Raw genomic sequence first — 260,353 nt, 5'->3', positions numbered from 1 at the left:
CTCCGACTCAGCCCCTCCATGCTCCCTCTGCCAACCCGACGTCTCCAGTGCCAGAGGCTGGAGAAGGTGGGGGGGGGGCAATCGAGCTAGCCTTGGGCACTTCAGTTGAGCATGCCCAGCCCAGCCTAGGGTGCTCTCCCCCAGGGCTCTGGCCTGGGGACTAACCTGGGATGCTCCTTCCCTGAGTGGACTAACCTGGCATCCAGCCAGATGACCCTCCCTGGGCATGGAGCAGGGATCAGATCGCCAAACAGCACTCTTAACTGAGAGACTGAGAGCAGTCAGCTTCAGGGGACCCCGCCCTGTCTGCCCTCCTTACTAGTGACCCCTGTCCCCTGAGTGCTCAGCCCAGGACCGGCGGGGGTGGGGGCCGGCCTGGAGAAGGTGCCTGTCAGGCTGGATAAGAGACAGACCCATGGGCAGAGCAGACGCTGCCCCGGCCACCTCCAACCTGGGCCAGCCTCTCCCCCTCTGGGGACTATGTAGGTCCCCTCAACCAGGATGGGGAGGGATTACTGCTCCCCAGGGTGCGTCTGTCCACTCCAGGCAGAAGAGATTGTGCACTTAGTTCAGCTGGGGAAACCAAGGCATGCGATGCTCGGGGACCTGCCCGCGTGACGCGGCCCTGGCGGACCAGGCTTCCTCTCGCCCAGCCCAGGGGCTGAGGCTCCGCCGGCACCTGCCGCAGCCGCTGCCGCCTTGCCTTTCCTGCCGATTCCACGCCTGCCGGCAGCCCTGGCTCAGGGCTCTGAGCCCTCGTGAGAGGGTACTGACTCCGCCATTCAGCCCTCAATGCTGCTGCGCTACGGCGGGCTCCCCAACTTCCCCAAGGCCCCACGCCCCTCCCCCCAGCCCCTCCTGTCAGCCAGGCCTCTGCCCCTTTGGGCCACCCAGCCTGTCCTCGACATGAGCCTCCACCCTGCGCTTGGGCCCATTGATCAGGAATGGCTGGGGGGCTCCTGGCTGGGAGGGAGGGAGGCAGGAGGGGACTGGGAGGGGGAGAGGAGGCTTTGCCACGTCACAGCCGGCCCACCTGCCCTCCTCCCGCACAGCACCGCGCCTGGAGCTGGCCAAGCCCAGCCAGTGGCCTCAGACAGCACGGTGCGTGGGTGGCTTGGGGAGGGGACCCTGCACAGCCCAGAGCCTGGGTGCCCACTGCAGACACCAGGTGCCCGGCTCCGGCGGAGAAGCGAGACCTGAGCGGTCCAGGAGAGGAGGACGGTCCTGCCAAGAGCCCGGGAGCGGAGTGAACACCCGAGGGCCGAGCCGCGCCGCCGAATGGACCAGGAGACCCTGTGTGGCTGACTACCCCTCCTGCAGGCAGGGGCCCCCTCGGGTGGCGGCCCCAGCAGGGCTTCTCCAGGGGCTGAGCATCCAGGCTGTCTCCATGGCAGGTAGAGTGCGGGCAGCTGAGGCAGCCCCGTGGGTGGGTTCAGGCTTCAGGGTGAGTGGGGCAGAGCAGGGACGGGGCATGGGAACAAAGGAAACCCCACTGGTCCCAGGCCCTGGGCAAGAGGGTATGGCAGGGACACCCCAGGCTGAGGCCTCAGATCCAGTCCAGGTGGCGATGGTGGACTCACAGCCACCCAGGTGCGATTACAGAGTGCCGACAGGCGGAGCCGTTCCTGGGAGGGCAAAGCCTTTACGATGTGGGGGGCCTTGGGCCTGTCCCCTCCTCTCTTCGGGCCCCAGCCTTTGCATATCAGCGAAAGGGCTGAACGAGACCTAACTTGATGCCTATGGGAAATTGTCATCTCCTGATCCTGAGGGATGTTGGCTTTCAAAGGGGTTTGGGAGAGGACAGCCCCGCTCCCAAGAGTTCCTCTGGGCTCTGGGGGGCAGGGCATGGACCGGGATGGGCAGGGGGCTAGTAGAAGACTTGGGAGCCAGTGGCCAGCCTGCGAAGCCCCCCAGGGCCAGAGGAGCCATGAACTTCTTTGCTTGGGACCCAGCACCTGGGGGCTGGCATCAGTTCCCCGGGCGTCATGCGGCAGTTACCCATCTTATGGCCCGGTCCCAGGGGGTGGGGGTCATCACCTATCCGCCCTTCATGCCCCTCTGGGGGATGTAGACCTGACGTGGCCCATTACTCTCAGAGCGTTCCCGTCTCAGACCTCAGGAAGGCCACTTCTCCCACGCAGCCCTGGGCCCCACACTCTCACCAGGCGCCTACTCTGTGCCGACGCTGACCGGGTGCTGCCCATCCGTTAGCTCATTAGACGCTCCCTCCCCTCTGTCTGTCTGTCCGTCCGTCCTTCCAACACCAAAACTCCCCCTCTGCCCAGGAGGTCCTGTGGTTTTACCAGGCCCTTGGCCTCCCCCGGGACTGCTGGAAACTAATCGTCTGTTTTTCAGAATTTGTTTTTTTTCCATTTAAAAATGTGTGATAGTGTAAAATCTACATGAAAATGACCGTTTTGACCATTTTTAAGTGTACGGTTCAGCGGCATCGAGTACATTCATGTAGCTGCGCAGCCATCAATTACCACCATCTCCAGGACTTTTTCCTTTTGCAGAACTGAAACGTAGTGTCTGTTAAACACTAACTGCCTCTCCCCACTCCCCAGCCCCTGGCACCCACCATTCTCCTGTCTGTCTAGGACTCTGACAGCTCTAGGGACCTCCTCTAAGTGGAGCCATACAGCAATTGTCCTTTTGTGTCTGGCTCAGTTCACTTACCAAAATGGCCTTAAGGCACAAACACGTGTCAGGATTTCTTTTTAAGGCTGAATTATAACAATGAATGGTGTGTCTGGGGAGACCACCTTTTGCTTGTCCGCTCTTCCACCGAGGGACAGGTGGATTGCTTCCACCTTTTGCCTATTATGAATAATGCTGCTATGAACACAGATGTACAGGTGTCTGTTCGGGTCCCTGCCCTCGATTCTTTTGGGTCTGTATGTAGAAGATGCTGGATCCTATGGTAGCTCTAAGTTTACATTTTTGAGAAACCATCGTTCTGTTTTCCACAGTGGCGGCCACGGTTCACATTCCCACCGACAACACACAGGGATCCCGGCTTCTCCACCTCCTTGCTAACTTTTATAATTTTGTTTTTGTTACTGTTTTTTTTGTTTGTTTGTTTTGGTGCCAGCCACCCTTGTGGGTGCAAAGTGGTATCTCACTGTAGTTAGGATTTTTCTTTTTAACCAGAAGGGTAGAGGGCGGCAAAGCTTTTGGCCGAGTCTTGTGCTGGGATCAAAAGACAGGATTTTTAGAAAATTTGAGGAGGCCAGAGCTGAAAGATGGCTTCTGGCAGCAGAATTTGGGCAGGTTTTCAAGGTCGGAGGTGGGTAAGAGCTGTTCGTCACAATTCGGGGCGTCCCCTCCCAGCTCAGTGATCTCGAAGCAGAACCAGACAATGGAGTCTCCACAGTGCCGAGAAAGAATTTCCACCCAACCCCCATGACTCCGCATGCCTTATCATCCATAACATGTGTCACTTATGAAGAGTCTACTGTGTGCCAGGCACTGAATGTGTCCTCGCAAATCCTCACATCTGCTCTATGAGGCAGATATTAAAAACCTCCTGTTATGGATGTGGAAACCGAGGTTCAAGCAGGTGAAATAATTTTCTCGAGGCCCCACAGCCATTTGATGGCTCAGAGATTCCCTGGGGAGCCAGAGAGGGCTGATCTCCAGCTAGGAGATTTAAGTCAGCCTTCACCTCACGAGGTGATGCTGAGTCAAGTTAACTGTGGGAATACACAGGCCTGGCAGTTAGGGAGGGCTTCCTGGAGGAAAGGGCACCTGAATGCAGCCTGAAGGATGAAAGCTGGCTGGGTGGAGTCGGGGTGGGTAAAGTGAGCAGGGGCCCACACTTCTGCCCTGTCTCCCCAGCCTTCCTCTCTGCCAGCCTCGGGGTACTTGAACCCTCGGAGACTTACACCCTGCCCATGACCAGGTCCAGAGGGGAGCCCAAGCTGGTTTCTCCATTTCCAGCATGTCCTTCCACCTGCTCCACAACGGCCCAAGCCATGACTGAACCCACTGGGCAGGGCCCCAAGAACCCACGTGTGTCCAGTGTGACGGTCCAGCTGGAGATGAAGGCTCTGTGGGAGGAATTCAACCAGCTGGGCACAGAGATGATTGTCACCAAGGCAGGCAGGTGTGAGCAGCAGGTGGGGGTGCGCGTGTGTGGCAGGGACAGGGCCCAGGCTGGAGCCGTGCTCAGACTGTGGGCCCTGCCCTCCTGCAGGAGGATGTTCCCCACCTTCCAGGTGAAGATCCTGGGCATGGACTCGCTGGCTGACTACGCCCTGCTCATGGACTTTGTGCCCCTGGGTGACAAGAGATACAGGTCTGGGGGCCAGCCGGCAGGGGGAGGCAGCTCAGACCTGAGATGCTGAGATGGGGAAGTCATCGCCTAGCTACACGCTGGAGAGGCAGGGGCCAGCTGGAACAGTGTCAGAGAGGCCTATCCTGGGACAACGGTGGGGAGCCTGGTGACAGCAGGGAGCCCAGCCCAGGGCAGCTGACAGTCTCACGTGGGAAGTGGGCTAGCCTGGGCAGGAAGGGTGGGCTAGCCCCAGGCAGCAGGTGTAGTCACAGGGAACTCAGGGCCCGATGGCAGCCTCGGAGCCTCGGGCTCCTCATGGGCACGATGGGGACAGTGCATGGGGACAGCGATGGCCTCTGTCCTGCCAGTCGTGGCTCCAGGTGAGGGCAGCCGATGAGGTGCAGAGGGGGTGCCCTCACCACCTCACGCCGCTCCCCAGGTACGCCTTCCACAGCTCGGCCTGGCTGGTGGCGGGCAAGGCGGACCCGGCCACGCCTGGCCGCGTGCATTTCCACCCTGACTCACCGGCCAAGGGAGCGCAGTGGATGCGCCAGATCGTGTCCTTCGACAAGCTCAAGCTGACCAACAATCTGCTGGATGACAACGGCCACGTGAGGCCCGGGGTCCAGGGCAGGGGGCTGGTCCTGCTCAGGGGATGCTGGGGTCTGATTGTGACAAAACTTGGAGCTGGGGCTGGCTGGACCTTGGTGCCCGGCACCCCCGCCCGCTCCCGATGGTCAAAGCTGGGGCACTGAGCTCACCCGGCCAGTGGCCGGACAGCAGAAGCGACTGTCTGGGCAGGCGGGGAAGTGGCCTGGGGTGTGGGAATGTTCCGGCAAACACTGTCCTTCTCGTGGACAATGTTCACTGACGCCCGCCACGAACCAGGCCTATTGCAGGTGCCCCAACACGGCACTGCTCACACTCTGCCCCTGGCCTCGCCGCGCTCTCACCCTGGGGCGGGGGCGCGTGGTAAGCAAAGGACCCAGAAGACACAGAATGCAGTTTCTCAGATGGCGCTAAATGCTCCGAAAAAAAGACCCAGGGTTGGGGGGTGGGGCGCTGAGACAGAGATGGCTGTTCCTTTCCAGGGGCCCAGGGAGCTGCCCAGTGGTATTTGAACAGGGACCTGAGGAAGCGGAGGAGGGAGCCTGTGCACAGAGGAGGGGGGAAGCTGTCGCGGGCCAGGAAAGCAAGCGCAGAGGCCCGGAGGCCAGAGAACGCTGGGCGAGTTAGGGGAGCTACAAGGAGGCTCCCTGTGTGGCTGGAGGGAAGCGAGGAGGGGAGGGGGCTCGGGGAGACTGGCCGAAGGTGGCCAGAGCTGATCTGCAGGGCCAGCTGGCTGCAGAGAGGAGCCTGACTTTTCCTCTGTACGGGGCGGGAGTCACAGGAAGGTTTTGAGGAAGGGGGGACATGCCGTGTCTCGGTGGAGCTGGTGTGTGGAGAATGGACAGAGGGGCCGGGTGGAGGCGGGGAGACCAGCCAGGAGGCAGCTGAGCAGACACAGGTGAAAGATAATGGAGGCCACACAGCGCAGAGGCCATGGGGTGGGAAAGCTGGTCAGATTCTGGATGGTTCTGAAGGCAAAGTGGACAGCCAGATGTGGGTGTGAGAGAAGGTAAAGCAGCAAGGATGCTCAGACACAAAGGGCCTTTGACACGGAACTGCCGGCTCTCGAGTTCAGAGCCTTCGCCGTGGGCACAACACGGGTGGGCAGCAGGCCAGGGCGGTCCCTGCCCAGGCGGGGGGGCTTCGGCCTCGGTGAGAGCGCGCTGCTGTCCCCCACCCCTGCGCCCCCCGCAGATCATCCTCAACTCCATGCACCGCTACCAGCCCCGGTTCCACGTGGTCTTCGTGGACCCGCGCAAGGACAGCGAGCACTACGCCCAGGAGAACTTCAAGTCCTTCGTCTTCACAGAGACCCAGTTCACAGCCGTGACCGCCTATCAGAACCACCGGGTGGGTTGCGCCGCAGCTCATGGGGCGCCGGCCAGCGCACTTCACAGGGGCAGAGACGGAGGCCCAAGGCTTTCGGCCCCCCGCACGCGCGCAACCCCGCCCTGCTCTCCCTCCCTGGGACGCGGCGAGCACCTGCCCTGCCGTTTCCCTGCCTTTGCACCCACTGGCGCTGTGGTTCTGGGTCCCAGGGCCTCCTGATCAGAGGGTCCCAGCAGGACAGGGTGACTGAGTCTGGGACACCACGGCCTTTCCCTGGCTCAGGGCTGGTCCCTAACTTCACTTTCTCCTCTGCAGATCACCCAGCTGAAGATTGCGAGCAACCCTTTTGCCAAAGGCTTTAGGGAGAGCGACTCGGACTCCTGGTACCGTCTGACCCCTGCCGGTTCTATCCCACCGCCTTACCCCGGCCCCTCCCCCCATTCCCAGGTATCTCCTAAGGCCTCTGCTTCTGACCCCTGTTTCAGGGTCATGCCCATTATTTGTCCTGGGGTCCCACCGTCTTACTCTGAACCAGACCCTTGGCCTGGGTTCTTCACCTTGACCCCCTGCTCCCGTTCCTTCCCTCCGCATCTCCAGGACAGTATCTCCGCGGCCTCTGCTCGACATCCCAGCCCGGAGTCATGGCGGCCTCAGCCTCTGTTTGCCGAAGGGCTCCACGGAGCAGAAGAAAGGTTAGCCCTTAGACCCACAGACGCAGTGGGACCAGAGCCTACACTATGGGTGGGAACCAAGGGGGCAGGGCCACAGGGCCTCTGAGAAGGGGTTCCGGCATGCTCAGCAAGCCCACTGGGCACCTGTGTGGACAGAGAGGGGGAGGCAGAGGTTTCTGAGACAGAGACTAGGGCAGGGTCAAGGTGCTGAGAGCAGGAGTGCGGGTGTCAGGTGGGCTTCCTCGAGGAGGTGTTTCCCAAGCTGGGCCTTGGAGGACCAGGAAGGGTTTGGATAGAGGGAGAGGAATTTAAGACAGAAGGAAAAGTAAGAGCAAAGACAGAGGTCGACAACTTGTGATGGGAGGAGCAGAGAAGGGGACAAGGCAGGCTGTGGATGTGAGGAGAGGTCTGGGGTCCACTCAGAAACCTTCCTCCCTCAGACCCCAACAAAGCTCCAGCTTCTGCCTCCAGGACCCCTGCCCGGCTCCACCATCAGCTGCTGGCCCCCCCTGAAGCTCTGCTGGCCCCAGTCACCTACCGGCCTCTCACCTACCCGGACCTGTACCCTGGAGCCTCAGGCGCTCTTAGAATCCGAAAGGCTCGACCGACGCCATACTCCCTCCCCAATATCCAGGCTGACAGGGATCAGGGGGGCCTGCCCCTTCAAGCTGGGCTGGGGCTCCTGTCCCCCACTGCCATGTGTATGGGTTCCCACCAGGCCCCTCTGTGATAGTGGGTGCCCCGAGGACAGTCCTCTTACCCTGGAGCCCATGCTGTCCAGCCTCACCTCTGCAGAGACCCCCCCTCCCTTCCCAAGGAGAGCAGTACAGGTGGAAGCCCAGAGAGAGAGAGAGAGAGAGAGAGAGAGAGAGACCCCCTGCTGAGTGACTGTAAGGCTGAGATGGTGCCAGGCTTGGATCCAGGCCCTCTTCCTCTCAACCTACCTCCTTCAGCCTTGGGTATGATTCCTCCAAACCCTGCTTTACCTCTCGCTTATCCCCAACATTAAACCACGTGGCATGGGTGGTCAGAGCACTTCTGTCCCTGGGGTCGGGGCGGAGGGCCTCAGGAACACCCAGACCGCAGTCTGGGCTGCAGACATCCCAAGGCTCTGCCAAGTGCAGCTGGCATCCCTAGACACACCAAGCGACGGTCAAAGAGGCGAACCAGCCCGGTGGGGGGCGCTGTGGGGGAGGCTGTCGGGTACCGCTCCCTGCCTGTGTGCCCAGATGAGGACAGAAACTGCAGCTCAAAGAGGCACTTGCTCAAAGTCATAGCGAAGTATGGTGACACCTACTGCTCCACGTTCAGGTGTTGTGTGTAAGGGTGGGGTCGTCTGGTTCCCGAGGGGCCAGTTCTGGGGGACGAGCGCAGAACTACACTAGGCAACGACTACAAGGGCCAAGAGTGGGTGGGAGGAAGGCTTGAGAATCTGATCAAGATCGGAGACAGAAGAGCTTGTAAAGAAAGTGACATTTAAACTAACAGCTGAAGGGGTAGAAACTGTTGGGGGGGGGGGGGAGAGGGATCAGGACGGCGACAGCCAAAGGCAAAGGCCTGGGGCTGGAGTGGCTCCCTCAGGGCGGTAGGGCGCAGTGTGCGCCACCCAGCGGAACCTAGCAAGAGAGACCGGAGAGCACGCCTTCCTGGGTCCCTCGCGTCCTCGGCCTCCTAGTGGCAGTCCCGTGAACTCCCTAAACGCCGACTCTGCCCATCCTGGAGCATTTCCGGTTAGGTCCTTGGAGAGGTACGGACGCATGCGAGCGCGGAGGGACGCGGAGCCCTGCGGGGCCTCAACGGCAAGACACCCTGACTCCCGAGCTCCGCGGTCAGGAGGCGTGGATCTGGCTGCTGGGCAGTCCTCCAGGGTAGCTCCAGGACGCCGATCCGCGGACTGTCCAGTACGGCCCCGCCCCCGGCCCATGCCGGCCTCTCGCCCGCCCCTCGGCCCGCACAGCCCGAGGTATTGGCCTCGTCCCCTCCGGCCACGCCCCAGCGGCACCGTGATGCCCAATCCACTGCTTTTCCACCTGGGGCCCCGCCCCGTCCCGCTGAGGCCACGCCCCTTGTTCCGGCCCCGCCCCAAAAGCCAAGGGCGCCGCTTCCTGGCTCTCCTGGCCCGGCCGGACGTTAGGACGGACTCCGGGCCTCGGCCCCCGCCAGGTTCTGGAGAGGGTGAGCGCGCCCTCTGCCCCTGCTGTCGGCGCCCTCTGTGTGTCCGCAGAGGACATGCTGCCCAACTGCCTGTCTGCGGAGGGCGAGCAGCGCTGCCGGCGGCTGCTGGCGCCGGCCACGGCCCGGCTCCGCGCGCGGCCCGCGGCTGCCGCGGTGCTCGTGCCGCTGTGCTCCGTGCGCGGGGTCCCAGCGCTGCTCTACACGCTGCGGTCTAGCCGCATGACCGGGAGGCACAGAGGTGATGTCAGGTACGGGCCCGGGAACTCGTCTCCCTTTTAGGAGAGGGCCGCTGAACCCCGGAGACTGCTGGTACCGCGCGCCAAGCACGTAACCTCTCCGAGCCTCGGTTTCCTCCTCTGTGGAATGGGTCTGCAAAGAGCCCTTTGGCACGCGGGCTATGGCAGGGTCTGCGACCTGCGTCTCTCCTCCCGGAGCGTGGGAGTGCTCCTGCACGGGCGCCGCGCTGGGTCCCTCCAAGCACGTCTGCATCACCTCCAGTCCGCCACACCTCTCTCTGAGTTACGTCCCATTCTCTGAAAAGGCAGGACCCTGCCCGCTCCCAACGACTAGGGCGAGATTCAGGTCCCACCGCAAAGGTAGCGCGGGGGGCCTGGCTTCCTGGCTTCCAGTCCTGGCCCCTACCTCGGCAGGAATTGGAAACACCCTAGTGTCCCTGTCAGCGCCATTGGAGCCACCGTAGATAGAACATACAGGTCTGAGCTCCAGGGCCTCTCTCCCTTATCCTCATTGCTCAGGGAGGTAAACAGCCTGGAGAGGTCTTGCCGGCCTCCCCACAAACTAGGGGAAGAGGCGGCTTAGGTGGGCCACCGGCCCTCTGCCACAGCTGCCATCCTTGCCCCTCCATGGTCCCAACAGCCCAAGAACCAGGCTGTCGATACCTGTTTAGTTTTCCAGGCGGCAAGTGTGACCCTGCTGACCAGGACGTGGTGCACACCGCCCTGAGGGAGACCCACGAGGAGCTGGGCCTGGTGGTGCCTGAGGACCACGTGTGGGGTATCCTGCAGCCAATATATTACATGGTGAGCCCACCAGGCTCTGAGGCCATCGCCAGCCCTTACCTTATTCCCTGGGCCGGGAGCTGGGCCCTCAGGCACTAGGGGCATGGTCCTGGACTTGCAGGCATGGAATGCAGTGGAGCACCAGTCGCCTGCCTGGCAGTCACCTTCCATGACCAATTGGGGAGGGGCCAGGGGTATTTTTATCCCCTTCCCATGGGGGATACTGACGCTCAGATCTGGGAGAGAAATAGCCCCAGGGTGAACGAGCTCTGCTCAGCTTGGTGGCTGAAGGTTGAGGAAAGCTTCACAGGGAAGGAAGGGACTGGACTGGGTCACGAGTGGCAGATTGTAGGGTAGTAAAAGAGAAGGTTGTCCTAACTGCAGGGAACAGTCTGCAAAAGGCCCAGAGGCCTGAATGCGGTTGAGCCGGTCAGCCTGGCTGCAGTGAGCCCCCAGGCAGGTGCCAGGTGCACCAGACCTTGACTGCTGAAGGCCTCTGGATGACAAGGCAGGGTCCTCCTCCCACCTGCCCCTCCCCAGCCCCAAAGCCCTGCCAAGACCATGCCTCCCCTGACTATCTGCCTTCTTGTGCCAGACAAATGACATCATAGTGCCGGTGCTTGCCGGCGTGGGCCCACTGGATCCCCAGAGCCTCAAACCCAACCCCAAGGAGGTGAGTGGGGGGTGGTGCTGAGGGCCTGGGCTGTCCCAATGGGGGAGGCTGCAATGGTCGGTCCTCTGCCCACCCTCTCCCTGCCTCCTGCCCACAGGTGGACAAGGTGTTTGCGCTGTCCCTAGCCCACCTGCTGCAGGTGGAGAACCAGGGCTATACCCGCTTCCGCAAGGGCAGCCACTTCCACTACACAATGCCTGTCTTCTTTAACGGGCAACATCGTATCTGGGGGCTCACAGCTGCTATCACAGAGTTTGCCCTGCAGCTGTTAGCACCTGGTGCCTACCAGCCCCGCATGGTCATCCCTCGGCTGCCCAAGGGCTGAAGACTTGGCTCTAAGCAGCCTCAGCCTGGACAGCTCCACTCCAGGACTGAATAAAGTCTTTGCCAATTCTGCAGCAACTGCGTCTTCTGCACTGGGGCCCGGACCTTGGGCAGACCCCACAGGACAGCTGGTGTTCTGGTTGGGGTACCTCTGTCTAATCACACTGTCACTCACAGCAGTGGGCACTGACCCTGTGCCAGGTACTCGGCATCATTTCTCCCATTTCACCCTCATGACAGCCCCGTGTGGTGCAGCCAACAGTGTCCCTGGCTGGTGAGACTGGGGCTCAGTGGGGACACATACCTTGCCGGAGTTCACCCCAAGCAGGGATTTGAACCAGGCCCCCTTTGACTCGAGCGCAAACCCCTCGCCGCTGTACCGTTTCCTCCTCCGTGCCTGGCTGACCGTGTGCCAGGCTGCGGGAAGTCGGAGGGGAACCCTGCGCATTACTGCCAAGCGCCCACCGCGGCCAGCTGCTGTGCTGGGGCCACATCTGCGCATCAGCCAGATGCTGTCCTGCTTCTGGCAGGGGCAGGGGCTCAGTCTGAAGGAGACTGTAGACCAGGTCGCACAGATAATCATGCGATGGCACATTAATCAATCTGAGATAATAATGGAATCGTACAGCATATAGACCAGGGCTTCATGAGAGAATTGAGAGGTGGGAGGTCGGAACTTGACATGGTGGACTGGGCGATGTTAGCCAGAACGAGTGATAGAAAACCCCGCCAGCTGGCTGCCAAAAGAGGAACGGCGATGACAAACTCCAGAGACGGTCAGCTCCAGGCATGGCTGCATCCAGAGGCTCTTCCTCTGGCCGCTTCCACCGCGTTGGCTTCGTTCTTCAGGAGCATGCTCTACACCCCGCGGGGGAGAGGCGAGGGGGCCGGCAGCTCTGGGACAGCACGGCACCAGCACCCCGTCAGCAGAATGCTGCCTCTCTCTCTCAGCTGGTCTAACCCAAAACTGTGCTGTACTGGCCCGCCTGCCTTGGGTCACACGCCCTCCCCTGAGTTTGTCAGGTGGCCAACTGGATTTGGAATTCTTTGGTTGGCAGGGTCTGAGGCACAAGCCTGGGGAAGAGGGTGAACCTCTTGGACTAAGCAGGGGAGGGATGGCCCCCAGAAGGCCATGGGAAGAGGGGAGGTTGAGCAGGTAAAAGCTCCTTTGCAAAGAGTGACCCTGAATCCAGAGGTGAGCAGCCATGGGCTAGATCAAAGGGCGGGGGTGGGGGGGAGTCTGGGCAGGAGCAGCAATGCACAAAACTTGGGGCGTTCAAGGAAACCAAGAAGAATAATGTGGACATGAGGGGGAGTGGGGACCCCCTGAGGCACCAAGGGGACAGCCTCAGCCACAGGTTAGGACTTTATACCAAGCCTGGAGAGGGGGAGAGAGGCGCCGAGGTGATCTGACCCATGTTTTCAAAAGCTGGAGCCGCGAGGGGACCAGACGGCAGATGCCCCCTGGCCCGGGGTCCCCCCCCTCCCCTGAGCCCCGCCACCTCACTTTCTCATGCACCCACTCCACACCTCCCAAGAGGGCCCCGCACCCCTCCTCCTTCCCTGAGGCCCCCTCCTCCCTCTCCCCCACACACCCCTCTCATTGCCCCTCACACCCCTTGTGTCGCCTCTGGCCCTCCAGCCTTCTCACCAGGGAGCAGAGCCTCATGATGGTGGTAAAAATAACTCCGACGCCACGGGAGGTGCAGGTGGTGAGGGAGGAGGAGGGAGGCTGAGGCCTCCCCCCCTCCGCCCCACTAAGGAAGGGACCCTTGAGGTGGAGGCCAGGGAGGTGCCACCTCCTGAGCCCTGGAGGTGGGTTCTGAGCCCCGTCTCTTCCCCCTCCCCTTGGAGACCAGGAGGGCATTGGTCACACTCTTGCTCTCACAGGTTACCTCAGCCAGGCACACAGCCAGCAGCAAACCAAACCAGGCAGAGCTCTCAGAGCAGTAAGTAGCCCGGCTGGCCGCCCCACCTGCCTGCTCGCCAGGTCCTCCTCCAGGCCAGAGTCCTCCACGTCTCTCTCCCACCCCCCACCCCTTCATCATGCTCTGTCCTCAGGTCCCGGCTGCCACCCAGGACCCCCTCAGAGCCCTCTGTGATGCCTCCTCGCCCTAACTCGTTGGGTGCAGCCCCCTCATCTCCAGTCTGCGGGGCCTTCTCTGAACCCCCTCCGCATGTCTGAGCCCCCATGGCGGGTGCAGCGGCAGCCAGCAGGCGGCGGCGGCCGCGGGTGAGCATGCAGGAGCACATGGCCATCGACGTGAGCCCCGGCCCCATCCGGCCCATCCACCGCATCTCCGACTACTTCCCGCACTTCAGCCCGTTCGCTGGGCCTGCCCTGCGTGCCCCAGACCCGCGCCCTGCAGGGGCCCCTGCCATCTACCCTGCGCCCCAGCGGCAGCCAGACCTAGAGCCAGAGGGAGATTCGGACGACAGCAGTGAGTAGGGACAGTGGACAAGGGGAACGCTCCGCGCCCAGCCCAGCCAGGGTGGGGTCTGGGGCATCCGAGGCATCTGACGCCCGCTCGCCCGGCACGCCCTCCCCTCTCCGTGCCGGGAGAGCTGGAGAGCGGAGGTTTCGGGTAGGAACCAACCCCATCTACCACCTGCCCTTAGCTGCCCTGGGCACCCTCGAGTTCACGCTTCTTTTCGACGCGGACAACAGCACTCTGCACTGCACGGCTCACCGTGCCAAGGTAATGGTGGGGGTGGGGGTCCCTGGGCCACGGGTCTAAGCCACAGGCCTGCCCCACGTCCACTGTCTCTCCCCAGGGCCTCAAGCCACCGGCCTCAGGCTCTGTGGACACCTACGTCAAAGCCAACCTACTGCCAGGGGCCAGCAAGGTGAGGGGGAGACCCAGGCCACTACTGCTGCTCCTTGGCCACACCCCGCCTGGTCACCCACCTGTCCTGCCCTGCTCCTCCCTCCAAGGGCCTGGACATCAGGCCCGCAGCTCCCCATTGCTGGGATGTGCACCTGGGGATCCTATCAGGGAGGTGGACCAGGGTGGGGCCCTAGGGACTGAGGCCCTGACCCACCCTGCCGGGCCCCTAGGCCAGTCAGCTGCGGACACACACAGTTCGGGGCACAAGGGGACCCGTCTGGGAAGAAACACTCACCTATCATGGCTTCACCCGCCAGGACGCTGGGCGTAAGACCCTGCGGTGAGGACCGGGCTTGGGCCGAGAGGGAGCAGGGCGGGGTGGGGGCTCGCTCAGCCAGGTCTGACTTGGGCGGCTACCAGGCTGTGTGTGTGTGAGGACCCGCGGCTGCGGAGACGGCGGCGGGCACCCCCTCTGGGGGAGCTGCGGGTGCCCCTGAGGAAGCTGGTGCCCAACCGTGCCAGGAGCTTCAACGTGTGTCTGGAGAAGCGGAGGCTGGTGAGTGGGAGTGCGGCTGTGCACAGGGCAGGGCTGCGGGGGCGAGGGACCTCATGCCGGCAGAGCTGGGGGTGCGAGGGCCGGAGGGGATCCTGGGCAGTGAGTGTTCGGCCACGGTGACTGGGCTCTCTGCTCTTTCAGACCAAGAGGCCCAAGAGCCTGGACACAGCCCGCGGCATGTCCCTGTATGAGGAGGTGGGTAGGACAGCAGGATCGTGCAGGGATGGGGGGCGGAAAGGCCTGGGGTGGCCCAGGCAGAAGTGCATCAGGCAGGGGACGAGGTGGGCTTTGAGAAGCTGAGGCCATCTCTCTCAAAGGCTTTGACACTGTTGTCACCGCTCAGAACCCTGGGGAACAGCCAGACCAGCGGCTGGGCAGGGAGACTCACACCTGCGTCACGGGAGCCCAGAGGAGCTGGAGGGCATGGGGACAGGCAAGGGGGCAGAGGCCCAGGCCACCTTGAGGGAGAGGTGGGATTTGCCTGGGGCCTGAAGGCAACAGAGAATGGACAGGGTAGGGTTCCAACTGAGGGCGGGCCGCTGGGGTAGTGTGGGTGCTTCTCCTGGGGCTAGTGCCACCCCTGGAGGGCCCTTGTCGAGAGGCAGCGATGGTGACTGCAGGGGGCTCCACAGGAGACCAACAATCAGGCCAGAACCCCTCCTGCACAGGAGGGGTGGGCCACCTGCAAGGCTGAGGCACAGCTGGCCCAGGCCCGGCTCAGATCAAAGGCCTAGGCGCTGCTGTCCTGCCCCCTAGTGGAGCCACAAGTTACTGCAGCTGCCAGCTGACCAAAGGCGGCAAGTGCCGCCAACTTGGGGCAGGCACCCTGCGCCCTCCACTTCCGGTCCCAGACCCCACACATGGCGGTGCCATGGCGCACAGCAGGTCCTCACCGAGCACTCCCTTACTGAGAACTGAATGCGAGCATGGGGGTTGAGCTTTCTGCGAATTGAATCCTACATTAAGTGTGGGAGAAAAACCTTCTTCCCAGGCATCCTCTTCAAGTCCTTTTGGAAGCACCAGGGGCCAAATGTGGCAAAGGACATTCTGCATCTGGTCCCCAACGAGGTGGGAGGTGAATAAGGTGGGTTCTGTAGCCGGAAAGACCCATAGGTTCTTGGGTAGAGAACAGCCTCTCAGAGCGGCCTCAGGGACACTGGGCTCGCCCTGCGGGGGGGCAGTGATGGGCACTTAGTGGGCACCCACTTAGGAGCTCCTGGCGTGTTTGTGGCACTCGGTGACGTCAGTTCTCTTCCTCTCCACAACCAAGACGCGCAGAACTGACCAGTCACATTGCCCTCGAGGGCACAGCTGACCAACCAGCTTCCCTTCCAGGGCACCGGGTCAATGCCTGTCTCTGGAAATCGAATCGTGACGTTAAATCACTGGCTCGATTCCTTTGCAGCCAGCTTGAGTTCTCACCTCCCGGCCATCACTGAGGGGGTGGGTAGGCTTCGGGCCGCACAGGGGCTGACCTCAGCCTACCCTACAGGAGGTGGAGGCGGAGGTGGCTGCGGAGGAACGTGGCCGCATCCTGCTGTCACTGTGCTACAGCTCGCAGCGGGGTGGCCTGCTGGTGGGCGTGCTGCGCTGCGCCCACCTCGCCCCCATGGATGCCAACGGCTACTCGGACCCCTTCGTCCGCCTGTGAGTGTAAACAGGGTAAACAGGTGGGAATGGAGGTTCCTCAGAGCCCTCTGGGGGTTCACCGCTCCAAGGCCATACGTAACCTGACCCCATCCTCCCCAGTTTCCTGCATCCAAATGTGGGAAAGAAATCCAAATACAAGACCAGCGTTCGGAAGAAGACCCTGAACCCCGAGTTCAATGAGGTAGGCCAAGGCCAGGCCGACGCTACCCTGGCTGCTCTGGGGTGGGGGTGGTCAGCGTCCTGCCTCGGTCAGAAAGCACAGGTCCCAGCTAGCGTAAGCCGCTCACCTGAGCCTGTTTCTGAAACTGCGAAGGACCCCAGGCCACCTCCTCCTGCCTTCCTGTCCCCTGCCCTGCAGGAATTCTTCTATGCAGGCCCGAGGGAGGAGCTGGCCCAGAAAACTCTGCTGGTGTCTGTATGGGACTATGACCTGGGCACAGCCAACGACTTCATTGGTGAGTGGGAATGCAGGGGAGCTGGGCAGGGGGCCCAATGGACTCCCATACAGCTCCTGACCTCTATCCCCAACCCAGGCGGGGTGCAGCTGAGTGCCCGGGCCAGTGGGGAGCGCCAGCGGCACTGGCGCGAATGCCTGGGCCGCAGCGACCGCCGGCTGGAGCTGTGGCACCCGCTGGACGGTGCACCCATCCAGCTCAGTGACTAGCAGGGGCGCTGGCCGGGCCCTGCTCACCGCTTCTCCCCAAAACTGACCCCCAGACTTCCTCACAGAGCCGGGAGGACTGAGGGCTGCCACACCCCCTCATGCCCTGGCCAAACTGTTTCCTTCCTCCCTTTCACGTGTGCCCACTGCCAAATCAAGAAGTGAGAATAAACCTCTCCGCCACAGCAGACCAGGGCAAGCCTGTTCTTTCTCTGCCCGTCACCTCACAGGGCAGACGGGGCCCCACGCGCCTTGTCTCCACCTTCCAGAGGGGCAGGTGTGGACCCCAAGCCGCAGCTTTGCCTTCATGACACCAGGGAAAGCCCCCCTCCCACCCCTGCCTCCTGCACTGAGGGCTGGGGGCTCAGGATGGTCCAGGACAGACTCACTGACCCACAGGAGGCCAAGGTGGGGGTTGATGACATGACTCTGAGCTGACCTATCCCTCCCAAGCCTCCGCCTGTCTAAAAAATAGGCTTCCATGAGTAACGGGGCACTGGTGGCAAGGTGACGAGCAAGGCCACAAAGAAGCTGCACCGGGAGAGTGGGCAGCACTTGCTTTATTGTACAGCCCTCCGGACAGATGGACGCCAGCCTGGGGCAGTGGGCTCAGGAGGCGGCTTGCCTGGCCTGGTGCTGCAGGGCGAACCGCTGCATCCGCTCCTCAAGCTCCGGCCGGAAGTGGCGGATCAGGCCCTGGGGGGTGGGGAGCACTGTATCAATTGAGGTCTAAAAATCTGGGCCCCCAACCTAGTGCACCAGCAGGACAGTACCTGTACGGGCCAGGCGGCCCCGTCACCCAAGGCGCAAATGGTGTGGCCCTCTATCTGCTTGCTGATCTCCCACAGAGAGTCGATCTCAGCCGGCCGGGCGTCCCCCCTCACAAAGCGGGCCATCACCTTGTTCATCCAGTCCACACCTGCAGCCACAGCAGCAAGAGAGGGCGTGATGGTCTCCTCTACCTGGGGCGTGAGGGATGGCACTTGATGGGTGCAGGCCACAGTGGGTGGGGGCTCAGAGAAGCCACAGCAGACCAGGAGGCAGCAGCTGTTTACTCAGGGTGCAGAGTCCACCCATCATGCGCCCAGCCCAGGGTGAGCCATAGAGAAAGCCCCCACCCCACCTGGGGTGCTCACCCTCACGGCATGGGGTGCACTGGCCACAGCTCTCGTGCTTGTAAAACTCGATAAGGCGGGCGATGGCTTTCACAATGTCTGTCTAGAGGGATGAGGGACAGTGAGCAGGCACCCGAGGCCTGGGCCCCAGCCCCCAGCAGCAGCCCCTCCTGATCCAACGCCGTCTGGCCACCTCGCGACCCCCCGGAGCACCCGGTGCTGCCGAGACTCCACGGGCGTTCTCGCGCGAGCGGCCTCGCTCCCCTCCCTTCTGCCTCACTGCGCGTCAGGCCGCAGGAACCAGGACCCAGGGCTGGCAAGAGCTCGCAGACGCCCGGGGAGGGGTGCCAAGCAGGCTGGCGTGAGGCAGGGGCCGGGTGGGGCGTGCGCGCCGGCCCTTACCGAGCGATCCATGACGATCACGGCGGCCGTGCCCAGGCCCGTCTGCGCCTGCACCAGCGCGTCGAAGTCCATCAGCACCGTCTCACACACGGACTTGGGGATCAGCGGGGTGGACGAGCCGCCGGGGATCACAGCGAGGAGGTTGTCCCAGCCACCCGTGACACCCCCTGGGGCCCCAGTCAGTCCCCAAAAGGATGGCTGGTCAGGACTGGGGCCAGAACACCTGCCTTGTCCTGAGCCCAGGACCTGGGAGCCCCGACCCCAACCCCGGCTCCTGAGGCCCTTCCAGCCCTGGCTCCCCTCACAGCACCCTGCCCCGGCCCTTGCCGATGGCCCCAGGCCTCACCGGCATGCTTTTCAATCAGTTCCTTCAGCGGCACAGACATCTCCTCCTCCACGGTGCAAGGGTGGTTGACGTGGCCGGAGATGTTGAACAGTTTGGTGCCTGAGTTGCGCTCACGGCCGAAGCTGGCAAACCAGGCGCCTCCGCGGCGGCAGATGGTGGGGGACACCGCCACCGTCTCCACGTTGGCCACAGTCGTGGGGCAGCCGAACACTCCTGCGGAAAAATGGGACAAGAGACTGGTGGCTGCCAGGGGTGGGGGCAGGGTTTCTTGGCAGTGGGGCCTGCCCCAGAGACCTGCTTTCGTGGCAAGGCGCTCCCCGCTCTCACCCCTCTGACACTCATCCCCACTGGACCCCAGACTCCAGCAGGCGCTGCGTCGCCTCGTTCAGCACCCTGCCCTTCGCTCCCGGAGGGGACTCGGGCGCCTCACATGGGGGCTGAGGCGGGTGGCGCTGAGGGAGCCTCTATGCTGCTTCTCCCCTACTCTGTCCAGCTCCCAGTGCAGCAGGAACTCGGAAACGCCCTGGGAACAACCAGCGGGGACCTGCAGCCAGATCCCGGACTCCGCCGGACGGGGCTGGGGCTCACCCACGTCGGCGGGGAAGGGCGGCTTCAGGCGGGGCTTGCCCTGCTTGCCCTCGATGGACTCGATGAGCGCCGTCTCCTCCCCGCAGATGTAGGCCCCAGCCCCCCGCAACACGAACACGTCGAAATCGTAGCCGGAGCCACAGGCGTTTTTGCCAATCAGACCAGCCTCGTAGGCCTCTCGGATGGCCACCTGTGGGACAGGGGTGTAAGGGCACTGTCCCCAAGAGCCTGAGAACACTGTGTAGGGGTTGGAGGTACGGGCCCCATGAGTCCGTCACCAAATCCAGGGCAAAAGCTCCCTTTGGACACAAGTGGAGGACACTCTGGCGGGGTGGGGACTTCGACAGTGTGCATGCTATTGCAATAACACTTAAAAATTCTCCAACTACTGCACTTAGAAAAAAATTTTAGGAAATAAAAATTTAGCAAGTAGTTTCTCTAGGTAGTGAGTCCGGGAGGCTCTTCTCTTGTACGTGTGTGGTTTCCTATTTTTATAATGAGTAAGTACTGCTCCTGCAATAGAGGGAAAGACCCTACGGGTTTGTTTAAAAATATGTAACTGTAACTGTTGTACACAACGCTTCTATGTGCCAGGCACTGTTCCAGGCGCTAGTCCTGTACACCTTGTGCTGTGTAGGCGCCTATTAGAAAGGTGTGACTCTGGCCTTGGACCAATCACTATGGGCGTCACCAAGCTGAGAATTAGTGAAAAGACCCCCTGACTCTTCCACAGGAAATAAACCCTCATGCAACTTCCCTAGCCCCCTGGCACCCTAGGAGACCAGGAGCCCTGGAAGGCCTCTCAAGTTGAGGCTCTAGAGAAGCCCAGAGAAGGAGGCTTTGGGGTCACGATGCATGCAGGAGTGATCACCACTCTCCTGGTTTGACCTCAGACAGATCAAGCACTAAAATCTCAGAACTATGCCAGGTAAGTAGACGTGTGGGTGCACACCTAGCAGCTCCTCCTCTGTGGATGCCCCTCCCCCAGCCTACCTGCAGATTGGAGGCCTCATTGTAGAATTCCCCACGGATATAGATGTAGGCTGCACGGGCACCCATGGCCCGGCCCCCGACTAGGCAGCCTTCCACCAGCTTGTGGGGGTCATGGCGCATGATCTCTCGGTCCTTGCAGGTGCCAGGCTCCCCCTCATCCGCGTTCACCACCAGGTACTTGGGCCTGTTGGGGCCAGCAGGTCAGTTACGCTACTGGGCCACCAGGGCTGGGCTTTTGACCCTGATTCCACCCCCCAGGAAAGCTTCAAAGATGTCTCCTCTGACAGCCAATCCCTCTACCATCCCAACGTGTTCCCAGGAGCTCTGGTTGTTCACCACCAATGACAGGGAGCTCACTGCCTAGTCTACCTTTGGGTGGCTATGAGCACAGGAAAGGTCTTTGTTCTGCTCAGTCCCGATGTCCCTCCCCATGCTTTCCCGAGAGCCCACATTCTTCTCTGGTCACAGAGCGCCTTCCTGAACCTCCACTGTATCTCTGGGGCCAAGGGAGGTAAAGAGGCTGTTTATCCTTTGCTTTCTATCTGCTGACCAACCACAGGCCAAAAGCTGTTACGCATTACATCTTCAATCTCTACACAAAACCCACTTACAAAAAAAAGGAAAACAAAAAATGAGGTTCAAAAAGGCCAGGAGCAGGGTGGCTCCATAGTGTAGTGGTCAGCATGTCTGCTTTACACACAGGTCCTGGGTTCACACCCCAGGTGGAGCCACGGTCCATACCCTGGGTGCCCCAGGCTCCCCAGGTGTGCTGGGCCCCCAGTGTGCCGGGGTGCCAGGCCCCGGGTGCGCGCCGCGAGCGCATAGGAGGAGACGCCCCGCCTTCAGAGATCCAGTTCTTAAGGGGAGATGGCAACATCCATGGGTCAGGGGTGGAACTGGTGGTGGAGGGGAGAATTAAGGGGGTGGGTGGCAGGGAAAGGCCAGGAGACTGCCCAAAGCTATATGATTAGAAGGCGGAGCTAAGAACTTATCAATTAAGTCGGCCTGAGTCAAAATCTTGTGTTAATTCTGCTACCCCTCGAGTCTCTCCTGAGGAAGACCAGAGAGAACTGAGCTCCACCTACTTAATTTCTGGTGACATTTTCCCACTTTATTCACTCCAAGGAAACAACCCAAAGGCCTGGGGAAGCTGCAGCCACTCCCGAGGTTCCTCCTGCAACCCCATCTCTGCTTCCCCACACACACCTGCCATCTGAGGGCTTATTCATGAAGCTCCACTTGAGGCCAGTGGGGAAGCCAGCACCTCCACGGCCCCGCAAGCCCGACGCCTTGACCTCGCCCAGGATCCAGTCAGGCCCCTTCAGCAGGATCTCCTTCGTCTTGTACCAGTCTCCGCGACTCTGGGCACCTTTCAGCCTGAACAGAGTAGGGAAGGCAGTGAAGGGGAAGCTTTGTCCTGGGACCCACCAGGCTAAGGGCGCCATCTCACCTCCAGTCATGGCGGCCATACAGGTTAGTGAAAATCCGGTCTTCATCCTTCAGTGAGCCAAATGAGGTTTTCTTGGGCGCTGTCTATGGACACAGAAGGTCAGAAGGCCCAGAGAGCTCTGGGGTCATGAAAGGCCAGGCCAGAAGCTATAGATCCTTGGGTCCCACTGATCAGAGGGGGCTGGGCTGGGGAGAAGGTAGAGGCCTAAGCCTCAGGTGTCATAACTACCACCCCCACTTAGTAAGCACTTCCTGTTTAGCAGGCACTAGGCTAAGCATTTTACATTAAAAACCACACTTCATCATAACCCTGAGACAGGCATGATTTTACAGAGGAGGAAACTGAGGCTCAGAACAAAATGTACATATGGAAGGGCTTAGAGCCAAAAGCAGCCAATGGAATTTGAGCTCAGGTGTGTCTGTGACCAAAGCCCACATCTGAACCACAGCATCAACTACCTTCCTGAGCCCAGTGCGATGTCCACTTACTTGTCTGGCTGTCCTGGTGGATTGAAACTTAGTTAGGCCAGAACCTTATAGTACTAACTCTGAAAGCAAAATGCTTTAACTGACGGAAAAGAAATGCCTTACTGGGGCTGGGACACAAAGATGATGGCGAGAGACCCATCTGGGGTAAAACTGATGAGAAGAGGTGGAGTCTGCAATGCCACATAACCCAGGGGCGAGCACCCCGACTGAGGACTAAAGCAGATTGGCTTCCAGACTTCCATTGCCTTAAAAGCCACTACAGATAACAGAGATCTGGACAGGGAATCGGGAGGCACACATCCCTCTCCAAAACTTTTCTGCATCTGTAAAATGGGGCAATGACACATTCACGCCCGACAAAGCATGGCAGTGAGACACAGGCGCTTCATCACCTGCAAAACTTCCCGCTAGGCCACGGGACCGTTAAATAAGGGAAGCCAAGGAGCCGGGGGGTGGGCGCGGGGAGAGGAGTCAGCTTCGTGCTGGAACTCGTTCCCCTCTACCTTCTACACCCTGGCTGGAGAAGCAACCTTCCTGCCAGGCTGGGGACATGAGGAGGGTTCTCTAGGAGGCATTATAGACCCAAGAGACAGCACGCGCAGAGACGCAGCAGCGAGGCCCGCCCGCGAACACCCCTGGCTCCAGCCAGGCCGGGACTCACCGTGTCGCCGCTGAACCGTACAGGCACCCGTGCGGGGAGAGACCCACCGAGCAGCCGCCGTGCCGCCAGCATCGCGGGAACCAGCCCGGTCACCTCCCGCTGTCACCTTCACGTCTCTAAGGCAAGAGAAACTGGCGCGACCAAGACGCTAGGCGGCGCACAGGAAATACATCACGCGCCCCGGCGGCGACGGCGACGGCGCATCCATGCCTCCCTGCGCCTCTCCCACCCCGCCCTCGGCCCCGCCCCCTGGCGGAGGTGACGTCTGCCGCTGACGCTGCTGGGAGATGTAGTCCCGCCGGCCTCCGGCCTTCCTGCCTCACGCCGTCCGGCTGGCGCGGGCTTCCTCACTGGCACAACCGCTCGCCCACTCCCTTACTCGCCTGCTCGGCTTCATCGCGTTCGCTTCCCGGCCCTCAGCTTTTCAGACTTCAAGTAAACCTCGCATGTCGCCTTCTGCCGGGTTCTGGTGTTTTCCACTTTCTACAGGTTCAGCATTTAATGTGTACCTGCTGTATGCACACGTGGATGGGGGGGACGAGGAAAAATCAGGCCGCTTCGGGCCCGACCCGCGTGACTGTTCTGCCCCAGCCCAAGCCCTTCTAGACTGCGATTCTCCGTTGCCCTCCCTACCCTCAACCCCTGCCCCTGGGCAGTGGGTGGCACGTCCTCCCTCGGTCGCTGCTAAGCTCTCCCAACCGTTCCCTCCTCAGCCCGCGTGGGGAGAGGCCTCCACTTTGCGCTCCTGCTCAACATCCTGGCGTGGCTCCTACTACCTGCGCAATGGGGCCCCGGCCTGGCATTTAAGGACTCGCTCCTCCCCTTCAGGGTCACGACATCACGTCCCCTCCCCCCAGGACCCCTTCCTCTTGGGGCTTTAGGGCATTCGTGAGTCGGCCCTCCCCAACACCGGACGCTCCTCCGACCTCAGGAGGCGCTCTGTCCTTCGCCTTCTCTGAAGCCTTGGAAGCGCGATTAACTCCTGTGTTCTTTAGTCCTCTGGAGCACTCCTGCTCAGACCTCGCCCTGGTCCAGAGATAAGTGTCCTTTTCCGTCTTCTCAGCTCCTACGTTCTCTCATCCTGTAATCACACTTTCGTATCTCTCAAGAAATGTGCTGTTTACAAAACTCATTTGCCTTTGTTTTCTCATGTCCTCCCACAGCAGCCCTGGATGGTGTTCATTCCATTCGATACGTGAAAAGAATTGAAGCCCATGGGTTTCATCCCTTGTCCATGCGCATCCACTTGGAGCCGCCCAGTGGTAGAGCTGGACTCAAACCCAGGCCTTTCTTTCTTCCCAGAGTTCCCCCGCGCAGCAAACCCACCAGAACAATTGACACACTTTGTGACAGTCATCGTGGGATGTCAGGGGTATTTCCAAAAGAGGAGCCAAAAGCATCGCCCCTTGTCTGAGGTCTCACAGGTGGGTGGAGCAGTGCCAGGCGGAGGGCCCGGTAGTCCTCGCTTCCAGCCCTGGCCCCATCTCCCGGGTAGGGAAAGAGATTGCCCAGACACAGCTGGGGATTACACAGCTAATCCTGGGCTCAGACCTGAGTCCATGGATCCCTCCTTCTGGGGTGGGAGAAGGGGGGTGGGATGGAGCCAGAGGATGGAGTCCTTCGTCCCTCTCTAACTGGGTCAGGGAATGCAAGGCTGTGGGGAGAAGGCAGCCCGGGGACGCCGTGGACGGGAGACAGCTGTGAGTGGGGTGATGGGAAATGGAGAGTGAGGGGCAGGATCTGTTCATCCAGAGCCAGGCTCTGTGCCAAGTACTCTCCACGTATCATCTCCTTAATCCTCCTGTAACCCGAGGCTCGGGAATGATGAGCCTTTGTTTTCAGAAGAGGACAGTGTATCAGTGACACTGAGTGGCCTGCCCAGGATGGCACAGCTGCCAGAACTCCGCCTGAGGTCTCCTGACCCTACATCCCCCACTCTGTCCCCACCTACCTAGAGCACATGCTTTCCAGGCTCCACTCCATGGCGCCTCCCAGGAAGCCACCCTCTGAGGCACCCCGGGCTCTCACCTCTCTCTCGCTCTCTCTGTACCTGCTCCATCCTATGTCACTGTCCATATCCGCCTCCCCCGCCAGCTTCTGGGCCAGAGCGGGGAGGCATCAAGATCCGCTGTCCCCAAATCCACTGCATCATCTGTCTTCTGAACACTCCCTGTTCCTCTGCCTCAGGCCCCGCCCCATGACCATGGCCCCTCAGCTTTCACCTGGAATTTTGCAAAGCCTTCTCAAGGTCTCCCAGTCCCACACCCTGGAACTATTGTCAACCTCAAATCCATTTTGTCCCTCCCCTGCCTGAGATGCTTCGTGATTCCACATTGTCCTCAGGACAAAGCCCTAGCCCTTTGGGCTGGCATTCAAGGTCCTGTGCCTCTACCTCCCCAGCTCCAGCTTGGATAGCTCTGTCCATGCAAGCTAGGTTTGCACCAGAGGAGCCACCTTCCTCCTCCTCCTCCTGAGAAGCCCTCTGGATGTCACTTCCCCAGGAAGCTTTCTGCCACTGCTCCATTCAACTATCTCAAGCCACAGGTCCAGTGTGACTCCGGCATAATGGGATCTTGTCTCTTCTTTGACACCCAGCACAGAGCTGCTCAAGGGAGGCACTCAGTTTTTAACGGTCATACCTACTTTTCCTTCCCCACTAAAAACTAATTAATGTGTCTATCCTCCTGCTAAATATGAAACAAAAACAAGATCTGCTCCCTCTGGACTTCCTTCCCTCCCAAATCCTACACTCGGGTGTTTTGGATTTGCTCTGTTTGTCACCTGACGGGTAGGACAGTTCTGGCCCCCTGCTTCATTCTGCTGGCGGAGAACCTGGCTTCAGTCACAGGTGGCTCTCGTCGTCGTCCTCCAGAGCTGGACACAGAATGAGGACCTGGCCCCAAGCCCTGTGCATTCAGCCCGACTGTGTTCCTATTCCTTGGCTAGAATGCAAGGCTTCGGCTCACACCCCAGGCTGTTGGGTTTCTTCCTATTTCTTTCTTTCAGAGGAGGTTTATTTCAAATCTGCGCAGAATTCCCTTTTCTATTTCCATGCGGCTGAGACTTTGTTATTAACAGTTTCTTCTTCTCTGATTTTAATATGTTTGAGAAGGACAGGGTGGATTTCAGATTGTACTCTGCTATCTTGACCTGGAAATCTCTCTCTCTCTTTTTTTTTTTTCCTATTAATTGAAGCTGGAGGAAATTAAATTGCATCCAACATGGTTGGTGGAGAATACACAGGACAAGGTGAGCGCTTCCGGGGAAGCAGTGCGACCATGACTCTGGCTGGGCCTCCCTCCTGCTCCCCAGCACCGGGCGCCCTCGCGTCCTCTGCAGACTCTCTGGTCCTGGCACGAGACGCACTCCGTGTTAGCCTGCCAGTGTCTCAGCGTCCCTCCTTGCCTTACACTGGTCCTGAAGCCCTGGACACCGTCTGGAGTCTCCATCAGGGAGGACTTGTGAGGTCTCGGTTGGGCACAGGTCCCAAACGCCAGGCCATCTCCCTTGCCCCACACATCCTGGCACCTCCCTGCAGCAGCAGACCCATGTCTACCCAGCGGATCATGTCTGGGAGCCTGGAGTGTCTCCACGTTGGCCCTTTGCCCGCTCCCAAGTTGCCCTGTGGAACCCTTCCTACATCCCTTTTGTCCCTTAACACAAAAGCTCTAGTCTACTCTTTTTCATCCAGTGTAGCCCTTGATGGCTATTTGGGATGACAGTCACAGAAAGAGCGTACACACCCCTTGACTAATCCCAAACTATTAGAAATGTGGGAATCATCTTCTCTATTCTTTAAGACTTCAGCTTTTAGAAATCCCAGCCCTTGTTTGGAAATCAGTTAAAAACAAAACAAAACCCTGTTGAATGTTTATTATTAGGAACAGGTTGAGCTATTTGTTTTCTGTCACATGTCCTTCCTCCCGTGACCGCTCTGCACCTTACAAAGACGACTTCCTTCCAGTATACAAAACTTGGAGCCACAAAGGACATGCGGAGGGGCCCCCATCCCTGCAAAAGGTCATGACACCACAGCCAATATTTATGGCTTCCTCCCGCCTCCACAGATTCCACACTCCCTTGGCCTCCAGCCAGCACCTCAGCTGCTCAGGGAGCTTTTCCAGATGGGGTGACTCAACATCATGAAGCTGTCACATCTCTTCAAATTAAACTGTAAACTCATGGCATATTCCCATCAAAATCCCATCTAGGAAGCTGAGCAGGGTTGAGCCCGGTTAGTACTTGGATGGGAGACCGACCACCTAGGAAGACCAGGTGCTGCAGGCGTAAAAAATTAAAAAGTAAGGGCTTGTAAGCGGACAAGGTCCTTGCAATCTGTGAGGTTAACCAAACGTTGCCTCGCCTAAAAAAAAAAAAAAAAAATCCCATCAAAGCTTTTCACAGAACTGGGAAAACGGATACTAAAATATAGAGAGAAAACCAAAGGGCCGAGAAGGGCCAAGCCAATTTTGAAGAACAAGGTGGGGGTGGGAGGGACCTGCCCTGTCGGAGTAATTACAAAGCCAGAGCAATCAAAGCAAGCAGACCGTTCTCTTCCAATACATGATGTTTCTTTATCACAATAGCCTAGAAGTTCTGCAATTTTGGTTTTGACTTCTTTGACGTGAGTCATTTTAACAGATCTGTAAAGGTACTTACAAATTTATAAATATAACTATAGACATTAGAGCCTTTCGTTTCCTGGTTTTATTATTTTCGTTTGTTTGTTTTAAGGTCTTATGATGAGAGACTGTTGTCTGGACTATTTCTCTTCTTCTGGAATGTTCGAAAACTTTTTCTGAGGCTTAATAGGTGGTTATTGTAGTAAAGTCCCAAGAGCAAGGATGGTGCCTTCTCTCTCTCTCTTTTTTTTTTCTATTGTAGAATTTGAAACCTGTTATTTTCAGCTGCTAAAATTCTTGTCTTCTCATTAGCTTTCGCTTTATAAATGCAGGGGGTTGGGTGCATGGAGGCTCATGACCCGAACCACTCTGGATGTCTCCTACTTTATGAGAGATGGAGTGTGTGTTTTGGTTTTTCATGGCCTTTGTGGATTTGGGAGGATTCTGAAAGATTAGCGGGGAGGACGATTCCAACATTATAAATCACAGGTCTTTCCCAAAACCACGCCAATGTTGAAAATATTTCCTTTGAGTTTACCATCTATCTGATCATCTGATAAGCAATAACCATCATTATACAAGAGAGGTCCTTAGTTTGGGTGTGTAGTCAAGTTAATTCATTTGGGGACTTGTTAAGAAATTCATCCCCAGCCCGAGGTCAAACAAAAGTCCCTTTTTTTTTTTTTTTTTTGTCGGCAGCTGTCCTGTGCATTGCTGGAGGTCCTACAGCACCCCACAAACTGCGACAACAAAAATGTGTCCAGACATGGCCAAATGTAATCTGGGGGACAAAATCACCCCCAGCTGAGAAAACACATTATTGCCTATGCGGTGAGGTAAGGATCCAGTAATTTTTCTCAGTATGGTGACTCACATCTACTAATACCAAATAACTCCTTTTCATACTTATTTATGATGCCACAGATATGACATAGCAAGTTCCTGCATATGGTTGGATCCATCATATGTAGTAGACACTGACAGATGTCACAAACTCTCTTCTTCCCACTTTGCATCAAAATGGGGCAGAAGAGGAGACTTTCACTTCCAGGGCTGGGCAGCTGGGAGTAGGTTCGTCTTTACTGCATTCTCTCTCTCTCTCTCTCTCTTCCCCCCACCACCGCCTTCTGAGGGCACCTTGCCAAGACATGGCTCTGGGGGTCGAATGAGCTTCCCGAGGCTGTTCTCACTCAGTGGCTCACGCGGCTGGGAGAGCAGCTGGAGCCAGGAATTGAGGCAGGACCGGGCAAAGTTCCCCGAGTCGGGGGGACACCAAGCCCCGCACCAAGAGAGAAGAGGGTTCTTGGCGGAGAGCGGAGAGCGTAGAAAGAATTCAAACACTTTCCAAAGCTAGAGTCAAAAGGAAAGTTTATAAAAGGGGAAAGCAAAGGCAGAAAGACAAGGAACAAAATCCCCCATGTGGGGGGGGGGGGTCCAGTTTGTATACCATTCCCGAGTTCCTGTGAGTGACAGTTCAGGGTCTTTGTTCACCCGTTTCCTTGGATGTGGCCTGACAGTGAGGATGGAAAGAGGATGTAGTGCGAAGGGCCCACCTGGCGGTTCCGGGACTTTGATCCATAGGTTCCCTATGGTTTTAGGCATAGGGAATGATCGATTTCGTTTTGCGTAGGGCGGTCACTTAAAGACTTTGTTTTTCCTGTTTGCCCTTCTCCAGGCGGGGAAATGGGCTGTTCGCAATCCTCGCAGGAATCTTTCTTTGCTCTGCAGGTGTCCTTGGGTCTGGCCGCTGGGCCGATTGGCATTTTGCAGTCTCAGAATGTCGTTTGATTTAACATTTTCGTTCTCTTGCCTCCTCCCTACGTTAAAACTAAGGTTCTCTCCTCCTTCCCCTCCCCTCCCCGCCCCTCCCCTTCCCTCCCTTCCCCTCCTCTCCTTTCCTCTCTCTCCCACCCCCACCCTTACCCCGCGGCGACCTCAAGAGAAACTGCAAAGCTGCGTGACCTTCTCTAACTTAGCCTGGGGAGACCGCAGTGTGGCTTCTACAGCCACAGGTCCCGCCCAGCTTCCACGGGAGGACAGAGCCGCCCGAGCGTCGGCGTATCTGGGGGCATGTTTCAGAATCCCCGCAAACGCTCGGGTGCGAGTCCAAATTCCGTAGCCTTTGTGCGTGATGTTTGTTTCCCTCTCTGGAATTCCCTGAGCATGGTTTGTTTTTCTCTCTGGAAGGTTGCATGCGAGTTCTTCATTTTCTTCCGGGGGACTCTTTAGTTTCACCATGTGCTTTGGTATCGGTGTTTGGTCTTTTTTTTTTTTTTTTTTCTATTCAATATGCTCTGTACCCATTGTGTCTTTCAATCGGAAAGCTCATCTTCTTCCGTCCTGGGAATTCCGTTGTATTCATTTGGTCATCTGCTCCCTATTTTTTCCCTGCCTCCCCCCGACTCTTTCTCTCTGAACCTCCTCGAACAATACTCTTATTTTTCTTATCTTTCCATGCTTTTATCTTTTTGTTCTATTTTTTGTATGTATTTTAAAGTTTTATCTCCTGAGACTTTTCTGCTGTCATATTTTGAAGTTCCAACAGCTCCTTTCCTTTTCGGGAGCCTCCCTTTCTTACCGTCTGGTCGTGATTTCTTTTGTCGTCTTGGAGATGATGATCGAAGTTTACATTTTCTTATGCACATCGCATGGTCTCTGTCTTCCCTGAGTTCCTTTTGTTTTCCTGTCTAGTGTTATTTCTTTTATGGTAAGAGAGTTCTCTCAAATATCTGGCAGTCGCTTTGTGGCAGCCTGACCCTGCCTGGCCATTTCCTGCTGGAGCGTTCGGTCCTGACCGCCCTTCCCCCACCTCAAGGACTCTCCATAACATCCCTTGTTTCATAGCTTGCCGACCAATTCATATTCTTCCTTCTATCTGTGGCTGTGTAGGGATGACGAGACTGTATAAAACTGACTGTCGTGTGACAATGGGGGCTCGGGCTCTGGGCAAGAATCCGCCGAGCGCGGTGGGCATCAGTCAACGCTGCTTCCTGTCTCTAGCCTCAGCGGCGCGTCTCTTCCTTCAAGAATCGCAACAGCTTGTCCATTGATAGCTGTTGTGTTACGAGTAAGCAGGGAAGTTGAGAGAAGTTCTGGGCAAGAAAGGGGCTTGTAAACTTCAGGGCACTTTTGCTGGACACAAACCTGGTCTTTGGGGACCCCTCCCCCAGCATCAATTTCCACTTCCGCCTGGGCACGGCCTCTCTGCGCATGCTCCAGATGCAGGCGGTTGGGATGGCTCTGAGCAGGGGGCCCCACCCTTTGGCCTGCAGGCGGCCCAGCCCCGCCTGCTGACTGCTGTGGGGGGGAAGGATGTCCGCTCCCTGGCCCCGCCCACTGTGCCCTGCCGGAATTCCTGATGGGAGGGAAGCCCGTTCAGTTTGTTTTGCGTTAACGGGTGCCTGAAAACCCACTGAGTAGGCACTGGGTGGGCTGGAGAAGGACAACTCAGTGACGCCCTCTGGAGGGTTGGCCCTGACTGTTCGCAGCCTCTTTCTGAAGCATGCATACCTGCGGGGACATGGACGATTGCCTGCTTGGGCCGCCCCCAAGGCCCCCCCTAAGCGTTTTTACCAACACCCCAGCGCCAGTCCCCACAGTCTTTCCTCTCCCAAGTTCCTGGCTGCTGACCTTGGCCTTCTCTCTTTCCCGGCAGAGTGCACAGTGAGAGGTGCCTCTTGAAGTTCAGTGGAACAGCTTCCTTCTCCAAGGTCATGCTCTTGGGGCTGGCCCTGGAGGCTGCCATGCAGCAGCGGCAGGTAAACTGGCAACACAAGTTTCAGGCTCCTGCAGTTTTCCGGTGTCTCAGAGTCAGTTCAGCAGGTCCCACGGGGGACTGCCAGGAGGCCAGCCTGCTCCTGATCTCCCTCGGAATAACACGGGAAGCCGAATAATAGCTCTTGCAACAATCTCTTGAAATATCCAGGACTCAATTCCTAAGTGACAGCTTCCTTAATTTTTATCCCCCTTTCCAAGACCAACCAGAGAAAGCTGCCAAAAGCCGTGACTTAGGGCACCTGCTGCCAGTCTGCCCGCCCACGGCTTCCCGGGCCTACAGCCTCCCATGCGGGCACACCTGAACTCTGCCTTGCCCCCCACGAAGCGCTCCCCTGCCTGCCTGCCTGCGAGTCTGCCACTTCAAGCGGTGGCAGACGCCCTGGCTGCAGTGAGCTCCGAGTCAGCAGCGCTTTTTCCTCATTTATCGGTCTTTGTTTACTTTCACAGAAGCAGCTAGAACCAGCTATGAGGGCAGTAAGAGTTTCTGAAAGACAGATGACGGGGGTGCCGATGCGGAGGGCAGAGCGAGGTCTTCAGCGGTCCATGGAGCCAGGCCTTTGGGATGCAGTGGACAAGGTGTCACTCCTCCTCAGGCCAGCAGCACGCCCGGCCCTCCCCAGTGCTCAGTCACCTGGCCGCGGTCTCCAGGCCCAGGTGCCATCTCCTGGAGCAACGCCACTTGTGTCTACCATCTTTCGATAGGGCACCCCAGCACCTGGCCAGGACCCCATTTTCTCCAGGCCTGCAGCCAAATGTCCCTGCCAAGGAGAGGGCTGGGCCCTTTGGTGCCTTCCTGATCACCTCCTTCAGCCTGGTGTCTTCCTCCACACCAGAGGAATTTTTCTTGGCTCCCTGTCACTGATAGCGATCAGGGCCTGGTCCGGGAAAGGTAGAGATGCCTAGTTTTGGGGTGGGGAGAACACCCCAAAGCCATAGGCCTCTCATCTCATTCCCTGATCACCTTTGGAGACAGGACAAAATCGGGAGGTGACCAGCTTCCTTACCCTGAGCTTAGAACAAGGGATGATCAGACAGGATGGGTCAGCTGATGCGGCAGTGACAAACAGCTGGAGACTTCCAGCAGTGCAGAACCACGAGGGTCGCTGCTCAGCTGCCCGCGCCACCCCCACTGGAGGACGAGGCTGCCGGAGCCTCCACCGCCTGGGACCTCACCGGTCGTGGCAGTAGGGGCAGGACGGTGCCGGGCTTCCTCGCACTGGCCATCACATGCCGTGTCCTGGAAGTCCTTCGTCCTGTCCACCCATAGCCCAGCCCCATGCAGCCCCTCCCAACCGCGCAGGGGACAAGGGAGTCCCATCTTCTCATGTCACCAGTGAACGGCTGGAAAAATCCTCGCGCAGAGGGCTGTGCTCAGTTGCCCCAGCGGCCTGTGCTCACTAAGAGCCCAGCCCCAGCCCCCTTGTCCTCCTCTGCAGCAAAGTCACGTGTGAGCATGTAACGTACTTAGCCAGTCTCCTACTGATAGGCATTTGTGTTGTTTCGATCTGTTGCGATGACAAAATGATGAGTGACCTTGTTTGTGCCTCAATTCACACATCGAAAGTTAAACTTTCTGTGACTCACTTTCCTCACCTGTAAATAGGGATGAATGTCAACTCAAGGGTGGCGAGGATTAAGAAAGAACTTACTAAAGCCTGTGGCACCCAATAAGCATTAGCAACGACTGTCATCCACCGGGACACGTGCCATTTTGGCCTGGAAGCCTGCTTCCTGACTCGAGTCCTCCCACTGGCCATGCGCCTCTCACCCACTTCCTCAGCCCCTTGTGAAAGCCAGGGGGTGTCTGGTGCTGCTCTCGGGGGGCCCCGTGCGCCCGGGCTCTGGCAGTGCTCAGACGTTCCACTCTGATGTTCGAGCCGAGACTGCTCTGACACAAACGGCCCCGCAGCGGGACCGCTGAGATGTGGGACAGGTGCAGTTCCCGTGCTGACCCACTCCTGCACCATGGGGGCTGAATCCCTCCTCCCCAGCCCTCAAATGACAATTCCTGGAAGGTCTCAAACCTACTGAGGTCTCAGAAATGAGAGATGACTTCTTGACAGGCTCCACTACCATGAGGGTCCCCTTTGGGTTGTGGCAGGAGGCACTAACACTGGGTAAGGCTCCCCCGAGGGCCTCCATGGCTCCTTCCTACCCCCATCCCTGGAAGGCCTGAGAGCCTGACCCGCTCACGCCCTCACGTCTCTGCTCTGCCTGGGCCTCTGGCCCCTGTGTGCACGTCCCCGCCAGCTCACCCAGCCAGGCTGAGTGCCTCCTGGATGATCCAATGTTTCATGTATGCACAAGATGCCCAAGGAAGCCACGAGAGGTGGGCTGGCCTGCGCCGCTGAGCCTCTTGGCTCCCTCCCACAGCCCTCTCCACCAAGGCGGCGCTTGGTGCCCGCCGTACTGAACTAAAGCCATCTGGCAGGCAGCCTGCCGGGACTACAAAGCATACTCATTACATAAATGAGCCTTTTCCCTTGAGATTGTGGGAACCTCGAAGGCAGGGACCATGGTTAATTTTTTCCTCGTTTCTTTTTTTTTTCTCTCTTCCTGTTTCTTGAGTTCAGTAAACAGACTGGGTGGAGGGATCTAGGAAGACATTCGGATCATGTTTTCGGGTTTCAGGTATCCTAGCCGGCCGCCACCTCCCGAGTTTGACCAGTGAAGGTCCCACAGCACCCCTACCCAGGAAATGCAATTTCACAGCAAGACCATTTTATTGGTCTTGGGGAAGGGCTGGTTGGCAGGTGGCCCCGGCCTCCTGCTGAGGGTGCCACAAGCTCTCACTGTTTGCCGTTGCCATTGATGGGTAGGTTCACGTGCTCGGGGGAGGCCAGGAAGGCCTTGAGCTTGGGCCGGGCGCTGAGGCGGGCCACATAGGCCAACAGCAAGGGGAAGGAGTCCAGGCAGCCGGGGGCCAGGACCTGGTGGTTCAGCAGCAAGTCCAGCAGGTTGTAGTCGGCGAAGGAGATCTGCAGGGTAGGGGCCGGGAGCAGCAGGTGGGAGGAGGCAGGGGTCGGGGGAGAGGGCGGACCAAGAGCCCGAGCCGTCCCCTAGGTCCGCCCAGCAATAAATGGCTCACGTGCTCTCTCTGCACCTGCCTCCCGTCTGTAAGAAGAGGGTGGCACTGCAGGCGTAGGACAGGGACGGCCACTCACCTGGTTGCCCACGATGAAGGCCTGGCCCCCCTGGTTCTGGGCCAGCAGCGTCTCAAAGGGCTTCAGGTGCCCTGGCAGCTCCTTCACATACTTCTCCTTGCCCGTCTCCTGTCAGAAAGACGCCCTGTGTGTCACCCGACCGTCACACTGCTGCACACCCCAGCCTCTGCGCTGGCCTGGACACGCCCCCTCCTGGTGGCCCCAGCTGAACACCCCCCCCCCAGCTCCTATGCCCCTCCGCTCACTCCCCACTCCCAAGCCATGGTCACATGCTGTCCATTTCGGCAGCAGCTCTTTGGTTTTCCACCCCACTCCATCCTTCACAGGCCTGCTGTGACCGCTCCCCAGATCAAAGCACTGGAGGACCCTCCTAGACCTCACGCTTCAACTCCCCCTTGCTCAGACGCCAAGGGGGGATGCGGAGGGGGTGGGGTTCAGACCTTCGGGGTCTGCTGCCCCTCCCTCCCCACCACCTGCTCCTGCTAAATTGGTCTCAGGTTCCCGAATTTGCTCCATGTCTGCATACTTTGCGCACCCCGAGAGTGCCAGCAACCCCCTCCAGAAGCTGGCTATAGATCCTTGTCCTCCACCGCCAGCACGAGGAAGCCCTCCTAAACCACCCCCAGGTAGTGAGGCTGGGGGTCATGGCTTGTCCATAATGGCGTCTGGCCCCCAGCACAGAGCCCGACCCAGCCCAGGCCCTTGAGGAAAGGAGGGCTTCGCCAGCAGCGTATGAAGGGTGTGGTGCGGGGTGGGAACACAGGAAGTCCCTTACTTTGTAGGTCCCACGTGCCAGCCCCTGGTGCCCATGCTCACGTAGTTGGTGTAGATGAGGGTGATGTATTTGCTGCGCAGGTCCTCCACGCCGTCATTCACCATGTCCACCAGGGCCGCCTCCCGCTGGTCCTTCCCATACAGCCCTAGGGGCACGGGACAGCAGACAGCGTGACTGCACTCCTGACACACGACCACCCGCTGATCTAATGACAGGCCACATGGCTGCCCGTGGGCCAAGGCCAGAGAGAAGGGAGAAGAATGTGGACAGGAGGGACAATCCTGATCCACGGTAGGTGCTCAGAACTCAGTGGGAGGCAGCCTGGCACAGGGCAGACCTGGACTTGACCATGGGCAAGTAGCCTCCTGTGCTTGGCGGCTTGATTTAAATGGAGGGCGGGGCTTGCATTGAGCAGGTGCTCAGGAACATGGCTGATGCTCACCCACCCCTGCCCGGGGCTGTGCTACTTGCACTCACCAAAGGAGCGGCCCAGGTGGCGCAGGATGGCGTTGGACTGGTACAGGGTTAAGTCTCCATCCTGGAACTTGGGGAGCTGCCCATACAGCTGGGGTGTGACACAGCTGTTAGAGGTGCTGAGCTCAGCTGCCCTCACCTCAGTTTTGCCCCCTCAAGGCCCAGCCCCTGCCCCCATGGGGTATGGGTACTCACGCAGGAGGCCTTGAGAGGGCCCTGCAGCCAGGTCTCCATGGTTACCACTTCCTCTTTCCAGCTCTGGCCCTGGTCAGCCAGCAGCATGCGCATGGCCTGGCAGCGCCCTGGTGTGGGCAGACGGGAGTGTGGGACCGGCAGAGACCCCGGCCCCACGGACCCTGAGGAAGGGCCATGGGGGTGGGGGCTGCCATCTTCTCACAGCAAACAGGAGGTGGGATGCTCCAGCCAAGGAGCTCAGGGACACGGAAAAGGAGATGGGCTAGCAGCCACATAAAGAGTAAGGGTGCTGGGCGTCATCCCAGGTGGTGAGGGCCCATGGGCTGCAGCCCCCACTCCCTCCCTCCTCCCTTGTCCCCGCCCCTAACTCCTACCTCGGACGGGGAAGTAGACGATGGCGTAGGGCGGCACTGGAGGGGTCAGGAAATTTTGTCAGAGGCCAGGAGGGGGCACCGTGGGGGGCAGCGCACCCGCCCGTCCTCCCTGGGGTCCCACCCCTTGCTCCGGGCGCTCAGGACCCACTAGGAGCTAGTCCCTGCGCTGGGGGCGCCGGGCCCCGCTAAGTGCCCTGCATCCCCATCCTGGCTTTGGTGGGTGGGAGGCAAAGGTCTCGAAAGCCCGGGCATGGACTCACTGGTTGCAGCGCAGACAAAGTTACAGCGATGGCAGAACTGCCCCGTGACGCCGAGCAGCCCCGAGCCTTATCCGGGCTGTCCGTCCCGCCCCGCCGCGCCCCGCCCCGTCCCGCCGCGCTCCGCCCACAGAGCTGAGTCACCGCCCTGATACCCCGCGGCCTGGCCGGCGCCCGGGTCCGAGCGAAGCCGGCGCCAGCCCGCACAGCCCCCGCCCTGCGCTCAGGGTGGGCTTGCCTGGAGCTGGTGGACTCACAGTGAGGGCTGGAGTACCGGTTCCAGAATCTTCCAGAGGCCTTATCTTTTCCCGGTCTGGCCCGTTTCCTTGCTAGGCTAGGGTGGCAGACCTCAGCAGCCCAAACCCTTGCACGTGGACGCTTGTTCCCGCAGACCACAGACAAGACGGGTGCCGCACGTGCGTACACGAACACGCGTGTTTTCGCATAAGCCCCACTCCGAGCTGGGCTTTTCATACCCCTCAGCCATCTGGATGTCACCGTCCTGGTTCTCGTTGTATCATATATCTGGGTGCTCTCTGCTCACCATTGTTCTCTAAAGTGCATCATCTCAACTCAAATACTCCTATTTTAAAAAAGAACACGTTTCATTCCTAAGTGAAAACAGGCAGCCCTGGGCGTAAATAGAAGGTCACTGTAAAAAAAAAAAAATCACGAGAACAATATGGTTTCTCAAACCTAAATTGATAAAGGGACGCTGGACTCTCCCTTTTCAAAAGTAACATTAGCGAGTTTAGTCATTTCTGGCACAGTTAACACCAAACCGAGCTGTGCCCTTGGGTGTCAGTGGGATCCAGGACAGAGAGTTCCAGGCTGAGAGCTGCAACCGTGTCGAACCCTGTCTGCCTGCCTCAGAAGCCGCCTGGCGAGGTTCAGGCCCTCCTCTAGGACTGCCCCCACCCCCCCCCCCAGATGGGCTGAGGCTGCAGCTGGGCCCAGGTGGGGCCTGCCCTGGGCTAGGCTCTGGGCAAGTTCTCCAAACATATCAAGGTGGAAGCTTCTGGACTCGGTGGTTATTGGGGAGGAGGGAGGCCGTAAGGGAGACTGATAGGTCCCTCTTTCCCTGAGATGGGGACTCTGGGAGGAGAGGCAGCCGCTGGGGAGGGGCACCATGGTTCCTGTTGGGCCTAGTGAGTCCAGGCTGGGGAGGGGCACCATGGTTCCCGTTGGGCTTTGCGGTTGGTGGAGGCGGGGCCGGGGAGTTCCCCAGGAGGCAGAAAAAAACCCAAACAGGAGCTCGGCAGAGTGGTGGGGTCCAGTCAGGAGAGCCAGTCTCCCGCCCAGGGCCGGTCCCCTCTCTTTCTCCATCTCTCATGCCCCTTCCTGCCCAGAGCAGTGATTCTTCAGAGGCAATACGCTTGAAAACACCTTTGATATGTAAGTAACTTCATGTGGACCATAAAGGGATGGTTTCCTCACAGCCCCTCAGCAGGCGGGATGCAGGGGTGGCACCCTCCGGGACTGGCCCAGCCATAGGTGGTCCAGGCAAGGACAGGCACTGTCCTATGGCAGTTCCGGCCCATGGGGGCTGGGCCAAGTCACCATCAGCTCTGTGCCTCTGGGTCGTTCAACATTCTCCAGGGGCCGGACCCTTTTCCTGAGGCCCCACCAACAGCTTCTTTATCCCTTAACACACGAAACTCTCGTCTTCTTTTTCTCCCAGAAGAGCTTGATTTGTTTCTTGCCGGAGCCAGCCGGCTTGATGGCTGACGAGGTTCTCAAGAGAACTTCTGGGAATTCACTCGCCCCCCAGCAGTACTGTCTCCCGCGTTCTGGAGCTCCTGGAGTTGCCTCATTCTGTCCTTCCTGTTCCCTGTCTTCATTGTCCAACTCTGTCCCTGGACTGCAGAGGACAGTGTAGCCAGCCGCCTGTGCTCCAAGATCTCTGGGGTAGACAAAGCAGGCCCTTTCTCCGGACTTGCCACCTACCTTCACTGACCCGTTTAGCTTCTTTCCCGGTGACCTACATCAATCCTACTTTTGACAAGCCGACTAAACTGCCTTGATTACCAAGCATTCTTCTCTTGGGATAGGGCAGCTGTTTTTAATCTTGGGACCCTCTTCACCCCTGTGCATACTGCAACCCCCACCACAGTCCACTGCTGGGTGATTGTATATCTGTACGAAAACATTTGTACACACAACTTTCATCAGACCACAGTGTCTGCAATCCGGAAAATGGGACGAACCGTTGGAATCTTGCTCTTCCCATGTCCTTCTCACCGAGCAATTTTCCAAACACATGCACCCTGCAGGGCCCTGCGCTTCCGCAGCTCGTGGTCCAGCAGGCTCCTCTTCCTTGTCCTGCCTCCGTAGAATCTAGCCATCCTGCGTTTCACCCATGCCGCATCCCTTTATTGGACTTCTGAATTAGCCACCGTATCACCTGACTTGTAATATTTTACCATTAGAGCTTGCTTTGTTCTTTCATTTCTTAATCTTAAATCACTGCAATTCTTCCTCTTAATTTTCAAAGGACAGCCTTAACACAAACAAAAGACAATCTTTAACATGAAGTAAATTCAGATTCAGAGGATTAGGGATGCTGTAAAGGTGTTGTGAAATCAAATAATAGGATGTTGCAGTGTTATGCAATTAGAAGTCATTCTCCCCTTTACTCTGATCTCTCAGCTTTCAACCTTGACCTTAGCCCCTCTATAGACTCCAGTTACTGAAAAGTGTGTGTGGGGGGGTCCCCTTTTGGCTCCCAGAATCAGTCATTTCTCTTCGTGGCCATTTTTTTTCAGCAGTTCACAGTGAAAAGTTCATCTGTTTAGGATAAAACAGATCTGTATTTAAGTTCAGCCATTTATAGGCTAACTAGAGTAAACTTAGGCAAAACTTAACCTTTCTGTCTCAACTGTTTCTTCATTTGAAAATGGGAGAATAAATTTGATCACAAGTGTAAAAGCATCATCATAGTTCCTAGAGTATAGTAAGTGTTCAGTGAATATCCCTTCTCTTGTCTTTCTCGCTCAGACATACAGGTTTTAAAGTATTATGACCTATACTTCGTCTCTTTTCAATTGCCTTTCTTTGATTTATTTTCCTTCTTCCGTGTTTACTTTTTGCAGTTACTGCATTATTAATGACTAATTAATTATAGGACAATTAATTATGTGATTCTTTAGTCACCCTAAAGGGTCAGATCATTAATTTAAAATAAAGCCTAAGGTTAGAAATAATCTTGTAATAGAAGAGTTCTACTTAAATATACGGATTTTTCTAAAAATTTTCTTAAATGATTGGCCAAAATCTGGTGTGTTGGTTGTTAGTATTGGAAAGAAAGCCAAATCTCTCCTCAGATCTTCCTGAAAATAAATTCATTTGGACCTGTAACTCTGTTTAGTGACTACCCTTTCTGTTCCTTAAGCCAGGGGTCCCCAACCCCCAGGCTGCGGACCAATACTGGTTTGTGGCCTGTTAGGAACCGAGCTGTACAGCAGGAAGTGAGTGGTGGGCGAGAGAGCAAGGCGAAGCCTCATCTGTATCTGCAGCCGCTCCCCAGCACCAGCATCACCGCCTCAGCTCCACCTCAGGTCATCGGGCATTAGATTCTCGTAGGAGCACCGGTCCCTGGTACCAAAAAGGTTGGAGACCGCTGCCTTCTGCTGTGACCCTGCAGTTAACCTTGAACTTTCCTTCCATGTCGTCCTCCCTGATTTCCCTGATGTTGGGAGGAGGAAGGGGGAAGACGTGCTAATCCTAATGCTCATCCACTCATCCCTTCCCCTCTGAACTGCAGCTCCCGTCAGCTCTGATATGTGAGGAACATGCTCTTGACTTTGTAGTCCTTGGATAAAAGGAAGAAAAAAGAAGAAGAGAAAAATACAGAACTAACTAAACTTCAGAATTTTATAGTGTAATCAGAATAACTAACACCAAATGATGTTTGTAATGGCGTTTCATTTTTATCTGCTAAAGATAAATTAGTGACGACATTTTATAAGTGAGAGAGGGAAAAACCCCCAAGAAAGAGAGGTGTCTTTGCCTTAACGGGCAGTATTAGGCGTTGCATTATCCTGAGCTTATCATAGCTGCCTTCTCCCTCTTCCCCTCCCACTCTCACTGTTGACCTTGGAAAGAGAGATTATGGGGTGGGCCCCGCACAGTCACATGAGCCCTTAAAAAACAGAGATGATTCTTCACTGGTCATAAAGGAGGAAGTCAGAGATTCAAAGCAAGTGGTATTCGATGTACCACTGCTGGCTTTAAGATGAGAGAGGGGCTACATGTCAGGGAACCGTGAGTGGCCCCCATCTGATAACCAGCAAGGAAATGGGGACAAACCACCGGGGACTGAATTCTACTAACAACCAAAGCGAGCTTGCAGAGCCTTCAGACAGACACTCAGTCAGCCAATACCTTGTGACACCCTGTGCTGGAATGCCGCTCACGGAATCTGAGACAATAAACCGTGATGTATTAAGCCACTAATAAATTTGTAGTAATTTTTTATGCAACAGTAGAAAATACAAGGGTCAATCCCTTTTTTTCATATAGGGTAGGAATTCTTTCTTGAAAAGAGTTGACTTCTTTGTGTTGAAAGCCACATTTAGACGATTAGTCATAAGAAATAGGTATCGAATGTCTCCACTTTGCCCAGACCTGTGCTAGGTGCTGGGGAGAAGTCACCAAGGCATGGCCTCCGCCTAGTGCTAGAAAACAGATGCACAAACAGTCACAGTTCAGTGTAGTCAAGTACGAAGCAGAAGATGCCTGAGCGGACTTGAGGCTAAAGTCGATCAGTACCTGAAAGAGGCGGGCGAAGCCTAAGGGAAAAAAGAGAAGACAGAAAAGATCTTTCCTGGAGGGCATGCGGTCAGAGCCGCAGCCCCAAGTTTAGTTAGCATAGCCTTTTTATGTGATTTTTGAATACCATAATCAATCACCACGTTACCATAGCAAAGCACACCATACATATCTAAAACAATGTTTGTCAATTACATAAGATCCCACACTTTCCTGTTTCCGTGGTAGTATAACATTCCATTACCTTTAAAGGTGACTTCATGAGGCTTACCAAGGTGACCATTGTTTTAAACTCATCAGCCATACCGTGACTTTTAGCTACGTGACTTCTTCAGTGCCTCGTAATGGCTTCTCAAAATGGCTCCAGACAGTTTCTCTGACTTGTGCTAGAAGCAACCCGAAACCTGCCTTCCCCAGTCCTGCATACCTGGTATTCAACCAGCTACAAAAAAAAAAAAAGCAAAGAAAAAACAAAGCAAGGAAACAGTTGCAATTTTATATCAGAAACAGTACGGACCATTCCCTTTCTGCTACATTGTCTCCTCGCCTCAAACTCCACAGCCCTGACAAAGACACTCCTGCATCTCCAGAAAATTACTTAACACGCACACTCACACAATCCTTTCACATACTGTCACACACACATGCAGACACATTTACACGCACGCGCACACCCACACACCTTCTTGGCACTGGCATCTCCACGGGCGGCAGAGGCCTCTTTTTCTGGGCTCTCCAGGGCCTGACAGGGACAGCCAGACCTCAAGGTCTACCTGCGTAGGTCCGGGCCTGGGTCTGGGCTATTAAAGTGGAAGTAGAGGTAGAGATGGGATGGCCCTGGCTGATGCTTATCCCTACCCGCCCTGCCCCAGCCCCGAGGCTTGTCCCCTTCCCGCCTCTGTAAGCCTAACCCAGCCTCCCCGTTTGCCCCGGGTTGTGCCAACACGTTTGCCTGTCCCCACCTTCATCCTCGTGCGCCACAGAGATTTCTGGGGTTCATTTGAACTTGTCTGGCTCCTCTTCCCTGCTACAGCAGAGTCACAGGGCAGTCCTGGGCTGTTCCTACCATGCTGGACCGTGTGAGTGTGTGTGTGTGTGTGTGTGTGCGGCTCGCTGCAGCCTCAGCGGCCCTCCAACGCCCAGCACACGTGCAGTGATGTGCTGTTTTAAGTTGCATGTCTCTCATTACTCAGGATCTCGGTCATCTTTTGATGTGCTCGTTTGCTTTCTTTTTCTGCACATTGCCTTTTCGTCTCCCGGCCATTTTCTCCTTGATTGGCTGCCTCCTCTCTGCTGATTTGCAGGAATCCTTCATTTATTCTACGTATTAGTGCTTGGCTTAGGCATTACAAATACCTTCTCCTGTTCTGTGAATTCTGCCAAGTGAATAGAACTCCTTAATTTTAGCGTGATCAAGTTCATCTGGTGGTGTTTTGAGCCGGGGCCGCTTCTGCTTTGTGCTTTGAAACTTTGCTTAAAAGTCTTTCATTACGACCCTGGATCACAACAAGATTCTCCTCTGTTGTCTCCTGTTAACTTTGTAGAATTACTTCCGCATTTACACCATTAATTCATCTAGATGCCATCTTGCCTGTGATGTCAAGTAGGAACCACCCCCTGCAACGCCATCACCTGGACCGTCTGACTTATAAATTAAGCTCCTGTAGATGCTGGGTCTGCCGGTCAGTGCTCTGTCTCGGCCATTGTCTATTCGTTCCTGTGCCGGTGTCACCATTTTTATTATTATGGTCTTATAAAACTGGGAGCGAAAAGGACACTCTCCAGTTTCCTTTTTAAAAATGTTTTCTCAGCTTTATATGGATCTCTATTTGTCTAGAAAAATGTTATTGTAAATGTATCTAATTTCTCCGAAACAATCTAACTTTGATTAAGGTAGCACGAAATTTAAAAATGAATCTGGAGAAAACTCACATCTTTATAACTTCATCATCCTCCTCTTTGTGATAATCTGTTTCTCTATTCGGATTTTCTTCTATATCCTCTATTCAAGTTTTCCTCCAAGAAGTCTTACATATTCTTATATATTCTAGGTGCATTGTACCTTGCTGCTGTGGATAATATCTTATTTTTTTAGTTGGCTGTTGGTATTGGAGATGTAGAGAAATACTAGAAATACTATTGGTCTTATAGGTTTATACCTCGCAGTGTTGCCGAAATCTCTTAGCGATCCTGTTAGTTGGTGTGTGTCAATTCCAGTGATCCTTCTAGATAAATGATCACATCATCCGCAAATGATGAGAATTTTATCTCCTCCCTTCTAGCCCTTACACACCATTTATTATATTAAGCCGCAGCAGCTTGTTTCTGATCTTAAAGGGACAAGCAGGCATACGTGAAGAAAGGGGTTGGCCGTATCCATATCTCCATCTCTCATGGCTCAGGCGGACCTGTCCCTTGGTCAATGTGTCTAGGCCGGGGGGCCGCAGGCCATTATGATTAGTATTTCCTGTAGACCTTTGACATGAAACCTGCATCAAGACCGACAAGTTCCCTTTCATTCCTAGTTGAGTAAGCATTTGTATCGTAGATAACAAATCTTATCAAAGGTTTTTTCTGCGTTGCTTGACGTTATCTCATGCTATTTCTCCTTTATTTTTATTAGTGTGGAGAAGTACGCGAATCCTTGTTCTAACGAATTCCTAAAATAAGCCCTACTCAATCGTGAGGTACTATTTTTGATACGATGTTGTGGGTTTTGTTTAAGACTTTAATATCTATGTTCACAGGTGAAATGGGCACGTGGTTTTCTTTTCTCGTTTCGTCCTTATCTGGTTTTCAGAATGAAAATTTCGCTGTCTCATAACATTTTCCGGGAAACGTTTCCCCCTTTATTCTGCTATGACTTCCGGCATTATCGATTCTACCTTCACCAAGATGCCGTGGACCCGGCTTAGAAACGCCCTGTCATCTCCTCCCGGCGCCCAGCCCCTCCTCGACATCCTGGCACCGATGGATGATCCCAGTCCGGGGGAGGAGCTGCTGAGAGCCCCTGGAGTCTGCCTCAAGGGTGAGCCTGGCAGACGGGTCCCGGTATAGAGCTGGCTGCACCCCGCTGGGTGCCACGGACGGCTTCCTCCTTCCCCCTTCTCATTAAAAGTGTTCTTCTGTCAAAGGAGACCTTCTCTCCCCTGGAGGGGATCAAAGGCGTATCCCGTGCTTAGTCAACCACGCTGTCCCCAAAGCCCTCTTGGGATCACTGAAAGGTATGGGCCTATCGAAAGCTCTTATCCAATTGGCAGCTTCTCTCTCCCCTGACTTGGGTCAGATCTTGTCTAAGCAGCCCAGATTGAGGGGGTGACCTCCTCTGCTTGGTTCTAGCTTCTCTTCAGTCACCACTCCGAGGGTCAGGTTTAGGGGTCAGAGGACAGTCTCCAAAGAATTTGTCCCTCTGTCTCCTTCACCTCAACAATTTTGTATCCTTGAGATGGGTGAGGAGCTGATGGTGGCCAGATAGGTTAGTTGGTCTCTGAGCACGTCGCACGTGGGCGATCTGGTACCTCACTCAGAAGTGGGCATACTCGGCAAGCATCGTATCACTCTCAGAAGTCCAAGACCAGCCACGGTTCTTCTTGAATGTTCCGAACGCTGGGTGGGCCGCACCGATGTTCTCCTCAGTGTCTAGGCATCCGATCTCTCCTTTAGCATTGAATTTAGGTCACCTGACTCGTTCGCGGCTGCGAACTGGACAAGGGGTTGTGACCTTTGTCGGGCTGACTGCCGCTCAGCAATTCTTTATTTCTTCGGGTGGTGCAGGCTGAGCTCTCGTCTCGATGGCCGGCCATCTGTTTCGCCCCTGGGAGCACGGAGTTCTGTCGACCATCTCCATATCTCTCTCCGCTCAGGACCTGGGCTGCCACTCTGATTCTGCCGTTTTTGAGGATAATGGCTCCACTTCCTTTAAGATCCGGAGGATGTCAACCCAGCTATTGCCATCCAGGATGGCAGGGTCCCCTGACCTGGGCATGGCAGATCTGTCTCGATGAGAGGCGTCACTTTCTTTGGAGCTCAGCCGCTCTCAGTGGTAAGTTGTGGGCCTGGGCCTCCTGCTCTGCCCTCCTGCAATGGGGGGCGGACGCCTGCCTGTCTTCCATCACGCGCTTAGCTTTTCATGCTGACTCATCATTCTCAGGCGTTCGTTATATTTTTTGCAAAGTGTTAGCAACAGACTCCTAATTCCACTGTCCTCATAGGTACGATTTCTCACATGTCTGATCTGTCTCACCGGCTAGTACATGCCTTTCCTTCCCTCTGGTATCCCAATTAGTCCCTTCTTGCCTCCGCCCCGCCCAGTTAAAGTGTAGCAATCATTCTGCTACCTCGTGCCAGGGGCTCTCCGTGCCTCTTGCCACCAGTGGCATGTCCTCATGGTAGCTAGGTGACGGGCGAGCCTCCTCCAAACTCCTGTTGAGTATCTATCTGCTTTTGGGGTTTAATTTTAGTACCGGCGGTTGGTGCTTGGCTGTCTCCAGGAAGCAGGCTCTGCGACGGAGCTTGGCGGTACGTGGGATGTTTACTAGGGATAGTTCTCGGAGTCAACGGCTGTGGGAGAGAAAGGAAGGAAACGTGATTGAGTGGAGGGAGAAACTGGCCTGTAGCGGCCTATCAGTGAAGGCCGTAGCCAAGCCCACGGGAGGAGCAGGGGCTGGGTGCTTCTGGAGGCTCCTTTGTCAGCTGGTCCCTGGACGTGAGCCTGGGGAAGCGGCGTGACCTTGGGCAGGTGACAGTTTCTTCCATGGTGGTTCTAAAGAGAGCTGGCAGCCCAGGGCCGTTGGCCACCAGTGTGGCAGGGGAGGAAAGTCACTGTTTAGAAACCATGTAGGACAGTGTCTCCCCAGCTGGGAATACTGAAAATCAGACCGAGAAAGGATTCTTGGGAATTCAAAAAATGATTGCCAAACTAAAAATCTAGCTGCCGGGTCGGACCATAAAGAGACGTTTAATAATATTTTTAAAAGAAGTAAAAATAAGGGAAAGAAGACCAGAGACATGGAAAATAAAACCAGGAAGTACGACATTCAACTAATAGAAGAGAAAAAGTGAAATTATCAAAGAGATCATGCGAGAGGATTCTGTGAGCTAAAGGACAGACATCTTCAGAATAAAAGACCTCAAGGATTGAGGAAAATGAAAAGAAAAAAGACCCACGCCCACGGCTGAGAAGTCTTAGAACCCCAAGAACACAAAGAAGACCCTAAAAGTGCCGTAGGGCTAACAGCCCCATTGGCAGGGCCTCGGGCAGAGTCTGGAGGTAGTCACCCCCAAATCAACACCACCCGCTCGGGGGCACCTTCGGGCCCTTGAGAGCCCCCAAACTGTTCAGTGCCCGGCCCCATGGCGGTTTGGTTCACCCCGGGCAGATGGGCTTTCTTTTCTTTTTCTTTTTTTTGGGTGAGGCAACCCTTGGTGGACCTCACAAATGGCAAGGACCTTGCCAGCTCACAATCTCTTATTTATTCTTATTTTTCACACCTACAGCACCTGGTCTTCCTAGGTGGTCTCCCCTCCAAGTACTAATCAGGCCCGACCCTGCTTAGCTTCCGAGATCAGACAGGATCGGACACGTTCCGGGGGCGTGGGCTGTAGACCCAGATGGGCTTTCATCAGGCCTTGCTGGAGGCTCTTCCAGGTCTGCGACCCCCTCAGAGCCAGGATGCCAGCACTGACGGCCTCTGGGGGCGGTGGGGACCGCAGGCCCCGCTGGCCCTCACATTGATTGCTTCAGGCTGCAGCTGAATGTAACTGTGTGGTCAGAGAGACCGAGCCCCACCTGCGCAGGGCCCGCCAGGGTCACCTTGCTCCCAGTTCGGGTCTTTTGATAAATAGCCTGCCTGCGCGCGCCGTCGTCAGGAAGAACCCAAGTCCCCAGCCCTTGTGGCCCGCACATCAGTTTCCCACCTGCAGTGTCGGGGGCGAGAGCCGGGCCTCGGGGCCAGCTGAGTTGAAGTCCCGGCTCCTCGGCACTCTCGGGGACCTTGGCCTTGCTGCTTAGAACCTCCTTGTCCTCGCTTTGCAGGCTGTGAGGTTAAACGAGAGGACGCTCGGCACCCAGCTAGCGCTCAGTAAATGCCAGCTGTGGTTCATGCTCTTCCCGCCTGGGCCCGGGGTGCAGAGGACACCGACCCGCCCCCACCCCGCAGGCCAAGCTGCCGCATCTCCTCCACCCTGACCAGCTTCGCGGTGGGAGGTGGTCAGAGCCCGCCAACCTGGCTTAGCCCAAACCTCTGGCCATCGCCACCTCCCCTGGGGTATTACCAAATGCCTTTTCTGCTCCGGGGGTGCGGGGAGACAACCCCCCACCGCCCGCGGCAGTACCCACACCCACCGGGGGGCCAATGAGGAAGGCAAGCGGGGTCAGGACTCAGGCCCAAAGGACATTTCTCCTTTCCGCTTCCCGACACATCCCGCCAGACCCCCGGCCAGGGACGCGTCAGGTCCTGGGACGGTGAGGAGCATGTCTCCGGGGTGGGGGCAGTGGCAAGGGGGGGTATGGGCAGACTCAGTGGTTCTGGCTGCCCTCACCAAGGCAAAACCAGGGAGTGCAGCAGGCGGGTCGGCAGACCCCAGGCAGGAACTCGGCCGGGAGAGCCGGCCGGGGACCCTGCCGAGAGCAGTGGGACGTCCCCTCCTCCCACAGGTGCTTCTTGAGCACCTACCTGTACCAGGTGCTGTTCCAGGCTCTGAGGATTCCACTGGGAATGAGACACAGTCCGGTGCTTGCGGAGGTGGCTTTGTATCTACCTCCCTGTGCGTTGAAAGATTGCATCAGCGAAAGTCCGCAGGAGTAAACCTACGGGTCATTCCCTTCTCCATGTCGGAAAGACACGAAATTATGACTGTATCTAGCCCCCGCTGTCTCAGGCTGGGTCTCCCCAGAAAGCAGAGCTTGAAACCAGGGCTTGCACGTTGCAGGGTATTTTGAGGAGTAGTCCAAGGAGCAGGAATGGGCGACCGGGCCTGGGAGAACGGCATGGGGCCCCAGGACGAGCCAGGCTGCCTCAGGTCAAAAGCAGTCATCATCTGCCAGCTAACAGCGTCAGTGAATTCAGTTTCGTTTGACTGGACTTTCTGTGGCCGGCGGTCAAAATCGTCTTTATAAATACAAACGGGAGGGTATGTAGAGCGAGCCCCCCACTCTCGTGGCGTGGGGGACATTCGCTGGTTTTGTGAGATGCGTCAGAGTGTGGGCCAATCTGTGCTGTGAAACCAGGAATGTGTCAACACGGAGGGGGGGGGCAGGGCTCAGGTAGAGGCCACCAGGAGCGCCCCGGGGCCATGTATAAAGCTGACTTGGAATGCAGTAATGACAGAGCAGCCAGCTCACCCTGCTGCTCCCCTTAACTAACTGGTGAATCAGCCCCGCCTCACCAAAGCGCTCAGAGGGGCAGAAAAGCACTCCATGACGATGACGATGACGTTGGCCTCTCTTTGCTTTTTCGAGGCCTATTCACTCAAAGTCACTGTCGAGCGAAGGTCAGAAATTCCAAACCAAGTACTGCATGGGGTCACATGTGTGTCGGCAACAAGTGACTTATTTTATCGTGAGCATTGTAACCCTAGCGCATGCTTCCCCAGGAGGTGTGGGTCAGAGGGTCCCTTTCCCCTGGCTGAACTGGAAGGAGACAGAGACGCCACCCTCGGCCTGACAGAGACGGCCGGAAGGAGCCTGGGTCCCCGACACCGAAGAGAGTGGACACCAGCCTGGCCCAGATGGCTGTGGACTTTTACTCGAGTGAGAAGAAACTTCTAGCTTGTTTCAGCTGCTATGACTCAGAGGCTCCATAACCTCAGTTGAACTTACATCTAATTAATACACAACCTGAAGCGAGAACAAGAAGGACAGAGAAGTAGGAAAAGGTTGGGAGGGTTTTTTTTTTTTTCAGCCTCTGAGAGTGAACGATTCTGTAAACAATCTTTAAAACAACAACAACCAGCTTCTATGCAGCCAAACTAAATACACGTCGAGCAAATATTTAAAGACTTGCGTTTGAAGGGGTACCAGCTTACCCATGGCTGTATTTCACAGTCCAACTCTCAACGGTAAAAAAAAGTATTTACCCTCGTTAAGATATATCGCGTGCCAATATTATACAGCCCTCCGGCATGTGAAGGGTGCCTAGTGTCATTAGTCGCTGGGAAATATAAATAAAACAACACCCCCATTAGACATATTAAATGCTAACAAGGATATAGATCAACTGAAACTGTAACCACACAGACACTTCATTTCTTTAATACAGTTTTTTTTTTTTCCTCTGATTCAAGCCAGTTTTGCCCAGATCATGGCATTGTAACTCGCTTGCTGCTTTCCACCTGACCCCCGGCTTCCCTGCTCTTTTCATCGTGAAGCCTTAGGACATAAGATCAACCGAGCCTCAGGTCCGTAATCATGAGAATGGTTGCACTTTAAGCTAAAGATCTTGGCAGAATAACAACTCCCCTGGCCACGGGGCCAGAGAGGATGGCCCCACGTCTGATTCCAGAACCGGACACAGGGATCAGTTACCTCACCTCCCTCCAGTCCTTCAATCAGTAGCACCCACGACCCGACTCCCTTACTCTCCCTAAGTAATCTGTGCTCCCGAGACACCCTGGGAGCCAGGCCTTGGAGTGATGGCTTTGCCTGTGTCTCTGGGACTTGCAGCTCTCTAATAAACCTTACTTTCTTTGCTGCAAAACCTTCGCAAGTCTCTTCTTGGGCTGAGATGCACGCAGGCAGACGGACCCCTTTTTTTGTCCTGATGACAAAACTTTCATGCATTGCTGGTGGGTCAACCACTCCGAAAATGGGCATTAGCTTTTAAAGCTCCACTCCCAGGTGTACGCTCATGATGATTACACTTGGGTAGGCCGTGGTACCCAGATGTTCAATCAAACATGATTCTAGATGTTTTGGTAAAGGTGTTTTCCAGGTAACATTAACATTTAAATCCGTAGACTATGAATAAAGCATATTGTGCTCCATGATATAGGCGGGCCTCATCTAATCACTTGAAAGCCCTTAAAAAAAGACTGACCTCTTCCAGGGAAGAGGGAATTCTGCCAGCAAACCCCCTTCAGACTCACACTGCCGCGTCGGCTCTTCCTTGAGAGTCCAGCCTGCCGCCCTCCCCTCCAGATTTTGGATTTACCACGCTGCCATAGTCACACGAGCCAATTCTTCATTCGTAATGGCCCCAAACCGCAAACGACCAACTGGAAAATGGAAACATTGGTTGTGTAATACAGTCCCACTGCCGGCCCAACAAGGAGGACCCCCACGGGCGTGGTGTAGGTGAAAAAAAGCCACCCTGAAGAATCCACAGTATATCCCTCCGTTTGTACAAAATCCAAAACATGCAGGCTTAAATCTACGGTGTTAGAAGCCAGAATGAGGTATCCTTTGGGTACATTACTGCAAGGAAGGCGCGAGGAAAACTTCTGGGGCGCGCGAAAGGTTCTGCATCGTGCTCTGATGGCAGCTGCACAGGTGCGCACCTGTGCGAACATTCACTGAGACGTCCACTGAAGAGCAGCGCACTTTACAGCATGGATACACGATACCTCGTTTTAAAACAAATTAAAAAAAAAAATCAAATCCTTAAAAAAAAAAAAAAATGTAGTCGAGGCACATTTTTTCTTGGACATCTCATGTGCTGGTTCGCTTTCTACGAAGCAACGATTCTCCACATCACTCGGAGTTCGATGATCCCGGGACATGACGTGAGGGCCGGGCAGACGTTCCTGAAACAGCTCCTTAACCACGAAGGCTCGAGTGTTCTTTCTAGAATCAGTCGCTAGCTCCCTTGCACAGTGTACAAAAAATATATACATGTATTCTCCACGATCTCAATCCGTCGAAATGTGTTGACATTTCCGGCCCTTTCTAGGATCGATTTTGTGTGCGTTTTCCTTGTGCTCAAAACGCGAGTGTGTCCTGCAGTTGTTCGACTCTTCCGTACGCTCCTGATCGCTTCCTCTACCTGGTCTCGCGGTTACTAAGAGAAGAGTGTTAAAATATCCCACCGTAGACCGGGAGAAAATGTAAATGAAACAGGACACACACACACACACACACACACACACACACACACACACACACACACAGGACTGCAGTTCTACTTACTTCTCATTGTAATTCCATCGCGTTTTGCTTTATGTAGTTTGAGGCCATGCCTTAGATGCATACAGATTTGGCATTTTTGTTAAGCTTTTATACATTAACAAAATCCCCTCTATATTCTTTAAGTTTTTATTTATTCATGCTTTGTTTCAAAGTGCTGTCGCCCTGATATGAACGTAGATGTCCCGGACGTTTTTTCAGTCCCTGCCCGCTTGGCTTATCTTTTCTACCTTTTCACTTCCGACCTTTCTGTATCCACGTGCTTTAAATGTGCTTCTGGTAAGAAGACTGTGATGTTCTTCTGTTTGTCATCCTGACACCTTTCTGTCTTTTAACTGCAGCGTTTCAGTCTGTTTCCTTTTTTTAGCCCACACTTTTTCTTTTGAGGTAAGAGAACATCTCGCAAAACTGTACGACACGATCGCATGGATGTTGACCCTAATGTGACCGGCCCGCCTCGTTCAGACTTCTCTGGATGTCGTTGATCTCGTGTGTGTGTGTGTGTGTGTGTGTGTGCGCGCGCGCGCGCACGCAAGTGTGTCCGGTTCTGTGCAATTTTAGCACACGTGTGGGTTCATGTATCCACCACCACAGCGAAGACACTGAACAGTCAACTGTCACCACAAGGTGACACCCTTATGTCACCTTGTTATAACCATACCCACTTCCCTCCCCTACATCCTTAATCTCTGACAACCAATAATCTGTTTTCTAGTTCCATAATTTGGTCATGTCAAGAATGTCACATAAATGGAATCAGTGTACAGCCTTTTGGGCTCAGCTTTCTCCCCACTAGTTCTCTACATGCGCCCAGGTTGTTCTGCATATCAATACTTCCTTCTTTTTCATTGCCGAGTTGTATTCCACAGTATGGATATACCACAGTTTGCTTAACCACTCGCCCACTGAAGGATATCCGGTTCATTACTTTGGGGCTATTATAAATTAAAGTGCTATGAACGTTCACGCTCAGGGATTTTATGTACGTGACCATACATTTCCAACTCTTTTGGATAAATACCCAAGTGTGCAATAGCTGAGTTGTATGGTAATTCACATGTTTAGTTTTATAAGAAACTGCCAAACTCTTTTCCGGGGACCGTACCCATTTACAGTCCCACGAGCAAGAAATGAGTGATCCAGTTTCTTCGAATCCTTGCCAACATTTGCCATCATCGCTTTTTTTTTTTTATTTTTTAGCCATTCTGATGAATGAGTAGTGATATCTCATTGTGGTTTTAATTCGCATTCCTTCGATGACTAATGAAGTCAAACATCTTTTCCTGTGCTTATTTTATTTTATTTTTTTTGTGCCTACAGCATCTGGTCTTCTAGGTGGTTTCCCATCCAAGTACTAACCAGGCCCGACCCTGCTTGGCTTCTGAGATCAGACAAAATCAGGCACATTCAGGGTGGCGTGGCTGTGGTCTATTGCTTTCTTTTAGCTTGATTGAGTATATTATTCAACTTTTCTTTACTATCAGTTTACATGACATACTGTGTTACTATTCGTTTAGGGGTACCCTAAAAATTACTCACACATTCGCCTCTTTGCCTGCAGGCTTTCCCACATCTCTGCGATCATTCGCCCGAAGAACCTTGGTGGCTGTTGGCAAACTGACCATAAGTTCTCATTCTCCTGCACAAGCCCGTCCTGCAGCGTGAATTTCCCGCGCCTCCCATCAAGAGGTAAAGAATGTCTCTACCTCCTGGACATTCCCTCCAGGCGTGGCCGCGTGGCTTGCCTTGGTCAGTGGGTCATTAGCAAAAGTGACAGAAGCAGGGACCTGTGCATCAAGGCTTCCTCAGTACACGTACATACGTACGTACCTACACACGTATCCTATTGGCTCTGTTTCTCTAGCGAGCTCTGACCAATACGCGATTTAAGCACAAGAATCACCTGTCAGATCTGTCTCTGAGAAGGTAACTTTTCGACCGATCGTGATGAGAACGATCAGCCTGGTTTTCATTCTTAAATAATGTATCGCTTTTTAAAATCGAGTGATAAAGAACTTAGTCAACAAAACGCGACAGGAAGAGGAAATCGCAGAGCCAGTGCCCGAGGGGCCGCACTGCTGAGCCGATCAGATCCAAGCTCTGCTCGAGGTCGGCACCCCTCTCGCTCCACTGCTCATTCGTACAAAATGTGGCGAAAGCAGAGGCGGCGTTTTCTCAAGATTCTGAGACGGCCCCAAGGCGGGTGGGGATGAGATGTGCAACGTTGGGTTCTTGCAAAAATCGGTTTCAGCCGTCTGTTGAGCACTTATCACGGGGCCTGTGCGTTGGGCCGCTCCGCCTCAATGGGTCCACGACAAGAAACTGAGGTCGTCAAAGGAAACACTCTCGTTCGCAGGACCTGCCTTTGTCCCAAGCACTGGCCCTCTCCTCCACCGAGCGACCTTGAGGACCTCAGACCTGAACCAGGGGAAACAGGAAACCAGCTCCTCAAACCACGGCAAGCCTCCCTCCCTTGCCCTGTGAGCCTTAAAAGCTGCAACCCATCCGCCCCGGAAGGTGTTGGCTTGGTTCTGACTCCGCACGGTTCTCTATCGCTGCCTAACAGATTACCTCAAAGTTCAGTAGCTTAAAACAACAAGCATGGATCTCTGTTTCTGAGTCAGCGATTTGGGAGCGGTGTGGCTGGGTGTTGCTGTGCAGAGGTCTCTCTTTTAAATACAGATTTTGTTATTATTTGGGTGTGGCGAGGCCAACAGATCAGGAAACAACTGCCATCAAAAAGATGGTTTATTGCTCACAAATCCCAAGAGAATAGGGGACACAGAGCCACAGGGGCCATACCAGGACGCATTGGGGTCACCCGGAGGCAGGGGAAGATGGGGACCTGTGGGCAAGCACCTTCATTGTGGTTTCCATGAAAGGCAGGGTGAGCAGGCGGGGGAGTGGCTAGTTTAGACAATTTCAGCAGGCTCTGGGGCACAGGGGCTGCCCCTGGCCTTGGGTGGTCAGGGCAGGGATAGTGGCCCAGTGTGCGAGAGCCCAATAAAGGAGGCAGTTGGGGGTGCGGGCTCTGAATCTGCGGGATCATGTCCGAAAGTCGTGCTCTCAGGCAAGTGTTTACCATCTCTAGGGATTAGCGACCCCTGGGAGGGACATTCCCGCACGGCCCCAAATGTCAAAGCATCAGAATACAGAAAACACAAGCTGTGGTTAATACGATGTCTCATGAGGCTGCAGGCGGGGCGCTGGGGCGGGGCGGGGGGGGGGCTGCAGCATCCGAAGGCCTGACTGCGGCTGGGGGCCGTTCCCAAGGCAGCGCGCGTGCTGGCGTTGGCAGGAAGCCTCAGCTCCTCCTCACCTGAGTGTCTCCACAGAGCTGCTTGAGTGTGGGAGCCACTACTAGGCACTGAAGGTGCCACGTAGTTTGGGAGCCATAAAGACAGTTGCTGAGACTGCTTGGAGCCATAAGGCAACTTCTGAGACTGTGTTATCAATGGTTAAAGGAAGCAAATGGTTAAGTTAAACATCGCTGATCCTGGAGGGGACGTTTGCCTTCTAAAGAAATCCTTTTAAGATAAGGGGATGTTTTACAACCCAGATAACAAGGTTGTTATATGATCTTGTGTGAATGTCAGCAGCATTCGAAGGATATACCTTGTGCTTTGCTATTGTATCCAAAAACTTATATAAAGGCTGAGCTAAATAAAGACGGGGCCGCGGCAGTGACTGCATGCCCTCCCGAAGCGCTTTCCTGTCTTCTTTTTTCTTAGGCTTCACCCCCCTCTTTCAGGTACTGATCGACTTGAGCCGGCTGGCTTCCGGCACTTGAATGTCCTCACAGTGTGGCCCCCGGCTTTCCCCAGAGCACGTGACTCGTGAGGGGGCGCAGGCGCGAGCTGCAGGGCCTCTTACGCCCGAGGCCCGGACTTCGCATTCGGGTCACCTCCGCTGCACCTGCACGTTAGCAGCCGGTCTCCGCGTCCAGTCACACTCGGTGGGTAGGAAATCGGGTTCCAAATTTTGAGGCTAAAATCGTCAAAGGGTTTGCGACCGTATTTTGAGACTATCACAGTCTTTTTCAGCTGAAGTCGCAGAAACTCATCTCCAGGAGAGGACAGCACGTGTGGGCTCCCGGGAACAAAGCCAGGGAAGGGCAGAGTGGAACTGGCCTCTCAGCAACTGGAAGTTTGGGCCTGAAAAAGGTCTCTGTCTGTCTGTCTGTCTCTCCCTGTCAGTCTCTCTGTCTCTCCCTCTCACACACACACACGCACACGCACACACACACACACCCCTTTTCTCCGTGCGTGGGCTCAACTCTCTTAGCTATAATCAACCCCAGGCTGTCTGAACTCACAAGCTCACAGCTTCTTGAACAGAAGAGAAAGCTCCAGACTCAGAGGGTGCTCTTGGCACCTGGCCCGCTGCTGTGTGCGACGGGGTCAGTGGAGGACTCCGGCGGACCTGGCTCTGTTCTGTGCTCACTGCCAGGACCAAGTGCTGTGCCTGGGGCTGCGGCTTGGTGAGTGGCTGGGCTCGGGCCAGACGTCCGGAGGACAGGGCTTGGTAACAGCGGGGGATGCTGGGGTCCGGTGGGGGTTGTCAGGGTGGAGCTCAGTGGCCATTCCAGTTGTGTACACAGCTCTGCCTTGGCCGGATTAATGAGCCAAAGTCACAGTGGCGCTATTTCTGGAACAACAGGAACAAACAACTGCTTCGAACTCTCAGAGTGGTAACTTCCCTCAGGTGTGGCCTAATCGCTGGATCTATTTGAGGATGTATGTGTACTGAGCCCGGGTTTCTGAGAGGCCACCCCCTTCTCACTGCTGCCACACTCTCGAGCCAGAATCCAGTTGCCGACCCAGCCGACGGGCGGAGCGAGCGTCTTCGTTTTGTTTCCTGCCCTGAGCGCCACTCTTCACGAGGCTCATAAAAATAAGGCGAAAGGGCTGGGCACAAGGCTCATGCCGGCAGGACCCGCAGCTGTTTTCCCGACCTTGTCCGTCGGGAGACACGAGGCTCCCCCCTCGTCCCATCCACAGTCTTCCAACAGAAAGGGATGGCGCTCGAGTGTGGTTTTGTTGCCAAGAGCAGCTTCCAGACAGACACTCGGCAGCTCTTAGGGGACCTGTCTCCCAGATTCAGTGAGAGGAGCCTGGGGGGTACATGTTCACCCAGACTTCATCCGACGCCTCACGCCACATGTTTGCAGAGCCTGGTGACCGCGAACAGCAAAGCAGGCCAGGGGTTGCGACCTGTTTAATCTCTTGCTTCTAGAACTCCCCTTGGCTTTGCCTTGATTTTAGTCAGGATAGTTACCATTTACCTAACGCTGACATTTTAAGTGACCACTTCATTGATCATGTTATTCGTCCACTGCGCATTTGAAAGCATTTTCTGGGGCCGATTGGGAAAAAAAAAAAAAAAAATGTAGGTTTGGTGGTCAGACTGCCTGGTGCAAATTCCAGCTCTGACCTCAGTTTTCTCATCTGGAAAATGAGGTCTTCAGACCTGCCGAGCGCCTGGCACACGGGAGGTTCTCTGTGAGCTGCGCGGCACTACCTCGTGACCACGCGGGCTGTCGGAGCGGAAATGGGCTCGGAGAGGATCAGCCACTGGGCCAGGTCGCCCAGGTGGTGGAGGGCGGTCAGGGGTTCCAGGGTCCCAGAGCAGGGCAGGGGAGAGAGTCCTCAGGCAGCTCGCAAGGGGGGCACAGGGGCTCAGGGAGAGGGTAAGGGGTGAGTCATGAAACCCCCTGGAGCGGCGGACCCCCACCAGTCTTTGCCTTTGGGGCAGTGGGTACTTCAAGGTTCCGCCTCTTTCCCCCTGGGGACCGACGGGCCCTTCCCGGGGTAGTCCCACCCAAACAAAGTGCCCAGTTCTCCCTCTCTAGAACCTAAACTGCTAATCGGCGACCCACACAGGGCCTCTGTTTGAAGTCAGTCGGGCAGAGGCCCCTTTAAGGGCCAGCCAGGCCTCCGGGCCTCCGGTACCACCTACCCGCCTGCTCAGTGAACCTGGGAAGTCCACGCCCCCTCAGGGGCCTCCATTTCCCTGTCAGTAAGGTAAAGGTGTTGGCTTGGGCAGTGCCCGAGGCCTCCTTCACACTCACAGGTCATCTTTTCTGCTCCAAAGCCTCCGGTGGCCCCCAGTTCCCTGCAAGTCAGCTCCAGGTCCTCAGGCTTGGCAGGCAAGGCTACTACAGTGATACCAGTGCCCCTGCCCACTCCACCCCCAAGGAGCCTCGGCCACCTGCCATGCCTGGGCCAGTCCTGCCCCTGGGACTGGCCTCCTGCTCTTGTCTGGCCCCCGAGTCCCCTCCATTCCTCCTGTCCGAGGACCACCCATGAAAAACCCTGGACTCACTCAGACCTGGGTTTGAATTCCAGCTCTATGAGCCACATGACCTTGGACAAGTTGCCTCACCCCTCTGAGTTTCGGGTTCCTCCCTCAAGGGGGTTAGATGAGATGACTGTCTAAGTCCCCAGCGTGGGGGCAGCATGGAGTGGCAGGCACCAGGCCCGCGCATAGGAGACTCTCGTAAAACAGAGTTGGCCAATGACATGGAGAGAGAGGGAGAGAGGGCAGTACCGAGGCCTGATGGCCTCCCAGCAGGCAGAGTCCACGCCTGCGGGGTGCTGCAGTAAAGGTCAATCAGCCGCCCTGCCTGCGGGCATGAGGCACGAATGAATCAGATCCAGCCTCCGACCTCACAGGAGGAGGGTTCCAGGGGGGACACGGGGAAAGCCAGAACCCCACAGGGCGGAGTTGAGGGAGAGGCAGGCAGAAGCAACAGGGCCCCTGGGCCCCTGGGGAGGGGCCGCGCGGTGGGCACTGCAGGGGTGTGGCCGTGGGTGGTGGGGTAGGAGCGGGGGTCACAGGGACAAAGGTGGCCGGGCAGAGCAGTGGTCTGGAGAGCGGACACGGTGTGGCTCAAGGGGTGAACGAGGCATGGAGGGTGGAGAATGTTCTGGAGAGCTGGGGCCTGGCAGGCTTGTCAGGCTGTGGGTTTTGCCCACAGGGCAGCAGGGCGCCCAGCATTCTGGAAGTGTCTGACTCTGCATTGCCAGATGGCCGATGAGAAGCGCCAGGTGGGCTAAGGGAGCCAGGCAGGAGGTGGCCACAGCCTTTCAGGAGGGAGAGCTGGGCTGGGCCTGGTCGGGTGGCGGGGCACTCCGCCGTGAAGCCGAAGGAGACCCTCCACCCTCCGCTCGGATCCCCAAGCAGCAGGAAGCCACCCAGAGCTCCAGGCCTGCCTTCGGCCACACACCTGGCCCTGCCGGCTGCCTGCAGCCCCTCCCGGGGTGACCGCGAGCAACCCACGAGAACGGGCAACACTTATGCACGTGTGAAACACCGAAGGGTGGGTGTCATTGTGCACAGCACCCGAGTGTGCGCCCAGATGTTGAGACACATCACGAAGATGGCAGGCACTGCCCTTTACATTCATGGCCACCCTTCTCTCAAATCAGGATGGTTCTCCGGCTTGCTATAGTCAAGAGTGTCTCCGCTGGGGTCAACTCCCTCCTACAGGAAGTCCTCCAGGTGCATCCTTGAGGCGTGGAGTCTCAGTCTTCCTCTCTGGCCTTGGAACTCCTCTGTGTCCTGGTGGTATCTGCTGTTCAGGGCCCAGAAGCCCGGCCCAGCCCTCGCCCTCCCCGAGGCAGCCTGGGAAGTGGTGAGGGTCCCCTGTGCCCACCCGGCCCCTAAGAGACCACAGCACAGCTTTCCTCTCACTATGTTTATTGGTTCCCAACGGCAGCCACTCTCCCAGGAGAGGTCGAAGAGGGCTTATGTCTTGCGGCCTCCAAAGACAGGACGGTTCACGTGCTCGGGGGAGGCCAGGAAGGCCTTGAGCTTGGGCCGGGCGCTGAGGCGGGCCACATAGGCCGACAGCAAGGGGAAGGAGTCCAGGCAGCCGGGGGCCAGGACCTGGTGGTTCAGCAGCAAGTCCAGCAGGTTGTAGTCGGCGAAGGAGATCTGCAGGGTAGGGGCCGGGAGCAGCAGGTGGGAGGAGGCAGGGGTCGGGGGAGAGGGCGGACCAAGAGCCCGAGCCGTCCCCTAGGTCCGCCCAGCAATAAATGGCTCACGTGCTCTCTCTGCACCTGCCTCCCTCTGTAAGAAGAGGGTGGCATTGCAGGCGTAGGACAGGGACGGCCACTCACCTGGTTGCCCACGATGAAGGACTGGCCCCCCTGGTTCTGGGCCAGCAGCGTCTCAAAGGGCTTCAGGTGCCCTGGCAGCTCCTGCATGTACCGGGCCTTGCCCTCCTCCTGAGAAGGGCAGTGATCTCAGTGGTGACATGCAGCAGGTTGGGCCTGGTGGCCGCCCTGCCCCCCACCCCAGGCCTGAGCACCAGCCGGGGCCCCCGCTCACAAAGTCGTGGTGGATGAGGTGGACGCAGAGCCTGCGGAGGTCCTCCACGCCGTCGTTCACCATGTCCACCAGCGCCGCCTCCCGCTGGTCTTTGCCGTAGAGCCCTGGGTCAGCGGCCAGGCAGCGGGTCAGGTTCCATCCGGGCTGGTGACCTGCCGCTCTCCTCTCCCCCGACAGCCCGCAGGCCTCGGGCCCAGGCCCCCAGCTCCCTGGCTTTGGGCGCCCTGCCCTGCCGACTGCTGCTCCCGCCTCCTCGAGTACGAGGGGGAATACCCAGGTGAAGCCCGCGCCCCCCTTCTGGGCCACACCCCGCCCTGGCCCCATGCACCCTCCCTCAAGTCTGCTCCCGGAAGGGGTGGACCAAGCCTCCTGTGTGTGCCTCCCCAGGCCTGAGGGGGGTCATTTATGAAGCTCGACAGAACCTGGCTGTGCGGGCCCACGTGTCCACATGCAGGGCAGCATAGAACAGGGCAGGTGACAGGCTGCAGAGCAGGCCTCTGTCCTCACCCTGGGCCCTACAGAAGTTAGGGTGAGCCTGGGCCTGGCTGCCCCCTTCCCAAGTTGCCACATCCTCCTGGGACCTGGAGCTTTTCTGTCCCCCACCATCCACCCCAGGCAGGCCAAAGAGGCAGCCATCTCCCCAAGCCATGTTCCTGCCACTCTGGAAACAAGGCCACAGAACTATCCTCTATAATCTTAGGTTTTCCAGACTCTGCAGAGACCAGAGCATGAAGAAATGGGCAGGAGATCTACTTGGGCCTCTGGCCACACCCGCAGTGACCTCTAGCCTGCCCCGGCACACACATGGGGGCTGGCGGCCTCCTCTGAGCTGTCATCCAGGAAGTGGGCACCATGAACCCATCTGGAGCCGCCTGAGGGTTCACCTGAGCTGCACTGTTCCCGCCCAGGTGGACTGGCTGCCCAGCCCCATAATCCAGAGCCCTCCCAGCCCTGGCCCTGCCCCCGCCTCCAGGCCTGCCCTTCAGCCTGGCAAGACTGTGATGGCTGCAGGTGCAGCAGCTCTGGGCCCCAGGACATCCTGCTGGGACCCCTCAGGTACTTTCCTGAACTGGCCATCTTGTGATCTCAGGACTCACCAAGGGAGCGGCCCAGGTGGCGGAGGATGGTATTGGATTGGTACAGGGTGAGGTCTCCATCCTGGAACTTGGGGAGCTGCCCGAACAGCTGGAGGGGGACACAGCTCTGTCAGAGGTGCTGCGCTGGGCTGCCCCCACCTCAGTTCCCCCCGACCTTCCGCACAAGGCTGACACCCCGCCCCCACGGGGCACCTGAACTCACACAGGAGGCCTTGAGAGGGCCCTGCAGCCAGGTCTCCCTGGTCACCACCTCTTCCTTCCAGCTCTGGCCCTGGTCAGCCAGCAGCATGCGCATGGCCTCACAGCGCCCTGGTGTGGGCAGACGGGAGTGTGGGAACCCGCAGAGACTCCGGCCCCACAGCGCTCTGGGGAAGGGTCAGGCATATGGAGAAGGGACAGAGAGAGGACGCAAACCCTAGCTTTCAGAGCCTTCTGAGAGGGGATGGACCTCGGAGGAAGCATGGAGACATGGTCCCAACTGTCTTAAAGGGAGGCGGCGCCCATACCCAGCCCCACAGTGCCCCAGGAAAGAGATGACATATCAACGCGCGGAAAAGCCGTCCTGGCCCCGCCTCGCCACCCCGGCCCCGCCCCTCCGTCCCAGCCCCGCCCCCACGACCCGGCCCCGCCTCCTCCATCCATCTCGGGGCCCTGGCCCAAGTCCAGGGAGCAGCCTGAGCGTCCGGCCTGGGCCGTGTCTGTGCCCTTCTCCCTCCAGAAGGAGCAGAAGTCCAACCTCGGGCGTGGAAGTAGACGATGGTGTAGGGCGCCACTAGGAGAGACAGACAGACAGACAGGACGATGAAAGACCACCCGCAGGGCTGTGGGCCCCAGGGGCAGGCAGCCTACCTGTCAGACCCCCGGGAGAGAGGGTGGTTCAGTCTGGGCCCACCCGCCGCCCGGTCCAGACCCTACTCACTGGCAGGAGGCAAGGTACAAGTGCAGCAGGAAGTAGGAGGGAGCCCGGAGCGCTCTTCGCAGGGTTCTGCTCCACCCCCTCATCCCTCCCTGCCCCACCCCAGGAATGTACCAAGTCTCTGAGCTTGGTCCAGGGCACGGCTGGGTGTGGTGGGGACAAGGCCACCTAGGCTCACCTGCTCACCTGCATGAGTGTACCCTGCCTGCAGGGCAGTGTCTGCACCAGAGGCACCCACAGCCACCACCCCTCCCCACAACCATGACTCCTCAGGGCCCACAGAAGCCAGGACTGAGTCCCGTGCCCACTGCTGGGCCCCCAGCACCAGCATGCAGTAGGTGCTCCATAAATGCTTGTTTCATTAATGAATACAATTTCAGTAGACATTTCCAATGACACATCCTCCCTCTGTGCTAATAATAATAGCAAACCCTCAGGGCCTGAGGACTGTATTGTGAACTTTACAAATTTTACAACCCTAAGACTTGTTTACAACCCTAAGACTTGGTATACCATTCTGATCCTCATCTTACAGAGGATGAAACCAAAGCACAGAGAGGTTCGTTGACTTTCTCCAGGTAACACAGGATTTAAACCCAGATCTGGCTGGCTTCAGAGGCCTCGTGTTTAACCCTCATTCTCTCTTCATCAGGGCGTATTGTCTCCAAACCTTTTTTTGACTGAGTCTAAGTGCTCTGCACTCTTCCAATATAGGCTGGACCTAGGGATATGGTTGGATGGAAAGACAGACAGACTGGAATGAGCAGGACCTCCTGGCCCCCACAGGGCTGTGTCCTGCCAGGCAGAGCCCAGTGCCTGCCTCTGGCTAATGCTTCCCAAGGCAGGGGTGTCAAGGAGGCTCTCTGTGGCCGTGGCGGTCTTCCCTTGGGAACTGGGGCCTGACAGAGCCAGGTGTCTCAGCCTGGTTTTCCTGTCAGAGCCACAAGGAGAGGAAGGTATCGGGTGCAAAAGGGCACCCCCAAAAGCATGGGAAAAAACCCAGCACATCTTGTCACCAGCATTCGTTAGCCTCGTTGGAGCCCACAGATGCCTGGGGCTAGAGGGGGTGGGGGAGGTGGAGCAGAGCTGAGTTCCCGCCTGGATTCACAGCTGGAGGAACATCTGCCCAGCACTTAGCAGCTTACAAAGAGCGTTCATAGAAATGGTCTCATTTCATCTCCGCAGCACCCTGGGAGGGAAGGAGTCTTGTTCCCATTATGCAGACAAGGACACCAAGGCTCAGAGAGGTTCGTTCACATGCTGGGGCCCAGAGCGCGCGTGCCCCGCCTTTGTGCACAAGCATCACAGGCTTGGGAGAATGCGAGACCCCCTGCCATCCTGTGGAAGAGCCTCCTCCCAGCTCATGCCCTCCAGCTATCACGCACGGTCAGATCACCAGGGCGGGCTGTTGCCAGGATGGCTTGGCTCTTGCCGCGGTGTTCCAGGTGGCTGCTTTTATCCACAGTCCTCTGGCTCCATAGGCCCAGCCTGTGGTCCGGCTCTGTGGCCACCCTAGGGTCTATTGATCTGGAGCTCAGAAGCACGGCTTTCCCAGTCCGATTGGCCAGGCACCTTCCTGTGTCCAACTGCCACCTCCAGTCCTCGTAGACATCAGCACCTGTCTCGAGTGGGTTTTCAAATACATATAAACAGCCTTATTGTTCCATAAAATTCACCCTTATAAAGTGCACATTCTGTGGTTTTTAGTATATTCAGTGCTGTGCAGTCATCACCACTGCCCCATTCCAGAACATTCTCATCACCCCGAAAATAAACCCTGTACCTATTAGTAGTCATTCCCCTTCCCCCCGTCCCCTGGGAACCACTCATCTATTTTGTCTCCATGGATTTGCCTATTCTGGACATTTTATATAAAGGAAATCATATGCTGTATGGTCTTTTGTGTCTGGCTGATTTCACTCAGCATAACGTTTTCATGGTTTATCAGCACATCATTCCTTTCCATGGCTGAATAATATTCCCTTGTGCTGATATGTCACATTTTGTTTACTCATTCACACATCGATGGACGTTTGGGTTGTTTCACTTTTTGGCTCTTCTGAATAATGCTGCTGTATACATTTGCATATGAATTTTTTTTTTTTGTTCTAACTTACATTTCAATTCCTGTCCGTATGTACCTAGGAGTGGAATCTCTGAGTCATATGGTACCTTGTTTTGAGGAACTGCCAAACTCTTCCAAAGGGGCTGCACCAGGTTATAAATCCAACAGCATCATACGAGGGTTCCAACTTCATGTCTTCGTCAACGATTGTTATTACCTTTCTTTTTTACTTTAGCTATCTTAGTAAGTGTGAAGTCATGTCTCAACATGGCTCTGTGTATGGTGCTTACCGGATGCGAAGCCTGAGTTTGGCCTGTGGGGAACAGAGAGTGGAGAGGAGCCATCATCCTTGCCATCAGAGAATTCACAGCTCAGAGTGGAGGGAGACTGATAGACACATTCTTCATTCCCACATTGATTACTGTGTGTCAGACAATCAGTGGGTTAAACATCAAGAGAGACACTGAAGTAGACAAGGTCCATATCTTAACTATCTCCACCATAAAGGACTCTTTTAATGAAGAATATAAAACCTTCGCTGGCAGTCTGTCTGTATGCCCATCTATACATCCACCTATCCAATCATCCATCCATCCAACAACCAAACATTCAACCAGCAGTCCACCAAAACATCCACCTATCCATTTATCCACCCATTCATTCAACTACCCACCATTTTTTTAAACCATGCATCTTTCCATCCATTCAAACATTCACCCAACCATCTACCTATGCAATCATGTATTCATCCAACTGCCAACCATTTAACCATTAGCCCATCAAATCATCGACCTATCTTCCTATCCATTCAGCCACCCATCTGTCTATCCATCCAACCATCCATCCAATCATGTATTCATCTCTTCACCCATCTGTCCATTCATCCATCCAACTTCCTATCTACCCACCCAACTATTCGTCCACCTGTTCATCCATCTAACCGCTTGTCCGCCCTTCCCTTCCCTACTCAATCATCTGTCCTTCCAGCTACCAACCATTTAAACATTAATCCATCAAATCATCCACCCATCCAACCAACCGCTCACCTAGCCACCCAGCTGTCCACCCATCCACCTAAATGTTAATCACTGATCCATCTGGACATCCTGGACCCTAGAGCTGGGACCTCAGCTTGGCTAAATCGAAACGGCCAAGTCAAAAACAACATGATGAATGCCCTAAATGCTGTTCATTGAATGAGAGCCAGGAAGGATTTCTAAGCCAAGCTTTCTTCACCCAGACATGAAGGCTTTGCTCCTTGATTAAAAACACTTCACTCCCTGTACCCTGACCCGCTGTAGCCCCACTACTTTGGCTTGCACTTTGGGATACACGTTTGGGACACACGTTTTCACCACTTCCTATCTTCTTAGGGGGTTATTTGGACACGAAGTCATTCATCCACCATTTTTTTGAGCCCTTCTGGGTGTCCTCGCCAACCTGCTAGGTCCTTTGTCATTTAATTCTCACAAAGGCACCATGAGGCAGGTACTAAGTCAAACCCCATTTTTTAGATAAGAATACAGAGGCTCAGAGAGCTGAAACACCTTGCCTGGGTCACATGGCGAGGGCTTGGGGAAACCCGGGCCTGCGGGTGCTTTTTAAGACCTTGCAGAAAAGGGGAGAGCTCCTGTCTCTGAGGGATTTTCGCAGTGCTGCCTGGAACGCAGTGCACTCCTGGCCTCTGGGGAGAGATGGAACCCAGGGTGCAGAGGGGCTGAAGGGTGCCGGAGGCCGAGCCTTCGGATAGTCAGAGTGAGGGGTCACAACACGCCCCTCTGGCCCTTGACCACCCGGCCAGTGTCCCCTCGCCTCTGAAGCCTGGGCTTTGCCCAGATCCTCAGGCCATCAGGGCTGGGTAGTGGCTGCTCCCTCTGCCTGCACAGCCACCCCTCTCTTCGCCCCTCGGGTCTTGTCTCGCACCTCACTTCCACAGCCCCTCGGTCACAGCAGCCTGCCGGGCCTTCCTGCAGTGGCTGCTCCACAGTCATTCTGGGCTTGTCGAAGGCTCATCTCCTGCCAGGCGGAAGGTCCCAGGAGGCAGGAACTGGGTCCCAGCACCCAGAGGGGCACACAGCAGGTGCTCTGCAAACATTTGCTGAAAATCCGGCACCTCTAAAATTTTCTTCAACTAATTGCCAGCCATACCCTCTCCAGGGGCTACTGACCCTGCCTTCCTCCCGAGAGCCTCCATCCACATGCTCTGTCAATCCCGACACCTGGAGCCCTCCAGGTTCACGGCTGGTGCCCACCAGGGACCCAGCACTGACCTGGTTTAAGCATGAGTGGGCGATGCCAAGAATGCTGTCCCACCCCCTCGCCTGGTCCATGAAGCCCCCCCTGGGTGGGTGCCCCAAGCACTTGGAAGTTGTCCGCTGACCCTTTTCTGTGTTAGATAAGGCTGAGAGCAGGGCCTTTGGGCAGAGAGGTATCTGTCCTGTGGCCCCAGAAGCTGGCCTGGATCTGGGTCCCAGCCAGCCTCAGATATTTGCAAAAAGGATACACGAATGGATGGCCACGCATGGCGAGAGAGGCCAGAGCCAGCAGCTCAGGTGGCAGGTGTCTGGCAGGATCTGGTTCCCTCGGACAAAAGCTGGTGCAGGGGGGCAGGTGAATAAATCATGAGAGGCCTGGAGTGGGGCCGGGGCAGGACAAGCGACCTCATTCTGGGAGGTGAGGAGCAGGCGGCTGGGTGGTAAGTGGGTTGGGGACATAACGAGGGGGGACTGCCTGGCCCGCCCCACCCTTTTCCCTGAGAGGCAGGAGGTCGGAGGTCAGCAGAAGCTAGGGGGAGGTGCCGGCAGGAGCGGGGAGGTGAGGAAGCCAGGCACCCTGTGGCGGGTGGAAGTGGGCAGGTCTGGGGTGGGGCTGGGGAGACCTGTCTTTCCAGAACCCGGGAGTCATCCTGGGAGTGGGGTGGTGGGGAGAACAGAAGGATGAGGATGAACAGACAGCGAGACAGACAGACAGACCGATGTAAGACAGAGCCCCAAGCGACAGAGAGATGGGCTGAGTGGCCAGAGAGCCCCACAGACACCTCTGAACGAATGTCAGCAGAGGATGGAGGTGGAAAGAGGAACTGTAGGAAATGTCGGACGGACGCAGAGGGACAGCCACAGAGCGGTGGGCCAGAGGGGCAGAGAGCAGGGCAGAAACCGAGGAGAAAGGACTGCGGGGAGATTAAAACCAGGAGCCAGAGAGGCCAGTGGCTGCGCGGGTGGTCCGGTGGAGCTCTAGGTGCAGTCCGCGGCCAGCACGAAGGCTGGAGGGCGGGGGACGAGGGGAAGGCTGGGGGGAGGGGCTGTGCGAGAGGCATGGTAAGCTAGGAGGGAACTGAGACTTGGGGGGTCTGGGGCCCTACCAACCCACGGAGCGAGGAACAAGGAAGAGCAGGGACCTCTGAGGACCACACCCACAGCTGCCCACTAAGCAACCCACCCACAGGACCAGGGAGACCGGAGCGGGGCCGTGTCCCCCAGCCAGCAGGAGGTGCCAAACCCTCGTCTCCATGGCCCTTCCCCAGGGCCCGGCAGGTGACAGCCTCCCCACAGGAGACCCCAAGCCCTCTGAGGGCACTGCAGGGCCCAGTGGGGCCACTGGCAGCCCAGCAGCCACCAGGCGGCGGGTACTCCTGCAGGAGCTTGAGGCCCAGGTGCAGGCGGCCTACGGGCAGGTAAAGTGAGCAGGGGTATGGGGCTGTCCTCAACTGAAGGGTCCATGAGGGAGCAACGGGGTCCCCACACCCCAACTGGGGCCCTATAGGACAGACCCAGGGCCAAGCCGAGGGAGGAAAGCCCGGACATGCATGTGGATGGAGAGGTGAGTGGATAGGTCCGCTGGCCCTGTGAGCCCTGCGGCCAGCCCATGCTACCAAGGTTGGCTCCCTACGATCTTTGTCCAAGTACAAGGGTCAGGGGCTGGTCCAAGAGGTGCAAGGGCAGGCAGGCTGGGCAGGTGCTCCGAACTATGAGCCAGGGCCCTGGCAGGCAGGAACAGGGGCTTCCTGGGCTGGGACGAGGTTGCCTCCTCTCTCAGGACAGGAAGTTGGGGGGCGGTATCTGCAGAGTTCATACCATCGTCTGCCATTCTGACGGGAGAGACGCCTCAGCCTGCCCTAGCACGCCGGGCACCTGGCTTCCTCCTCCCAGGTCTGGCCTCCCTTCTGAAGATGTTAAATCTCTCCAGATTGGGAGCGATTAGGAGTAGGGGTTTGTGGGAGAGAGATGTTGGAGAGGGGGTGTCTAGAAGACCCTCAAGAGTGAGCACAGGAGGCTGGGCATTCCAGGGGGCCTCGGGCCCGAGTGGCCTCCCTCACCAGCAGAGATGCTCAGAGATAATCCCGGATTAGGACCCAAGCCCCCGTGCCCAGGGCTCCCCGCCTGCCCACCCGCCCCCGATCTTCCCCACAAAACCCTAGGAAAATCCCCTGCACTGCTCCCAGACTCTCACGGGGAGTGGCCGGGGGCTGGCAGGAGCCCATAGTGCCCGCTGGGGCCCAGCCCCAGGCCGTCCCCAGAACTGCAGGCCTGGCATGGTTCCGGGGCCCATGGGAAACTGTGCCAAGCGGCCCCGACACCGGGGGCCTAAGGTAGGAGGGCTAACGGGGAGAGGGGAGGACAGGCGCCTGGGCTGGACCCTGGAAGGGTCGAGTGGGTGGGCAGAATCTCGCCTGAGGGTTAAATGCGGGCACGGAAGGGGGATGGACGGGTTGATTCTCACCACCCTAGACCGAGGTTTTCCCCAGAAGCCCTTAGACTCCGGGCCCCCCTGGTCTTGGCTCCTGTGGATCCCTGGGCCTCCCCTGCCAAGCTCGTCAGGCCCCCCAGCTGCCCATTTCTGCTCTCTGCTAATCATTCTCAACCTGGGGGATGCAGAGCCCAAGCTCAAGGTCTCACTCTGCCACTGGCTTTCTGAGTGACCTTGTCTGAGTCCCTTGCCTTTTCCGGGCCTCAATTTGCCCAGCTGAACAGTAGGGGCTGGAATCTTCCAGCCCGGAGTGGTAGTAGGTGAAGGCCCCCATTCTCCTGCGCTGGGTGCCAAAGACAGGAGAGGCTGCTAGCCGGAGGCGGAGCGCGGCCACTGCCCCGGCTCACGGCCGGCTCTGCTGCAGGACAGCTGGCAGTGGCCCGGCTCCCCCGCAGGGGGCCCCCCCCGCAGTCGGGGCCCCAGCCTCAGCCCCCAGGAGCATGGGGACCCCAGGCCAGGCGTCCAGGGCTACTCGGTGCTCCGCAGCCTGGTGGGGCCCGCCTGCATCTTCCTGCGGCCCAGCATCGCCGCCACCCAGCTCGTATGTACAGCCGCCAGCCCGCCCGCCGCGCCCTCGCTCTGCCTCTCCTTACGCAGAGGGGCAGGATTGAGTGGGGAGGCCGGAGCAAAGGCACACAGGTCCCGGGGGGTGAGGGGCAGAGAGACCCAGAGGAATATCAGGTGGCAGGGTCCCCAAGAGCGGGACAGAAAGAAAAAGAGACAGCGACTTCGAGGACCCCAGGGCCAAGCCCGAGGTTCTGTCCAACCTCTGGTCCACCTCTGGCCAGTGAGGCTCCATGCCCTAGAAGAGGGTGGCAGGGGGCGGGGGAGGCCCTGGGAGAGGCCTGGGCAGGTGGCAGGAAAGGGGGTGACCTGAGACCCCATGCCAGTCAGCATGGATGGATGCGAGGAGCCGGGTCTGAGCAGTGTCAGAGACAAGCCCTGTGCGTGTGTGTTATGGGGTCCTGAGTGGGGAGCCCCAAAGAACAAGAAGGGAGGGGTTCAGGGAATTTCTAACCCCTCTGTACCCCCTCAGGACCGGGAGCTGCGGCCAGAGGAGATCGAAGGTAAAGGGTTTCCAGAAAGAACTAGAGTTTCTGGAGGGGTGGGGTTAGGGGTCCACACAGGGGAGGGGCGCTGGGCGGAGAGGGGGAGGGGCTGAGCAGTCTCCCAGAGGAACTAGAAGCAAGGAAAAGGCTGCAGGGGACTCACGAGACTGGGGACAAGGTTGAGCATGGGGGGGGCGGTTGACGAAACCCCCAGCTGTCAGCAGCCTGGCCTCATCTGCCAGGTGCGTCCTCAGGCCCTCCGATATTTGATATTTGTTCATTCAGCAAACATTTCCTGGGCGCTCACCGTGTGCCTGGCCCCGTGCCGAGCACCGAGAAATGGGACAAACGGGACAGACATGGCCTGTGTTCTCTGGAGACAGACATCGATAAGTCAGATACGGATATAGATGTTGCTAAGCACTGTCAAGGAAATAAACAGTAGACTGGGGGGGGGGGGACGGCATTTAGAGGTGACGTAAAGACCAAAGAGGAGGAAGGCATGTACCAGACTGCGAGCCCCATGAGGTCAGGGACTTCATTCCCCCCTCCCTCCTTTCCTCCCTCCCCCCTTTCCTCTCTTCCTCCTTTCCTTCCATCCTCCCTTCCTTCCTTCCTTCCATATCATATCCCCACTACCCAGAGCAGAGGTTGGCACATAGTAGATGTCCCTGAAATATTTGCTGACAGAATGAATCACAGGGATGGCACGTGCAAATGCCCTGAGGCAGCAAAGAGACATTAACGTTTAGGCGGAAGGAGCGACTGGACCATGGGGAGAGGGGTGAGCCGATCCAAGCTGGGCCCCGGAGGACACTGGGGAAGCACTGACCTTGCCCCGCCTGGCAGAGCTGCAGGCCGCCTTCCAGGAGTTTGACCGAGACCGTGACGGCTACATCGGCTGCCGGGACCTGGGCGCCTGCATGCGGACGCTGGGCTACATGCCCACCGAGATGGAGCTGATCGAGATTTCACAGCAAATCAGTATGTGCCTCAGACTCGTCCCACCCCCCAGCTCTCCAGAGGCCAGGGCCGGGGTGGCTGGGCAGCCCGGGCACAGAGACACCTGCACAGGTCGGCTCCCGGAGCCCCAGGTCATTCCCCAGGCGAGGACTCTGCCTCCAAAGCACCTCATCATCCCCTACGAGGTGGGCAGGGCGAGGATCATTATCCCCACTTTTTAAACGAGGAAGCCGGGTATCTGAAAGGTTAAGTGACTTGCCTAAGATCACACAGCCAGATCGTTGGAATTAGGACTTGAACCCAACTGAACTTGTCAGGAAAATACAGGAAAGCCATCAGAGGACACAGATGGCCCAGCCTGTGGGGCCCAGAGGGAGGGGAGGGCAGGTTCAGCAGGGCAGGGGAGGGGCACGTGGGTCAGAATGGGAGGGCAGAGGGCAGAGGAGGGCCAGGGCTGGACGGGGGTCTCCGACAGCCCAGGGTCTCTGACGAGCGTGGCCCCCAGGTGGCGGGAAGGTGGACTTCGAAGACTTTGTGGAACTAATGGGCCCCAAGCTGCTGGCGGAGACGGCGGACATGATTGGCGTCAGGGAGCTGCGGGACGCCTTCCGAGAGGTGCGGCCTCTGGGGCTGGAGGGCGGGCAGGGGCCTGCGTGTCTGCTCTGAGTGGCGGCCCGAGCGAATGCATGATTCAGTCGGTGACCCAACGCCACGACCAAACGCCACCACAGTTCGACACCAATGGGGACGGCTGCATCAGCTTGGGCGAGCTCCGGGCAGCCCTCAAGGCCCTGCTGGGAGAGCGTCTCAGCCAGCGGGAGGTGGATGAGATCCTCCAGGACATTGACCTCAACGGGGACGGCCTGGTCGACTTCGAAGGTACCACCCACCCCGGAAGATTTTACAGATAAAAAAATGATAAAGACGGCGTTATCACTGTGTGCCAGGCCCTGTGCTAAGCCCATCTGAGTCCTCTCCCATTAAGAACGCACAGGAACCCAAGAGGAAGGGACTGTTGTCCCCTTAAGCAGGAGAAGAGAGTCCGGGTGCTCAGCAAAAGGAAGTAGGTGGAACCAAGACCGGATCCAGAACCCAGGTCTTCCTCTACGCCGCATTTCCACAGAGGGAAAACAAAGGTTAAGTAATCACAGGAAGCCAAGAAAAACCAATATGTAGAAATTCTCCAAAGTAGGCCCCAAAATTGTTTCTGAGCTTCCTAGTGGCCAAAGCGAAGAGGAAAACAGGTTCAGTTACAGGATGTTTTTTGTCCATAAGACCAAGCCCCTCTCCCTGGCCCAGAGACCAACTCCTTATCAGATCCAGGGGACCCCCTCGCAGGCACTGCCTTGACTGCACTCCCTCTCACCTCAAGGCCAATATGTTGACCTCACCCCTAGTGGGGTCCAGAGAGCAGACCCGAAACCCTGGTTTTGTCCTGGCAGAGTTTGTGCGAATGATGTCTCGCTGAGCCTGCACAGAAGCCGGAGGCAGCAGAAGGGATTTGGGACCACAGCCGCCACCCACCAGTGTGTTCCTGGAACCCCAAAGCCTCCAGCTGGCACCCTCTGCCTCTCCTCTCCGCCCTCCGCCTGTGTGCAATGCCTTCGCCTACCCTCGCCCCGACCCCCAGCCCCTCCACCAAGCCCCTTGCTCATCTCCGTTTCTCTGACAATAAAGCACCTTCAGGCCCGGGGAGATGGCTTTCATCTATCACTTCCTCACCTCGGAGGACTCAGTATTCGGCCTCCAGAAGGCCAATCCTGGGCCACGAGCCCCCTCGACTGTGTGCTCCGGGCGGGCAGGGGCCCTCTCTGGATCCTGGCCCAGCACACAACAAGCGTCAGAAACATGCCCAGGTGAGTAAACCCGACCTGCTTCTCCCAGAGCTGGCTGTGCCCCTGGCCGCTCACCCTGTGAATGGCCGTGTCAGGTCCGGGATTACGCCAGGGGGTGAGGGGAGTGTGTGAGGGCTTTTCTCAAGCTCCAGCTCATTCTCTCTTGGGAGGGTGCTGCTCAGAGCCCTTCGAGAAAGAACTTTAATTCTTCCCAGCTTCTCAGCTGGAAGGAGTGACTTAGCTGTCAGGCTCTGGCTATGGGCCCCTTTGGGAGACACCTCAGCGTCTGGGCTGCCCTCTAGCTCTTCCCAAAGCCCCCAGGCACTGACCAAACACAGTGGGGGTTGGGACATGCGCATTTCTTCCTGACTCAAGGCTCCTCTCCTGGGGGGTCCCTGCCTCAACCTCCCCGTCCGTTAGCCATTAGCCGAGGGCCCAGCAGGCTGGTCGCACATCACAGGCCCTTCGGCCAGCCCTGCTTTCTCGTGTTTTCTCTGTCTTGAATTCCTAATTCCACCTCAGTGTCTGCCTCCTGTGAGACCTGAATGACACGTCTCCTCACTCCAACCCTGCCCCGGTCTTCACAGCTCCATTTTCCAGCTTGAGGAAATCAAGAAGCCCAGCCCAAGTGACTTGCTAGAGGTCGCACAGCCCCAGGGCCGTCTGTCCCCTCCAGTGCATGTAGCACGTGTTGCTGGAGGGCTCTCCCTAAAACATCACTTGCATTTGGTGACACTCCTGCTCGGGAACTGGCCGTTCGGGTCAACTCAGCTCCTTTGCCTGGTACCTGAGGGGTCCAGGAGGGCAAGGCACTAGCATAAAGTCACACACAATTAGGATGACCGGAGGTGGGATCTGCATTCAGGCCTGGGGACTCTGAAATCACAGCGCCAATGAAAGAGGTGCCTTAGGGTCAGTGTGGCCCCAGGACAGGCCTCGGCCTCTTCCAGCTGCAGCAAAGGCCTGGTCTGCAGAGCTCGGCCGGAAGAACTGCTCCCGCCCGCTGGGAGAGCTGACAAGCCCTGACCTCCTGATCGAAAAAGGGTGGGAGGTGTCGGCCCTGTCCCTGGTCCTCACCATCACTGCTCCCAACAAGATGGCCTTGGAACAGCCACCGGTGCCCTGCCCAGCGCAGAGCCTGGGCCCCGAGGTGCCATGGCTGGCTGCAGCGGCTTCAACACCACTCACCCGGAAGATCCCAATTAATCCTTAATCCTCAATTAAGTGATCTCTCCCGCCAGCCAGTCTGGCAGGCCTGGGATGAGGAGGAGCTGGCCCAGGCCTGCAGCTTTGCTGGGAGCCATGGCCCACCCTCCCTCCCACAACCCTTTGCTGGCTGGCACAGATGGCGTCGCCGCCTGTGTCCTCTTCGCAGGGGCTGGGGGTAGTGATGAACACGTGCCAGGGGAAGACCAGGGCCTGCTCGGGGTCAGCTTCCCACCACCCTCTGGCCCCAGCCTGGCAGGCTCTGAGGTCTAAGGATTGAGGGGTTTTCTGGGATAGTCTTAATTGTCTGCACTCTGTCTGCTATTACCCTCAGATCTCATGCATACCCTCCCACCCCAAAAAGGCTGCTGGCTCAGAAGGTCCCAAACAGACGACAGCTGGAGGAAGGACTGGGGCGGGGAAGGAAGAGTAGGCAGGCGGGGCCTATGCTGAGCTGAGAGTCCCTTCCCCGCCCGAGAGAGGCACCTGCCGCCCACTCCACCAGCCGTTGCCAGTCAGAGCAGGCCAGAGCCACGAGACCTAATTTTCCAAGAGAAGCTAGACATTCTGATTTTTACGTTAAATCTACTTTAAATAGTTTGAGTATAACATACATTCAGTAAGGCATATACATCTTGTATAAAATTCGTTGAATTTTTACCTGTGTGTGCACCAAGGTAGCCATCAAGATATTATATCCACTTATTTTAGAACAGTTCTAGGTTTAAACAATTATTTTGAGGCTAGTACGAGAAGTTCCTGTGTATTCCACACTCAACTTCTCTTATGTGTTAGGCAACTTCTCTTATCTGTATGCACTAAGCTGTGTATATACACATTTACAAATGTTTCTGTATGTAACCGATTGTATCTATATTGAGCTAAACATGAGTTAATATTGATATCTCCAGTTCCAACCCACTACCAGTCTAGACTCTTTTCCTGGCTTAGCTGCAACTTCTCATTCCAGCAGTGAAAAATAATCCATCCTACTAGTTAATTTTCAACTCTAGTGTACACACATGTGTAGTGCTTTCAGCATTGTTGACCCATACCCCCGTTGGAACCACGTCGCTAAAGTACTGTGCTATGTTCTTACACATTCCAGATTAGCACCTTACTCCCCCACCCCTTTGGAGAGCCTGTTTCACGCATTTTCGATACAGCTAGATTCTTTCGTCATATTCTGCATCCCATCCTGGGATCCCAGATCACCTTAACGATTTTTTTTTTTTTAAACTTGAACACGTCAGAGTTTGCTCTTTGACAAATGCTTAACGTCTTGTATTCACCATTACGGTTTCACATGGAATAGTTTCACTGCCCTCAAAAGAAGTCCCCTGTGCTTCACCTACTCGATCCCGCTCCTCGGCACGCATGGCAAGCCATCATCCGTTTCCCTTCTGCACAGGTTTGCCTTTTCCAGGATGTCATACAATTGGAATCATACGGTACGTGGCTTCGTCAGACTGGCTTCTTTCACTTAACAATACGCCTATCTGTGTTATTTTCTGGCTAAGTAGATAATTTCCTTTTGTTGCCAAACAGTCCATTGTATGGATATATCACGGTTTATTGGTCCATTCACTTATTGAACGGCACCTCCATCGGGAAGACTTCCGTGATGCCACCAGGTAGGGCCCTTCCTCTAAGTTCCAATGAACCTTGTCCTGGTCTCCACATTGTCTTACTGTGTGCCTTTGCCTCCCTGTGTCTCCCGGACACTAGGAGTTCCTTAAAGATTGCCGGAGCCAGCCGGCTGAGATCGAACAGCACCTGAAAGAGGGGGGTGAAGCCTAAGGGAAAAAAGAGAAGACAGAAAAGATCTTTCCGGGAGGGCGTATGGTCAGAGCTGCAGCCCCGAGTTTATTTAGCATAGCCTTTTTATGTGATTATTGAATACCATAATCAATCACTACGTTACCATAGCAAAGCGCACCATACATATCTATAACAATGCTCGTCAATTACACATGATCATACATAGCCCTGTTTCCAAGGTTGTAAAACATTCTGTTACCTTCAAAGGTGAGTTTAAGAGGCTCACCAAGGTAACTTGACTTCTTGTTTCCTAGAACCATTGGTTAAGCAAACTCAGTAGCCATGTTATGGCTTCTGCTACTGACTTCTTCAGTGCCTCGTAATGGCTTCCGTCATGTCTCAAAATGGCTCCCGACAGAAGATAGAGGCCGTGGGCATTCATTTTCGTATCAGAACCAGTGTCCAGCACAAGGCCTGAGATAAGAGGATGAAGTCAGAAAATATTTGTTGGGTGAATGGATGAACGTCCTGGGGATGAGAAAAATCTACGGGCTTGGGGGCATGAAGGGCGCACAAGGCCAGAGAAGTTTGGAGGAGAAGTTGCCTGGGAGAAAGGGTTACTGTTTGGAGTTTTCAAAACCTAGGATAGTGAGGAATAAGATTTGACGGGAGGGGTCTGGGTGGAGAAATGGAAAGGTTCTGAGGCACTGGAGTGAAATATAAAAAGCGGAGACTGAAGCCATAAGCACTTTATGAATCTTCATTTAATGCATATAACAACCCTACGAGATAGTTATTAGCGTCCCTATTTTACAAATGGAGAAACTGAGGTGAGCCTGCTCCAAAGGAGACCGCTAGCGGGCGTGGTGAGAGAGTCCAACGTCAGTCTGACTCCAGGAGGTGCTCTTGTCCAAGATCCATCGGATACAGGGCCCGGCGTGCAGTATTTAACGAAGGTTTGCGGTTCCTGCTACTGTCATGATGAGGCACAGGCGTGAGTCCTTAGGGGAGCAGGTTGAGGAGGCTTCGAGGTCGCCTTTAAACCTAACACCAGCCTAGACCCTAGAAGCAGGTAATTCCGTGGAAGAGGCGTGGTGGTAGCGTTGGTGAGGAACCCGTTGCCATGGGAACAAGCCGAGGCTTTACGAAGCGCATGCGCAGATCGGGCACAGGTTGCTGAACCGGCGAAAGGTGACGTAAAAGCGCACGGGGTGGGGCGCAGGGCTCGGAACGTCAAAGCCCCGCGTCCTCCGGCATCCAGGGTGGAGGAAAGGTGGGTTCCACGGCGGCGACGGCGGCAGCGACGACAGCGACGACAGCGACGACAGCAGCCCCAGCGGAACCAAGACCGGGCGGCGCGGAGCTGACGTGCAAAGCAGCACGAATGGAGGCGTAAGGGCGGTGCCCGTGCCCGTGCCCGTGAAGACACCCTCCGCGCAAACGGCAGCGGACCAGACCCAGGTCCAGGCTTCCGAGGCCCCGCCTCTCGGGTCTTGGAACTAATCCGATAGAGAGCGCGCGGGCCCCGGCCGCGAACTCGCCAATTGCGGCGGGTGTCGGCCACCGCCCAATCCGGAGCAGACAGGTGCGAGGTCCGGAAGGCGGAGACCAATCAGTAGCGGTTGCGACCTGTTGGGGTCGGTTTCGACCAATGAGGAGGCCCGAGTGACATCTTTGCACACCAATCGAGAGTGAGAGAGCATTTGTGCCCGCCCGCCCTTCCGGCCTGTGCGCTCTTTACCAGGGGCGTGCAGCCCGCCTGCCAATCAGAACGCGGCTGAGTGGCCAGGCAGCCAACCCCGGAGGAGCGGCCGGCCGGCGTCCGCCGCACCCAGGAGTTGGGGATGTCCTACAAACCCATCGCCCCCGCCCCCAGCAGCACCCCGGGATCCAGCACTCCTGGGCCCGGCACCCCAGTCCCCACAGGTGAGGATGCAGTTCCACCCCTGTTCGCCTGCCTGGGTGGTCAAGGTCTCGAAGGGAAGACGGCCTGAGTTCTGCAGTACTGGGCCTGCCGCCTACCCTCCCTGAGCCTCAGTTTGCTGGCCTGTGAAGTGGGCGTGGTCACGTAAGGGCCTGGAGGGGTCTAGGGGGTGGGACTTGTCCCTGAAGTTGAGCATCCAGGAATGAATCCCTTCAGAAGGAATGGGGCGAGCGGGGTCGGGGGCCTGGAGCGCTGGGAGGAGGCGTCCCTGTCCCGCGCTGACCTGTTAACTCGCGCATGTTGCAGCCGGAAGTGTCCCATCGCCGTCGGGCTCAGTGCCGGGAGCCGCTGCCCCTTTCAGACCACTGTTTAACGACTTTGGACCGCCCTCCATGGGCTATGTGCAGGTGAGTGGGACCGAGGGATTGCCTGTGATTGGGAACTGGAGGCCCTCTGGGGCCTGATCTCACTGCCCTGTTTTCTTTTGACATAGGCAATGAAGCCGCCCGGCGCTCAGGGCTCCCAGAGCACCTACACAGACCTGCTGTCTGTCATAGAGGAGATGGGCAAAGAGATCCGGCCCACCTATGCTGGCAGCAAGAGCGCCATGGAGCGCCTGAAGAGAGGTGAGTGAGACCAGGCCCGTCCGCCCGCCCACCCACCCACCCCTCCAGGAAGGAAGCCATCTGGAGGTCATGTGAGCCAGGCCTAGACTAGGGCCAGTATCATTATCCGGAGATGTATTGAATTGAATTGAAATGAATTGAAATTAAGTCAGTTTCTAGGGGAGGGCCAGGGAATCTGTATTTTAAGAGGGCAAACTTGAGGATTATCCAAACCTCTATTGTCATCCAGCTCTTCCTTAGATTATAGTCCCTCTTGCTGAAGGGAAAGGGGGTAGGGAGGGAGGGTTCTTCCTCTGCGGGAGGGCGGGGCAGGGCGGGACTGTGGAGGGTCACTGAGACCCTGTGTGTTACTTTCCCACCCCCATCCCAGGCATCATCCATGCCCGGGCCCTAGTCAGAGAGTGCCTGGCAGAGACAGAGCGGAATGCCCGCACGTAACAGGACGCGCCTCTGCCTGGGAGAGGACCTTTCCCAGCCATTGCAGGGCACCTGCTTCTCCCTGGCCTTCGCCCCGAGTTGCACTTCCTGTCCTGTGTCCCTTGGTGGGTGCCCTCCAGGAACCAGGGGTGGCTCTCACTCCAGTTGACAGCACTACGTGGGACCCCCGCAGTAGTTAGCAGCGAGGTCACTGTGAGTCCCACCCATGACCTGCCAGCAGTGTTGATCCAGCTGGAGCTCTCCCCTTTCTGTGGCCCCCACCACTCAGCACTTACCCAGGACTTCTCACTACTTTGTTCCAGACCCCTTCTCCCCCAGGAGGGCCTCAGAAAGCCTGTCACCTCCCTGCCTTGTCTCCAGGCCGTAGCCACTCTTTTCTCAGTGTGTCTTTTGCTAAACATGCCCTTTTTGTATAAATAAAAGATAATTTGGAGTTGTTCTCTCAGCTCTTAGTCTTTCTGAGTCTGGTACTTCTGCTAAGCCCAGGTGGGCCAGGAAGAAAGAGGGAAAGAGGAGATTTGGAGTGGTGCAGAGGGTGGAAGAGAGGCCGACTGGGTCTGGCCTGGCCCCCACTGGCCATTGACTTTGGAAGGGACCCTGCCCCTGTCAGCCCTCAGCCTTTCCAGCTGTAAGTAGTGGAAAGAGTTGAGCTCCACTAGCTTAGAGCCCTGTCCTCCACATGGTGCCACCAGGGGGCAGCGCAGGGCCTTGGCCTTCTCCACAGCTGGAGGGCAATGTCACCCGTCTGGGCCTAGAGGGCTTTACTTCTGGATTAGCAGTGATGCTTGGCAGGATGGAAATGCCAGTTGGCTTAAGCTATGCCCTCACGTGGCTTAGTCCTGACGGCCTCAACCGATTCAGCCCTGGAGGCTCTGAATACACGGGGTTTCTGACTCTTCAGAGAGAAGGGGGTGCACCTCTGCTTCCCCCTCACCGCCCCCCCCAGCCGTGAAGCAGAGCCAAGGGGAGAGGACTGGCTTCCAACATGGTGAGACTCAGCTGAGTGCTGCCATCCACCATCCCAGCAGCTTTATGGGACTGAGTGTGGTCCCACAATCCCAGCCCTCAGGTGTCTCAGCCTTTTCCCAGGGTCTGGTGGCTGGTTGGCCAGACTTGTGGACCCGGAAGGTATGGGTGGGACCCCACTGAGGGGCGAGTCCTAGGATTCTGAATGACTGCCTGCCTCTGCGTGGGTGTGTAGCTGAGTAACCCTAGAGGCCTGGGCGCTGGAACCCCAGCCCCATAGGTAGAGGCAAGTGAGAGACCAGCTTCTGGCCAGACTTTGCACGTCAGGCATTTCCCCTGCTCTGGCCCTCAGGTTCGAGGGGCTGGGGAGGACAGGGGTGGGACCCTGCCATATTTCCCTAGCACGCAGGAGGATTGGGCTAGGGTGGAGATTGAAACCAAGAGTGCTTTGGGGATCCCGAAGAGCACAGAGGGAGTAAAAAGCACCAGCGTTTGAAGAACTGCCTCTTCCCCGGCTGCCTTGGGGAAGGAAGGCAGGGGCCGCCCTGCCCCGCTGCGGGCGGGGCTGCCCGGACCCCGCAGGGTTAGGGAGGGCCTGCCAAGCCCAGGAAGGGGGCGGGGCGGCTGCAGTGACGCGGCGGGCGGCGGGGAGGGACGGCAGGGCGCCGGCGGGCGGACAGGCAGAAAGGTCGGGGCCATGGGCCTGCGCTGCTCCTCCAGAGGGTCCGGCCACTGCTGGAATCCGAGGCCGGGGCTGGGGGCGCTCCGGGCTCAGACGCACAGCCCGTCTGCCCCCGCCCGTACCCGGTGAGGGGCGTCCGCCCTCAACTGGAGGTGAGCCGGGACGACGCCGGACGGGCCAAGAGCACGGCGGGGGACGGGGATGCGGGGGAGCAGAGGGAAGTGGGACAGCGGGGCCTCTTGCCAGCTCGCTGGGTGAGAGGTTGCAGGGTAGGCTAGGTGCCTGCGACCGAACCGGGGTGCGCGTGGGCGGAGCGGGTCTCGCAAGGCGAGAGTCCGGGATACCAAGTGGAGGCACTCGCCTCAGCCCGAAGAGGGGTCCGCCCTGGGAAGGACGATGGGGCGTCTGCATAGACAAGTGCGGGGGGTCCAGGAAGGATGCTGGGGAGGGGAAAGTCGAGGACTGGGCTCCGGGTCGGAGTGGGGAAGGCGGTTCTGGGGAGGCGGAGGGGTTAGTTATCAGGTCCTGGAAGGCAGGTTCGGCTGCAGGCATGTGGGGAACGCTGACAGATGCTAAGAGAAGGGGTGCACGGGGCTCCTCCGTGGAGAGACACCCCAGGGGACAAGATTTTAACTGGACGAAAGGAGTGTGGAACACTGGACCCCAGCGACTCTGGGAAAGGGATGCTGGGGAGGTCCCGAGAGGCCGGTCGTGGAAGGCAGGCCCGGAAGGAGGGGCCTGGGGGCTCCAGGGGGCGGGGCCCCGAGGGATGCTGTTCCGCAGGGGCTTAGGACGCGGCCCGAGAGGCTCGGCTCACCGGCCGGCGCCGCCGCTCCGGGGGGCCAGCGTCAGCGCGCGGTTGCCATAGTGACGGACGGGCGGGGGGCGGGGGCTGCGCGGAAAAGAGGTCAGCGTTCAGCTTTGCTGCAGCTGCCGGCCCTCGGCGGCGCTGGCGGCGGCGCAGGGGTCGCCTCTGCCTCCCCAGTGGCGGGCCCGGGCATGGAGTCCTGCGGCCCGAGCCCCTCGGCCTGCACGCAGGGCTCGGGGCCGCACGTCGCCGCCCCTCGCTGACGGCCGCGCTGTGCCCTGCGCCAGGCGGAGCGGAGGCCGCGCGCGGCGGGCCGAGCGCTTTCAGGATGCTCATCAAAGAGTACCACATTCTGCTGCCCATGAGCCTGGATGAGTACCAGGTGGCCCAGCTCTACATGATCCAGGTGAGGGCGATGGGAAGCGGGAGATCCATGGGGGCCATACTTCATGATGGGGTAATGGCAGGAGCACGCAGGCCGCACCTGGGACAAGGGGCTGGGCCCAGCTCAACCCCCGCCAGCCCCGCTCCGGGGCTTTGAAAGGGCTCAGAGGCCAGAGGAGAAGAAGAGAGCGACGGCCCTTCGGATGCCGGGGAGGGTGTGAGGGCTGCGGGAAGAGGGGCAGAAGGGCATAGCGATGTCTCCCCACCCCCCGAGTGCCCAGCCCGTGCTGGGCACTCAGCCCATGTCTGATCTCCGTTAATCCTCAGAGACTGTAATCCTTATCGGTGTAGGGAAAGAAGGGCATAAGGAGGCAAGAGTGAGAGGCAGGGCGTGAAGAGGGGTCCTAGATGGTGGAGAAGCCTGGGACGGGGTCCCCAGAGGGTGCAGAATCCTGGCAAGCCCAGGTCAGGGAGATGGGATGAGGATCAGGCACCAAAACTGAAACAGAGGGGTAGGCAGGGACCCCGGAGGATAAGGGACGGGGTCCGGGCTAAGAGGACGGGGATGAGGGTCTGGGCTTGGGCTGTGAGGAAAATGGGCCAGGGCAGGCTGTCAGGGAGGCCTGTTCCAAATGCGTTCCCCAGAAGTATATAGTCAGAGTCTGCAGAGGCAGGAGGGCCAGGACCCAGCCTCAGGCTGGGTGGGCCAAGTGTGGGCTCCAGCGCTGTAAAAGGGTAGGATGCGAGTCCTCGCCAACTGTGAGAGGGTGTGGCAGGAGCTGGTCTGGGGTCCCACAGACGGAGGTTGCCTAGGGTGAGGTCCTCAGAGAGATTTTGCCTCTTCTACTCTCCTCAGTTCTTCCAGCCCACCCACCCTGGGCTCCTGGCTGCCCTCGGAGCAGTGCCGCGCGCTCGCACCTCCGGAGCTTACATGGACCTCCCCTCCGCCTTAAATACTCCCCCCACCCCCCATCCACTCAGCAGCCTCGCTCCCCTCCTTCAGGTTATGTTCGAATCACAGTCGTGGTAACTTTCGTGAGGCCTTCTCTAGCTGCCTGTGGAAGTCCCAATCCCCAACTCAACCTGCCTGCTCTGCGCTACGCTTTCTTTTCCCATAGTGCTTCTCACCTTCTCACACAGCACGTAATTTGCTTTCTCCTGTGTGTCCCTCTCTCCGTTGGAACGTTAAGTTCCACAAGGACAGGTTCTTTGTTCTGTTCACCAGCACATCCTAATTAATGTAATCCCAAACAGTGCCTGGAATAAAGCAGATACTCGACCCTGTGGGGGGCCTGGACGGCGGCTATAATTCTGATCCCAGGAGCTGCAGGGGGCCAGGGTTAGGTTTCAAGGAGTTGGAAAGGCTAGGACGAGGGCCCCAGAGCTGTGCAGGGGGCCAGGCCAAGCTGGGGACCCCAGGAGCTGAGGCGGGCCTGAGCCGTGCACTCTACTCTGCCTGGACTACAGAAAAAGAGCCGGGAGGAGTCAAGTGGTGAGGGGAGCGGCGTGGAGATCCTGGCCAACCGGCCCTACACAGATGGGCCTGGCGGCAGCGGGCAGTACACACATAAGGTGTACCATGTGGGCTCCCACATCCCAGGCTGGTTCCGGGCACTGCTGCCCAAGGCTGCCCTGCAGGTGGAGGAGGAATCCTGGAACGCTTACCCTTACACCCGAACCCGGTGAGTGGGTGGGTTGGGCCTGGGGCCACAAGGGGAAGAGCCCCAGTGGGCACAGGAGTGACCCTTGCCCATGTTCTCTGCCCAGGTACACCTGCCCCTTTGTGGAGAAATTCTCCATTGAAATAGAGACCTATTACCTGCCTGATGGGGGGCAGCAGCCGAATGTCTTTAACCTGAGTGGGGCTGAGAGGAGACAGCGCATCCTGGGTGAGGCCTGGAACCAGTGGGGGGACCCTGGAGACCCTCTCAGGCTACCTGATGTCTCAGTGGGCAGCCTCTGACAAGTCCCAGGCTCTCTCCAGGCCTTGGCTTCCTGTCTTCAAAAGGCTGCCCTCCAGGTCCCGAGGCAGGGAAGGGGTGGCAGGGGCTGGAGGGGGCTGGTGGTGCTCAGTGCTGCTGGAACCCCCTCAGACACCATCGACATAGTGCGAGACGCAGTGGCCCCGGGCGAGTACAAAGCAGAAGAGGACCCCCGGCTGTACCGCTCAGTTAAGACGGGCCGAGGACCGCTGGCTGATGACTGGGCACGCACGGCGGCCCAGACGGGGCCCCTCATGTGCGCCTATAAGCTGTGCAAGGTCGAGTTCCGCTACTGGGGCATGCAAGCCAAGATCGAGCAGTTCATCCACGATGTCGGTGAGCACCCAGCCGCGGGAGGTTCCGCTTACCCAGCATGCACCGGGCCCCGCGTTTGAGCCGGGACGCTCCCAGGCTCCCGGGGACACACAAGCATAAAGCCATCATTGCCATTTGATGTGGTGAGTGCTGAGGCAGAGGGGAGCAGCACAGACTGGCTGGGGGTCCAGGGAGACTAGCCTTGAGATACAGGTAAGAGCCGGGAGGGCAAGAGGCTGACGACATGCTCTTGCAGTCCAAGATGCTAAATCAGTCTGTGAGGCAAGCAAGACTTGGAGACTCTCAGGAGGGTCGGAGCCCTAACCAGCCACATGCTAGGGAGCAAAGGCCAAGCTGAGCCTCTGTCGTCATTCTCTCAGGGTCTCTCCCACCCTCAGCTCCCAGAGTCCCATCCTCTGGCCTTGGTATCCAGGAGCCCGTTTCATGCCACCTTAAACCCAACCCTACAGCTCCTGCAGCTCAACCCTGCCCTGCTTCCCAGGTGTGAGCACGGGCCATCTGTAGGTAGAAGGATCCCTGAATGGGGGTGTCCAGGGGACTCTCATGGAACCTCCACTTCCCATCTCTGCACCTTAATTTTCCCTCCTGTAAATGAGGAGGAGGTTGGACCAGATATTAAAAGCTCATGTTGATCACAGATCCTTTGCTAATCACTTTTTATGCAAGATCTCTTCTAACACCCCCAAGGTAAGGACTGTTATTCCCATTTTACAGAGGAGAAAATTTAGCGTAGAGAGTAATACAGACTCCTTGTCTTGCTTTTGGAAAAATTCCCAAAAGCACAAATAATAAAATAAAATCACCCACACAGAACCACTATTAAGATTCTGATATATTTCCTTCCAGAAGTTTATAATTATATTTCAACTATTAGTATCTCATTTCCTAGAGATTGAGGTTTCTAACTTTATTCATCCGCTTAAGATGAAAATATCCTAGAATGGGTCTCATCTCTCTTCGACAATCTTCATTAAGTGCCAACACTTCCATTACCTATTAACACCTTCATTAACCATCAACAATTTCATTAACTGTTAATGCCTTAATTGTTAACTCCTCCTAAGAAATCAGCAGGAAGCCCGATGAGCGAGCTCCAGCTTCCTGGGGTGTGGGACTGGGGTCGGTGCTCAGAGTCTGGGGTGTGGGGCTGGGGTCGGTGCTCAGAGTCGGGGTGTCCAGAGGGTTAGAAGACACAGTGGGCAGGGAGGGAGGTGGGGCAGGAAGACAAATGCCCGGGTTTCCGCTCCCATCCCATGGATAGCGGGCACCCCGCCTGCGCCACTTTGTGGCTCTGGGTGTGTGGCGTGCCCAGGGGAGCCATTACCCAACCTCAGGGACTGGGCATGTGGCTGCTGTGGCAGGGAAACTTGGGCTGGCGGTGGGGGGGGGCGGGGAGGGCACTGTTGGTTTTTAAAAATTTATCGGGGTGACATTGGTCAATGAAATTATGTAGGTTTCAAGGGTACGATTATACAATACATCATCTGTATGTTGCATTTTGTGTTCACCTCCCAGAGCCAAATCTCCTTCCACCACCATATAGCTGACCCTCTTTACTTTTATCTCCCTCCCTCCATTTCCCCTTTCCCTCTGGTAACCACTAAACTGTTGTCCGTGCCTATGAGTTTTTCTTCGTCTTGTTCGTTGTTTGTGTTCAGTTTTATATCCCACATGTGAGTGAAATCCTACGGTGCTCGACTTTTTCCATATGACTCATTTCACGTAGCATGACAGTCTCAAGCTCCGTCCATGTCATCGCAAATGGCAGTATTCTCTCTTTTCTCATGGCTGAGGAGTATTCCGTTGTATCCGCGTACCGCATCTTCTTTACCCAGTCATCCATCAAAGGACACTTCGGTTGTTTACATGTCTTGGCCACAGTGAATAATGCTGCAGTGAGCATAGGGGTACATATGTCCTTACAGATAAATGTTTCAAATTTGGGGGGAGGGGTGGTAGACACCCAGAAGAAGGCTTGCTGGGTCATATGATAATTCTATTCTGAGGTTTTTGAGGCACCTCCTCGCTGTTTTCCACAGTGGCTGTTACCAACGTATCAGCAACGTGTGAGGGTTTTCCCCACAATCTCTCCGATATTTGTTATTACTTGTCTTACTGATAATAACAGTTCTGACAAATGTGAGGTGGTATCTCACTGTGGTTTTCCCTAATAGCTAGTGAAGTTGAACATCTTTTCAATATGTCTGTTGGCCGTTTGTATGTCTTGGGAGAAGTGTCTCTTTGGTCCTCTGACTTTATTAATGCGTTCGTTCGTTTCTTGTTGTTGAGTCGTATGCGTTCTTTATATAGTTTGGATATGAGCCCCTTGTCAGAGATACTGTTTGCAGTATCTTCTCCCATTTGGTGGGTTGCCTCTTTGCCTTGTCGATGGTTACTTCTGCTGTGCAGAAGCTTTTTAGTTTTATATAGTGGGGGGGGGGGGTGGAGCTTCGTTCTGATGACTGGGCACTTACAGGCCTGCGACGAGTGATGCTGCGAGCCCACCGCCAGGCCTGGTGCTGGCAAGACGAGTGGACGGATCTGAGCATGGCCGACATCCGGGCCCTGGAGGAGGAGACCGCCCGCATGCTGGCCCAGCGCATGGCCAAGTGCAACACGGGCAATGAGGGGCCCGAGGCCCAGCCCCCAGGGAAGCCATGCCCCGAGGCCCGGGCTGGGGCCAACCATGCTGCCACCTCCGATGGGCCCGAGCCCCCCCTCGGCCCCGATGCCTCACCTGATGCCAGCTTCGGCAAACAGTGGTCCTCATCCTCACGCTCCTCCTACTCATCCCAGCACGGAGGTGAGACTGAGGCAGCGGGGGGGTCTGGAGGGAGTGACCCTCAGGCTAGATTCCCACGCTGAGGCTGATGTGGCCCCGCAGGGGGCATGTCTCCCCAGAGCTTGTCTGAGTGGCGCATGCAGAACATTGCCCGTGACTCTGAGAACAGCTCCGAAGAGGAGTTCTTCGATGCCCATGGTCAGCACTGCGGGCCCTAGCAGAGGTGGGCGAACCCCTGGGAAGCCCCTCCTACCCCATGACACAGCCCCTTGTCCCTTCAGAAGGCTTCTCTGACAGTGACGAGGTCTTCCCCAAGGAAATGACCAAGTGGAACTCCAATGACTTTATCGACGCCTTCGCCTCCCCCACAGAGGCTGAGGGGGTGCCAGGTAAAGATCGTGAATCAGATTGCCAGCACCCCATACGCAGTGGGGACTCAGAGAACAACTCAGTCCTAGGTTAAATGGGGTCCTGAGACGACTGTCAATCCAGAGAGGGTGTCCAGTAAATACACAGGTGAATAATGAGTAGATAATGGCTGGCTGTGGGGTATTCGAGGTTCAGACACAACAGTCTAGGAAAGCTTCGCATGGGAGCTGGTGTCTAAGCTGGATTTTGAATGACTGGACCAGTTCCGTCCCAAGGAACTTTCTGTGCTAATGGGCATGTTCTAGCCACGAGGCGCATGTGGCCGGCAAGCGCTTGAAATATGGCTAGTGTGACTGAACCGAACTTTTGTGCTATATTTTAATCCATTTAGATAGGCACGTGCGGTTAGTGGCTACCATTTTGGACAGGGCAGGATGAGGAGGGATTTTCTGGGCAAACGAGCACTGTGGGGAGTGCCATCCCCAACAGGGCCGGCACAGAAATGTGGAAAAACTTGGGAGAACTGAGTGAGGGGAGAAGGGCAGAGGAAGGTAGGGGTTGGGTGCCACTCAGGCAGACGGCAGCACATGAGCATCTGGGGTTTCAGTTGAAGGAACCTCCACAACCCCCGCGGTCTCCTTCACTGGGTGCCCCCCGCCCCCCGTCCTACAGACTCCGGAGCTGAGGCTGCCAAAGATATCAGGGATGGGGAACAAGCACCCAGGGACTCAGAGGTGAGTATGACCGGGCCACCCCGTGTCAAGGTTCTGCCCACTTGCCTGCCCAGGCTGCTGCTCCGACACTCCTGGCACCCCGCTGTGCCCCGCAGGGCCCAGAAGGAGCCGGGGAGCTGGGGGCCGAGGCATGCGCGGTCCACGCCCTCTTCCTCATCCTGCACAGCGGCAACATCCTGGACTCTGGCCCTGGGGACGCCAACTCCAAGCAGGCGGACGTGCAGACGCTGAGCCTGGCCTTCGAGGCCGTCACCCGCGTCCACTTCCCCGAGGCCCTGGGCCACGTGGCGCTGCGCCTGGTGCCCTGCCCACCCATCTGCGCTGCCGCCTATGCCCTTGTCTCCAAGTACTGGTCAGGGGTGGGAGGGCTGGAAGTACATAGGGTCCCCAGGGTGCATACATCCACCTGGGGGCTCTTGGGACCAGGACAGCCCCATGGGGGGATGGGAGGAAGGCCGGGAAGCCAGACGCCTGGGCCAGTCCGCCACATGGCTAGGCCTCAGTGTCTAGGCACTGGGTCTGTCACAAAGGCCTCCAGAGTGCTGGCACTCCCCACAAGGGCCCCGCAGCGCTGGGGCTTGCCAGCGAGCCGAGGGGACTTGGATGGAAGGGGCAGTGGAGGGGCCGCGGGCCCCCACCCACCGGCCACGCCTCCTCCTCCAGCCTGAGCCCCTACAGCCATGACGGCGACAGCCTGTCCCGCTCCCAGGACCACATTCCACTGGCTGCCCTGCCCCTTTTGGCCACCTCATCCTCCCGATACCAGGGCGCCGTGGCCACCGTCATCGCCCGCACCAACCAGGCCTACGCGGCCTTCCTGCGCTCCCCTGAGGGCACTGGCTTCTGCGGACAGGTCAGGCACGGGGACTGTCCCCCGGGAGCCCGCGGCGAGGGGGCCCCCCACCCGCCTGCCTCCGCCGCAGCCCCTCCTGATGGCGCCGCCTCTCGCCTAGGTGGTGCTGATTGGAGACGGCGTCGGCGGAATCCTGGGCTTTGACGCACTGTGCCACAGCGCCAGCGTGGGCACGGGGAGCCGGGGCAGCAGCCGCCGCGGGAGCATGGTCAGTGTGGCCGGACCCCGCCCCCTCACCGTGGTGTCTCTCCATCTCTCGGGCTCTGGCCCCTGGGGTTGCCCTGTCTGCGAGCAGGTCCCCTGCTGCCTCGTTCTGACCCCTCTGGGGCTCCGCCCACCTTCTTTCTTTGAGTCCCCGCCCAATCCCCAAGCCTCTCTCCTCACTTCCAAATAAGTAGGAATCACATCATCACCAGTCCTAAGGATGTTTCTGTCCTCCTGTTCCTTCTAGAACAATGAGCTGCTCTCCCCAGAGGTTGGCCCGGTGCGGGATCCCCTGGCAGATGGAGCAGAGGGGCTGGGCCGGGCCAGCCCGGAACCCTCAACTCTGCCCACCCAGCGCACCCCCAGCGACATGGCCAGTCTTGAGCCCGAGGGCTCTCAGAACAGGTGACATTCCTGCCCTCTCACCCCTGCCTTGGGCTTGTCCTCGGCTGCGGAGTCAGCCGCACTGAGCACCCCTTCCCCGCAGCCTGCAGGTGGCCCCCACAACTGCCTCCTCCTCTGGGGAGCCCAGGCGGGCAAGCACAGCCTCCTGCCCACCCACGGCCACCTCTGAGGCACTTGATGGCCCCATCAGCGCTGGCCGCCTGGACTTCAAGGTCTCCGGCTTCTTCCTCTTCGGCTCCCCGCTGGGCCTGGTGCTGGCTCTGCGCAAAACCGTGATGCCTGCCTTGGAGGGTGAGTCCTCACGACGGGGTGGGGGCCATGCCTCGTCCTTCGTCTAACCCCCCTCCCCACCTCCGAATTCCTCCCACCGGAGACGCTGGCATTGTTGCCATCCCCCACTGTACAAATTAAACGGCCTGGCTAGAGGAACCCGGGGCCCAGAAAGAAGGGACTTGCTACGCTCAAGTTTCCCCACGTGCACTGGGAGGCGCTCATTCCCACAGACGCTCCCTGAGCAGGGGTCCAACGGGCACGGGAACCGTTTTCATCCTGAGCCACCTCATCAAGTCGAAGGCTCTGATCTCTTCTCGGCCGAGGGTTCTGTCTCAGGAGGACCCTGCTGACCTCCCAGGGAATGCAGTTTGGGAAGTGCTGCCTCGGGGTCACGCAGCATGTCAGGGTGCTGCCCCCACACCCTCTACCTCCCAGAATGCCTAGATAAACGCCCTCTTCTCTTTGTCTTCTGGGTACCAGTGGCCCAAATGCGCCCAGCCTGCGAGCAGATCTACAACCTCTTCCACGCGGCCGACCCCTGCGCCTGCCGTCTTGAGCCCCTGCTGGCCCCCAAGTTCCAGGCCATTGCCCCACTGGCCATACCCCGCTACCAGAAGTTCCCCCTGGGAGATGGCTCATCCCTGCTGCTGGGTACGCCCCCCCCCCAACCAATGTAAAGGGGAGAAGGAAGGCACCACCAGGGAGGGCTGGGGAGGGGCCCCCTCCCTACCCAAGAACACGTGAGGTAGTTCCCACATCACCGGCAACCTCTCACGTCACCATTCCCGGGACCACAGAGCCCTGCCCCAGCCCCTTGGGAGGTCTCCATCCTAAGACCCGCTGACGTTCTCTGCCCAGGGGCGGAGGCCAGTGGTGACGACTGGGCTGGACAGAGGAGGCAGAAGTGATGCTGGTGCAGCCACCAGCGGAGGGGACGGGGGACTGCCGTGTCTGCGTGTAGGGGTGCCGTTGCGTCTCCACGTGCATTCGTGTTCATGTGGCAGTGGGGCGTGTACATATGTGCACGCTAGTGGGTCCCCGCGTGGCCCCATGAGACAGGCGGGCCTGTGCTGGGGCGGTGGAGGCAGGCATCCTGGCAGGAATGCAGCAGGCTATCGGGTGAGCCGAGGAAGGAATGCCCTCCACTCTCCTCCCACCCAGATGTGGGGCAGTTCAGCCTTGGCCGAGACTTGAGTAGGGAGGGCGGCAGAGAAGATGGTGGAGGCATGGGGCCCGAGTTGTCCTGGGACCCCTGCGTGGGAAGACCGGAGAGCAGCCTGGCCCAGCCTGCTGCTGAGGTCACCCGTCCTCCCCCAGCTGACACTCTGCAGACCCACTCAGGCCTCTTTCTGGAGGAGCTGGAGATGCTGGTGCCCTCAACACCCACCTCTGCCAGCGGTGCCTTCTGGAAGGGCAGTGAGTTAGGCACCGAGCCACAGGCCCAGCAAGCTGCCCCCAGCACCACCAGTGAGGTGGTTAAGAGTAAGTCAGCCAGCCACGCAGCCTGGAAAGGGGACCCTTATTCCGCCTCCAAAGCCCAATGCAACACCCCGGCCCCCCCCCCCCACAACCTAACAAAGCAGACCTGGAAGGGAGGGAAGGAAGAACAGCCATGGGCCAGCCAGGTGGGCATGGGGCGGGGAGGCCACCCTGACTCTGCCCGCCATGGCTGTGCAGTCCTGGAGCGATGGTGGGGGACCAAACGGATGGACTACTCCCTCTACTGCCCCGAGGCGCTCACCGCCTTCCCCACCGTCACGCTGCCCCACCTCTTCCACGCCAGCTACTGGGAGTCAGCCGACGTGGTGGCCTTCATCCTGCGCCAGGTGGGCCCGGGAATCTGGGGCGAGAGGTGGGAACCAGACGAGAATGGGGAGCCTCAGGACCCTGTCCACCTGACCGTGCCCGGTCCTGCTCAGGTGATCGAGAAGGAGAGGCCACAGCTGGCCGAGTGCGAGGAGCCGTCCATCTACAGCCCGGCCTTCCCCAGGGAGAAGTGGCAGCGCAAACGCACTCAAGTCAAGATCCGAGTGGGTGCACTGCCCCTCGCACCCCCAAATGCAAGGCGCTGCCTGTCCAACAGCCTTCCCAGGCCCCGCCCCGCCCCCTACGGTCCTGGCTCCACCCCCTCACGCCTCAGCCCCACCCCCAGGAACCGCTGGTCTCTTCCACATCCCCGCGCCCCTACCCAAGCCAGGTCCAGGATGGGCACTCACCTACCCGCCTCATCCTCATCCTCGGTCCTTTCACGGCGCCGCCCCCTCAGAACCGCAGTCCACACACGGGCACTCTGAACTCAGGTTGGGGGGCGGGGCAAAGCGCCCACCCCTTGAGCCTCGACCCTCTCGCACAGAGGCCCCGCCTCCTCCAGCCCCCGCCCCTACCTGGGCACCCGCCTCCATCAGCTTCTTCCGCATCCCCAACATTTCCTGGCTGCGGGCTCATGCCATCTCCCCCCGCCAGAATGTCACTTCCAACCACCGGGCGAGCGACACGGTGGTGTGTGAGGGCCGTCCCCAGGTGCTGAATGGACGCTTCATGTACGGGCCCTTGGATGTGGTCACGCTCACGGGAGAGAAGGTCGGTACCCAGCGGCCTTGGCCCCGGGTAGCCCCGCCCCCATCTGGCCCGCCCTCCCCCAGCAGGACCTCCCGGTCCGGCCCCCAGTCCCCGCGCCCCGTCCCTTCTCCAAATAGCTCCAGCCCCATCCACTTCCAATGACAGGCCCGCCTCCACCCTCCTCCATTCAAAGTCTGGGAGTCCCTGGGTTCTCCGCCTCACGGACCCTCGCCCCCTCATCCCACCAGGTGGACGTCTACATCATGACGCAGCCGCTCTCCGGCAAGTGGATCCACTTTGGCACCGAGGTCACCAACAGCTCGGGCCGGCTCACCTTCCCGGTACCCCCTGAGCGTGCGCTGGGCATCGGTGTCTACCCTGTGCGCATGATGGTCAGGTGAGTTCGGGGCGGCTGGACCTCCGTGAGGTGGGACTCAGCCCGGCCTCGCCCTCACGCCGCTCACACCGCCCACGTGGGCTGCAGGGGCGACCACACGTACGCCGAGTGCTGCCTGACAGTGGTGGCCCGCGGCACCGAGGCTGTGGTCTTCAGCATCGATGGCTCCTTCACCGCCAGCGTCTCCATCATGGGCAGTGACCCCAAGGTGCGGGCCGGCGCCGTGGACGTGGTCAGGTAGGAGCAGCTGCCCCCCGGCTCACGGCGAAGACCGGCCCCCATCTCTGGCGCCTGTGGCTGACTGCCGCTCCACCCCGCAGGCACTGGCAGGACGCAGGCTACCTGATCGTGTATGTAACAGGCCGGCCCGACATGCAGAAGCACCGCGTGGTGGCCTGGCTGTCGCAGCACAACTTCCCACACGGCGTCGTCTCCTTCTGCGACGGCCTCACTCATGACCCGCTGCGCCAGAAGGCGATGTTTCTGCAGAGCCTGGTGCAGGAGGTGCGGCGCCTGGGCAGGGTCCCGCCTCCCTCCTGTTGGCTGGGACGCGCAAAACTGACCCGATCTGACGCGCGGGAGGCTCCCCAGGCCCCGCCCCCAAATGCACGGCCCCGCCCCTGGGGTTGACTGGTGTCTCCCGCCAGGTGGAACTGAACATCGTGGCTGGCTATGGGTCCCCCAAAGACGTGGCCGTGTACGCAGCGCTGGGCCTGCCTCCCAGCCAGACCTACATCGTGGGCCGCGCAGTGCGGAAGCTGCAAGCGCAGTGCCAGGTGCGGGACAGGTGAAGGGGGGACGGGGTCTGAGGCCGTAAGGGCTACCTTTGTTAAGAGGCATCTGAGCCGGGGATCTGAGAAGGCTGGCTGGCCTCAGGGTACCTGGGCTCCTCCCAGGTCAGGGGTCATGAGCAGCTCGGAGCTGCCAGGCGGACCAGGATCGATAACTCAGGCTGGAGTGTGCTCCAGACCTTGAGTGCTGGCTCTGCTCTGGCGTGGCCCTGGGCATCAATCAGCCTTGACCTTTCTAAGCCCCAATTTCCCGTCTGTAAATGGAAATGATAAAATGGCACCAACCTCCTCGGCTATCATGAGATCATGTGATTCGTTGCACATCAGTGTGCAGAGGGTTGGGCACAAAAAAGGGGTTTGCTAAATGTTACTTGCTGTTATTTTCCCCCTCAAGAATCCCATTTTACCAATGAGGAAACTGAGGCTCAGAGAGGGACAGACCTAGGAGTAAAGCCAAGCTGCCCACCTCCCAGCCTGAGGTTTTTACCTACTGAGAAAAGACTCAGGGTCACGTTGTGCCAGGACTAGGCCTATAATGCAGACGGCACTGCCCGGAAGCCTGGAGAGGACAAGGGAGGGCAGTATGTGGGCCTGAGACCACCGTGCCCTCATCCCTGCCCGCCTCTGCCCACAGTTCCTGTCAGATGGCTACGTGGCCCACCTGGGTCAACTGGAGGCCGGCTCCCACCCTCATGCCCCGACGGGACCCTCCAGGGCCAAGAGCAGCTATGGCGGGGCTGCCCCTGTGGACTTCCTCCGGAAACAGAGCCAGCTGCTTCGCTCAAGGGGAACCAGCCAGGCGGAGCGCGAGAGCCCAGGGACACCGCCCACCACCCTGGCCCGGGGCAAGGCCCGAAGCATCAGCCTCAAGTTGGACTGTGAAGAGTGAGGCCCATACTGTGGCTGGACCTGGGTTATTTATTTACACAATCAAGGGGCCCAAGTGGCCACGTGTGAGAGGCTGGGGCCCCAGACCTCAGGCCCCAGCCCTGGCCCCTCGGCCCCGCACCCCGCATCATTGCCTGCCCCTCAGTATTATTTCCCTTTCATGTGGCGGGTCTGAGCCCTAGGGGTGGGGGGTAGGGAGGAGGGAGCAGCAAGGACCCAAAGGCTTTTCCAGTATGTAAATCCATGAAAATAAACGTCACCTGTGTCCCACATGACTGTCTACCTGTGTGGCCTCAGAGCGGCCAAGCCCACAGCTTCCAGTTCAGTGGAGACGCTGATGGGCAGAGAGGGGCCAGGATGTGCACAGCGTCATACACCAGGTCAGAGGCAGGGCCAGGATGGGGGCCTGGGCCCCGAAGATCTCATGGAGGGTTCTGTCCTCCCCTCCACCCAAGGCCTGTTCCTGAAGTCTGCATACCCGGCCCTCCCCACCTGGGCCAGCCTTTTGGTTCGCAGGGGTCACGCTCGGCGCAGACTTGATTTCTCACTGAAACCTGTCTCCAGAAGCTGAGACCAGGCGACCACTGGACTGAGGCTGGGTGGAGGAAGGAGTCCCCCTTCCTCAGCCACAAGCTTCGTTTCCCCTTATGACCAAAGGCTGCCAGATGCCCCAGCCCTGGCCAGCAGGAAACACTTCCTACCTGGCACACATCATCCTCATTTCTCTGTCAGGGATACTGAGGCCCAGAGAGGTATCAGGGCTGGGGAATGGGGCACTGGGATTAGAACCCGGATCCTTTGACTCCCCCAGACCACCCAAGTACCAGGAAATGCAAGGCGATGACCCCGGCTCTCCCAAAAGATTAGCTCAGCGGGCCGGAGAGAGATAAATAAGGCCTTTATGTACAAAGAAGCATGGTAAAGTGGGGGCCGGTGGGCTGGCAGCGGCAGCAGGGGGCCGGGCGGGGTGGGCGGGGCCCTGTCAGTGGGTGAAGATTCCCCGGAAGCGGGCCTTGTCCTCCTCGTCCTTCTGCCGGATTCGGGCTTCCAGGATCCGCAGCTCCCGGCTCACAACGGGCGCCAGCGCGGGGTCCAGCTCCAGCACCTTGGCAAAGTCAGCCTGGGCCTCCTGGGCATTCCACACAGCTGCGTGTGCCTTGCCCCGCTTGAAGTAGGCCTTGACGTTGTCTGCAGGGGGTGCCGGCAGGCAAAAAGCACACAAAAGCATGAGGTGGGGGGACCGGCCAGCTACCGGCTCTGCCTTCTGGTAGGACAGAGCCTTCCAGACCAGACCCTCGTGGCACCATTCATACCTCACTGGCACAATGGGGCCCACGGCCATGCCTGGGTGAGGGGTATTGGGTTGAGCTCTGGGAGCTCCGAATGGGGGTGATGGCAAGGGCTCCGTCTTGTGCCCCGCTGCGGGCCGCTTGCCTGACCCCCCGCCCCCGTGGCGGCCCAGCGGCCAGTGCTCACCATCGTACTTGTTGAGGATGGAGGAGCAGTGGTCCAGCACTTCGTAATACTCTTGGGCCACCAGTTTGCACTGACAGTAGTTGAGCAGCAGCGGTGTGATCTGCTGATCCAGCTGCATCCAGTCAGGGGACCCAGGCTGCTCCTGGAGGCGGTGGGGCAGGGAGAGGGGGAACGATACTGAGCCCTGGGCCCTTGGCTCTGCCCCGCCCGCTCCACCGCCCGCTGCCGCCTGCGGGCAGCACCTTCATCTGCAGGTTCTTGAGGCAGGCGATGGCGTCGTAGTACTTGGAGGCCGCCTCCTTCACGTGGCCCTCGCGGTACAACCGGTTGCCCTCCTGGTGGATGACCGGCACTGCCTTGGCTTTCTCCTCATCCGTCATTGCCCACGGGTCCTGCTGGTACGTGCCAGGGTCCTCCACCTGCCGGGGTGTGGGCCAAGTCAGGGGGAGCCCCAGGGCCGCCACAGCTGCTCCCGCTGCAGACCTGACCAGCCTCCGGACAGCGGATGCTGGAAGCAGAATCACTTGTGCCTTCACTGACCATCCGACAACCATTTATGTAGCATCTCCTACGTGCCCAGCACTGTGCCGGGCTCTAGAAACAAGACCGTGAACAAGATGGTGACCTGGAGAGGGAGGAGCGGCCCCAGGAAGGAGCCCCACAGGGACAGCCAGGGGTCACACACAAGGAATTCTTGCACCTGCCCTGCCCTAACCCCCCAAACGGTCTATCCACGAAGCCCCATGGGCCCCGGGTGGGCAGGCGGGGCCAGCAACCGCCCTGAGGCCGGGCGGTGGCAGCTCCTCACCTTAAGCATCTCGATGTCGAAGATGAGAGGCTGGGGGTTCTGCTGCAGGGCGTCCAGGTCGGCATGGCCCAGGGAACTGTGCTCGTGCATCTGGGCGATGCCGCAGCAATGCCGCTGGCCCTCCAGGGGGTCCTTGCCAGCTGCGATGTTGCGTAGACTCTTGGCCACCAGCGGGTACAGGACCACATGCTACAGGAGGGCGAGCAGGCACCAGGGGCTCTGTCAGTGTGGCCCAAGAGGCCCAGCCCTCTGCCCATCACTACCTGAGAAAGGGCATTGAGGTCCACAGAGGGGCCACAACCGGCTCGGGCCCCACTCCAATGAAACACGGGCAGGCTCTCCTCACAGGACCGGACTCCCAGCCAAGTCTCGCCCAGCGAAGCCCTCAGCTCCTGCACACTCTCTGGCCACCAAACCCAGCCAAGCACTCACCATCCTCCACCACCTCCCCCCCACCCCCGACACACACACACACTCCCACTGTCGACCTGTCTCCCCTGTCCTTAAAGACCCAGTGGACTTCTTCCCTCCTCCTCCGCCCAGGAGCACAGCCCGCAGGCGGGACTCGCCGTTCCTGGGGTCCTCCACATTCTGTTCCTCTGCCTCCTCTCCTGCCCCATCCCCACCCCATTCAGGGCCTACCTCTGAGCTGAGCTCAGGGCAGTGACATCGCAACCTTTGTGGGAGACCCTCAGGCACAGGGGACCCAGCCTTTGACCTGTCACTAGGAACAGCGACTGGGATGGTGGAAATCAAACCACTCCCACCCCAGGATAAGCAATTCCTCTCACTGCCCCTGCGGTCTGCAGCCAGCCGGCAGACACTCCTGAGTCTTGGCATATTGAAGCTGGAGGTAAATAGGCCTGACCCCTGCCCTGCAGGAGCTGACATCCAGGCAGAGGACCAGATCCTGGCTATGCAGGGCAAGAGTTGGAAGACCCACAGGAGGGGTTCAAGCCAACTAACAGCAGTCAGGGAGGGCTCCCTGGGGGTGGTGACCCAGGAATTCACTATGAAGTATGAGGGAGTATATTGGCCAAGAAGAGAATGGACAGGAAAGGCAGGGAGATGAGTGGCAGGGGCCAGACCCTGTGGGGTCACGTGAGTGGCTACAGCTTGCGCTCTAACCTGATGGTAACCAGGAGGCTGCAGTCTAAAGCAGGAGTTAAACCAGCTGTTTGCATGTGAGAACCAATCCCCTGGCCGCAGCCTGGCTAATGGAGAAGGGAGGGTGGAACACAGGCTGAGACGCCCATGTCCTGATCGCATGGTGCCCTGGAGGAAGCTGGTGGTGGCCTAGCCGGGGCAGAGGCCCTGGGGTGAAGAACAGGGATGGCTGACAGACACCGTGGCCTGCTGAGGGCCGCCAGGTACCTTGACATCGCAGTGGAACTGGGCGATCTCCCCCACCCGCATGGTGCACAGGATGGTCTCCCACACGGGCAGCTTGAACTTCTTGCCCACGATGAGCTCCATGGGCTTGCCGCGCACCCGGCTGTCATCCAGCACGGCGCCCTCCTCATCACTGTGCAGGGTCCGGTAGTGGAATGTGGCCTGCGGGCCATATGCAGGATCAGGCAAGGGTACAAACCCTCACCCAGCCTCCGAGGACAAGGCCGGCTCCCAGCCTGCAGATGGCACAAGGAGCACGGCTCGCCCACGGTCACCGCCTGACCTTTACCTCACCACCCAGGTGAGAAAACTAAGTCACAGAGAGGGAAGTAAGGAGCCCAAGTCACACAGCTAGTGGGGGGACGGGCTGGGAGGAAGCCTGGCAGCCTGGCTCCAATCATTCTTCCAAGAGGCATTTACGGGGCACCTACTCTGTACCCGAGCTCTGGGCTAGACACAGCAGTGAACAAAACAGACAACAGACCCTGCCCCCAAGGAGCTCACATGCAATATCCAGGGGAAAGGGATGGGTCTCAATGAAAGGATGGGCTATCTGGGTGGAGTTAAGTGCTGCAGATCAGAAAACAAAGCAGCAGGTAAGGCAGGAGTTTATTGGCTGTGGGACATGAGAAAACAGGAAGAGCCATGGAAACCAGAAGGGCTTTGGTCTGAGTGACCAGAAGGCTGGAGGTGCCCTTAACCAAGAAGGGGAAGAAGGTGTGGGAGAAGCAGATTAATTCTGAGTTGCCAATCCAGGTGGAGATGGTGAGGAAGGAACTAGATATCAAGTTTAGGGGTGAGGTAAAGGCTAGAGATACACATTTGGAGGTAGTCCAGGCATAGAGAGTTTGTTTTAAGAGATGAGACTGGATGAGATCATCTGGGGGTGAGTGCAGAGAGGTCTGAAGACAGAACCCTCAACAGGATATGATTAGAGGATCCCACACTCTTCAGCACCACACCATGCTGCCTCTCTGAGCTCTGTTTCCACCTTCGTAAAATGGAGTCAACAAAACTACCTATCCCACATTGGGGAAATGAAACAAAAAACTTGTAAACCATTTAGCCCGGTGCTCATATAGTGAGCACTCAATCAATGCTGGTGATTGGTTATTTAATATCACCTGTCCCTGTTTTCAGTGTCATTTTTCACAGATTTTCGCTCCGATTACAATGCTCTCTCATTTTGATGTCTGTTCCCTCCAGGATATCCCTCATCAGGACCTTCTTCAAGGCCACCAACTCCCAGTCCATGGGGACATGTGGCCACACACCCCCTCTCGTCTGGGAAAGGATCCCTCTTAATATAAATGATCACTAGAGCTATGCAGCTTCCCTCTGCTTTCAAAGCACTTGCATTGGGCCAGGAGAGGATCTTTACCATCCTGACCTTGGCGTAATGCTAGGCAGAGAGCCTGAGCTCATTCACAGTCCCCAGTCTCTGCCAGGATCTTTAGTCATTCACTCGGTATGCCTGTCCCGCATGCTTGCCCTGCTGGGTACAGGGGCTGTCCCCAGGAAGTTCCTTAATGTACAGACGAGTGGTAACTGGGAAATGCACTCCAAAAGGAGGGAACTGCACCAGCAGAAACAGGAAAGCCTGGAGATGGAGGTTTTTGGGGAGAAGCGGCCAGAAAGGCTGAAGCTGGGGGCCTGCACGCAGGAAGGAAGAAAGTGGGAAGTGCTTTACTTTCCAGACTTTATCTGTCCCGAGCGATGCCAGGTAGAAAGTGGGAAAGCTGCCAAGGGTTCTGATCTTGCAGCCCTGAATTCTGGGCCTGTTCTCTGGGTTTGCGCATCCCGGGGCCTCATATGATCAAGATCACATACATATGATCTTGAACCTTGCAACCCAGAGGCCCCTGGTCCCCCTCCGCAGTGCTGGGGCCACTCCCAGATCCCAGATTTTCCAGCTCAGGTCTCCTCCAGGGCCGGCTCTGCGCAAGCACTGAGGTCAAACCTGTTTATGGTGACTGACGGCCTCCCCAGCCAATGCATCCACACAGCCAAGCCGGGGGCGGGACAGAAGTATCCAAATTCGCTTCTTAAATTCAGACCTAGAGCGTCGAGCTCCGCAGGTGAGCAGTAGTAAGGTCACCAGTAGCTGCTATCTAGGCATGCGCAACCTCTCGCCTGTGGCCTCCTCCCGCCTCGCATGCGCGCCGTGCCCCAGAGGGATTGAAGGGAGAGGGGAAGACACCAACCTTGGTTCCATCCTTAAAGTCAGGGAGCTCTCCTTGGCCCTCCTGTATCACACGCTTTTGGATCCCGTCCTGCCGGAGTCTGGTGATGACATCCGCCATCCTTCTCACCCGCTGCTCTCTTTCGGCAACTTCCGGACTCACTCGGCAGCTTCCGGACCCGCTTCGGCACCTTCTGGCGCTTCGGTAACTTCCGAGGCGGCGCCATGTTGGCTGAGGGCAGACGCCAAAAGGGGAGTGAACGTGGCAACGGACGGTGATTAGCTCTCCGCGCTGATCCGGGGCGGGGCCTGAGGCTGTCGCGGGGCGGGACCGGGGCCTCTCAGAGGGGTGGGGCCAGGGGCAGCAAGCCGGGCGGCGCGGCGGCGTCCCTAGCGGTCGCGGCTTTGAGTTGGCTAGGACTGCGGCCTTCCCACAGGGCCTCGTGCCACCCCATTTAAATAAAGTTGTAGGAATAGTGTAATAACATTACTGAGCTCGGAGAGGGGCTTGGGGGACGGGGACCCTATCTATTACGCCACCCCTAAAACTTTTTGTGTCTTCTCTTCTGGCCTTTTCCTTTTGCATATCTAGCACAATAGGCGTGACTTTTTTGCTTCCTGGATTTTTCTCTTTTAAAAATAAAAACAAAACCGGGAGTAAGAGGGGGCGTGGGGTTTCAGTATCCCTGTGTGAACCGGAAGCTCCCCAGGAGACTGAAAGGGCCTCGTGCGGGGTCGATGGTTGGTGTGTGATCACCGGTGAATCCACAGTGTCTGGCACAAAGTAGGTGCCCAAGCGAGGTACTTTGGGGCTAAAAACAACTTTTCTCTCCGCCCCTGGGCCCTAGCTGAGGACAATAGTAAGAGTCTTCCCTCACTTTCGAGGTCACCGGGTAAGGAGAGTGTCTTGGGACCTGTGCACTGTCTTCATCTGAACCTCATAACTGCCAAGGATTACTGTGAGTCTCCTGTGACCCAGGTGCCAACCTAAGTGCTTCTGCTATTTGCACTGGTTCACCTCCCACGAGAAGTCCCCTGAGATAGGTGAGACCTCTGCGGTGAAACGGAAACATGCTTTGTTTTTTGCGTTTTTTTTTTTTTTAATCAACAGGAAGTTTTTACATGCAAGTTCTTCCAAATTTTGAAGCAGCAAGTAGTCTGTATCTTACACATATTGTCCCAGAAAATATATAAAGAGGGAAAGCTGACCAATGTATCTTACAAAACTACTTTTAATCTTGATTCCTGAACCAGATAAGCATCGATATACTAAGAAAAATATGCACCATTTTAGTAATAAATATAGATATGAAAAATTCTAAATGAAATGTTAAGCTAATTGAATCCACTAGTGTATATAAAAATGCATCAATATGCTAAATAAATGTCATTCACAAAAAGATACTATCTGATTCCATTTATATGACGTACTCGAGTGGTCAAATTCATAGAGACAAAGTTGAATGGTGGTTGACTGGGAGGAGGGGGAAATGAAGAGTTGTTTAATGAGTACAGTTTAGAGTTTGTTTCTAAAGATGAAAAAGTTCTGGAGATTGGTTGTACAAAAATGTGAATAAATATACTTAACTACTGAACCACACACTTAAAAATGTTTAAGATAGTAAATATTATGTTATTTTACCACAATTAAAAATTAAACTTTTTTTTTTTCAAAAAAAGAACCTCAAGATCAAGTAGGGCTCATTCCAAGAATGTAAGAATGATTTAATATTAGAAACATCTGTTACCTCAGTCTTTATTTAAAATTTAGATATTTTATTCACTATGGATTTTTGCCTTAAACATTTTTTGAAATAATGCATTAAAATATTATTGATCTGGCTTACTGAGTTTTTTGGTGTCTCCTTAAATTTTTTACCCAAGGGGAATGCCTCACTCTCCTCACCCTAGTCCTGGACCACCAAGATCCCAAAGCTAGTAAGGAGACGACTGGAATTCCAGCCCTGGCAGTTTGGCTCCAGAGTCGGTGAACTATCTTGTTGCAACACTCTTCTACACAATAATCTTGCCAGTAGAAAATGACGTTGGAGAATATCTTTGTCACCTCGGGGTGAGAAAACACTTCAAACAAGACTCAAAGAGCACAAACCTGATGGATTCGACTATATGAAAATGAGGATTGTTTTTTAACTCAGGGCACCTTAGACAAAGTAAGGTGACAAAGACAAAATGAGAGAAGATGTGTAATATCAAAACCCAGCAAGGGATTAATATGTACAGACATGCAAATCAGCAGGAAAAAAAAGACTAGAAACCCAACAGAAAAAAATAGAGAAAGGATATGAACAGACAAGCCACAAAAGAGGGAACTACCATGACTAACAAGTGCACGAAGAGCTGTTCAAATTCGCCAGTCATCGGAGACCTCAGATAAAAATAAGGCACCACTTTAGGCTCATCAGGCTGGCAAGACATTAGAAAGCTGGAATACCAAGTGCCAGGAAAAACCAGAACCCTCATTGTGGGTGTATAAATGTGTACAGCCACTCCGGAGAGCCTCCCACGTACTTTGTGATGTCAAGAGTGCGTGTAGCCTATGGCCTGGAAGTCTTACTTCAAGAATATCTCCCATGGTCCATAAGGGGACAGTGTGAAGATGTCCACAACGGTGATGTACGTGATATGACGTGATGTGATGTGATGTGAGCATGAGGCCAAGCTGAATGTTCATCACTGGGGGGTGTTGGGGGTGGATAATAATAATTTCTGGATGCTCAACATGGTTTACCACCTGTGGCTAGTAGAAGCAACAAATGAGATGCATGCAGAGAACATTAGTGTTGAAGGCAAAAATGTACAAATGTAAACAATAAAATGAGTTTTATACACGACGCCATATTCGTAAGTTGCAAACACAGCCATCCACAAAGGAGCCAGTGCCATGTGTAGTAAGGAGCCAGGCAAGATTCAAGGAAGCTGACTGGACACACTGATGTGGGGCAGAATGGAAGGGACCGGGAGGAGGGAAGATGGGGAGAGGAAGGAAATTGTTCATAGCGATGATGTGCCACAAACTGAGAGGCAGGATTGACCCGACTCCCGGCATGAAGTCATAAAATAAAGTAGAATGTGTTGGTGGAGGAGAATTAAGCACTTCTGGAGCTAGGTGGACCTGGGTTCAAATCCCAGTTCTTCTCCCATGTAAGCTACTTGAGATTTTGACAAAGCACTCATTCGTTTCCTCCACAAACATTTATTGAGCATGTGCTTAGTACCAAACACTCTTCTGGGCACTTTAGACTTAGTGGTGAATAAAACTGTACTTTCAGGTAAGTACTGTGAAACTGACTTTAGATTGCATAGTCGGAGATAGCTTCTCTGAGAGGTGACAAGTGCTTTCCAGGCATAGGTAACAGCAGCACATGCGAAGACCCTGAGATGGGAATAAGCTTGGCCTGTGTGGCTAAGCAGGGGGCAGAGAGGCGGGGGGAACTTGAGATTGGGAGAGGCAGGCAGAGACCAGAGCTTTCAGACAGAGCTTTTAACCACAATGGAAAACCAAGGGATAGCTTTATGCAGTGGAGTGACTTAGCAGCTCCCTTTTTAAAAAGTCTTATTTAAGAATAACAGAAAATGATGAGATATTTTTAGATCACTTTGGCTGCTACGTGGAGAGTGGACTGGAGGGAGTGGAAGCCACATAAACACTCTGGGCCTCAGTTTACACATCTGCAAGGTGGTGAGAAAAACCCTCGCGCGCAGGGCCCTGGTAAGGGTAGGGAGACAGTTCCCAGGAGTTTCCTTGGCGCTGGAGCAGCTGGCAGGGACGCAGAAGGCCGCGTGTCGGGCCTGGTTGGATGGCCCGTGGCAGGCAGCCCCTCCAACCCCACGGGGCAGGCCTGGGGATTGCGTCCCACCGCGGAACCGGCCGTCGCTCGCAGAGACGGCCGCTGGGCGGCGCCGGGGCTCAGCGCGCTCTGAACAAGAAGAGCCCCCCCCCCCCACTAGTCAGCTCGGCGCTCGGCAGGTCTGGCCTGCTGAGGGCGGCGGGGGCGGGGCCGTTACGTGGGGGCGGGGCCTCGGCCGGGGCGCCAGACGGTCGGGCTCCCAAGACGACGGCACGGGGCGGGGCCTGCGCACGAGGGCAGGGCCGCGGCGACGCGGAGCAGGCGGGCGCGGATGGCGACGGCGCACGGCGCCTGACTTGGCTGGGGCCATGAGCTCTGCCCGGCCCCAGTTTAGCATCGATGACGCCTTCGAGCTGTCCCTGGAGGACGCGGGCCCTGGGCCCGAATCCAGCGGGGTCGCCCGCTTCGGGCCGCTGCACTTCGAGCGCCGGGCCCGGTTCGAGGTGGCTGACGAGGACAAGCAGTCCCGGCCGCGCTACCAGGTGACCGGACTGGTCCGGCCCTCCTCACCCCCGGCCCGATTTAGGGCGGGACCCCACGCCAGACCCTGGAGGACCTCAACCCAGGGGAGAATCTGTCTGTAGGCCCTAGCCTGAACGGGAGACCATCCCCGGACGTGGCCACTGGTCCAGAGCCCTTCCTAGACCCTCTCAGCTCTGATTTCGGTCCCCAGCCTCCACTTGAGAGCCCAGAGCCCGAGCCCGGGAGCTCATCTCCCACCCCCAGCTGGAGATCCCACCTGGAGTCCTCACCCAACCCGGGTACCGATTTCCCTCCCTCCGCTGGGCTGGGGAGTCCTTCTATACCTAAACCAGACCTTGCCCATACTCTGGAGCAGCCCCCTGAGCCCCAGACCAGGTGATCTAACGGGGACCTGCATCCCCTCTTCTGTGCTCGAAGTCCCCACCAGACCCACATGAGTCCTTGCCCACACCAAGACTCCCACTAAACTGGAAATCCTCATTTTCCCAGAGGACCTCCACCAACTCTAGGATATTTTTCTTGGAGACATGGACCAGATTTCTGTGCCCTACACCTGGAAACCATGGGCCTGCCCTTCCCTGGCACCCCAAATTCAGAGCTTCCATATTGAGTCCCTGAAGTGCCAACCTGACTCCTAAACCTGGGAGATCTTTCTCTAAGACCAATGCCAGGAGCCTTCGACCAGCCGATGCTAGTTCCAGCCCCCCAAAGCTCCCAGCTCCCACCTACTACCTGGGTTTCGGTTTCAGTGACTCATCAAACCCGTTCTGCGGGGAGGGTGGAGGGCCAGGTGAGCAGCTGTCAAGCGACCAGGCAAATAGCTGTATGGGCTTGCTTTCCTCCCCTTCCTGAGAGGGTGATGAGGAAGGGCCTGAGCCCTGTAACCCTTGAGCCCTGTGTTCTGGAATAGAACCTGGAGAACGATGAGGATGGAGCCCCGGCCTCCCCGGAGCCAGATGGTGGAGTCAGCACCAGGTCAGGGCCAGGTGGGGATCCACCCCATACCCCTATCCCCATGCCTCTGGCTCCTGTCCCCAGGTCCCTGTCCAGTCCTCCTTCGCCTCACTCAGCTCTCTCACATCCTGTCCAACCAGGATTCCTAGCCTGATTGATCCCCACTCCTCCCAGGTCCCGTCTTGCAGGCTCACCCTACCTAGTGCCAGCCTTACCCACTTTCCCCCATGCCCCCAGGCTCTTTATCTTGCAGAAACCTCCAGGCTCATCTGGCCCCTACCCTGCCACAGGTCACTTGTCCTGCAGGAAAGAGTCCCTAGCTCGAATCCTCAGGCTTCCTGCAGAAAGCTCCAGCCCTTGAATTCCTCTTCACCCCTGCCCCTTCTCAGTGCCCCCTGTCCTGCAGAAACACCCAGCCCTAGTCCCTGCCCCCACCCCCTCACTGGGCCCACCTGTCCTGCAGGGATTCTGGCCGAACCTCCATCCGCAGCTCCCAGTGGTCCTTTAGCACCATCAGCAACACCACCCAGCGCTCCTACAATGCCTGCTGCAGGTGAGACCCTGCCCTCCTGGAGCCACTCGTGGCCCATGCTCCCGTACAGGCAGCCCTGGCTATGCCCTCTGTCCTCTGGGTCGGGGAGGGTGACAGGAGGGAACGGGCCTCCCCTCACCCCTGTCACACCCATCCTGCTCTCCTGCCACCCAGCTGGACTCAACACCCTTTAATCCAGAAGAACCGCAGGGTAGTGCTGGCCTCCTTCCTGCTGCTGCTGCTGGGGCTGGGTGAGTCTCCGCGAGCCCCCGCGAGGGGCTCCACCCTCCTTCTCTGCGGGTTCTGCATCCCCCTTGGCACACTGCCTCCTGAGGAGGCAGATGGCTGCCATCACCCCCATTTTACAGTTGAGGAAACTGAGGCCTTGAGAGGGGCAGACCCGCCGTCCTGGTCACTCAGGGAGGAAATCGCACGTGGTTGGACATGGTACCTGGTTCAGCACTCCAAACTTTATTTGTAACGTGGTCTGTTTAATCCATCAGAGAACAAAAGAGTAACAGCTACCATTTATTCTGTCTGCTCTGAGTCAGGTGCAGGGCACCTGACAGACATCACACAGCGACCCAGAACCTGTGCACAGAGGCAGGGCTCAGGGAGGTGCCTGTCCCTGTGGCCAGCGATGCCAAGTGCTCTGCCAGCCTCATGCACAGCGCACTTGTCATCCCACTCTCTGGAGTCTGAGCCGAGGAGGACCTCTCCCCCACCCCCACTGCTTGGATGGGGACACAGGGCCCAGAGCAGGTGGATCTCACAGCCAGAAGCTTTCTCGCTCCCGCACTCATCCTGTGGCACTGAGGAGTCACGGTCCCCAGGAAAAATCTACAGTTGGGATCAAGAGGGGCCCACAAGGAGGCCCCACTGTGCCAGTCGCCCCCCCTCCTCCAGGAATGTCAGGTCCCCTAGCTGGAAAGCTGAGCAGCGTTCTTGCCTCAGTGCTGGGTGTCTGCAGGGGAGGGAGCTGCCACTTCTCTAACACCCACCACCTAGGCAGTCACTGGTCACACTGGCCACCTGCCTTATCTCATTTGATCCTCTCTGTCAACACCCAGCAGGGCACGCATAATTACCCTCCCAATCCAGAAAGGAGGACACACTCTCACAGGCGAAGGGACTTCCTCAGGTCACAGCTAAGAAGACAAGCTGAGACTTAAACCCACATCAGTGAAATTGCCAGGCCTGGGGTCCACCATGGTCCCCTAAAGGGCCTTTGTAGGAACTGGAAAAGGATGCCTCCTCTGAGTGTGCAGAGCCCACAGCTCTAAGCCAGGGTGCAGGGGGTGAGTTCCAGCCCCCCACCCCGTACCCTTCATAAGGTGCTCTGTGCAGGGGACAAACCACATAAGAGTCCACAGTGGCCCTGCAGGCCTCCATGCTATATGCCCCCCACCCTGCTGCAGAGCTTGGCTCCCCACTTCCCCCATCCCATCCTCTAACTGGAGACTCGGGACTCTCTCTGGGTCCAAGATCCAGCTATGACCTCCTCATCTTCCCCAGTGCTTACTGTCCTCCCTGGGGCCGACAGGCCCTGCCACAGTCCTCAAGCCTGGGCTGTCTCTCCAGTGCCACCAAAAGTCGGAAGCTCCTAGAAAGCCCCGAGTTCCTCCAGACTCTGGGCCTTTGCCATGCTGCTCCCTCTGCCTGAAATGCTTTCCCTTACCACTTGCACGGTGCCCATCGCCAAGCCTCTGAAGTCAGATCACCTCCACCTTCCACATGCAGCACCCAGCAAGTTCCTTCCCCTCTCTGTGCCTCAGTCTCATCTTCTGTGAAAGGGGATAACACCTGTACCATTTGGTCAAGGTGACAAATAGGGCAGTGCACGTAACACGCTTAGCCCAGGGTCTGGCAGCACGTGGTAAGTGGTCACTAAATGTTAACTGCTATTGCTGCTGTTACCCCTGATCGGCTTAGATGCCACTGCCTCCGGGAAGCCCCTCACTGACCCATGAGGCTCCCACGCTGCCCAAACTTCCCCCGCTACATCCTGATCCCTAGGGCGGGAGCTTGGAGGGTCTTCTGGTTGCTCCACTAGGGAAGGGCCATGAGGGCAGGGACCTCAACTGCCATTCCCCAAGGGATTCTGGTACCAGGTGCACAGCAGGTGCTCCAGAAATGTTTGTTGATTGACTGAAAGACCATAGGAGGAGCAGACAAAAATCTCTCCTTTCACAGACTTTCCCCAGGGCCTGCCCGGTGCCCTGCTCTGAAAACACAGAGCTTGGAGAGCTTCCCAGGGAGGGTCTCTGCCCAGGGGGCTTTCAGCTCAGGTGGGGGACACCATTCCTCAGGCCTAAGCCCTGTCGGGGGTTGCGGGTGGAGGTCCCCGCCCGGTCCCCAGCTGCTGCTCCCTGCACCTTCCTTGCTCACGCTCGCGGCTTCATCTGTGTGCAGTGCTGATCCTGATCGGCGTGGGACTGGAGGTGGCTCCCTCGCCAGGTGAGTGCCCCCTCCTGCCTCCGCAGGCGGCGCTCGCTCACTCTTCTCGTGCTGGGTGGGGGAGGGTCCTTGGCGAGCCCCGCCTCTTCCAGCTCTCAGCATCCTCCTAGCCCTTTAACCGCAGAAGGTGAGACTAGCCCAGGCAGTGACCGTTGGCCCGCCCCACGCCTCCCTGTCCTGACCCGACCCCGTCTGCTCCCACAGGTGTCTCCAGCGCCATCTTCTTCGTGCCCGGCTTCTTCTTATTGGTCCCGGGAGGTGCGAGTGGGCGCCCGGCGGGGGCGGGGTGGGATGAAGCCGTGGCGGGGCCAGTGGCACTGACTGGCCCCGCCCCACAGTGTACCACGTGATCTTCATCTACTGCGCGGTCAAGGGCCACCGGGGCTTCCAGTTCTTCTATTTGCCCTACTTCGACAAGTGAGCCTCTGGCTGACGGCCAGGATCCACGTAGGCGCCGGGTGACCCGTGCGTCCTCTTCGCGTCCCCAGGGTGCGCTCCTTGGTCCGAGCCACTCCGGTTCCCATATCTCAACGGAAAAGCCCCAGCAGGACCTTCGATCCCCCAGCCCCATCGGGCGTTTGTCCTGGAAGTTCGGGGCGCGCGGGCCCCCGGCCCACTACCTGGGCCTGGGAAAGTCGCCCCTGGCCTGCTCTGTGTGTGCCTTAACTTATTCTCAGGCCTTGAGGCTACTCGGTTGGTGGTGTTTTGTGCTAATAAAAGGGGTACTTGTGCCCAGCAGAGACAATTGCTCTTTCTTTCCCACTAGCCCTGCGCAGGCAGCGGCCGTGGCCACCACTCCCTCCTGCAAAGGCTGGGAAAAGGGTAGACACTGGGGCCGAAGGGTGCCAGGACCACCCGTCTCCCCACTCTGCGCAGGACAGCCCAGTGCTCCAGGACTCTGCGCAGGACAGCCCAGTGCTCCAGGACTCGAGGCTGCTCTTGGGGACAGAGCTGCACTGCAAGCCTGGGGGAGCCTCTCCCCGCCTCCCGCTGCCCCAGGCCTTAGCAGAGTCTTCGCCTGGAGAGGCAGCTCTGGTGCCTGCCCTGGACAAGGGCGCAGATGACGCAGGCCTGGGGCCTGGAGGCTGCTATCCCGGTTGCAGCCTGACTCTGGGGCCCTGGGCTGCCACAGCCAGCTCAGGATGTGGGCCATGACAAGGCAGGGGCCCAGCCCCCTCCACCCGCTGGCCTATTTCTTAGGCCCAGAGATTGGGAGAAATAGAGGACGAAGGACATGGGAAGCAGGCCCCACGTGACAGCGAACCTCAGTGATCAAAGACTCTTAGAACCACAGAACACTGGTTCTAGATCATCTCAGAATTTTGGAAAATCCAAGCATCTCAGAATCTTAAGAACCAGGAAAAAATCTCGGGGAGAACCCTGAAATCTGAGGTTATAATAGCTACCATTTATCAAACTCTTAGAAATCCCCAGATCCTGTATTAAGCACTTAACACAGGTGATTTCCAGTCCTCACCACCTAAGCCCCATTTTGCAGATGAAGAAACCGATGTCTAGAGAGACTGACTCACCCAAAGGCAGAGTTAGGAACATAACCCAGGGTTTCCATGACACCAGTGGGGCGGGGTAGGACACACAGCTGGTGGTCACCAACCTGCCAACGGAGGGACCGGATGAACACGTATGGGCCGAGGAGACCCCGTTCCTGTAACTGCACGTTTACAGTCTGTCCCCCCTAGTGAAATGGTAGTGCTGTTAAGAAGGAGGGACTTGGCCTGGCCTGGCCTCCGCTGTGTATGCAGCACCTTTGGGTTTCTATGACTTCATTGAAAAAAAAAAAAAACATGGACCCCCAGAGCCCTGCTGCCTGGCCCACCTGGACATCCAACCCTCAGCCCCCTGGTCAAGGCACCACGTGGATGCAGGAGCTGCTGAGTCAGTGAGCGGTTCTCAAACTGGCTGTGTGAAAGGACCAGTTTTCCTAATGTGTCATGGACCAATAATTTTATAAGATAAAAACTAGAAATGTGAAATAAAAAAAAACAAAGACATAGAATCAAGCCCATAGTTTGTATTACCAGATTAATCAGACATGAAATCGGAACATAGGAAAAAAGAAATTACAAAAACCATTGAAAGTGAGCAAATCAGCAAATTGATACACAGAGTTGCTACTACACTCATAAGTTTTTGTCATTCAACAATCTTAACAAAGTTGTTGGGAAGTAGTACTTCTCCATATTACGAGATTATCAGGAGTTAGCAAGCTACAGCCCACAGCCCAACAGGGTCCCTGAGCTAAGAATGGTTTTCCCATTTCAGAAATGGTAGGAAAAAAGTCAAAGAATAAAATAAGATTTCGTGACACATGAAGTTTATAAAATTCAAATTTCGGTGTCAATCAAGTTGAATTAATTCTAATTAAAGTTCCAACAGCCACACCCACTTGTTTACATGTTAATTCCAGCTGCTTGGAGACACAAACTATAGCCACAGAGTCCAGCAGCTGCCAGAGAACCACATGGTCCTCAACCTGAATCTTTACTCTCCCGCCGCTTATAGAAAACATTTGCCAACCCTTGACCTAAGTGAACACTTTGACAGAACACTGGATCCCAACGTTTACAATTTTAATGCGACTGATGTTTTCTGGTTAATTGATGTTGTCCAAGTTGGAGTGACAGCAACACTATCTTCAAGGTACAGTGAATATCTGAACTCTAAATATAACTTGTTTTTAGTTGAAAAACACATTAATAGTTGCATACATTAGGGGCATTAGATTTCCTTAGGGAATCGTGACTTTATTTCTCTCCAGTGCTTTTTGCCTCATAGCCCATAGCTTGCTTTCGGTTAATTTTCTCCTAGTGAACCGTTTTTCCAAGCCATCACTTTTGGCCTTTCGGTTATGTTTGTAACATGTCTCTTCCCTCCTGCGCTCAGCTGTGGGGAAGAGCCTGCTATCTGCCCTTTGGTATCTGCCCTCTGCCCTTCTGTAGTTGCAGAACCTCTGTTTTTTAACTGGGCACATGGCCACCCAGAACAAGGATCGTATTTCCTAGCATCCTTTGCAGCTGGGCGCACCGGGTAATGAACCCTGCCTAATGGGGTATAATTATGTGGTTCATGCTCTTGGCCCCCTTTCTCCTTTGTTCCTGCCTCTAACCAGCCACCTGGAAAACAAACGCACATGGGCACACCCTAGGAATGGCAGAGCATCCAGGAGAAGGAGCTCAGGTCCCTGAAGACCGTGCAGATGGATTTCACCTAAGATTTCCTGTGCAGAAAGTAAATTTCTATCCAGCTTGAGGTATTGTTATTATGGGTCTCTATCATTCACAAGGAACCCAATCTAATATTGCTAATTTCATCTGGGACTGAAACTCAGACTTTTAACTTAATCTGTTTATGTTTATTGTCATTTTTAGTTTTTTTAACAGGATTATTTCTACCTCTGTTTTAATGTTTTCTATGGACTTTGTTTTTCTTTGCTTCCCCCCGCCCCCCATCTTTCCCAGCCTCATCCTGGCTTAATCGAGAGCTCTTCACTTTCCCCCACTTCCTCTATTGAGCTCACTATCGAATAGAACATTCTATATTTATAACATATTAGTGGTTACCCTTAAATGGTTAAAAAATTGTCTAAAGTTACTTAATCAGTCTATGGCCATGAACCAGCCCCGTCCCGTCTGATCTCAGAAGCTCGGCTGGGTCAGGCCTAGTTAGTACTTGGATGGGAAACCACCCAGGAAGACCAGGTGCTGTAGGCGTGAAAAATAAAGTTACCTTTATCTATCCTCCTCCAGGAAAAACAAGAAAAAGATTGCGGCATGTCCAAAGTATCCCCTTCCACCTTCCATTTTGTTTTTGTCTATGATTTTAGCCATTCCTTGCTTTGAAAATCCCCCAAATTAATTTTTTTTACTAGTATGTTTTTGTTTTTTCCTGACCATTACCTAGTACGTACTCTGCCTTCCTTCTGTGTTGAATTTCCTTCTTACCGAAGCCATCCCTTCCATGAGAGGACGTGGGCGGGAAGCCGTTCGCTTCCCTTCCGTACTCTGCGGCTTCACTGGAATGCAGCTAGATACACATTTGTTTTTATTTATCCCTCTCTGGCTCCAATGTGTCCCTTCGTTCTGGGCACTTGTGTTTGTGGAAGCCTTTAGGGAAAATTTGAGCCATCGTCTCTTTGAAAATTGCCTCATGTCCACTCCATAATTTTTCCCTCCCAGACTCCTAATGACTTTTAGCTACCTTTTAATGCTCTTCATCATTTTATCCCTTAGTGCTACCTTCTGGGCTATTTCTCAGATAATAGCTTCCAGTTCATTAATCTTCCCTTAAATTGTTTATAATCTGTTATTTAACTTATGCATTAATTTTTTTTTGCATTCCAACGGCTATATCCTTTATTTTTAGAAGTCCCATTGTGTTAATTTTCCCCCAGATCTTCCTGTTAAATTTTAATACTATCCCGTTACTGCATATTGGTCTTGCTTTCTTTTATCTCATTTATTTATCTATCTATCTATTTATTTATTTTTGCATTTACTTTATGGGCTCTTTCACATGGCTCCACTATTTACATTTTGGGGAGTCAGTCCTCCTGTTCTTTGCATCTACCTAGTCTCCCTCAGAGTGACTTGTTTCCTTATGTGATTTGTAATTTTTTGTCGTGCATTTATCTTCAGAAGCGATGGCTCTGTGTGTGTGTGTGTGTGTGTGTGTGTGTGTGTGTGTGTGTCCCATGCGCCCCCAGTTAAAAGAGTGTCCTTCTCAGCAGTTTTTCCTATTTCTTCAGTTTTTCCCACCATGGAGCTAGATCACGCTCCTGCTTGCCATGCAGGCCTGAGTTTGGGGTGCTCTAGGATAACTTCCCCTCTCAAGGCCCTGGACATCCGTATCCTTGCCAATTCCTCAGGCCGGTAGGTGGAGTTATATATTGGTTCCCTTTTCAAGAACAGGGTACCCCTTCGAGACCCTGGAATGTACCCAAGGTCATGTCTTACTCCCCAGCCTCTTACAAGTCTTTCGTCCTTCCTGGGAGTCGGAACCCGGGCTCTCAAACCTCCAGGTCTGAAGCCCTCACAGCGTCTGCTCCACCTTACCACCCGGCTTGGAGTTCTCTCTTTGTCTGTGGTACCCAGGGCCATCCCTTTCTTCCTTTCGAGTTCAGCTTTTTTTTTTTTTTTAACATTTCTATACATAAATAGTGGGAGGTGTCCAGCTACCCTCTCAGTCGCCCATCCTTGAATGCTACCAGCTCCAGGGAGCTCCCTACCTCTGGAAGGACTGCAGGGATCCAAATCTTGCTCACCCTGGGGAATGACAGGCAGCTGAGGGCAGGTTTTCTCCAGGCAGCTCAGGCGGGAGGGAGGTGAAGATGAGGATGGGCAGGTGACATCACAAACCAATTCTCCCACCAGGTGTTGTCATGGGCAGAGGAAGCCCCTGAGGGCGGCTGGTCTCTCTCATCCTGGGGCCTCCATGGGAGGGTATGCAGCATAAACCCAGCTGGTCTGGGGTCAGGGGGGCAATGCAGTCTCCCTCCCGGAGCCTCAGTGGATGGATAGCATCATCACAAACTCTGCAGGAGAGAAGGGGCGGGGCTGGGTCGGTCCAGGTCATCCCAGCAGGGTCATCCCAGCTGGGCTCAGTCTGGAAGCTGGAGGGGCGGGGGTGGAGGGGGTGGGGCGGGGAGTGTTCGTCTGGGAGGGAGACTCACCATCGAAGTCTACAGTGCCGTCCCCGTTGAGGTCCACATCTCGGAGCATCTCATCCAGCTCGGGATCCACCAGCGGCTCTCCCAGCAGAGCCGGGGCTGCCTGTCGCAGCTCTGCCACTGTGATTCGTCCATCCCTGTCCCTGTCAAACTAGGATCCCGGCAGGGCTCAGCCTCTCTCACCTGAAGCCGGCACCGCCTCCACCTTACCACCTTACTGCTGGCGCTGTGCTTGGATGCCCTGACCTTCACGTGCAAACCCTCCCCGTCCCGCTCAGGGAATTCTCCACGGCTGGATCCAAACCCTCTCCCTGGCCCTAGTCCCGCTGTCTGTAGGGTTCTGGGTCTTCAGAATCTGAGGCCCCCAATCTTCCCTGGCCCAGGCTGGCCACCCAGCCGCCCTCCCCTCCTTCCCGAGCTCACTCGCCGCCTCCCCTGCACCCACCATCCGACACCCCTCCCGGCCCCGCCCCACACCTCACGGAAGGCCATGCGCAGCTCCCGCACCCCCAGCATGTGCGCCGTCTCCTCCCTCAGCTTCGGGCCCATGAGTTCCACAAACTCCTCGAAGTCCACGCGGCCCCCCACTGCAGACCCAGGCAGAGCGTCACAACGGAGGGCCCCACAGAGGGACATCGTGAGGGCCAGCCCCTGCCTCGCTCCGCATCCAGGAGGGAACGCCCAGCGTCCGTGCCCTCGGCACGGAGTCCCACTTTCGGCCGGAGGTCCGCTCCGTGGAGCAGAGACCGGGCTTTGGAACCCGAGAGCCCCAGTTTCACCCCCCGGTCTGCCGTTATGGTGCACGGCCCTGGGTGACTGACTAAACCACCTTCCTCCTCCTAGGCCGGGGGCAAGAGAACCCGCGCCCGGGCTGCCCCTGGAGTTGGAGTTCACGGCTATCTCGTGCGTGGAGCCCATGGGCAAAAGTCAATGCCCCTGGAGAGGCGTATCCATGTCGTCCGTCGGTTCCAGGATACCATCGATTATAAATACCAATGGCCGGACAGCGGCTCCGGGGAAAGGAGCACGACGCGAAATGCTCGCATCCTTTGTAAATCACACCCCACTCGGGGAACCCTAAAGAGAAAACGGAAGCAGGTGTCCTCGCTGGGAGGGCATCTGATATCTGACAGATCGGTTAAGGATAATCGCACAGTGCCCGCCCCTCCGACATTCCGTCACAGGGAATGGCCGGAATTCCGTCACGCTGTTCAGGAGAAAGGGGCACAGAGACGGAGACAGAGAGCGAGGAGGCTGGTGCCAGCCGGGAGGACGTCATCACAAGATCAGGGGCAGGATTCGTCAGCCTGAGCCCCAAAAGAGCCCCAAAGGCCTCTCTTGGATTTTGGTGCCTTCGTTGCCCACCCCCCACCCCCCCGCCCAGTGTCCCCGTCTCCGAGGGGCCAATGTCAGAGTGTCAAGACTGCCCTGGAAACTCTCATGTCCCCACCTCCCGTCACCCCCGCTGACTCCCAGAGCCGCCCCAGGCAGGCGGGATCGGGCACTGACTTCGCATCTTGACGTGCTGCGAGACCTCGATCAGCTCCATCTCGGTGGGCATGTAGCCCAGCGTCCGCATGCAGGCGCCCAGGTCCCGGTAGCCGATGTAGCCGTCACGGTCGGTGTCAAACTCCTCGAAGGCGGCCTGCAGCTCTGCAGCGGAGGGCGGTCAGGCCCAGGTGCCAGGCCAGGGGACACCGCCCACCCACCGCCGCCAGCAAGGGTCACTCACCGTCCAGCTCCTCGGGGCCCAGCTCACGGTCCTGCAGGGGCAGAGTCGCCAGGGCTCTAGTCACCCTTCCTGCTCCAGCCCCTGCCCACACTGGCCTGAGCAGGGCCAGTCCCACGAGGGCAGGAGAAGGCAGCTGAAGTCTCGTGGGCCCCAAGAAGAGAGATGACCCCCTTCCCTGCTCCTGAGCCCTCAGTGCTCACAGAACTCTAGGTTGGAGGTCCGCCTACTACCCAGGTGGCCCAAGACCTACCCTTCCCCAAACTCCAGAAACCCTGCCCCACTGCCCAGGCTCCAGAGTCTAGAGCAGACGCAGCAGGAGGCCTGAGTTCTAGCGGCAGGGTGAGCTGAACCTGAGGGCATGAGTCCCCACCCCACCCTGTTCCCCCCAGCCCTGCCTGGGCCCCACCTGACCTTCCCGAAGATGCGGTTGAGCAGGGGCCCGTACGTCTTCTGAGCAGCATCGTGCTGGGGGCCGGGGCGATGCCTATGGGCCTGGCGGCGAGAGGCCGGCCCGGGGGCTGCAGGCGCCGGCTCCTGCCCTTCTTCTGTCCCAGAGGGGTTCTGGCTGCTCCCGGGGGCCTTGGGGTCCTGGACGGGGGTCTGGGGCCCGGCGCTGCCAGCGCCCTTTCGGGACCCTCGGAGCCCCCTCTCCCTCTTGCTCCCCCTCCTGGGCAAGGGCTGTCCCTCAGCACCAGTCTCAGGAGCCACACCCCCCACCTGTGGCTTCCGCGGGCCAGGGGCTGGGGCTGGGCCATGCTGCCCCTTCGCCCGCTCTGTGGCCATGAGGACACGGGGCGACAGGGCTCAGAGGCGCAGCACCAGAAAGCACCCTTGGCTCTCGAGACCCGTAAAGCTGCTTATGTGCCCTGAGAGCCGATGGCTCGGGATTGGGCCCCGAGTGGGATTAGGGTAAGGGAGGCAGGCAGCCCAGGCCCTAATCCCCGCCCTTTTGCCCCCTGTGGCCAAGGCAGAGCCAGATGGGTCAACAGGTGTCCTCAGCAACAACGGGTGACAGCACATGGTGGCTGCAAGGAGCTTTGAACTCCGGCTCTGCCACTTGTGAGCTGGGAGACCCAGCAAATTCGCCTCTAAGCCTCAGTTGCCTCATCTATAAAATGGGGGCGATATTGCCAAAGAGTCCAGCACTCAGCCCAATTGTGTGACGTGGGACTTAGCTCAGAGAAGACAAGGGAAGGCATCTCAGGCAGGAGGAAGTGTGGGCAGAAGCTGGGAGGCGGGCAAGAATAGGACGGGTGGCCCACGGCAGCCTCCTTGTGGGTGACATCCTGGCCGGAGCAGAGGATGTGTGAAATTGAGGAAGAAAAGCTGGATCACAGAGGCCTTGCATGCCGGATGCAGGGGTCTGGGGGTGAGGTCAGAGAGGTAGACCCCGGGGGTACCCAGAGCCTGCATTGAGCGGGAGGGCACCAGCGGGGAGGGATTTCAGCCGCCTGGCATTTCCGAGTATGAGGGGCCTGGCTGGTCACTCGGCCCTCCTGGGCCGAGGTTGGGTTTCCCGGTGAGCAGCCCCATGAATGATTGATGTCCTCCCAGCTTGGGTTTCATGCGGGCCGCCTTAGCGCTGCCGGGCACCATGCAGCAGGCCCCAGCGTGGGGCCCCGCGGACGGCTGGACCACTGGGCGTGCAGGCACACCCTGCTCCTTCCGGCCAGCAGCCTGCACCTCACAGGTAAGCCAGGCTTCAGCAGTCACCTGGGGAGCCCAGGGCTCTGCTCTAGAAGGGACTGGAGCTCAGAGTGGGGTCTGCCTGAGGAAGAGCCCTGGGCGGAGAGGAGGCCCCCGGGCTAAAGGGCAACCTGCTGGGGCCTTGGGCCACAGGCGAGGTCCAGGCTTCCTGCGACATCTGCTTCCGCCCCTGACTCCGCATTGCCAGCAGGACTTTCTCTGTCCTCAGAGGGACACTCGCTCCACCAGCAAGGGAAGTGGTGGGTAGCAGCCACCCTCATCGTCATCACCCTGCAAAGCCCTCTTCTTTTTTTAGTAGCCCCAGAGGACAGATAGGGGGGCCACCTTCCGCCTGAGCTGTGAGATTGGGGAGAGGGCCACGGGAAGGCTGTGGGGTGATGAAGAGGCTCCAGTTGCTCCCAGGACAGCCCTCCTGGCCCCAGGCCACCCAGGCCCTGAGCCTCAGACCTTACTCGCCCTAAGGTCATGAGCTGTACTCACTGTGGGGTGGGCTGTCCTTGGCCCCAGGCTACCTGTCCACCCTCAGATCCCTGCAGGCCGTGGGACCTGAGCCTGCCCTTCTTGGAGTGTTAAACACTTGAACCCCAGAATACCAGACAAAAAGGTCCTACAATGATCTGACCATGTGGTTTTCAAACTGTTCCCTGGAGCCCTAGGGGTGATCTCCTTACCTTGAACCTGAGCATCCCTCTTAGTTCTCTGGTGTTACACTATAATATTTTATTTAAAAGAGTCACCAGCTTTAAAAATATGTTTGCAAACCTCCAGTTTAGTCTGAGAGGCGTTCTGAGATTCCGTGTGGCAGAGCGGTCAGGTCTAGAAAAAAAAAAGAATGGTCAGGTCTTCCCTCCCTCCCTACCTGTGACCTTGGGCAGGTCACGATCTTCTGAAACTTCCTCTCCTCTCCTGCAAAATGGATCGCACAAAGACTAAATGAGGTAATCTATTAAAGTCCCTGGCACAGGGTAGCTCCCCAAAAGGTGATGACGATGGCCCAGAGAGGGACAGTGATGTGTCTGGAGATGCACAGCACTCTCTCACGCCCAATCTCTCATGCCTTCATTAATTCCCCACCCAATCTCTCATGCCTTCATTAATTCCCCAGGAGCCTATTCCGTGTCTAGCAGTACTCTGGGGACCTCAGGTGGACGCTGCTATGGAAGCCAACCTGGGCAACTCTGGCCTCAGGCCCCGCACAGAACTGGACGACGAGGACTACTACCCGCAGGGCGGCTGGGACACGGTCTTCCTGGTGGCCCTGCTGCTGCTGGGGCTGCCGGCCAATGGGCTCATGGCGTGGCTGGCCGGCTCACAGGCCCGGCAGGGAGCGGGCACGCGGCTGGCCCTGCTCCTGCTCAGCCTGGCCCTCTCTGACTTCTTGTTCCTGGCGGCAGCGGCCTTCCAGATCCTGGAGATCCAGCATGGGGGGCACTGGCCGCTGGGGACAGCAGCCTGCCGCTTCTACTACTTCCTGTGGGGTGTGTCCTACTCCTCTGGCCTCTTCTTGCTGGCAGCCCTCAGCCTGGACCGCTGCCTGCTGGCGCTCTGCCCGCGCTGGTACCCTGGGCGCCGCCCAGTCCGCCTGCCGCTCTGGGTCTGCGCGGGGGTCTGGGTGCTGGCCACGCTCTTCAGCGTGCCCTGGCTGGTCTTCCCCGAGGCTGCCGACTGGTGGTACGACCTGGTCATCTGCCTGGACTTCTGGGACAGCGAGGAGCTGCCGCTGCGGATGCTGGAGATCCTGGGGGGCTTCCTGCCATTCCTCTTGCTGCTCGTCTGCCACGCGCTCACCCAGGCCGCTGCCTGCAAGACCTGCCGCCGCCGGCTGAGGCCAGCCCCCTGCCGCGGCTTTGCCCGCGTGGCCAAGACTATTTTGTCAGCTTACGTGGTGCTGCGGCTGCCGTACCAGCTGGCACAGCTGCTGTACCTGGCCTTCTTGTGGGACATCTACCCGGGCTACCTGCTCTGGGAGGCGCTGGTCTACTCCGACTACCTGATCCTGCTCAACAGCTGCCTCAGTCCCTTCCTCTGCCTCCTGGCCAGCGCCGACCTCCGGGCGCTGCTGCGCTCGGTCCTCTCCGCCTTCGCCGCGGCGCTCTGCGAGGAGCGGCCAGGCAGCTTCACGCCGGCCGAGTCGCAAACCCAAGCGGACTTGGCGGGGCAGACTCCGCCGGAGCCAACCACGGAGGCCCAGCCACAAGCGAGCCCCACAGCCCGGCCACAGACGAACCCCATGGCACCTGCGAACCCCAAGGCCCAGCCACTGGCAGACCCCACAGCCTCGCCACGGTCAGAGCCTGTGGTCCAGCCTCAGCTAAACTCCACGGCCCAGCCCCAGCTGGACTCTGAGGCTCAGCCGCAGCCTAGCCCTGAGGCCCAGACCCCTGCACCCGGTGCCAGCTCAGCCGCCGGCCCCTGTGATGAAGCCTCCCCTGCCCCATCCACAGATCCCACCCCAGAGGCCGCTGAGAGCTCGGCCACAGCTGCTGCCTCTGAGGGAGAAAGCCTCAGAGGTGCCCCGCCAGAGGAGGCTCCCATCGCAGGCCTCACGTGAGGGCCCAGGAAGTCCCAGACCCACCAGGGCCGATGGGGAGCCAGAGGGAGGCAGAAGAACCAGCCAGTCAGAGAGGAGAGGCGCCGTGGAGGAAGTCATCATGGAAACGCCACCAAGTCCCTTGGGCCTGGCAGGAGGACTTGGCGGAAGTGAGAATGAAATGCCCAAAAGTCCCAGAAACTTTGCTGTGAGCATGACGTCCCCGTCTGGGTCCCACCAAGCTCTTTCATGCTCGCCCCCACCACAGAGTGGCCCAACAGCCTCCTGAACCGTCACAGCTAACGGTGTCCTGCTGGGCTCTGTCCTTTAACACCCCCAGAGCCCACCAACAGTTTTTCCCTTGGCTTCCATCCTGCAGGAGAAAGACAGCAGCGGGGCCTTCCTGGGCGCGAGCTGACTGCCCTGGAGCCTCTCCTCACTCCCCTCCTCCCTACCCCATCTTCTAACCTGGGCATGAACGGGCCAAAGGAGGATGTCCCTGCAGAGGAGGGAGGCCTGAAGGAGCAGCAGGAGCCTGGGGCCCTAGAAGCCCTCGAGCTGTGAGGCTGGGGCAGGACTTTCCTCAGCAAAGGGACAGGAGCAGAAGCAAGAGCGACCAAACCTGGATTCCAATCTGGCTCTGGGCCCTCTGGACAAATTGCTTCACCCTCTGAGGTCCTGTTCCATCTGCCATTGTGAGGCTTGAACAAGAGTGTGTGAGGCACCTAGCGAGAGCCCATAGCACACAGTTGGGGCTCAGTGAACAGTTGTTCTTTTTTCTGGCACTCAGCGATGTCCCTGCAGAGGCTGGGGGTGTGTGGAAGGAGGTACCACCTGGCCTGAGTGTCTGGGATCTGGTGAGCTTCGGGAGAGATCAATTATGCCTGTGACCATTTCTGGGCTGCAGACGCCCAGGTGGCCTCAGAGAGCATGTAGCCATCTCTGTGCATTGGGCGGTTTCAGAGGACTTCAAGGTCTGCTTCATTTAAAGGTTCAACTAGGGTCTACCTGCTCACTGCGGCGGGAGCTGCAGGTGCAGAGCGCCACAGCTGCCTCCGCCTCCGCCTCTCCGATGCACTCAGCCCGGGGGTGGAGATGAGTATGTCCAAGCAGAGAGCCCTGGGAACCAGTGGCTCCAGAAAGGACACAGGTCCCTGGAGGTCACACAGTGTCTCTGTGACGAAGCCAACTTCTTCCCTCTCAAGCTGCAGACACTGAAAAAAAACAAAAAACAAAAAACAAACAAAAAAAAAAAACAAAAAAACAAAAAACTAGGAAGTGCTGAAGCTCTATTTTCTGATCTGTACCCCACTTCCTTTCACACCCATTACTCTCTTCTGATACCCACCCCACTCGGCTTTCTCACAGCCCCTAGTGTTCTAAAACCATGCCCTTTCCCCTTTCACTCGTCAACCCCCAAACCTTTTCCATTAGCTCAGCATCATGATTTTTAGCTGCTGGGCAATACCCTAACCAGTAGATGTAAACGAGAATAACATTTAATGTACTTCCCTTCCCAGAAGTGCTTGCAATTTAAAAAGGGAGTAGGCTGTACAGACAGCCTGGAGTGGTGCAGTCAGATTTGGGTTCTAGCGTTCTCATGGCCTCAGTCTTCTCCTCTGTAAAACGGGGTGATGACATTCTCCTTGCAAGGTTGGCTACTGTGATCATTTCCTGTGTCCGGAGATGGACGTATGCTGGGTGGTGGTGACACTGGTGGGCGTAATCGCAGCATTTCTTAGTGATGGACGTGTGGGCACCAAGGCCAGCAGGAGAGAGAGTTTTGGACAGGCACGAACTTGTTAAATTCTTTTATTCAGCAAATGGGTGGGTTTAGGGGTATAGCCTCTGGGGCCCCTCAGGGGTTGTTTGAATCGTGGCTCTACAGCTCAATGGCTGTGTGATCTTCAGCAAAGCTCTAGGCCTCTTCGGACCTCAGTTTCCTCATCTATAAATTGGGGATCATAATAATGGTTGCCGTATCCTGGGAGCGTTAATTCCTCTAAGGTGCTTGGATCCTTGCCTGGCACAGAATAAGTGCTTAATAGTTGTTAGCTGTTCATCTGGTTATACCAGCGGGTGTCCCCGGGTCTCACTCAGGCTTGGGACCAGCACTGACCCACGTGGCAGCTCCCTGCCCACCAGGCATTGTCCCCGCCACCAGTCTGCCTCCTCCTCCACAAGAAATGCTTTCACCCACCCCTCAATGGAGTGCACACTCCCTGAGGACAAGGTCCGGACGTCTGTCTCCCTTGGGGCACTTTTCAACATGGCAGGTAGATCAAGGACTAAAACCTCAGTGCCAGCTGCCTGCCTTCAACACTGGTCCACGCTCCAAACCCCACCTCTTGGAGACTGGGCCAGCACCACCTCCAAAGTCCCCAGGGGGAATCCCACCTGTAATAGGTAACTGCTATCCAGGAGAAAGCAGTGCCATGAAGGGTTTTGAGGGATGAAGAGAAGTTCTCCTGGATTTGTGTTGGAGGAAGCATGCACACCACATGGGGATGGGAGGCTGTCTCCTTCTGGAGGACTCGCTCCTTCTCCAGGTGAGAGACACCCCTCCCTCTCCCTCATGGGGACCAGGCTTTGAGTCTGAGAGCTGCGAACATGAACATTTTTCACTTCTACATCTGGGGCTGCTGTTCATTCACTTGCCGTACAGTAATTGAACGCACACTGGGTGCTAGGTCTTCTTGTTCCAGATGCTGGGATACAGTGGGGAATAAGATACTGCCCTCGGTTCAGTGACATTTGAGTGGGCGAGGTGGACACAAAGCAAATACACGAATAATTATACAACATCAGGTAGTGACTGAGAATGATGCAGGGAGAACAAGCAAGGGCTAGAGAGCGATGGGCGAGAGGAGCGGTCAGGGAGGGTCCTCGAAGGAGGTGACGTTTGAGCCGAGACCTGGAGGAAGTGAGGGATGGAGACTTTTCAGGAAATGGGGGAAGTTTCCAGATGGAAACGACAGGATGTGCCAAGGCCCCGAGGTAGGAAGGAAGGTGATGTGTTTCAGGAACAGGAGGGTCAGCATTAGTGGCCACACGCAGCTTTACAGCAGCAGTGAGGGGGGGTGGCAGGCCGCGGTCTGACGGAAGGTGGCCGTAGATGTTATTTCAAGTGTGGCATGAGGAGCAAAAGGAGGGGCTAGACCAGGGGATCTGGTTTGGGCTTTAGACACAACGGGGAGGGTGGCCGTGTGGCTGCCTTCCCTCTTCCAAGCCACCACATTCCTATACCGGGATGGAGGAATCGGCCGGCCCCAGGTTTGTAGGGCAGTGGGAAAAGCTAAGGACTTTGGAGTCAAACAGATGGGGACTGAGTCCCAGAAGGGTGACCTGGGGCAGGCATCTCTCCTCTGAGCTGTTTCTTCAACAGGGTATAATGAGGGGAATGAGGGGGCACAGGGGGCTTCGCACAGCCGGAAGAGGGCTCCTTTTAACTCGTTTCCCTCCCCCTTCTCTCTGCACCCCTCTCTTTCTGGGAAAAGGACCTTACCCATCACCCCTTGGTCACCTAGGGCAGTAGATGCTTAGAGAAGGAATGACGGAGGCGGCCAGTGCCCCATGGACACTAGCCCCAGGCAGAGGGAGCAGACTCTGCCTGTGAGACCTACAGTGACGCCTAAGCCCTCCTCGTCACACACAGGAGGTGGCTGGCAGAGAGACTCTGTCTGTGGACTGACCTCCTGGTCCTGTGGGAGATGACTGAGGAAAGAGAAGTAGTGAGGGACCTGGGGGTGTGGCCCCATTTTTATTTTTGTTGAGAGGCTCAGTGAGACCAAGGGGCGTTCATCGTGAAGAACCGGTTGGCCGGGGCCTTCCACTCGACCCTTAAAACTCCGCCGTTTTATTTGCATTCTTAACCCAGAGTGTGTACTTTTTTAACTTAAAAAGAGGCACGCTCATACGTGGCCTATCCAAGTAGGTAATACAGTTTGGAGTTGGGGGTGGACTGGGGGACCCCGAAGTATGCACTGGGGTGGGGGATTGGGAGGGCAGGGCTTCACACACTCCTGGCAACTCCTTAGGACGCCGCCACGAGGAGCAGAGCCCGGGTCTGACGGCCCGCTGCAGCTCTCACCTGCAGCCTCTGCCGCCCCAACCCCACCCGTGGCGCTGCCCTCCCCACTTTGCTCAGAGAGACCCCGGAGCCTGTGGGGGCGGGGCTCCCCAGGCCCCGCCCAGGCCCCGCCCCCGCGCCCCGGGCAGCCGCGCTCCGGGCCTCCAGGCTGCGCTGGAAGCCTCCCGCCCCGCCCCGCCGCGCGTGACCTCGGCCCCGCCCCCGCGAGCCCCCGCCCCGCCCCCCACCCCTTGCCCCCAGCTCCTCTGTCACTTCCTGATTCCCGCTTCCTGCTTCCCAGAGGTTGGGATCCGGAGCCGCCCGAGGCCGGTGCCACAGCCCCTGGCGCCCCCGGTGAGCGCAGCGGGCTGGGGGCGCAGGCAGGGGGCGGGCGGGACTACTGGGGCGGAGCCGCGGGGTTCGGGGAGGGGGTGGGTGGCGGGTCCGAGGAGCCCTTCCCCTCCGCGGAGCCCCACCCTCAGTCCCAACTCTCCTTGGCCACCCACCCTCCCTCCTCCGGGGCCGGGGTCCCTGGAAGTTGGGCTCCTGGTTCACCTTGGACCCCGGTCCGAGGCGGCTCTGGGATGCTCTGCGGCTGGGAGCGGCGTCCCGACCCCCGCCCAGTCCTGCCAGGCCCCCGAGTTGGCCTGGGGCTCCCTGCACATTCCTGCGTGCACTGCACATTCCCTGGGACTCTGAGCTGGGGCCTAGCGCGGCCCCACAGCGGCGACGGTCCCTGCCTCCTCTGTCCATCCTCCCCATCACCCAGCCTCCATCCAGATCCCGGGCAGAAAGGAGCCTGCTGGGAGCTGACTGGGAACCGCGGAGTTGCTGAGCTTGCTCTGGCTTCTGCCCCTCCCTCCTCCCTCCAACACACACACACAAGAGCCAGGAGGGGGCCCAGAAGGTCCTGCAAAGCCCCTCAGAACTCAGCAGTGCGAGCATTTCCCCCTTTACTCTGGGAGCAGGCAGCCAGGGTCTGCTCCTGTGACCCCATTCTGTAGGGGGACACTGAGAGCCTGGCGGGTTATAATGACTAGGCCTCAGTGGCATCCTCCCCGCCTCCCTTCAGGCAGCCCTGGGGGGCGGGGGTTGTCAGGCTGGGTGGGAGCTGACCAGCTCTCTCCTCCCCACAGACATGTCCTTCCGAAAAGTGGTTCGGCAGAGCAAATTCCGGCATGTGTTCGGGCAGCCGGTGAAGAATGACCAGTGTTATGAGGACATCCGAGTGTCCCGTGTCACCTGGGACAGTACCTTCTGCGCTGTCAACCCCAAGTTCCTGGCGGTGATTGTGGAGGCCAGTGGCGGAGGCGCCTTCCTGGTGCTCCCTCTAACCAAGGTGGGGCCCATCAGGGCTGGGCGCAGGACTGGAGGTGGCCTGGCCACTCTGCTCATTCCATGTCCCCTATCTCGCCCATCCCCACACTGCTGGGGCAGGTGTCATAATCCAGATTTACTGCCCTGGAGGTGTTAGCACAGATAAAGGCTTTTATTGCCAGGGAGTCATTTCTAGAGGCCACACACCTTTCCTGCTCACCTGGTGATGCCCATGAGGCAGAGGTGAGCCAGGAAGAGGCAGAGTCACAGCAGGAATGACACCTGTGGGCCGGGCCAGGCACGTGCTCTGCGAGGGACAGAGCCTGAGAGCCTTGGATCCTCCTTGACCATCTCCCTCATGTCCGCAGACGGGCCGCATTGACAAGGCCTACCCAACGGTGTGTGGACACACGGGACCTGTCCTGGACATCGACTGGTGTCCCCACAATGACGAAGTCATCGCCAGCGGCTCGGAGGACTGCACAGTCATGGTGAGCTGTGGGGCTCTGGGGTCACACGTATGGTTCCAGGCTGCGGGAGGCCGGGCAGAGCAGAGGCCTCAGCTGGCAGCCTCGCCCCTCCCACAGGTGTGGCAGATCCCAGAGAATGGGCTGGCCTCCCCGCTGACAGAGCCCGTGGTGGTGCTGGAGGGGCACACCAAGCGAGTGGGCATCGTCACCTGGCACCCGACGGCCCGCAACGTGCTGCTCAGCGCAGGTCTGCACCGCTCCCCTGCCTCCGCCCCCCACACACACCCTCCCCCGGACCCATCTGACAAATGGGAAAGCGGAGGCCCACAGGAACCAAGAGGCTGGGTCTGGTCCCAGGAGGGTGTTCAAAGGGGACCATGGGCTGAAGGCTGCCTGCCTGGCAGGCTGTGACAACGTGGTGCTCATCTGGAACGTGGGCACGGCGGAGGAGCTGTACCGCCTGGACAGCCTGCACCCCGACCTCATCTACAACGTCAGCTGGAACCGCAACGGCAGCCTCTTCTGCTCCGCCTGCAAGGACAAGAGCGTGCGCATCATCGACCCCCGCCGGGGCGTCCTGGTGGCGGTGCGTGGGCCTAGAGGGTGAGGATGGCAATGGACAGGCCAAGGGGCTCTGTTGGGGCACTGCACTGACCACTCTGTCCCCCTGACAGGAGCGGGAGAAGGCTCACGAGGGCGCCCGGCCCATGCGGGCCATCTTCCTGGCAGATGGCAAGGTGTTCACCACCGGCTTCAGCCGCATGAGCGAGCGGCAGCTGGCGCTCTGGGACCCAGTGAGTGGCCGTGCCCTGCCTGAGAGGGCAGGTTCGAGACAGGTCCCACCCTGGGCAAGGAGATCAGGGGTCACCGTGTAGAGGCCTATGGTTTCCAGGTTCTCAGCCTGGCACCTGAGGCTCTCAGGACCCGGCACCCTCCTTTGCTTGCCTGTTCCCACCCAGCTGCCCTTCCAGGCCCAATACAGAGCCCCTCGTCCAGGAAGCCTCCCAGCCCGTCCCTGAAGTGCTCCGTGCATAGCCCTACGTTTTGTATCGTGACCTCCAGGGTTCCTTGAGACAGCGGCTGGTGCTCCTGTGTGGCGGGGACTCTCAGCACTCGCTCAGACACCTGGGAGTTGTCTAAAGGCCTAGAGTAGGCTGGGAGCAGAGGGGCCAGGCGGGCCTGGCGGGGCACACCATGCGGGTCGTCTTAGAGGAGGGAGAGAATCCACTGGCCTGGTAGGGCATTGCTGGCTGCTGTGCAGGGTTGGCAGAGGGAAGGTTCTGGCTTGGCCTGACTGCCCCTTACCCCCCCCCCCCCCCGTGCCAGGAGAACCTCGAGGAACCGATGGCCCTGCAGGAGCTGGACTCGAGCAACGGGGCTCTGCTGCCCTTTTACGACCCTGACACCAGCGTGGTCTACGTCTGTGGCAAGGTAGGGCTGGGCAGGCTCGTGGGGCAGTGGGGAGGGGTGCCCGAGCGCTGACACCTGCCCCCTCCCACCCCACAGGGCGATTCCAGCATCCGGTACTTTGAGATCACAGATGAGCCCCCCTACATCCACTTCCTGAACACGTTCACCAGCAAGGAGCCCCAGAGGGGCATGGGCAGCATGCCCAAGAGGGGCCTGGAGGTCAGCAAGTGCGAGATCGCCCGGTAAGAGGGGCCACCAAGGCAGCCAGCTGTGGAGGAGGTGGGTGGCCTGAGGGGCAGGGGCCAGGCCATGGCATCAGGGTGAGAGGTCAGATTATAGAAGGCTTCTAGAAGGCCCCAGGGTCAGGGGTCAGTCTCTGGAAGGTACCAGAGTGAGGCCTGGAAGTGGAGAGTGGAGGAAGCCAGGAGGGCCGGTGGGGAGGTGTCCGCCCGCAGCGCCTCCCTCTCCCTTTTCCAGATTCTACAAACTGCATGAGCGCAAGTGCGAGCCTATTGTCATGACTGTGCCAAGAAAGGTGAGGCCGCCCCGTTCCCCCCTCTAGCAAACAGGCCACTCGGGGGCGACCAGGCTGAGGCCTGTGAACGGGATGTGGCCGAGCGTGGGTACAGTCAGTGGGCTGGACAGACGCCAGCATGTTGGGCTGTGTTGCACAGGGGACAAGCTGGGATGAGACGCAGGGTGAGCTGAGGCCCCGCCCTGGACGAGCCACGAGGAGACAGCTCTGGAGGTCTCCCTGTAGGAAGCCAACTGACGACACAGCTGGCGCAGGGCCCTCCAGGGGTGGGCAGTAGGCCAGGCGAAGGGCACAGAGGTGGGAATGGAGAGGGACAGGGAGTCTGGCTGCAGTGGAGGCCCCCACGGGGAGGGGATCAGGCCACGTGTGGCTGGGCCTCAGATGCCCAGCCAAGAGCCTTGGATGTGCTTCATCCTTCTGCAGCCAGCGTTGCTGAGCGCATTATTCAGCGTGCCAAGCACGTCCCAGGGAGCCCAGCTGCGAACAAGGCTCACAGGGCTGCCCCAGGTGCTCGCAGGCGTGGGCACCGCTGTGGCTCCCGGAGCCCCACCAGCCTCTGCAGCTGGTGCTGCTTAGGAAGGCCGGGAAGGCTTCAGAGGGATGGCGGCGTGCGGAAGGGAAGTGCAGGGAACGTTTTCAGCTTCGAAAGGTGACTCGGGGCCAGGCCATTGGAGAACCGGTTGACAGGGTGTAGGCCCGGAGGACAGGAGAGTGAAAAGGTTCTGACGGGGACCATGACAGTGACCCTTCAGCTGATCTGGACCTCCCCCACCCCCTGCCCAGTCGGACCTCTTCCAGGATGACCTGTACCCCGATACGGCCGGGCCCGAGGCGGCCCTGGAGGCAGAGGAGTGGGTGAACGGGCGGGACGCCGACCCCATCCTCATCTCCCTGCGGGAGGCCTACGTGCCCAGCAAACAGCGGGACCTGAAGGTCAGCCGGCGGAACGTGTTGTCTGACAGCCGACCTGCTGTGGCCCCGGGCTCCACGCGCCTGGGGGCCTCCACACCTGCCGCCTCCACCCATTCGACCGCCCCCAGCAGCAGCCTCGCCAGGGCTGGGGTACGTGCCCTGCACTGTGGGGTGGTTTGGGGAAGCCTTGTGTGCGGTGTGCCTGAGCCATCTGCTGGCCCTCTCTGGGCTTCAGGTCCCTACCTGGTGGTAGGTTTGGGGAGGGCTGCAGCTCTGTGACCCCTGATCCCCCACCCTCACCCCCCAATGTCCCTGCAGGAGGCTGGGAAACTGGAGGAGGTGATGCAGGAGCTGCGGGCGCTGCGGGCACTGGTCAAGGAGCAAGGGGAGCGCATCGGCCGCCTGGAGGAGCAGCTGGGCCGCATGGAGAATGGGGATGCGTAGGCCGCAGGCCCCTGGCTGCCACGCCCCCTCACCTCCTCCTCCTCCTCCACCCACTTCTCACTCCGCCTCTGCTGGCAGGCCACACCGCTGGCTGGCTGCCCCCTTGCCCCTCGCCCCCTGCCGAGGGCCTTTGGGGCAGGTTCGGGCCAGTCCACACCCTGACCCATCCTGCGGGCCAGGCTGGAGCCACCGCCTGGCTTTTTTGTCTTTGTTACCGTGGAGAGTTTTTGTACCAAGGCAAACTTATATGAGGGACCATCTCTCCATCCACCCACCCCCTGCTCCCTCCCTTCCGGGGTAAGTGGGAGGGATGGGCTCTATATTTTCATTCCAAATAAAATTCACTTTCTAAAAGCCAGGTTTGCCACTCTACTGCAAAGGTGGGGCTGGGAGAGGAAGCCTGGAAGTGGAGACAGGTGAGGCCCGCAGGGGTCTCGTCTGGGAGAAAGGCTGGGGCCATGAGCATCCCCCACAGGCACAGCTTCCCTGAATCCTGCCAGGAAGGAGCTGAGGCAGAAGACATGAGGGAATCTCTAGGGCCCTGTCCCTCCTCCCAGAGGCCTGCTCACAGAGCCCAGAGCACCAGCTTCGCCCAGTGAGAGACCTGTGAGGCTCTGGCGTGGGTCAGGGTGGTCCCGAGAAGCCCGAGGCTCCCCAGGGGCCTATGGCAGCTAGGTTCTGGGTTGGGTATCGCAGGCAGGAAGCGGAAGCGTCGGTCAAGTAACCCCTAACTGCAGTCGAGCGCGAGAGCACACTTCTTACTCCACACAACCAGAGCTGGAGGTGGGCGCCCAGCGCTGAGAGGCCCGCAGACCGATGGTGAGCGCCGCAGCCCGCTGGGTCCTTGGGGTGGGGGTGACAGGAGGTCAGGGCTGGAATGTCTGGACCTGGGAGCTAAGGAAGGATTCCCCCTACTGGGGTCCGGGGCAAAAGAAACCAGTCGGGGCAGAGGAGAGAGCCAGGTTGGGCACGGGGCAGAAGCCGGGCCTCTCTGGGACTCAGGATGTGGTCCCATGTGCCCCACTCCAAGCCCAGCCGCACTTCGAGACCCCTGATAGCCCCTCACCTGTTCCGCTGCTCCGTTAGCTGGGGCTAGAGCACAGCCCCATTTGCATCCCTGGAGCCTGGGCGCACAGCCCGCGAGGGGTGTCTGGCTTGCGCCTCAGCACCCCTCCCCCCTACACCCCTACCTGCCTCGTTCCAACCGCAGGCTTCCTCTGGCAGCTGCGCCCGCCTCCCCCAGCCCGAGGCCCCTAGGGACGCGAAGTTGAATTGAACGGAAACACTGCAGCTGGGGCAGGAGAGGAGCGTCCCCAGGGGCTGGGAGGGAGAGGAGTCCGAGCGGCCCTGCCAAGCAGAGGCTGAACACTCGCCTTGCGGTTGGTTCCTCCATCCAGGGCCTCGGGGGGAGCCAGCCCCAGCACCTGCCCTGCAGGCTCCCCCACCCCACGGGCAGAGATTTGACAGCCAATGTTTACTGAGCACCTACTATGTGTCTGGTTGAGCCAGAAAGATCCCTATCTTCCTGCAGCTGATTCTGGCCGAGGGAGATAAGACAGTAGACCCAATACACAGCAGCGTTATCTACTGGGTCGGAGCGGGGAGGAGTAGAGCTGGGCTGGGTGGGGCTGTAGGAGAAAGGTCAGGGTGGTGACCCAGGCCAGGCTGGCCTCACTGGGGTGCTCTGAGCTAAGGTGAGCAGGCAAGCCATGTGGCTGGGAGGAAGGAGAAGTCAGGTGGAACACTCCGGGCAGAGGGCACCTTGCTCGAGCAGGCTGACAAGGCGCAGTGGGAGGGAGGGAAGTGGCCACATCTCACGGGGCCTTGTTGACTGAGGACTTGGGCTTCGTTTGTCCCCATTTTGCCCAAAAGGCAAGGGAGGCCCCAGTCGCCCAGCCTGCCCACGGCCTGGTCCCCAGCCCAGGTGGTGAGGCCCCATCTGTCTCCCCACAGGACCTGGCCTGTGCCCTAGGGCTTGGGACGCTGCTGGCCCTGCCAGGGGTCCTGGGCTCAGGTGGCGACACCAAGGACAGCTCTGTCACCATCGTCCTGCTGCTGCTGCTGCTCCTGCTGCTGGTCACCGGCCTGGCCCTGGCCTGGCGCCACCTCAGCCGCGACTCGGGGGGCTACTACCACCCAGCTCGCCTGGGCGCCGCGCTCTGGGGCCGCACCCGCCGCTTGCTCTGGGCCAGCCCTCCAGGCCGCTGGCTTCGGGCCCGGGCTGAGCCGGGGTCGCCGGATGAGGACCCGGAGTGGCAGAATGAGCAGGACATAGACAACGACTATGGCGTGGGTGGCGACCGGGAGGAGGCCGAGCCCCGGGCAGAGACGCAGCAGAGCGGAGGGCAGCCCAGCCCACGGCAGGGCCCAGAGCCCGAGCAGGAGGCGCACGACAGCGACGCCGAAGGGGGCCCGGGCCTCAGCTCCCGGGGGCCCGCGGGCTCCGCAGGCAGTGCCGAGGCCCTGCTCAGCGACCTGCACGCCTTCGCTGGCAGTGCGGCCTGGGACGACAGCGCTCGGGCGGCTGGGGGCCAGGGCCTCCACGTCACTGCACTGTAGGGGCCGGCCCGGGGCCACCCTCACGTCGCCGTGCCTCTGCTTCCCCAGCTGCCACGACTGGACACAGCCTGCCCTGGACCCACTGTCCCCCACACCCCCACGAGGAGAACTTCAGACTGTCACTCCGTCCCCCTAGTTCTGTCCCCAAAGCTGTCATCCCCGCTCCCTCCAGGAAGGGCCACCTGTTCCCAGGGGCCTTGGGCAGCCCTCTCAAATAAAACCCCTCCGGCCCTGTGGTTCTGTGATCCTGCAGTGACCCTTCGTCCCCAAGCAGGGGCTCCTCAGGCACAACCCCACCCACTCCAGTCCCCAGAAGGCCAAAGAAGAGCCAGGTCAGTGCCATGATGCGATACTTTAATTCTGCAAGGGCGTAGCTCAGCTGCAGCAGGTCCTCGCGCTCATGATTCAGGGGCACGGCCACCCCCAGCAAAGACACAGGGTCTCACGCACTCGCTCCAGTACCCCTGGACACCCCCCGATGTCTGGGACTGGCCCAGGGTCCCGCCGTCCTCAGAGTCCGCAGGGAGGAGCCTCAATAGCTGTCCTCGTCCCCACTCGGCCTGCTAGCGCCCAGGGCGCCCGCGACCCCTCTTAGACTTCTTGGTCCCCGAGGGGGGTTGGATGGGGAGGGGGGCAGTGCTCGAGGGTGGCGGTGGCGGCGGCAGGAGAGGAGGTAAAGGGGGCTCCATGGGCTCCGGTGGGCCAGGGCTAGGCCGGAACACCTCAAAGGGTGAGAACTTCAGGGGGCTGAAGGGGAAACCAAGGCAGAGTCTTCACCTACTGGCACCAGGGCGGGCAGGTGGGCCGACTTCCCCAGCTGCCTGGGTGCCCACCCAGCCAGCCCCTGCCACAAGGGGCTGAGACCCAGCCAGGACAGCCCCGGGGTGCCGGCAGAGCCAGAGCGGGAACTGATCTCCCGCCCCCCTCTGCCCTGAGGTACCGACCTGATGGGGGTCCGGGGGCTGCTGTTGAGGCGTCTGGGGGAGCGCAGTTTGGGCTGGAAGGAGAAGCCCTCTCTGATGCTGTCCAGGACGGAGGGCGCCACGTACGTGAAGCCCTGGCGGGTGGAGGGAGCGCCGGGGTGCTCAGCACGCCCACTCCTCCGCCGCCATCCCCAGAACCACTGGGCCCCCGACCTCACCAGGAAGGCCTGGTTGGCGCTCTCGCTGAGGGCTGTGTCGTCCGGGCTGTCCACTGGCGTCTGCCGTGTGAAGCGGGTGTCAAACTGGCTCACGTCGTCCTCTGACTGCTGTGGGCAGACCCGAGCTGGGGGAGTCAGGGGGCATCCAAGGCAGGGGTCCTCCACCCACCTCTGGGCCAGTGGGACCTCCACTCACCAGACAGGGCCGGAAAGGGGGGTCCACGCGGCGGGCCAGGAGATCGTCCCAATTAATGTGCCGAAAAAAGGGGTGCCTCTGTAGGTACAGTGCCCCCAAACATGCCACCAGTTCGCCCCCCCCTCGGCTCCCTCAGGAACTCCCTGCCCTAACAGCCCCACCCCCTCGTGGTGACCACAGACCCACCTGCACATCGGCAGCGTCCCCGGGGCCACCCCCGATCCGCTGGCTGGGATTCCGCTTCAGGAACTGCAGAGCGAGGGCCGAGGGTGAGGGTCTGGGGCAGGGGTACCGCCTTGTGTGTTCCCCATGTTCCTAGGGGCTGGCTGGAGTGCGGGTACAGGGAGGAGGAGGGAGAAGGCCTCCAGAGTGTTCCCACTGACACCCCAGGTCTCCCAGGGTTCGGTCCAATGGCCCGTGTTCCATGAAGCCTTCACCAAGGCCTGTGGTTGCCACAGCACCCCAGGGTGCTACAGTGGAGATCCAACTCCCCACCTGCATGGGTGCCTCCCGCCCGTGCCCTCTCACAGACAGCTCATCATGAAGTTTGCATCTGGGCCTTAGACTGCACTTGTCCGGGTCGGTGGCTGCTCTGTCACAGCTAAGCCCCAAGCTCCGAGTCTGAGACCCCAAACCCAGCGCTCCTCCATCCCAAAGGCGCAGTACCCAGCAGGGGTGGCTCTGGCTCGCCACAATCCAGAGACACTCAGAGACCTATGCAGGGCCTGGGAGAAGAGACAAGGGCCACCTTTTTGACGAGGTCGCGGGCATCCGGGGTGAGGTACGGAGGCAGCACCAGCTTCCCTTTGATGATCTTGTCCATAGTCTTCTTCCGATTCTCCGCAGTGAAGGGTGGCTGGAGGGGGCGGAGGGTGAAAGGAGTCTTGTGGGCCTCCCACCGGCGCTGCCCCTGCCCTGAGCGGGGGGCCGCCTCCCGCCCCGACTCCTGCCCTCCCCAGGAGGCTGGACTTGCCGATCCAGTGAGCATGTCGTACATCAGGGCCCCCAGGCTCCACCAGTCCACCGCCCGGTTGTGGCCACTGCGCACCAGAATCTCAGGGGCCCTGGGGGCCGGGTGGAACTGTCAGTTGGGCCGGGCCCTTCCTGGCTGTCCTCCCCACCCCTGGGCCCAGCCAGCTGCAGCTGCCCCTTACATGTACTCAATGGTGCCACAGAAGGTGTGGGTGACAGCGCCCTCGTGAATCGACTCCTTGCAGAGTCCAAAGTCCGTCAGTTTGATGTGGCCTGAGAAGAACATTGGCGGTCAGGGTCCCGGGTCACCCCACGGGCCATCTGCCCTCCCGCAAGACGCCGGCCCGGGGGCTGCAGCCGCACGGGAGGCCGCGCATGTGCGCACCCTGGCTGTTGAGCATGATGTTCTCCGGTTTGAGGTCCCGGTAGATGATGCCTTGGGAGTGCAGGTGACCCAGGGCCAATGTGATCTCTGCCAGGTAGAAACTGCAGAGACAGGACAGGGTGAAGGCGAGGGTGCCCCGGGGGTTCCCTGGAGCGCCCCCTTCCCGGAGAGAGGCAGGAGGTAACACCCACCAGGCCGTGTCTTCCAGGAAGATGCCCTCTCGCTCAAGATGTGTGAAGAGCTCGCCACCTGCGACACACACACGTCAGCAGCTGTGTGCTGGAACCAAGCTCCTTTGCTCTTCAAGTCTCGGTTTCCTCTTGGGGGAGAGTGGGGCTCGTATTTCCCGCCCTACCTGCCTCACAGAGCTGCCGTGGGGGTTCAATTCAATTCAGCAAACATCTACCGACGCCTACTCGGTGCCTGGCCCTGTGCTGGGTGAAGCTGGGGACACAGAGATGAAGAGACCCAGCCATTGCCCTCAGGATGCTCAGTCTAGCGAGGAGACAGACATGCACACAATGGCTCTAACAGGCCAGACTGAGGCCACGGCTCCGAGAGCTCGACCCAAAAAATCTCACGCAGGAGACAAAGGACAAAATTCACCCCAAAGTGAGGGGACGGGAGGTCTGTGGCAGTGATGGGACGTAAAGGGGATGCGGAGATGAAGCCCAGGGAACGGCGCTCACAGGGCCCACCTGGTATAGACGGGGTCGGGGGAAAAGCGGGCCTGCGCCGCTCCCTGGCGAACAGGACGTCACGCTTTATCTGGGCAGTTACAGGGAGCCATGAACTCTGAGCAGTGCTGGGAACAATGTCACCCTCTGAGACGACCCTGGGAGGGCATGAGGACACTAGGAGATGGTGAGTGTAAGTTAAGGAGACACTGTGCCTCTCCCCTCCCCACAAGAGAGTGGAGAGGGCGCAGGACACCCCAGAGAAATGACCCGGTTGGATCTGGGACCTGACTGGACGCAGGACACGCAGGAGGGAACAGGACATGAAGAAAATGGGTAAAACCACCCTCTAGACTTCTACACGAACTCCCGCCATCCCCGTCCACCCCCACCCAACACAGGCGAGGGACACAATAGGCGCTGGACAGACATTTGCTGAATGAATGAATGAATGGACAGACAGATGGATGGAGGGGCGTAGCGGTCCCCTAGCCATCTACACACCACATCCCACAGGCCTCCCCAGAGCACCCAGTGCTTCCAGTGCTGGCTCCTTGGCCCCGCCCATGCCCTTGGCCAGACGAGCACTCATACCACTGAGGCACTCGAGGATGAGGTAGAGTTTGCCACCAGTCTGGAAGGCGTAGGCCAGTTCCACAATGAAGGGGTGCTTCACGGACTCTAGAATGTTCCGCTCGGCCCGTGTGTGTGCCGTGTCCTTGGCGTTGCGCACGATTTTGGCCTAGAGAGGCAGGGAAAGGTTAAAAGGTGGGCGCTCAGGGCTCCTTCAGGGCTCCTTCTCCATCACCCTTCGGCCACCCTCTATCACTCCAGCGTACTTCCCCATAATTCTGCTACTAGCAGCAATCGTTCTTTCCAGGGACTGGCTTGTCCTCTAGCATTTCTCAACCCTGGCACTACTGACATCTCGGGCAGGTAATTCTTTGCTGTAGGGGTCTGTCCTGTGCACTGCGGGACATTTAGCAGTCGCCCCGGCCTCTGCCCACTGGATCCCCGCAGCACTCTAGTTGTGATGCTAAAACGTATACAGGCATTGCCAAATGTCCCCTGGGAGGCAAAACTTTCCATGGTTGAGAATTATGGCAAACAACACAGTCATGCCCCACATAATGACATTTTGGTCAACAACAAACCGCATATACAACGGTGGTCCCACAAGATTATAATGGAGCTGAAAATTCCTATCGTCTGGTGACGGCATAAAGTCCTAGAACAACACATTCCTCATGTGTTTGTGTGATACCAACGCAAAAAACCTCCTGCGCTGTCAGTAGTGTAAAAGTATGGCACGTACAACTATGGAGGGCGCACAATTCTCGATAATGACGGACTGCCGCTGGCTTACCTATGTGCTACATTTTGTTATCTCTATTTTAAAGTATATTCCTTTTACTTAGAAAAAAGAATTTGCGGTGACACCAGCAGCAGCCTCACGCTTCTCGTGTTTACTGTGCTTCCCGATTACACCATTCTCTTACACTTGATTTAATCTTGTGTTGTTTTATACACCGAGACACTTTACATACTGGTAGCCCAGGAGCAGTAGGCTCTGTCACACAGCCCAGGTGTACGGCAGGCCAGACCACCCAGGCTTGTGTAAGTGCGCTGTGATGTTCGCGTGACGAAATTCCCTGACGACGCATTTCTCAGAATCTATGCCCTCATTAAGTAGCACACGACTGTAATTACAATTGACGATAAACCAGCAAATGCCCAAGACAGGGACCGTGTCCTCTGCCATGCTCGCTGCTGTCGTCCCAAAGCCTGGTGTAGTGCGTCGGGAATGGCAGCCGCTCAGTGGAGATCTGTGGCTGAGCAAGTGACTCACCTTCCTCAGGACTTTCATGGCGTATATTTTCCCCAAGTTGCTGCCCTGCACCTTTCGCACCTGGAACACCTGTAGGGCAGGGAAGACAGGATCAACTTCCCCCTCCACATCCCATCTTCAAAATGCCCCACCCTGTAGCTCTGGCATCTGGATGAGAGGCCTAGGCCCACCCAAGGGTGGGGCAGTAAAGAGTTCAAGTCTGATTCTGAGGATTTGTGTTTTCACCTCTGGGTTCTATCGGAGGCTCTGCTGATTTACAAATGGAATGTGTTTTGAGAACCCTTTGCTAAAGCAAGGCTGAGGCTGTGAGGCCGGCGAGGAAGGAGGGAGGGCCAGTACCTTGCCATAGCCGCCCTTGCCCAGCACACGCAGCAGCTCAAAGCAGTGGGGTCCAATGCGCTCAGGGCCCAGGTTCACACTGGTTTCAGTCAGCTCCACCTCCTCATAGTGTCCCACAGGCCTGTGGACACAGGAAGTTAACGGAGGCAAGGCTCCATACTCCCCAGACCCCCTTCCCAGCCCATTTCCTCCTCCCCTAACACGACCCTCACTCACTCCAGGCCAGCAGCCCTCAACTCGGCAAGGGGACACACATCCTGTGAGAAACAGACGGGTTAGAGGCAAGGGAGGTGCCAGGATCCCTCCCGCACAAGCTGGACTGCTTGGCCCAGAAGGAGGGGGTCAGAAATGGGAGCTGGCAGGCGATGGGCCAGGACTGGGGAGGAGAGGCCAACGGCAGAAAAGGGCGAATCAGGGGAAGGGCTGGGGTCCTGGAAGACAGGTCGGGGTGAGGCTGGGGTCAGAGCTTAATAGGGGCCGGGATCTGAGAAAGACCGGGGACTGCAGGAGCGGAGCCCACTCTAGAACGGGGGAGGCGAGGCGATCGCATCACCAGGGTGACGGGCATGGCTCCGGGATCGAGCTTCGCCCGAGCGGCCCACTCACCGCAGGGCTGAACTCTGGCTCGCCCTCGCCCTCGCTGCCTTCCTCCGTCTCCAGATCCAGGTCAAACACCGCCGCCATGGCGGCGCCCGCCCCGCGGGCCCCTCGGCCGGGACCTGGCTGGGACCTGACCGCGTTGTGACTGACAGCCCGGGCCCAGGCCTGTACGTTGTCATTCCGCGACGGCGGCCGCGCGCACCGATGACGCAAGAGCCGTCGCCCTCCTTCCAGGGGCCGCTAAGCCTGGCGAGGCGAAAACATGGCGTCCGTCGCAAGGCCTCTCGGGAGTTGTAGTCCCGGAGGGCCAAGGTCGCCAAACCTACGGAACCATTTTTGGCAGGACCTTCAGTCTTCCCAACACAGTAACCGGCGAGCGGGACCGGACAGGGGCGGCTGGGAAGCGCCCATGGTGGCTCTTGGGAGAGTTTGAGTTTGGATGGAGCAGTCGGAAAGAAATACAGATGAGTGTAAATGCAATCCCAAGCCCTAATGAACTGCGTGCTGCCGGGCCGGCTGGGTGGCAAGAAACAGACCGCGTCTCCTTCTGTTCGCCCCTGAAAGGGAGGCAACTGCATCGGAGTCTCCCTTATATGTCTCCATGCTCGAGGACTCTGCAAGTCAGAGCATTCACTGAGTGTTTGCTCCGCAACCAGCTAGCCCGAAATGATTTCGTGTCTCATCGATCCACCTGTTAACATGGGCTTGTGCTGGAGTTTGCTCGGTTGCCAACTTAAGCACATTTAGTAATCCGGTTACCTGGTACAGAATAAGCGCTTAATAAAACTTAATTAAAAGAATGAACACACCAAACCGGGTCTGCGACTTTAGATTTGGGAATGGATTCTTGTTGGGTGGGGCTCTGTGGGGATTGAATTTGGGCCAGACCAGGAAGGACTTGAATGAGTAGATATGAACTCAGATGGACAGACATTAGGGGTCTCCAGGCTGGAGGAGGGTTATCTGGTTGGATGTGGCTCTCTGGTCGTAATTCCACCCTCAGGAGACCCTCAGGTTTGCGTCCTGGTGTGGGCGCCCCTGGGGGGCCCCCGCCAAAGGTCAACCCAAAGGCCTGGCCAGTGTGATGGTTATCCATACCTCCAGATACCACAGGTATCCCCTAGCTACCTTTCCCTCCTCCCTTTCCCAGCCCCCATCTAATTGAGCCTGAGTGGTATTGTCCCAGTCGCAAGAACCTGTGCCAGACTCTGGACATTTCCGTAGACCTTAAGCCTTTATTTGAAGAGGGATGCTTGTGGAGCTGTCCACAGCTCCTGTGCTGCACAGAGGGATGAATTCTTAAAGCAGCCTCCCCTGACTTAGGAAGGGCGTGCAGACTCTCCTCTGCTGGTACTAGTTAGGTGTGCCGAAGGCCAAGCACCAAAGCTTGGTGGAGATACGTAGTGCACGGGAGGGCTGTGTTCATACATCTCAGGACCACATAGCAATGAGGGTGGGGAGGTGAGCAGGGCCTAGAAGCTGAGTGGGCATGTAAGACTTAGTAAAAGCAGAAACTTGGACCCTACATCTTGTCCCTCAACCTTCCATCCACTGTGATATGAACTCGGGGCAATGGTTTTGTCCTCTTTGAGCCTGTTTCCTCATCTGTAGAATGGGGCAATCGTGTCTACCTAGGGGGAGATGATTACTGCTGACCCCAGGTCAACTGCTTCTACTGCTCAGGCCAAATGAGGCAGGAGGCACGCTGCCAAAAGTTGTCAGCAGGCTCTAGAACTATCCTGAAATATGTTAAATGAGGGGACAAGAGTAAGAGGACATCAGATTTAGTCTCGGGTTGTCTTGGGATTTGTCTAAGGCCAGGGACCTGCCGGGTTCTCTCCTCCTGTAGATGGTGGGAAGAGACACTTGGAGAGGTGTGGAGGATGGACCAGATTTGGGTCCACTCCTGCCTCCCTGGGGGTGGGGTGGGGAGATACGTGTGTGGTACGTGCAGCTGTCATCGATTCTCCATGGAAAGAGTCCTGGGGCAGCTGTGGGCTAGACTGGGGCCTTTGGGAGGGCAGGAGATACTTTAATGGCCCTCGAGCCCAGGAGAGTCTTAGTGTCAAAATAGCTCTGCCACTCTGGAACAGACCTGAGGCCTTGGAGTGGGGTGGGCTGGGCCAGGATTGAGGCAGGGCCATGGGAAGAGAGGCAGAGAGAGCATCAGGTGGCAGAGGCACCACAGTACCCCACTCCAGCACTCTACTCCCTTCCTCTAGCTCCAGTGCTATTTGAAGTGGGACAGGAAGTGGGCAACGGGGTAGTGGGGCCCATCGATGCCCAGGCCCTGGCAGAGGCCCAGCAGGCGCAGGCGGGCCTCGGCCGGGCTGGGCCCGGCACAGGCCACGTTGCAGTAGGGCTCCTCATACTCACTAGGCACCAGGGCCTCCTCTAAAGATAGAAATAGGTTGAAGCGCAGCAGGCCGCGGTCATGAAGAGCCTGCAGAGCCTCTTGACTGGCTGTGGAACTCAGCACCTGCAGGTGCTGGGACACAAGGCACATGACCCCCACCAAGTGGCCACGGGCCCGTGGGTGGGCAGGCAAGGCGGGCCGGAGCCTGCAGGCTACCATAGCAGCAGCCAGCAGCAGGTCCACACCGTAGAGCTCGAGGATCCAGTCTCGAAGGTAGAAGCCGCCCATGCGGGGATTGATCTCTATGAGCCGTGGCCCAGCCCTGGTCAGCTTGAGCTCCACGTTGAAGACCCCATCCAGCAGCCCGCAGCCCAGGCAACAGCGGAAGGCTGCCTGCACCAGCTGAGCCTCCTGCTCCGGTGCCAGCCCGGTGGGCATGCAGGCTGCCGTCTCAGTGAAGCCAGGCAGCCGTGTGGGGCCATTGTCAGAGACAAAGGCAGCCAGCAGTTGCCCACCAAACAACACCAGGTCCACATCGTGTTCGGTGCCCTCAACAAACTCCATCAGCAGCATGGCATTGCCCCAGCCCAGCCCAATGCCGGGGTGGTCAGCCTCACCTTGCAGATCTCGGACAACCCGAGAAAAATGCTCATGGCACTGTGATGCGTCCTCCACCAGCCGCACACCAACTGCGCCCGCCCCGAACTCCAGCTTCATGACGCCTGGCAGAGGCACCTGGCGTACAGCCCTTTCCACATCGGCCTCACTCTCCAGTGAGCAGCAAGGCACAGCATGCAGGGAGGGCGAGGGCCAGGGCGGGCCTTGGCGGCACAACAGGTGCAGCTGGGTGCGGCTCTTCTGTTTGGCCAGGCGCATGGCGGCTGGGGAACTGCAGGGCAGACCCAGCTCCTGGCAGAGCAAGGCTGTGAGCACCAGGCAGTCATCCCAGTAGGAGAAGCAGCCATCTAGCTGCAGACCACGTGCCCGCACCAGCTCTGCCAGTAACCGTGCATTCTCCTCATCCTTCCGGTGCTCTGTCACATCAAAGTGGATGAAGGTCTGCACGAGCTGGGATGCAAAGTGGTTGGGGTCTGACTCCACCAGGTGCAGCTGCAGAAACCACAGGGAGGGCAACGCACCCAGGTCAGCGGTGCTGGGTGCTGGGGAGACGGATGAGGGGACCCAGAAGGTGGTCTTGGCCCTCAGGGGAGATGAGTTCACCAGTACTAGGTGCTCAAAAAGTATCCGTTGATGATTGGATAATGAATGTGCAGAGGTGAGACACCTAACCCGGCCTGGAGGGGAGGTAGGGCATCCTGGAGGAGGCAATGCTTACGCTGGGAGCTGAATAAGAGCCAGCCAGTGGACAGATGGAGGGGAGGAGCGAAGCAGGTAGGTGAGCTCATTTCCACAGGCAGCCTCACTCTGGCCAGGGCTTGTAGGGAAACCACCAGGGTTGGGACGTGGGACGGGTAGTCTAGCATCTTGGTCATTATTCGCCCAATGTGTTCTGACATTGGGAGATGCCCACAGAGGAATCCAGTGGGGCCCTACACCCTCAAAGCTCACTGCCCACTGGGGGACACAAAGCAGCTGGTACTCAGGGCAGAGGCAGCCCCTGAAGAGGGACAGGAGGGTGGCTGTCTGCACTGTAAGACTTGGTGACGTGAGGAGTGAAGAGACATTCCAGGTGGAGAATACAGTGTGTAAGGCAGAGAGCGAAGGGGCATAGGAATGGCGGGAGGAGAGGGTTGCCAAGGGGGTGCTGTGCTGTGGGAGAGGAGCAGGGAGGCCACTGCAGTAGACTGGGGCCAGGAAGAGTCTAGACATTGGCCTCCGTTTTCTTATCTGTTCAATGGGAATAGGAATGTCTGCTTTGCCTAAATAGCTCCAGATTCTGTAGTGCAAGGCCACTGCTGTGGACTTGATTCAGGATCTATAAGCTGCTCCCAGCACCCACCGCCGTGCCCTCCGGATTCAACCTCAAAGGAAGGATCTGCCCTTTCTGCAGGATAGGGCAGGGCTCCTTGGCCTGGCATTCGAAGCCCGGGTTCTGGCACTAATCCTGAACACCGACGCCCCTCTCAAGCCCGTCTACCCAGGGCTCCTCTAACACCTGCGGGGACAGAATTAGGCGAGCAACCAGAATTTACACTTCTAACCTGGGCGGGGCGGAGAGGCTACGCCTGGGATCTGGTGCCCCCAGCAAGACTGCCCCCCGCAGGCCCCGCCCCAAAGCGCACCCTCTCCCCCGCAGGCCCCGCCCCCACCCCTCCGGCCCCGCCCCGCGCCCCGCCCACCTTGAGCCCGTAGTCGCGCGCCGCCTCCCACACGAACTTCTTGCTGAAGCCGCCCCCGCCGACCACCAGGAGCTGCTTGCCCTCCATGAGGCACCGTGCCGAGCGCCGCAGCATGGTCTCCACCAGCGGCGCGGCTGCCGCTGCCTCCTCGGCCACCTGCCCCGCGCGCGGGGCGGCCCAGAGCCCCTCGAGCACGCCGCACGCTTCCAGGCAGAGGCCGCCGTTCAGCTCCAGGGCCACGGGGGTCAGCGCGCCACCCGCCACCGTCAGTGCGAAGTCCACGCCTGGGCCGGGCGAGGGGCGCGGGCTCAGCGCGCGGGCCGCCCCCGAGTGTCGCTCCCCGGCCCCCAGCCTCGGTCCCGGGCCGCCCGTACTCACCGAGGAAGTCAGTGCAGGCCTGGCGCCCGCCGCGCTGCTCAGCGCTCAGACCGGCCTCCAGGGCCAGCACGGCGGCCAGCGCAGCCTCGGCCGCCGCCTTGACGCTCCGGCGCACGACCGCCACCTGCGCCGCCTCACCCAGTCCGCACTGGGCCAGCGCCATCTCCAGCGTCCGCGGCAAAGAGTTCTGGTGCCGTAGAGGCCGGTCCCCACGGCCCACGGCGCACACCACCTGGGCAGGGTGTGGCTCAGGGGGCTAGCCCTGGGAGGACCCCTCCCAGGACCACTCCCCACACCTTGCACACCTCCCGCTGTGTCAAGATTCAGGCCAGACCGTTCTGGACAAGCAAGAGGCCCTCTCCAGTGTGACTTACACGGGTCCCTAGACCCCTGGGGGATTCTACCCAGGCTTTCAGGCCCAGCTGGGGCCTCTGCTGCCTGAGGGCTCCAAGCTCCTGCAGCCCTGCAGGCCTGTGCCACCGTGGTGTGCCCCAGCCCTGGATCTCCTCGAGGGCGAGGCTGAGTCTCTTCCTCTCAGCTTGGCCTACAGCTGTGCACCTAGGAGGGTCCTCAAGTCTCCCTGGGCTCCCCAGTTTGGCGGTCCCTTATTACAGAGCTCCAGCACTGGAGGTTTATCAGGAACCCCGAGTCAGCCTCTCCTCCTGGGAAGAAGATTCAGCCCTAAGCTTCCGCCCTACCTTGGGGTATCAGGCAGGGCTCCTGATGTGGGAGGGGTGCAGGAAAGCTTGGAGAGGAGGGAAGAGGTGTCAGACCTGGGAGCCCTCCTAGAGGCAACCCAGATTCTCCTTCAAAGATCCTGCCCTCTCTCTGCTCAGGGACCCTCAGCTCAGTGGGGTTGGACAGGGATATGGCAGTGGGGTCATGACCCGAACCTGGGCCACGCTCACCTTGCTCAACAGGGGCCTGTCGCCCTGTGTCCGACACACCACAGCACAGATCCGCACAGCCAACTCTGGGCCGGGTGGAGGACTGCCTGGAGGAAGATGGTGAGGCCTGAGCCCAGCAGAGAGCAGCCAGGAAGCTGAGCCAAGGTCCTACCCCTGGCCGGCCCAGGCAGCTCTCACCTGCGAAGGGCATCCGGGCAGGTAGGCACACAGCCTCCACCAAGACACTCTCCTCCTCCTCCAGTTTCTCCAACAATGCTAGCACTGTGTCCGCCACTGTGCCCACCTCTGCTCGTGGCTGCAGACGCAATGCCTGCCGCCCCCGCCAGCGCCAGCTGCTGAGCTTGATGGCCACCTGCAACAGGAAGGGGAAGGGGCCTCCTCACCACCCCATGTACCTGTGGATGTCATACCATGGGAGCAATGAATAAACTGAGGTAGGAAGGCAGGGGATTGCCACAGAGAGTGGGGACAATTTCCCAGCAGGACTTGGTACCCGCCCCCGGATCCCATCCGCCTGGCATCTGCACAGACCTTGGGGACAGGAGCCCGTTACCTGCAGGGCATCTCCCAGGGCCTCGGAGTGCAGAAAGGCCCCGACTTCCTCCTTCACCAGTGTCTCCTGGCCCTCTTTGCCACTCAGCTCCACCAGCCGCAGTCCTGGGCTGGCGTCCCCTCCCCGCAGCAGTGCTGGCGGTTTGTAGGTGAAAGCCAGGGTAGCTGGCACAGCCACACCACCCTGCTGGGCCAGCAATTGCCTTGTCAGCAGCCGATCCTCCAGCAGCCGGGCCAGCTCGGCCGAGGCTCCTGTAGGGCAGGTGAGGTCACGGGCAAGCTCAGCTGCCTCCCGACCCCAGCCAGACCCCGGTCTCAGGCCCGCCAGGAAGTAGGTGGCGCGGCGTGGGGGAACAAAGTCATCCAGGAATGTCAGGCCCCCCGGGTGGAAGCTCACTGCCTTGGAGACCAGCAGGGCTGCCTCGCCTGGCCGCCCTGGTGCTGGCGCCTTCATCAGCCAAGCGGGCGACAGGCAAAGAAGCATGTTTCCTGTGGGCACAGTGGGGAGGGTTGCTGGCCAGGGAAGGCTTCATGCCCCCATGTGCTCCACCTCCAGCCAGGGCCCCTGGGTAGTGGGGGACAGCTGCTCCCAGAACCCACCCCCACTTAGAGCAGGGCAGCTGGTCCAATGGAATGCAGGCTGTTGCCAGGGTTGGCGGATATTTTGGGATGTGACTGGTCCAGGGCAGGGCTGCCCTTTCTGTAGGAGGGGGTGGGGGAACTTGGGCACACACTCACCCGGACTCTGGACCCCAGCCTCCAGCAGCACAGACAGAAAGGTGCTGGGGGATCCCAGAATGCACAGGGTCACCTCTGCCCCAGGGAAGCCTCAGGGGAAGAGAACAATGCCACACTCACCCGGGGCTCCCCTTGCCGACTTTCTGCCCACCTTTCCCAGCCCCGTGGCCCTTCCGGGTATGGATAAGAAGAGTCAAGGGGACAGAGGGGAAGCTGGAGGGGGAAGGGGAAGCCGCCGCCTGTCCCCACCCCGTGAGGCTGGCTTCCTTCTCTCTGCAGCTGGTTCAGAAGGCTCTGAAGGCTGGGTGACTGGATCTGAGTTCTAGCCTGAGCTCTGCCACTGACTTTCTGTGGAACCGTTGGCCCCTGTGCAGCGGGAGGGGGGCGTCTCTGCGCCTCGGTTTCCCAGTCTATACAGTGGGGCCAAGGCTATGATTTTTTTCATGTATTCTAGCTGTGAATTCTCCATCCACGCAAAATCTTCGGTGGCCACCTGATGCGTAAAACAGGTAAACCAGGGGAGGAGTCTTGGGTGCCAACCACTAGCTGCCTCTACAGCAGCTCTCAAGACACTCCTAAGAAGCTTTGGCTCCACAGAATGTGGGCTGCAAACCCATGGGCCAGATCTTCCGGGGTGGAGGGAAGCCTTGATCTCTGACTTTGAATGGTACCTGACCGAGACCCTTGGAAGCAATGCTTGCCTCCTGAACTTGGCTGGCTTATCTCCCTGGCTTCAGACCTAGCCAGAGGCTGGGGAAAGGGGCTGACCTCCGCCAGCACTGTAAGCAGGCTGGGCTGTGGGCACCTCCCTCCCCCCAGGAGAGCCCCCTCCATAGAGCCCTCAGGCACCTGTGCGGGGCACCTGGCTGCGGTCCTGGGTCTCCGGAAGGCCAGCTTGCTGCAGACAGCTCTGCAGGAGGCTGTAGTAGTAGACAGTCCAGGCCCGGGCCTCCGCCCCCTCGGGGCAGCCCTTGCAGTCCAGGCCCACGTCCTGGCGCCAGGAGCCAGGGAAGTAACCTGGGGGCGGCAGGCCAGAGCCTCCTCCCCATGGGCCCTCCTCTTCCTCCAGGTCCTTGGAGCCCAGGGAGCAGGGCCACTCGAGACCCACCGGATCTAGGGAGAGCTGGGGGAGGGGGGCAGAGTGGTAGGTGTTGGGCAGGGTGGGCAAGGGGTACATTGAGTCACCAAGGGTATAAGCCTAACCTCGGGTTATGTTCAGGCAAACCCTGTCCCAAGGACCAGGAGAGGACGAGGCTGGATTGGGGAGTGGAGACCAGGAACGTGTAGGTGGGAGTGCTTCGTAGACTATGAGCCGTGTCCCGGGGGGTGGGGGCCGACAGTCGTGTGCTGCTGGCGGGGCCGCTGCCGCCCCCTCCACGCAGGAGTCTGCCCTGGCTTGCTTCACAGAAGCAGAGGTTTTTGTCTTTTGTTTTTTAAGCAGCCCCGGCACCTAGAAACAGTGCCAGGTACACTGTAGCCGCTCCATAAGTGTTGACGGGAGAATAAATGAATGAATGAACCAAACCATCACTCTCAGTCTGCTGCTGCTTTCTTTCTGGCCTTGGCGACCTATCTGCCATCATGGAGTTCTGCCAAGACCTGAATAGGTAGGTGAATCTGTTCCTTGTCACCCCCTGGTCGGCCTCGAAGGCCTGTAGCCATGGGTAGAGGAGCTGGAGCCCTTTTCAGATGTTCTGAGTCACAGAAATGCTTTCTTTGGATGAAATCGTACGCCCCTGCCCCTCTCTGAGGCCGGCTGGCTCCCACAGGGGCTGCTCAGAGGCTCAGTGTGAACACGGGTGGGCCTGTCCTCCGCGGGTGGGGTGGGGGTGGGGCGGGCAGGCTGGGCCACCCTGGACAAGTCATTAGGTTTCTTTGGGCCTTGCGAGTGCCAGGTGCCTGTCCTGTCCCACCCTTGGGTGCTGAAGAGGCTTGAACCAAGAGAAACACCTCGGTCACTGGGGGAGAGTATGCTGCATGAGGCCGGGAGGGCAGAGGTCTGGACCTCAGACCTGGGCTTGAATCCCAGCTCGCCAGTGCCAAGCTCTGAGCCTCGGTACCCTGCCTTAGTAGGCCAGTTAACCTTAGAGCTCAGACTGAGTTCATGGCTCTGACCCCTGGGATGGTGCTAGATGCATGGCAGGTGCTCAGTGAATGTTGCAGAATGAATGAATGCCTCAGGAGACCAACAGTGCCCACCTCCCAGGGCTGATGGGGAGAGACGGAGTGCCTGGAACCTAGCAGTTGCTTGTCCCATGGCACAGAATGGGGAGGCCAGGCAGGGCATATGCAGCTGGCTACGGGAGGGCGAGCTGTGTGCATGGGACAGCCCCCAGGGTTAGGCTTCTGGGTGCCAGACGCTGCCTCCTGGACCCTCCCTCTTGTGGGAGACTCTGGCGTTTGTGGGGAGGGGCCAGAGGAGACTCACCATCTCACAGGTGGAGAGGCTGACAGCCTGATGCCAAAGAGAGAGGGAGAGACAAAGGAGGGGGTCAGGGCGGCGGGGTCTCCCCCCGCCCCCCACTGCCCAGCCCCTCAGACTTCGAGGGCGGAGAGGTGGCCACCACAGTGTCTCTCTCTTGTTCCTGCCAGGAGGTGTCCAAGGCTGCCCCACCCCCACCCCAAGGAGGCGGAGGGACTTTTGCACCCGGACCCATGGGTCCTGCACCGGGAGCTCACGCATCACGGGGCGATGTGTGGGCTCCAGCCCCGCAGCTCTGGGGAGTCCTGGTGCTCAGCCCTTCCAGCGGGGGGCGTGCCGGGTCCCCTCGTGGGTATGTGGAGGCGGGTAAGTGTCGCGGGTCCCGCTGGGGGGCGCGGGCGCTCAAGGTTCCCGTGCTCTAGGCCCCTGCCCCCGCAGCCCCCCTCCCTGGCTCTCTCCCGGGCGCGGGCAGGAGCCGGGGTACCTGGCGGGCGGCAGAGGCTCGGTGAAGTTCGGCGGGCGGCAAGGACCGGGTGAGGGCTCGGCGACGGGGGCGACACAGCGCTGGGCAGAGGCAGCGCCGCTTTATATAGAAGCGCCTGGGGCAAGCCCAGTGCCAGGAAGGCGGCGCGGGCCCGTGGGCCACCGCCCGCCAGGGGACCCGCCCCGCCCCTCCCGCCGAAACCCGCCGCCAGTCAGGAGATCTGGAGTCCTGGGGGTGGAGAACATCCTACCCGCTAGAGGCCAGAGAGAGACAGAGGGACAGACAGGGCCTCGGAGACAGAGACTCGGTTGAACAGAGGGCCAGGTACCAATGGACAGAGATCGCCAGAGAGGGTCACGGACAGGGCTGTGGTAAAGAAAAGATAGACGAGGACAGGGACAGAGAAAGAGAACTCTCATCATCGGAGAGCTGGAAACAGGAGGGGTGGGGCGGGGGCGGGTGGGGGGTGGGGAGGGGAGAGCCGAGCGGACAGAGACTGGTACTAGGACCCGCCCTTGGGGGTGGGGTGGCCAGAAGAGGCCTGGGGCAAACAGTCCCGAACCCTGCCCTTGGCTGGCGTCCTGGGATCCTCAACACACCCGGCCAGCAGCTGTTTGTCCCAGCCTTGAGCTCTCTGCCCTGTAGCAGACTCTCTAGGAAAAGCTGTCTTAGGCAGGGGTCCCTGTGCGTCGCTGGGGTCCCCTCCTCACCTCTCCCAGCCCCTATCAGAGCGGTGACCACTCAGATGCCCCCCCACCCCACAAGGGCAGTCCCAGTTCCCCCCGGAAACTCTCTACCCCACAGGGAGCCAAGAGGGAAGGGGGCGACCAGGCTGGGGGGTTCCGGTGGGTCTGAGTATGGGAAGGGGGTTGTCTGCAGGATCGGTCCTGCCCATCAACACCCAGGTCAGCTGGACACCTTCAGTCTCCCCAAGACACATATCCTTACTCCCAGGTGCACCCACAGAAACACACCCCAAGAGATCTGGCGATTCGATCTCTTCACCCCAAGAAACATATCCAGAGACTTGCACCCTCTACTCCAGTGTGTGTCGTATCAAGCGGCTTCCAATCCTAGCTCCAGCGTGGGCCCAGGCGCCTCCCGTCTCTGGTCCCAACCTCACTTATTTCCTGCCTGGCATGGGGCTAGTTCCCATTTTACAGGGCTGTGAGGGTTAGCACATGCCGGCACGCGACACGTGCAAGTTATTGTTATAATTCCCTCGCCTCGCACCCCCAAACTCAGACCATCTCCCTAGAGACCTCCTGGCTGTCCCTGTGAGCCTCCTGGGCTGGGGAACATGTTGAGGGGCCTGTGGCACTTGCGGGGACAAGTGGCAGTTTTGGGTCCTTTCTGCATCATCTTTCTGCAACTGTATACAGAGCAGCCTGTGAGGACCGACCCCTGTCTACCCGTGGAGGGACTCGGAAGGGAGAAGTGACTCCAGCGCAGCCCACATTCCCCACACGGCTTTCCCGCGCTGGCCGCTCGGGCCTCTGCCTGCTCCAGGTCCACCTGCCCAGGCTCCTGGAACGAGGTGCAGCCGCCTTAGAGGGTCCTTTTTCTTGTAGTATGGATAATTTGAGCCCCAACGCGGTCCCTCTGGTGGGAGCATGGGTGAGGCTCAGAAGTCATCAAAGAGAGCATGAGCTTTGACACTTAGCAGGTGTGAGAAAACGAAAGTTACCTGAGTACCTTTTAAAGATCCTTATTGGCTTTATTCAACGATTCGTAAGTTGGGCAGCATCCCATCTAGCAGAGAGAAAGGAGCTCCGAGGAGCCGTGCAAAATAAAGGATTTTATGAGCAGAAGGGAGCGGGAACGAGGGGGTTTACCAGACAAAAAGTGGGTCGGTTATTGCAAGGTCACCTCCCTTTAGGGGAAGGCAGGGGGTCTAACTAGTGCTGACCAGATGATTCCTGATTCACTGGTTTAGGATTCCATTTCTGAGAGAGCTGAAGCTGTGATTGAGTCTTGGTGACATGGGGCTTAGCATAAGCGACTCCATTTTAAGCCTGTTATTTTGTGTTTTTCGTTTGTTTGTCCTTTTTTTGGTCTTGTTTTCAACACAAGCTGTGCCCCCTCTGTGGACTCGGTTTTCTCACCCTCAAACGGGATTTACAATGCATACCTTAGGGTAGGCTTGGCTAGGTGAGAGGTGCCTGGCAGAAGTGTAAGCACTCAGGAGCAGTGTAAGGGTTTCTTGACCTCGTCCCAGGCACTGTGTGGAGGGCATGATGTGCTGTACCTCACTTAACTCTGTGAAGCAGCAGTTATGATTCTCTGCCTTTTACAGATGAGGAAAAGTGAGGCTCAAAGAAGTGATGTGACTTGACCAAGGTCACACAGCTGGAGCATGGTGGAGCCAGGCTCTTCTCTCTGCCAGAGGGTACAGGAACGCACAGGGAGCAGCGTGGGTCTGTGCCCACTCTCAGACTGGCTAGGCACTAGCTGTGGCGGTCTTTGCCTTGGGGATGCAGGGAGGAAATCAGGGTCGGCAACTGCGGCTCAGGCCCAGGGCCCTGGGACTCAGGGCAAGCCGGCTGACGGGGCGGCTCTGCTCTGCCCCGGCCAGGAGTGCCTGCAAGTCACCTGAGGCTGAGCTGAGCCAGGTAGAGATGGGTGAGGCAGGACAATGCCTGGCCCGATTGAACAATAATCGTCACGATGAGACTGAGACTGGCAGAGCACGCTTGGGGCTGGGAGGGGGAAATTATCATCCCATTATCTGTAGGAGAAAAGTCACGCTCAGAAGAGCGAGGGCCTTTCCTATGCAGAGACTTTGCGGGGAGTCCAAGTCTGACCTCTGAGAGCCTGGGACAGGGGAGGGATGCGGCGAGCCTCTGGCAGGGGTGGCAGCGCAGCTGGAGATCATGGGCTCTGCTCTCCACCAGGGCGGGACCCATTGGCCCTTCTACTTCGCAGCTTGTCACTTCCCCACTCCTGTCTTCTGGGCTGACCCAGGCCGGCGGACATCGCTGCGTGCCACCCCAGCCTCGGTCCCCACAGGCCGAGTGCCCTCAGGTGCATGGCTCGCCTTCCGAGCCCCTCTCCGGACAGGTTCGTGGGGAGCTGGGTGTGCCAGGTTCACTGGGTATGGCTGCACGGGTTGCTCAGGGAACAAAGGTACGCAGGCGCGTGGTCACTTCCCCTCTGCCACGCAGGGCTGCGTGTGCGGGAGAGGCACCCTTCCCCGACTAGCGCAGGTGCTGTGGGGGCTGGCACAGCCCTGTGAGGACAGCCACGTAGGAAACGTTCTCAGGAGGCGGGGCTGGTCCTCTTCTGGTCTGCCCCCTCAGCTCGGGCGGGCCCCCCACGCAGATGGTTGATAATGGCACCTGCCCAGAAGATGCTTCCGAGAAAAGAGGGCAGTGACTCAGCCTCAGCTGAAGCAGCAGAGCCGGAGACCGCCTGCCCCTAGGGTCTATACCCGGGGGTCCTTCTTCCAGCCTCACGACAGACGTCCGGGCCCAGGCTGTTACTTTCTCATTCCCCTACTCGCCCGGAAGAGCTAAGCCCAAGGAGGGCAGGAGGGTTTTTTGGGGGGGACTCTAGGGGTAAGTCCCCCCACCCTATCTGCTTCAGTGCCTGACGGTCCATCGCCTGCGCCCACTCGGAGACCATGGCATGCTCTGGAAAGCACAGAGACCTGCACCCCAGCCGCTGTGCCTCACGGCGATCCCAGGCTGGGTGCTCCGGCCTCCCCCGGCCTCCATGGCCGCCTTTCCCTAATGAGGCTGTGAGTGCCACCTGCGGACGGAGGGTGCGACAGAGGGTGCGTGGGGAGGTGTCCGAGAAAGGGGTCTTATTATTAATGCAGCTTCCCCAGAGGTCTGCGGGGAGCTGTCTTAACTGCGGCCCAGGCTGGGCAGGCTGGGGAGGCTGGGGGAGTGGGTAGGAGCAGGAGAGAGCGCACGCCCAGGAGGGCAGACTGAGGTGGGCGCCCAGTAGTGGGGGGCAGGTTCACCGCTGCCGATGCGGGGGTCTGCTTGAGCTTCAGTTTTCCCCAGGAAGCCCTGCAGATCTGGGTCTGGACCTCTGTAATGCGCCCCCCACGCTCCTTGGGAGCGGGCTGGTCTGCCTTGGACCCAGGCCCCTGCCAGGCACATACTAAGTACCAGGTGAACTCATGTAGAGCGAGTGCATTCCTGCAGCCTGTGGCCCTGTCACTAGAACATTCCGAATCAGGGACCTGACAGGTGGCCACCCCACTCAGCCGTTGGGACGCGCAGACTGACTCCACCATGTAAACAGGATTCCAGAAGCTTCCTCCCCATGCTCCTGAGTCCTGCCACGCCCCCCACCCTCTGCCTTCCACCTCGCAGCGGGGGAGGGTGCCCAGGGAGGTAGACAGGCGGGGTACCCGGGACTGAGCACCGCGGAACCGCAACCCTGCGGTCCTGACGATGGCTCCCGTCCCAGGCACCCCAGGCACCCACGGGGGCAATTAGCGAGTGTGGGAGGGGGTTTCCATGGCGGCAGTCCCGAGGGGGTGCAGTGGCGCTTCAGGAGGGGACCAGGACCAGTGGGACCTTTCTCCTTTGTCCTAGGCACACTGGGCCTTTGTTTCTGCCTGGCTCTCTCTGAAAACGAGACCAGGACCATGAGTTGGGGGGCGGACTTGGGTTAGAGTCTCCTGCCTCTGGGAAGGGCCGTGGGGTCAGAGCAGAATAGGGGCCAGAGCCCCACTTCTCTGCCCCGCATCCACTTGCGAGCCCTCCTCCCACAGGTGCGGGAGCCTTACCTGCCCCCCAGGGGCCTGGGCGAGACAGCTTACCATTGGATCCTGTTGCTGGTAAACACCTTCCAGCAGCCAATGGGCAGCCTTGGTGTGTCCAGTGGGACCGGGCGGGACTAGGAGAGGCGGGGCCGAGGGGGCGGGGGTGAGGGCGCGGGCGGGAGGGGAAGGGCAGCTGGCCTGGGGTTGGGGGTGGAGGCCAGGCGGTCCGACTCCAGCCAGGCTTCAGCTCGGTCAGCCTTTATTCCAGACCTCCCCAGGAGTCCTTCGCGGCCCCCAGCTCAGCCGGCCGCCCGCACCCCCACACTCCCTAGACGCTGCTCCCGTGCTTGCAAGGGCCCAGGCACCAAGACAGCTCTGTGGGCGGCTGGCGGGCCTGGGCCCCCGAAACCCCACGCTTTGGCCTTCTTTCATCGCGGGCCCAACACAGAATGAGTGAAGAAAAGGTGAAGTCGGTATAGCTAAGCTAACGCAAGTGGAGTCCGTTGGCACAGTCGGTTCAGACCAAATGGGCTTAAGCATGAGGAAATGATTGTATTTTACTTTAACTAGACCAAGGACTTAAACTTTTGAACTTTTCAGTTGTGCGTCAATGCCTGGAGACTTATAAATTCCTATAGATAGGACTTAGGAAAAAATGAAGAACTTAGGAAAGAATGTTCACGTGTCCAGACCGCCTGACATCTGGACTGTTACCATCCCCAATCAACTGGGAGCCTGAGAACGCAGGACTGATGCTTCTCACGAATGTGCTTTTTATTATAAAAATCCTCAGCTGCTCTTTCTTCCTTGGGACGGTCTGGGTATCGCGTAGTCATGTTTCCAGCTTGCAAACCCTAAGACCTTTAAATAAATCTTTTATCATTTATTTCAAGCCAACGCCTTGCGGCTCATTTACACGCTCGGTGGACAGTGGGCAGGGAGCTGAGTCACCAAATCCCGGCTGTAAAGTGCGGTGCCCGTTCATGAGGCTGGCGTCAGCCGTTCAGGCAACTGGGGTGAAGGGGCACTGTATCCGCGAAAGTGGGACCTTCAGAATCGGGTGTCCAGGAAGGAGGTGGAGGTTCGATGGGACCTGGTGGGGCCCTCAATAGGGGGACCCTTGGACCGAGTGAGGAGCCCATGGAAAGTCTTGCCTCGGGTCTGGGGCTTCCGCCGAGGTGGCCTGGGCTCCTCGGGGGGCTGCACCACAATGCGGGGCACCTCGGGTCTGGTGCCTCCCCGCACCCCTGCGAGCTGCTGGGCCTCAAAGATGGCCTGGGCCCCAGCCAGGCGGGCCTTCGGCTGTGGCAGTGGCCCGGACTTCGACTCCGACAGCCGGGCTAGCTGGGCCTTGATCTCCCGCTGCAGGTCCTGCTCGGACAGGGCCACGCTGTGCACCTGTGGGGAGCGGTTGGTACTGAGTTTGCCTGGACTGGGGGAGGGCAGGAAATGGTGAGGTCCCCACAGGGCAGGCAGCACGCAGCCCCAGGAAGTGACTGAGGGCTGAGGGGTTGACAGACGCGCTAAGGGAGCCATAGAAAGCCACTTGAGGCCCGGGGTTTTCACATTCTCTGCCGCTCAGAGGACAGGAACTGAGTACCAGTTCTCACTCTGACTTCTGGGTCTGGGACTCAGTTTCCTCAGCTGTGCAGCAGAGGAGGATGGGCAAGGGGCACCTACCTGGGACATGAAGCTCTCCTCTTGCAGCTGGGTAGGGGGGATGGCTCGCAGGGCACCCAGCGTCTCCAGGAGCCCCGGGCAGGCCAGGCGCTGTTCCGTGGTGCCCAGCGCCAGGCGCACCAGGGTCAGCCCCACACGGAATAACACCTTCACACCTGCGGGTCAGAGGCTCACTCAGTGGGGAACAGCCCCGGCCCTCCTCAGTTCTGTGCCTGAGCCCGCCTTCTTGGCCAGACTCTTTCCCCCCTCCTGTAACTCTGCAGCCACAGCACAGGCTAGGAGCAAGGGCTGAGGCGAGACGTGCCATTTAGGGGGACTGGCGAGTATGTCTCGGCAGCCACAGACACTTCTGGGCAGAGCAGCCTGCCAGGAGCCAAGGGCGGCTGACCACCTCATGCCAAGCCTTCTCTCTCTGGGCTTCAACTCCTCATCCCTACAAGAAAGGGCTGGGGGTGACCATTAAGGCCCTTCCAGCTTGGATCTGTGCCCTTATGATTCCAGAGAGATTCTAGCCAGAGCTGCTCACCCTAAGCCAAGAGCACCGTGCACGTGTGCACGTACACACACGCTAGCACACAGGTGTGACCCTGGGCCATCCCCGGAGCCTCAGAATCCCTCCCAGGAAGCCTCAGTCTGCTGAGAAGAGCAGGAAGGGAACCAGCAAGCCCTAGTGACAACTTGGACTTGTAAAGGGATGATAGTGACTATTACTGTTATCTTTATGAAAGGGAGCCTGTGGCAGGGGTCGTCCTCAGTGGAGATGACAAGGATAGCTCAGCCACACTGAAAGGTCCCTGGCCCTACCCGCCCTGGAGGTCTGAGGCTGGAGAGGAGGTGACCCATAGATGGCAACTTGGACACCCACAGCCAGACCTCTAAGCTAGCCTGGAGCCACCTGGGCACATAGCAGGTGTTCAATAAACGTACTGATTGATTTCTACTATTTTTCAGGTGCAACTGCCGGACAACCCACGTAGAACAGAATGCAGGCGGGTTCCTGATGCGAAAACCGAGGCAGAGCCCTAAAGACCCAGAGTCCAGCTCACCCCTGCCCTGACTCCCTCACCCTTGGGCTGGCCGAGGCATCCACCTCTCTTCATGCCCACCCCCCCGCCCAAGTCATCTGCAGTGTGGACCCTGTGAAGAGTGTCCTGCCCCAGCCTCCTGCCAGTTTGCCTCCTCCACGAAGCGGCCACAAGACAAGTATCTTTAAAAGGAGCAATTTCTTTCTGCAGCTGGTCACATGCCTCGCTTTATTTTCTTCATGGCACTTGTGACAATCTATAAATATCTTGTTAATTTGTTTACTGACACTCCCACCAGAATGTAGGTCCACTCACTCTGGAGGCCCAAGTGTCCAGAGCAGCACCTGGCACCAGCAGGTGCTCATCAAGTACCCGTGGGCTGTGGGATCAGGGCCTCTACCGTTGGCCACATCCCCACTCCGGTGGACCCCGAGCCCCAGCCCTGCTGTGATCGCCCCAGCTCCTGCCTCATCTACCTTGGGGGAGACGCCCTGGCCCCATCCTGCCCCCAGGCAGAGGCTGACCTCCCTTCGGTGGTCTCGTCGCAAGCAGCAGGGACCACCATTCATTACACAGTTGGTGTGTGGCCTAGGGCTGGGCTGTTTCCCCAGGGCCAGCAGGGTGCCATCACCCTCAGCACACCCCGGCACCCTGCAGCATCCAGACCCGGGGCCAGGACTGGCAGTGACGGGTGGGGAAGAACAGCTGTCTGGCTCATTCCGTGTGCGTCCCGAGCACCCCAAGGCTCCCGACCTGCCCCGCCCCCGCCCGCCCGGCGGCCGCCACTTACCCTCACTGAGAAAGGCGTCCCAGACACGCAGCACCGTGGGGAAGGGCAGGGAGCGGGCAAAGAGGCACAGGAACCACTCGGGCAGGTAGAGCAGGGGCCCGACGCCCACCTGCTGCAGGTGCTTGTGCACACGCGGGAGCAGCCGCCGCAGTAGGGCCATGAACACCTCGGCGTCCAGCTGCACAGCTTCCTGTGGCCGTGGCCATCAGACCTCCACTCCCAAACCCAGGCTCTACCCCTCTCAGTCCCCGGCCCCTCCCCCATGCCCTCCGATCCCATCCCAGACTCTCACCATGTGGGGCCCGTAGTAGCCCGGCAGATAAAGCTCGCATATTTGCACCAGGCACCAGAAGGCTTCCTAGGGACAGGGCACAAGCCGTGAGTGCCAACTGTGGAGGGGCCACAAAGGTGGACCACAAGGCGGGGGCAAGGGGTGCAGTGGAGGGCCTGGACACCGTCTGTCATCTGTGGTACTTCAGGAGCCAGGAGCCTGGACTCGGTACTAGGGGGCGCTCTTACCAAAAGCCTCCCTGTGCCCCACGGGTTTAGGGGGTTGGAGGTCACAGGACTCAGGGTGTTGAATTTGAGAGTCACAGAATTGAGGCTCACTGGTGAAGGGTTGGGAAGATCCCATAGTTCAATTCCTGGGTTCTTGGGGTCATTGGGTCAGGGATCCTGGTCACAGGGTTCAGAATCAGGAGTCGTGACGTCAAGGTGAAAATGCCTAGACTCTTAGATGGCTGGGGCAAGGGTAAAGGGGCCCAGGTTCCAGGAGTCGAGGTCGTTGGGCTTGAAGGTCACTGAGGACGGCAGTCATGAGGCTCTGGGTCACTAGGACAGGGTCTGGGAGTCAAGGATCCCAGTTCCTTGAGGCCAGAGTTCCTGAAGTTAAGGGATCACGGGTCCGGGGTACAGAATTACTAGGTCCCTGGGTCACTAAGGTTGGGGGTCAAGGGTCCCAGGCACCTGAATTCAAAGTCCCTGGGATTGGGAGTCACGGGTCACTGGGACTGAAGGGTCAGAGTCTCAGGTCCCTAGAACAGGTTGAGGGCACTCACCTCAGGGGGCAGATGCATAAGTAGCACGGCAGCCACAGGGCCCTGGGCCTGGCAGTAGCCCTGTTCGGGCCGGTACAGGGTGTAGGCCTTGAGTATTTGCAGGAGCCCCTGCTGCCTGTGCCAAAAGACCCCATTAGGGGCCAGTCATCTGGCATCCCTTCCCTACCCTCCGGTAGCCTCTGCCCAGCCCTCCCCATTCCCAGCCTTTCAGGCTCCCTTGAGATGCAAAAGCATAAAGTTGGGGCGGGGAGCTGGGCGGAAACGCCCAGGAGGTTGTGAGGCTGGGAGTCCCTGGGCATCACTGGCCTCGTACCCATGACCCTGGGGTGACACAAACATCTCGTGCAGAGGGAACTGGCGGTGTAGGTCCCTGCCAATGGTCTCCATCCACTGCGGTTCTCCTGGGGCCTCAGCCAGTTCCTGTGGGTAGGCAGGAAGGTAGGTGTAAGGGCTCAGAGTGGCCAGGGGCTCTGGGAAGGGGAGGCGGGACCCTGGCCAACTCTTTTACCTGATAGGTACCAGGGCTGTTCTTCTGACACACATGGGCTCCGCAGAGCAGGGGCCAGCACCGGGCACGCAGGGCTGAGGGGATGCCTTTCCGGCACTGCATCTTTACCTGTGGGTGAGGCCAAGGGGTCGGTCCCATTAGGCCAACTGGGCCAGCCTCCCCTGCTCTTGTTGGCAGGCACCGAACACGACTTATTATTGGGCAAGGGCCACTTTGGAGGGGGGGGAGGGGTAGGGAGAAAAGGAAGGAGGTAATGGGACATAGGAGGGGCAAATTTTGCCAGGGCTGGGTGGGGCCACGCACCCCTCACCTTCTTGTACCGTCGAGACATGGTTTTCTCCCAGTGTGAAGTCATCTCCACCCACTTCATCTCCCGTTGGCGGATAAGGTCTGCAGGAGGGTAACCCCGCCTGGGAGGACAGGGAACAGACATCCAGGCAGTGGATGGCTGTTACCTACAGGCCACATCTATCCGCCCTCATGCAACATGGTGAGCCCCTGGGGGGTGACCTGTCACCCAAGTGTTGCCAGTGGTTGTCATGGGAACAGGAAAGGATGTGGCTCTGATGTGGGCGGAAGCAGGAAAGACTGAAAGGGGTGTGTAGGTGTGTGCTGGGGGAGGGGCTGGTTGGCTGGCCCCAGGATAGGGACACAGTGTAGACAACTCATAAGGGAAGCTGGACAGACAGGGCCCTGAACTAGAGACCGGGAGTCCAGAGTTTGACTCCGGTTCGGTCTCTGATCACTGTGTGACCTCAGGCAAGTTCCTTCGTGTCTCTTGTTATCTTGTTTGTATATTGGGAAAGAGGGCGGGTGGAAGGAGGGGTGTGGGTACCATGATTTGGATTTGGGATTCTGGGCCAGAGATTAAAAGGGGAAGGTGTTCGGTTCCAAGGGCAAGTGCAAACCCTCGGAGGTTGGGGGTAAGAGACAGATAAGGACACCCTGCCTCAGCCATGCCAGCCTTAAGGCTCTACCTGGATGGAGCCTGAGGATGGGTGACATTGGCTGAGTCCCTGACTTTCCCAGGACCCTTGGCCCTCACTCTGGGAAGGGGAGGCTGAGAATTCAGCTCTCAGCCCCTACCCTCAATCCTGGTACCCTGCCCCACCCCGCCCATCTCCTGTTCCTTCCCCACTTACCCCAGCTCTGCTGAGCTGCCCCCAATGAAGCCATAGCGATCAGCCTGGCGATATGGGCAGGGCCCACTCAGTTCTGAGTCAGACCCCAAGGAACTGGAGTCATCCTGCAGTTCACTAGGCTGCACCAGGTCCTCGCCCAGGGCCTGGGCCATGGTGCCCCAGACCCTTGATGGAACAGACTGCAAAATGTAGAGACAACCGCCATGTGAGATGTGAGACGCAGCTCCTGGCCAGCCTGGGGCCTGGGCTCCCATCCAGCCGTCCCTAGCCCCAGGACCTGGCCGTGGTGTTGGAGGCAGTAGGTTTCAGGGTACCTCACCAAGCCCCTTCTGTCCCCTCTTCTACTGGTGAGGGGTTAGGCCCCTGAAGTGGCAGAAAAGCTAGGCCTGTATGCAAGGACCCGGACCCAGGCCCAGCCCCAGGCCCAGCCCCAGGCCCAGCCCCTGTCCCCACCAGCCCAGCTTACCTCCCTGCTGCACCTCACCTCCTCCTCTCACTTCCTCCTCAGCCACAGCTTCAGCAAACCACTGGGGGGCCCCTCCCCAGTGTGTGTGGGGGGGTCACCCTTTCCTCTCCAAGGCTCTTCCGGCCTGCCCCAGTGCCCCTGGGCCATGGGCTCCTCCCCCCACAGCCTAGGTGGCTGCAGGCTTGTGTTCCTGCGCTGGGTGTGATGGAGGCCAGGCTGCCTCTAATTTTGAGGATAGTGGTATGTAAAACACTCAATTGAGGATTCCAATGAGAATTATGGTTTATTGAATGTTTGCTTTTTACAAAGTAATACTTCGAATGTGTATACAATGCAGCATTATGTTACTCAAAAGGCAATGAGGTGACTCTTAAGAAAATACTAATTTAGATTGCACCAAAGGAAGTGTGAGCCAAAATGGGATCGGAGTTCTGGGTCAGCCACTTGGGTCTGGTCGTCCGCCTGGGGGACCACAGAGACTCAGGAGGTAGAGATTCTCAGATTCTCGGCTGGGTCTTGGACCGATCGTTTGCTTTCTCTGAGCCTGTTTCCTTTTCTGCACTTAGTGAACTTGATCGCAGAGTTTGGAGAAACGATTATCAACGTGTTCGTACCAGGTGGGAAGGGCTGTGCAGCCTCTGAAAGAGAAAAACAACTTCCACAGTACTTCCGGCCCCATAGCCTCCAAAAGGGGCTGGGTGATTCCTCAGGGGCGGAACCAGACTCTACCTCACCCTATAAAGCCCCGCCCACCGACCAGGCCCCGCCCCAGGTACGTCAAGCCCCGCCCCGTCACTGAGGCCCCGCCCCCAGGGGCGCCGCGGCTGCTGCGCATGGCGTCCAGCGGGGGCGCTAGAGATCTGGGGCAGCGGGCTCGGGGAGCGACCGGACTGGGGCGGGGCGGGCTGCGGAGAAGGCGGGGCGGCGGGCCGGGGCGGGCGGAAGGAGCGCCAGGCCGGAAGGAGGCATCGGAGGGCGGGAGGGAGGAGCGGGCCCGGAGCTACTGGGCCGGAGCGGCAGAGCCGCCATGACCGACAGCGAGAAGCTCAACCTGGACTCTATCATCGGGCGCCTGCTCGAAGGTCGGCTAGGGCGGGGGAGGTGGGCGCCCGCTGTGCCCTAACCCCCGGCCTGGCCCGGAAGTGGCGCGCGGGCGGACTTGCCCCTCCCAGGCCAGCTTAGACTGGGCGGGGACGGGCCGCGAGGTCCCGCGGCCGCTGCCGCCCCCCCAAGTCGCAGCGAGCCTGGGAGGGGGTCTGGGGATGCTTGGGCATGGGGAGCAGCCCCCTCTGCTGGGCCAGGGGCGCACGGGTTGGCCTGGCTCGGGGTGAGAGCAAAACCTGAGAAGCCTAGCCCCCCGGGGAAGGGGGCCTGCGCTGTGGGGTTTTGGGTGGCAGACCTTGCGCACAGCAGTCCCCTCGAGCGCCTTGAGGGTAGTTGGGGTCCCGGGACGGAACCAGCAACAGCTGCCCCCAGCCAGGAGGAGCCCAGGAGTCCAGGCGCCCCCAGGAGTGCCCGTGGGGCACCCGTGGCACCCACCCTCCTCCTGCCTGAGGGACCCGGGTCCTGACACCCCACTCCGCCCCCAGTGCAGGGCTCCCGGCCTGGAAAGAATGTACAGCTGACAGAGAACGAAATCCGTGGTCTGTGTCTTAAATCCCGGGAGATTTTCCTGAGCCAACCCATTCTTCTGGAGCTGGAGGCACCCCTCAAGATCTGCGGTGAGACCCCTGCTCAGGCCCTTTTAATCCCCGAAGGTGTCATCACACACACCCCTCCCCCCGCGCCCCCCACCGCAAATCCATGGATTCCTCCTCTCTTGTCCAGCCCAACCCTAGCCCAGGGTTCAAGGCTAGACCCTGAACCTAGTGCTGACCTGGTTCCCTGGGTCACAGGTGACATCCATGGCCAGTACTATGACCTTCTGCGGCTGTTCGAGTATGGCGGCTTCCCTCCGGAAAGCAACTACCTCTTTCTGGGGGACTATGTGGACCGAGGCAAGCAGTCGCTGGAGACCATCTGTCTGCTGCTGGCCTATAAGATCAAGTACCCTGAGAACTTCTTCCTGCTCCGTGGGAACCATGAGTGTGCCAGCATCAACCGCATCTATGGCTTCTACGATGAGTGTGAGTCGGCTGCGTGCCTGGGCTGCCCTAGCTGGAGAGAGCGCTCTTCCCTCTATTCGGTGGGCCCCCCCTGTTGGCTTGGTGGTAGGGGCCTCCGCATCTGACAGGTACCTGCTAGACTCTGGCCATGGGGCCTGGTGGTCAGGAGAGTGGTTGCTGACTGAGGGGCTGACCATATTCTAATGCAGGGCCCTGTCTGGTGACACTTCCTCTAATACATCCGTTACTTAAGCACTTAGGATGCTTATGTGGACTGGACTGGACTGTGCTGGCCAGAAGCTGAGATAAACCAGAGCTGGACTTGGCCTGGCCCTGTTCTACCAACCCTGATGTTGTTCTAGATGAGAACTCAGGGGTTCGGTGGACTCGGCTGCTTTAGCATTCCTCCTGGAAGGCCGGCAGGCAGTGGGAGGGGGGCCCTTCTTGCCCTCCAGGCTCTTCTAGTTGAGTCCGGGAGGCCCTAACAGGCAGAGACCCAGGTGGAGGGTGGGGTGGGAGAGCCTCACGAGCCATCTCCCTCCTCTGGGCAGGCAAGAGACGCTACAACATTAAACTGTGGAAAACCTTCACTGACTGCTTCAACTGCCTGCCCATCGCTGCCATCGTGGATGAGAAGATCTTCTGCTGCCACGGAGGTGAGGGCGGCTGGGGGCACCAGCTGAGGGTCTCTTCAGGAAGAGCCTGGCCACATCCCTGGGGGCCTTGGAGCGAAGCTGTTAGCTGGAGGATGTGTTCCCAGTCGTTTGGAACAGATCTCCCTGGGGTCTGGACACGGACGTCACTAATTGCAGGATGTCCCCCTACTCCCAGCTGTCAGGCTGCACTCTTCCCAGTTGTGGCTCCGGCGTCGGGCATGGAATTTGCATGCAGTCCCCCTTTTCTAGGGAGCATTGAGCGCCTGGTGGGCAAGGACTTGGGGCAGACAGCCGGGAGTTCTGCCTGCCTGGGTTCCCAGGGGTTCCGGAGAGTGCTGCGGGGTCAGGGTATGGGGAGGCAGAGGCTGATTGGCCAAGGATTTCTGGACGGGGGTGGGTTCTTGAGGCTTGTCTGAAGAAGTGACTTGCCCCCTGTGCCCCCAGGCCTGTCCCCGGACCTGCAATCCATGGAACAGATTCGGCGTATCATGCGGCCCACTGATGTGCCTGACCAGGGGTTGTTATGTGACCTGCTGTGGTCTGACCCTGACAAGGACGTGCAGGGCTGGGGCGAGAACGACCGTGGTGTCTCCTTTACTTTTGGGGCCGAGGTGGTGGCCAAGTTCCTGCACAAGCACGACTTGGACCTCATCTGCCGGGCGCACCAGGTGGGCTGGCAGCTCTGGTCTGGGTGGGAGCAGGGCCTGGGCAGCCAGCACCCACTGAACTAACTGCCCCATCCTTGTCCAGGTGGTAGAAGATGGCTACGAGTTCTTTGCCAAGCGGCAGCTGGTGACACTCTTCTCAGCTCCCAACTACTGTGGCGAGTTTGACAACGCAGGCGCCATGATGAGTGTGGACGAGACACTGATGTGCTCCTTCCAGGTGAGGGCTGCAAGGGGAAGCCAGGGGCGGGTGGCCCCGTTGGCTCCGCCTCAAGAGCCTGACTAGTTTTGTCTCTTTTAGATCCTAAAACCCGCCGACAAGAACAAGGGGAAATACGGGCAGTTCAGTGGCCTGAACCCTGGCGGCCGGCCCATCACCCCGCCCCGCAACTCCGCCAAAGCCAAGAAATAGCCTCCATGTGCCCACCCTCTGCCCCAGATGGTGGACTGTACAGAAACCACGCAGCTGTGGGGGGTTGTGCTGGCCCCCTCAGCCTGCTTATCAAGGGAACACAGGCTTGGTGTATTTTTTTTTTTTTTTAATGAATCAGCAGCATCCAATCCCCCAGGGCTCCCTCTGCCTGTGCCCCGGTGGCTACAAGCAGGATCCTGGGGCTGAGGCCGCAGCTCAGGGCAAAGCAGGGCCAGATTGTGGGTCTCCAGCCTTGCTTGGCCTCAGGGCTGGCAGCCAGATCCTGGGCAACCCATCTGGTCTCTTGAATAAAGGTCAAATCTGGATTCTCGCCCTGGCCTGTCTCCCTTGTCTCAAACACAGCCTGGCATCCTTCTGCCCAGAGCTACTGGGGAAGGCAGGCTCACTGGGCACGAGGCCTCAGCCAGGGCAACCCCAGCCACACATTAAGGTCCACGTGGGGCACCTAGAATTCCAAGCCAAGACCAGAGAATTGAGAAAGCAAGAGTTAACAGTCTGTGCCGGCCATAGGGATCTCAGAGGTGTGCCTAGAATTTGAGGGACAGTCATGATTGGCAGAGATGAACTGAAAGGGGCCAGCAGCCCCACTGTGATTTTTTTTTTCTTGGGGAAGACACGTGTCCAGCTCCGGCCACATGGAGGAAAAGGTCAGGGACCTCCTATCAGGCGGCCCTCCCTCAGCCCCAAGCTTGGAAACAGACATGATTGGTTGGGGATTGGGGTGAGGTGATAGAACCAATGGTCAGATGGGGCCTGGGGACAGCGGGACCAGTCAGCTCACGTCACGCCCGGTGCCAGCTCTTGCCACCCGCCCCTGGCTGGCACTGGGAGAAGGGGGCAGCTGTGGCTTCTGCGAGTCCGTGGCCTCTGGACACGGACGAGGTCCTCAGTTCAGCCTTCGCCCTCGCTGTCTTCAGCTAGCACGGGGCTGGGGCCCTGGGGGGAGTGTGCCGCGGCCAGGACGGAGCCGAAGAACAGCGAACGGAACTGGAACGGGCGGCAGCGAGTTACGGAGGCTGCTCCGTCCCGGCCGCCCGACCCCTGCCTCCACCTCGGCCCCTACCTTCTTGGGTGGGGGTGTCCCAGGCACTGCACTGGGCTCAGCTTCGTTTTCCTCCTCTGAGTTGGGGCCACAGTTACAGGGGGGCTGGAGGCCAGGTGAGAGGGAGATGGAGGGGAGTGTCCGTGAGCCTTCACTGGCCACAGTGGTTTCCATGGCGATCATGTAAGAGTCAATGTCGTCATTGGCAAAGTCGTCTGGGTGGGGTGTGCTATAGGTAGAGATGGTGTCAGCAAGAAACGGAAAGAAGACTGCAGAGGCAGAGCCCACCTCGGAGGGCGGGAGGGGGGAGCTGGGGGCGTGGCCACTGGTGATCTCTTAGTTTTATTACTTCCTGCTTTGGTTGGGGAAGAGAGGATGTAAGGGTTAAGTGTCGGCTTCCTGGAGGGGGTGGGCCTGGAATCCTTTAATTAGAGTTCAGGTAGGGGCCTGAGGGAGGCATCCTGGGGGCCAGTTTAGCTTAACAGGGGGAGGGGAGCAGCAAGTCCTGTGAACTGGGCCACCTGAGGCCCAAGCCCCCACCTTCCCAGGGGACAGGAACTGGAAAGCACTAAGGCCCAGGGACCTGCTGGGCGGGGGGCCAGACCAAACTTCCTTTGCTTCAACTACACTGGGCCCGTCCTCCCCAACCCACCTGCTTCCCCCACCCCAGGCAGCTCCCTGCCTCCAGCAGCCCCCTTTCCCTCCTTGTCCTGGGAGGAGGCTCAGAGGGGAGGCCTCGGCCAGAGAAGGAAGCCAGCCGGACCTTGGGGAATACTCCCTGGGTGGGGGGGATCTCTAAGCACAGCTGACCAGGAAGGCTGAGCCTGTGGGGCTGGAAGCTGTGAGCACTGTGGAGCCTGGGGCCTTACACGAAGTGTCTGTGCTGGGAGAAGGGAGGAGGTAGGAAGCTGGAAGCAGCAGGCCCAGGCCAGGGTACACAGAGGTGAGGAGGAGTGGGCTGGTAGGAACCCTCACCTGGGAGCCTGGAGCGGAGGGGCTGGCTGGCGGAGCTCCGGGGAGTGTGGGGACGGCTCCAAGAGTGTGGCCAGGACAAAGTGGCCGTCCAGCAGAGAGTCCTTAATAGCAAAGATGGCTGGCCTGGGCAGGTGGTGGGTCCCGGACAAGGTCAGGGCCCTTGGGCTCCTGGAATCCCACAGCCCTCCCCCTCCCCGTCCTGAGACTGGAAAATTACCTGCCTGGAGCATCGAAATGAATGCTAAGAGGCAGGTTTGCTGACTCGGCGAAGCTTAGGAGCCCCTGGGAAGGAGAGGCAGAGCAGTGAGGCCCTGGGCCGGGCAGTGAGGGCACGGGAGGGGCAGGAAGGGTGAGGCGGGGAGCGCCGGGCAGTGAGGGCACGGGAAGGAACTCACCCGGAATTCTTTAAGGCAGAAAGTGATGGCCACCCCTTCTTGGGCTTGCAACTGCTGGAAATCCTCCTCCCCGATGCTTATCTCAGTCATCATGGCTTTGACAGTGCTGTCTGCGGGGGCAGGAGCAGGAGACACCTGGGCCCATGGGTCCCACCCTCTCCCGCCCCAGTGCGGTGCCCGTCCCAGGCCATGTCCAGCCCCCTCACCTGCCTCCTCCTCCTGGTAGCTGCGCAGAATGACCCTGCGGCCACGGCCAATGCCCAGAGTCACTTCAGCCAGTGCGGGGGGGAAGGGCAGAACGGCCTCTCCCAGAAGCCTGTGGGGAGGGCACAGCATTATTCCCAAGGCACAGTGGCTTTGCTCTCAGAGGACCTGAGGCAGGGCAGTTACACACACCAGCACTGAAAGGGAACTGCCATAGCCCGCACCTAACATGCCCCAGGAAGGAGGCAGTGAGCAAGACACAGTCCCTGCCCCATCAGAAGCTCCCCAGTGGCCGTGGAGAGTCCACTGCAGGGGATGGGGCGATAAGCGCCAAGTCCAGAGAAGGCAGCAGGAAGGATGCAGTTTGCACTGGACTAAACTGGGCTGGCAGCACCTGCCCATCCAAGAGTGGGAACCACGCCCATACTGCCCCTAGAAACTCGGCTTTCAGAAAGAGCCCTTAAAGCCTTGTCTTCTAGGGATACGTGGTGATACATATTTACAAATGAAATAACATCTAGAATTTGCCTCAAGACAATTGGGACGAGCTAGTATCTGTTTTCACATGTATCTGAAATTTTGTAAGAAAATGAAAAACAATTGTTCATTTAAAAAAAACTACAAAGAGCGAGCCTTAAAATTCGGATCAGAGGTGATGGATGGCCTTCTCTCTTTCTCTACGCAAAGGAGACCTGAGCAGCACTATCAACAGAACTCAAAAAATCAGACCGTCGGCACCCAAAGGGACCTTCGGGATACCAAGTCCTGTGGTACCAAAAGAAATGAACAAGACCTTGGCTATTTGAATGCCAAGAGCATCCAGCAGGGGCAGGAGAAAAGCCATTCTTCTCTGCGCTGGCTTCTCCAGGGACCTGCGCCTCCACTGGAGGAGTCCCCATGTCCCGGGCCGGGCACAGCCCCTGGATGCTCAGACTGCCCAGCATGGCTCCAGCCCCACAGCTGCTGGGTCAGGCAGCACTCCTGGACAACGATCTCACCAGTCTCCTGCCTTGGCCTGGGGACTCCTGAAGGCTAGAGCCTGGGCAGGGAGGAAGAGAGGCCGCCCTTAAATGGGGAACGTCCCCAGAAGCATGATCAAGCCAAAGAAGAGCTTTGAGCTTAAAGACGGACCTGCAAGGCTGCTTAGGCCAGATACCTGCTCCCTAGAAGAGAAGTCAGAATGGATGCGACTAGCTAGAATATGAAGGCAGCCTCTCAGGGTGGACAATACAGGCACCCCACTCTCCTCCCCCACTCAGCCTCAGCCCTTAAAGAGCCAGACAACAACTTGAGAGCAAACTGGGCTGGGTGAACGCTGAGGTTCACAGAAACCCTGTAGGGGAAATGGTAGAAGTGCCTTCTTAAAGTGACCCTTGAGGCACCCAAGGAGGAGGACAATGATCCAGGGCTCAGCTTTTGGGCCCTAGTAATTTAATACTTACTTTGCTGGGGCCCGGAGCACGTGGGGGCACGAGGCTGGGTCAAAGACAGCCTGCAGGGACTCGCAGTCCTGGAAGGACAGGTTGTGAGTCTTCCTCACCCCTGGCATGGGCAGAGAGGGTCTCAGTGGGCCTTGCCGACCTTCGCCCCACACCCCAGGAACCCCTTGGCTGGCCAGCTGCCCAGTCACCGTATTTGCAGTGCAGCTGGATCACCAGGAGGCTGCTCCTGCCACCCAGGGAGATGCAGCATTTCTCCACGGTCTTCTCCAGCATCGCCAGTGAGCGGAAGACGGACAGGAACGACTGAGTAGAGGAAACGAATCAGGCCAGCCCTGCGCCTCCACCAACCAACCAGCTCTCACGTCCGAACTCTGTGGGCCCTGGCCCATCACGCGCCCAGCACTGTCAGACCACGAAAGGGCTCCCACACTCTATGGGACATTTACACACTTCTAGGCCTTTGTTCACGCTGTTCCCCATGTGGAATGCCTTGAAAGACCTTTCTGAGTGTCACCACTCTCTCCAGGTTCCTGGCAGGATCCATGACCCTCTCCACACGTGTCATTCCCCTCTGCAGACGTCCTCGCTATGCCCCCACTGCACCGCGCACCCGGCCGCTCCCGCACGCGGCTCTCCCCAGTGAGCATGACTGGTGGCCCAGACCAGGCACAGTGCTGGTGGAGGAGGTCCCCGGACGGCTGCGATGCCGCGGCCGAGGGGAGGGCCTCACCTTCATCAGGATCTTACAGCGCAGAGGGTCCTGCCCAGGGCTGGCCGCCTGGTACAGCTGGAAGAAGAGCGGGGCAAAGAGGAAGCAGGCATAGGCAGAGCGGGAGGAATTCACGGTCCGGAGAGAGAGCTGGGCCAGGAAAAGCGGGGAGAGGGATGTGGTCAGGGGCAGCGCCAGGCCAGGCCCGTTGGGCCGCTCTTGCTCGCACACTTGCCCTCACGTCCTGCACTATCCCTTCTCCGTGAAGCCTCCCCTGGGCTGGCCTCCGCACTGCTCCCACCGCTAGGGGCCCGACGCCACCGTCAGCACTCTGCCGTTTCCCCTAGTCACCCCCACCTGTCACCCCACACTTCAGGGAGAGTAACTGCTCTCAATTCACACACAGGCCTAGGAAGATGACAGGACCCAGACTGACACCCCAGCACTGGGGGATGGACAGTGAAACTCAGCAGACAAATCTGTCCTCGGTCATCCTGCCCGGTGCAGGGCAGACTCAAGCCCAGGTTCGGGTCCCTATTGGAATGCCACCCGCCCACCCACGTATCCCAACCCCTTACCCCGTCGTCCAGTGGCTCCAGGTAGAGCTCGTCCCCAATACGGGATAGAGAGTGGACGGCCCTGCCCAGCACTGAGGGGAAAGGAGCATCGGGTTAGGCTGGCGCTTTGGGCTGTCCCACGTACCCCCGCCCCACCGCCCGGCCAGCCCCAACTCACCTTTCACATTGCCGCCCGTGACCAGACACTTCATGGTGCCCCAGCACCCAGGCGGGGCCTGGCCTGCGCCCAGGCTGAGACTGGCGGCTGGCCCGCAGCGGGACGCCAACTGGGCCCCGGCTCGCGGCTAACCTCCAGGTCTCCCGGGCCGCGGATGCCCCAGACCCGTTCGCGCGCGGCGCCCCCAGCAGCCCCGCCCCCGCCCCCTCATTGGTCCACACACCCGCGCCTCCGTCACGTGAGAAAAACGCTCACGGGCGCAGCAGTCACGTGACGGGCCCCGTTGGGCGGGGCCTGGTCACGTGAGCCGGGAGCGTCTGGCGCAGGCCTGGTTCGTCGCCTCTGAGCCGCGGGGCCCACCCGGCCCCTCCGCGGCGCTCGGGATCCCGGCTGCTCGGCGGGACCCACGGCGGCTGCGCACCCGAGCGCGAGGCGCGCAGAGGGGACGGGGCCCCGCGGCGCCGGGTGCTGGGGAGCCCGCCTGAGTCCCTAATTTAGTACGGACTTCCAGGGTGTCTTGTCGGGCGTACGGGGTCGAAACAAGATTGTCGCGCCCAATCCGGGCCGGGGATTCGGACACTAAGAAGCAGGCGCCGGCACTAAAAAGAGACGAAAGCAGCCGCGGCGATCCCGGGGCGGGAGGTGGCAGTTCGTTCTGGGTTCGAGGATTCTTCCTTGAGCATTGAAGAACACAAGATTCTCCTGGCAGAAAGGGATGGAAGGGTGTACCTAGCAGGGGGAAGCGAGAGAAAAGGCTCAGCGTTGTGTGGGGTTTTCCCGGTGGAGAGGGAAGTAGGTCCGTGAGCCTCGCGGAGAGGGGGCGGCTGCCAAATGCGAGCGGCAGTAATGAGAAACATTGGGAACGTTTTTACGAGGGTAGAAACTTGCTTATGTGGCCATTTAAAAAAACACCCTGCAGCGTGCAAAAGGAGAGGTTTCATCAGCCAGGGTGGTCTGCCCTTGGCCTGAGGCCTCCGGCTGGTGCGTAACATGAAGGGAACTCTCTGACCTCTAGCTCCCCTCAGCACCAAGGTTCTGTGGTGCTTTGAAAGGCTCTGGGCATCCCCGAGTTCCTTTAGGATGGGCCTGGCCTTGCCCACCTGGTACTGTCCACAGTGAGGAGACCATGTCTGCGGGGCCCTTGCCCTCCAGCTTCTGGCCTGCAATTCTGGCCATGTTGTCTCTCCTTGTCTCCAGCTCCCCTCCCTCACCAGGCTTCCTTAGAGCAGTAGGGGAGGTTATTCTTGCCTTCCAGGGAGATCAGCGTAAAGGGTACCACCTCTACCTAAGTATCTCAGTAAACTGGGAGTCATCTATGACCCCCACTTTCCCCTTACCCCACATACTGCAGTTCTTCCGCAAGCCCTGACCGCTCTACCTCCCAACGGATGGCAACTTTGCTTCTTCTTCCATCTCTAAGGCCATCATCCTGGTTCAGGCCATCATCATGTCTCACCTGGGCAACTGTAGGAGCTGAGTGGTTCCCGACCTCCAGCCTGTCTCCTCCAGTCCGCTTTTAGATAGCACCAACATGACCTTCCTAAAATATCCATTGTGTCACGTCTCTCCCTTATTTAGATCCTCCAGTGTTTGCCAAGTACGACACCTGCCATCAAATCCACACTCCTTAGCCTGAACCTGCAAGAGCTGGCCCCAGCCACCTCTCCACCTGTCTCCAGCCTTTCTCTGCAGCCAGCCGGCCTGTCAGTTCTCCGAAACCATCACATCCTTTTACGCCTTGGGGTCTCTCCCCGGGCTGTCCTCACCCCCTGGAATGCTCTTCCCTCTTCTCACACGCTGGCTCCTTCTCTTCCTGGGGCTCAGCTTCAGTTGCCCATCCTCAGTAGGCCTTCTTTGCTCCTCATCCCCCCTACTCTCTAGCTAAGCCCTTACTCTGGGTTATCCACAGCACTTAGCACAACTCAACGTTATTCCACACGTGTGTGCATTCAGTTAGCAGTCGTCTTCCCTGCTAGTATGTACCTGAGCAGCCCAACTGGAATGAGACAGAGCTCCCTCAAAGGCTGGGAGGGGAAGCTGTGAATCGTCAGTCATATCTGCTCCTGGCCGCTTTGGGGCTATAGGATCCTGTGGCCTTGAAGTCTTTGGAGGAAGGCCCTAGCGAGAGGGAGATAAACTCTTTAGGACTTTTAATGAGTCCTTCAGTCTCTCTCTGTCTCTCTCTCTCTCTCTCTTGCACGCGCACGTGGACACACACACACACACCAAAGGTCACACCCACTCCTGAAGGACACAGATGCCAGAAAGAAGCCTAGAGCTGGGCGTAGGAGGCCTGAGTTTCTAGTCTGCACTTCAACATGGACTTACTGTGTGACTGTGCAAATCTCTCCATGTCTCTGTGGCTGTTGGTGGCATGAGATGCTCACTGAGGTCCCTCTGGCTTCCTAGTGCCACTCATCTGGCCACAGCGCTAGAGGGGAGCTGCAGTTGGCTGTCCTGTCTCCCAGGGCTGTGGGGCCGGAGGGAGCTCTCCAGTCGGAGGCGGAGCAGCCTCTCCAGGCTTGCAGCTGGCATGGCCAGTAGAGCCGCTTACGTCCAGAGGGAGGAGGCACGTGGGCACGAGGGGCTCAAAGCTGTCGGGAACCCTGTGCGTTGGCAGGGTGTGGGCACAGGGACCCGAAGACAATGTGGGGTCTGTGCCAGAAGTCAGGAGGCCTGGGCGGGGGGCTTCCATCCTACTCACAGACAGCCTCAAGCAAATCAAGGCCCTTCTCTGGCCCTCAGTTTCCTCCTTAAAAAATGAGGGGTTTGGATGAGATGCTTTCTCAGGATCCTTTCAAACCCCAGATTCTTATAAGTACATATGTATGTGTGAATGTGCGTGGGGGCCAGATATGGGACAGAGGAAGGTGGTTGCCATTTCAGACTTTTAAAATAATTATCTGCTGGGAAATTTCTTCACCATGTCTCGCCCAACGGGTTTGATTTGAAGTCGTAGGAATCCCTATAGCTCTGTAATCCGTTTATTCAGCACATACTAGAGATGCTTTTCTAAGTGTGAGAAAGAGCAGGACACACATCCCTGCGCCGCTGGGCTTCCACTCTGCTGGAGAGACAGACTGGAAGGGGCGGCCGGGGTCGCAACCCCGATCGAAGCCTGCTGGGTTACTCTCGGGTAACCAAGAGAGTGAGGGTGCCGGGCTGGCGGGGCAGCACTTGCCCACCATAACTGTTGGTGGCACGCTGGGGGCCAGCAGCGCCCATAGGCAAGCCCTGCCCAGGCCTTTCTCGCTTGCCGGCGTGGCTCCCAGTAGCCAGAGCAAGCCCGGCACGTAGCAGTGGTTTGGCAATCATGCTGAACGACTGAAGAGCACAGGATTCCGAGAGCTTTCAAAACCGGGACCCAGACTGTTGAGGTGGACAGTGGGGTTCTAGGTACCGGCCTGCCTAGGTCTGAATCCTGGCTCCATCACTTCCAGGTTACGTGCAAATGGACGCGTTGCTTGTATTCTCTGAGCCTCGGTTTCCTCAGCCATACGTTGGGAGAGGGGCACTAATGGTCCCCACCTGGAAGGGCTGTTAGTCAAAGTGTGTGGAGCGCTCAGCACACGCCGCCAGTGTTGCTGTGATGATGGTCGCCGTGTCTTACCACCGCCATCTCGAGCGCACCCCCACAGTTCTAGGGGCAGAACTAAGAACAAAATAAGTCTCCATTGTGGATGAAGCCAGGGTGAATCCCCACTAGGAAGTGGGGAGAGTCCCCCCCCCAGAGAAATGTCACAGAGAAACAGCCCGGAGGCCAGGGACTGAAGGGCCCTTGGAGGACTTGGGCGGGAGGAGGTGTGGCTGCTGCCGTGTGTGATTTCGGGCCCTCGGCGCCCTCTGCCTCGTGAGGAGAATGTGGGTCCTTCTGTCCTCACAAGCCGCCGGATGCCGGCGTGAGGCGGCGGCTGTGCCCTCACTACCAGGCGCGGTGTACAGATGAGACCCCGTCTTTCTAGTCCGCGGGGTGGGAGGTGGCGGGGGCGGGGCGGGGCGGAGATGGGATGGAATGTTTAAAACCCACAGTGGGGATGGGAACGGGAAAGCTCGGGCTTGTTCACCAAAACCTGGCACGCCAGAGTTACAAGACCCCCTTGGAGTGCAAGTGAGGTAAGTTTAGGACAAATCAAAGGCGGCGTGCTTCACCCAGCGGGGGAGGACACCGATGGAACTCATTACCCCAAGATGTGGTCTCGGCTGGGAACATAAATAGCTTCACAAAAGGTTTAGATAAATCCGTGGATGACAGCTCCATTCATGGGTTAGCAGGGGAAGGAGGCTGTTTGGGGCCAGCTGGCCTGTGGGGAAGGCCTCGGGGCGAAGACCCGGCCTCCCTAAGAGCATCCTTGGGGCCCGGTCGGAGACGGGCTTTGGGCCGCAGGGACCCCAGGAGGCAGTGCAGTGTTCCTGCAGGCGGGAGCTCAGCCCGACACGGGCCCTTTTCTCAGTACCCCCAGCATTCACCATTCGTTGTTTGGGGAGACAACAGCACCACCACCACCGGGGGAGTCCTGGCCAGGCTGTCCCCTAAGGGACCAGCAGAGGGAGACAGACACCGTGTGCAGTCCCCGCTCCCAGAACAGCGCCAGGCTAGTCAGCCTCGGGGAGGGCAAGCAAGCGCCCTGGGTCCCAGCTGGGTGCCCACTGCCGTGCTAGGGCCCGAGGAGAGAGGGGCCGAGATGGACTTATTACAGTAGGAGGGGGCGGGGGTGGGGGGAGAATCTTCAGGGAACTGGGGACAGGGCGGGGAGGAGACCACTAATTAGGAGCAGAGAGGCTCTGGAGCCATCTTGCCCTCTGTCCCAGGAGACCGCGAGCCCCTGGCTGGCAGCCGAGGGTCTCTATAGGTCCATACTGAAAGCTTTGGGAGATGGCGGGACCCCACGGGTCTGCGTGCCAGCTGCTCCCCGGCCCCGCTACCAGTTCCAGGCCAGGTGTGGCTGTCCCCTTTTTGCACTCAAATTCTCCCAGCCCCGCTCCGAGTCTTACCTCTGACCTCTCCTTTCTCCACGCCACAGGCCTTCACATGCCTTGAGTTCTTGAGTCTGTTTCGTTTAACAAATGTTGGTGCAATCAGTGGCTGAAACTGATGTGTGCTCAGAGCACTCTGTCGAGGACTACAAGCTGACCTCAGAAAGGTATCCCTGGGACCAGGAGGGCTGAGCTCCTCAGAGACCCAAACCACCCACATCTTGCAGAAAGACAGCCCAGAACGGGGCCGGCAGCCAGCGCAGCCAGGTCGGTCGGCGCGCCTCGCCCCTTCTGAGCTCACTGAGACCTGAGTGTCGCCCTTCTTCCTGCTCCCGCGCTCCTCCGGAGGCTGTCTGGGCTGCCAAGTCAAGAGTCGTCCTGCGTGGGGAGTCAGAGTTGGAGTGGTAGGGACAGGCGTCAGGGAGGCAGAGTCAAAAGAACAGAGAAGGTGCAGACATATAGCCACGGGGGCTGGCGAAGGGGCATCGCCAGGAGAGGCGGGGGAATGGGGCATGAGGGGCAGATGACAGAGCTATTTATCGAGTGATCGTGCCAGAGATTTGACTTCTATTAACTCGATCATCCCTTATTCTGAGGAAAGAACTGTTTTCATGACCCCTGTTTTAGGCAAGACAAAACTGAGCTGTAGAGGGGTCAAGTGACATGCCCAAAGTCACACAGCTGGTAAAGGCAGAGCAGTCGCCTCACTAAACATCACTCTCCCAACAGTGTAGGCTGGCGCTGGGCATGGCCAGCACTCAAGATGTGACTCCTGTCACTGCCTCACTGGCATGGCCCCACGGGGGTGCTGTCTGTCCTCTGACCCCTTGGGCCCTAAGAAGCCCAGACAGTCTAGAGAAAGCCCTGAGAAGCCTGAGGGAGGGCAGCTGGTGGGGAGGGAGTGGACTGAGCGGGAGGAGCCGGCAGTGACTCAGCAGGGCAGGATAAAGATCTCGCAGCCTAGGGAGAGGTAACCCCACTCCTCTGCCAGGGGAGACGGAGTCACGGAGCCCGCGGCATGGGTTGGCCAGGGCCATGGAACATCCTGGGAGAATGCGGGGGAATCTCCTGGCGGGCAGGGGAAGGGCTGAGCACTGGGGGGCAGCCCTTCTGACCCTGCCCTCCTCACACACCCGTCACCCAGGCATCCTTACCCGGGCATCCTTACAGACCGGGCGCTAGAGCCCAGCTAGGGCAGGGAGCGGCCACCAGCAGGGCCCGGTTCCTCTCAGCTTTGCAGGGAGGCAGGTGGGTGCGGCATCTTCCAGGAGGCCTGAGCTGGTCCAGGTGTGGGTGGGGTTCGCAGGGCAGGGCAGGGCCCTTGCTGAGGTAGGAGGAGGCCCCGGGGTTTCCGCTGACATCACGGCCAGCTCAGGGTGAGGCAGGGCCCTCTGGGCTCCTGCCCATTGGAAGAAAGGGAAAGGGCACGCTGGCCGCCTCCCCTCACCCCCTGCCCTTGGTGGCCCCGTGCGGGCACACTCACGCTGGAGCGTGTGCACGGGGCCGTGGAGAGGCGCCAGTCCCAGGGATGGCTCCCAGGGGCTCTCCTCCGGCACCGGCAGCCCAGGCAGGTGCCGCTGAGCCTACCTAGCCCCGCCCCGTACGGACCATACAGTCAGGCCCTCGGGACGCACAGGGGCACCCATGACCCTGGCTCTGCAGGCGGGTGGTCCTCTAACTCCCAGTGCAATGCTCAGTCCATGATTCACACACACTGCTCCCCGAATCTACAATTCTAGCTGATGGGACTAGAACATTCTTGGGGTGGTGCTGCTCACTGACCCAGGAGGGCCATATGGGGTGCTGGCCCAGCATCACCCTGTCAATTCATATCAGTGGTGGGTGGTGGGTGGCGGGCAGGAGAGACCAAGCATGTGTCGGGGTAGACAGCCCACAGCCAGGGGCGCTGGGCAACTCCCACTGTCTAGGAACCGGCTCCAGCACCCAGACTCTTCTCCTTTCAAGAGTCCCCTGCCTCGGTGCCCCCACCCCAAGCCCGGTTGGCACCTGCGTGTAGTGTAAACCGGCTAGCGCAGACAGTCCTGGCCTCCAGGCCTGGTTCTAGCACTTTTATGACCTTAGACGAGTGGCTTCGTCTTACAAAGCCTCAGTTTCCTCATGTATAAAACGGGGGAAGAACAATTCCTATCTTACAGGGTTATCGTAAGAATAAGATGAGACTGTCCACGTAAAACCTTAGCACAGGACCTGAAACGTGGTGAGGGCTTAGTGTGTTTAAACCAAAGGCTCAAAGGAGTGACATGTCACCAAGAAACAGCAGGCGTGGCAGCAGGCTGGCAGTCGCCATGGCAGGTCCCTGCCCCTCTTGCCTGCACACAGGTCAGCTTCCACCCCTCCACCCCAAAGCCCCTTAGGGCTCCTCTCTGTGTCGTGACCATTGGCGAGGAGTAGGTACTCCAGGGAATGTTTGGCGAACAAATGAATGAATTAGTGAATATGCTTACTCTCCTCTGTGGGCTTCTCCACCATTACACTCCAGCTAACCCATCAGGACAGGACCAGACGGGAAGCTTCCCTAGTTCAAGAATCCAGGACACCCAGGGCCCAGGGCCCCTTCAATGCCAATTCTGCAGCTGCCTCGGGTAAGATGTTTTGGAGCCTTTCCTGGGGAAGGCGGGAGGGAGAGGAGGACCCTAGCCCACCCCAGAGCCAACACTGACTCACTCCCCTCCCTTGGAGGGCAGCTCAGTGACCGCCTGGTGCTAGCCCTGCCCCCTACCCAGCCACACGCCTTGAGGCCTTACCTGCCACCCCACCGTGTGCATGGTAGGGCCTGGAGTCCAGAAGGCCAAGGGACAGCGAAGCAATGTCTTCCTCATCAGCTCGCTGGTGAGGAGGACGGCAGAGGTGGTAACATCCCGCAGAGAGGTGATGGGCTTACCCCAAGACCGGACTGCCCAGTTGGAAGCCCAGCACCCTGACTCCCAGCCTGGCCCTCGCCCTGCTGCGGGGAGCCCTGTGGGCTGAGCCCGGGGCTCCCTCGATGCCTCCACCGTGGTTGCCCCGCTGCAGCCCCCCAGCCACATTTCCACCCTGAAGCTCCACCTCCGCCCACAGCCCTCTTTCCTTCATCATCCTCTGATCCCAGACGGTTTAACGAGTGTCCCTGGTCACAAGACTGTGAAATTTTTGAAGCCGTGGGGTGTGTTTTCCTCTTCCTTCGGTCCTTTACAGGGCCTAGCACCCAGCAGGAGCTCAGGAAATGCCTACACACGATGGGACAGATGGATCTGGAGCTCAGGGGGAGGTGTCTCCTCTAACCTCTGCCCTGCCCCCACCGCAATCCCAGACTTACAGCCAGAAGAGCCACAGGGGAGCAGGAACTTTCCTGCGGTCCCCAGCTGGCAATCAGAGGGCAGCCACCTGTGCCCCACCACCGAGCAGAAACCCTGGAGGGGCTGGTCCTCCCCGGCCCCTCCTTCTCCTCCTTCTTCCCCCAGTTCCAACAGCCCACTCCCATTTGGGATTTGGCAGAATAAAGGCACAGTCTTTATTCCAGCCCCCATCCCAACCCAACTGGCAGCTCCTAGCCTGCTGCCTTTGCCCAGACATGGCAGAGGGGCACTGGCAGCTTGGAGATGGAGTTGATTTTCCCTTTGGCAGTGGGGAAGAGGGGGAGGGGAGAGGCTCGCCCCCTCCCTGAGTGAGGGGAGAGGGCAGGGATGCAGGTCCAGACAAGAGGCAGAGGCGGAACACGGCTTCCCCAGCCCGTGGGGTCAGAGCATCAGGCTAAGGGGCTGTGTATAAAGCCAATTGTCCCTGCTCCCACCTGGCCTGGGTCCCCATTTCGGAGTCGCCGCCCTCGGTTCCCGCAGAGGAAGGCTTTCCAGGCCCCTGCGGTGAGCATTTGAGCACTTGCCGAGGGCGGGCGGGCAACATGGGCCCCCCCCCCCACCCCGCGTCCACTCCTCTTCCTCCCCGCGCGCCTGCCTCCGCCGCCCTCCCGCTCCCAGCCATTCATTTGCCTCTTTGTGTCTCCTCTTTCCTGCCCTGTCCCTTCTCTCCCCCCTCCTCTTCCCTCAGCCCCCACCCTTCTCCCTCGGCTCCCCTCTCCCCCCCTCCTCTCACTCCTGGCCCCCTCCTCCTCTCCTGCGGCAGGGCTGCTTTCTCCCTGACTCAGCAAGGTGCTTTATAAGGTGCTGAGGGGGGCTCAGCCAAATCCAAACCACATTGTCTGTGCAGACGCTCTCCGCGAGGAGCAGGCTGCAGACCAGGGGGGCTCGGGCAGCTCCTCGCTCCCTCTCGCCTCCCCTTCGTGGCTCCCTCCTCTGATAGGGTGGCTGCTAGGGGACCTCCTGGCTGGCCTCAGTGCCAGTCACTCACTGGGCATCTGCCTTCTTGACCTTGGCATGGGCATCAAAGATCATTGGGCTCACCGGCCAAGAATGTCATTGAAACTCCAGCTTTCAGCCTGGGGCGGGGGAGAGGGGGAGGAGGGAGGCCCTGAGCACTTTTCGAAAGGCCCCTCCAAGGCAGGTTTCATCAGAGCTGCTGCTGATGCCCCAGAAGTCCCCTGCCCCCAACCCCAGGCAGGTCCCCTTTCCCAGTTCTTTCTCTCTTTTAGGGAGGGGGAAAAAAAAAAAAGAAAAAGAAAAAAAGGGAAAAAAGAAAGAAGAGGAAAAAAACTCAACAACAAAGTCTGTCCCACTCCAGTGAGGTAATTGAAAACAAACTTCTCCCCCCACCCCTCATGCCCCCACCCCAGTTCTCGAAGTGAATAAAAGGGAAGAGCGGCCCTGGGACCCAGTGCTGGGCACGACCTGCCGCCGTCCCCGACCTGCAGGCTGAGGGGCTGCGGCAGGGCTGGCCCAGCGGCCACCTTCCTCTGGGGCACCAGAGCAGGGTGCGGGGCACTGGCTCGGAGGGGTCTGATGCTGTCCCAGACAGAGGAGTCACCTTCCAAGCCTGGCCCCCCACTGCCTCTCCCTCTCTGAAGCAACAAATAAACAGCAACAAAAGCAGCTAATTGCCAAATGGCTTTATTGCTGGTTTGGTTTTAGAGCACTCAGGTGAGCGAATGACTATCCTCCCAAGAAAAGTTTCCAAGTGGTCTGGGGCTTTCTGCATGACCCCAGATGAGAGCCGTTTCCTCTGCACTCTCCCTGGCGACCCTCTGTGGAGGAAGGGGGACCCTCGAAGGTGTAGACTTATGGGTCCCCTGGGTATCCCCCTGCCCCCAGCAAGTCCCAACCCAGGCCTGAGGGAAGGGAGCAGGGGGAGCACTCGGCAGCCAAACCACCCCTACCTACCCCACCACTGGAAAACCCAACGGCCCAAACCCCAGAGGCAGGTGAAGCCGAATGTCCTAGTGGGGAAGCATTTCACCAACGGGGTCTGTCCATTGAGTCGGAGCCTTCCCGCTGAGTCACGGGTGAAGCCCTGGAGTTGAAACTGGCCCGGGTGCCTCTGCTGATTAATGAATTACCAGTCCCCAGCCCGGCGCACACTCCGAGCCCCTGGGAAGAATGAAGAACCTTGTGAACTTGAGGGAAAAGCCCTCGGCCAAGCGCCCTCTTCTTTCTTCCCGGCCGGGCAGTGGGCCTGTGGTGGCCTCTTCCTCCCCCGCAGGGGGCATTGTGAGCCGGTTAGTCACCTGCCCCGGCCTGGCGCCTCGCTCAGCCCCAGCTTTTGGAAATGGGACAGGCGGCGGGACAATAGGCAAGGGGGGCGGTCAACCCAGACAAAGGACAGCAGGAAAAACACCATCACTCGCTTGGAGGCCAGCTCGCTGGCATTTGGGAGAATGTGTCATTGCGTTTGCTGGGTGTGTGGGGGGGAGAAGGTTAGCGACGAGGAGGCAGAGGTACGGCGAGAGCGGCACCCGCGCCGGGCAGCGGGCAGCGCGCCAGGCCGACACCGAGGGCGAGGAGAAGGGACGGGCGGCTCCCTCGCGCGTCCCGGGTGTTTGCAGACGGACTGATGCCCTCCCCGCCCCCTCCCCCAGGAGGCCCAGGGTGGTACCGCCGCAGCCTCGCCTCACCTCACCCCTCCTCGGTGCTGTGGGAGGGAGAGGAGCCCCAGACGCCCTTCCTTCCCTCCTCCCCCCGCCTCCCCCCACCCCGGGGAGGGCCGCTACAATTTGTGGTTACAGCTTTACACGTCAGAAAAAAAAAAAAAAAGTTTGCAGAATGTCCCACACCGAAAAAAAAAAAAATCCGAAACCGAGCGAAAAAAACCTGCGAGTGGGCCTGGCGGATGGGATTATTAAAGCTTCGCCGGAGCCGTGGCTCGCCCTCCCACTCCGCCAGCCTCCGGGAGAGGAGCCGCGCCCGGCCGGCCCGGCCCCCAGCCCCATGGACCTCCGAGCAGGTAGGCGCGGGGCGCCCGAGGCCCCGGCCCCCGCCCCCGCCCGGGAGCCGCGAGATCCGGTTGCGTCCTCCCCGCGGGGGCCGCGAGCCGCGGCCGGGCCGGGGAGCGGGGAGCGGGGAGCGGCCCCCAGCAGCGGGGCTCGGGCCGGGGGAGGCGCGGCCGGGCGCCCTCGAGCGCGGCCCGGCGCGGGCGCGGCGCCGCCGAAGTCCGCTCGGCCCGGCCGGGAGGTGGCGGGGAGCGCGGCGGGGACCCCGGCGACCCGCAGACCTGGGGAGGCGGCCACCTGGAGCCCCGGCGAGGCGGGGTCCCGCCGATCCCGACGGACAGAGCCCCGCGCAGGAGTCGGGAGGGCGAGTCCGAGGCGGGAGCGGGGCTGCGGGCGGCCGGCGCGGCGCGCGGGGCGCTGGGGGCCGGAGAGGAAGGAGGCGGGGGGAGGGGGAGCGAGAGGGGCGCCCGGGGCCGGGCCGGCGGGAGGCGAGGGGAGGCCGACACCTCGGGCCGCGCCGCTCTTCCTCCGCGGCCCGGCGGGAGGGGAGGGCGGGGAGGAGGGCGGGCGAGAGGGGAGAGGCGGCGGCGGGCCGAGCGCAGCCTGGCTGGGCCGGGCCGCGGGAGGGACTCGCAGTGTCCTCGCTGCGCGCCGCGCGGCCGGAGCCCACCATGCTGCCCGCGGCCGCGGAGCCGGCGGCAGGTAGGAGCCGGGCGGCGGGGCCCCGCGCGGCCCGCCGTGGCCTGGGAGTGATTAGTGCGCGGGGCAGGCGCAGCCCGGCCGGACCGGGCAGGAGAAAGTCCGTCAGCGGCCGGGGAGCGGCGGCCGCGGCCGCTCGGCGCCGGCGGCCCGCGGGAGGGCGGGCGGGCCGGGCCGGGGGTTGACGCGCGGGAAGGGGCAGCGGCCCGGCGGAGCCCGGAGCCCAGCGCCCGGACCCCGCCCCCGCCCCCGCCGACGGGAAGGGAGCGACCGGGCGGGAGCGGGCCGGGGGCGGGGCCGGGGGCGCCGGGGCCACACAGGGGGAAGGCGCCGCCGCCGCCGCCGCCGCGGGGAGGGGGCCGGGAGCGCGAGGTCGCCGCTGCGCGGGGAGGGGCGGCGAGCGGCCGCTGCGGCACGGCTGCCCCGCCGAGACCCGCGAGCGGAGCCCCACGTCCGCTGGGCGCCGCGGAGTCCCTCATCTCTGCTGTCCCCACCTTCCTTCCCGGCAACTCCACACTGCGCCCCAGGAGCCCCCCAGCCCCGGAGGAGCTCGTCCCGGTGGCCTCCTGCTCGCGGCCTGGCCCTGCCCCCTGGGGCAGGAGGGGGCTGCGGGCGCGGGCGCGAGGCCGGCGGTCCGGCGTGGCAGGGTCACGCGGAGCCCTGCAGAGAGGCTGTGTGCGCGTGACGGTGGACACACTCCTGTCCGGCGCTCTGTGACCCTGGCCCAGACGGCACCTCCTGCGTTCAGGGTCCCGACAAACCGCTCTCTCCGGCTCCCGAGCACACGCTCCCCCTCCGCGGGGCACGGGGGCACATTCCTGGACAGACCAGACCTGCTCCCACGTCTGGCTCAGACACACTGGCTGCCCTGGGGCCACACAGTCAACCGGGGTGGAAGTGGGCACCAGGTAGAGATGGCAGCGATTGTCACCCAGCAGCCCCTGAAGTCTCCCCTGCTGCTGACCAGTGTTAAGGCTCCCCCCCCCAGCCCGCACTCCTGCCCCATTCACACTTCTGCACACCAGCCTGCCACACCAGCCACTTTATTAGTGACACTTCACATTCCTCCCCACAATCCCACCTGCTCCTTCACTCCCGGCTCCTGCAGGCTCCCTCCGAGCCCCTCCCAGGCCCTCTGGATAACAACACCCATTGAGACTCACCCACACAGTCGCCCCAACTGTTTCCTTCCCTTCGCCCAGCTCTCCCGGCTTCACCCTGCTCTCCCAGCCCGCCCAGGCTCCTCCTGCAGCACCATCCCGAGCCCTCTCGCCAACAAAAGCCCAGCTCCTGTGTCCGCACTGGCTTCCCCCGCCTGGCTGCTGCTTGCCCGGGCCTCAGTTTCTTCTGTCATTTAGGGCAGGGTGGGGGCTGCTGAAGAGGACAGCAGAGACAGGACCATGTGATTCTGCAGGGCCACTTTACATGGCACATAGTGCAGCCCCTCCGCCTGATGGGCTGGTGGCATAGCGAGGTCTGACTTCTGGGCCCATGTGTCCCCACGCAGTAAGCCACTCTCAGTGGCCTGGGGGATAGGGGACTGAGTAGAGGATGGAAGGGAGAGGAGGGAGGGAGGGCAGGATAGCCAGCCCGGAGGACAGGAAAGTCCTGCTGTTTCTGCGGGCCCCTCCAGGGGGAGGCAGGTCGGGAGCTCCCCCAAGGGCCCTTCCCTACACTCTCTGTGCCTGGGTCTCAGACCACAGTGCACACAGCAGTCCCCAAACTGCTTCATTTCCCCAATTCCCCTCAACGGATCCCCTCCAAGGTCACCAGGATGCTGTCCTGCTCTGGTCTGAGGGGCGGGCTTTTCCTTCTGGCCCCCCCGCACTCAGCCCCACACTCCGGAGCTCTGCGATGCCTCCCTGGCTGATCGCTCTTAGCCACCAACCCCAGGTGCAGAGTCTCCTGGCTGACTTGTCCTACCCACTCTGAGCATCCTGGCACACTGTACCGCGAGTCCCCCACCCTCACTGAGTGAGGTCAGCCTGGGGGTTACAGGCCAGGGACTGAGGGGAAGCTGGCTGAAGACATGCGTACATGGGTGTGCCTGCCTGCGCAGCCAGTCAGGGTGGCTATGTGTGTCAGGGTGGCCGGGCACTTGCGTGGGCTGAGTGTGTGTGTGTGTGTGTGTGTGTGTGTGTGTGTGTGTGCGTGCGCGCGCATAAGGGGGGCCTCGGTTCCCAGGGCCCAGGGATCTGGATGAAATTAGGGGCTGGCCCAGGCCGGGGCCAGGATGGGGGGTGGGGGGGCTGCAGCAGGAAACGTGAGCTGCACTCATTAGCTCCTCACGTGCTCAGCCGGATTTATAAACACAGGGGAAGACGGGATGTAAACAATCAGTGGGCAGCAGCCAGAGGCAGAGCTGGGGGGGGGGCCCACGCTGGGCTGGGGGCCAGGACAGGGGGAGGGGGCCAGGACACAGCCCCCAGTGGCCAGGTCCACCTGCACACCTTGAGCCTGGACCAATGGGAGGCTGGCTGAGGGCTCCAGGGTGCCCGGTGCTCTCCCCCTCCCAGGGATGCAGGCGAGTGCAAGCCACCACAGCCACAACCGGACCGCAGGTGTGCGCTGCCCCAGATGCTTTTAGTTTTGCTGCCTGAGATGTGGGGACGGCTTGCCCAGCGTGAAAGCTGTCATAACAGAGGGCGGAGAGCCCTGTCTCCTCTCTCCTCTCCTAGTCTCTCCTCCGTCTGGATTTCTGAGACTCCTTCTCTTGTTCTGGTTCTCTCCATGGGTCGGTCAGTTGGATCCTTCTGCTCTCTCCCCTGCACCCCCCCCCCCGCCCCCAGCCTGCAGTGACAGTTACCTCAGAACTGAAATATTCCTGGAAACACCGGCCTCGTCTGGTTAATTTCATGAGCCGTTTTTCTGCCCAGATGACTTAGCTCTTGTTTATCCAAAGGCTTCTCCCCCTGCTGTCCCTGTGTAGGAAGGCAGTTCTCCCCAGGGATGTCCCACTGGGCCCAGAAGGGGAGGGGGGAAAACAAGACCTAGAGCTGGGTTCCTGACTGCCCCCTCCGCACACACACGGGGTAGGCAGACCCCTTGCCCAAAGCTCTGGCCAGCAGGGCTGCCCAAAGCAGAGTAGCTCCCAATTCCTGCTTTGTCCAGGACACTCGGCATTGCCACTAACTGCAAGTAAGGCCAGACTCGATCCTGAAAGCTACCTCGAGGCTAGAAGGGCCACTGCCCACCTCAGCAGGTCTCCATCCTCCAAACCTAACTGCTCCTTGCACCTGTAGGATCTTAGGGGTGACTCAGCCAGGTAGCCAAGCTAAGGATAGCCCAGAGCTTCATGCAGAGGAGAAGGGCCTTCAGTTGTCTCGGGATGTGAAGACTGGGGAATAGCAAGGCCCTCAGAGTCAGCAGGAGCTTGGTTGGAAAGAAAGCACGAGGAAAGGCACACTGAGAAGGGGAGACACAGGCCGCAGGTTGGGGAGAGGAAAAGGCGAGGAGCAGTAACGTGCCTGACGCTGCTCTGTCCTAAAACACGTGCGCGCGGGTGCGTGCACTCGCACACGCGCACACACGCACCCTACACCCGAGAGGGCAGGGTCCCTGAGACTAGTGGCAGCCCTCCTTCCAGATGCCAGTCAAGCCTCTGAAAGAGTCAAGACTGACGAGTCGGGACTGTGGAAGTTCCCACCTGAGCCCTACGCTCTGTGAGACACATTCTATACGATTTGAATCCTAGACCCTTCCGAGCTGGTCCCCTCTCTAAACCCTGACCCAGCGTTATGAGTAACTGTAAACTTAACCTGGTCTTAATTCTTAACTCCAAACCTATCCTAACTCTAAGTACAGCCAAATTGTTAAACCCATATCCAACTTATTTCTAACAATCAGAACAACATATGTCGTCGCAGAAACTTTGAAAGTATAAAATATAAACTAGAAGGAAGAAACCACTCGTGATCTCACATCTACCCAAGCTCAAAATCCAGACTAGCCCCACTCTAAGCGACATGCCATGCATCACCCCGTCTGACATCTGAATCAACACATTCAACAAACCTTAGTCCCAGCCAACCCTCTGCCTGCCCAAACCTAACCACATCCCCCAGCTGGACGCAAACCTCAACCACACTCACTCAGCCAAATCCCAATAAGCTAACCTGAAACTTTAAAAGTAACCCAGTCCTTAATGCTAACCTAGCCCAATGCTAATTACAGACTTACCCTATCCTAACCCTAATCCTTTTGACTCAGTCTCAACGCCCGCTGAATCCTGACCCAGTGCTCCTGATCTTGGAGCTCACCTAAAAGCTAGGGAAATCGTGTTTCCCAGCTGTCTGTGTTTGTTCTCATAGCATTGACCTCTGACCCCTGGCATCCAGGGATGCCCAAACTCTCCAGCACCATCAGCTGATAAGCCCGATTTATGAAAAGAAATGCATCCTCTCTCTCTCTCTCTCTCTCTCTCTCTTTCTCTCTCCTTTTCCCTCCAGTCCTTCCTTCCTTCCCCACACCCTTCCATTGCAGGCTGATTAAAAGGCCTCATTCAGGTCAAAGTTTCCCCATCCAAAACCTGGATAAGAATGGGGCAAGCCACAGGGCAGCCGGTCCCTGAGTGGACGCCAGCTCTCCTTCAGTGTAACCCCATCCTACGCTCGCACACCAGGGGTATCCTAGAATGTTCCCACCGCTGACCACAGGAGCCGGCCCCGTGCCCTTCAGCCTGACCCCGTGGTCTCACCCCACACCTTGCCTCCTGTAGCTTGACCGGGACGTCGTCCCCCTGTCCTCCTCGGGGGGCCTGTCTCTCGCATCCCTCCCAGGGAGACCGTTCTCAGCTGGCAGCTTCCTACCCCTTGACTCCCCGCGAGCTGCAGTGGGACTAGGAGCCTGAGAGGAGGCCGAGGTACACCCGGAACCTGGGAATACTGACTCGTGTCCCTGAGCCTAGCTCTGTCCCTCCTTATACGCACACTTACATGTTGGCACGCATACAGTGACTCTTAGTTGACACACAACCGTGCTCTCCAGCATCTACTGGCAGACACACACCCGCAGCACATACGTGCCCACGCACACGCGCGCACGCGCTCCTGGCCAGGAATGCTCCCCTCCTCCACCCCCACTGCCTCCCATCTGGCGTCCCACCCTCACCCCCCCTCCCAGCCCAAGGTGGGGACAGACACCTGAGGGGCTGCCAGCCGCTTCCTCCACCAGGCCAGGCGCACCTCATGCTTCTTGCCCCTCCCGCCCGCAGGGGACTCGTGGGGGATGCTAGCTTGCCTGTGCACCGTGCTCTGGCACCTCCCTGCAGTGCCAGCCCTCAATCGCACAGGGGACCCGGGGCCCGGCCCCTCCATCCAGAAAACCTATGACCTCACCCGCTACCTGGAGCACCAACTCCGCAGCTTGGCTGGGACCTACGTGAGTATCCAGGGTGGTTTAGGGGGCTGGGGATTTGGCGAAGGACGAGAAGAGGTCTTGGGGGAAGAGAGACAGAATGGTGGAGGGGTCCTGATGGACGTGAGGTGATGAGGAGGGGCCCTTGGGCTCCAAGCAGTCTCTGCGTCTGGCCTATCTCCTGCCCTTCCCTCTAAGGTGCCCCCTCCTCCCCATCCCTGGCCTCAGGACTAGGCATGTGGGCAGGCCTCGCACCCGCCTTGGCCCATTGCCCCACTGGCTGACTGCCCAGCCGCCCGCCTCCCCCTGGGGGCCGGGGAAGTCTCCTCTGTTTACACCGTGTTGTGGTGTCTCTTGCACGGGTGGGGCTGGGTGGGGATGGAGGGCCCCACCTCCCCAGCCTGTGTTCCAGCTCGCCTCTGCCCCGAACCTGGGGCCCTGCTGCTCTGGACCCATGGGCCTCCCTTCTGTCTGCCTCTCCCATCCTAGCCGGGCCTCCTAGGGGGGCCTTGTGGGAAGGGGGCTGCAGGGGACCCAGGCCGGTAGTGGCAGGGGGCTCAGGGTGTGCATGGAAGTTCTGCCATCAGGATTTGGGGGCAGTCCAGAGGTGTTCTGAGAGCCCAGGAGAGGAGGAAGGAGGGTCGGAGTTAGCGAGGACCACGGGGAACCGGCCCCCTCTTCCCGTCTTCCTCTTCCACATCCCAGACCCTACTCTGGAGCCAGGGAGAGAAGGGGGAGGAGGGCGGCGGGGGAGCTGGCTCCAACCCCAGGATACACCGAGGAAATTAGTTTGTCTCTGTGCTTGTCAGCGTGTGAACCTCCCCCTGGGCCCTTGCCTATCCCAGGCCTCGCCTCTTGCTTCTCCCTTTCTCTCCCAGCTGAACTGTCTCCCTCAGTCCTTCCCTGGGCCCCAGGCCTCTCCCCCGGGGGCTGGCAAGGTTCTGTCCCCTGCCCTCCACTGTCTTGCGTACCCTGCCTCTGTTTCCTCCTCCTGCATCCCCGCTCCTGCGGGCTGAGCCCTTCCTTGGGGGAATCGTGAGTACCTTCTGTCCCCAGCCCTTCGGCTGGTGGGACCAGGCATGTCAAGAGGCAAATGGAGCTCTGATGCCCACCGGCCCCTCTGCCTTGCCACCCGATTTCCCGTCTGGTTTCCCTGTGCAGAAAACCTCTGCCTGACTCTGTTACCCCCTCCAGTTCCCGACCCTTTTTCTCTCCTGGCTTTCGCTGCCAAATTTCTCGAAGGAGTGGTCTACACCCGCTGCCTCCACTTCCTCTCCACCCACTCACTCCTTAACCCCCTGCAATCTGGCTCCCAGGCCACGTGAAACTGTTCTCTCCCAGGTCGCCAGGCACCTCCTTCTTGCCAAACCCGACAGCGTTTCCTAAGGCCCCTTCTCCTTGCTCTCTGTTTTACAGCCACTGCTGAGCGCTGCTGCCTTCTTGAACTCCTCTTGGCTCTGCACTCTCCTGGTCCACCTTCTGCCTCCGCGGCCTGGCCCGCCGGGTCCTCGGTCGGGCTGCTCTTCCTCTCTGCCCTGCCCCCGCGGCGGGTGCCCTCAGAGGCTTGCACACACAGCCAGCCAGCGGGCCCTCCCTGAGCATCTGCTGCTCACTTTTTCTCTTTCTACACCTCTGCCTGGACAGCTCAGCACCCCCACTGCTTCAGCTGTCACCTCCTTACAAATGACATCTCTGGAGAAACTTATCTCGCATGGAGATAGGGCCCGTGTCAGGGGACACGGGAAACAGGAGCTTTGGGGACAGGTCTCTCCTGGCGGCAGTGAGTGGGCTGTTCCCCCCTCCTCCTTCCCATCACCCTCTCCTTTCTACAGCTGAACTACCTGGGCCCCCCTTTCAATGAGCCTGACTTCAACCCACCTCGGCTGGGGGCAGAGACTCTGCCCAGGGCCACCGTCAACTTGGAAGTGTGGCGAAGCCTCAACGACAAACTGCGGCTGACCCAGAACTACGAGGCCTACAGCCACCTTCTGTGCCACCTGCGCGGCCTCAACCGGCAGGCCGCCGCAGCTGAGCTGCGCCGCAGCCTGGCCCACTTCTGCACCAGCCTCCAGGGCCTGCTGGGCAGCATTGCGGGTGTCATGGCGGCACTGGGCTACCCGCTGCCGCAGCCTCTGCCCGGGACTGAGCCCACCTGGGCCCCTGGCCCGGCCCACAGCGACTTCCTCCAGAAGATGGACGACTTCTGGCTGCTGAAGGAGCTGCAGACCTGGCTGTGGCGCTCAGCCAAGGACTTCAACCGGCTCAAGAAGAAGATGCAGCCTCCGGCAGCGGCGGTCACCCTGCACCTGGAGGCCCGTGGCTTCTGAGCTCTGGCCTGTGCCACCTCCTGTCTCCCCTCCCCGCCCACCCCGCTCCCGCTCCGGGAGGGAGAAACCTGTGCGCCCACACTTGTCGAGCCAGGAGACAGAAGCCATACGCTTCTGGCCCTTCCCGGACTTGGAGGAGCGTGTGATGCAATAAGGCCCCCCCCCACACTCCCCAAAGTTCTGCAGGTCTGGGGAAGAGGTGCAATAGGCCCTGTCCCGATTCCACAGGAAGTGATGCTCAAGGGACCCCTGCGTGATTCGAGTCGGTGCGAGGCTCTCGCGGCCTCCTGCTTCCTGCCCGCCACTTGCCAGTGCCCCGCCAGCCCCTCAAGTGGCACTTCCAGGAAGCATGCCTGTAGGGCAGGGAGGGGCCCACCGCAGTACGTGCCTTTCTGGGGTCAAGCCCTTTGGCTGCCCCACTCTCCTTAGGTGGGTGTTGCTCCCCTGCCTCCAATTAACTCCATGCATCTAATTCAGGAAACAGACACAGCGGCAAGTCTAAACAGGAAGAGATGGGGTTAAAAATGGAAGAGGTGGGGTCTGCATCGGAGGTAATACCCAAAGCTTAGGGGCAGATATGGAGCAGACCCAGGGGTTGGGGGTCGTCGCTAAGGCAATCGCGGCCCAGGGTGGCAACCACAGGACCCTGCTTCGAGTTTTCCTGCCCTTGCCGGCATCACGGTGCCTCCTCTCCGCCCCCTTTCCAGGGTGTCTGTGGGTTGCCCAGCCTGGGGAGGGCAGCCATAGCCACAGCCACAAGGATTTCCTGAAAGTTTACATTGCAGTAGCATTTCGGGGTGCGGGGGCAGCTCCCCCAGGCCCTGCTCCCCAGCCCCAACCACTCATGACTGTTTGTTGTATTAATATTTATTTATTTGGAGATGTTATTTATTAGATTATATTTATTGCAGAATTTCTATTCTTGTATTAACAAATAAAATGCTTGCCCCAGAAGCATCTCTTCACTCGGCCTTGCCCCTCCTCCTGGCTCTCCTTACTTGTTCTCCGGGCCCTTCCTCTCCCCTGGCTCCCACGCCTGCTGGGAGAGCCTGGAAGCCCAAGGGAGAGGCAAAGAGCTTGGGGGAAGAGGCTCTCCCCATCCTGTTTACTGGGAAGATGCATGCACAGCAGACCACTCAGCTCCCTCCATCAATGCCATGTTCTCATAGTGCGCCCAAACGCATTCTTGTCTGTAACTGATCTTCGCTCTCCCAGCCTTTGCTTGGTCCGCCTCACTTCTCTGGATTACTTTAATGGTCTCATAGGTCTGTCTCTCTGCAAAACAGGTCGTCTGCCCCTCTGGGGCTCTTTCTAAATGGTCAGCCCGTGCATTCGGTCCTCAGAACCCCCTCCTGTGGCTGCCTTTGGGCCCCTCTTCCCCCATAGTGACCTCCCTTCTCAATGCCCTTCATCTACGAAGGAGGGCGAGAGACTGCAGCCAAGTCACAAGTCTCGGCCGCGACTATTCCTACATCTCCAACGTAAGACAGCAGATTAGTTGGTAAGAAACGAAACTCACATTGGGCTGCAAGTGAATGGGATAGACGCTGTTTGAGGGGTGACCGAAGCTCACCTATTAGCTAAGTGACCTTAGACGAATTACTTAAAGCTCCGTTCTCGTTTGCCCATCTGTAAAATGGGGATGTTAAACATGCTTACGAGGTTGTGGGAAAGGATAAGAGACAAGGAAGGGGAGAGGCGCGGCTGCGGCAGCAGCAGTCGGTAACCGCGGATTGCTTAGGACGTGCGGCGCGTCGTGGCGCTGGGGGAGAGCCGCTGGCTACGTGAACGAATGGCTAACGGCTCCCAGGTAATACGCGGGCATTTGACACGGTCTTCCTGGAGACGGGGCCCTAGGCGAAGGAAGTAGCACATGATGGGGATGTCAATCAGTTGACGCTTGTTTCAAAGACTTAATTAATAACCTGCCCATCACTGTGCTAACAGCTATTGGAATGATGAAAGACCTAACTGGGCTCCTGCCCTTATGGAGCCTGTGTTCCATCTGGGAAGGGAAGGCCAGCTTACTTGAAACCATAGGGCGCAACAGCGTACGCATGCACTCGGAGGCACCGACAAGTGCACGAGCCACTCCCAAGGGAGGGGCAGGAGCGTAGGCACAGGAGCTATTGGACTGGCTTGTAGGTAGGGCAAGCCAGGCTCTGATGAATGTCCCTGAGTCACCCGGTCCAAGTTGGAGGGGTCCGGGCTCTTCAGGCAGGGACATTTGCCCAGGCGTGGCCAGGGGCACCTGCGGGCCCTGCCTCCTGCCTAACAAGACAGAAAGGAGAGGGCATGTGGGCTGTCTCCATCCAGGGGCAAAATGAGTAGCAGCCTGTTACATGTAAGGCACCAAGCAAAGGGCTGTAGAGAAAAATGTGTCCCACACTACGGTACCGTGAGCTGCTTGGCAGATTCTGAGTCTTCCCCATCTGTTTATCTCAGCACCCACTCAGGCGCCAGCCCCAAAAAAGGTGTTCAATTAGTGTGTTGAACAAAATAATCTGGAAAAGGGACTAGGACCTCCCTCCCCGCAAATGCTAGAATCCAAGGGGGAATTTGATTAAGTGCAGAAAGACCCAGGGAAAATACTGTGGAAGTCGAGGAAGGAGTGATTGCATCCAGCTGGGTGAGGGCTCTGCTGGTCTGGGGGCCCCAGAGGGGCGGCAGTGAAGTCTGGAGTCCCCACTGCATTTCCAGGGCCTTGCACACGGTTAAGTGCTTGTGCAGAAATGCACAAGGTGGGATTTGACACCATTCTTGGAGGATGGGCAGGAGGAGAGAGAGTTAAATGTGTCTGTCTCCTGTTTAAGCAGGTAGTATCTTAAGGGCAGGCTCCAGGATTTATTCATCTTTGCATCCCTACAGCATTTTAGAACAATCACATGCACGGAGAAAAGTTCTCGATGATTTGATTTAAATTTGTGTAAAGTGTGTCAAGAAAATAGTGTATTAGAAGTCAAGAGAAGAGAGTTTTAAGGAGGCAGCTGATCGGCACTGTCAGATGCCGCAGAAGAATTGAAAGAATAGTATGGGGAAAGTCCCCTGGCTCTGGTAATCAGGAAGTCACAGGTGACCTTTGCAAGAGCAGCTGAGAGGCAGATACCAAACCGTGAGATTAAAGAAGAGGGTAGGAAGAAAGTAGAAGGGGTGGCTATATTCCCTCGGGATTTTGATGGCAAAAGGGATAAAATCTAGAGGGGGTAGCAGGAGCACGGAAGGTTATTTGGTTAGTTGGTTTGCTGTTGTTTTCCAACAAAAGAGATCCAAACATGTCCGTGCCACATGAGGGGTGTCTGCTGGAGCAGAATGAAGAGACCTCGGGAATGGAATCAGGGACAAGCAGAGGAGAGAATCAAAAGGGTTGCTGGGCAGCCACATGCAACCAGGTGACATCGGCAAACACAACTCTCTTGTTAATGGACCCGTTTGGCATGGATTATGACAGTCCTTAGCCAGCCGGAGATGCCCAGAAGTGGGCGCAGAGTGGCGAAAGGGCATTTCCCAAGGCAGAGGACTGGCAAGGCAAGAGTGGCAGTGAACCATGGGGCAAGAGACTCTAGGGGCTTAGAGAACCTACTGCTGAGTGGCTGTGAGCCGCACTGCGGGCAGGTGGGTGGCAGAGGGGGATGGGAGGCCGTGACCAGCAGAAGGGCAGGTAAGAGCTGGACTCACCCTGGCGAAGGATGCAGAGGGTGCACCCTAAGGAGTAAGGCGGGGAGGCGGACCCAGAAGAGAGCCCAGTTAGAGGGGCAGTACAGATTTGAGTTCTGGGACTTTCCCTCAAATAGCTCCCTAGTGGTAGTGCTGAAGTGTGACCCCCTCCCGCGGATTTTGACACTGTGGACCATGGGGCAGGTAGCTCCTGACACATGACGGGTCCTGAGGCTTTTCTGTGAGTTTGTCATTGCTCCCCCATCCACAGGAGAGGTGATGAGTTGTTGCTGGTTATCTTAGGTTCCACCTCTTAAGTGCAGTCTTACAGTCAGGGACCCATGTATCCGGAGGTCAGCCTAAGAACCTGGACTACCTGAGGTTCTGCAGTGTCATGGGGGGAGGACGTCATTTCTAGAAGTCCTGTTCCCAGTAAGGCTGGGAAGAGTGGGAGAGAGGGAGGGAAGGCCCTTCTCCCTGTCACCTCCAGACAGTGCAGAGTGGATTAGAAATCTCACTGTCATCTTGGGTACCCGGTCACACACCTGTGATTGAGAGGATGTGCATAAGATGGAGAACTGTCACTTAGGGGAGGCACTTCCATGGGAGTAGGAGTGGGTTCAGAATAGGCTCTGATGTGGGGTGGCAAAAAGGTAGTCACACTTGGCCAGCTGCCCGCTTTTGCAAAGACTGACCCAGGACTTAGGGGGCCCCCTCTGTATATGAGAAGTCTCCCCACCCCCCCCCCGCCTCTCTATCTCTCACACGCACACATATGTGCACGCACGCACGAACACGGCCACCCCAAATGGGAAAGGGCCAAAGGGGAGACCCTATTCCCCTTAAACTAGAGGGCGATGGCCAGTGACCCAGGCCTGGCTGAGTGCTCTGATGGGTGGCTCCCTTTCAGCTCCCCCCTCTTCTCTGGAGCCACAACTGTCCCTGCCTTTGTCCCTTCAATTCTTGAGCTCCCTGACTCAGCCTGGTTCCCCCAATTTCCCAGCAGTGGACAAAGCCCTTGTCAGTGGGGTGAGGGCGGGGGCAGTAAGAGAATACTATGAGCTTTAGAACCAGAGATCTAGCCCTTTCCTCATCTCAACCTTCGGGGTCCCTCTGCCGCCTTAGTTCAGAGGTCACCTCCAGGCTCCTCCCCAACTTGCCCTGATCTCCAAGGCCTGGCGGATGGGTGGAAACTAACTAGGACCTTCCTCCCAGCTGGACAAAGTCTGACACCTGGTGGCCAAGGTGAGGAATGGCCAGAGGGCCCCTTTTCAGAACACCACGCCAGGGTGGCCAAGGGGAAGTTGTGGGAGGTTTAGAGGGGGTGGTGGGGACAGGACAAAAGACATATCCAGTGGCAGAAAGACCCAAACCCAGGGCAACCTTTGCCTTCCACCAGGCCCCTGCCCCTAAGCCCGCTGGGCCAGAGAAGCTGGAGCAGCGAGAGGCGGAGGTCTGTGAGGGTCGTGAGGGACTAAGAGCTGCTGCCTGAAAGAACCTGGCCCGCAGGATGGGGAACGAGGCCCAGGGTGTGTGCGTATGGCTGCCCAGGATCCGCAGTTCAGGGTGGGTGGCAGGGCCTGAGGGCCTGAGGAGCGGGGTGCTGGGGAGAGGGAAGGAGAGCGGGCAACGCCCCACAGCCCCCTGGGGCCCAGACGGCTGCTTCCCTCCCTCCACCTGTCCCCACCTTCCCACTTCTAGCTGGCTCTCCCTACAAGCTCCATCACGAGCTGGGGGAGGGGAAGGGGCTCTCAGGGCACATGCGCAGTGCTGAGGCCCCCATCCTCAGCATTGTCTGAGCTAAGCCAGGCCTAATCCCCGTGGAGCAGACCGTGGTGGGCCTCAGCCCTCAGGGAGGTTCTGGGCTCTTGTTCCAGTTCTTTTTTCTTCTTTTCTCTTGAATTCCCCCCAAGACTTTGGTCTTGGCCATAAAGTAAGGGCCTTGAGTGTTTCCAGGCCAAGGTGCAAAGCTCGGTCCTATCGCCAGCCTCTGGGGGTCAGGGCGGACGCAGGATCCTGGGGCTGGGTCTCAGGAAAGTCCCTAAAGAGGAGAGAACTTAGCTTCCAACTCAGACCTTTGGCCCGGAGTTGAGCCCGAAGCCTGAACTGGGATAGGCCCCAGGACAACGGTTTTGGGGATGGCCAGAAGGCTGCCTGAGCAGGGCAGGGGCTCCAGGACTAAGGTGATGGGGGCCAGGCAAGGGTGTGGAAGTAAAGAAGGAAAAGACCCAAGGATGGGCAGCACACTCAGGGAGCCAGATGGCGAGTAAGGGAATTTGCCGACTGGTCAAGGGTGGTTCTAAACCCTGGATGCCAACACCTCCGAGCCGTGGGGTCGAGCCCGCTGCTGTCCGGCTGGGAGAGGAGCACAGCGCTGCCCGCGGAGCATTCCCGCGGCTCCGGACCGGAACGCCAAACCCAGGATGCCTGCGCTGGAGCTGACCGCCCCGGCGCTCTTTCTGGGGGCTGGGGGACACATCCTCCAGGCTGGGCGGGAGAGGCTAGCAGGGCCTGTGCTAGGCAGAGCTGCGGGCAGTCGGCAGGGACAGTTCAGACTGTGCTCACGGAGCAGGCTGGGGTGCCAGAGGGGAGAGGCAATAGGCTCAGGCGGCAGAGGGAGCACTGCGGCCGCCCAGCGGCACACCCCATTTCACGCTCCCTGGGCGGTGGCAGGGCCCCACGGCTATCAGCTTTCAGTGGTGGGAGGGACCCGGAATAAAGAGGGTCTGCCCCACCCAGGGCTCAGGAGTTAGGTGCCACACACCTCTGGAACGCCCTTGGGGAGGGGTGGTCAGCCCCATGCAGCCTGGACGCCGCCCCTCCACAGAGCAGAGCGCTTAGTGCCTGACTGGACCCCACACCTAGGCCCTTCCCCGGCCTGGTGGAGAGGGCCTCCCTGCTTCCTGCCAGCGCAGCAGGGCCCCATCCCCCTGAGTGTGGGCCCCACTTAGTCCTGGAGGCATATAGGGAGATTAGATCAGGCCCAGCCCAAACAATAAAGCAGGGAAGGGCCCTCCAGGTTGGTGCAGCCGCCCAGGGGTTCGGCTCGCCACTCAGCCCTCCTCAGGAAGCACCAGGGACAGCCAGCTGGGAGGAGGTCCCTGGTGACGCGGCTTGCTCCTTCCCTTTGGCGGTCCCCTCTCCCGGGTGTTCTCCAACCTCGTGCCCACCCTCCTCCTATCCCAGAGCACCCAGACTCCAGGGCAGTGGGAGAAGGCGAAGGCAGCGGCCCCTGAGCCGGCCCTTGAGCTCCTGGCGGGAAGAACCGGATGGGATCTCTAGAGGCCGATTAGAGCTGGGCTGTCCCCGTGCAGATTCCCAGACTCCCACTGGCCAGCACTTCTGCTGCTGCCAGGAAGCTGGTGAGGGGGAAGTGGGTGTAGGGGTGAGTCAGCTGTGATAGGAGCCCAAGAGACAAAGGTCATGGGCAGAGAATTGAGACACTGCTTACTCAGCCTGCCTCCTCCAGGAGGTCTTCCAGGGCTATGCCAGCTCAAGGTCCAGCCATCTCTGACCCCGCCCTTCCCCCTCTCCTGTTGGTTAGGAATTTTATCTCTGCACTGACAACGTTTATGTCCCGTCTGCCTGCCCCATTAGCCTGGGAGCTGCTGGGGGACATGCAGGGGCCGCGGTTGAATTGGAGCCCCACAGTGCCTGTGAGTAACAGCACTTCCTCTGTTCCAGAATCATTTTACATCTATTCTAGCTGAGCGAGTCTGTGGGAAAGAGCTTAGAACAGAATTTGGCACACTGTAAATGCCATATAAGTGTTAGGTTTATTGTCGGTGTTTTCTGCTCACACTCACATTAGTGTGAGACAGACAGGGCCGATTTCGCTATGAAGAACTGAGGATCCGAACACTCTGGTCTCCGGCTCAGTGTGGAATCTTCCTGACTAGAAGGGCAGCGAGGGGCCGGCTGTGGGGCCCCAGGAGAGCCGACAAGGCAAACGCTCGCCTGGACTAAGAGTGGTTCGTATCTTTGGGCGCAGACTGTGAGAAAGAAGCTTCCCAAACCCATGGGCTCCTCCAGTCAGCTCTCCTGGGGCCAGGAGGGGTGGGGTGGGAGCAGGGAAGGGGGCCGGAGCAGCCCACACTCTCTTCGGACCTTCAGACCTGCCCCCACAGCGTTCTGTGGGCCAAGGGGGGTGCGGGGGGTGAGGAGTGGAAGGCTCCAGCTGGGCTCTGGGGAGTTACAAACCGGCCACGGGGATTAGTGAGGCTGAAAAGAACATTTGCCTAGGAAGGGAAAACGGGAAGTGAGAGGCTGAGGATAACGCTCTGTAAGTCCCCGGAGACCCACTGTAGGCCGGGGGCGGGGGGGGGGGGGGCAGGAGGCGGTGGTGCAGCCTGGGGCATTTTAACAGGTCCCCACCCCAGCCTCACCCCTTCGCCCCCTAACACAGCTGCAGCTATTACCCCGCCCCCTCTGCCTGCGCTGCCTGCCATTGGCTGGATCCAGGCCCCGCCCCACGGAGGCGGCCAGCCATTGGCTTAGGTCTTTGATGTTTGCGTACTCGTGGGCAAGGGGACAGGCGTCAGTCCCCTGGAACCTGCGGACTTCCTCTCTGCTTGTCTGGGTCAGCCTGTCTGCCCGCTGCTGGCCCCGGGCTCGCTCTCTGGCCCCAGCCCTCGCTCTCTCTCTCTCTCTCAGCAGCTGTCTCTCTTGGGCCCGCTGGCTTCTCTCTCCTTCCTCGCAGTCGCCTCCTTCTCTGCCTGCCTGGGTGGCCGCCATGGGCCGGAAGCGGCTCATCACTGATTCCTACCCTGTAGTGAAGAGGAGGGAGGGCCCCGCTGGACACTGCAAGGGGAAGCTGGCACCAGAGCTAGGTCTCTGAGGTGTGGGGGGAGGAGCGGGAGGAGTGGACGCCAAGGGACATGGGACGTGGGCAGACGTGGGCAATGCAAGGGGCAGTGAAATATGTCGTCTACTTCCTACGCTAGGCCTGGCAGCAGAAGGCAGAGGCAGAGGGGTGGCGAGGGCTGGGGAGCAGGAGGACAGCTGTGAGGTGAGGGGCAGGGGACCAGCCCTGAATGGCACAGGCCCGGGCAGGCCTGAGGAGCAGCTTGTCATTGCAGGGGAAGAGCCCCAGCCCCTGAGCGTGGAGGAAGCGGAGCTGGAGCTGCTGAGGCAGTTTGACCTGGCCTGGCAGTATGGGCCCTGCACAGGTGAGAACCCTCTCAGGCCCCAGGGACACATTCTAGAGCCAGTCCTGTCACCCACATGTCTCTGAAATGACCCAAGCCCCTGCCTGACCCTCTCAGGCGCTGTCCCTGGAGATGGGAGTGTCGAGGTCCCGACACGCCCCTCCACACACTGCCCCCTGCGAGGCCCCACTGTTCTTCACACCCCGGCAGGGATCACTCGGCTGCAGCGCTGGCAGCGGGCAGAGCAGATGGGCTTGGAGCCTCCCCCAGAAGTGCGCCAGGTGCTGCAAACCCACCCTGGAGATCCCCGCTTCCAATACAGGTCAGAGACAGGCCAAGGAAGGCTTTCAGGGAGCCAGGGCCTTCTCCAGGCACCACCAGCCTGGTGGCCCTGGGTAAGGACCCCCCGACCTGGGGTCCTTGCTGAGCAGGCAAGAAAATTCTACGAGGTGCCTGGCTCGGGAGGGCAAAAGGTTGCTTTCATCATATGTCTTAGCTAATGGTGGGGGGAGCGTGCACGCAGGCCCACGGGACTGTTCAGTACCGAAGGGCTGGCCAAGAACGTGCTGGCGACATCAGACCGAGGGATCTCACAGACTTCCTCCGGTTTCTCTCGTCCCTCCCACCCTGGTTTGCACAGCCTCTGGCATCTCTATCCCCTCTGAGGTCCCACCTAAGACCTCCAGCCCACTGCGTGAGAACCTCGGGATGCGAGCGAGAGCCAGTTGCTGCCCCTCAGCTCAGCTCTGCTGCGGAGCGCGTCTGGCAGGAAGGAGTCTCACAGGAAAGGAGAGGGGCTGAATCTGGAGGTCTCCAGCTCTCCATCTAACCAGCAGGCTCCCGGAGCCCCTCTGGGAGCCCCTCTGAGAGCCAATGAGTGCCTTCTGCATGAGAAGTGATCCCTGAGGGCAAGGCCCTGGCCAGACCTTTCGAAGCCTGCCTGCCACATGCCTCCCTGACCTACTCTGCAGTCCTAGGGATGGTGCAGCAACTTAGGCGCAGCCGCGGCACAGCAGGCTCGGGCAGATACGCTCCCACCCAAGCCTGGGAATCCGAGGGCAGAACTGGCTGAGCTCGCAGGGCCAGGGGTTCACTAATGCTTATCAATAAAGAACAGAGCCTGGAAGCCTGATCTCCAGTCCCTTAATGTGACCCCGAGTGGACTAAGAGCACTGAGCAAGCTGATAGTTGGGAGACAGCCAGCACTACGCCGTTTCTGCAAGGTGCGTGCGCCTCTGCCACTGCCTAACCTTAGACTTGAGAGGGAGAAAAAAAAGACACCCTAAGACCGTGGGACAAGTCCAGACATGAGCCGAGCGGCCTCTGGCGCCCCCTGGTGGCGCATGGGAAACCATTCTTTAGTTACCCTCACTGACCGGCCAGAGAAAACCTACCAGACCAGCCAGCCACCAAGCCTTCCCCGTGTGCCCCACCTCCCGAAAATGGGTCCTTCATCAGGGTAGGATCTGTGAGGCCCATGGATAGCAAAGTCCAGACAGACTTACACATTCCCAGCAGGCACCTTTGCTTCCCACATGGCGTCCAAAGCAGGGGTTGGGGGAGGGTTTCAAATCACAGGACCTGCTCAGACATAGCCCCCATCTGAGGGGCTTTGGTGGCAAACCGGATGGTGCTGGGGATGGATGGTGGAGAACTGGCTGGAGCTAGCAACGATGTGTAGGGGGCCTGGGACGGTCTGGCATAGAGACCGGAATCGGTACGTCTCACATGGTGTCACCTTCATTTGCTGAATCAGCCCCCCGTCCAGGGCAGACAGAGACAGATAGCAATTGAGCTCCTCCTAGAGAGCGGCCAAGTGGTCTTTTTAGCCTCCATTTTATTGAGCACTGATCATGCCTCAAGGACTTTGAATGGTCCAGCTCTATCCTCCCTTAGAAGTTTTCTAGAGTCTACAGAGAAGGAAGTGAAGCCCGTGAAGGTTGTGCCGAGGTGCCCGGCAGCACCAGCAGGGCTGTGGTGCGGCGGAGGCTGGGTTCCCGCGCACCAGGCTCTTCCCGTCGGCACCGCGCCCTGCCTGTCTGCTGAGCATCTGCAGGTGTTGGCTCTAGTGGTCCTCTTGGGTGTTTTTAGTGGTGAGGAGGTGGACAGAAACAAACACGTAAATACTATGTCAGTTGGTGATCAGTGGTCAGCAGAATTAGGGTTAGAGGCCAGAGAGTGCCAGAGAGGCTGGTCAGGGCAGGCTCTCTGACAGGGCGGCCTTCAAGCAGAGAGCCGAAGGATGTATGGGAGCAAGCCTGGCACCTATGTGAGCACTCCAGACCACAAGCACACTCTCCCTGGGGCAGGAGGGTCTCTAGCCCGGGCAGAGGGTAGAGGGAGCGAGGGGAGTATGGGGGAAATGAGGCCAGAGAGGCAGCAAGTTGGCCCCATAGGGCCTTGCAGGCCAGGATAGGAATCTGGATTTTATTCTGAGAGGAAGACATTGGTGGGTTTGAAGCCAATAAATGACATAATAAAACATGTTCTTGAAAACATTACTCTGGTTGTTGGAGAACAGATTGTGGTGTTGGGGGAAGAAAAGGCAAAACCACTTAGGAGGCTATTGAGTCAACTTCCTGAGAGGCGATGGTGATTTGGACCGGGGTGGGGAGATAGAGGTGGTACGAAGTAGCCAGATTCTGTATTTTGAAGAGAACTGACTGACAGGATTTGCTGATCAGCTGACTGTAGGGTTTAAAAGAGAGAGAGACAAGCCAAGGATAACTCCAAAGGTTTTGGCTTGAGCAACTGGAAGAACAGAGTTCCCATTACTAAGATGGGAAAGATTGTGGGAAGGGTAGGGTGGGGTGGGAATCAAGAGTTCAGACTTGACGTCTGTGACACATCCAAGCAGAGATGGGGAGTAGGCAGTGGATATGCAAGTCTGGAGTTCCAGGAAGAGCTCTGGATTAGAGATCTAAGTTTGGGCGTCTTTTGGACAGCATTTAAAACCATCACTGTGAATGAGATTACCTAGTGAACACAAGAAGTGGTCCAGGGACAGCCCTGGGGCCTTCTGTGCTTAGAGGCCAGGAGAAGAGGACATGCAGAAAAAGAAACAGGAGTGGCAAGACTGGAGGACAACCAGGCGAGGCCTGGGCAGAAGGCGTATCCAGGTTTCACGTGGTAAAAGAAGCCTGAGAATAGCACAATGGACTTGGCAACGGAGAGGTCACTGGAGACGAGTAGCTTCCATGGGTTGATGGGGATGAGAGTGTCGTGGGGTGGGCTCAGAGGGGATGGCGGTAGAAGTGTAAAAAGGAGCACACCAATTCTTTAGGGACTTTTGACTGTAAAGGGAGCAGAGAAATAGAATGGTAACTAGAGGGGGCGTGGGACTGAGAGAGGCATTTTTATTTGTTGTCTTTTGTTTCAGACAGAGTGATATTACAGCATGATTACATGGTGAAGACAGTGAGCCAGTAGGGAGGGCACTGGGGAGGCAGTTGTGCCATGGAGGTCTTTGTGAAGGTGGGAGGGGCCGGGACTAGTACCCGAGGAAGAGGACCGCCTGCGATAGGTGCCTCCGATGGGAGCATCCGCTGTGGCAGGAAGGGAGGCAGAAGCTGTGGGGCTAGACGCAGGGAGTGGGGATACGGTTGGGGGTGGTACATTCGAGAATTAGACGTTTGCCGAGAGCCTGGTATGGCCGGGAGAGATCTGATGTTTCCCAAGTGCCACCTGTGTCGTAGGCTGAATGCTTATCTAGTTGACTCCCTAGAACAACGTCATTAGGTAGATATTATTCATGTTTCACAGATGAGGAAACTGAGGCTGAGAGGAAAAGTGACTTGCTCAATCAGTAAACTCCAGGGCCCAATTCACACCCAGGTCTGTCTTCCACTCGACTACCCCGCACCTGCACCCCACCCGCACCTGTGCTCCGGGTGCTTAGGATGATGTTGAAGAGATCAGACCTACTCATGTGGAAAGTTAAAAAAAAACTATTATACAAGTGCCACATCTGGGCAACTAAGAGTGGTATGGACACGAGTTCTCAGGATGGACAGACCACCATGTGTTAGGGGGCCCGTCACTGCAGGGGCCCTGAGCGCGAGGACTGTCACCTCCACTGCACTGGGACTACCCCTGCCTTAGCTGATCGGCACCGTGCCCCCTCTACCCGCCATGCCTCTGCCCCTCAGACCTCTCCACTGTGGAATGAATGTGGACTCCGCCCCAGGGCGGGGGGTGGGGAGGGCTGGGGGCCAAGACACCTCTGCTCCGAATACTCTTAGTAGTTGTGTGTTTGATCTCAAAAACCTTTGGTCAATTTCACATTCTCCTCCATGACACGTCTGCATATAAAAATGAATGGACTTACTTATCAAGTAAAAGGAACCTTCCATGTGTGCCATGTGTGGCTGATGGCTGCCTTCATGTGCCCTGACACACCCACCACCACCCAGCCCAGGCTGAGCAGCATTGCAGAAAGCACCAATCGAGTGTTCACTGGAAGGAAGAGGACGGTAAGTGGCCCTTGACGGGTAACGGCCAGGCAGCGGAGAAGGGCATCGTGGACTGAGGGACTGAGCTGAGCAAAGGCAACAGGGAGAGGTGGGCGTGTGCACCCAGGGGAGAGGTGTGCAGACCGCAGCAGTCGCCCTGTTCAAATCAGTGCAAGTCTACGGCCATGTCACCCTGAACTCGCCCGATCTCGTCTGATCTCGGAAGCTAAGCAGGGTCGGATGCAGTTAGTACTTGGATGGGAGACCGCCTAGGAAGACTGGGTGCTGTAGGCGTAAAAAAAAAAAAAAAAGATAATCGGTGCAATAACAAACTAGCACTTCAGTGCTTACTACGTACCCAACACTGTTCTAAGTGTCCTTGATCCTCATGGCAACCCTAGGAATGATTATACTTTTTTTATAAAGTGATTTTAAAGAGGAAAGTCAGGCACAGAGAGGTTAAGTACTTGCCTTGGGTCACCCAGCATATGCCAAGAAGTGTCATATGGTCCCGGAGTCTGGCTTCGGAGCCTACACTCGTATCATGTGGGGATGGTGCCAGTGACACGGGCTGGGACCAAACACAGGGTCTTGAGCCTCAGGAGCTTGGACTTATCTATGGTGATGAAAGCTCTGGAAAGTTTTTTGAGCAACAGAGAAAGAGGATTGACATAATCGTTCTTGAGAATCTGTCTGGCCAGCTGTGAAAGAAAGACTAAAGGAGGACGAAACCGGCAGGCGGGAAAACCCAGTGGGAAGCTATCAAATACTCAAGACATGGGTGCTGGGACCCTGGATCAGCGGACAGAACAGAAAAGACAAAGAGCTGTATGAGAGATTTGCAAAGGAAGTTGGCAAGACTTGTGTTTGGGAAGGGAAGAATGGGAGGAGGCGACGAACGTGACTCAGGTTCTGAGCCTGGGTGGGTGAGAGAATGCTGATGCCATGGGCGGAGAAATGGCGACGGAGGCTCGGAGTCATGCAGGTTTAGTTTGAGATGACAGCAGGACACCCAGATGGAAATGTCTGGCAGGCAATGGAAACCAGTGAGGTCTGGGGAGAGTGTGGTGTCCAGGGGACAGAGGGGAATCGATCGCCGGCACAGAACGGACACCTGAGCCCACGAGCATGACAAGTTCCTTCAGAGCGTAAAGGGAGACAGGGAAAGGGCGCAAAGGCAGGACCAAGGAGGGCGCTTGGGAAAATTCTCTCCAGAAGGTGGAGGACCAGCAAATGAGAGGGGACAGTGTCAGAGTGGCAGGGGAGTGGAGGTAGAGCAGCGTCCAGGAGGTTCCCGAGAGCTTCACAAGCAGCTGCGGCTGCCCAGATATCAAAGGTGTCATTAGGAGGACATGGCAATGCCACAGATGGCTTGCCCTAATCCTGTCTCCACATTGCCTGCTTCCCTCCGTCCCCATTTTGTAGTTCTCTCTGGAATCTCCAGCTGTCATAGTAACTACCAGGGCCACACTGATTCATTCTTTATTGACTCAGGTGTGGCAATATTTATCCACCCTCAAACTCAGACAAATTCACTAAGTATCGTGAAGGCTTAAGGAGCCAATTTACCAAGAAACTCAAGTAAACAAAGGAAGGGAACACATCTGAATGGGTCTAAAGTAGATCAAAGCCACAGCGGCACCACGCGAGGCAACTCTGGATCACCGCCACCTCTAGGACGGACAGGATTCTCAGCACGCTTGCTAGTTTCCTCTGCAGGCTTGTCTCCTGTTCAACCACTTTGGTCCTAAACTAGCAAACAACGACTTTGTGCTAGTTGTGGCAAATGCAAGTGATTAGAATCCCATCCCCAAGCTCCAAGAGCTTCCTGGGATGGGAGAGAAGGAGTGAACGCTGTCACATGACCAGTGTGAACTTGACACTGTAGGAACTCAGAATTTAAGAACGAGTAGGGGTTCCCGCAAGGTGGCCAGGTGATGTGGAATTATGTGTTGAGTCCTGGGTCCTTCTGAACCCTCCTTTGAAGGCAAAGACATTTCCTAGAAACCTCCGCTGGGGTGGATGCCTCCTCCACCTCGCTGGAAGGTTCTGATGGCTCCTCCTTCCACAAGTCCTACCCTTGACGTCATGCTGTTTCTCTGTGCCACCTTCCCTGGGAAGTGTTACGGCTCCTTCCTCTGCTCCCCACGGTAATCTCCATATATTTTATCATCGCACATCACGTTTCTACAACAATACATTTCATGGTCTCTACTGCTAGAGAGTACTTTCTCCTTTCTGAGTGTCCCTAGCACAGGGCCAGCTACACAGTAAGCACTCAAGGGAACAGAACCTTCCCACTTCACTCACACCTACTGTGCGGTCTGTTGCACCTGTCCAGCCTGTGAGACTCATTTAGGTACCGATCATGAAAGCCAGTCCAAAACTCCGGTGAGTTTTCAGTCCACCCTTACATATGGGAAAAGATGCCCAACTTCATTCCAACTAAGACTGGCAAAAGCTAAAAAACTTGGGCAGTAAAGTCTGTTGGCAAGGCTTGGGGAAACACACAAAAGCGATGGAGGGAAATCTGGTAGATTAACTAATACAATGACACAGCATTTACCCTGTGCCCAGTGTAATCCCACCTCTAGGAATTTACCCCGAAGATTCACTTTCCACTGCAGTGTGAAACCAGCCATTGACAATAAGTAAACGAATAGGTAGGCATGGCCGCATTTGGCCCACAGTGGGCAAGACTTGGGCAGGCTGCAGTTTGCCAGCCTCTGCCCTAGGTCATGGCCTTTCTGGTCTCAGCCCGATACCCAGAGAATTAGCAATGTGTTTCTACTCTGGCTAGATTCGGTTCAGCAGCCCTCAACTCTGACCTCTGCCTTATCTGCTTGGCAGAACTGTTGGGCTCTACCTCTGTGCTGGGGTCGGCAGATTGTCCTCAGGCAAAGGTGCGGGGTGCACCGCAAGTGTGTTCCTGCTCTCAGTACTCACAGCTCACAGTCCTGCTTACTGTTCGAAGCCTAATAAGAGTTGCCCCATACACATTTCCCAGTTTTATAGTTATTTATAATAAGGTTCAGACGTAGTCAGAAGCAGAGTCCTAGAATTCAATGATTAAAAAAATGTTTTCATTCTCTGCCCATCAACAAGGCTGAGAAACAATAAGACTAGCGGTGACGAGCGTATCGAGAACCTAGGGCTCAGCTTCTGAATATCTCATCCCGCTTAAAGGAACTAAAGATCTTTGGACAAACGGCCGATTCCATGTTTAGGACAGGGAATGCTATATGCATCTGGAACATTGTACTGTGCTAGAAAGTAACGAAGTGCTCAGAGACTAACAGTGACGTGACACAAGGACTTGGGGCCAGCTTTACCGTGCTCCTGGGGCCAAATATAGAAACGTTTGAGTATCTAAAACAACAATGATGGTAATGGCTTAGAACGCACTCAATAGAAAAAGAATAATCTATAGAGATACTGAAAAATGGGACAAGAGAAAATCCTTTACTGAAGAATAATAGTTTATTAAATGCATACTAAATGTAGAAAGGATGATATAATTTTAAAAACATAATGAGGTAAATAATTTAGGCAAAGATCATTACTTGATGCTGAAACCAACAACTGACAGATTGTTGGAAACAAGATATCACACTGTCTCCATTTGCCACTCAATGGATCACTTATGACTACGAAGGGCAAAGGACTCCTTGACAGTGGGGAGATTTAGCAGATACCATCTTAACCAAGCACTCTAATTCAACATCAACGATAAAGCAATATTAAGTGACCGAAGTAATGCAAGAAAGAACATGTCGCTTGCAGAGTATTCTCACGAAAGGTTTAACCTAAATCTAATTGTGAAGAAACATTCAAACAAGTCCAAATTGAGAGGTCTTCTACACTACGACTGGCTTGGATTCTTCGGAAATGTCAATATTATGAAAAACAAAAGGGCAGGAGGACTATTCCACGTTAAGAAGAACTAAGAGACATGGCAACCAAATGTAGTCTGTGATCCCTGATTGGATGCTGAACCAAATTTTTTTAAGAAGCTGTAATGGAAAATGTAGGGGTATTTGGAGAAATGTAATTATGGTCTGTAGTCTAGATAACAATATTGCGTCGTTGTGAAATTTCTTGGTCGCTATGGAAAACAGTTTGGCGGTTCCTCAGAAAGTTAAACACAGACTTACCACATGATCCTGCAGCTCTACTTTTAGGTACAGATCCAAAAGGACTGAAAGCAGGGACTCAAACAGATGCTTCTACACCTATGCTCACAGCACCGTTTTTCACAAAAGCCAAAAGATGGAAACAACCCAAGTGGAAAGTGAGAGTTATCACCCTTAGGTTTACACCTGGGTGTAGAACACAGGATATGGGAAAGTCAGCAGGAGAGGCTGCTTTGCAGCTCAAGATTCAGAAAGATGAACTGTAAGGGAAAAGAATAGGTTTAGTTTTATCCCAGTCTTCCTGTCAGATGGATCCATCACAGGCCCTCAGGCTGTCACACAGGGGCCAATGAGATGCAGACTTCTCTTTCCAAGGCCCGGTTCCCATCGGACCAGCCTTGCCTGGCCTCACAACTCCTCCTGGCGACCAGAAGGCCTTTAGAGCTAGCGGTACCTCCGGTCCTTCTCTGGCAGTATCCCTTCAACCTGATTCCTTCCCATTTAGCTTGCTCATAGATCTGTCTTCCTGCCGTAACCTCCTCTCTCATCGGGGTCCTTTTCCCTTTGTAAGAAGAGAGGAATCAGAGGGACGTGCCCAGAAGCACAGGTCCTGTAGCGCGCAGGCCAAGACGGGCACTCCTGAGCTCAGCCAAGGTAGGCCAGGGGTGGAGGGAGAGAGGGGAGAGATGAAAGAGCAAGGCGGAGGGGCAGGGGGCGGCTGCATCGGGGTGCGGGGTGGGGCAGCGGGGGCTGCCTGCTGCAGACCTGGCTGCAGAGAGCATCTGGCCATGCTCTAGCCAGCCCCACCCGCCAGACGGGCTCTCCAGCAGCACTGCCCAATAGCTTGGCGTCCCTCTAACCCCGGCATAATTCCACCTGTTGCCCCGAAGCACTTACTCAATCCCCATGGCATTCTGCCTGTCTCTCCTAGGTTCCCATTTCTGTGTAGAAAATAAAAGCTTGAGGCTGGCAGGAGTGTGGTCATTCTGATGAGGCAGAGTCCAGCCTAGCACAGGAACATTTGAGACACTGAGATAATTGGTTGTGGACAGGCCTGGAGGAGGCATCTCGCTGAGCCAACAGTGAGGGTGGGAACTGTGGAGAAGGTCTCTTGAGGCCTTCATGAAATGAGACACAATCTGCCAGACCAAGAGAAGAGCTGCCCAGCAGTGTGTGTCACCTGGGGAGAGAGGTGGCTGCTGTCCTGGGCACACCTGCCTAGCTCCAAGCCTTCTCAGGCCACATGAAGATAAATTGCATATATAAATTATAATCAGCTCCGTCTCCTCACCCCAGCCTCCAGGGCACCCTCCTTCACCCAGCCTGTTGCCCACCCTCCAATTACATCTAGGTCAAGTCCGGCCAGCATGTGGGGGCCTTGCTTTAGTTCGAGCTTGTTCCATGAGCCCCTCCCTGTCACACCCGCCTCCTCACCTTTACCTCTGAGGCTCACTGAGCTTCTGCCAGGGGTGCCAGTGGGGTGCGGTGTGGCATTACTACACAAGCTAGGGAATCCCACTGGGAAAATTTTGCCAACTTGCCTCCCTACCCAGTGGGAAAATAGCTTTCATATTCTTGGTCTTCTAGCCTGGAGACAGAGTCCCCTAAAGTGTCCCAGCTACCCCGGGAGAGGGTGAAACTGACTGAGTGAAGAGAGGCACACCAGTCTGATGGGACCTGCCACCATGGGAACATGTCGGTGTCTAGCTAGTACTTGTGAGTGAGAGACCAGCCAAGCATGTCTGATGACAGAGGGAAGCTGAGCTGGGCTGGAGAACCGAGGTAATTCTGGCTGAAGAGGGAAGGAAGGAGAGTCTTGGTCTAACTCCAGAATAGCCTAGGACTGTGGCCTCATCAGTAGGCAGATGGCACACCTTCAGGGACAGCAAGGCAGTGAAAAGGTCACTGGTCTCAGTGCCAGCTACCATTTGGCCCTTTGACTCATAATGTAAGAACTCAGATCCCTCAGATGGAAAAGTGAAAGTTATAACACAAGACTTTCTAGCTGTTGTAATTGTAGAGGGTCATCAGGCTCCTTGACGTAGGCCTCCATGGCAGGTGCTGAGCAGCTGTAGCCTCTGCTCAAGCACCAGGTCTGGAGTTATTAAGGCTTCTCATGGCACTTAGCTGCACAGGAATCTTGACACACCTGGCAGGCACCTACCTGCAGCCAGTGGAGTGGGAGCAAACTGGAGAGGCAGGTCAGAGAGGAAGAGCAGAGATCCAGGCTGGTAGCAGAGACTGTCAAAAGGATGGTGAAACAGCTCCCCTTGGGTCACGTCACCGGGAAAGGGGGATTTGTGGCCCCCAGAAGTCCCGTACCATTCCACATCTGGGGACAAAATTGGCAGTCAGTTGTGCCCCATCCCATCTTCAGTCATGCCAGCTTTGCCTCTCCCCAGCTTCCTCATTCTGAGGATACTGCACCCTCTGTGAGCAACCGAGGATCCCAGCAGAAGTCTAAATAGGACTTAGGAGGGTTTTCCCTGCCTTCAAGCCATTCTCCCTTTCAATCTTCTCTGCGTTGCCCTCCTCAAGTGACATCTCCACCCCAGGTCCTAAGGTAGTTCTCCGCTCCCGGAATCATTGGACAGCTGCTCTGAGTGGTCTGTTTCCATGCTAGCTGCTGGCACAGGTTCAGCTGTAGGCAGCACTGGATTCTTCCAGGCCAGGCCCAGAAGTCACCCTGAAGATGGTGCTGCTGAAGCCAGCTTCATTCCTCCGCAGCAGCTGCAGGTCTTGGCGACCTGTTGGCATGGTGGACATAGTTTCCCAGTCCAGGTGGGTCACGGATGGGAGAAAAATGTCTCTGGGGAGGAGTGAGCCATAGGAAAAGAAGAGCCAGGAATACACGAGTGCCATAAGAGCCAAAGGAATGTCCATCGCTGGTCCTCAAGGCTGCTTCATGATCCCCTGCTGCAGCTTCCTCCCCTCGGGGTTGTGCAGCTCGTTTCCAGGGCAGGGGGTCCACAAGCCCTCCCACCCATTTGCAAGACCCTGTTCACTCTTCTCCCAGCTGGTTGGTACTGTCCTAAATATGCCAACGACAGGGCCCTTACCCCACAATCATCTGCATGGCCACATGCTTCCCCTAGAAGAGTGGCTGTAAGAGGATGTGTGAGCCTGAGGGTGATCTAGAGGCTGGATCTCGGCTCCTCTCGGCGGGAAACATGTAGGTCCTGTTCCTTCACTGACAGTTATTAACAATGTGCCAAGCTGGGAATAAAACACTGGCCAAAACCCAGCACCAGCCTCCTAGGAGCTCACCACGTAGTCAGGGCGACAGACATTTGTCCTCCAGGTCTCAGAGCTGTGGGGAGGGCCCCCGGACTATCTTTTCCCTACTTCTTGGCATGTCCACATTCCCCATGTCCGTCAAGGTCCAGCTCAAATGCTATCTCTTCCTTGAGGCTCTCATTATGTAACCACTGAGCCCTGGTCTCTGCTGCTTCTGAATGCATGTATCTCTCTCATGAGCTCATCACTTTCTGCTTGTATTAGATGTGTTTTATATGTATAGTTGTTCTCTATTAGACTCAAGAGTTCTCAAGGGCAAAGATTGTCTTATACAATTCTGTATCTCTCAGAGTACCCCACAAGTACCATATATATAAGAGGTGTTCAAAAAATACTCATATTTCCACATAAGGATGCTTGTTGGAAGAATGAAGGCTTATTTGTGGAGCTACTGGGAGTTCCCAGATTTAAAACAAACATTTTTATCACTAACTTAAAACTCCTATTAGGATTTTCCCAATTAACATGAAGCTTGAACTCAATGCAAGTAGCATAGAATTCCTAAGCATTTCATTTAACTGTGTGCAACCACTTATATTGCTATAATATTGTATAAAGATTATAATTCGGTATTCCGTGGTTTCTGTATCATAATAAATAAATGCTCACATCTGCTAGGAATGTTGAGGCAGGGAAAGCATCTCCTGCACTACTGGTGTTGGGTTTTGCACCCTCCCTAGATGCCGTGTGGTAAGTTAAAACACAGTCGACAGCTGAAGGGAGGAGATAAACCAGCCAGAAGCAGCCAGTCTTGGGTAAGAAGACCCAGGATTCTCCCATCAGAATCAGCCTACGAAATCACCCCACTTAGAAGAATGGAATTCTCGGGGTGGTTCCATAAAGCAGTGGTTAGCACATCTGCTTTACGTGCAGAATGTCCTGGGTTCACTCCCCAGTGGGGCCACGGTCCAAAGGCCGGGTGCTCCGCCCGGGTGTGTCTCAGGAGCGCGTAGCAGGAGACGCCCCGACATCAGAGACCCAGAAGGCGACATCTGTGTGGAAGGAGCGGGGGAGCGATTAAAAAAAGAATGGATTTGCCCAGCGATAAAAGAAATTACTTCAAAAATTAGGAAAAGGTCTCTCACAGTGGCTAAGGAACATTTTTTAAAGCATCGGAACTGATAGCTGGGACTTAGGATAGCGCTTACTAGGCGCAGGCTCCTGGCTAAACTTTCACATGAATTGTCTCATTTAATTTTCAAAACCCTGAGGTAGTACCTTTACGACCCCCAGTGTGTCAACGAGGAAACTGAGGTTCGACAGATGTAATAGCTTCGCCCAAAGTCACATCCCGAAGTTGCTCTAACTCTCGATTCCGAGCTGAATTTTTGCTCAAACCATCCCGTTCCCTTTCTTGCTTCTTGCACTCGGTGTGCAGTGAGGGGCAATGATCCCATATCCGCTAGAAGAGACCTTAGGGGATCGTCTGCGTCAACCTCCTTGCCCTAGAGAGGAGAGAGAAGGGGACTTGTCCCTTGGACCACACAGAGCCAGGGGATGCTCCGCAACGGAATCGCAGCGAGCACCAGAGCCCCAGCCCAAGCCCCGTTTCACAAGAAGCCCAGGAGGGCGAGGCCCCCGGCGCGCTCGTTGCGGGGCTCGCGGCCACCTGCACGTTCGCCTGCGGCGCCGACCGCCCCGCGGGCCGCCGCGCCCCGCCCCCGCCCGGGGAGTACCTGTCAGCGGCGCGCAGGCCCTCGGCCGGGGGCGACAAGGCGCAGACGCGGGGCAAGCGCGGCTGGCGCGCGCGGGCCAGAGACGGACCCTGCCTGGCGTCGCCGGGCGCCCTCGCCTCAGAACGCGGAGGCCCCAGCAGCGCGCGGACGCCGGGACGCCGAAGAGACGTGCGGAGCGCCGGTCCCGGGAGGCAGGGCCGCCTGGCCTCCTCCCCTGGAGCCCCCTACTTCGTCCCCTCAACCGGCGGCAGACCCCGCCCTAGCGCCAGGGAACCTGTAAAGGAGCCACAGCTTCTGCTCAACAGTTGACCCATGCGGACCCTGAGGGGCGAGGTTCCCATGGAAACAAGAGGAGGCTCTTTGCGCCTGCGCGGACGCGCTAGGCATTCTGGGAAATGTGGTTTCCGGGCTGTCTCCCGGCGGCCCGGCGAACAAACGCAAGATGGCGCGCGAGCGTCGCGGTCAGTTGAGCGTCGCTGGGTACCACGGCCCCACGGCGCCTTTCCGGGCGCCGCCGGCGCAGGAGAGGCCGCGGAGGCCGGAAAGGTAGTTTCTCTTGGCAGCCGCGGCTCTGAGGCGTCTGGGCTGCAGGGTGCAGCGGCGGGGGCGCGGTCTCTTCGGCACGTTCGGTTTTGTCTTTTGAAAACTTGCCCCGACTAGGGGCCGCCCTGGCTCCGGGCCTGTCCCAGGCAGAGCAGAGCCGGGCCAAGGGAGGAAGAACGTTCTGAAGGTGGGAGCTGGCCCGGGAGGGTCCTCCTGCGAGGAGGACGTGAGCGCCTTGTCGCACAAGTGTTCAGGTCGGGGCCGGGCGAGCGCTCTGGCTCCTGAGAGGTTCCTGTATCGGGTGGGAGTTAGATTGGGACTCCGTGAGCACGGGTCGTCCCGACCTTCCCTCCCTCTCGGGAGCTCCCAGCGCTTCCGGACCCCTGGCCCGCCTCCCTAGGGCAGAGCTGTGAGCTCTCCGCTGCCGAATTAGGTCTCTGGACTGAGATCTAGAAACCTAGGATCTGCTTCAGGCTCCAGCAGAGACTCAGTTACTTCTCTGGGGCTCCTTTCCTTATTTCTAAAACTGGTTATTATAGTGCCTGCACTTTCTCCCCTGGGAGTGTTGCAGGGTTCATATGAGATGTCGTTGATGTGTAGGCTGAACAGTCCTTTAAGGGCATAAACAGTCATTCCCATTTGCTGTATGTTGGTGCAACTTCCTGGAAGGAAATTAGGCAATGTCTTTTAAAATTAAAAAAGCACATAACTTTTGCCTCAGCAATTTTTAGAAATATGTCCTACAGATTTAGTGGCTACGTATGCACAGAAAGTGTATACAAGGGTACTTACTTGGAATGGAAAAAAAATACATTAATAACCCAAATGTTCATTGGTAGATGAACACTGAAGTAAACGGTAGATTCCAGAAAATAGATTGTGTGGTTATTTTAAAAATAAGGCGAAGCAGCCGCTCCTCTTGCTCAAATAAATGGTTTTTATTCTTAAAAAGAAAAATAAGGTAGAGCTTTTGGTAGTGATGTGCAACTTTGTGATATGAAACATTTTCAAAGTGCAGAATAGTATGTTAATGTTATAACTTAATATACATTTTTAAGAATACACAGGTATATTTGATGATATAAGCATGGTATGTCTTTGGAGGGACGCAAGAAGCTGCTGACAATGGCTGCCTGGGAAGGACTGGAGGACAGGATCCCGGGGAGACCGATTTCTCATATCTTTTTTTTTTCAAACTACTTTTTTGCCCCTTAAGCAATTTACATGAGCTTATATATACATATAGTTCTGAACCATTTGTCTGCCTTTTTATGGTTTCCCCTCCAGTTTTTGTTCCCACACGTGCTGAATTCTCACTTCTCAAGAGCCTTCCATAGATTCTGGTGGCCACTGCGGCTCCGAGGTTATGGCTGGGCCCGCCATTCTGGCTTCCCTCCTGACACCGTCACCCAACCTGCCCCAGCCCCAGCCCAGGCCTACTGAAAAGGGCGGTCTTGCAGGGGGGATTCATGGTCGGTTGCAGAACAGCAAACAGCCCCCAGTGTTTGTTCAGCAGGGTGGACCAGCCAAGTGGATCAAGAATCAGAGCTAGCTCTTCCGTATCCCGTCTTGTGACAGATACAAATAATGATTCTTCTGGAGAGCATGTCGAGGCTGAATTCTATCCATGTATAATGATGTGTATTGTTAAATATCAAAGTGGGAGGGGGCGTGCGCAGAGATTTCCTGGTCTAATCCCTTTGTTTGACACAAAGAAACAGAGACTCAAGGTGAAGTAACCTGTAAGTGAAGGCGGGGCTAGAACCCAAGTCTCTGGCCCCTCGAGGCTTTGGGGTTAGAACACCAGGGCGTGAATGAGAGATTCACTCTTGAAAGTGGGAGTGAGGTCTCAATCAATGAGAACCTTTGGTGCCAGCTTCTACGTCTGCGGCCTGCTTTAAGGGAGGGTGTTCCGTACCCACCCCCCAACCAAAGCAGTGTGTTATAGGGCCCAAAATGTCATCTTGGGAAGAGGGGCTAGAAATGACAAAGCTGGAGGCACTCACTCTTCTTAAACACTAAAACTGAGCAGACAGAACTCCGAGGCAGAAGGGGAGGACCATCGAGGGTTCTTCCAGGCAGTCATGGGCTGGCTTGGAAAATCAGGCTCTCACGCACTGTAGCAAGAGAAGGAGTCTTGGGACCCAAAGTGTGCTCACAAACTAGCGTCGAGTGTCCAAAAGGAGCCTCAGCTTCTAGAAAGGGCTTGGTCCTGTCCAGACAGGCGTTGGCAGCTTCCGTTTCCTCGCAGGTAACTCCCTCCAGCTCTCCCAGCACAGACAAGCACCTGCTGCCCAGTGTAGACTTGTTGCCCCGCCGACTTGCCTGGGGGCGGGGGCGTGGGCAGCTAACCTTCACCCAGGCCCTGCCCTGAGATGAAGGAGATAGCAGTGGCCTCTCCCCTTCCCCATTCTTCTTCCCACCCCACCCCACCCCACCCCAAACAGGCCCATCCTGAGACACTGGGAACTGCGAAGAGACTGTAAGGGGGTAAGGAGAGGCCAGACTCCTCAGAGAAGAGCTGGACTGACAGGTAGACAGCCTTATCGTAAACATGAAAATAATATGAAAAATTTTTATTTCTAAGTACAAAGCCAGATACTATAGATTATGAAAAACTGGCCAGAGGCCATGAAGGACACAAAAAAAATGACTCTCTTTGGCCTGGTGCCCTGTGGCCCACGGTAGTGCCATGGGGTGTGGGGGAGGGGCTGGGGGCAGCAGCAAGACTCTGGCAGGCTGTGAGGGGTGTGAGGGGGGCCAACCTGCCAGCCCCATCTGAGGGCCCAGCCCTCTGCTCCTCAGAGCCTTCCAGGACTGGGGACTGGGGGCTGAGGTTACCCTCGTCCTTTGGGGGCCACCAGTTCTCTGGCTTCGACGGCCTCAGGAAAGAAGGGGGGGCAGGCATGAGGCAGACAGCAGTGGGTGACGGAGGGAGCATGAGCCTTTCTGCATTGGGAAACTATGTTTTCTTCTGTGGCTGCGAGTGTTCCAGGCAGCAGCTGAGCATGAAGCTAGTGTACTGCCGCCTCCCAAAGCACCTGCAGTCTCTAGCACGTCCCCAGTTTCAGAGAAGGTCTTGAGCCCTTGGGCAGGTGGACGTGGGTCTGAGACTTAAGGCCGTAGGAGCTGAGGCTGTAGTGATGGGGGTCTGAGGCCTCCTGCAGGGGAGCTAAGAGGAGTGCAGACAGGCGGACAGGAGTGAGGGGTGCTGGCCCCAGGCACTGTGTTCAGGCGCCTCTGCTGTGTCTAGGGGTCACGGGCATCTGTGAGGGCTCAGGCCTCTCCCTCCCCGCCACTGCCATCCACGCTGGCCTGCCTCACCACCTTCCGGAACCTGGGTGTGGAGGAACGGCCAGCCTCCCTCTGCTCCTGCTCCTGGAAGGCCCGGGTCCGGCTGGCCACCAGGGCGGCGCTGTTGAGGGCAACCACAGACTGGCGCGAATTGAGCGCAGGCCAAGGCCCCTTGCGGCCCCGCCGGCCTCCCTTAGCCTTTGAGAGCTGAGAGAAGGACTGTGGAGAGTCTTCGTCCGAAGACTCATTTGAAGAGAAAACCTGGGAGGGTGGAAGCAGAGGGAAGAAGAGTCACAGAAGGTGCTTCCAGGGCAGGGGCAGAGTGCAGAGCCTGGGGAAGGGCAGGTGCGGAATGTTTGCCTAATGAACACAAAAACCTGGCCTACACACAGGGCTGACTCCCGAGGAGCCCCTCGATGGCCCCGGCCCCACGCCCGCTCTCAGCTCCCATGGAAGGCAGCGCTTATCTGCCCTCACTAGGTCTCCGCAGCTGCTCTGAAGGGACCGTAGGGAGCTGCCCAGAGTATGGCCCCCATACTCAGGTGCGCCCCCCAGGGTGGAAAGGCGACCACTCACTTGTCTGGTCTTTCTCCATCCTCCCGCCACCTGCTCCTTCCCCCTGCTCCCTCCCCCTTGAGGACCCCCACCCAGCCTCAGCCTCACCTCTGGCAGGTCACTGGCCCCTGAGGCGCTCTCCAGCTCCGAGGGGGGCTCCAGGAGGCTGATGGACCTCATGACCCCACGGAGGTTGATGCGGGGCCGTGGCCCAGGCTCTTCTTTTGGAGTTGCCTGGCTCTCCTCCAACCCCATAGCCATCACCTCCCCACTGCCCCCTGGTTCTGGCGGAAGAGGTGGGAATGGTGTAGAGACCTCGGGGGCCAGGGGCTCCTCTGGGGAGGCCCCACCCACTTTCTGCTCCCAGACATGGCTCTGCCGGCTGTGAGGAGGTGGCCCGGGGTCAGCTCTGAGTGACCCGGCAGCCACCCTCAGCACCCACCCCCACCACCCCTGTTCCCTTGCCCTGCACCATACCTGGCGGTCAGGATGCCCTGGTAGGTCTGCAGCTGGCGCAGGAAGCCGGGGTTGGGGCGGGCGATGGGCCGGAGCTCCTGCACGTGGCGCAGGGCCTGCTCCAGGCTCCAGCCGTACTGCTTCATGGCGTACGCCACCACTGTGGCCGCCGAGCGGCTGACTCCCATCTTGCAGTGGACTAGCACCCGGGTGCCCTGCGCTCTGGGGAGGCAGGACGGGTCAACCCGCTTCCCTGGCCCCTTGCTGCGGGCAGGGCAGGCGGCGGGCTCCCCATCCGGCAGAGGGACAGGAAGGAAGGACCCCGAGGGCCAAAGCTGCCAGGAGGAAGGCATGGGTGCACAGCGGGGGCGGGGACAGCCCCACCTGGCGGCCTCTATGAAGCGGTGTGTCTCCTTCCAGTGGGGCAGCAGCTGGGCCGACTCCTCGTCCCAGAGGCGCACGTTGTGGTATGTGAAGCGCTCGGGGTAGAAGTTGTCGATCTCTCGGGCCATGTTCAAGATGTGGCTGACCCTGCGGCAGGGATTGCAAGGCCGGGCTGACGTGGCCGAGGCCCCAGGCCCGTGGCCCGCTGGGTGTGCGTTTACCTCTCATTTCTGAGTCAGGTGGGGGCAGCGCAGTTATGCCGGGAAGCTGCGATGACTGTGACCCTGGGCCAGCCACCCCACCCCGCCCCCGCTGGGCTTGTTTCTCTCCAGTCTGGGTGGCTGCTGGTGTCACTGCGACGCTGACCCTCCTGTTACTGTCAGAAGGCAGCTCGACGCTGACCTCTAAGCTATACTCACGGGGCGGGCATGCAGCAGCTGGCTGACCCGCCATAGCAGGCTCCCCAGAGGCCCACGGTGGACAAGTGACAGGAACCTATGGGAGCAGGCAGCTGGGAGGGGGGCACTCCCGTCTCCCCTTCACGGCACGGGGAGGGAGAAGAGTGGCCCAGGGAGCCGCCAGCAAGCTGGCGGGGTGGCTGTTCTCCTGGCCTGGCCTCGGGGGCAGGGTTGGAAGCAGAACTAATGGCTGCCGAAGGAACTCTGGGGGTTTCTAGCTAGGTGGCCCCGTAAGGGGAGGCCAAGCAATGGGAAAAGGCGGGGTGCACAGTCGCGGCGGCTCGGAGCCCTGCCTGTTTCTCTGCAGCTCCTCCAGGTTCGCTGCGTTCCACTCCGAGCCCTGCGGACAGGAAGGGAAGCGTCATTCTCCCTCCGCACGCGGAGGCCGTCCTCCTCTCCCACCCCTCCGTGCAGCTCACCAGGTAGAGGTGCGGGAAGATGCGGGATGCCCGGTCTTGCTGGGCCATGAGCAGCAGCATCTGGTTATCGATGAAGTCACGGTACTGTTGGAGAGGGCGGCCCAGCCGCAGCTCCAGGGCCTGGCGGATCTGCAGGTGGGAAGGAGAGGAGAGGCTCAGGGCCTCTGAGGACAGTCCCCTGTCCCATCTAGACAGAGGGGCTGAGGCCAAGCATCTAGGATTGGCTCAGGACAGGAGGAAAGCCAGGTGGGATGGCTCCAAGGAGAGTAACACCCGGGGCCCCGGTGGAGGGTCCCCCCACCCCACCCGGGCCCAGCTCACTCTCTAGCCCCGGCACCCAGCCCACCTCCTTGGAAGTGATGGTCTCCAGGTCACTGGTGTCCAGCACCTTCCACAGCTCGGCCCGGATGGCCTGCTCCATCTGCTCCTGTTCCAGGGGCCTGGGAGCTGAGCCGGTCAGTTCGGGGTCCCCTTCTTTCCCACTCTGCCATAGCACCCCCGCCTCCCGCTTCCACCCCTCCCTGCACTGACCGGCCAGGCTCAGTGCTGGGAGGCCGCAGAGACTCCAGGTCGGCCATGGCCATCCACTCGTTGAGGCAGCTCTGGTCAGAGTTCAGTCTGTCCTCATAGTGGCTGGCCCAGGTGAGGGCACTGCCCCCTGGCACAAGACCACTTCCTAGAGCCACCTCACATGCCTGGTGCAACACCTGGAGCGTGGCCCTGAGGCAGAGGAGAGGCCAGGTCACACTGTCATCCCTGCTGCCCCTCCCCAGACCCTGCAGCCGTCTCCGAGGACAGGAGGCCCGTCCAGGGCTGGACCAGCCCCCTTACCACATGGTCTGGATGGAGATCGGCTTGAAGATCCGGCTCTGTCCACCAGACGTCACACTGAAGCCCCTGCCGGAGACCAGGTGTGGGTGGGACCCCACTCCTGGCTCTGGGACAGAGCCCCTGAGAGGCCCGCTCACTAACCACCTCCTGAGGCTGGTCCTCAATATGTACGCATCATCTGAACTTCAGAAGAAGCCCCTTTGCCAGATATGGGGCGGTGACTTGCCCAGGATCAAACAGAGCCAGGCCCAGGCCGCAGACACCCAGCCTGGAGCTCTGCAGCCGCTCCCCAGCGCCCCTGCCCCACCCCACACACCACACTTGGCCACTCCACCCTCCTGTCCCTCCTCTCTCCTTTCCCCTCCCTCCAGTTGCACCTGCTTACCCATCTCCGTCTAGGTACACCTGGGTGTCACTCCAGAGAGGCAAGACCAGGCCCAGGGTGCAGCTGGGGGAGCTGGCAGGACACAGAGGGAAAGCGATCGTCCCCCAGCGCTTCACCTCCTAGCCCCCCTCCCTTCCTCTCCCTGCTCCCACCTGCTATCAGGGAAGTCCACCCCCAGGAGGACTGTCTCATCCTGGCTCACATGATCTGTTGTGGAAACTACCAGCAAGTAGCGGAGCCGGGGGGACCGTGCTGCCTCCAGCTGGGCTGCCTGAAGGGATGGGGAGAGAGGAGCCCAGGGTCACAGTGGCCCAGAGGACCCTACTTCTCCGCCTGTGCACACACTGGGCCTAGGACAGACCCACCGCCACGGGCTCACTCCACATTTATCCCCTTGTTCCCAGATACCAGATCAGTGGTTACATTCCAGTGGGTTCCAAGTTCTGGATTTGACAGTCCAACAAAATGTTTAAAAAGGTTTTCCTTAACCAGGGTGCGTGTGGAAGAAGGGGAGAATGGGCCTGACATAGATTGCCCATTTTTATTTCTGCCTAGGAAGGTTAAAAAAACAACCTTTCACTTGTCATTGCCATCATTTCATTCAAGAAACATCTCTCAGCAAAGAAATATTAAGACCACAACCTCACAATAAAAAGAGCGCTTCAGTGGAATAAATACAGCTTTGCAAAAGACTGCACCTTCTTTTTCCCGTTTTGCTGCGGACAGTGAGGTGTCCCCAGAGGAGCTGGTCCTCCCACTGCCACCTGTGTCCCGTTGCCCCATGGGCCCCTCCAGCACACCCGCTCCCGGTGGGTGCGGGGCAGGCCCCCTGAGCACTGTTCCATCTACGGACAAGTCACAGGCAGGAAGGTCTTGCTGTGGCTGCACAGAAACAGGCCCCTGTGGAATCCCAGCTCTTGGGCCTCACTGGGCCCTGCGGGCTCACGCAGGACAAACCTCCCTGTCCTTCCCCAGCCCTCCAGAGACCTGAAGACGGGCCCTTGCCCTGTTAAAACAACTCCAGCTGAAATGGGCAGGGTTGCAGGGCTTTGGGTCACTGCTTCACGCCCTAGGGTGTGCCCTGCCCTCATGCTCTGCACTCTATCCTCTCTTGCTCCCACCCCAGGGCTGGCTTTCTCCCTGACGGCCACTCACCAGGCGGATGTCATCCTGCGGCCTCAGCAGCTCCACCATGAGGTGGAGGTGCTGCCTCTGCTCCTGCTTCTGGGGACTCTGCAGCCCACGCCTGTCATCCGTCTGGTCCCCGTGGAGCTGCTCTTCCCCTGGGGCTTCCTTCGCTGGCTCATGGCTGTGCTCAGCTGCATCTCCACCGTCCCCTCTGTCCTGCAGTCCCAGGACAGCCCCATGGAGCACTGCAAAGCTCTGTCTGTCAGGGCAGCGGGGAAACTGTTATGACTTGTCACATCCCTTAGGACAGGGGCTCGTCAGAATCACCTGTTGGGCCCCGTCCTAACAGTCAGTAGGTCTGGAGTGGCGGCCCAAGAATGAATTTCCAACCAGTTTCCGGGGGATGCGGCCACCACACTTTGAAAGCCACTGCCTCAGAGGCTCTCAAGCCCCCAGCCCATCTATTCTTATCTGAGGGGGCTGGGGGATTGCTCCGTTTCTCTTACCACCTGTCTAACTCAGGTCCCGTTGTCCCATCCTGTTCTTTGGCTTGTGACCACTGGCCTGAGCCAGGCTCTAATAGAGTGGGTGAAGGAGCCCCAGCTGACCAGGGGGAAGATGAAAGCAAAGGCAGCCAGGTGAGCACAGCAAGCCGGCCGGCCCGCCCGCCGTTCCCACTGGCGACACTGCCCCACATGTCCAGTAGTTGGCTTTGGCTGCGAGCCCTCCAGGACGGCAGTGGCCAGGCCCGGCGGCTGGATGACTGTCTGCGTTGAGGCGGAGCACTCACCTTCTTTGGAGCCGGCTTCTCCGCTTGGAGGCTTGGTCCTGCCGGGAAAGGGGCCCCCGGGGGCAGTGAGGATGGGGAAGGCCTCTGCTCTCCTCTCAGGTATGCCGGGGTGGGGGGATCGCCCCCCGAGAGTGGAACTAGAAAAGGTGTCAGATACCCTTCCCGCCCTGGTCTACCCCCTCCTCCACCGGAGGCACTGAGGGGTCCTGGGCCCTGGTCGAGCTAGGGAAGCAGGGGGTTAAAGGTGGGTGGGGTGCTAGCGTTTGGCACAGGTCTGGGCCAGGAAGGAGGTTAGGCCTCTGTAAGCAGGGCTGGCGCTCAGGGAGCTGGATCTTGCCTCAGTCCGAGTTCCTTGGCATCTAGGGACCCCCAGCCCCCTCTAGCCTGAGCCTTGGGGCCCCCCTCCACACACCCCCAGGCTTGCTGGGCAGCTGCCCCTGGGCAAGATGCACTTCCCCCAGGCCCAGCAGGCAGCCAACTGTGTGGGCAGGACCACAGCAAAGTGAGACTCACCGCGGGCTCCACCGGCGTGGAGTGGCCGCTGGCGGGGGGCGAGCGGCTCACTGTTACCAGGGCCATGGGGCCAGGCCGGAGGCACCTGGGCCGGCACTGGGCACAAAGCCCTCCCACAGCCACACGGACAGTCCCTGCCCAGCAGGACCAGGAAGGAGAGAGCGGAGCCACCAGGGCCTGGCACCTCCTCGGGGGCGGCCCTTAAAGGGCCAGACACCCCTCCAGCCCAGCCGATGGAGCCAACACCAAGTGGCCGCCGCCGCCCCTCCTTTCTCCTCTCCCCAGTTCTGCCCACCTCGCCCCCACGCCCCCCCAAGCACGTTGGGGGCGGAGCCGGGGCGGGGCCGCAAGTGCAAGCAAGGAGCCCAGCAGGGAAGGAGCCGTTGGTACGTTGGTACAGCAGCTTTCTGTCTGCGGCTGGCCGCTGGGGTTCCGTCCTCCCTCCCCAGAAGCACACCTGGCCCTGCCCTCCCTGCCCCGCCCAGTTAGGTCACCTGAGCTCTGCTTTGGGTCTCAACTGTTCAGTTACCCAGCAGAGACAGGCCCTAGGGAGACAGGTGTTGGAGGACACAGGTCTTGGATAGGATCAGACGCTGTGCGTCTTAAGTGGGGGGGGGGGCATGTATTTCTGGAAGCTGGTTGGCCCTCATGCTTCCACTCCCTGCATGAATCACTGGGAGACATGCAAAGCTTCAGGGGAAATCAAGTGGGATTTAGAACTAACTCAAGGCCCACAGGGGATCCTCAGGTCCACCCTGGGCTTTCAGCGCAGGGCTGAGCAGGTTCACAGCTGCAGCAGGGGGAAGCGGCTGGCCCAAAGCCACTCTGATAGAACACGCTGGAATACGAGCAGGAGCCCAGGCCTGGGGGGCAGGGGGCTCTGGCTGTAAGTAGTCCGAAGGCCGACCTTGCCCCTTCCCGGGCAGGAGCATGAGTGGTTTCTGGGAAAGCCAGACTGGGTGGCAGGTGGAACCTAGGTCTCCAGTAGGTGAGACAGGGCTCAGGAGGCACGTCCTCTAGGGGCACTGGGCACATGTTTCTTCATTTTACCTCCCAGAGGCCATGAGGACTGGAAGGTGGTCTCATTTTACAGCTGAAGAAACTGAGGCTCAGAGAGGCTAAGTGGGCCACAGCCAGGATTCAAAGCCCAGTCTCGGGCCATCGCCCGTGGTCTCCCCTCAGCTCCCCAACCCCCAGGATCCCCCCATTGAGCGGAGCAAGCCTGCTGCTGAAGGTCTCTTTATTTCCATCTTGGTCTCCAATGCAAGCCAACCCCCAGGGCTCCAGGCCCCAAACTCAGCAGCAGACAGTTTATAAATAAATAAGTTAGAAAAGCGGGTGGGGGAGTGGCCCACACAGCCCTCCCAGGCCCAGGCGCTCAGTGCTCCGTGAGCGAGAGCCGCAGGATCCGCTGCAAGTCTTCCTCTTCCTGCTGCCCTCGCCGCTCCCGCTCCTCCTGTTCCCGTGAGGACAGCTCCAGGGCCAGGCGAAGCTGCTCCTCAAAGCTTGGGGGGGGCAGGGCCGGGGGCGTCCTGTGAGGGGATCCCAGACCCCTGGGCTCTGTGGACATCCTCAGGCTTTCCTGGAGGGCCCTTCCAGGCAACACGTGAGAGGGAGAGCAGACGAGTGAGCACCGAGGCTGGGGGAGGAGGCCAAGGGCTGGGGCATGGCTTCAGAGGACAAAGACAAGGACAGGGCGGCAGGGATCTGGGAGACCAGAGAGAAGGTAGGGCCCTGACTCCCCATCCTGCATGCTGCTTTCAGCGGTGGGCAGAAATACTGCTGGAGGGTGACCCTGAAGAGGGCAGGGGTCCTGGGACCAGCACCTGCCTGCTACCCACCCTCATGAGCCAAGGACCGCTGGCCGGCAGGTCCCTGAGGCAGGGCAGGACTGAGACGTGGACCCAGTAGGTCCCAGAGGGCCTCACCGCTCCAGCTGACGCTGCTCCTCATACGCCGTGGCTTGGGGAGGAGGGTGGGCACCAGGCCGAGTGTTGGTCAGGGCTTCCCAGACAGTCACCTACGGCACCAGGAGCCCAGAGCTGTCACCTCTGCCGGCCCGGCGCCCAGCCAGGGCCTAGCCCTCCGCGTGCCCCACCTGCTCCGCCTCCGTGCCCGCCTCGAGCAGGCTCTGCTGGATGGCAAACTGCAGCAGGTCGTCGTCCTCGTCACGGAGGGGCTCGCTGCGCTCCGCACCCAGCACGCTGTACCCCTCGGGCACCTCGAACACGGCGGGGTCCACCTCACATGGGAAAGGGCTCCCTGCATGGCGGAGGGGCCACGCTCAGCCCCCGGGGCCCAGAGGCCAGACGTCGTGCCGCGCCCCGCCTCCCGCACCGCTACCTGGAGCTTCGGCGGCGGAGCCCGGGGCCGGCGCCCACACTGAGCTCAGCGGCTCGTCACAGCCACACAGGTTGCCGAACGTGATGCGGGCGTTGAGCACGTGGAAAAGGGGAATCTCTGGGAGGGAAGCCAAGCCTGAGCTGCTGCGGCCAGAGGCCCACCTGTGCCTGGCCCCGTGGCCGCGAGCGCCCTCGCCCCTGCAGCCGCCCGAGGCCCCCTGCTGCCCCGCCGCCCTCTCACCAATCTTGACCGGGAAGCCGGGTGGGAGGCGCAAGGTGATGAAGTCTCGCAGCTTGGCAAAGTGAGCGTTGCTGATGGCCATTAGGTCGATGATAGGTGTCACCTGGTCACCCAGGGACAGCGGGTGCTCCTCGCTCAGCCACAGTGTCGCCTTGAACCTGCCCAGCCGACCGAGGACGTGGGCTGAGGAACCTCTGGTGGCCCCTCTGCTAAGGCCCACTCACTCCGGACAGCTGCCTTTACTCACGCCCTCCGCCTGGCCTGGGGCACCCTCCCCTCTGCTTAGCTGCTCCTGCCCGCCTCCCCGGGAATGTGTGTCCTTCTGGCCCTTTGGCCTGAGCTGCCCCCAGACCCTGGGTCCAGATTGGAGCCTACAGTGGTTTGTGCCAGCTCAGCCTGTCTAGACGAGGCTGGGGCTGGGCTGCTGGCTTCAGTCTGGGCCTCATCTGCAGCCTTGTTCTCAGCCCACAACTGGCCAGCGCCTCACACTCCGCCATACTTTGGATTTCAGCACAGACCAGGGGTCAGGACTGTTGGGGTTCAAATCACAGGTCCCTAGGATGGTGCTGGGCCCTTCGTAAGCGGTGTCGTGGCCCATCAGACCCTCACGGTGCCCCTGTGGGTAGGCAGCCAGCGTGACTGTTCTCATTTGCTGAGGAGAAGCTCTTGCAGGGGAAGGCGTTTCCACAGGCCACAGAGCCAGGAGGTGGCAGAGCAGCGGCCCCTTCCCACTGCGTGCGAGCCGGCCCCTCGTGCGGACATGGGAGGTGCTGCCCACCCATTCGTTCCCTCGTCAAAGAAGAGTGACCAGGCCTCTGGGCCGAGCTGGGTGCCCAGGACCATGGATAAGACCATTCTGGTGGGCCCCACATGTGACAGGAGTCTGCTAGGGCTCAGAAGAACCAAGCGGGGTCCCTGTCCTTGATGGCCGTCTCCAGCCAGCCCCCTGACCTCACCTCTGTACTTTGCTGGACATCTCGATGGGGCGGCCGATGTTCCGTGACTCCAGGCTGAAGTTGGGGTCAAAGTATTCATCGGGGGAAATGGCTGTGGGGTTGGTGGGGCTGGCTGCCTGCTGCACGGGAGCCTGGGTGGGCCCCGGGACCTGGCTTAGCGCTCAGGATGGCGCCTGCCGGGCCCCGCCCAGTGGCCCCCGGCCCCTGACCCCCGGCCCTGGCTCACCCCGTTGTGAGAGGAGTGCTGCTGGGCCATCCCGAGGAAGGACTGGAACGGAGTCTTTCCCCCTAAGGAGAAGGGTGGGAGCCATGAGGGGGCTTCGGGCCACTGCCCCCAGAATGCCACCCTCCACCCTGGGAGCCTCTTGTCGAGTGGGAGACAGAGCAGATAGCAATGAGGTGGCCTCCCAGCTTGTCCCAGACACGCTGGCCCGCCCAGACCAGGGCGACCCCACCACGTGGCGTTACTGGGCAGGAGGCAGGCGCACCTGGGTTTACCTTTGCTCCTCGACTTGTCCTGATCAGACAGGTGCTCTGTGCGGGTGCGTGTCACCAGCTCCACGTTGGTGGCACTGTATACCTGGGGAGCAGGAGGGATACGAGGGGAGCTGGGGGCTCAGGGCCTGTTCCCCACACTCGGCCTCTCCAGCACAGGACCCAAGTCCTCCTGTCCCCAGAAACGGATGACATCTCACTCCCCACAGTGGAGGTGGCAGGGTCTGAACCCTGGGGAGTCACTAATGAGAGGAAAACGGTCCTCGTTTCATCTTGGTATCTTGGGTGGGGACCCAGGCTGGGGGCCCATGCTGTGGGTGATCCCTACATGCTCGGCAGGGGCTGGGTGCTCAGGTCCCACTGAGTTCCCACAGCCGCACAGGGCTTTCAGAGCCCACAGGCTACTCTGTCTCTCCCTCCACGTGGGTGGCTGTGGAGAAGGGGCGGAGTTCCTGGGCCTTGTCTCCTACCCAAGCCCCCACCACTAGCCTCTCCTGCCTTGGCCTCGTAGCCGCTAACGGTTTCCATCTTCTCAGACCGCCAGCCCCAGATACCACATTTGTTCCTGAAACAGACCAAACAGGAGCTCGTGAGGACCTACACCCCCCAATCCTGGCCAAAACCTTCCCTTCCAAAGACCCCCTCTGATTAGCCTTCTCACTGTGAGACACGCAGGGGCCTTGAACAGGGTGCCTGGACAGCTGGGACACCCGGAAGTGAACTGGGGACTAGAGAGTACTAGGGAATTACTGTTAATTTTGTTAGCTATGTTAACGGTGTTGGGGCTGGTTTAAAAAAACACCCTTATTTCGCTAGAGTCATGTGGAGAACCATTCAATGGTGAAATGATACGATATCTGGGATGTGCTTTGAAACAGTCCGAGGCAAAAGAAAAAAAGATGAGGAAGGACAGATTCAACAAGATTGGCAAGATGTCGATAAAGGCTGAAGTTGAGTGATGAATACGTTATACTTTTCTCTCTTCTTTCCATAGTGAAAAGTTAAAAATAAAAGTATGTCTGATTCAACAATAATAGTTGGAGACATCGATACCCTATTTTCAATAATGGATAGAAGATTAACAGTAGAAGATTAATGAGTAGACAGAAGATCAACAAGGAAACAGGACTTGAACACCACCGTAAACTAGACTTAACAGACTTCCTTATAATGCTCCATCCAACAGTAAGAGAACACACATTCTTCTCAAGTGCACAGGGAACATTCATCCATCAGGACATAAAAGCCTCAGGAGAATTTTTAAAAAATCAAACAATGTATGTTCTCCAATCACAATGAAATGAAATTAGAAATCGATAACAGAAAAAAAAGATTTGGGAAATTCACAAATACGTGGCAAGTAAACAACACACTCCTGAATAACCAAAGGATGGGAGAAGTAATCAAAAGGGAAATTAGAATATACTTTGAAATGACTGGAAATGAAGATACTACATATTGAAACTTTTATGGGACACAGCTAATGCAGTGCTGAGTGAGAAAGTCACAGGCATAAATGACGAGAAAGAAGAAAGGTCTTGAATCAATAACCCAACTTTCTATATTAAGGCATTACGAGCACACTAAACCCACAGCAAGCAGAAAGAAGGAAATGATAAATATGAGAGTGAAAAATTAATGAAATTCAGAATAGAAAAACAATAGGAAAAATCAATTAAACCAGAAGTTGGTTCTTTGAAAAGATCAACAAAATTGGCAAACCTTTAGCTAGATGGGCCAAGAAAAGATCTAACGCAAATTACTAGAATCAAAAATGAAAGAGGAAGCATTACTCCTGACATTACAAAATAAAAAGGATTATAAAAGAATTCAACAGGCAATTGTATCCAAACAAAGTAGATAATTTAGATTAAATGGACAAATCCAAAAGAGACAAAAACAACCAAAACAAACTCAAGAAGAAATAATCTAATCGACTTGTAACAAATAAAGAGTTTAAAGTGGTAAAAAAAAAAAAAAAAAATAGTACCCACAAAGAAAAACCCAAGCCCAGATAGCTTCACCAATGAATCCCACCAAACATTTAAAGAATTAATGTCAATTATTCACAAACTCTTGCAAAAAAGAGACACGGGGGTGATACTGCCTAACTCATTCTATAAGGCATTGCCCAGATACCAAAACCAGACAAAGACATCACCAATAAAAAGAAAAAGAAAGAAAACTACAGCTCAATATCCCTCATGAATATGAACAGAAAATACTAGCTAACCAAATCTAGCTACATATGAAAAGAATTATACACCATGATCAAGTGGAATTTAACCGAAGAATACAAGGTTGGTTCAATTACTGAAAATCAGTTGATGTAACATATATCAATAGAACACAAATAAAAGTCACAGGATCATATCAATAGATGCAGAAAAAGCATCTGAAAAAATTCAAATCCTTTCATGATAAAAACACTTAACAAACTAGGAATAGAAGAGAACTTCCTCAATTTGATAAAGGGTACCCAAAACTAACATCATACTTAATGGTGAAAGACTAAATGCTTTTCCCCTAAGGTCAGAAACAAGATAAAAATGTCTGCTCTTGCCACTTCTATCCAACATTCTACTGGAAGTTCTAGCTGAAATAATTAGACAAGAAAAAGAAATAAATGGCATCTAGGTTGGAAAGAAAGAAGTAATACTATCTCTATTAAGAGATGACGTGATCTTACATATAAAAAATAAGAAATCCACTAAAAACCCATTAGAACAAAAAATGAGGTTTTTGAGTTTAGCAAGGTTGTAGGATATAAAATCAATATACAAAAATCATTTGTATTTTTATAGATTTGCAATGAACAATTTGAAAATGTAATAAAATAATTCCATTTATGGTAGCATCAAAAAGAATAAAATACTTGGGACAAATTTATCAAAAGAAGTACAAACTTACACAGTTGACCCTTGAACAACACGGGGGGGTTGGTGGTCCGATCTCCATGCAACTGAAAATCCATATAACTTTTGACTCCCTCAAAACTTTACTGCAGTCGACTCTTTGCATCCTCAGTTGGATGCAACCAACTGAGGTTAGGAATCTATAGTTGGGAAACTATAGTTGGGAATTAGAATCAGAATCCCACCTGACTTCTTTGTAGAAATTAACAAGGTAAATCAGGAATTCATATGAAATGACAGGACCCAGAAGACCCAAAATAATCCTGAGAAAGAAGAACAAAGTCAGAAGACTCAAACTTTTCCAATTTCAAAACTTACTACAAAACAATACCAACTAAGATCGTGTGGTGCTGGTACGAAGTACTGGTACAAAGATAGCCATGCAGACCAATGAAATAAAACTGAGAGTCCAGAAATAAACCCATACGTCCACGGGCAATTGATTTTCCACAAGGATGCCACTACCATTCAATGGGAAAACAACAATCTTTTTATTTTTAAACAAATCATGCTCAGACAACTGGACAGTCACATGTAAAAGAATTTATAAATTCCTGCCATGTATAAATATTAACTCAAAGTGGATCAACGACCTGAATGTAAGAGCTAAAAGTATAAAACTTTCAGAAGAAAACATAGGACAAAATCTTCATGACTTTGGATTCAGCAAAGTATTGTTAGATGTAAAACTAAAAGCACAAGCAACAAAAGAAAAAATAGATAAACCGAACTTCCTAAAAATCAGAAACTTTTGTGCTTCAAAGGACACTGTCAAGAGAGTAAAAGACAACTCCCAGAATGGGAGAAAGTATCTGTGAATGATACATCTGATAAGGGATTTACATCTAGAATTAATAAAGAACTCTTACAACCTAATAATAAGAGATAACTCGATTTTTTAAATGGGCAAAGGATCCAAATAGACACTTCTCCAAAGAAGATAGACAAATGGCCAATAGGCGCATGAAAAGGTGTTCAACATCATTTGCATTTTGAAAATGCAAATCAAAACCACAATGAGATACACTTCACACCTGATAGAACGGTTATAATCCAAATATAAGGAAATAAGTGGACAATAAGTGTTGGTGAGGACGTGGAGAATCTAGAACCCTCGGACACTGCAGGTGGGACTGTAAAATACTACAGCCCCTTTGGTAAACGGCCTGACAGTTCTTCAAGCAATTAAACATCCAGTTATCACATGACCCAGCAACTCCACTCCCGAGAGAAACAAAAACAAGTGTTCACACAAAAATTTGTACACTCATGTGTATGGCAGTATTCTTCATAATGGTCAAAAGGTAGAAATAATCCTGATGTCTGTCTATGGAAGAATGACAAAACGTGGTGTATTCGTACGAGGGATTCGGCCACAAAAGGGAACCAAGTAGTTACATGCTGCATTTTGGTTGAACTTTGAAAATGTTATGCTAAGTGAAAGAAGCTAGTTACAAAAGATCACTTATTATACGGCTCCATTCATAAGAAAAGTACAGGATAGAAAAATCTATAGAGACAGAAAGTAGATTAGTAGTTGCTGAGGGCTGAGGGAGGGGACGAGGGGATGGGAGTGGTAGCTAAAGGATGCAAGGTTTCTTTTTTGAGGTGATGAAATAATCTAAAATTGACTGTGGCGATGGTTGCAGATCTGTGAATGTACTAAAAACCTCTGAATTGTACCCTTTAAGTAGGTGAACTGCATGGTATATGAAAATTATACCTCAACGAAACCGTTTTTTTCTTTTTAAGGGTTTCTGAAGCCTGTTTTCGGAACTGGGGCACATGTTGTCACAGAAATGACGGTCTGGCTGGAAGGGTCAGGTTCCTGCGCTACCGAAGGACTCTGGCCTGACAGCCGTACGCCCGAGAGACCCGCGGTGCGAACAGCTGCCCTGAACCACAGTCCAAATCATTTTTATGAGAAAATGTGAGGTCGGAAGTCAAAGAACTGGGGGCACTCTGACCTAGCCTCCTCCCCAGGAAGACGGCTGCCGGGACAGACAGGCGTGCGGGGACCCGGAGGTTGCCAGAGGGCGTGCGGGCGGTCTGGGGGAGACACTGGGCCTGCGGCGGCCCCCTCCCCGATCTGAGTGGCCTCTGCGCGTGGCTCGGCCTCCCAGAGGCCTGAACCGGGAGCCTCAAGGGCACCGCCAGCCGTGTGGCCAGGCCCCAACTAACCTCTCGAAGGCCACATTGCGAGTGTCCAGGTGGGTGGAGACGATCGGAGAGGTGAGGCGGCTGGCCACGTGCTCCTCGCTGGGCCGCATGGCGGCCAGCAGCGCTTCTGGCTCATGCACGGCGAGCCCCAGCGTCTCCGTGTGCACCACCTGCCGGTCGTGGTCCACTTCCATCACCAGGGCTCCCGCCTCTGCCAGCCGGTGGGTGTGCAGGATGCGGGCAAGTCAGTGCTAGGCCCCGGGCAGCAGGTGGGAGGCCATCGTGCTGCCCTCAGCCCCCTGCTGCTCAGAGGGTGCGGCCTAGCCCTGGGTCCCCTCCACCCCAACCTCGTTTCCACATCTGGAGAGTGGACAGAAAGGACAGCGTCGCTTTGTAAGCCCCAGGAGAGACTCGGAAGCCACAGCGAGCCCCCGCCAAGCTCACCCTGGCCCTTGAAAATGAAGCTCCTCCGGCCGCGCTGCCAGGTCATGTGCTCGAAGCCCAGGAGACTAGTGTCCACGCGCAGGCTCTCACCCCGCTTCCACACACGGTACACGTCGCTCGGGCACATCTTGGACACCAGGGGCACTGCGGAGGGCACAGAGGTCACTGAGGTTCTCTCCCAAAGGCCCTCCCCCAGGCCCCGGATGCTGAGCAGCCCCGACTCACCCCAGCTGGTGAACTCCCACTTCATCTCCACGTAGAAGTCAGGAGCCTGAGATAGACCAGAGGGCCTGTCAGGGCCCTGCCGGGTGCCGGGGGCCAGTGGGCCTGGGGGCTCCTTGTCCACAGGTCCTCTTCTGGGAGCCCACCCTTCGGCAAGTCCTGACGCACTGCCATGGCCCTGCCATAGCCCCACCCCCACCAAACCCCACCCAGCAAAGGGTGGGCCAAGTGGGGCGCTAAAAAGTCTTCAGGTCATCAGGCTGTAAGCATCTGGAGGCCTGGGGGCCGGTCTCCACCTGGCCACGAGCCCTCTGGGGGGCCCTGAGGAAGCACCTGCCTGCTCATCTGTAAAGAGGGGACAGGGGTCCCTTGTGGGCCTGCCCCTGGGGGGGGGCGGGCAAAAGATAGTGTGCTCTCTCAGCTCCCCCTTGCCCCGACCCCCGAGGTTTGGGAAGCAGGGACAGATAATCCGGGAATCCAGGTCACATCAGTGAAGTTGGGTGCAACCCTCCCTCCAGAAAATCTGCCAGAGGGCCGGCGGTCTAAAGCTCTGTTGAGATTTCTGGCATTAGGGGAGCCTCGAGGCCAGCCGAGGCTCTCTTCCCAAAGGTCCCACTTTCATCCACATGGGCCTGCGCTCCTCCTTCCTACGTGACCCTGGGCTGAGGTCAAAGGAGAGGGACCTCGTTGAGAGTGTCAGGAAAGCATGCTGCACAGGCTGGGTGCCCTTCCAAGGCCAGGCCTGTCAGGAGTGATGAGGGCGACCCCCACGCAGTCGGTCAGTGCCCCCTGCCATGGCACTCCACCCCTCTTCCTGGCCACACGTCTGTGCCCTGCTGTACCTGGCGGAGTTTGTTGAGCAGTTCCGGAATGCCAGCCAGCCTCTGTGTGGCCCTCTGGTAGTCCCGGTACTGGAGCACCAGCTGCACCATCTCAGGGTCCCCAGTACTGACTGCCTCCTGCAGGACTGGGGGCACCGGGGCTGCTGAGGGGTGCTCTCTGAAAGTCCCCGGGGAACGGACACTCGCCAACCCCGCTGCGAGCCTCCAGGGAACCCCTTTGCCCTCCGCAGTACCTGCCCAGCCCTGGCAGCTCTCTTTGCCCACGTTGGCATTGTGTCGAAGGAGGACTCTCACAGACTCCAGGTTCCCCAAGGACACAGCCAGCTCCAGGGGAGTGCGCCCCCGGGGGTCCTCCTGTTCAATGTCGTGCTGGGGGAGAAGCCACACTTAGCACAGGGCAAGTGAGGAGGGGAAGAGACAGGACCCCTGGGCTGGACAGGGTCAGGAGTCACTGGGGAAGTAAGGCAGACAGGCGGTGGAAACGGCGGGGGGCTGGCTTAGTTGTCCCCGCAGGGATGGGGAGGGAGGGGGAAGGTGGGAAGAGCCTGTCCACCTCTCCTGTGCTTTGTCAGGGTCAGAGCTAGGGGTCCGGTAGAGCGGCCTGGCCAGGCAGAGGTGGAGCTGCGATGTCAAGAGTTGGGACCGGCCTGGGGACCAGGTCTGCGCTGCTCGTTGTCAGCCTGGCTCAGGGGTGCTGCGGCGCGCGGTCAGGGGCTGGATGCAGTGTGAAGCGGGGAGATGGGCGAGGCCCAGCGCTGGGGGGCGAGGCCAGAGGCTCAGGCACAGGGGCAGGTCGCCTAGGCTTCGGATTGGGTGCCCTGGGAATCGCTGCGGCGCTGAGCAGGGGCGGGAGGCCTTCGGGATGGAGGCCACAGTTCTGGGTAGAGGGCCCGGAGGACGGCCCGGGTGCCCGGCGGGCCTCACCTGGCGGCTGTGCAGGGCGGCCTCCAGTTCGCGGTGCCGGTTCGCCCAAACGAGCCGGTGCAGCGGGAAGGTGGGGCCCGGGCCGGCCATGCTGGGCCTCAGCGCCGCATCCCGGGCGGACGGGCGGGCGTGGCGGGGGTGGCCCGGCCCCGCCTCGGCTTTGGGCCTGGCGCGACCCCCTCGCCTCCCGCCCGCGCCGCGCCCGAGCTGCGCCCACTGCAGCCCCGGAGCCCCGGTGACCCCGCGCCCCCGCGGCAGTGGTGGCGGCGGCGGCGGCGGCGGCAGCGCAGGCGACAGGGAGGGCGGGCCGGGAGGGCGGGGCTGCGCCGGGGCGGGGCGTCGGGCCGCGCGCCCCTCGCCTCCTGCTGCTATGGCAACCGCGGCCGGGCCAGCGCGCGCCGGGGGCGGGCGGGGGGCGCTGCCCGGCCGCTATGGCAACCACGCGCGCCGCGGACAAGCCGGGACCGGGTCTCCGCCAGGCCTCCGCCCGGCGAGGGCCTGCTGGGGGCGGCGCAGAGGGCGGGGCCTGGCTACAGATCCGCCCGCGACCTGCAGGGGGCGCCCCGGGCCCAGCGCCCACCCTTCTTCGAGGGTCTCGCAGCGTTTGGAGGAGGTCGTGGGTCGGGGCTGCACCGCGGGGAGCGGGGACTGGGACATGAGCGCAGCGGGCCGCCGTTCTGTTGCCCTGGATTCCGGTGTTTCCCCAGCAGTCCTGCCCGTTCCCCGGTCTGCCTGCAGCAGGCCCCACGGGGCCCGACTTTGCGTGTGCGTGTGTGCGCGCGCGCGCGCGGGTGAGGGGGGAGGTGCTGGCTCCCCTCCCCATCACCTCCAAGTTGCCCGGCTAGCTTAGCATGGAGCAGCCTCCCCAGGGACCTGAGCTGGTGTCTGGTGGTGGCCGGCACCCCAGGGCTGGGCCCAGCCTTGCAGGGAGGCAGCACCCCCAGGGCCCTGGAGTCAGGGACAGGAGTACTGGGAAGTGCGCAGAGTGGGCCTGGCTAGCTGTCGACCTCTCCCGGTGGACTCCACCGTAAACAATTTTCACCCACCACACGGTCCTCTTTTGCAGAGGATGCACTTCGCTGCCAGTGTCAAGAGAGGAAGGAGTTTCGAAATCAGGGCCAGGGCCGGCCCCTCCACCCACACCGGAACCAGGGTGCAGGCTGCACAGGCTGAGCGCGGACGCTGTTCCCCTGGTCTTAGCCTGGGGTCTGGTCCTGGTCTTGTTGGGTGATGAAGCAGCTGCCAGGCTCGGCCAAGGCTGACCCTCTGGTCTCAGTCTCCTTATTTGTAAAATGACCACACAGTTCGACCTAGAAGTTTGAGCTGACTCTCTGGGCTGGGAGGCTGGTTACCATTTTCACCCTGCCCTCTCACTGTGGCCAGATAGCACCTGTGCTATCTGGGATCACTTTGTCACCCCACCCTGTAGTCTTATCAGGTTATTGTAATGTCCTTGGGTCTAATGGCAGTTCAAAAGCCTCTGAATTTCCAGAAATCTACGGTCAGGCCCTGCTGGCTGCCGCTGCTGCAGCCCTCACTAGCCTCCACCCTTCTTAAAAGGGGGACCCCTTCCCCAAGCCTTCTTCGCCCCTAACAGGACTCTCAGGCCTGGCCTCTCCTGGCCTCTCCAACTCCCCACTGGCCCTGATTTCTAATTCCATTGTCTTCTCTGTGCTTTTCCGGGGACTCTCCCTTCCCTGAGCTCCAGGTCAAGTTTCTTCCTGGCCTGAAGCCTGTCTGTTCCCACTGTCACCCCAATGCCACCTCCGCGACTGCATTTCAGCTCCCTCTGGGACATCTCTGGGCCCAGTGTCCCATGCTACCCCAACAGCATGTCCGAAAACAGATCCGGCAACATTCGCCCTCTTCCCGTCAGGCCAGCTCTGCTCCCTGGCTGGCGTGACTCAGGATGGTACCGCGGACCTCCCTGGGTGCCATCTTGGACTCCCACCTCTCTCATCCCCAAGTCCCGCCCATTTGTGGTGGGCTGTGTTTTTCCCGTCGGGCCTTTCTGCATCTCTTCCTCTACCACTACCATCGTTATGACATTTCTTCCCCAGACAGAAGCAGTGGCCCCTAAGCTGTCTGCCTGTCTCCTACCCTCCAGCTCCCTCCACACATCCTGCAAATAGTAACCAGCAACTTTTTCTACAGCCAGGTCCCATCACCCACCCCAGAGCCTATTCGAGTTCAGACTCCATGTCCATTCCCGTCTCCATCCTGAAGTTACTAAGTGTGCACTGGGCTCTGGGCCAAGTTGGGCCTGGCGTTTCGGGCCTCCCCGGCCTGCCTCCTTCCCACAGTGCTCCTGCCAACGCAAGCCACTCCTGACTGCCCGGCCCTTCCCTGCATCAGGAACATCCCCCTACTCCCCTGCCCCAATGCTGGAGGCCCGATTCAAGGCCTTTTCCTCTCCGACTCCTTAGCCCCCACCCCCAGAAACCCTCCCTCTCTGCCTGCCGTGCTGCGCTTTGGCCGTGGGCCCCTCAGTCATGACCAGCAGACCCCAACATGGAGTGAACAGCAACAGATGTCACTCGTGGGGGCCTGCAGGGCAGGGATGAGGAGAAAAGGAGGTTGACTGGGGCATGCGGGTAAATGAGAGGCCTGAACTGGGGGACCCCTCATGCCCCAAAGGCTCCTATGAGAGGCGCGCAGCAAGGGGAGGCCAAGGCCGGAGAGGGCAGAGGCGCTGGCTTGACTGTCCGTGGTGGTGCCCTCAGCACTGGCGAGCTGGGGCGCTCGGTCAGTACACATGTGACACTAAGCACCGAACTGCGGGCACCTCCTCCTGCTTCCTGGGCAGCAGGCAGAAGACACGCTCTGCTCCCCCAGGGCGGGAAGAAGTGGGAGTCCTTCGCCAACCCCCACCCCGGAGATGGCTCGGGCCTGGGCAAGCTGGCCCTCAACACCTGCTGTACTGATGGAGGGGACCTGGTGCCACCAAGACCCCGGCTGAAAATGGTCACTGGGCACAAAAGAGTCTGACAGCCGAGGAGTCAGGCACCATTTTTTTATAAAAACGCATAGTCTCATTTTTCACTCTTTAAAATCACATTCAAAAATCGGCAAAGAAACGCCCAGGGGAGTGAGGAGATGGGGGGGGCACGCCAACCCAGCCCCGGGGAGGGGGGGGAGGGCGCGACACCACACACGGCAGCACGACTGGCACGAGGGGACATGCGGCGGGCGAGGTGGCTCCCTCTGGGTGGTGGCACTGACGGAATGTGGGGCCGGGGCCGGACGGCCCAGGGGGCGCAGTGGCTGGCCGGGGGCGCCGAGGACTAGCCCCACCGGCCCCTCTCACTGCGCTGGGGTCCTGGGCAGACAAGGCCTCTCCCAGTCCGGGGCAGGGGGACCTCAGGGCAGGCTGGCCAGTGTGGAACAAAGCCCAGTGGCCTTTCTGTGGTCCCGGAGCCCGGCGCTTGGGGTGGGAGGAAGGGGGGGGGCCGCGGTGATGGCCAATGCCACCCTCCTGGCCGAGCCCCAGTGCCCAGGAAAGGCGGGAATGGAGGCGGCCAGTGACACGGGGGCTCTCCGAGCGAGCGAGGGAGCAGGAGCCCAAGTCGCTGGGATCAGGGAGACAACGGGCTCCTCCTCCGCCGGCCGATGGAGGCAGGATGGAGCAGGGCTAGGGCCCTGCCGCAGGACGGGCCGCGGCGGGGGAATCCAGGCAGGTTTCCTGCGCCGCGGCTCCCCCCGCGGTGGGGGTGTGAAGCCACCCAGCGGTGCTGTGGGCCCAGAGCACGGCCCGTGGAGCCCGAGGTGGCACCATCCCCAGGAAGGGGTGGGGGCTGCTGCTCTCGCCCCACGGGAAGACACCGGGAGTGGGTGACCCCTGGGGGGTCAGGGCTGAGGGCGGCTGGACAGTGGCTGGGTTGGTGGCAGCAGGAGCCAAGGCAAGCGGGCCCCTCCCTGGGGGCTGGGGCCACAGAAAATCACAATAATTACAAAATAAAACCTTTTCCGCTTTGCGGGAAAACAAATAATAAAAATTCGACAAAATAAATTAGAGGTTTATAAAAGGCGGGCGGGCGGGGAGGGGCGTCAGAGGCCGTTGGCGCTGCCGCGCTGGACCAGCGGCACCTTGCTCAGCTCCACCACGGGCGAGCGCGCCTTGTTCTTCATCTTGGGCACCCGCTGCACCAGCTGCTGGGCCTCGCGGTAGGCGTCGCGCAGCTCCTTCTTCCACTGCACCAGCTCCGGGTCGCTCTGCACACGCCCCGGGCTCCGTCAGGCGCGGTCTGGGCGCCCTGGAGGCCACTGTCCCCATGCCGCCACTGCCCACCAGCCCCCCCAACCCCGTCCCCACTCACGTCGCACTGAAGGACGAACTGTTTACCGCCGCGGATCTTCAGGAGGAGGCACTTTCGCTCCTTGATCTGTGTCTCCTCCACCGACTGGATCTCCTCCATGGTCAGCAAGCTCTGCTGCAGGCGGGGAGGGGCCGGCGGGGCCGTGAGGGGGGGCGGGCCCGGGCAGCGCCCCGGCCCCCGGCCCCGGTCCCCCCACTCCTTACCGGGGCCTCGCCCTCGCCCCGCCACTCGAGCCGGTTGGGGAACAGGTAGAAGTACCGCCGCTGCCACTGGGTCAGGAAGGGGTTGCCCATCTTGGACATGTAGCCGTGCATGATGCAGTCCTTGCCCAGGGCATAGTCTGCCGCGAGAGAGCGAGAGAGGCCCCGCCCCGCTGTGAGTCCTGCCTCGGCTGCTCAGGCCCCTGAAACCCCAGCCTGTTTCTCATCTCTGAAGCGGGCGGTGGGCGCCCACGGCGGCCGAGGGCCCTCACCTTCCTCATGGCCCAGCTGCTTGTTTTTGGTTTTCTTGCGGGTCTCTAGTCGGTCGGTCTCAGCATTGATGGTATCGAAGACGGTCTCTGCCACCTCCTGCTGCCACCGCTCGGAGATGGTGAGGGGGAAGTTGCGGTAGAGCTCCTGGTCGCTGTCCAGTAACTACACCGTGGGGGTGGGGCGGGGCATCCATCACCACAGGCCTGCCCAGCCCCAGGGCCCCCACCCCCGATCCCCCTCACACCCCCAGCCCCCATCCTGGGATGTGTGGGGAGGAGGAGCTGGCAGGTCTGGTGCAGGGGCTCACGGAGGCAGAGAAGGGACAAGGATGCTGTGCCCGGGGCCGGGCCCAGGTGGGGGAGGCCAGGCCCAGTACCTTGATTCCTTTTGTGTCCTCCTCGTCAAAGGAGCCAATGTCGAAGGCATCGGCGGCGTTCACCTCCCCTCGTGGGGGGATCAGCGGGGGAGGGTACTGCGGCAGAAAGGGGGCTGAGCATCGGAACCGTGCAGGGGCTGCAGGGCGCCCAGCCGGCCCCAGCCCCCACCGTTACCTTCTGCAAGAAGACCATCTGCCAGTCCAGGGAGTGGAAGAAGGGGCTCTCTTTCACCTCCTGGGCCCTGTGGGGAGACGTGGGTCATCCGGGCTGGGGCTAAGTCTGGGCCACGCGGCAGGTGGCCCAAGCTAACTCCTGCCTCAGTCATTTTCTGGCTCTGTGACCTTGGGCAAGTTCCTTAAAGCGGAGCCCGTGTCCTCATCTCTAAAACGGGGAGAACAGCAGCTCCCATGCGGTAGGGCTGTTGTGAGTTCTAACACCGTGACTCTGGCAGCATCGTGCCTGGCACTTGGTAAATGTTTGATAAACATAAAATGCTGCTGTCGTCATCATCATCATCACATACCATCTTTGTTACAAGGGCCCCTCCAGAAGCCAGTCCCTGGCCGGCTCCAACAACTGCACCCTGAGGACAATGGACGGGGCTGGCTGCGCCCGATCTCAGAGGGGGCTGGGATCGTGGAGGGGGTTCTAGTAATGGGACGATGGCCCTCGTCCTCAGAGAAGCACGAGCTGAGCCCCAGGCAGGCTGGCCCGGCAGGCCACTGCAGAAGCCTGGACACCGCAGCATGCCCGAGTGCCCAGGGCCCGGGTGGGAGGCAAGGCCTTGGGCAGTGGCCCTGGTCCCGGGCACTCACCCTCGGCCCAAGCAGCCCAGTCTCCGGCTGACATCCCTCTGCAGCAGCCCCTCCAGTAAGGAACGGAGCTCGGGGGAGAAGGAGTCGGGCAGCTCCACGGCCTGCAGGAAGGAGTGAGACATTGGCAGGGCCAAAGAAGGACCCCTGGCCCGCCACAGCTCTGGGGATCCTGAGACTCCCGAAGTCAGGGGAGTGGGCGTCCAGGCCCCCGGCAAAGGGAGACGCAGGGCCCAGATTCCTAGTTCACCCCCAACAAGCATGTCTGCTCTGACAACACAGGTGGGGAACCTACGGGACGGGAGACCAGAGTAGGGATGAGCCACCCGAGGTCATTGCTTGGTTGGTAAGAACCCAGAGTCCGTGACCCTGACACCCGCGGGAGACCCCGGCCTCACTGTGGCCCCCTAGACGCCTCCCAGCATCCCTAGGCTGGGACCCTGCACTCACCATTGTCAATGTCATGCGGTCGATCTCATGCTTGTCTTTGGTCTTGTGCTGCCGGAAGGGGCTGTGCCTAGGCAAGAGAGGCCAAAGGCCAAGGTCAGAGGACAGAAATGGAGAAACTGAGGCAGACGGCGTCAATGATTCTTGTCCCAAGCTAGTGATTGTGCCACTCCTAACACCCAGGCAGCTGTGAGCTCGGGCACCAGCCTCCAAGCTAGACCCAGGAAGAGCTGCTCTGCCCTGACCACCTGCCCGCTCGAGACGGCCACTCACCCCCGCAGCAGCTTGAAGAGCATGCAGCCCAGGGAGAACCAGTCGGCGCTGCTGTCATAGGCCACACCCTTCTGCAGAACTTCAGGGGCCATGTACCCATGGGTGCCCCTGTGGAAGCAAGGAGGCCGTGAGCGGCTTTGGCAGAGGGTTTGGGAAGGGAGGGCGGGGGCCGGGGCACTCACACGCTGGCGTGGGGCTTCTTCTTGGAGAAGTCGCAGGCCAGGCCCAGGTCTGAGATGCGCACGTGGCCATGCTCGTCCAGGAGGATGTTGGCCGGCTGCGGAGGAAGCCCAGTGAGCTGCCCCCAGGGCGACTCAGGACAGGGCCCAGCCAGGCAAGATGCCAGCTAGGTCGCTGCCTTCACTCTAGAGAGTGATGGGTATCCAGGGACAAGGCCCCAGGCGGGGTCTTCATCGCCTCCCCCCAATCACAGCCGGGTCCCATAAAATGGCTGGGTGGGAGGGAGGGTCCAGCGAGAGCCAGCCAGCCCCACCCTGGGGACACCGCTCCCGCGGGCCTGGAGGGCCAGGGGCGCTGAGGAAGGGACAGGCCGCTGGCAGCTCACCTTCAGGTCCCTGTAGACGACGAAGCGGTTGTGCATGTGCTCCAGGCCCAGGATGATCTCGGCTGCGTAGAAGCGCATGTCGGCTTCGGAAAAGACCCCGTGCTGGGACAGGTGGTAGTGCAGGTCCCCGCCTGAGGGAAGCAGCCCCGCGGGACGCTCAGCGCACTGCCCCGACCCCCGAGCCCAGCCCTGAGGTCCCGCTGGGGCCGGGCCACGCACTCACCGTTCATGAGATCGAGGATGAAGCTGAGCTTGTCTGGCGTGTGGAAGGCGTACGACATGCAGACGATGAACGGGCAGTCCTAGGGAGGGGTGGGGGGAGGTCAGGAGAGGCTGCCCAAGGCTCGGGGGCCCGAGGCTGCTTCGGGGGCCAGCACCCAGCTCACCCCGGTGCTGACGAGAGACAGCATGATGCGCTCGTTGAGGGCCAGGGTCTCTCCCTGCTTCATCTTGATGCGCTTCTTGTCCAGACACTTCATGGCGTACCTGGGAAAGTCGGTCCGTCAGCCCACAGGCGCCTGCAGTGCACAGCCCGGGGCTGCTCTGGGGCCCTGGGTTGGGGGCAGGGGGAGCCCCCTTTTGGGGAAGACTAGACACCATGACAAGCTAACGACACAGACAGAGAAAGGACAGGAGAAAGTGCGGGCAGGCTGGGGGCTCTCATGAGCAAACGGCAGGCATACGGCCCTCTACAGAAACCTGCCATTCAGGGCCCTGCCACCTGGCTCCTGGGGCCCCGGCCCCCTCACGGCTCTCCCAGGGACGCCCAGGCCTTCGGGGCGCCCCCGGGGCCCGCCCTTCCCTCAGGCATCCCAGCCAATGCCGGCTGAGCAGGCGCTCACATCTTGCCCGTGTCGGCCTTCCGGCACCCATACACCTCGCCGAAGCCCCCTCGCCCGATGATGCGGTGCACGCTGAAGTCATTCATGGTCAGCTGCAGGGGCAGCAACACAGGGGGTCACCATAGGCAGCCTGGGTCCCTTACCCATGGCTGCCCTCGGCACGTGCTTACCTGCCTTGAGCCACCCCCAAGGAGATCCTGACACTGACCCCATAGCCATTGTGCTGAGGGTTGGGGGCAGACTCCCCTGACCTCCCCGGCCCTGGCCAAGCCTAAGGCCCAGCCCCCTGGGGAGCAGCGGCAGCGAGCATAGCTCCCCATTCCTACCCAGCCCACTCACGTGGATGTTGAGCTCCACATTCTTCCACTGGCAAAATCGTGTGAATTTATCACTGTAAGAGAACAACCTGGGCTCAGACGAGTCTCAGAAGGTGTGATGATGCTGGGCAGAAGCCTGCGCCACCCCACGGCCACTCCCTGGGGTCCCAAGCCTCGGCGACCTCCTCCGGGACCGGCCAGGAACAGTACCACCCTGAGCGGGGCCCCTACCCCGAAGGCCGGCCCGAGCAGGGCCTGGCAGCTTGTCTTTGGGTTCCTGCTACAATCAGATAAGCTTAGAAAGGAGGTTCTCCAGCCTGACCTAGATATCCTGCTGCCGTGTCCTGACGATGCTCGTCTCGTCGCTGCTGACACACAGCACTCACCCCCCGTGAGGCCCCCGCTCCACGGCTAAGGAGCTGGGGCCCTGAGAAAGCTGTCCTTTGCATCGGACGACCCCCAAGGTGGGCTCTGGCCCCGAGGGGTGGGGGGCTGTGCGTCTCCTGTGAACTCCCCTACCACCGCCCCGATGCTTCTCAGCCCACAGGGGCCCAGCAAGGTGCTTGACAGTCCGTGGGTGGGAAAGGCGCACAGGCGGACCCTTGCTCCCTGGAGAACGGCCCCGGACAGGCCTGGAGGTGCCCGGCGCTGGGAAGGGCGGGGCGGGTGCACGGAGGCGGTGGTGACCGGGCTTGCCCAAACTCTCAGGGGCTCTCGCACTGAGGCGTTGACGGGCCCAGGTGACCCCGCCTGGGGCCTAACAAGGGGTGGCTTCCCTCCTCCACGCCATCCACACCCCTCCTCAGGGCAGCCTCTCCCTCCCCCGCCTCTCCCACACGCACCCGGCTCTCACCTCTCGATGAATTTCTGGAACACGTCCCCTCGGAGGTTCTGACAAATCTCTTCGATGTATGGCTAAGGGAGGAAGGTGGGGGTTGGTCGCTGCGCCAGAGCGTGACCCTGGCTGGGCTGGAAGGCCTTGGGGACCACGCTTAGCACACACCTGGAAGAGATCCGGAGGCACCTGCCTCTTCGCCAGGTGGCCCTGGACATGCTCGGTGGCACTTTTCGAGAAGGGCTGGGGAAGACAGAGGGGTCTGTGAACTCTCCACAAGGTCCTTTCGTCCCTCCCCCACGCCCAGGTGGCTCTGGGCCAGCAGGCGGGTCTGGGGCACTCACGTGCGAGCAGGCCAGCAGCTCCTTCATGATGTAGGTGTCGAAGATCTCCCGGCTGCAGGCCAGGCGCTCCTCTTCCGTCTCCAGCTTCTCATATTTCTTGATCTAGGGGATGAGACCCCATGGGTGACCTTCGGCCCGGGAGGGCTGGGGACGCCAACGCCAGGCTCTCACGGATTCAGCAGAAGCCGCCCGACCTCCTCCCCTTCCTCGGGGCCTGGCGGCCCGGCCTCACCTCCTCATAGAACTCCACCAAAGGCCTGGCCTCCTCCAGGTGTTTCAGGCAGAAGTCTCGGAAGAGCAAGTACCCTGAAAGGAAGAGTAGAGGCCTCCCTGTCAAGGTGGGCAGGGAGGGCCTGGGGCTCCCTGGGCAGAACTGGCCGAGGAGGCGGCAGAGGGGGTCTCTCTGCCTCAAGTGGGGGCCGGGAGGTGGCCTCGAAGGCTGCCACCAAGGGAGGAGTCTTGCATTCTGGGTCTGGGGCCCTACGTTTCTACCCGTCCCAGAATCTGCTTCCTCAGAGGGTAGCTGGAAAGTGACGCCCAGGGCTCCCACCCTCTCACTGCAGAGGGACCTGCACCTCCTCTGGGAGGGTGACGCCCCCACTGGGCAGGCTGTGCGGGAACAGGGACACCCGCCTGGGCCAGGCCAGAGCTGCGGCCTGCGCTGCAGGCTAGAACTGAGGCGGCCAAGCCTCCCTCTCCCTGGACCTTATTTTTTTTATTTTTTATTTTTTTTTTACGCCTACAGCACTTGGTCTTCCTAGGTGGTCTCCCATCCAAGTACTAACCAGACCCGACCCTGCTGAGCTTCCGAGATCAGATGGGATCAGGCGTGATCAGGGTGGCATGGCCGTAGTCCCTGGACCTTACAACCCTGTTTGTCAACTGGCTGATTCTCTCAGGAGCCCTGAGAAACAGGCAGATAGAGAGGGCAGGTCCGGTTGGGGAACCTGAGGCTCAGGGAGGCCTGCCAGGCAGGCGGTACGTGGCAGGCATGAGAATTTGGGCTCCTCTGCCCAGTAGCAGGTCCTGGGAAGGACAGGCTGGGGAGTGGGGCCTTGAGGGGCATAGGCCTTCGAGGGAGGGAGGAGGTGAGGCGGGCTGTGGAAAGGGCTCACGTGAGACCCAGGCCAGGCCAGGCCTCCTCCCTCCTGGGGGTGGGGGTCGAGGCCTGGCCCAGAGCAGCCCTGGGAAGCAAAGCATTAGGAAGGGCAGTCCTCGAGTCCTCCGACTCGGGTGACGGGCTTTTTGCTGGATGGCTTTCCATGCCTCCTTGAGGGCATGTCCCCACTGCCTGGGCATCTCTGCCAGAGCTCGCAGACATCACTTCTGGTGATGCTGTGCCTTTGAGCAACCAGGACTTCCGGTGGGCAAGAGGCTTTCACTGGCACCACCTCACCGGGTCCTCCAACCGGCCCGAGTCCTAGTTCCCAGGTGAGGACACCAGCAGGCTCAGAGAGGTAAAGCAACATGCCCAAGGTCACACAGCACAGGCAAGGGACCCAAACCTTGTGCTTCTTGACTCACTGACTCCGCAAGCCTGACCTCCAAAACCTGATCCCACCGGGCCAGGCCACTCCCGGTTCAGAGCGCATATCTGGCCAAATCAGAGCCACGTGTGGCTGGAGGCTGCTTCCCTGAGACCCTGCCCTATGGGCCAGGTCCCGGCTCCAAGGCACCGGGCACTGGGGGAGAAAGAACGGAGGCCCAGGCCTGCGGAGGCAGGAGGCAGGTTGCTCGCAGAGGGCCGGTGGGGGCGGGGGCGGGGGCGAGGGCGGGGGCGGGGGAGCCCAGCACAGCAGGCGCCACAGGAAGGGCCCCGCCCCTTCCTGTCAGTTCTACCAACGGCCCAGAGCAGCTGTGCCTGCGCCAAGGGGAAGCTGCAACTCTCAAAAACAAAAACCCCAAAGGAGGAACTTCCCCAGTGGCCCTGGAAGGCTGCTGGGCCCCACCCCCTCCACAGGGCAACCCGGGCGGACAGCCAGGCTGCTGGGAGGCACGACGGGTCACTGCCCTGCTGCCACCCAGGGGCTTGTGGGCTGCCTTGCTCCAGTGGGTGGGAAGCCAAACCTCCTGGGCTCCAGCTGGGGTGGGGGCAGGAAGACGGCCTCAGGGTCCCTCTGCCCCCACAACCTGGGCCTGGGCAGCTGGACAAGTGGCGGGAAGTCCATGGAGGCCCCATTGTACTCACCCAGCTTCTGCGAGAAGATCTTCTCAAAGGTCACCTCACCCCGGTCCTCCAGGTACTTCTGCATGACACTGCGGATGCTGAAAGACAGGGGACACGGTGACCCGGAGCTCCCGTGGCACCTGCGAGGCCTCCCGGTCGGTCCTTCCCTGGCCCTGCTTCCCCAGATGGCCACCGTCTCCTCTCCCAGAGTCCAGAGTTGGGGGCCCCGCTGGTGGGCGGCACTGCTCCTTCCAGGAAGGCAGCCACCCATCGGACCTGATCACAGGGACCCGAGGCAGCTGGTGCCTTCCCCCCGAGGCTCTGTCCCCAACAGCTAGGATGGCTGGCAGGTGGCTGCTCACAATTTTCGTCCCAGTGCTGCCTTGTTACTGCCTTTGGGAACCTGGCCAAACCTCAAAAGCCAGGCCTCAGCCACCGGGAGATGACAGATGACCAAAATGTGCCCTGTCCTTACAGCAGAATACTGCCTGCCCGGCCGTACTACGGAACGCGGCAATGACACACGTGCACGCTACGGCACGGGTGAACCTCGAATGCATCCTGCTAGGAGAGAAGAGAATCACGGGCGGCCACATGTCACGCGATTTCATTTATACGACGCGTCCAGAGCAGGCGAGCCTGCAGGGACAGAAAGCGGACGAGCGGTCGCCGGGGGCCGGGGGAGGGACGCGGAGCGACCGCCCACGGGTACGAGGCTTCTTCTGGGGGTGACGGAAGTGTTCTGGAGTTGGGTAGCAGTGAAGCTCGCACGACACAGTGAATGTACCAAAACCCGCTGGACTATAAAATGATGGATTTAATGTGATTTGAATTACATCTCAATTTTTAAAAATAGTTTAAAAAAAAAAAAAAAAAAAAGCCAAGCCTCGATTCTCATGTCCCTAACAGCTGTCCCTGGGCTGTGTGGGAGGGCAGCGAGGGAGGGGCTGGCCACTCCGGCACGGAAGCCCAGCCCCCCGCCCCCAGCCCCGATCTCGCCCCCGACACCGGGCGCTGTCTGGGGAAGTGACACCCTACCACACTTCGTGCCTCCGACGCAGCTTTCGGTCCCCTCCTCCCCTCCCCCGGGCCTGCTGGCCTGCCTGTCACGATGGCCAGCGGAGGTCACGTCTGACCCTCAGCAGCCCGGGATCCTGAAGGACACTGCACTGGGCAGTCACACCTGAGCCCGCGCAATGCTCATAGGGCCGTTAGGATGTGTGGGGCCGCCGGTCGGCCAATGAAGACTACAGCCAGTGAGGACCCGGATCGGAAAGTCCGGGCTCTGTGTCCCTGCACCCCCTCTTAGAGCCCAGCATGGCGCCCAGGTCACCGAGGCCTCCCGCACACACCTGCTGGAAAGTACCACGCACCCCTGTTCTCCAGGCAGGGACTCCCAGGGCACAAGTCATGGTCCTGTGACATTAGATAGTGCATGACAAAGTCTGAGTGGGAACCCGTCAGTTTGCGGAGACACAGGAAGAGAAGTGTTCTGGGCCATCAGGGGGGGCCGTGTGGGGAAGGCGGAACTTCACGGGGTTCAAGGGCAAACCAGAGGTCAACAGGTGGTGAAGCCCAGGGCAGGTGAATGGACATGGGGACAGACAGGGGAAGACCCGGCCAGGAATAAGCAAGAAGCCGTCAGGCGAGGAGGGGGTTGGCGGAGGACCTGGGAAGCTCGGCCCAGGGCGGGGAGTGGCTGGATAGACCCCACTGGACGGGGTCCAGGTATCTGAAGACACCCGGCCAGGAAGGAGGGAAAGACACAGGGTGGGTAGGAGAAGGTTCAGGCTGACGGATGGAAGAAGAGCTGACGAGGCCCGATGGAGGGCAGGCAAGCCTGCCAGGGTTTTGAGGCTTTGGGCTGTCAGCGGGGCCTGAGCGGAGAAGGCTCCAGGCAGGGCCAGCACCTCCCCGGACCCTGCCCAGCCTCTGGGCCAGGGCTCAATGGAAGGGGACTCCTGCCCTTTCCCATTCAGCACTGTCCTTCTGAGACCGTCTGGGTGGGAGCCAAGACCCCAGGCCTTTGCCCATGTTCAAGTCACGCAAGGAAAAGCCCTGTGAGAACACGGGAACCCACGGAGCTGTCATTAAGCAGGATGCTGAAGCCACGACCCCTCTCCTGCCTCCCCACCCTTGGATGCTAGGTGACCTCCAGCGATAACTGTCTCCAGCTATAGGAAGAAGGGTGCTGATGACAAGGATCGCCCTTCCGTGTCCCCATCCTGTGACTCTAGCTGACGAGAGTCCCCAGCTGAGGGCCAGTGGTCTGGTGGCCCTGAACTATCACTTCAGAGCCGGTTGGCTCCCTCTGGGGAAGCGAGGGCACCCTCTGCAGCCGGCGGGCACATCCCCCCTCCTCGATGGGGGCCACGCACCAGCCACCATCAGGGACACATCTCCCAGGCCCCATGGGACTCACAGGGACTCGGGAGGCAAGGCCAGATGCCGAGTCTCAGTGAGCTTCGATCACAGCAGGAGCTTGAAAAATCTGCGAAACCAAGACACAGACCTGTCCCGGGGCCTGCGGACTAGAGCCCACAGCCCCAGGAGGCCGCGGGCACAGTGTGCGCCGAGCTCCTAGGGCTCCCAGCTCTGCGAGGGACAGCTTGAGACTTCTTATTCAGACATCAGGACAGGCTGGGGCAGAGCATGGCGGAAGGGCCCAGTCCAAAGGCTCGGCAAGGTGGGGAGACCAGGCAGCCGGGAGTTGGGGGCATGGAGCCCGCAAGGGCCAGGTGGCTGAACTTCTCCCGCGAGGGGGGCCAGGAACATGGGGCCCTCCCCAGCCCCTGGCTCAGCTCTGGGCTCTCGCATCTGCACCCGATTCCCGTGGAAGTGGACGAGACGCAGCAATTGAGGGAAAATATCACAAAATGTCCGTCCTCCCTGGTGGTCAGGTGTGGCCAGGTGAACTATCCAGACAGGCAGAGTCCAGCCTATGTGGGACGACCCTACCGTGGCCCCGGAGATAGTCACTGCGAAGCCCCCCCGAGCCCCAAACGTGCTTCCTGGGGACCGACGGGGCTGGGCCCAGCTTGGCCGAGGCGGCGCAGCGGGAATGCCCAGCGCTGGCCGGGCGCAGTGCGTACCTCCCGCCACGCGACCCGGGGCGCCGCACAGCAGCGGAGACTCGGGCACGCCAAGGTCCCCCCGGGAATCGCGCTAGCAGGGCCTGCCCACCAGAGAGGACAGGCTGCAGGCGGCAGAGCCTTCGCGGTGGCTCTGCTGTCACCTCGGCCCAGGGACAGCGGAAAGCGGGCCAGCTCCGAGCTGCCCCTTGGTGGCCAGACCCCGCCCCCCAGAAGTCTGCATAGGACGGCCACAGCATTCTTCCCAGCCCACAGCAATTCACTTTCTTCCTTAAAAAGAAAAAAATGTTTTCTAAATAAATAAACACAGCCCCCCCCCCCACACGAAACACAAGGTCAGGCTGGAGCAGAGGCCTTGCATGGAAGGCCCCGAGCGGCAGCGTTAGGGCTTCCTGTCCGCCCCACGGAGCTGGGGCCCAAGGGAGCTGGCGGGTCAGGAAAACGTGCTGTGGGGGACGCTCCTGCCGGGGTGGCAAGTACGGGCTGGCACGGGAGGCGGCGGCAGCCTCCTGGGCCGGGTCGCCGCCGCCTCCTACCCCCGCTCCCTGGTCCTTGCGGAGTCTGGAGCGGCGGGGAGCCCAGCACAGCATTCCTGCCCCCGCCCAGGTCAACACCCCCACGTCCAGGAGCCTGTGGCTCCCAGATCAACTCCGGTCGTCAGGAGAGCCCAATGCCTGCACCTTCCCTGCCTGGAGGCCCCTAAGGCTCCCAGTCCCTCCGGGGAAGGGCTTCAGGGCTGCCCTTGCTGTCATGGTTGCGGGGGGCCGGGGGTGCCCAGGCCTGGGTTCTGTATGGCTCTCCCTCCCCCCTGCACCATCCCCCACTCCCTGGAGGCCAGGCCAAGTCAACAACTTTAAATGTCCAGTTTCCTCATTTGTAAAATGGGGATGTCAACAAAATGCTGAATTGTCACTATGGCGCTGGCCATTTAAAAAGCCGGAGGGGACACAGCAGACGGAGATCTCTCCTAAGACGCCAGACTCGCCGTGAGGGCGTCAGCTCACAGCCCCCTCCTACGGGAAGCCTGGGATCCCACAGGCTGGCCCTCCCTCCAGAATGTGACTGTAAGCTACAAGGCCTGCTGGGTCTCGGTGCCACACCTGCCATGTTATCGGAGAGCGGGGCCCATGGCCGGGCAGCCCCCTGACCGGTGAGCCCTGACCAGGGCCAGGCCAGGAGTGCTGCCACAGCCTGAGAGGCTGTGACGCCGCCCTGCTCATAGACAAGCCTCGCGCTCATGCTGCTCAGCCTGGGGGCCCTGGTGGGCAGAGCCCACGACCCGCTCTGCCAAAACCGAGAGGGCCCCTTGGCAGGAGGCCAGCCCCACCGCGGCAGGGAGCTGTCAGTCCCCACTGCCCGGCACTGCCACCTGCGGCCAAGGCTGCTCACGCCAGCTCCAGCTGCTCGAGGAGCAGGCCCGGCCTGACGCGAGGGGGAGGGCAGGGAGAGAGCATCTCCTCCGCTCAGCCCAGAGTGCGGGTGGGGGGGATGGGACGGCAAGCAAAGAAGGGGCAAGGGCTAAGGGGTAAACTTCCGGTACCTTCCGGCACCACGTGGTTCAGAGGAAAAGACAGTTCCTTGCTCTGTGGCGCAGTGGCCTCGCGGTCTAGTCTGGTGACTCCCACTCAGGGTCACAGACCGTAGCTTATGCAGGGGCCAGAGGCCAACACGCTCGTTTTGATGGCGAGGAAAGCAAGGCTGGAAGAAGCTGAGTGGCTCGTGGCAAGAAAAGGTCCGACGCTCCCGACAAGGGGCCTCTCACCAGGCAGGGGACTCCCCTTAACCTCTGTGGGAGAGCGGAGGACGGGGTCTCAGGGGACCCGGCTCGTGCCCGGGCTGCCTTCCCCTCCACCCTCTGCTGGTGGCTGCAGGCAGCAGGCGGCATCTCTCTTGGGAGCCCATCAGGCTAGCGGGCAGCTTCGGCCGGCGTCTGGCAGGCCAGGGGCCACAGAGCCTGTGACAGAGCCACGACATCGCAGGGCAGGGCAAGCTGGCACAGGGGCTACGGTCTGGTGGGTCGGTGCAGTCACGCCGCAGCTGCCGCGCTCTGGGCGGCGACGGCTAACAAGCCATGGAGTGGCAGCTGCGGCCACGGCTGAGGCGCTCCTCTGTGGCCTTTCTGGCACTAAGGTAGCAGCGGTAGGAGGAGGTCCCCTGGGGCTTCTTATTAATTTTCTCAGCGACTCTCTGGGGCTGACAATGTCCTCAAGGGCTCAAGGATGGGGCCACACACCAAATGGGAAAGGCCCACCCAAAGAGCCAAGTGCGGAGCAGGCCCAGGCCCAGGAGGAGAGAACGGCGCCGCCGGACACTGTGCGCACGGGTCCCCCAGGGCGTCCACGGCGAGCCGGGCCCCCCAGGGCTCCTTGCCGGACGTGCCGGGAAGGGGCACTCTGGTGGCCTTGCCACACGTCGTGGCTTCTACTGGAATATGGCGCAAGCGCCACACCCTGCAATTTGCTGCCATCGCGTTAGAATTCACCCAGAAGCAACTTCCAGGGCTCTGCGCCCTGCAGGTCCCAGGAGGGGGCTGTCCCCCACCCCAAACCCAGGATGGCTCCCAGAGCCAGAGAATGCCCCCTTCAGAGGACAGGGCTGCTAATGCGGTAAGACAAGGAAACGCGCTCGAAACCCACTCTGATGCCTGTGTAGACGCCACCTCCCCCCCACCCCAGGGTGAGTGGTGATGCGCAAAAGGCACGTTGCTGTGTTAGGAAAGGCTGCCACCCAGCACCCCTCGTTTGAAACGGCTTAGTGATACCTTGAGTATAATTTTCTCTTATGTGACCAGCAGAGGACATGGGCCCCTCGGGGCTGCAGGAGAGTGGGGAGGGGCTCCAGGAAGAAAGAGCAGGTGTGATGGAGGGAGGTCCAGCGTTCCCTCGTGGTGTCCGTCTGTCCTGAGGCGTGAGCACCCTGTCCTGGAAGCACCAGCCCTGTGCACGCGGCCCGAGGCCCTGGCCCCCAAGCTCGCGTCTCCTCTGCAGAGAGACCTGGGCGCCTGCGGGGCGGGGAGGAACCGCAGGCTGCAGAGTGTGCCTACACCTGACGTCACCGGGAATTTACTACTAGGAATGGATCGTGCATTAATAGGACACATTATTCCTGGGCTGACGGAGCCCAGATTCCCCTGCACGGATTCTAGCCTGTGATGCTCGCGCTCCCTCGAAGCCCCCGGTAAACGGGCGGGTGAGCAACTTCATGGCAACGTGTGAAGCCCGGGGCTTGGGAAATAAGAACAGATGGGAAAAGGCGCCCTGGAGACCCATTCCTGGGGAACGCAGGGGCATCCGAGGCCCAGAGGGGAAGACTGCTGAGCTGATCATCTTGTTTTCAGAGCAGGAAGGGGCGCAGCACTGCTACTGGAGGGGCAAGTTCTGGGGAGGGGATGAGGCTGGCCACGAACATGTGGAGGGAAGGAGAGGGAGCGGACCTTCCCCGGCGCTCCCTCGCCCCGCAAAGCAAGGGCAGGAAGTCCTGGAGGGGAAGAGTTAACAGGAACGGAGAAGCTGAAGAAGCGGCGGCAGAGGCAGAGGAACCGCGGCGGTCTGGGCCGCGGAAGCCAGCAGAGGGCAGGAAGAAGGAAATCCACCGTGGGGGAGGGACCGGGGAAGAGCCGAGAAGACGGGCGGCTGCAAGAGGCACCCGGCCCTCAGGCTCCCATCGTCTGCTGCTGGGGCTGCCACTGTCACCAGGGAGGGCAGCGGCACCTCCTGGGAGCGCCCAAGCCAGGCTCCTCAGCCAGGAGCCCAGAGATTAATTACGTGAGGCCTCCATGGTCATATTAAGCAAATGACGATAACTATGGGGCTGCTGCTGCTGGAGGAGGAAACGGCAGCTCCTTCGGAGACAGTCACAGACCCCGGGCCCCGGAAGGTCACTGGTCAGGGGGCGGCCTCCTCAGCTTACTGAGGTGGAAACTGAGGCAGGCTCGGCCAGGATGAGGGACGGGCCTGGCTCCTGCGTGAGCTGGTATTGCAGGATTAGAAGCCAAGTCTCCTGTCTTCTAGCTACACACCGCTGTTTCCTTCCATAAGAAGGTGGAGAAGTGGGTCTGCTTCCTCAGAGTCCAGAGGGGGACAGAAGGGGAGGACCTGTGCCAGCGCGAAGTGGCCCTGCGCCCAGCAGCTCCTGTTCCCCAGCCCTGAGAAGTCGGAGCTGCGAGGCCGGCCCCAGGGCCTAGCCCAGGCGCAGCCCACAGGGGGCCTTCCAAGATGGGCCACCCCAAGGCGGGGGCAACTCCAAGTGGCACCTTATCATGGACGAACCACAGCCTTTGCCCCTGACCCTGACCTTGCGGGTGAGGGGATGATGTGACCCCAGGTGTGGAGCTGCCCCCTCTACGCACTACTTTGCCAGGGCTGTCCCTGCTGATGAGGACGGGGCTGGGCCCTGTAAACCAGGACGGCTGACGGTGCTGGGGGCTGCCCTGCTGCTCCTGGGCCACCTCCCCAGGCGGACGGTTACCCAGACGAGGGGCGCTAGCTGGCGCGTGCCATCAAATGCGGACAGGGTGAGAGCAAAGGTGTGGAGGGGTGTGCGGAGGACACGAAGCCCAGCAGAGCAAAGCGCCTGCGAATCCAGGGACCTTAGTTCAAATGCCAGCTTCCCCCTGTAACCGAGTCTCCTCCCCTCCCCGAGCCTCAGCTGCTTCAACTAATAAATGGGAGAATACCCCCTGCTGTGCCGGCTTCCCCGCAGTTATGTAAAGGATAATAAAGCGGAGTGAATGGCACATCGCAAACTGGGAAGTGCCAAGCCAAGTAAGATACAGTCATAATGACCTTCCAGGGCAGGAGACATCTGATCGCTGGGTGCGCGAAGCACAGAGCAAAGGCTGGTGTGTCCTCCTCAGACACGGGAGGCCTGGACTCCGAGGAGCGGCCCGGGCCCATCTCTGGCCTCAGCTCACTGACGGTGGCTGCCTCTCGTCTCTCTCACAGATGCGGGTAACTGCCCAATGTCGTGCTCCCAAATGGCGCCCTACACGAGAACCCAGGACTGGCCCTCAGTCTCCTGCTCTTCCCCTGAACGCCGCCCCGCCTGCCAGGTTTCGGACATCACACAGCCTGACAGCTCTTGGTCAACTACTACACGCGAGGCATGGCCTTGTCAACTTCACAGGTTGCTTTTTGGAGCAACAGAGATGACAGCTGATAAATAATAATTATTCTAAGTTCCGCCATTACTCCTATCACCACCATCATCACCACAGATAGTAAAGGAGACATGAAAAGAGGGACATCTCGTTTCTCGAGGTGTTGACACCTGCAGAGTCAGCCCAAGGCGGGGCCCCATCAGGAGCAGTGCATTCTGGGGAGAGATTACCAAAACTCAGAGAGTTCCAGAAAACGCCCCGCCTCAACCTTTGCAGAACTCCAACCTGCAGGAGGGTCTCGAGGTCTTGGCCACCAAGGGGAGCCGTTGCAAGCCCCGGAGGCTGACTCCCCCGTTTCCTCCCTCGTGGCTTTGTCATTTCTGAACTCGGGTTTTGTTCTGTCACTGTTCCCTGGACAGCCCCCAGCTAGACGGTTAGCCTGGTTCCTGTTTTGAGAAATCTGATTGCAAACTGTCTTAGAAAAAAAAGGCCCTAACGGCCTTTTCAAAACGCAGACCCATTTTCCTCCCCCAGGCCTGGTGTTCAGTCAATCCGAAACCCAGTGAACAGGCCCCGGAGGAAGGCGCTGGAGACAACGGCATGGCACCCCTTGAAGCTCTGGGCCCTGCTTCAAGGACCTGGGATGCTGAATAGTCACAGCCTATTTCACACCGTCCACATTTCACAGATGAGAAAACGGAGGTCCAGAAACAGCAAGGGACTTGCCCAAAGTCACATGATGAGACAAACCATAACAGCTAGGACAGGCCCAGGCTCCCGGGCTGGCCCGGAACCAGCATGCCAACTCTCAGGCAGATATGGAGGAGTTGCTGGGACTGGTCTTACAACTCAGAACGGCCAGGCCCTGGCTCAGGCCAGAGTGGCGGACGCAATGTGGAACTCGAAGCCGGAAGCCCTGATCCGGAGGCCAGGCACATCTCTGAAGTTATCTGTGACACCGGACAGGCCACTCACCTCAGGAGCTTCAGCTTCCTCACCTGTTCCACAGGGACAAAACCACACCTGTCCTACCTGCCCATGGGCTCAAACAATGGGAATAAAACAATGCTGGGCAAACCTCAGCTACCATCCGTACCCTGTACACTTCTGCACCTACATCCTGCATGCGGTTTAAACTTTGATACCAGGTGCACTGAAATCAGCTGTCTCACAGAGAGGTGGCAGCCGTGGTCCAGCTGCAGCAGGGTGCTAGGCTGTCCCCCAGCAAACAGCACCTGCAGGGCAACATCTCTAGGGACTGCCAGAGGAGGAATGCCTGCGGAGGGCAACCGTGGGTGTCTCCCACGCAGGGATGGGGCACGCACCACACCCTGCTCCCCACCACTGCTGTGACCCCCGAAGCACTCTCAAATCCACCCCAAGCCACTGACCCACTGGCTTGTTGTCGCCCCCAAATCTTACACAAGTGTCGACAAGAGGGGTCTGGGGGTGGAGGCAGTGGAACCCCAAAGCAGGGTGGATTGGGAGTAGGGGCAGCAGAAGCATGGCCGATGATATAGTCAGGCCAGGTCGATGCTGGGAGGCAGAGGAGGGGGACCCGACGGGGGCCGGTGGAGGCTGCCCGGAGAATGAGGAAGGGGGAATGGAGCCCGTGCGGGAGAAGCGGAGAGCGTGAGGGGACCCGGAGGCCGAGCGGGGCAGGGGGCACTGAGCCGGCTGGGGAGCCAGCGGGGCTGGGAAGCCCTGGCCTGGGGGCGCTCCGGGTTCAGGTGCACGGGGCCTGGCGCGTAAGGGTCGGGTCAGGGCTGCCGGCCCCGGAGCGGTGGCTGGGGCAGAAGGGGCCACGGGGCAGTGCGCCGCCGGTCGGGGCTGCGGGATCCGGGCGCCCGGCAGGGAGCGGGGCCGCGGCGCCGGCGGCTGCCTCACCTGGGCTCGGGCAGCAGGATCTTCTTGCTGGCGCGCGCGGCCGGCGTGGCCTTGCTCTTCTCCATGGCCATCAGGTAGCTCACGTCGGCCAGCACCGCCTCCAGGTCCGCCATCTTGGCGGCGGCGGCGGCCTCTCCCGCCGCTCCGCTCCGCTCGGTGCGCTCGGCCCGGCCCGGCCGCTCCGTCGGCCTCGGGCGCCGCCGCCCGCCCGGCCCCGCTCGGCGCCCGCGGCTCCGCTCGCCGCGGCTCACAGGCGGCGCCGCCCCATGGCGCCGGCTCGGGCCCGGCCCCGGCTCGCTCCGCTCCCGCCGGGACTGCAGTCGGGCCGCCGCCGCCGCCGCCACCGCCGCCGCCGCCGCCGCCGCCGCCGCCCGCGCCCCGGAGCCGCCGCCGCCTCCGGCCCCGCCTGCCGCGCACAGCGCCAGCGAGCCCGCGAGGGGCCGGCCGGGCCGGCGGGCGGCGGCGCCCCCTGGAGGCCGCGCGGGCCGAACTCGGCCTGACCCCGTGTTACAGCCGTCCCGCGCCCGGACCCAGGGCCTGGGCCACCACCCTGACCCCAGACCTGGAACAGGACAGGGAGCTGCAGAAGAAGGCGCTAGACCCAGGCCTTGACCGAACCCACAGCGCAGTTCGGATCCCGGACTCCGCCATAGACCAGGTCCCTGAGCCCAGACTGGCGCTTCAGAACATGGTCCTAGGGACTTGGGTCCCAGACCCTGACTATAACCTCTAACTCTCTGACCTTGGATGTAGTCCACGAGCTGACACCAGATCTGGATAACATTGCCGACCCCAGACTCTAAACAGGACCCTAGATCCAGACGTAGGACCACCACCTTAGACTCTGACTATGACGCTGAATCACAACCGTGGGTCCCCAACTCCACACCCAGACCTTGACATTTACCCCAGACCCTCAACAGGACCCCACATCCAGATTGTGGATCATGACCTCAAACATTGATCATAACCTTGATCCCATCCTGATTACTGATCCCCAACCTTGATTTCAACCCCAGACCTAGACCACTATCCTGACCCCAAAGCCTGGATTTAGGGGCAGGGCCCAAACTTGGTCTTCGAGTGTCAACCCCTCTCTAGGGTCCTAGACCCAACACCAAGAAGTCTGGACATGGACCCAAGACCAGGACATCCAACTAGGATCCAGACTGGAACTAGAATCCTTCGCAGGGCACTGGGAACCTGTACCTGACAACCGCAGTCAGATTCCAGGCTTACTTCAGCCCCATTCCCACCTCTCTTGCTCCAGACCCAACCCTGGCCCCAGGACCAAGGACCCTGCACCAAGCCCTGCCCTCCCTGGACTGGCCTATAGACTCAGGACCCTTTATTAAATGTCTGCATCAATTGGAAGATGCTTCCTGATGTTGGAAGTGCTAGTTATGAAATTAAAAAAAAAAAAAAAAAGGTATATACCATGTCCAACTGTAACTTATGCCCCCAGTGCCCACCACAGGACCTGATGCAAAAAGGCCCATTTGATTTTGATGAGGAAATGAGTTCCTCAGCCCCAGGTGGCATATGGAGTTTGGAGCAGAACAGGGTCAGAGGCCCACAGGATGTCACAGCAGGAGGCCTCTAACCTCCCTTTTTTCCACCTCTCCCCCACTCTGTGAGACTCTGACCACGGCCACACATTGACCTGGGTTTTCTGGAGCAGCCCCAATTTAAAACGTTCTTCCTGATGAACTTGTCAGACTAGAGTCTCTGTGGGTTCTTAAATGCCAGCCATCCTGCTCCAAGACATGGCACTACCTGCCCCCCGGGGGCCCCCAAACCCAAACTGCCCCTCCCACCCACAGCCCAATCTGCAGCCCTAAAGACGGGGTTATGAAAGAGAGAGCGATCAGGAGAGAGAAGTGGGGGCAGAACATGCGTGCCAATCTCCAGTGTGCCCCTTCATTGATTCCTGGGCCCTGGAAAGGCACTCCTGGAAGCCCTGGCTGCGAAGAGAAGAGGTTGGTGTGAGTTCCTGGTGTGGGGGGGGAGGGGAGGGGGAGAGGAGGCAATGTTTTTTTTTTAATGGTGCTGCCCTCTAGTGGTTGAGGATTGTAAACTTGGCTTCAGTCATTCCTTCTCTCAACAAACCTTTGTCCAGTGCCCAGACTGTGCCAGTGAAAGAGGGGTGGAACCCCAGCTCTGTCCAGCTGGCAGACCCACAGACTCATTACCTGACATCTCCCCCAGATGACTAATAGGTGTTGCAAGCCTAAAGCGTCCCACTACACGGCCCCTGTCCAGCCTGCTTCTCTCCTGCCTCCCCGTCCCAGTCGTGGCTCCTCCATCTTTCAAAAACCTAGGCGTCATCCCCAATTTCTCTCGTCCCTCACCTGCCCCCACCTCCACACATAACACAAGCTGTCATCCAGCCTGTCCTGTGGACTACCTGGTGTGTCTGTCTCCAGAGGGAACCCTGGATCCTTCAGCTGTGCCCTGCTGAACCCAGCCCAAGTCCCATCGCTTCCCATCTGATACTGCCGCCTGCACCAGGCTCCTCGCAGGGACTCTGACTCTCCTCTAGCTAGAGTTTTTACAGGCCTAAATCAAACCTCACCGCCAATGACTGTCGATGATGGCCCCTGCACTAAGGATAAAACTCATTTCCTTTCCCTGCACAGTCCGGCCCCTGCCTAGTTCAACTCTATCCCCCTTCCCCACGCCCCTTAGTCTCCAGTCTCTCTGGTCTTCCTTCTGTCACTACAAAAAGCCAAGTTCACTCCTATTTCAGGGGTCTTTATATTCTCCCTTGCCTGAAACGTCCTTCTCCACCTTTCTGGCAAGCCCAGCTCCTGTTCACCCTGCATCTCCTGGTCTAAAAGGAGAACTTTTAGATCCTGCTCAGGTGGATGTCCCTTGGTGCCCTGTCTGTCATGGTCACTGCTGCATTTCTCTTCATGTCTCCCAGCACGAAATTAGGGCAGCAAAGAAAAAGAGGATTCAATGATGGGCCAGTCCAGTGGGGAAGAAAACCCCTAAATATATATCTCCAATGAACTTGGCTAACGCTATAATGCAAAGAGGTGGGGTGCTGAGGAGGGTCAGTGGAAGGGTTGAGGAGGGCAGGAGAGGGATAGGGAAGGTCTTGAACTTGACACTGTATGCAAGTGAATGTGAATGAGGTTGAGGGTGAGGATTGGCACACGCAAGTTACCTCCTGTCGGGCCTCACCTCTCCATCTCCATTCTGGGCTTTGAAGGTCCAGAACGAGCTTGGCTGCCTCCCTGAGCTCACTGGGAGTGTACAGATTATGGGGAGAAACTCCTGCCCAACATGACAGCCACCTCTCCAATGTCTTGGGCCCAGAGGGTGCCAGGCTCTGGCTGGGATGCTGGGAGTTCACTCACTCACTCACTCATCTGACAATTTTGTTGAGCTTCTACAACACGCCAGACACTGGTGCTTGCCTTTGAGGATCCAACATAGGGAGAGAGACTGAACTTATAGGTAACCTATACATAGTGATAATAACCATAGACATTTATTGGGTTCTCACTATGTGTCCAGGGCACTATTCTTAGACCCCAGATGACCTCATTTAATGCTGAAAACATTCTCACGAGGCAGGTGATAAGTTACTATGAGAGTCAGGAGCCTCCTCGAGTGAAGTTAGAGGACTCTAACGGAAGGGTCCCCACCCCGCCTCGCCGCGAGCCAGAAGGATGGGAGGGAAGCGGCCTTTTTAGGGGCAGGGAAGAGCTTTCCAGGCATGTGGAACAGCAAGTGCGAGGCCTTGGTAAGCGCGGAGGCTCCCACATCTCCAGGACTCCCTCCCGCACAATCCAAAAACTTTCTGGGGCCCTTTGGCACGCAGCCGCGGACCTGCAACCCTGGGTCGGGCTTCCAGACCGTTGACTCTGCCCAACCTGCTCCTGGAACCCTCCAGAAGTCCCACAGTCCCTGCACTGCCCTGGTCGCAATCTCCTTTTTCTCCGGGAGCCTTGCCCCGGACGTAGCCCGGACTGTAACCAGCTCCTCCCAAGCTATGGCCCTGTCCCCAACCCGGCCCCTCGCCCTGCCCCTGTCCCGGACCCCATCCCGCCCCTGCCCCCGGCCCCGGCCGCCAATCCCGGACCCCTGCCCCCAGCACCGCCCCCCGCTCCCCCCTACCCCTGCTCCTGCTCCCGCCCCGCTCGGCTCCCGGCCCCGCCTCGCGCGGGCTCGGCCTCCGCCGCACCCCGCCCCCCAGCGCCCGCGGGGTTCCGTCCCCTGAGCGCATGCGCCGCGCCGCCCTCAACTCCGCGGGGCGCCGGAGCTGTGTTTGCGTCTGGCGCGTTTGTGTTTTGAGCCCCCTGCTCCTGCCTGTGAGTGTCCGAGGCATGGTTGCGGAGCACCCACCGGCTCCATGCTGTGGCCGCTGGGACTCGCGGTGTCTGGGGGGCGGAGGGTGTGTGTGGAGAAGACCCGGGGCCAAATGCTACTTCCACCTTCTGCTGTTCCGCCGATGCCTTGGGCAGGTCACGTATCTGAGCCTTGCCTTTCTCATCGGCACACGCGGGCCTCCGGCCTGGCCCCACTGGATTGTGTTGAAGATGAACGGAAATGTGTGTGCAGTGTTGGGCTGGGGGAGGTGGCTTGCTGAGTGGCCACTGTCGCGTGGAGTATCTCGGACCTCCCTAGTGTCTCCCTCTAGGCGTCCTCCTGGGTTTCTCTTCTTTCTCTATTCTCCGCCCCCTTTCTCTACTTTTTTTTTGTCTTTTCTTGTGTTTCTCAGGGTGTTTTCTCTGTGTGTCAGTGTCTCTACTTCTGTGCCCCTGGCTGGCCTCACTGGCGCGCTCATGGCACACTCTGAGAGGACGGCAGCTGGACTTTCCTGCTCCCTATAGCTCTCTCGAGTGGGGCAGGTGGCGGAGGCAGAAGCTGGGTGACAGCGCTGGGCTGAGAGCGGACCAGGTGCTTCTGGACGTCGGTGACTGCTCTTACTGTTTCCTGCCCACACGTGGGTGGCCAGCGCTAAAGTTCCCTTCTGGGCCTGGGCAGCTGGGAAGACAGTGGCAGGACGGGTCTCCTCAGCCAGGAAGTGCCAGGCCTGCTCTACTGCTGCTGGCTACCCAAACGGCACTTAGCACAAGCCGGCCTGGGAGGGCAAGGGTCAGCTGGGGTCATCCCTCCGCCCCGGACGGGCTGCATCATTTTCAGGGCCCACTGCCAATGAAACGGGCTCCATGTTTAAAAATTAAGAAATTTCAAGATGGCAACAGGAGAGCATTAAACTAAATGAGGGGTCCTGAGTGCAGGGCCCTGCTTGGGTCACTCACCAATGCAGCTGATCCCGCCTCCCTCTCCTTTACACCCATCTTTCATTATGCTCAGTACATCTCGTCCCCCACTCCTAGGACAGTTGCGAGGGGAGGTAGAGCTAGCTAGGGCTAGCCCCACCCTCAAGGAGTTCGAAGTGCCATGGAGAGGGGTGTGGGCACATACCCAGCCTGGATGCTCAGTGGGGCACAAGAGCTGGGATAAATGCTCGAGTTGTGGAGTCCCAGGCCCAGGGTTCACGTGTCTTAGTTCTGCCACTGACTCTAGGGCCGTCCGTTCACTTCTCTGAGCCTTGGCTTGTCATCTATGGCATGAAGACACCTGCCCAGGGTGGGGTGTGAAATGTGGTCACGTGTACACAGAGAGGCTAGGGAGCTGATGGATAGGACCAGAGCGTGAGCCACAGTCTTCAAGTGTTACTAGCCAAGACACTTCGGGCACACGTTTCAAGACCATGACTCAGTTTCTCACCATTAACATGAAGATAATAGTAGACTTTGCTGTGAGGATTTTGCAAGTTACTACATGAAAGTGCTTAGAATAGTGGCCAACACATAGTAAGGTCCATTAGGTAGATGCCAGCTGTTTTCATTATGTCATTGCCTAGGAAAGGCACAGAATGTCCAGGTTATTCCTTACTGGTTGGAGGGGAAACGGAAAAGGCTTTTGGAGGAACTGTTTGAAGAAAGGCTAGATTGTCAGAGTTGTGGTGAGGGTGGCGCACCGCACCCTAAATACAGCAAGTCTGGGGTCTAGAGGCATCTAGTTTAGCCAGTTAGGAAGATGAACCTACATGTGCCAACCATGGTGCTTCCCACTTTACAGAGGCCAGTGGCAGCATGAGATACTGTTTAGACATGACCCCGAAGGGTTGCTGAGTTTTCGTGTGCCTTAGATTGAATACAGGTTAGATAGGAAATAGGACCCCCCCCCAAAAAAAAAAGGGTTGATAGCATTAGCACAAGAAAAGAGGGGGTTAGATGTATGAAGTAGTAGAAAAAGTGAATTTGGAGAATGTGGCAACAGATTGGCCGTATTGTGAAGGGATGGGTCACTGGGTACCCGAGCTATTGGGAACACTCACTCAACGGTATTTCTTAGGCATGTGTTACGTGCCGAGCTCTGTGCCGGCTGCTGGGGATGACATGATGAGCAACACAGACTGACCTTTGTCCTTGTGGATCTTCCTGGCTAACTAGGAGACTGATGAAAGTAGTCCTGAAAACCAGTAGGGTGCTATGAGAACAGGCGATCCAGTCTTGAGCAGGGTAGGAGACGGCTTCCTGGAGGAAGTAAGATGTAAACTGCGGAAGGTGTACCAGCAGAGGGAACAGCATGTGTAAAAGCTCAGAGGTGGTGGAACTGAAAAAAGTTAACTATGGGTAGAGAGGAGTAAAAGGGACAAATGGGGCAGAAGCTTGAGGACTCTATCTTTAGACGAACATACTGATGTGTTAAGCAGAGCAATAGTCAAATTTATCTTTTAAGAGAAATGTTCTAGCTGCCAGTATAGGAGGATGGTGGGTTGGCCTGGAGGCTGGGAGGCCTCGGGGCTCTCGCTGTGGTAGTTTCTAGGCAATGGTGGCTTCCACTGAAGTCGCAGGGATGAGATTATG

General features: G+C 58.6%; 25 protein-coding genes, 7 long non-coding RNA genes and 4 pseudogenes across 76 annotated transcripts in view; 18 read left to right on the top strand and 18 right to left on the bottom strand.

Annotated features, from left to right (window-relative positions):
• The window catches only part of TBX10 (T-box transcription factor 10), a 7,929-nt gene extending 311 nt beyond the window's left edge, over positions 1-7,618 (top strand). The window contains exons 2-9 of the mRNA XM_016132807.2: positions 1,321-1,394; positions 3,841-4,108; positions 4,199-4,300; positions 4,719-4,890; positions 6,083-6,238; positions 6,533-6,600; positions 6,815-6,909; positions 7,329-7,618. Coding sequence (XP_015988293.2) covers positions 1,321-1,394; positions 3,841-4,108; positions 4,199-4,300; positions 4,719-4,890; positions 6,083-6,238; positions 6,533-6,600; positions 6,815-6,909; positions 7,329-7,618 — 1,225 coding nt within the window. The remainder of the gene's footprint in view (positions 1-1,320; positions 1,395-3,840; positions 4,109-4,198; positions 4,301-4,718; positions 4,891-6,082; positions 6,239-6,532; positions 6,601-6,814; positions 6,910-7,328) is intronic.
• Positions 7,619-8,977: 1,359 nt separating this feature from the next.
• NUDT8 (nudix hydrolase 8) lies at positions 8,978-11,153 on the top strand. The gene is made up of 4 exons (XM_016132123.2): positions 8,978-9,311; positions 9,971-10,103; positions 10,678-10,755; positions 10,853-11,153. The coding sequence occupies exons 1-4, from the start codon at positions 9,118-9,120 to the stop codon at positions 11,078-11,080; spliced, it is 633 nt and encodes a 210-aa protein (XP_015987609.1). The 5' UTR covers positions 8,978-9,117; the 3' UTR covers positions 11,081-11,153.
• A 1,507-nt stretch (positions 11,154-12,660) lies between these two features.
• Positions 12,661-16,958, top strand: LOC107503546 (double C2-like domain-containing protein gamma). The gene is made up of 11 exons (XM_016132022.2): positions 12,661-13,028; positions 13,141-13,520; positions 13,699-13,778; positions 13,855-13,926; positions 14,138-14,247; positions 14,328-14,463; positions 14,605-14,658; positions 15,956-16,110; positions 16,213-16,294; positions 16,472-16,568; positions 16,647-16,958. Exons 2-11 carry the CDS (start codon positions 13,271-13,273, stop codon positions 16,775-16,777), a joined length of 1,167 nt encoding a protein of 388 aa, XP_015987508.2. The 5' UTR covers positions 12,661-13,028; positions 13,141-13,270; the 3' UTR covers positions 16,778-16,958.
• A 357-nt stretch (positions 16,959-17,315) lies between these two features.
• Positions 17,316-22,998, bottom strand: NDUFV1 (NADH:ubiquinone oxidoreductase core subunit V1). Its single transcript, XM_016132037.2, has 10 exons — positions 22,818-22,998; positions 21,669-21,751; positions 21,425-21,595; positions 20,219-20,402; positions 19,226-19,415; positions 18,638-18,850; positions 18,292-18,458; positions 17,911-17,992; positions 17,548-17,693; positions 17,316-17,470 (listed from the first exon to the last, which is right to left on the bottom strand). The coding sequence occupies exons 1-10, from the start codon at positions 22,887-22,889 to the stop codon at positions 17,384-17,386; spliced, it is 1,395 nt and encodes a 464-aa protein (XP_015987523.1). The 5' UTR covers positions 22,890-22,998; the 3' UTR covers positions 17,316-17,383.
• A 67-nt stretch (positions 22,999-23,065) lies between these two features.
• LOC107503590 lies at positions 23,066-33,698 on the top strand. Of its 12 annotated transcripts, none has more exons than XR_004950849.1 (5): positions 23,066-23,252; positions 23,531-24,241; positions 26,013-26,066; positions 28,139-28,275; positions 31,095-33,698. It is a non-coding gene; the product is annotated as an uncharacterized LOC107503590 (long non-coding RNA). The 12 variants fall into 12 exon arrangements; XR_004950847.1 differs by having other exon boundaries at positions 23,066-23,306; positions 23,675-24,241; XR_004950843.1 differs by having other exon boundaries at positions 23,066-23,306.
• A 217-nt stretch (positions 33,699-33,915) lies between these two features.
• LOC107503958 (glutathione S-transferase P) lies at positions 33,916-36,566 on the bottom strand. The gene is made up of 7 exons (XM_036220673.1): positions 36,459-36,566; positions 36,199-36,234; positions 35,825-35,931; positions 35,633-35,720; positions 35,197-35,300; positions 34,381-34,488; positions 33,916-34,194 (listed from the first exon to the last, which is right to left on the bottom strand). Coding segments are annotated over exons 1-7 (633 nt in total). The 5' UTR covers positions 36,460-36,566; the 3' UTR covers positions 33,916-34,005.
• Positions 36,567-36,932: 366 nt separating this feature from the next.
• Positions 36,933-48,329, bottom strand: LOC107503615. Of its 2 annotated transcripts, XR_001595267.2 has the most exons (4): positions 47,900-48,329; positions 45,563-45,785; positions 41,470-41,667; positions 36,933-37,038 (listed from the first exon to the last, which is right to left on the bottom strand). It is a non-coding gene; the product is annotated as an uncharacterized LOC107503615 (long non-coding RNA). The 2 variants fall into 2 exon arrangements; XR_004950853.1 differs by lacking the exon at positions 36,933-37,038 and having other exon boundaries at positions 41,594-41,667; positions 42,188-45,785.
• Positions 37,030-54,549, top strand: LOC107503605. 3 transcript variants are annotated; one of them, XR_001595265.2, is made up of 4 exons: positions 37,030-37,850; positions 49,513-49,622; positions 52,907-53,034; positions 53,702-54,549. It is a non-coding gene; the product is annotated as an uncharacterized LOC107503605 (long non-coding RNA). The 3 variants fall into 3 exon arrangements; XR_001595264.2 differs by lacking the exon at positions 49,513-49,622 and adding an exon at positions 45,089-45,267 and having other exon boundaries at positions 37,744-37,850; XR_001595262.2 differs by lacking the exon at positions 49,513-49,622.
• Positions 46,713-46,831, bottom strand: LOC118603055 (annotated as a pseudogene).
• Positions 52,657-52,774, bottom strand: LOC118603038 (annotated as a pseudogene).
• Positions 54,550-59,029: 4,480 nt separating the features above from the next.
• On the bottom strand, positions 59,030-61,742 carry GSTP1 (glutathione S-transferase pi 1). Of its 2 annotated transcripts, XM_036220672.1 has the most exons (8): positions 61,696-61,742; positions 61,513-61,548; positions 60,979-61,085; positions 60,777-60,864; positions 60,102-60,194; positions 59,680-59,783; positions 59,469-59,576; positions 59,030-59,283 (listed from the first exon to the last, which is right to left on the bottom strand). In XM_036220672.1, coding segments are annotated over exons 1-8 (726 nt in total). In that variant the 5' UTR covers positions 61,697-61,742; the 3' UTR covers positions 59,030-59,094. The 2 variants fall into 2 exon arrangements, with proteins under 2 accessions (XP_036076565.1, XP_015987595.2); XM_016132109.2 differs by lacking the exon at positions 60,102-60,194 and having other exon boundaries at positions 61,696-61,737.
• Positions 61,743-66,616: 4,874 nt separating this feature from the next.
• On the top strand, positions 66,617-72,091 carry CABP2 (calcium binding protein 2). 3 transcript variants are annotated; one of them, XM_036220671.1, is made up of 7 exons: positions 66,617-66,994; positions 67,202-67,290; positions 69,540-69,570; positions 70,402-70,536; positions 71,021-71,130; positions 71,247-71,394; positions 71,958-72,091. In XM_036220671.1, exons 1-7 carry the CDS (start codon positions 66,694-66,696, stop codon positions 71,981-71,983), a joined length of 840 nt encoding a protein of 279 aa, XP_036076564.1. In that variant the 5' UTR covers positions 66,617-66,693; the 3' UTR covers positions 71,984-72,091. The 3 variants fall into 3 exon arrangements, with proteins under 3 accessions (XP_036076564.1, XP_015987546.2, XP_015987571.1); XM_016132060.2 differs by having other exon boundaries at positions 66,880-66,994; positions 67,202-67,430; XM_016132085.2 differs by lacking the exons at positions 66,617-66,994; positions 67,202-67,290 and having other exon boundaries at positions 69,105-69,570; positions 70,402-70,542.
• A 4,040-nt stretch (positions 72,092-76,131) lies between these two features.
• CDK2AP2 (cyclin dependent kinase 2 associated protein 2) lies at positions 76,132-78,750 on the top strand. Its single transcript, XM_016132200.2, has 4 exons — positions 76,132-77,243; positions 77,548-77,648; positions 77,735-77,867; positions 78,238-78,750. Exons 1-4 carry the CDS (start codon positions 77,162-77,164, stop codon positions 78,303-78,305), a joined length of 384 nt encoding a protein of 127 aa, XP_015987686.1. The 5' UTR covers positions 76,132-77,161; the 3' UTR covers positions 78,306-78,750.
• Positions 78,751-79,932: 1,182 nt separating this feature from the next.
• Positions 79,933-93,990, top strand: PITPNM1 (phosphatidylinositol transfer protein membrane associated 1). Of its 2 annotated transcripts, none has more exons than XM_036221047.1 (24): positions 79,933-80,105; positions 81,049-81,167; positions 82,613-82,827; positions 82,913-83,034; positions 83,239-83,463; positions 85,940-86,266; positions 86,348-86,443; positions 86,530-86,634; positions 87,287-87,348; positions 87,444-87,694; positions 88,012-88,201; positions 88,302-88,409; positions 88,653-88,810; positions 88,893-89,101; positions 89,564-89,734; positions 90,401-90,565; positions 90,761-90,909; positions 91,003-91,113; positions 91,547-91,663; positions 91,891-92,039; positions 92,127-92,276; positions 92,360-92,543; positions 92,687-92,815; positions 93,465-93,990. In XM_036221047.1, the coding sequence occupies exons 2-24, from the start codon at positions 81,090-81,092 to the stop codon at positions 93,717-93,719; spliced, it is 3,726 nt and encodes a 1,241-aa protein (XP_036076940.1). In that variant the 5' UTR covers positions 79,933-80,105; positions 81,049-81,089; the 3' UTR covers positions 93,720-93,990. The 2 variants fall into 2 exon arrangements, with proteins under 2 accessions (XP_036076940.1, XP_015987698.1); XM_016132212.2 differs by having other exon boundaries at positions 86,527-86,634.
• A 604-nt stretch (positions 93,991-94,594) lies between these two features.
• On the bottom strand, positions 94,595-99,825 carry LOC107503636 (aryl hydrocarbon receptor interacting protein). Of its 2 annotated transcripts, none has more exons than XM_016132220.2 (6): positions 99,599-99,825; positions 97,377-97,556; positions 96,003-96,191; positions 95,437-95,613; positions 95,195-95,336; positions 94,595-94,906 (listed from the first exon to the last, which is right to left on the bottom strand). In XM_016132220.2, exons 1-6 carry the CDS (start codon positions 99,695-99,697, stop codon positions 94,701-94,703), a joined length of 993 nt encoding a protein of 330 aa, XP_015987706.2. In that variant the 5' UTR covers positions 99,698-99,825; the 3' UTR covers positions 94,595-94,700. The 2 variants fall into 2 exon arrangements, with proteins under 2 accessions (XP_015987706.2, XP_015987713.2); XM_016132227.2 differs by having other exon boundaries at positions 94,705-94,906; positions 95,203-95,336.
• Positions 99,826-99,917: 92 nt separating this feature from the next.
• On the top strand, positions 99,918-102,428 carry LOC118602856. Its single transcript, XR_004950917.1, has 2 exons — positions 99,918-100,620; positions 101,461-102,428. It is a non-coding gene; the product is annotated as an uncharacterized LOC118602856 (long non-coding RNA).
• Positions 102,429-103,672: 1,244 nt separating this feature from the next.
• On the top strand, positions 103,673-108,611 carry TMEM134 (transmembrane protein 134). 3 transcript variants are annotated; one of them, XM_016132292.2, is made up of 7 exons: positions 103,673-103,927; positions 104,839-104,903; positions 105,346-105,435; positions 105,589-105,665; positions 107,827-107,871; positions 108,076-108,129; positions 108,210-108,611. In XM_016132292.2, the coding sequence occupies exons 1-7, from the start codon at positions 103,754-103,756 to the stop codon at positions 108,290-108,292; spliced, it is 588 nt and encodes a 195-aa protein (XP_015987778.1). In that variant the 5' UTR covers positions 103,673-103,753; the 3' UTR covers positions 108,293-108,611. The 3 variants fall into 3 exon arrangements, with proteins under 3 accessions (XP_015987778.1, XP_036077327.1, XP_015987761.2); XM_036221434.1 differs by lacking the exon at positions 104,839-104,903; XM_016132275.2 differs by lacking the exons at positions 107,827-107,871; positions 108,076-108,129; positions 108,210-108,611 and having other exon boundaries at positions 105,589-106,663.
• Positions 108,612-109,235: 624 nt separating this feature from the next.
• CABP4 (calcium binding protein 4) lies at positions 109,236-121,017 on the bottom strand. 4 transcript variants are annotated; one of them, XM_016132255.2, is made up of 8 exons: positions 120,535-121,017; positions 119,572-119,674; positions 115,701-117,812; positions 115,290-115,320; positions 115,067-115,210; positions 114,035-114,144; positions 113,561-113,708; positions 112,365-113,422 (listed from the first exon to the last, which is right to left on the bottom strand). In XM_016132255.2, the coding sequence occupies exons 3-8, from the start codon at positions 116,070-116,072 to the stop codon at positions 113,394-113,396; spliced, it is 834 nt and encodes a 277-aa protein (XP_015987741.2). In that variant the 5' UTR covers positions 116,073-117,812; positions 119,572-119,674; positions 120,535-121,017; the 3' UTR covers positions 112,365-113,393. The 4 variants fall into 4 exon arrangements, 3 of the variants coding, with proteins under 3 accessions (XP_015987741.2, XP_015987747.2, XP_036077325.1); XR_001595271.2 differs by lacking the exons at positions 119,572-119,674; positions 120,535-121,017 and adding an exon at positions 109,236-109,486 and having other exon boundaries at positions 113,117-113,422; positions 115,701-118,287; XM_016132261.2 differs by lacking the exon at positions 119,572-119,674.
• Positions 118,053-119,604, top strand: GPR152 (G protein-coupled receptor 152). Its single transcript, XM_016132240.2, has one exon. The coding sequence runs from the start codon at positions 118,081-118,083 to the stop codon at positions 119,545-119,547; it is 1,467 nt and encodes a 488-aa protein (XP_015987726.2). The 5' UTR covers positions 118,053-118,080; the 3' UTR covers positions 119,548-119,604.
• A 2,826-nt stretch (positions 121,018-123,843) lies between the features above and the next one.
• CORO1B (coronin 1B) lies at positions 123,844-129,037 on the top strand. Its single transcript, XM_016132306.2, has 11 exons — positions 123,844-123,949; positions 124,732-124,934; positions 125,281-125,403; positions 125,500-125,629; positions 125,787-125,968; positions 126,057-126,176; positions 126,709-126,813; positions 126,889-127,034; positions 127,270-127,327; positions 128,111-128,389; positions 128,558-129,037. Exons 2-11 carry the CDS (start codon positions 124,734-124,736, stop codon positions 128,681-128,683), a joined length of 1,470 nt encoding a protein of 489 aa, XP_015987792.2. The 5' UTR covers positions 123,844-123,949; positions 124,732-124,733; the 3' UTR covers positions 128,684-129,037.
• A 139-nt stretch (positions 129,038-129,176) lies between these two features.
• On the top strand, positions 129,177-131,478 carry LOC107503698 (protein tyrosine phosphatase receptor type C associated protein). Its single transcript, XM_016132347.2, has 2 exons — positions 129,177-129,502; positions 130,637-131,478. Exons 1-2 carry the CDS (start codon positions 129,500-129,502, stop codon positions 131,240-131,242), a joined length of 609 nt encoding a protein of 202 aa, XP_015987833.1. The 5' UTR covers positions 129,177-129,499; the 3' UTR covers positions 131,243-131,478.
• Positions 131,479-131,579: 101 nt separating this feature from the next.
• RPS6KB2 (ribosomal protein S6 kinase B2) lies at positions 131,580-137,564 on the bottom strand. 3 transcript variants are annotated; one of them, XM_016132324.2, is made up of 15 exons: positions 137,408-137,564; positions 137,018-137,058; positions 136,802-136,922; positions 136,463-136,531; positions 135,208-135,355; positions 134,128-134,185; positions 133,937-134,037; positions 133,734-133,824; positions 133,553-133,643; positions 133,328-133,435; positions 132,766-132,828; positions 132,580-132,657; positions 132,384-132,488; positions 132,187-132,299; positions 131,580-131,989 (listed from the first exon to the last, which is right to left on the bottom strand). In XM_016132324.2, the coding sequence occupies exons 1-15, from the start codon at positions 137,483-137,485 to the stop codon at positions 131,806-131,808; spliced, it is 1,449 nt and encodes a 482-aa protein (XP_015987810.1). In that variant the 5' UTR covers positions 137,486-137,564; the 3' UTR covers positions 131,580-131,805. The 3 variants fall into 3 exon arrangements, with proteins under 3 accessions (XP_015987810.1, XP_015987805.1, XP_015987818.1); XM_016132319.2 differs by having other exon boundaries at positions 132,384-132,491; positions 137,408-137,562; XM_016132332.2 differs by lacking the exon at positions 132,580-132,657 and having other exon boundaries at positions 137,408-137,563.
• A 1,052-nt stretch (positions 137,565-138,616) lies between these two features.
• CARNS1 (carnosine synthase 1) lies at positions 138,617-147,623 on the bottom strand. 3 transcript variants are annotated; one of them, XM_016132362.2, is made up of 10 exons: positions 147,540-147,623; positions 147,062-147,088; positions 145,483-145,756; positions 144,634-144,723; positions 143,897-144,384; positions 143,521-143,695; positions 143,344-143,429; positions 142,436-142,667; positions 142,058-142,341; positions 138,617-140,867 (listed from the first exon to the last, which is right to left on the bottom strand). In XM_016132362.2, exons 2-10 carry the CDS (start codon positions 147,062-147,064, stop codon positions 139,632-139,634), a joined length of 2,868 nt encoding a protein of 955 aa, XP_015987848.2. In that variant the 5' UTR covers positions 147,065-147,088; positions 147,540-147,623; the 3' UTR covers positions 138,617-139,631. The 3 variants fall into 3 exon arrangements, with proteins under 3 accessions (XP_015987848.2, XP_036076807.1, XP_036076808.1); XM_036220914.1 differs by lacking the exon at positions 145,483-145,756 and having other exon boundaries at positions 147,540-147,613; XM_036220915.1 differs by lacking the exons at positions 144,634-144,723; positions 145,483-145,756; positions 147,062-147,088; positions 147,540-147,623 and adding an exon at positions 144,754-144,789.
• On the top strand, positions 144,383-149,565 carry LOC107503710. Of its 2 annotated transcripts, none has more exons than XR_004950881.1 (4): positions 144,383-144,810; positions 145,088-146,240; positions 147,226-147,421; positions 148,922-149,565. It is a non-coding gene; the product is annotated as an uncharacterized LOC107503710 (long non-coding RNA). The 2 variants fall into 2 exon arrangements; XR_001595276.2 differs by lacking the exon at positions 144,383-144,810 and having other exon boundaries at positions 145,042-145,142; positions 146,072-146,240.
• A 3,562-nt stretch (positions 149,566-153,127) lies between these two features.
• Positions 153,128-158,983, bottom strand: TBC1D10C (TBC1 domain family member 10C). Of its 5 annotated transcripts, none has more exons than XM_036220917.1 (10): positions 158,929-158,983; positions 158,463-158,641; positions 157,631-157,730; positions 157,321-157,428; positions 157,126-157,232; positions 156,813-156,927; positions 156,047-156,112; positions 155,755-155,944; positions 153,940-154,094; positions 153,128-153,657 (listed from the first exon to the last, which is right to left on the bottom strand). In XM_036220917.1, the coding sequence occupies exons 2-10, from the start codon at positions 158,612-158,614 to the stop codon at positions 153,310-153,312; spliced, it is 1,341 nt and encodes a 446-aa protein (XP_036076810.1). In that variant the 5' UTR covers positions 158,615-158,641; positions 158,929-158,983; the 3' UTR covers positions 153,128-153,309. The 5 variants fall into 5 exon arrangements, with proteins under 5 accessions (XP_036076810.1, XP_036076812.1, XP_036076811.1 ...); XM_036220919.1 differs by having other exon boundaries at positions 158,947-158,983; XM_036220918.1 differs by lacking the exon at positions 158,929-158,983 and adding an exon at positions 158,740-158,893.
• Positions 158,984-159,868: 885 nt separating this feature from the next.
• On the top strand, positions 159,869-163,097 carry PPP1CA (protein phosphatase 1 catalytic subunit alpha). Of its 2 annotated transcripts, none has more exons than XM_016132427.2 (7): positions 159,869-160,010; positions 160,518-160,649; positions 160,824-161,054; positions 161,585-161,689; positions 162,134-162,357; positions 162,440-162,574; positions 162,656-163,097. In XM_016132427.2, exons 1-7 carry the CDS (start codon positions 159,956-159,958, stop codon positions 162,764-162,766), a joined length of 993 nt encoding a protein of 330 aa, XP_015987913.1. In that variant the 5' UTR covers positions 159,869-159,955; the 3' UTR covers positions 162,767-163,097. The 2 variants fall into 2 exon arrangements, with proteins under 2 accessions (XP_015987913.1, XP_036076176.1); XM_036220283.1 differs by lacking the exon at positions 159,869-160,010 and adding an exon at positions 160,142-160,255.
• RAD9A (RAD9 checkpoint clamp component A) lies at positions 162,881-168,479 on the bottom strand. 5 transcript variants are annotated; one of them, XM_036220280.1, is made up of 11 exons: positions 168,290-168,478; positions 168,133-168,203; positions 167,576-167,704; positions 167,034-167,148; positions 166,846-166,945; positions 165,406-165,515; positions 165,200-165,309; positions 165,022-165,086; positions 164,805-164,927; positions 163,851-164,073; positions 162,881-163,774 (listed from the first exon to the last, which is right to left on the bottom strand). In XM_036220280.1, the coding sequence occupies exons 1-11, from the start codon at positions 168,321-168,323 to the stop codon at positions 163,679-163,681; spliced, it is 1,176 nt and encodes a 391-aa protein (XP_036076173.1). In that variant the 5' UTR covers positions 168,324-168,478; the 3' UTR covers positions 162,881-163,678. The 5 variants fall into 5 exon arrangements, with proteins under 5 accessions (XP_036076173.1, XP_015987900.2, XP_015987891.2 ...); XM_016132414.2 differs by having other exon boundaries at positions 163,851-164,058; positions 168,290-168,476; XM_016132405.2 differs by having other exon boundaries at positions 162,881-164,058; positions 168,290-168,479.
• A 45-nt stretch (positions 168,480-168,524) lies between these two features.
• On the bottom strand, positions 168,525-177,179 carry LOC118602783. 2 transcript variants are annotated; one of them, XR_004950764.1, is made up of 5 exons: positions 174,418-174,732; positions 173,282-173,641; positions 170,618-171,941; positions 170,273-170,407; positions 168,525-169,895 (listed from the first exon to the last, which is right to left on the bottom strand). It is a non-coding gene; the product is annotated as an uncharacterized LOC118602783 (long non-coding RNA). The 2 variants fall into 2 exon arrangements; XR_004950763.1 differs by lacking the exon at positions 174,418-174,732 and adding an exon at positions 176,029-177,179 and having other exon boundaries at positions 168,525-170,407.
• A 1,603-nt stretch (positions 177,180-178,782) lies between these two features.
• Positions 178,783-188,930, top strand: CLCF1 (cardiotrophin like cytokine factor 1). Of its 2 annotated transcripts, none has more exons than XM_016132441.2 (3): positions 178,783-179,593; positions 185,491-185,657; positions 187,466-188,930. In XM_016132441.2, the coding sequence occupies exons 1-3, from the start codon at positions 179,413-179,415 to the stop codon at positions 187,958-187,960; spliced, it is 843 nt and encodes a 280-aa protein (XP_015987927.2). In that variant the 5' UTR covers positions 178,783-179,412; the 3' UTR covers positions 187,961-188,930. The 2 variants fall into 2 exon arrangements, with proteins under 2 accessions (XP_015987927.2, XP_015987937.1); XM_016132451.2 differs by lacking the exon at positions 178,783-179,593 and adding an exon at positions 180,630-185,139.
• Positions 188,931-196,103: 7,173 nt separating this feature from the next.
• POLD4 (DNA polymerase delta 4, accessory subunit) lies at positions 196,104-197,664 on the top strand. 2 transcript variants are annotated; one of them, XM_016132464.2, is made up of 4 exons: positions 196,104-196,443; positions 196,693-196,782; positions 196,879-197,083; positions 197,402-197,664. In XM_016132464.2, the coding sequence occupies exons 1-4, from the start codon at positions 196,119-196,121 to the stop codon at positions 197,424-197,426; spliced, it is 645 nt and encodes a 214-aa protein (XP_015987950.2). In that variant the 5' UTR covers positions 196,104-196,118; the 3' UTR covers positions 197,427-197,664. The 2 variants fall into 2 exon arrangements, with proteins under 2 accessions (XP_015987950.2, XP_015987959.1); XM_016132473.2 differs by having other exon boundaries at positions 196,133-196,443; positions 196,972-197,083.
• A 3,723-nt stretch (positions 197,665-201,387) lies between these two features.
• LOC118603331 lies at positions 201,388-201,506 on the top strand (annotated as a pseudogene).
• A 3,167-nt stretch (positions 201,507-204,673) lies between these two features.
• LOC118602782 lies at positions 204,674-210,764 on the bottom strand. 2 transcript variants are annotated; one of them, XR_004950762.1, is made up of 3 exons: positions 210,319-210,764; positions 209,861-210,087; positions 204,674-207,677 (listed from the first exon to the last, which is right to left on the bottom strand). It is a non-coding gene; the product is annotated as an uncharacterized LOC118602782 (long non-coding RNA). The 2 variants fall into 2 exon arrangements; XR_004950761.1 differs by having other exon boundaries at positions 204,674-210,087.
• A 2,640-nt stretch (positions 210,765-213,404) lies between these two features.
• SSH3 (slingshot protein phosphatase 3) lies at positions 213,405-220,310 on the bottom strand. 2 transcript variants are annotated; one of them, XM_016132488.2, is made up of 14 exons: positions 220,075-220,310; positions 219,562-219,599; positions 218,799-219,030; positions 217,796-217,914; positions 217,644-217,715; positions 217,259-217,324; positions 216,959-217,147; positions 216,774-216,867; positions 216,428-216,556; positions 216,302-216,348; positions 215,551-215,697; positions 215,188-215,388; positions 214,819-215,092; positions 213,405-214,416 (listed from the first exon to the last, which is right to left on the bottom strand). In XM_016132488.2, the coding sequence occupies exons 1-14, from the start codon at positions 220,138-220,140 to the stop codon at positions 214,138-214,140; spliced, it is 1,953 nt and encodes a 650-aa protein (XP_015987974.1). In that variant the 5' UTR covers positions 220,141-220,310; the 3' UTR covers positions 213,405-214,137. The 2 variants fall into 2 exon arrangements, with proteins under 2 accessions (XP_015987974.1, XP_015987981.1); XM_016132495.2 differs by having other exon boundaries at positions 214,288-214,416; positions 214,819-214,994; positions 220,075-220,309.
• Positions 220,311-221,297: 987 nt separating this feature from the next.
• On the bottom strand, positions 221,298-231,837 carry ANKRD13D (ankyrin repeat domain 13D). The gene is made up of 15 exons (XM_016132506.2): positions 231,616-231,837; positions 230,925-231,060; positions 230,692-230,816; positions 229,853-229,898; positions 229,628-229,771; positions 229,205-229,394; positions 224,607-224,673; positions 224,112-224,193; positions 223,840-223,901; positions 223,614-223,744; positions 222,658-222,815; positions 222,418-222,534; positions 222,173-222,336; positions 222,003-222,094; positions 221,298-221,666 (listed from the first exon to the last, which is right to left on the bottom strand). The coding sequence occupies exons 1-15, from the start codon at positions 231,703-231,705 to the stop codon at positions 221,453-221,455; spliced, it is 1,818 nt and encodes a 605-aa protein (XP_015987992.1). The 5' UTR covers positions 231,706-231,837; the 3' UTR covers positions 221,298-221,452.
• Positions 231,838-234,614: 2,777 nt separating this feature from the next.
• GRK2 (G protein-coupled receptor kinase 2) lies at positions 234,615-253,783 on the bottom strand. 2 transcript variants are annotated; one of them, XM_016132518.2, is made up of 21 exons: positions 253,461-253,783; positions 243,405-243,481; positions 241,449-241,522; positions 241,217-241,318; positions 241,041-241,115; positions 240,891-240,952; positions 240,060-240,111; positions 239,721-239,812; positions 239,265-239,364; positions 239,102-239,180; positions 238,879-239,009; positions 238,496-238,590; positions 238,314-238,421; positions 238,044-238,110; positions 237,597-237,697; positions 236,956-237,022; positions 236,781-236,876; positions 236,404-236,566; positions 236,135-236,271; positions 235,932-236,045; positions 234,615-235,827 (listed from the first exon to the last, which is right to left on the bottom strand). In XM_016132518.2, exons 1-21 carry the CDS (start codon positions 253,571-253,573, stop codon positions 235,663-235,665), a joined length of 2,070 nt encoding a protein of 689 aa, XP_015988004.1. In that variant the 5' UTR covers positions 253,574-253,783; the 3' UTR covers positions 234,615-235,662. The 2 variants fall into 2 exon arrangements, with proteins under 2 accessions (XP_015988004.1, XP_015988013.1); XM_016132527.2 differs by having other exon boundaries at positions 235,932-236,042; positions 253,461-253,654.
• LOC118603191 lies at positions 241,953-242,071 on the bottom strand (annotated as a pseudogene).
• Positions 253,784-260,353: the final 6,570 nt, after the last annotated feature.

This window comes from Rousettus aegyptiacus, unplaced genomic scaffold, assembly GCF_014176215.1.
Source record: "Rousettus aegyptiacus isolate mRouAeg1 unplaced genomic scaffold, mRouAeg1.p scaffold_m13_p_5, whole genome shotgun sequence".
NCBI lineage: Eukaryota > Metazoa > Chordata > Mammalia > Chiroptera > Pteropodidae > Rousettus > Rousettus aegyptiacus.
This window is presented reverse-complemented; position numbering and strand designations above follow the sequence as displayed.

What these genes read in the sequence shown, in the direction of transcription:
- LOC107503958 (XM_036220673.1), bottom strand. An exon ending in CGTCTACTTCCCCGTCCGAG is followed by an intron (nt 35,932 to 36,198) that starts GTAGGAGTTAGG and finishes TGCCCACACCAG; the next exon opens with GGCGCTGCCAGGCCATGCGC. An exon ending in CCCTCATCTACACCAACTAC is followed by an intron (nt 34,489 to 35,196) that starts GTGAGCATGGGC and finishes TCTTTCTGACAG; the next exon opens with GAGACGGGCAAGGAGAAGTA.
- CDK2AP2 (XM_016132200.2), top strand. Translation starts at nt 77,162, where the DNA reads ATGTCCTACAAACCCATCGCCCCCGCCCCCAGCAGCACCCCGGGATCC. An exon ending in CGGCACCCCAGTCCCCACAG is followed by an intron (nt 77,244 to 77,547) that starts GTGAGGATGCAG and finishes CGCATGTTGCAG; the next exon opens with CCGGAAGTGTCCCATCGCCG. An exon ending in CCTCCATGGGCTATGTGCAG is followed by an intron (nt 77,649 to 77,734) that starts GTGAGTGGGACC and finishes CTTTTGACATAG; the next exon opens with GCAATGAAGCCGCCCGGCGC.
- CABP4 (XM_016132255.2), bottom strand. Translation starts at nt 116,072, where the DNA reads ATGGCCACAGAGCGGGCGAAGGGGCAGCATGGCCCAGCCCCAGCCCCT. An exon ending in TGCGCATGGCCTTCCGTGAG is followed by an intron (nt 113,709 to 114,034) that starts GTGTGGGGCGGG and finishes CCGGGATCCTAG; the next exon opens with TTTGACAGGGACAGGGATGG. An exon ending in CGGCACTGTAGACTTCGATG is followed by an intron (nt 113,423 to 113,560) that starts GTGAGTCTCCCT and finishes TCTCTCCTGCAG; the next exon opens with AGTTTGTGATGATGCTATCC.
- NDUFV1 (XM_016132037.2), bottom strand. Translation starts at nt 22,889, where the DNA reads ATGCTGGCGGCACGGCGGCTGCTCGGTGGGTCTCTCCCCGCACGGGTG. An exon ending in AATAAGCCCTCAGATGGCAG is followed by an intron (nt 20,403 to 21,424) that starts GTGTGTGTGGGG and finishes TGGCCCCAACAG; the next exon opens with GCCCAAGTACCTGGTGGTGA. An exon ending in ATGAGGCCTCCAATCTGCAG is followed by an intron (nt 19,416 to 20,218) that starts GTAGGCTGGGGG and finishes CCTGTCCCACAG; the next exon opens with GTGGCCATCCGAGAGGCCTA.
- CLCF1 (XM_016132441.2), top strand. Translation starts at nt 179,413, where the DNA reads ATGTCCCACACCGAAAAAAAAAAAAATCCGAAACCGAGCGAAAAAAAC. An exon ending in CCCCATGGACCTCCGAGCAG is followed by an intron (nt 179,594 to 185,490) that starts GTAGGCGCGGGG and finishes TCCCGCCCGCAG; the next exon opens with GGGACTCGTGGGGGATGCTA. An exon ending in GCAGCTTGGCTGGGACCTAC is followed by an intron (nt 185,658 to 187,465) that starts GTGAGTATCCAG and finishes TCCTTTCTACAG; the next exon opens with CTGAACTACCTGGGCCCCCC.
- TBC1D10C (XM_036220916.1), bottom strand. Translation starts at nt 158,716, where the DNA reads ATGGGAGCCCAGGCCCCAGGCTGGCCAGGAGCTGCGTCTCACATCTCA. An exon ending in TGTCTCGACGGTACAAGAAG is followed by an intron (nt 157,429 to 157,630) that starts GTGAGGGGTGCG and finishes CCTCACCCACAG; the next exon opens with GTAAAGATGCAGTGCCGGAA. An exon ending in GTGTCACCCCAGGGTCATGG is followed by an intron (nt 156,928 to 157,125) that starts GTACGAGGCCAG and finishes CTTTTGGCACAG; the next exon opens with GCAGCAGGGGCTCCTGCAAA.
- GSTP1 (XM_036220672.1), bottom strand. An exon ending in ACGTGGGCCCGCACAGCCAG is followed by an intron (nt 59,784 to 60,101) that starts GTTCTGTCGAGC and finishes CCGCTGACCCAG; the next exon opens with GGCTCTACGGCAAAGACCAG. An exon ending in ACCTCATCCACCACGACTTT is followed by an intron (nt 59,577 to 59,679) that starts GTGAGCGGGGGC and finishes TGCCCTTCTCAG; the next exon opens with GAGGAGGGCAAGGCCCGGTA.
- TMEM134 (XM_016132275.2), top strand. Translation starts at nt 103,754, where the DNA reads ATGAGCTCTGCCCGGCCCCAGTTTAGCATCGATGACGCCTTCGAGCTG. An exon ending in AGTCCCGGCCGCGCTACCAG is followed by an intron (nt 103,928 to 104,838) that starts GTGACCGGACTG and finishes GTTCTGGAATAG; the next exon opens with AACCTGGAGAACGATGAGGA. An exon ending in TCCTACAATGCCTGCTGCAG is followed by an intron (nt 105,436 to 105,588) that starts GTGAGACCCTGC and finishes CCTGCCACCCAG; the next exon opens with CTGGACTCAACACCCTTTAA.
- RAD9A (XM_016132405.2), bottom strand. Translation starts at nt 168,323, where the DNA reads ATGAAGTGTCTGGTCACGGGCGGCAATGTGAAAG. An exon ending in TGGAGCCACTGGACGACGGG is followed by an intron (nt 167,705 to 168,132) that starts GTAAGGGGTTGG and finishes TTCCTGGCCCAG; the next exon opens with CTCTCTCTCCGGACCGTGAA. An exon ending in CCAGCTGCACTGCAAATACG is followed by an intron (nt 166,946 to 167,033) that starts GTGACTGGGCAG and finishes TGCCCATGCCAG; the next exon opens with GGGTGAGGAAGACTCACAAC.
- CABP2 (XM_036220671.1), top strand. Translation starts at nt 66,694, where the DNA reads ATGAGGATGAACAGACAGCGAGACAGACAGACAGACCGATGTAAGACA. An exon ending in CCTTCCCCAGGGCCCGGCAG is followed by an intron (nt 67,291 to 69,539) that starts GTGACAGCCTCC and finishes GTACCCCCTCAG; the next exon opens with GACCGGGAGCTGCGGCCAGA. An exon ending in GCGGCCAGAGGAGATCGAAG is followed by an intron (nt 69,571 to 70,401) that starts GTAAAGGGTTTC and finishes CCCGCCTGGCAG; the next exon opens with AGCTGCAGGCCGCCTTCCAG.
- PPP1CA (XM_016132427.2), top strand. Translation starts at nt 159,956, where the DNA reads ATGACCGACAGCGAGAAGCTCAACCTGGACTCTATCATCGGGCGCCTG. An exon ending in GGCACCCCTCAAGATCTGCG is followed by an intron (nt 160,650 to 160,823) that starts GTGAGACCCCTG and finishes CCTGGGTCACAG; the next exon opens with GTGACATCCATGGCCAGTAC. An exon ending in CTATGGCTTCTACGATGAGT is followed by an intron (nt 161,055 to 161,584) that starts GTGAGTCGGCTG and finishes TCCTCTGGGCAG; the next exon opens with GCAAGAGACGCTACAACATT.
- LOC107503546 (XM_016132022.2), top strand. Translation starts at nt 13,271, where the DNA reads ATGGCGGGTGCAGCGGCAGCCAGCAGGCGGCGGCGGCCGCGGGTGAGC. An exon ending in GCACGGCTCACCGTGCCAAG is followed by an intron (nt 13,779 to 13,854) that starts GTAATGGTGGGG and finishes GTCTCTCCCCAG; the next exon opens with GGCCTCAAGCCACCGGCCTC. An exon ending in TACTGCCAGGGGCCAGCAAG is followed by an intron (nt 13,927 to 14,137) that starts GTGAGGGGGAGA and finishes CCGGGCCCCTAG; the next exon opens with GCCAGTCAGCTGCGGACACA.
- CORO1B (XM_016132306.2), top strand. Translation starts at nt 124,734, where the DNA reads ATGTCCTTCCGAAAAGTGGTTCGGCAGAGCAAATTCCGGCATGTGTTC. An exon ending in CGGAGGACTGCACAGTCATG is followed by an intron (nt 125,404 to 125,499) that starts GTGAGCTGTGGG and finishes CCCCTCCCACAG; the next exon opens with GTGTGGCAGATCCCAGAGAA. An exon ending in GCCGGGGCGTCCTGGTGGCG is followed by an intron (nt 125,969 to 126,056) that starts GTGCGTGGGCCT and finishes TCCCCCTGACAG; the next exon opens with GAGCGGGAGAAGGCTCACGA.
- PITPNM1 (XM_016132212.2), top strand. Translation starts at nt 81,090, where the DNA reads ATGCTCATCAAAGAGTACCACATTCTGCTGCCCATGAGCCTGGATGAG. An exon ending in TACCCTTACACCCGAACCCG is followed by an intron (nt 82,828 to 82,912) that starts GTGAGTGGGTGG and finishes TTCTCTGCCCAG; the next exon opens with GTACACCTGCCCCTTTGTGG. An exon ending in AGAGGCTGAGGGGGTGCCAG is followed by an intron (nt 86,635 to 87,286) that starts GTAAAGATCGTG and finishes CCCGTCCTACAG; the next exon opens with ACTCCGGAGCTGAGGCTGCC.
- ANKRD13D (XM_016132506.2), bottom strand. Translation starts at nt 231,705, where the DNA reads ATGGCCGGCCCGGGCCCCACCTTCCCGCTGCACCGGCTCGTTTGGGCG. An exon ending in GTGGGAGTTCACCAGCTGGG is followed by an intron (nt 229,772 to 229,852) that starts GTGAGTCGGGGC and finishes TGCCCTCCGCAG; the next exon opens with TGCCCCTGGTGTCCAAGATG. An exon ending in CTCCGCCGCCGAAGCTCCAG is followed by an intron (nt 222,337 to 222,417) that starts GTAGCGGTGCGG and finishes TCCGCCATGCAG; the next exon opens with GGAGCCCTTTCCCATGTGAG.
- LOC107503636 (XM_016132220.2), bottom strand. Translation starts at nt 99,697, where the DNA reads ATGGCGGATGTCATCACCAGACTCCGGCAGGACGGGATCCAAAAGCGT. An exon ending in TCAAGAACCTGCAGATGAAG is followed by an intron (nt 95,337 to 95,436) that starts GTGCTGCCCGCA and finishes CACCGCCTCCAG; the next exon opens with GAGCAGCCTGGGTCCCCTGA. An exon ending in CATCCTCAACAAGTACGATG is followed by an intron (nt 94,907 to 95,194) that starts GTGAGCACTGGC and finishes CACCCCCTGCAG; the next exon opens with ACAACGTCAAGGCCTACTTC.
- POLD4 (XM_016132464.2), top strand. Translation starts at nt 196,119, where the DNA reads ATGTTTGCGTACTCGTGGGCAAGGGGACAGGCGTCAGTCCCCTGGAAC. An exon ending in GCAGTATGGGCCCTGCACAG is followed by an intron (nt 196,783 to 196,878) that starts GTGAGAACCCTC and finishes TGACCCTCTCAG; the next exon opens with GCGCTGTCCCTGGAGATGGG. An exon ending in GATCCCCGCTTCCAATACAG is followed by an intron (nt 197,084 to 197,401) that starts GTCAGAGACAGG and finishes TGGTTTGCACAG; the next exon opens with CCTCTGGCATCTCTATCCCC.
- NUDT8 (XM_016132123.2), top strand. Translation starts at nt 9,118, where the DNA reads ATGCTGCCCAACTGCCTGTCTGCGGAGGGCGAGCAGCGCTGCCGGCGG. An exon ending in AGGCACAGAGGTGATGTCAG is followed by an intron (nt 9,312 to 9,970) that starts GTACGGGCCCGG and finishes ATACCTGTTTAG; the next exon opens with TTTTCCAGGCGGCAAGTGTG. An exon ending in TGCAGCCAATATATTACATG is followed by an intron (nt 10,104 to 10,677) that starts GTGAGCCCACCA and finishes TTCTTGTGCCAG; the next exon opens with ACAAATGACATCATAGTGCC.
- RPS6KB2 (XM_016132319.2), bottom strand. Translation starts at nt 137,485, where the DNA reads ATGGCGGCGGTGTTTGACCTGGATCTGGAGACGGAGGAAGGCAGCGAG. An exon ending in CCATGAAAGTCCTGAGGAAG is followed by an intron (nt 135,356 to 136,462) that starts GTGAGTCACTTG and finishes CTGCCTCTCTAG; the next exon opens with GCCAAAATCGTGCGCAACGC. An exon ending in CATCATGCTCAACAGCCAGG is followed by an intron (nt 133,825 to 133,936) that starts GTGCGCACATGC and finishes TGTTCTTCTCAG; the next exon opens with GCCACATCAAACTGACGGAC.
- CARNS1 (XM_016132362.2), bottom strand. An exon ending in TGCCCGGATGCCCTTCGCAG is followed by an intron (nt 143,430 to 143,520) that starts GTGAGAGCTGCC and finishes ATCTTCCTCCAG; the next exon opens with GCAGTCCTCCACCCGGCCCA. An exon ending in CGCGCGACTACGGGCTCAAG is followed by an intron (nt 140,868 to 142,057) that starts GTGGGCGGGGCG and finishes TGGTTTCTGCAG; the next exon opens with CTGCACCTGGTGGAGTCAGA.
- GRK2 (XM_016132518.2), bottom strand. Translation starts at nt 253,573, where the DNA reads ATGGCGGACCTGGAGGCGGTGCTGGCCGACGTGAGCTACCTGATGGCC. An exon ending in GATCTTCTCGCAGAAGCTGG is followed by an intron (nt 241,523 to 243,404) that starts GTGAGTACAATG and finishes TCTTCCTTTCAG; the next exon opens with GGTACTTGCTCTTCCGAGAC. An exon ending in ATGTGGAGCTCAACATCCAC is followed by an intron (nt 239,813 to 240,059) that starts GTGAGTGGGCTG and finishes CTGCCCCTGCAG; the next exon opens with CTGACCATGAATGACTTCAG.
- SSH3 (XM_016132488.2), bottom strand. Translation starts at nt 220,140, where the DNA reads ATGGCCCTGGTAACAGTGAGCCGCTCGCCCCCCGCCAGCGGCCACTCC. An exon ending in GTGTACCTAGACGGAGATGG is followed by an intron (nt 217,325 to 217,643) that starts GTAAGCAGGTGC and finishes GGTCTCCGGCAG; the next exon opens with GGGCTTCAGTGTGACGTCTG. An exon ending in GAGGAGCTGCAGAGAAACAG is followed by an intron (nt 215,698 to 216,301) that starts GCAGGGCTCCGA and finishes TCCCTGCCGCAG; the next exon opens with GGTCAGCCACATCTTGAACA.
- GPR152 (XM_016132240.2), top strand. Translation starts at nt 118,081, where the DNA reads ATGCCTTCATTAATTCCCCAGGAGCCTATTCCGTGTCTAGCAGTACTC.